The sequence below is a fragment of the Carassius gibelio genome, chromosome A3 (assembly GCF_023724105.1).
Source record: "Carassius gibelio isolate Cgi1373 ecotype wild population from Czech Republic chromosome A3, carGib1.2-hapl.c, whole genome shotgun sequence".
NCBI lineage: Eukaryota > Metazoa > Chordata > Actinopteri > Cypriniformes > Cyprinidae > Carassius > Carassius gibelio.
The window spans coordinates 30,775,850-31,064,207 of record NC_068373.1 but is presented as its reverse complement, the minus strand read 5'-3'; the positions used below and the strand labels follow the sequence as shown (position 1 = coordinate 31,064,207).

Here is a 288,358-nt window from a genome sequence, read left to right as displayed (position 1 = left end):
CAGGGCTCCTTCTGTGTACCTCGCTTAATACAACCGAGATGATACGACAGAAGACCGATCTAATCGTGATGACTGACCTATGGCGATTTGCTTTTGATTTGATTAAAACATCTGGAATGAGTTGTGACTGTGAGATATTAATGCCTGTTCATTGGGGAAAGGGCAGACATATCGATACTGGAAACCATGATCAGCAACGCAGCGATTGGCTGCCGTTACATGTCGAACTACGATGACGTGACATGCGCAAACATTAGAAAAGAAGACGTCAGCTTTAATTCATCTCTCTGGAAATATCTTGATATTGATTAAAGTTACACATTTTGTGGTCTCGTTGAAGAAACAGTTGACCATTTTGTGATATAACCTACATATTTTGGGTCGATTCAAGTTACCTATAGTTTTACACATATTGGTAGAAAAAAAAAATACTGACAAACAAATACAGTTCTTTGACAGGAAAATAATAGGAGCAGTTGAAACAAGCAGGTGTTTGAGTGTCCTCAACCCATCTGAACTCAGGGTATTAAAACGTTAGCTTCTAGCTACTAGCTCCTATATATATATGAATATATAGTTTCTTTTTTTTCTTTGAAAATGACATTTTAGTAAAACAAGCTAAATGTAATTTTTGTCATGTGACATGCATTAAAATGAGTGAAAAAAGGCAGTGAACCCACATCCTACTGCCATCTCAACACAGCTGTGCAAGTTCTGCTTTTTTTTTTTCAGTTTTATTCTGATGAAGCTGCTGATCAATTGCCTACCTTTAACTGTCTCTGCCGTCCATCACATCCCTCACTGCTGCAGTCAGACTGGAATCTGATCATGGATGGGAAGAGACATCGAGGCTGTCCTTGCCTGAGTGTCTCATACAGAGAGCCCATACAGAGAGCATACACATTTAGTCATTTTGCAGATGCTTTTATCCAAAGCAACTTAAAATTGGGGAATATAAAGCAGAGGGCAGAAGATTTTCCTCAGAAATTTGATGGTATTTTGCCCCATCCATACAGGTTTCCCTCTATCCTTAGAAGTGCTCTAGCCTCTAGTCCCTGCTGCAGGGAAACAGTCCATACACATTTTGCCACCTCCGTGCTTTACTGGAGGAATGGTGTTATTTGGAATCTGAGCTGTATCTGATTTCCGCCAGACATATAGTTTGGTGTTTAAGTCAAATATTTATATTTTAGTCTCATGACCATAACACCTTTTTCCATGTGGCTTCAAGAGTCTTCAAGTTGTGTTTGGGCAAACAAAGCTCAGTCGTGACTTCTGCAAAACCAAGGACTGAAAAGCTCCAGGAAAGCTCTGGTCATGCTGATATGATCAAAATAACTACAGCTGATCAGAGCTGAAAGTCAAATTACTTTGTGTGCCATCGAGAAGTTGATCAGTTACACCTGAGTTTAAAAGTCACTTTTAGCAGGGGGGTAATCCTTTTTCCAACTCAATGATTCCTTATATATATATATATAACTTTCACTTGGGTGTTGTAAGTTGCACTGAGTATATACAACTGGATAAATTTTCAGGCTGCAAAGCAACAAAATATGATCATTTTAAAGGGGCTGAGTCTTTTTAATACCCACTGTAATAAAGGAAATTAGCACCAGATGCCAGATTAACACCAATAATTTGGAGGTATTTGTGAGTGTTATCTAATTTTGATCAGTTCTTTTTCAAATACCTCATTTATGTTTTTTACACTTTGCTTCAGAATATAATCAATCAATATGAAATAAGCTTAAAAAGCGGCCCTTCTACTTTATGACTGCACTATTGTTAGTCACAGAAGCCCTGAGGATTGCAAAAGATGACTCCAAATCATCAGTTCTTATTCTGCTGGATCTATCTGCTGTTTTTAACACTGTCAGTCATCAGATCCTCCTGTCTGCTCTTGCATCGCTGGACATCAGAGGGATTACACTTCGCTGGTCTGAATCATATCTTACTGATTTACTGACTTACTTTCAGGGTGGCTTGGAGAGGGGAGGTATCCAAAGCACATCAACTGGTCACTGGGGTTCCTCAGGGATCAGTTCTTGGACCCCTCCTTTTTTCAATATACACTACATCACTGGGTCCCATCATACAGGCACATGGCTACCATTGTTAAGCTGATGACACACAGCTGCATGGATCTCAGGCTGCCTGGTGGACATCTCGGCATGGATGAAAGAATACCACCTACAGCTCAATCTGGCAAAGACTGAGCTTCTTGTCTTCCCTGCCACTCCAAGTCTACAGTATGAGTTCTCCATCCAGCTAGGCTCTTCTAAAATTATCCCATCAACTTCAATTATCCCATCAACTTCATAAATCTCAGTGTAACCTTTCATGACCGGCTGACCTTCAAAGACTACATTGTAAAGACTGCTTGAACTTGCAGGTTTGCTTTGACAACATCAGAAAGATCAGGGCCTTTCTAATGGAGCATGCTGCACAACTTATTGTCCAGGCCCTTGTCATTTATACTGCATTTCTAGGCTGGATTTCCATCAAGCACAATCAAACCTCTACAGATAATTCAGAATAAAGCGGCACAACTGGTTTACAACAAACCCAAAAGAGCCCATTTGACACCTCTCTTTATCTCCTTGCACTAAGAGGGGGGGGGGGGGGGGGGTAGTGGATCTACCGTAGAGTCAATTGGTTGTTCTTGGATATAGCGGGTTAACTCCGTATCAGCGCCACTCTGATCGGTAAAGGGGCAGAGATTTCAGACCTCCGTTTATTAAGGAGATCTGTCACAAAACTCATCATCCGCACCAACGTTTTTTGAGCAAATTTCAAAGCCGCACCCGCCCGCCATCCACTGATTGTTTTGCGATGCAATGCTTTGCTGATGCGAGCCGCAAAAAAAGCCATTGTCTGTTCTAGAAAGGATGCAGCAAAGATATTTAATGCTAGAGTATGAGGCATAGGCCTACGCTGAGTTTCATTTACGATGAGATGCGCTCTAGTTCACAGTACAGTGCAAGTGAACGCGGCGCGCTGCTGCTTCCATGTCACGGTTATCATTGTCTGCTATATTTGCTTTTTATTTATTAAAATACATGCAATTGGTTGATGAAACATTTATTAAAATTAAGATAAAATTTGTACAAAACGAAATTCGTTTTTAAGAAAGGTTTTCTACAAAGCAAAATTTTATGAAGTGGTAAATATCATGTCTGACGATTTACAAAACTTCATTAAGTGGTAAAAACCATGTCTCACGATATATTGCGCATCTGATGATCCTATCTAAAAAATGAAAATAATTTTTGATAAAAAATGTTTGTAAAAAATATTTTAATGACACGGTTTTGGCGGTTATAGAGTTCTAATGACGGTGTTCAACTATAACCGCCGGTCTCACGGTTATATACTAACCGTCACACCCCTAGTGGAATGATGGAGAATTCGTCTGTTTTTGTTACTTGACTTCATCCTATTTTTTTTATTATCTCTCTCTTTATTTATTACTTCTCTTTCTAGCTTGTACTTATTATAACAATCTTTAAAACTTGGTATTACAAGCACTTCCGGTGTCTGTTTGCCTCTTTAAGAAGAATCGCTTTATGTAGGCTATACCCCAATCTTTCCATAAAGGATATGCAAAATGACAATGTAAATCTTTGCAAATAATGGTTAGAAACTATAGGGATCAATTAATAAATACAGATAAAAGAAACTTATAAAATAAATATTTATTGTGATAGATTTTATTTGACAAAAAGAGATGCACACATATATGCACTGTTTAGAATGGTTTTGTATTGTAGAGCAGTTTAATCACAATGTTCTCCATCCTAAAATGCACAGTTTGAACTATGCTAAATGGTGCAATGTAAAAATATTTGGTAGTGTTAGTTCAGTTCCCCTTTACATCAAAAGTAGGTTAATTTGTAACTTGCTGAGCTCACACTGCACGATTTTAGTCCTAATTTTCACCTGCTGACAGTTTTGTGGAAATCGCCAACAAATGCCCACAATTGGAGACAGATCGGGCTAGTTCACATGACTGGCAATCGCACATCGTGTGTTATCATAAACACTATCTGAAAAGCACCAACACATCACTGATGACCATGAGATGTTTGGCACGCTAAATATCTGGTCCTGTCTGTGACTTCTCTAGTGTGAAAAGTGTTTTGACTGGAAATGTCATCAGCGACAACCTACAGCCAATGAGAGAGCACGATACAGGGCAAGGGAACGTTCAGTGGGAGGAGTCATTACAGACCTACAGCCAATGAGAGAGCACGATACAGGGCAAGGGAACGTTCAGTGGGAGGAGTCATTACAGACCTACAGCCAATGAGAGAGCATGATACAGGGCAAGGGAACGTTCAGTGGGAGGAGTCATAGATCTGAAACTAAACATCAGGGCCTCTGCAAGCAACCATTCTTCTTTTTTATCTTATGTTTTTTCACTGCAAATCAGTGTACAGACAAATTAGATTGCAAGCTTTTTGCAGGCTACCATTTTTGATAGGAATAAATCCATTCTCGGGTGTAAAAGTCATCTTGTGATCTTGTGCTATTTCCTGTGTCAATTCCTGCATCTGCTTGGTTGTGAAATAGTTTATAGACAAGGAAGATTTGTTTGCGATCCTTCCTATCGAAAAGTTGCATAATGTATAATCCTTGATCTGTCATGAATTGTGCACACAACAGCAACTAGACAATACCCCAGACAGTCGTGCAATGTGAGAAGAACAGCCATCCAATGACTCTGAAAAACCCACAGTGTGAACCCGTCATTACACACAGCTGGTACGGTTGTGTAAGAGCTAGATGAGAGTGTGAGTGTTGCTGTAGTTCTGATATCAGTCATGTGAACATCACAACCCAGTCACAGAAGTACTGATATTCAGATCAACAGTCTCTTACTCGTGTGATATGGATTAAATATAGTAAACATCCCGAGCTACAAGAGTAACGTTTACTAACTATTGAACGGTAAAATCTTAAGAGTGAAAATAGTATAACAACTGAAGAATGGGAAGAGTGTGTGAGTGAAGGTGTTAGTGAATGTGTGTAGATGTGTGTTAGTTAGAGGATCAGAGAATGAGACCGTTCCTCTGTCATAGTCCAGATACACTCTCACACGCTCAAGATCCTGTTTCACACGAAAGCCAAAGACAGGCTGCTCAGACAGACTGTACTGATCGTACCACACACTCCAGACACAAGTCTTATAGAAATCACGTCCCTTCCTCCGGTTTGATGCTGTAGTGACTCCGAGGCTCCAGTCTGAGCTCTCTTTAACCTCCACGTCCCAGCAGTGTGTTCCTGAGTTAAACCCCTCTGAACCCAGAACACAGGGATAATATTCAAACCTCTCTGGATTATCAGGAAGAGGTTGTTTGTTCCAGCTCCATTTCACACTGGTCAGATCATCTGACACGACGAGATCTGGATGAGCCGTGTTTGGATCCAGAATCACAGGAGCTGATGAGACACAATCAACAATCATCACAGATTATTATGAATCTACTGTTCAAACACATCAGACATGTTCCTTTTATTGTGTTACATGCACTGGGAGTTATTCTAAGTGGTTGCTGTGGCCATCTGTGTGTCCTGTTGTATATATATATATATATATATAAACATGAATACAGCACTGGGTAAAAATAATTTTCTGTGAAAGATTTCATCATGTAGCCCACAGTTGCTACTTTTGTGGTCTACAACATGACAGAAAGCCATGATAACATGTACATGAAAAATGTAGAAACACTGGACACAAATTGCAGAGATGGGAACCTAAAGGTTGATCCAATTAAATGTGTGCAAATTTATAGGGCCCCATTCCTATATTTTGCCTGGGGTCCCTACATTATTAAATCCGCTCTTGCCAAGACTTATATTTACGGAATACTCAACTGAGCTAAAACTATTCAATCTCTAACTGTCAAAGATTGGACACTTTAAATCTAAACACCCAGAAACCCTTAAATCTTACTTAAGCTTCCTAAGCTTTCTATGACTGTGTTTTGATCAGTTTTCAATATCACTATTTCAAGCACTGATCAGGGAGTAGGTCACTTCAGAGCTGTCTCAATCACAAAATCTATTGTGTGCAATGGAACGACTATGCTCACTCTTAACAGAAACTTCCATTGCATTTTATAAAGTTCAAAAGATAAAATGCATGGGCCAACTAGTTCAAGACTAAGGTTTAGATCCCCTGCAGTTAGACTCACTGTTCTGGACGATGTCCTGCATCTTCTTCCAGACTCTGAAGGGCAGGTTGCCCAAGTATCGTGGCACATGAATCAGAGCTCCAGAAGGAGTCTGTGGATCCGGCTGTGATGAGATCTGGACTCTGGAAGAACATTCAGGATCAGAACTGAAGTGACTTTGGATCAGAAGCAGAGAGAGAGATGATCACTCACCTTTCCATCGAGACTGGAAACTTCTGCAGAACAAACACACCATTGATCATCAATAATTCAATCAATCAATCAATCAATCAATGATCTGAAATCAGACCTTCAGAAAGCAGACGTCACTAGCGTTCATCATCTCCTCCATGTCTTTGATTGTGTGTGAAAGAGCTGAGATGTGTGTGTTGATCTCCTCCAGCTTCTCCTTCATCATATGTTTCTTCTGCTCCTCTTCCTCTCTCAGTGCAGTGATTGTAGCTTCTTCTTCATCTCTGAGGAACTGATGAAGCTTCTCAAACTGCTGTTTAATCTGACGCTCTGTGTGATCAGCTTGAGACTGAAATCAAACCACATTCACTTCAATCGTCTCAGAGACTCAACTGGAGAAGCATTAATGAGTGAGTGGATAAATATGGGTTAATTAACTACGATCAAAAATTCATGAGACATTCACATAAATCATATATGTTAATTTATTTCTGTAATTCAACTCAAATTGTGAAACTCATATTTAATTACACACAGACGGAAGTAGTTTAAGTCTTTGGTTATTTTAATTGTGATAATTTTGGCAAACATTTAACAAAAACCCAATAATTCACTGTTATCCTTCTGGAAAGTATGTTCATTTACTGTACATGTACTCAATCCTTGGTAGGGGCTCCTTTTGCTTTAATTACTGCCCCAGTTTAGCGTGGTATGGAGGTGATCAGTTTGTGGCACTGCTGAGGTGGTCTGGAAGCCCAGGTTTCTTTGACAGTGATCTTCAGCTCATCTGCATTGTTTGGTCTCTTGTTTCTCATTTTCCTCTTGACAATAGCCCATAGATTATCTCTAGGGTTCAGGTCTGGTGAGTTTGCTGGACAGTCAAGCACACCAACACCATGGTCATTTAACCAACTTTTGGTGCTTTTGGCAGTGTGGGCAGGTGCCAAATCCTGCTGGAAAAAGAAATCAGCATCTTCAAAAAGCTGGCCAGCAGAAGGAAGCATTAAGTGCTCCAAGATTACTTGGAAAACACAATGGACCAACACCAGCAGATGATATTACACCCCAAATCATCACAGACTGTGGAAACTTAACACTGGACTTCAAGCGACTTGGGCTATGAGCATCTCCACCCTTCCTCCAGACTCTAGGACCTTGGTTTCCAAATTAAATAATAAACTTGCTCTCATCTGAAAAGATGATTTGGACCACTGGGCAACGGTCCAGTTCTTCTTCTCATTAGCCCGGGTAAGATGTCTCTGATGTTGTCTGTGGTTTAGAAGTGGCTTAACAAGAGGAACACGACAACTGTAGCCAAATTCCTGGACACGTCTGTGTGTGATGGCTCTTGAAGTCTCGACCCCAGCCTCAGTCCATTCCTTCTGAAGTTCACTCAAATCCTTGAATCGATTTTGCTTGACAAAGTCAGCGGTTCTCTCGGTTGGTTGTGCATCTTTTTCTTCCACACTTTTTCCTTCCACTCAACTTTCTGTTAACATGCTTGGATACAGCACTCTGTGAACAGCCAGCTTCTTTGGCAATGAATGTTTTTGGCTGACCCTCCTTGTGAAGGGTGTCAATGATTGTCTTCTAGACAACTGTCAGATCAGCAGTCTTCCCCATGATTGTGTAGCCTAGTGATCCAAACTGATAGACTGTTTTGATGGCTCAGGAAACATTTGCATGTGTTTTGAGTTGATTAACTGATTGGCATGTCACCATATTCTAATTTGTTGAGAAAGTGAATTGGTGGGTTTTTGTTAAATATGAGCAAATCATCACAATGAAAAGAACCAAAGACTACTTCAGTCTGTGTGCACTGAATTTATTTAATATACAAGTTTCACAATTTGAGTTCAATTACTGAAATTAATTTTCCACGACACTCCTGTATAATAATTGTTCTATTCCGAGAATAAAAAGATTTTAAATGCACATGTCTGACAGTTAATTTAATAAACTCCAAGGAGTAAACAGTCAATACAGGAACATGTAATTATGTCAGACACAACGCTGCGTCTATTCAACAAAAAAAAAAAAATAGAAATATCAAATCTCACGTTGATGTATTGAAGTGTTTTTTCAAACTTTCCTTTAATGATTTCTTTGTGTTGAAGTTCCTCCTGTATTGAATTCAGTGTTGCATTGAGCTCCTCCTAGAGTATAAATTAAAAATTACATATAAGACACCAGATATTTCTGTAATATGTTCACATAATATGAGCAAAATTAATGGATTTATGTCCTGATTTAATCATCAAATATAAATCTGTTTTACCCTCAGTGATGAAACCACTTCACCGATGGGTCTGAATTTGTGATTGTCATGTTGTTGTGAAGTAAAGCACACCACACACACCGGCTGTTTGTCCTCCAGACAGAAGAGCTTGAGTTTCTCACTGTGTAAACTGCAGATCTCCTCAGATCCTGATGAACTAACCTCATTCCTCTTCTTTAAGAAGGACTCGCACAGGTTTTTTAACGCAAGGTTAACTGGAGGATCGTGTTTAGAGTCTCTCCTGCACACGGGACACTTCTGAGTTTCCGTGCTCCTCCAGAACTGCTGAAGACACTCTTTACAGAAACTGTGACTGCATGATAAAATAACAGGAGTCTTGAAGATGTCATGACACACGGGACACATATAATCATACTCAGCTGTTGAAGCCATTTTAGTTGTTGTTGAGCTTTACTATCACTTTCTGAATGATGCAGTCAAAAATGAATCCCACAGATCTGCTGTATGTTCAAAACCCTTCTTGAAAGCATGTTTCTTTACGCATCGATCCTGGTGAGCCTTTAAAGAGACATCGAGTCAGACCAACAGAAATGAGTCCGACTCTTCCTGCTGCGTGACGTAAGAGGGCGGAGCTTCGGGTCACGTGTGTGCGCGCGTGTGTGTCAGATGACTGCACGTTTAAATGCTCACCAGTAACCTGACAACTGCACGACTTAATTAATAATTCAGGATATTTCCATTTAGTGATGTCAAACTATAATCATTTGCGTATCTCACTTAGTAAAGCTAAGACATGTAGCTTAGTAAATATAATTGAACTAAAACTGAATTCAACACTTATTTAACTAAAATTGGTCACATTATAAGTAAGCAATAGGCCTAGGTGTTTTAGGGATTCATGCACTGAAGATGCTGTAAAATTATTGTATTTGTACTCTTCGACAGATTCAATCCCTAAAACACACCTAGATTACAAGATGTTTAATTAATCCCAATTCTACATAAATTACAAATAATAAATGATGGATGTGACATGAAGAAGTAAGAAATAAAGGTGGACAGAGCAAAGACACACGGTTACTCATCATGCTGGAAAAGCTGGTGTTTGCATTTCAACATTTTAAAGTCACTTGTTTTGAAACCACAATGCTTAAAAATGTGTGCAAATTCTCAAGACCATGGTGCACAGCAAAGTGACGTTGAGTGAATAATCGTGATAAAGATGATAGTCTATGATCTACAGGTTGTCAAATTTCTACCAGGTTATACATTGCCCATCTTCTGCAGGGTTCTGTATCTCTCATCTTCTATCTGTTCTCTTCAATAAACTCAAGAGTTCAGCTCCTCATGGTGATTTGAATGTTCCAGCATGTATTGCTGAACTGCAGTGGGAGGAGCTTAAATGATGATGTGATCGCTGTGGGAGGAGCTTCACTGATGAATTGGAATGTGGGAGGAGCTGATCTTCCACAATCAAAAATATATTTATTCTAATGGATAACAGATATAAATAATGTTAAGAAAAACAGTTAAAAGCATAAAAACAGAAATATGTTTACAGATTTGTAATCAACAAATGCTCTCAGAAAGCAAAGAACTGAGCTTTAAAGAGCAGTTTACAGGAGATCTGAAGATATCGGTTTAATAACTGAGGTGAAAACAAGTCCCTTCCAGCATCTCTATTCATACTGATCTCTACATCAGTTTCTAAACAGCATAGTAAAACATGGAAGAATAACATCAACAGAAGGTTTAAGGTGCTCCACTAGCTCTTGAAGCTGAATAACAGTAATAAGATAAAACTGACTACAAACAGCAGTACAACTAGGAGGAACTGATGGATCAGAGGAAAAGAGACTCTTTCCCATTAGAGCACTAATGATCGTAATGAACTGAAGATCAACCTACATGATGAGCTATAAACACTAAATACAGCCCAGGAAAAACACATAACTAATATTCTCAGTTTGTTAAATAGACTTTATTAATTCTGTCAATAGTAATCTCCCACTGATGCCCTACAGATCTCAATAACAGTCACATGAACAGATCGATAAAGCCTCGATGAAGGATGATCGTCTCACTTCAGCATCTGGAGAAACTGAAGTGGATCAGAACCGCATTCACACTGAATTCAGATCCGTCATTACAGAGTTTCTCTCATGGCAGTGCAGCTCTGCACACACACGATAAACACTTTTAATGAACAAGTTTTTAAGGAAAGCAGAAGTACATTAATTAACCAACAATTATCTTATTAGACTATAAAGTACCCCCAAATAAACAGTTTACATTGAATCTAAACAACTGAATTTCATATATGTGGGAGCCGTAACCATTTTTGATTTAATATTATCAAAACGTATCAAGTGTTTGTTAAATACTGAAATATCAGTGTTCAAAATACCTTCATCTAGGACACGAACCACGTTAACCACACCCACTTCCCAATCCCCCGCCCACAATGGCTCCTCCCACCACCCTGACTCCTCCCCCTCACTCTAATCTAGCACTAAACACACACACACACGCTCACATTACCAGCAGAGGATCTAGTGAAGGTCCTCCCGAATCAGACGGAGTAAAACAGATTCAAGTGTTGTGAGACTCGTTCTGAAGCCTGTAAACGTGGAGGCCCGTGGCACATTCAGCACAGGCTCCCTGATTGAGTGTAAACGGCTGATCTGAAGTCAGATCTATAACTCGGTGCGAGAGCGAGAGATCCGAGGCCCTTTCCGGATCTCTTTCCTCTTCTCCTCCTTCCTTCTCCTCTTCTCTTCCTCGCGGAGAATCTTCTGGAAGGCCTCGGCCGTGTGCAGCACCTGAGAAAACACATCCACAGATCAAAGCCAAACAGACAGAATAATCCTGAGCAACACCTGTTATAATGGCTCCATCTACACACTACAGACCAAGGACTAAACTGATTTAGTCAGTAAATCATTCAGGATTTTAACAAGGATGATAGGTGACAGTGTAGATATGACTTGTTGTGTTTGTGTGTGTGTGTGTGACTCACGTCGTCTCGTTCGGTGCGGTACGGGTTTTGTGTGTGTGTGTGTGTGTGTGTGTGTGACTCACGTCGTCTCGTTCGGTGCGGTACGGGTTTTGTGTGTGTGTGTTTGTGTGTGTGTGTGTGACTCACGTCGTCTCGTTCGGTGCGGTACGGGTTTTGTGTGTGTGTGTTTGTGTGTGTGACTCACGTCGTCTCGTTCGGTGCGGTACGGGTTTTGTGTGTGTGTGTGACTCACGTCGTCTCGTTCGGTGCGGTATGGGTTTTGTGTGTGTTTGTGTGTGTGTGTGTGTGTGTGTGACTCACGGCGTCTCGTTCGGTGCGGTACGGGTTGTGTGTGTGTGTGTGTGTGACTCACGTCGTCTCGTTCGGTGCGGTACGGGTTGACGAAGTCTGCAGATTTCTCCGTGATCCCCAGCTCCTGTGACATCTGCAGCAAACACACACAGAGTTAAAGCTCGTGTCTCAGTGCTCTGAGTGTGATGTCAATCCCATGATGCCTCAGTCTGACCAGCGTGAGCACGTGCTGATGGGCTCCTCCGCTGAAGACCCCCGTCTGGTTACAGAAGCGCAGACCCCAGCGCAGCAGGCGACTCCAGTCCACGTTCTGATCGAAGTAGTGATGCACGATCCTCGGGAAGCGCAGGGCCACGTCACCGAAGAACGCCGTGTTCTCCACCACGTGAGAGTACGCTGGAGGAACAACAACACTGACACATCAGCTGCTGATGAAGACGTCTGTGACACTGAGGAGCTTCTGTTTCTCTCCAGCTGCTGCGGTATACAGCGCTACAGAAATATACATCAGCTGAGTTCTGTACGGAAGCCTACTGCCACATTACCAAACTCAGTTATGAGATTAAAAAATATATATATTTTGAGATGATGCACGTGCACACACTCACTCACACACATACACATGCACGCACACACACATGCATGCACTCGCACATGAACACACACACACATGCATGCACTCGCACATGAACACACACACACATGCATGCACACGCACATAAACATGCACAGGCACACACACATGCACATGCAAGACACATAAATGCGCACATGCACATGAACGCACACATGCACGCACGCATAAATACACGCGCTCACACACACACATACACACGCACACAAACGCACTCTTAGATGTCTGATATGTACTTCTAGAGTCTCTGACCTTCTTTGATTTTGTCGTCGAGTGGGAACGGATCGTCCGGCTGCACGTTAGCGGCTTTAAGAATGGCTCTGGAGTCCTCCAGGACCTGAACACACACACACACACGGATCAGACCCATCCAGACGAGCTCCATCACACACACACACACAGACCTTGAAGAGGCCCTTCAGCATGATGTCGATGATCTTGTACTGCTGGTTGACGTCGCTGAGCTCCACCAGGTTCTTCAGCGCATTCAGCTGATCCTTCCTCTTGGTCTCGAACAGACGCTTATCTGAGGAGCCGTTCAGGAGAACCACACACACTCACTCGCACACACACACAGACACACTCGTATCTGAGGAGGATACAGATCTCCAGGTTGGAGTCGTGTCGGGGTCTCTGTGTGTCCGAGTCGGAGCCGAGGGCCGCCGGAGCCACCAGCAGCAGCAGAACACACACACTCAACATGACCTCTGGAGACACACACACACACACACACACACACCAGGGAAAAGAAGAAGACAATTAAACCAATCCAATGTGGCTTCTTGTGAACATTCAAATAAATCGCAGAATTCGAGCTTCCACTAAATATATCGGATTGATGACTGAATTAGAGACACTTCTGACAAACCAGTATTAAATGCTCAAGCACAAAGACATTACAACCAGCTTCTGTTTTAATCGATTCTGAAACGATGTGTGTTATAAAAACAGGAGCAGAATTAATAATTCAGACTAAAATCAGTGACAGATGAACTCTGAATTCAGCTGATAAACATCTCTTCAGACAGAAAACAAGAGCCTCAGTTCAGAATCAGTGTGACTTGATAAAGACCAAACTGAGCCGATGTAAATAATAGATGAAGTCATCTCCAGCCTCATCATAAACCCTGAGGGATCTGACAGATTTATGTTTCATATTTGATGACCGCTTCAGAGGGATGTTCTACTTCCGGTCCTGAGACTCGGACCAGACGAACATCCTGATCTAGAGCCCAAAACCACCTCTGAACACATCTACAGATCGTTTCCGGTCTGAAGACATCACTTCCTGCTGTCTGCGGGGGTTAACCCGTTTAGCTGGTTCGTCCTGACAGTCCTCATCATCTGACATCACAGATATGATTGACAGAAAACGGTTGAAGATCGTGATTCAGTGACTGACGGGAATATAATAATCATCATTATTATCAGTCTGCTGTTCAGTCAGCGCTGTCGGACACTAGGGTGTTACTCTGGTATTACTCTGGTGTTACTCTGGTGTATGGTTCTGTCATCTCTTTCCCTATAACTGACTGAGGCCAGATGTTATAATTTAACATCGAGAATGAAAAGATCTCGAGCGCTCGCTCACTCACCTTCACCGTCAGGCGCGCGAGCATCGGTTGAAAATGCGTCGATCGTCCGTCGGATGCGAGCTCTCGTGTGACGATGCGAGCGGCGCGTCGGTTCGGATCATTCACATGCCGCGCGTGTCCTCCAGTCCGCTGCTGCCACGCGCGCCGCCGGTTTCCGCACGGAGCGCTTAGAGCGACGCACGCGCGCTGACGTCACCGCCATCGAGCGTCAATAGAATTATTCTTTAGACTTGAATCCAAATTCTCTGTGGAATTTTATATCTAAATTAGTTTTTTCCACACTAGATGGTCTTAGATTTCTCTTGATTTGACGTTACAAAATTGATAAAATTCCTTGAAGCTTATCCTGCTTTCATAAATAAATGTTGCGGGCTAGGTCTCAATTATATAAGCAGAACTTTTCTCCCCATAGGTACCTGATTTGGAACAATTACAATATATTATATAAAAATAAATATTAATTTTTTGAAAATTGGTTTGCAGCAGGCATAATACGAGCCAGTCAATTATTAAATCAAGAAGGCATATTACTCACTTATTCTGAGTTTTTAGCTGTCCATGTAATTCCAGTTACACCAAAGGAGTTTTCTATTGTCACTGATGCAATTCTGAGTTTTGGCATTATTCAGAGCTAATACCCAAAATAGTATTACACCCCCTCTGCCTTTGATTTATTTGATACTCATATTGGAAAACTTTGTTTTGGCCCTAGAAATATTAATGTTAACAAAACTATTCGTTCCTTACTTGAAAAAGATATTGTTTCTTCTCCTAACTGTATATTTTATTGGAACAGATTAGTTAAAGGTTTAATATGGAAGGACATTTGGACCTTGCCAAACAAATACCTATTGGTAAATAAAGTCAAGGAAGTATCTTTTAAAATTTTACATAGATTTTACCCAGTAAATAATTTTCTTGTTAATGTGAAGACGATGTTTTATTCACGTAATAAGAAAGCAATTAAGACAGTTTCCATTTGTAAATCCTTTAATATATTTATGTAATGTTTAGCCCACCCCCCTGGCTATATGTGTATTTTGAATGCTTATTCTTTATTTATATTCAGTTTGTGTTTTATGTTTTCATGGGTTTTATTGTTGCTGTAACTGTACTTTGACTGTGTTTTTGAAGTTTAATAAAAAATAAAATAATAAAACAATATATTCTTTAGACTTGACAGATGAAAACTGGGCCTGGTTCCCCGTTAACGCTCACTCTTAGCGTGCTAAGAAGTCCTCGAAAGATATATCTTACCAAAGTTGTTTATGTTCCTAAGTGTGTTCCCCAAAGTGTCCCTAAGGAAGCTTCTTAGCACGCTGCCTCTTACGTCCGACGTCACAAGAGTGCTGTCCAAAGTCAGGGTGCTGAATTAGTTGGCATCGATTGCTCATGAATCGATTTTCCACTTCCCGCGAAGGTGCAGTACAGCGTTAAGAAAGACAACACGTTCTATGCAAATGAAACATTCCCATATTATTACAGTGACATTTATTTTAACAAAGTTTAAGTTATCAGTAAAATATAGACTATAAATTTAATTTTCAAATTGTCAGTATGTTCACACGAACCGGGTATACCTCGCTAATCTTCCACCCTCCTTATCCCGTTGTGCCGCTTCTTGACATGGGTTTAACGACTTCTAAAAATTATATAATACACTTTTATATTAATGGTAAGGTACTTTACAATCTGAATTGATTGGCAAGCAGCTGCAGTTACTTCTGTTTAATGTGGTAATGATTGCCATTGGTTAATGTTTCCAATAAAAAGCAGCCTTCTACAATGAACAGAGAGAGAGAGAGTTAGATACAGAATATGCTGGGGAAGCAACTTAAAAAAGGGCACTCAGCTTCTTGTCAGAGGAACTTTTTTTTTTGCTGGACCCTTGCCATCAGGTCAGAGATCACACCCCTGTGGTCCACTATAACCTTTCGCGATGAGTAGCCTACACCTGATCAATCACTGATGGATTGGTGATAGTGATGAGTGCCATCCACCAGGATGTAATCCCCGGCATGGCGCAGAAGGGCGTTGGTTACAGTGTGGATGCACCTCCACACCGAGGTCTTGATTAGGCCGTAGCCCTCTGCCTCAACCTCGATGAAGATCTCTGTAGCAAAAAAAAAAAAAAAAAAAACCACGTAGCGCTGCAAGCAGATTTTAATTATCAAAAATGATTGCCAATTTGCTTTAATTACATTCCGAAATAGCCTAGGCTAATTACCACCATATTAGTTCTGATACCACATAAAGTCAACTTCATAAATTTGCCTGTATCCATTGCAAATATATTTTATTATGAGTCTTAAAATGTCCATAACATAAAATCATTGTTTAGCTACAATATTGTCAACACACCATAGTTTGACTTGTACTTCGCTGTGCTGATTTCTAAAGACTGCTGTACAGTAGCGTCTTGAGCTCAAACAACGCTAAGAGAGAGCTTACGAATGTTCCAGACCAACCTTACGAAAGTGTGACTTGCAGAAGATATACTTAGTGTACGAACGTGTCGGGAATCATGCCATAAGGTTAAGAGAGAGGTTAAGGAATAGGTTAAGAACTACTTAGCGATAAGAACGTTTTGGGGAACCGGGCCCAGTTCTTTTGAAAGCATCTCAGCTGCAATCTGAAGGGTTTTTGCTGAGACATATAGAATTGTGTCATTAGCATACATTTGGCATTTACCCCTTCTGCAACTGTCTGGAAGATCATTTATATATAAACTGAAAAGTAAAGGGCCTAAGATTGAACCTTGTGGTATTCTGATTCGACAAGTTTGAATAGATGACTGGGTGGTATTTATTTTAACACACTGCTGCCTGTGTTCTAGATATGTTCTAAACCAAGTTATTGCATCATGTGACAAGTTACAATTTTCTAATTTATTTAAAAGAATTTTGTGGTTCACAGTATCAAAGGCTTTTTTCAAGTCCAGAAATACTGCTCCCACTACATTACCTTCATCTAATGACTGTTTTATCATTAAAGTGAGGTAACAGTTTGCCAACTCTGTTGAGTACTGTGGTCTAAACCCAAATTGTTTGGCATGTAGAAGATGATTACTTTCAAGATAATCGACAAGTTGTTTGGCAACTCTTTTTTCAAGAACCTTTGAGAGTGTAGGTAAAATTAAAATCGGTCTATAATTGGAGACCTGGTCAGATGCTCCAGACTTAAAGACTGGAGTTATAACAGCCGTTTTCCATTGCTGAGGGAATCCATTTGATCTTATGGATAAATTTACTACATGTGTAACTGGCATTAAGAGGAGAGAACTGTGTTTTTTTATAAAAGCTGTATCCAAGCCAAAGTTATCATTGCCCTTAGATTGCCGTAACTGTCTAAAAACAGGAGTTTCTCTCTGGTCTACCTCTTTTATACGAATGTGTTTTAATTGTACTGGTTGAAAATCGTCAGCCAATTCCTCAGCTGCTTGGATAAAAAATCTACTAAATTGGTTTGCAATTTTAGTCCTTTCGTTACTGACGATTCCATCTATATCTAATTCCACTATAGATTTCTAAAAAATATATTTCTGAATCACATCTGTTAGTGTTTTCATCATTGTAGTATACAGCAGGTATCTAAATTATGAGTTTGCTTAACATTTCTGCCTCATGGTTCATATAATCTGTATTTCTTTGAAGTCAAGTGAGTTGAATTGTTATTAAGCTATATGTTAGGGCATACAAAAGAAAGAAATGTGCCTCACAGAACAACAGTGCTGTATAGAGATCACTAATGTGTCGTCATCATGACGTATTCCCAGTGGTGAACACAAAGCATTTTGGGAATCCGCGGCACAAACATTAGGTGCCAGACTTATTTGCATGGAGGGAAGAACGCAGTGTTCAAGATGCCGTCTACCTGCTGTGTTATAAACTATCGTTCTCACGATAGAAGTGGCATAAAGCATGGAAAAATAATAGTGCAAGCCATGTTTCAGAGGTGACAAAAAGGCAACGAATGGCATGGATAGCAGCGGTAAGGAGGCCAAGATTACCTTCGATAACACTCCACCACACATGATGTGTGTTCAAAGCATTTTCACAAAGGTAAGTTACAATTACTCTCTGTAAATGTTAACTGTTAACTAGCATGACATGGCTAGAAAATGAGCTAGTTACCAATGTACTAAAGCGTAACGATAATCAGTTTTAAATGTTGTACATCTATGCTACATTGCAATTTATTTGGTGACTCTGTTTGCAGTCAAACCTGCCTATGAATTGTTGGGAGTGTGATCCTGCTTTGATTGCAGGAATAAATTAGTTTAAAGTATATTAAAATAGAAAACTTATTTTAAATTGTCATAATATTTCACAATATTACTGTTTTTATTATTATTATTTTTTTAATCAAATAAATGCAGCCTTGGTGAGCAGAAGATGCTTCTTTTAAAAATAATAAAAAATCTTATTGACCCCAAACTTTTGAACGGTAGTGTATGTTTCCCCCTGTGTAAAGCTAATCTGGATTCCTTAGGAATAGAGGTTTTGATATTGACACGATTTCTTTATATTGTTACTGTCAGACACTACACCTGAGATAGAAGATCCTGAGAATCCTCCTCCATCACCGGACACTGTCCACACCGGTCATGAGACTGAGCTGAAGACTTTGCTGGATAATAATTGTGGTTGAGTGCTGTGCTTTGACCAATATGTGTCCAAGTATTGTTGTGAAGGCATCATGTTAGAATTATACACCATGCTCACATCTAATATATAAATGTTTTTTTGTTTTCTAAAAAAAAAAAAAAAAAATGTCTCTTCTCACATGTAATGTTTTTTTTTAGCCATGTCTGTAAATAAAATACACACAGATTGAATGAAATTCTGCCTCCTTTATCTGTATGAAAGAAGAATTGTGCAAAATCAGTGTTCTTTGGTTGCAAACACAATTACATAACTTATAGTAATAACAACCAACTTTATTTCAGTTTCTTTACATATTTAACATGTAAATACATTTAGATGAATACATTTACATTTATAAAGTGTCCATAGAAATGATGAGAAACTGAAAATGTATAAAGTAGGTTTAGTTGTGGGTGAGAAGTCACAGACACATGACTCTTCTCTGGCTGGTGCGCTGCTGAGTCCCACGCAGTATAAATGAACGGTAGTGTATGTTGTACAGGACAGTTCTGATTATCGCAAGCAAACATGTCATCAAGCTCTTCAGGCTGTCTGCAAAAGCACCACAACACAGCCTTTTCACATGCCCTTCTTTTGGGCTGGAGGGTGTTACCTTGACCAGACGCTCTGCTCGTTAGGATCGAGTCCTTTGATTCTCTTTATTTTCTCGTCATATCTCATCTTTGCATTAGGATTTAGTTTTAGTCGGTATGCTTCGACAATGTTTTCTTTAGCCCGCTGCATTTTGTAGGATTATATTCTGTTTTTCACGCTAATTTTTCATTATTTTCATCCCAGAACACTAGCCTGCTATGCAAGACCATGCTAACTGGCCAAACATACCCATAATTCTTTGTGTTCTGATGACGTTGCCGCCCAGTTTGTACTCTATACAGTATAGGTGGCCAACCAGAATTAGCTTTTTACCATCACAGGCACAAGTTATCAAGCAAACACATCCAATTTTCACAAATAACCGTCAACTTTGCCTAGCCAGTGTTACATTTGACGACTGAAGTTGAAGTAAAACACTCTTATTAAAATATTTGTGTTTTGTGAATGGTCAACCCTTCCCCATTCTGCAGATATTATTGCTTCTTGTTTGTGCATTGTAAATCACAGAAAGTCTACAAAATGTCTCCTAAAAACTTTTTGTCACCTCCTTTCATCAAAGGTAAAGTCATTGCATTGTTTTTTGGGTTTTTTTTTAATTTCCCACCTTATTTCAAATTACTGACTCACACTTTTTTATCTTAATTTTACAAGTTGAAAATTACAAAACAACACATGCACAGCACTGGCTGACTGATAATGGCTGTTGGGTGTTCTCCGAGTCCGATCGACTTGGATATATCACACAATGTTAAACATTGTGACCTGAAGTAATGGATTGGGACCCGAACCGGACCCGGCTGACCATTTAAAATATAGCCTCGAATCTGTACGGATCCTCAGGTCTCAGGTTCTCCGTGTAAACCTCTATGTAGGATTGACACAGGATTGCTGTATGTAGGATTCCTCAGACTTGGTACACACCGGTTGCCAGATTGAGGACACCAACCGGAACGAGCACACCTGACGATGCACAGCAAAAATCACTGTAGGTTGATCAGCTAATGCATATACGTTAGCAATATTTGTATTGTCTGCAAATTATAAACCACCTCAGGATACACATCAGCTAACTAGCTTTAGCTAATTCTTTTGCTGGCAAGGAGAAAATCAGCCAACTCGGCATGTGTTTTAAAACCTTTGTCTGTTTTAAGTTGTCTTCAACTCTCAAACACATTTCCAATATTTATACACCTTCTATTATAACGTTGATCAGACAAAAGTGATGTGACATTCAGCCAAGTATGGTGACCCATACTCAGAATTTGTGCTCTGTATTTAACCCATCCAAAGTGCACACACACACAGCAGTTAACACACACACACACACTGTGAGCACACACACCCAGAGCAGTGTTCATCATTTATGCTGCGGCGCCCGGGGAGCAGTTGGGGGGTTCGGTGCTTTGCTCAAGGACACCTAAGTCGGCTCAAGACTTAAACCCACAACTCTAGGGTTAGGAGTCAAACTTTTTAACCACTAGGCTACGACTTCCCAAAGAGCAGGTCATTTGTAACTCCAAGGAGAGCAGTCTCAGTACTATGATACGGTCTAAATCCTGACTGGAAATCCTCACATATACCATTTTCTCTATAGTGCACTGTCTGATGTGATACTGTATCTGACGACTGAATGGTTACAATTTTATCTCTAATAGTATCAATTTTAGAAGTAAAGTAGTTCATAAAGTCATTACTGCTGTGATGTTGGTAAATTTCAACATTTGTTGATGCTTTATTTTTCATTAATTTAGCCACTGTATTGAATAAACTAGAGCACTTTCATCAGGTTTCTCAGTGGGTGCATCACTGAGTGGGGAGAACCTGTTTAATGTTTTGATCGGAACAGAAGAGCGGTGTTTTGACCCACGACTATGCTGCCTCACCGTCACCCACTTGCCCTGCTGCAGGGGCTCTGTTGCTGGAACCGGACAATGTACAGGAATCCCTGAGCTAGACGCATCCAAAGCCGTATCTAGAGCCCTAACATTCTTACTGTCCTCAATTAAAGTTTGTATGCGTGTCTCTAATTCTGAAATCTTCTCTGTCAGCCTAACTATTTCCCTGCATTTATCACATGTGAATCCCTCATCAGCGACAGAGATAGATAAACTGTACATGTGGCAAGAGGTGAAAATAACAACAGCAGGAGAAGAAGCCATTACTCTCCGTGATGGATGAATGATTCTGACTTGCAACGTGAATGACATGCTAACCAGCTAACAAATGCTAATGCACTGTACTCGCAGTTTTAGGATAAAAGCTAACAATCCAATTAATCATATTAGCTTGATAGTATAATATTAGAAATATGGTGGGAATTAATTTATATTTTATCACTTTAAACAACAGAGAGTGATAGAAAGATAGAGATTTAACATAAAATAAATAACTTGTCTTATTCTTTATTTCATCTTACATTTATTTAATCTGAAGTAACAATTTAGTTTTTTAGTTACGTAACCTCACTGAAAAAAAATATTAATTTAAATTACTATTTTTTTATGGTAAGTGGTTGCAATCAATTTATTTTAGCTCTGTTCATATAAACAAATTTAGAAGATTAACTTTCAGCAAAATTTGTTTATTTAAATGTAGATTAAATAAATTGATTGCAACCACTTACCAATTTTTTTTTGTTGTAAATTAAATGAATAATTTTTTCAGTGCTCTTCAGTATTGACTTTTATTTTTATTTTTTACAGGAAAAGCAGTTTTACAAGCAATAAATAAATACATAAATATGAGTATTTAACTGTCAAGACAGGCTGTTTAAAAAAATCATATAATTCAATATATATAGATAGATAGATAGATAGATAGATAGATAGATAGATAGATAGATAGAGAGATAGATAGATGTGTGTGTGTGTGTGTGTGTGTGTGTGTGTGTGTGTGTGTGTGTGTGTATTTATTCATGAAACAATGCCTGACTGAATAAAACACTTTGTTGGTTAAACCTCTCCATTTCTCCCCAGATACGCATGATGTCATCGTTCTGTTTTCTCATTGGTTAAAACATCTACCGCTATTTTCTGTAAATAGTTTTCTGTTACTGTGATCTCTAGCGTCAGCGATATAAAAATTGGGGGGAAAAAATACACATACTTAAAGACTTTCAGTAATGGAAACGAGTGTGGCGACGAAGATCTTTGCTCTGCTTTGTGTTTTTCTGCTTTATGGGGCTCCACCTTCACTTCAAACAGGTAAATGATTTAAAGTTGTGGGATTTATCAGAGAAGCTAACAGAAAGATTAAACAAGATTAAAATCGTCTTTGTTACGAAAGAAATTCAATTTGAAAAGAAATGCATGCTATAGGCTATATATATATATATATATATATATATATATATATATATATATATATATATATTATGTATATATATATTATGTATATATATATATATATATATATATATATATATATATATATAAGAACATCAGTTTTCCAGAGAATTTCTATGAACAACAAAAAAAGTTATGTCATTTAACTCTTCCAATCAATATAAATTCAATTTGAATACATGCTGTTTCATGCTGAACTCAAAGCTTCAAAACGAATCCAGACACACCAAACACATAATACAAGTAGCCAAACATCTGGCACAGTCGTCTAAACATTAGATTAGACAGGCATTCTTCAGGTTTTGGTAGCCCAAAATGAATTTAACTTGGCCAAAAAAAAAAAAAAAGACATTGGCTGAACTTTACTGTGGAAAAATCAGCATGATCAGCAAAAACTAGTAGCATACCGTGATGTAACGATTTAATAAACTTATGATGCGATAACATTCACTATACAGATTACACCATACAATTTTCTTACAAGTTATTTGTTTATTTATTTATTTACAAAATGAGATTTAAGACTAATTATGAATGAAAATGTGTTCTTTTATTATCAGACAAAAAAATTCTTGTTTGTGAAAATGAAAAAAAAATGAAATGTTAAATAATACAAATATCTTGTCATTTTAAAACAAATCCTTAAATAAAAAGAATCATACAACTAAAATAAATATTTAAGTTTAAACATAATTTTTTAGATCAGAGGAAACCATTTTAATTACTAATCAAAAAAAGGAATAGGAATGTTGTCCCATTCTCGTCTAATACAGGCTTCTAGTTGCTCAACTGTCTTAGGTCTTCTTTGTCACATTTTCCTCTTTATGATGCACCAAATGTTTTCTATGGGTGAAAGATCTGGACTGCAGGCTGGCCATTTCAGTTCCGAGATCTTTCTTCTACACAGCAATGATGTTGTAATTGATGCAGTATTTGGTCTGGCATTGTCATGTTGGAAAATGCAAGGTCTTCCCTGAAAGAGACGACGTCTGGATGGGAGCATATGTTGTTCTAGAACTTGGATATACCTTTCAGCATTGATGATACCTTTCCAGATGCGTAAGCTGCCCATGCCACACACATGACCCGGGTTTATAGTATAAAACGAAACAGGAATCATAAATCATTGTGGTTTTGTTCTGCCTTCCTTCTGAGTATCTCTGTATGCACTTCTCCAGCCTCGCTCTTGCCTATTTAAACACTGCCTGATTCTCTGTCGACTCTAAATGTGATAATGCTCAACAGCTCAGCGCTACCATAGCTATAGCAATGTAAATCATTTTTACCATGCAATTAAAGCTACTAGAATTTGTATCTACTGTAACGGTAGATAAAAGAGGAGGAAGCAATTGCAGGCGATCAGATGTAGTTTATTGAGAAAGAGAGTCCAGGATGTTGGCAATGGCAAGGAAGGTCTACGGTGGCGTGAGATGAGCTGGGTGGTGAAGTCGGCGGTGCAGGTGAAGGTGGTCAATGGTTGAAACCAGGAACAGACCGGAACACTGACACGAGGACGACAACACTTAATCCACTCCAGCACACGAACACGGAAGACGGTAATCCAACTAGGACACGAAGACATGAGAGAGGATCTGACAACAGAGAGAGAGCGAGGTGAGTATAAGTAGCTGAGGTGTGATGAAGGTCAGCTGGAGCGAGACAATCAACACCCAGGTGATGACAATCAACTAAACGAGCACATGGAGACAACGTAAGTACAAAAACAATCACAAAACATGACACGGAGGAAACACTGGATTTCCTACCGTGACAGTACCCTCTCCCCTAGGACGTCACCTGACGTTCCCAGCCTGCTTTACCTGTAGATTGTAATCATCTATAAGGTGATGATCCAATATGTCCCGAGCAGGAACCCAGCTTCTCTCCTCCGGACCGTAACCTTCCCAATCCACCAAGTACTGAAAACCGCGTCCCCTCCGTCTAGAGTCCAGAATACGATTAACCGAATAGGTGGTCTCCCCATTAACGAGACGAGGCGGGGGGGGAACCGGAGCAGGCGGATTAAGACGGGAAGAAATCACCGATTTAATTTTGGACACGTGGAACACGGGATGAATCCTCCTGTACGCCGGAGGAAGGCTAAGACGCACGGTTACCGGATTAATAATCTTGGTAATAGAAAACGGGCCAATAAATTTGGGAGCAAGTTTGTTAGAAACGGAACGCATAGGAATATTCTGGGTAGAAAGCCACACTCTTTGACCGACGACGTAACGGGGAGGCTTCGACCGGTGGCGATCGGCCTTAGCCTTGGTGCGCGACCTAGCCTGGAGCAGAGCTCTGCGAGCTCTGGTCCAGGTTCGGTGACACCTCTGGACTAGTGCGTGTGCGGAGGGGACCGAAACCTCGGATTCCGTACTGACAAAATTAGGTGGTTGGTACCCTAAACTACACTTAAATGGAGACATGCCCGTAGATGACACTGGCAAAGAATTGTGTGCGTACTCCACAACTGAGAGTTGCTGACACCAGGACGAAGGATTATTGGAAACCAAACATCGCAAAACCCTCTCGACATCCTGATTGGCTCGTTCGGTTTGACCATTGCTCTGGGGATGGAACCCGGAAGAAAGACTAACAGTCGCTCCTAACAATTTACAAAATTCTCGCCAAAATTTGGACACAAATTGGGGACCCCTGTCAGAAACCACGTCTGTCGGGAGGCCATGTATGCGGAAGACGTGGTCAATGACAGCTACCGCTGTTTCCTTGGCTGAAGGTAATTTGGGCAAGGGAATAAAATGAGTCGCCTTCGAGAACCGGTCCACTACGGTTAAAATCACCGTATTGCCTCTAGAGGGCGGGAGGGCGGTGATAAAATCTAGCGAAATGTGGGACCAGGGTCTTGAAGGGACAGACAGCGGTAAGAGTAACCCATCTGGAGGTCGATTGGAAGTCTTACCAATAGCGCAAACTGAACAAGCCAAGACGAAATCGTGGACGTCACGAGCCATACCAGGCCACCAAAATCGTTGCTTGACTAGAAATCTAGTTCTACTAACCCCTGGGTGACAAGCAACACTGGAACAATGACCCCACTGGAGAACGTCTGACCGTAACCCCTCCGGCACAAACAATCGGTTCGGTGGGCAACGAGCCGGGGGCGTTACCCCTTCTAAGGCGGTCAACACCTTCGATTCGACCTCCCATCTGAGCGCGGAGATAATGATGGTCCCCGGTAAAATGGGCTCGGGAGTAGCAGTACGATCGGAACGCTCAAAAAGACGGGATAAAGCATCGGGTTTGATGTTTTTGGAACCCGGCCGGTAAGAAAGTGTAAAATCGAAACGACCGAAAAACAATGCCCACCGAGCCTGCCTGGAGTTAAGTCTTTTGGCGGTTCTAATGTATTCGAGATTCTTATGGTCCGTCCATACAATGAAAGGTACACCCGACCCCTCAAGCCAGTGACGCCATTCTTCCAGTGCAAGTTTGACTGCCAACAACTCTCGATTGCCAATGTCATAATTAACTTCTGCAGGAGATAAACGGTGAGAATAATACGCGCACGGATGCACCTTTCCGTCTGAGGATGCGCGTTGGGATAACACTGCTCCTACCCCCACCTCTGACGCGTCGACCTCCACTATGAATTGACGTGAGCGATCAGGGGTGACGAGAATGGGAGCTGAAACAAAGCAGCTTTTCAGTTTGGCAAACGCAGCCTCAGCTGCGTCTGACCACCTGAACGTCAAACTAGGGGAGGTCAAGGCGGTCAGAGGAGCGGCTAGTTGGCTGAAATTGCGAATGAAACGCCGGTAAAAATTGGCGAACCCCAGAAATCTCTGCAGGGCCTTGCGAGACTCTGGGGATGGCCAATTTACCACAGCCTTAACTTTCTCAGGATCCATGCGAACACCCTCAGTCGAAATGATGTGTCCTAGAAAAGAAACAGACTGTGCATGAAAAACGCATTTCTCCGCCTTGACAAACAATCCATTCTCTAGCAACCGCAGAAGCACTCGTCGTACGTGTTGCACGTGTTCCTGGAGAGACGAAGAAAAAATCAATATGTCATCCAGGTAAACATATATGAACAGATCGACCATGTCTCGCAACACGTCATTAACGAGTGCTTGAAAGACTGCCGGCGAGTTGGTTAGCCCGAACGGCATAACGCAGTACTCAAAATGGCCTCTAGGGGTGTTAAAGGCAGTCTTCCACTCATCCCCCTCCCTGATGCGGACCAAATGATAAGCATTACGTAAGTCCAATTTAGTGAAAACGGACGCTCCCTGCAACCTCTCAAAAGCTGAAGACATAAGCGGTAAAGGATAGGTATTCTTTACCGTTATGTTGTTCAGCCCTCGGTAGTCAATGCAAGGTCGCAAGGATCCGTCCTTCTTTCCCACAAAAAAGAACCCCGCCCCCGCTGGAGAAGAAGAAGGGCGGATAAACCCCGTTGCTAGAGAACTGGATATATATTTCTCCATGGCCGCCGTCTCTGGAATAGACAAAGAATATAACTTGCCCTTAGGCGGAGAAGTACCTGGCAATAACTCTATCGCACAGTCATAGGGACGATGAGGAGGAAGAGAATCAGCACGAGACTTACTGAACACCTCCTTCAGGTCGTGGTACTCCGCGGGCACGCTAGCCAAATCCACTGCTTCCCCCTGAAACACAGACTCAGAAACATTAACACCAGCAGACAAAAGACAAGACAAATGACATTCCTCGCTCCAGCTAACCACAGATCCAAGGCGCCAATTGATCCTGGGGTTGTGTTTCTGAAGCCAGGTGTGACCGAGAACGATGGGGGATTGAGGTGAGTCCGTGATGTAAAATGATATCTCCTCAGTATGGTTGCCAGATGTTGTGAGGGAAACAGGTAAGGTGGTCTGAGTGATGTCTGGTAGTCTGTGTCCGTTGAGAGCAAAGGGTGCAATGGGGTGTTTGAGGGAGGTGAGAGGAATGTTAAGCTTACAAGCGAACTTGAAGTCCATGAAGTTACCCTCTGCCCCAGAATCCAACAAGGCGTGATGCTCGAGTGCGTGGGTGGACCACCGTAGACTCACCGGAAGGAGTGTCGATGTAGATGAGGTCTTCCTGGCAGAGATCCCACCCGATAGTAGCCTCCGTTTTACTATCGGGCTTGGTCTTTTACCGGACAACGCTGGATGTGATGTTCTTGACTGCCGCAGTATAAACATAGTCCCAGGGATCTCCGCCTGATCCTCTCCTCCCGGGAGAGCCGAGCTCGCCCCACCTGCATGGGTTCATGATCTCCCGGTGGGCTGACCGCAACATCTGAGCGCTGATACTGAGCCTCCGGTCTGTTCGCGAGAACTGTTCTCCCCCTCCGTCTGGTGGCTTGATCGAGTCGATTGTCAACTCTGATGGTGAGGTCAATCAGACTATTGAGAGAAGTGGGGAGCTCGACGGCGCGGATCTCCTGTTGGATGCGGTCAGCCAACCCATGCAGGAAGTGATCCCACTGCGCCTCTTCGTTCCACTTACACTCCGCCGCCAGGGTGCGGAACTCAATCGAGTAATCGGAGACGGACCTTTCCCCCTGACGTAGGTCCGTGAGAAGGCGAGCCGCTTCCCTCCCGGCGACGGAGCGGTCGAAGACCCGTCTCATCTCTTCCGAAAGGGCGTGGAACGAGGCACAGCAGCTGTCTTGGTTTTCCCACACCGCCGTCCCCCAGAGGGCAGCCCTTCCCGTAAGTAGTGATAAGACGAATGCCACCTTCATTTCCTCGGTGTAGAACGTGCGGGGCTGCATGGCGAAGTGCAGAGAACAATGAGACAGAAATGATCGACAGAACTCTGGCTCACCCGCATATTTCTCCGGGATGGGGAGGCGTGGTTCGGGCTGGGAAATCCCCCCGGAGACGATCGGCGGTGTGGGTGGCGTGGGAGGCGCAGCGGGTGACGGTTGTTGTTGGTGTTGCGTCTGGAGAGCGAGCTCGGACACCTTCGTCACCATTGCTTGGAAGGCTCGACCCATCTCATCTATCGCCTTGTCTTGGCGATCCATACGACCCACAGCTCGTTGCAGAAATTCTTCCAGATGAGATGGGGAGCGGTCGCCTGCTGCTTCCATGATGGTCAGATCCTTCTGTAACGGTAGATAAAAGAGGAGGAAGCAATTGCAGGCGATCAGATGTAGTTTATTGAGAAAGAGAGTCCAGGATGTTGGCAATGGCAAGGAAGGTCTACGGTGGCGTGAGATGAGCTGGGTGGTGAAGTCGGCGGTGCAGGTGAAGGTGGTCAATGGTTGAAACCAGGAACAGACCGGAACACTGACACGAGGACGACAACACTTAATCCACTCCAGCACACGAACACGGAAGACGGTAATCCAACTAGGACACGAAGACATGAGAGAGGATCTGACAACAGAGAGAGAGCGAGGTGAGTATAAGTAGCTGAGGTGTGATGAAGGTCAGCTGGAGCGAGACAATCAACACCCAGGTGATGACAATCAACTAAACGAGCACATGGAGACAACGTAAGTACAAAAACAATCACAAAACATGACACGGAGGAAACACTGGATTTCCTACCGTGACATCTACAGTATTAATAGATGACAGCAATGTGAAGTTTTTCAAATGAATCCACCACAGACCACAGACCACATGTATGTTCATTTATGGTAGGCAAGGCAAGTGTATTTATATAGCACATTTCGTACACACTGGTAATTCAAAGTGCTTTACATAAAAGAAAGTAAAATAATAATGAAGAAAAATAATAACAAGAATACAATTATTTAAAAAATTACTTATTTAAAATGAATTTAAAACAGAAAATTATTTTTTACATGAAACCAAAAAAAAAAAAAAAAAAAACAGTGAAAATATAGTGGAATCAGTTTGGACATTGCACAGAATTCATTCAATAAATGCACAGCTAAGCTGTTGAGTTTTAAGTCTAGATTTAAATGTGACTAGTGTTTTAGCACATCTGATCTCTTCTGGAAGCTGATACCAGCTGCGGGCAGCATAGTAACTAAAGGCGGACTCTCCTTGTTTTGTGTGAACCATTGGTATTTCTAACTGACTATATCCTAATGATCTGAGTGCTCTGTTAGTTTATATTCAGTGAGCATATCTGAAATATATTTCGGTCCTAGGTCATTTAGTGACACGAGTAAAAGTACTTTAAAATCAATCCTAAATGTAACTGGAAGCCAGTGTAAGGACCTGAGGACTGGTGTGATATGCTCAGATTTTCTGGTTCTAGTCAGAATCCTGGCAGCAGTGTTCTGGATGAGCTGCAGCTGTCTAATGGTCTTTTTGGGAAGGCCGGTGAGGAGCCCATTACAGTAGTCCACCCTGCTGGTGATAAAGGCATGAACAAGTTTCTCCAAGTCTTGACTGGAAACAAAACATCTAATTCTTGCAATGTTTTTTAAATGATAGTATGCTGGTTTAGTTACTGCTTTGACATGACTAAGAAACTAAGGTCTGTCTCCAGAATCACACCAAGATTCCTGACTTGATTTTTAGTTGTTTGACCCCTAGAGTCAAGGTATGCATTCACCTTGAGCACTTCATCTTTGTTTCCAAATGCAATGACTTCAGTTTTTTCCTTATTTAACTGAAGATAGTTCTGGCACATCCAACTATTAATTTCATCAATGCATTGGAAGAGGGAGTCAATGGGGCTGTAGTCATTTGGAGATAAGGCTAGGCAAATCTGGGTATCATCAGCATAGCTGTGATAGGAAATTTGGTTCTTTCTCAATATTTGACTTAGTGGGAGCATATACAGGCTAAACAAGAGCGGTGCAAGAATTTACCCTTGTGGAACTCCGCATGTCATGGACGTCCACTTAGACTTATGCTCTCCTAGACTCACATAATAGCCTCTCCCTTCTAAGTATGATCTGAATCATTTGAGTACCATCCCAGAAAGCCCGACCCAGTTTTCCAGTCTCTCTAGTATTATGTTATGATCGAGAGTGTCAAACACAGCACTGAGATTGCAATAATAGCACCGATATTTTGCCAGAGTCACAATTTAAGCGAATATCATTTATTATGTTAATGAGTTCTGTCTCTGTGCTGTGATGCGGTCGAAAACCAGATTGAAAATTGTCCAGATATCCATTTGAGTTTAAGTATTTGTTCAGCTGATTAAAAACTACCTTTTCTATAATTTTGCCTATAAAAGGAAGATTAGATATTGGTCTAAAATTGCTCAAAATGGTGTTATCAAGATTGCTCTTTTTCAGGAGGGGCTTAATAACTGCAGTTTTTAAGGAGTTTGAAAATGTCCCAGAAATAAGTGAGGCGTTCATCACTTCTAAAAGATCTGCTTCTAAGCAGTTAAGCACACTTTTGAAAAAAGATGTGGGAAGTGTGTCAAGACAACAGGTTGACGATTTTAGGTGCTTCACTATGTCTTCCAGAACTTTGCTATCAATTGTTTCAAAAATAGACATAGTATTCTTTTTTATATTGTGGCCTAATCTGTCTGTGTCACAGTGTCTGGGTTGTGTTCCCTGGGGTTCCACTAGATGTCCTCCTTTCTCACGGTGTCTGTCACCAGATCACTTCCTGTTCCCTTATATGGTCACCTTCCTCCTTGTTGTGTAATTGATTGTTCCCCCACCTGTCTCCTGTTCCCTCATTATCCTTCTGTGTATAAATACCCAGTCTGTCTTAGTCTGTGTTACGGAGTCCTTGTTTAATGTCAGTATATTATTAATGTCCGTCATTCTTGCCTTGTCTTGCCTTGTGTACGTGTCTTGTTTATGTGGATTGATGTTTTGATTTCGACCCCTGCCTGGACTGTTTACCCCTCTGGATTATCCCTTAAATAAATCATACTTACCTGCAATTGGTTCTCTCGCCGTCTTTCAAGCGTCTCGTAACGTGACAGAAGGACTCCGTCACTAAGAGAACCAGCGGTATGTCATTTTTCCGCTCCCCAGCCAAGATGGTGGAGAGGCGAGTCAAATACCTGAGGTTAATCGCCCTCCGCCAAGAGGGCAATGAAGTGGGTGCCCTAGCTCAGGTTTTCTGGTCCTTGGCCGAGGGCATGGGCTACAACGATGCGGCCCTTAAGGACTATTTTAATGGCGGCCTGGATGATCCAGTGTCTCAGGAGGAGATGGCGCAGTTGGAGACACTGGAGTTCTGGGAATTCGTGCGCTACCTGCAGCACCGGTGTCGGTGGGATGCCCCAGCCACTCCTGTCTCTTCCAGCGGGGTGGTCGTCAGCCCAGCACCACTGCACAAGATGGCCGCCAGCCCAGCGACACAACACAAGATGGCCGCCAACTTAGAGCCACAGCACAAGATGGCCGCCAGCCCAGCGCCACAGCACAAGATGGCCGCCAGCCCAGCGCCACAGCACAAGATGGCCGCCAGCCCAGCGCCACAACACAAGATGGCCACCAGCTTAGAGCCACAGCATAAGATGGCCACCAGCCCAGCGCCACAACACAAGATGGCCACTGCCTTCCAGGGGGACATTCTCGAGCGGGCCGCTGCCGTCCAGGAGGACGTTCCCAAGCGGGCCGCTGTCGTCCAGGAGGACGTTCCCGAGCGGGCCGCTGCCGTCCAGGAGGACATTCATGAGCGGGCCGCTGCCGTCCCCGAGGCGGTGCCCGAGATGGTGCCCGATGCCGAGGCGGTGCCCGAGGCCGAGGTGGTGCCCGATGCTGAGGCGGTGTTCGATGCTGTTCCAGAAACCGAGGTGGTGCCCGATGCAGAGGCGGTGCCCGATGCGGTTCCAGAGGCCGAGGCGGTGCCCGATGCTGAGGCGGTGCTCGAGGTCATTCCCGATGCGGTAACCGATGCTGTTCCAGTGACCGAGGTGGTGTCCGATGCCGAGGCAGTGCCCGAGGCTGCTCCTTAGGCCGAGGTGGTGCCCGAGACCGAGGCGGTGCCCGATGTCGAGGCGGTGCCCGAGGCTGTTCCTGTGATCGAGGCGATGCTCGATGCTGTTCCGGAGGCCGAGGCGGTGCCTGAGGCCGTTCCCGATGCGGGGCCCGAGACCGCTCCCGAGGCCGTTACAGAGGCGGTGCCCGAGACTGTTCCAGAGACAGTGCCCGAAGCCAAGGCGCCTCAGGTCTTCACAGACAGTCCAGAGTCGGGTCAGATTCCCGTGGACTCTCCGGAGTCGGGTCAGGTCCCGGTGGACTCTCCGGAGTCGGGTCAGGTCCCGGTGGACTCTCCGGAGTCGGGTCAGGTCCCGGTGGACTCTCCAGAGTCGAGTCAGATGCCAGTGGATCCTTCGGAGTCGAGTCAGGGGCCAGTGTACCCTCCAGAGCCAAGTCAAGTCACTGGGTTGTCTGCTGCTCCGCCCTGGGTGACCCCGACATTGACCACGAGGACGTGGTGGTCATCTGTTCCGCCCTGGGGGACTCTGGCGGCGACCACAAGAACGTGGTGGTCGTCCGCTCCGCCCTGGGGGACTTTGGCGGCGACCACGAGGACGTGGTGGTTTTCCGCTCCGCCCTGGGGGACTTTGGCCGCAACCACAAGGACGTGGTGGTCATCCGCTCTGCCCTGGGGCACTCTGGCGGTGACCACAAGGCCGTGGCAGCCTTCCGCTCCACCCTGGAGGTCGCTGGCTTTGACCAGACGGCTGTGGTGGTCCTCTGCTCCACCCTGGTGGGCGCTTCAACATGCCCTTCTTGGACTTCTGTCTGGTGTCCTTGTTTTCTGTTTTGTTGCTGTCTGTTCCCCCCAGGTAGTCTTGCCCTCCATCCCTCCCCCTGAACCTCCTCCGTTCCTCCTCCCTCCTGGTTCTCCCTGTTTTATGTTACATTTCTGGTGTTTAGTCCCCATGTTTTTCTTTTCCGGCCCTCCGTCCCTCCCCCTGAGCCTCCACCTGTCCGCCTCCCTCCTGGTCTCTGTGTTGTGTCTTGTCTTGGAGCGTCTGGGAGCCGCTCCGTAGAGGGGGGGTACTGTCACAGTGTCTGGGTTGTGTTCCCTGGGGTTCCACTAGATGTCCTCCTTTCTCACGGTGTCTGTCACCAGATCACTTCCTGTTCCCTTATATGGTCACCTTCCTCCTTGTTGTGTAATTGATTGTTCCCCCACCTGTCTCCTGTTCCCTCATTATCCTTCTGTGTATAAATACCCAGTCTGTCTTAGTCTGTGTTACGGAGTCCTTGTTTAATGTCAGTATATTATTCATGTCCGTCATTTTTGCCTTGTCTTGCCTTGTGTTCGTGTCTTGTTTATGTGGATTGATGTTTTGGTTTCGACCCCTGCCTGGACTGTTTACCCCTCTGGATTATCCCTTAAATAAATCATACTTACCTGCAATTGGTTCTCTCGCCGTCTTTCAAGCGTCTCGTAACGTGACAGTCTGACCTCTGCATTACTTGAGGATGTGCTAACCGTCTTCCTGATATTGATGATCTTCTCAGAAAAGAATGAAGCAAACTCATTGCATTTGCTGTCTGAGAGCATTTCACTGGGAATCTGACTTGGGAGATTTGTCAGTCCCTCAACAGTGGCAAAAAGACTACGACTGTTAAGTTACTGTTTATAAGGTTTGAGAAGAAATTCTGTCTAGCTGTAGCTAGTTTCACATTAAAAGCATGAAGGCTGTCTTTATAGATGCTATAGTGAATTTCAAGTTTTGTCTTCCGCCACATCCGCTCGGCTTTTCTGCATTGTCTCAGGCTGTCTTTATAGATGCTATAGTGAATTTCAAGTTTTGTCTTCCGCCACATCCGCTCGGCTTTTCTGCATTGACTTTTCATAGTCTGAACTGGTAGCTAGTGTGACGAGTCAGCTGCCTCCTCCCTGATTGTCACCGGCACCCCGTCCTAAATCTCCGCCCTTCAGCAGGCTCCCGACTGGAGTGGGTGTGTGAGAGGAGGGGCGCTGGACGAGTCAGGGCTGGTGGCGTGTGATGGGGCACAGCTGAAGGAAATGGCCCCTCGCGCCCCGGACAGAAGAGGGGAGTGCGTGCGGCCACCGGACTCCGCCCCTTACCTGGACCCTTCCTCCATGAACACTGCCCGACCCACACGAACCCTGCAGCACGACGAGGACTCCAGATTCCCTGTTATTTTTGGACACTCTTCCCCTTTGGCCACCTTTTATCCCGTTTTATTTAATTTCTGTTAATATAAACATCTCTCCGAGGCCTGACGCCACGCCCACTGTGTCTGTTTTGTGCTCCTCCCATGACACTAGGTAAACACTCAGTAATATATATTGGAATATCACCATGGTCGCGCCGAGTCAATATTTATTCAGATTATATGTAGCTAGTATGAGTTACAAAATGTGTTCCCTATGTTCAAATTTGGCCGCAATAATAATGCAAAAACTGACACTTCAAATTGACCTTTAAATGTGAACTTTTACAAAAAGTAGTCTTTATAATCTAAATAATGTATATAACCAAATGCAGAATCTAATAAAAGTAATTATGTTTAAAAACAATGTTTGGGGCAACTAACTGCTATACAGCCATGTAGTGGTTACACCATAGTGCATCATTTAGAGTAGATATTTAGTAAACATTGAAGAGGTTGTGGGTAAGTGTCATTGTTCAAACGAGGTAAATCGGTGTTGACTCGGTTAATTTCAGAGTTTAATTTTAACTGTGTGAAGATCATGACACATGAAAGTAGTTTAATTTAGCTGTATTGCTTTTCCTTGCAGAGAAGCACTCGCTGTATTACATTTACACGGCTCTGTCCAAACCTGTGGATCTGCCGGGCATCTATCAGTTCAGTGCTATGGGTCTGCTAGATGACAGAGAGATTGACTATTACAATAGTGAGGAACAGAGGAAGATTCCCAAACAGCACTGGATGAAAGAGAAAATGCAGGAGGATTACTGGGAAAAAGGCACCCAGTCCAGAAAGAGCAAAGAACAGTGGTTTAATGTGAATGTTGACATTCTGATGAAACGTATGAGACACAATGAATCAGGTGAGAAACATTCACACAGATAAACCTGCAGATACACTATAATTTAATTTATATATTCATCTCACAGACATTCTGTCTCCATTTCAGATCTTCATGTTCTTCAGTGGAGACATGGTTGTGAAATTGAGAAACAAGGAGATGAAGTGAAGTTTCTCAGAGGCATTGATGAGTACAGCTACGATGGAGCAAACTTTCTGTCTTTTGATGATAAAGAGTCTCAGTGGGTCGCCTCAGTTGATGAAGCTCTACCAACCAAGAGAAAATGGGACAATGTGCCGATCCTAAACCAATACACCAAAGGATACCTGGAGAAAGAGTGTGTGGACTGGCTCAACAAATTCAGAGACTATGGCGATGAGGAGCTCAGAAACGGCTGTAAGTAGATCCGTTTGTATTTGTTTGATGATCTGCTGTAGATGCAACTTACTGATAGTTTACTGTGTTTTCAGCTCCTCCAGATGTTCATGTGTTTGCAAAAAGGTCTTTCAGAGACAAAACCAAGCGGAGACTCACCTGTCTGGCCACCGGGTTCTACCCCAAAGACACATTCTTGACCATCAGAAAATATCGCTCACCTATGCCTGAAGATGAGGTTGAATCCACAGGAATCAGACCAAACCATGATGGGACCTTTCAAATGAAGAAGAGTGTGATTATCCAGGAGGAAGAAAAAGATGATTTAGATTGTTTTGTTGGTCACAGAACCCTCAAAGAAACAATTATCGTCAGATGGGGTAGGCAAACTAAAATAATTAAAGGGGTCATATGATGCTGCTATAAAGAACATTATTTTGTGTATTTGGTGTAATACATTGGGTTTATGTGGTTTAAGGTAAAAAAAAAATAATCATATATGCACTTTATAGACGCTTTTATCAAAAGCGACTTCTAGTGCATTCAGGGTATATATATATTTTTTTACCAGTATGCGTGTGCCCTGGGAATTGAACCCGCGACCTTTTGCGCTGTTAACACAATGCTCTACCACTGAGCCACAGGCTCATCTATAGCCCACCTTTTTGAAACGTGTCAATTTCTACAAATCTCATCGGTCTGAAAAGTGAGGTGTGCTCTGATTGGCCAGCAATCCAGTGTATTGTGATTGACCGAGTACCTCAAGCGTGTGACGGAAATGTTACACCCTTACACCCCTTACTGTGATGCTGTATCCCAGCATGACCAGACAAACCGCAGGCAGATCAGGAATCTCCTCATCCTCCATAAAATACACTGCACACATTTTAATATCTGGGTTGGACGGTTCTGGAACAGTGTTGTAAATACATCTTAACCACTGATTTCTAGTCCTCCAGGCATGGTGAAGCGAATATCATCCTCTTTTGGAAGGCCTAAGCTGTCTCCCTGTAAAAACAAGGGCCGTATTCATAAAGATTCTAAGAATCCTCTCAGAAAACTCTTAAATTAGCTTAAATACTTTTACGTAGGAGTCTTAGCTTAAGAGCGATTCGGGACCGATCTGAGAGCAACTCTGAGTAAAAAGACAAAAAGACAAAAACTTTCATCTTAGTGAGGAGGCGGGGTTGGCCCCGTTGCTATGTATGACACAATCTTTTGAAGACTGTGATTGGTTGGTTGTCCAAGAAGGAAAAAAAGAGTGATTTTAAGTATATGGAATCAAAACCAAGAAGGGCAAGAAAGCCAAACTGGACAGAGGAACAGTGTTTACTGTTAGCCCAGTTAGTGGATGAACACAAGGCCATTCTTAAAGGAAAATTCGGGCCGGGTGTCACAGCAAGGGACAAGAAGCAGACATGGGAGCGTATTGTCACGACTCGTGATGCAAGGAACGAGGAGAGAGAACCAATAGCAGGTAAGTATCTTTTATTAAAGGGTAATCCAAACAGGTAAACAAGCCAGGCAGGGTCAAAACCAGTAGATCCAAAACGTAACATAAACAGGACAAGAACACAAGGCAAGGCAAGAATGACGGACATGAATTAACTTTAACATTAAACAAGGACTCCGTAGCACAGACTAAGACAGACCGGGTATTTATACACAGAAGGATAATGGGGAAACAGGAGACAGGTGGCGAACAATCAATTACACAACAAGGAGGAAGGTGACCAAATAAGGGAACAGGAAGTGATCTGGTGACAGACACCGTGAGAAAGGAGGACATCTAGTGGAACCCCAGGGAACAACAACCCAGACACTGTGACAGTACCCCCCCTCTACGGAGCGGCTCCCAGACGCTCCATGACAAGACACAACACAGAGACCAGGAGGGAGGCGGACAGGTGGAGGCTCAGGGGGAGGGCCGGAGGGCCGGAAAAGAAAAACATGGGGAACAAACACCAGAAATGTAAACATAAAACAGGGAGACCAGGAGGGAGGAGGACCGGAGGAGGTTCAGGGGGAGGGACGGAGGGCCAGACTAACTGAGGGGAACAGGCAGAAACATAACAAAAATCAAAAACACAAAACAGAAGTCCATGAAGGACATAATGTGGCGCCCACCAGGGCGGAGCCGAAGACCACCACAGCCATGTGGTCGAAGCCAGAACCCTCCAGGGCAGAGCGGAGGACCACCACAACTGAGTGGTCAGGGCGGAAGCCCCCCAGGGCGGAGCAGAAGACCACCACGTCCTTGTGGTCGCCGCCAGAGTCCCCCAGGGCGGAGCGGATGACCACCACATCTTTGTGGTCAAGGCCGGAGTCCACCAGGGTGGAGCGGAAGACCACCACTGCCATGTGGTCGAAGCCAGAGCCCTCCAGGGCGGAGCGGAAGACCACCACAACTGTGTGGTCAGGGCGGAAGCCCCCCAAGGCGGAGCTGACCTCTGTGCGGCCGGACCAACGGGACTACGAAACTCCGGTAATCCCCTGGTGTCTTAACTGGACTCCAGAAAATCGGTGACATGACCTGACTCTGGAGGGTCAGCTGTGACTATCCCTGACTCCGGAGGGTCAGCGGTGACTAGCCTTGACTCCGGAGAGTCCACCGGAACCTGACTCGACTCCGTAGAGTCCACCGGAACCTGACTCGACTCCGTAGAGTCCACCGGAACCTGACTCGACTCTGGAGAGTCCGCAGGAACCTGACTCGACTCCGGAGAGTTCGCAGGAACATGACTCGACTCCGGAGAGTTCACAGGAACATGACTCGACTCCGGAGAGTTCGCAGGAACATGACTCGACTCCGGAGAGTTCGCAGGAACATGACTCGACTCCGGAGAGTTCGCAAGAACATGACTCGACTCTGAACTGTTCACGGGAACATGACTCGACTCTGGAGAGTTCACCGGAACCTGACTCGATTCCAGAGAGTCCACCGGTACCTGACTCGATTCCAGAGAGTCCACCGGTACCTGACTTGATTCCAGAGAGTCCACCGGTATCTGACTCGACTCCAGAGAGTCCACGTGAATCTGCCTCGCCTCTGGAGAGTTCACAGGAACATGACTCGACTCTGAACTGTCTGTGGAGACCTGAGGCGCCTCTGCTTCGGGCACTGCCTCTGGAACGGCCTCGGGCACCGCCTCAGCATCGGCCACCACCTTGGCCTCGGGCACAGCATCGGGCACCGCCTCGGCCTCCGGTACAGCATCGGGCATCGCCTCGACCTCCGGAACAGCATCGGGCACCACCTTGGCCTCGGGAACAACCTCAGCCACCACCTCGGTCTCTGGATCAGCATCTGGCACCGCCTCGGCATCGAGCACTGCCTCGACCTCGGGCACCGCCTCGGGGATGGAAGCGGCCCGCTCGGGAACGTCCTCCTGGACGACAGCGGCCCGCTCGGGAACGTTCTCCAGGCTTAGAGGAACGGTAGAAGCCTGTCTCCTCGTCCTCCGCCCTCTACGAGAATGAGTCGTTCCCGCTCGGGAATGTTCTCCAGGCTTAGAGGAACGGTAGAAGCCTGTCTCCTCGTCCTCCGCCCTCTACGAGAATGAGTCGGTGGCACCTTGACTGACGACTCAGACGTTGAGTCGGCCATCTTGTGCTGTGACTCTAAGCTGGTGGTCATCTTGTGCTGTGGCGCTGGGCTGGCGGCCATCTTGTGCTGTGGCGCTGGGCTGGCAGCCATTTTGTGCTGTGGCGCTGGGCTGGCGGCCATCTTGGGTTGTGGTGCTGGCTCAGAAGCTTTGACGTGACTAGTCTTGGGAACCTCCAGGATCTATGACAGCCTGGAGAAATACTCCAAGAATGAGTCAGCGGCCATCTTGGGTGTAGGCTCTGAGCTGGTGGCCATCTGGTACTGTGGAGTGAGGCTGGCCTCCATCTTGCCTCGTGGTGCGGGGTTGGTGGCCATGCACCGCAGCGGCACTGGGTTGGCGGCCATCTTGTGCTGCGGTGCGGGGCTGGCGGCCATCTTGTGTTGTGGTACTGGGCTGGTGACCACTTGGTGCTGTGGTGCTGGGCTGGCGGCCATCTTGTGCTGTGGCGCTGGGCTGGCAGCCATTTTGCTTCGTGGTGCTGGGTTGGTGGCCATGCACCGCCGCGGCGCTGGGTTGGCGTCCTTTCTGCCTCTTGGTGCTGATCTAGCGGCCATCATGGGCAGTGGCGCCACCATGGCGGGCGTGTGCTTCCTCTCACCTCTCCGCTCGCCATGGTGAGACGGTGGCTCTGACCCATTCCACAGGAGCCCCGGGTCGAAGGGGGGCCATGGTGAAGAGCGATGCTGAGTCTCCTCTCGCCCACCTCCTCCTTGGCGACCTCCCCTGGTCCCCCGGAAAACCACCAGGCGAGTTCCCTCAAAGCCGCCTCTCTCCCGCTCTGTGGCTGGGGATGGGCAGACATACCGCTGGTTCTTTTGTGGGACGGAGTCCTTCTGTCACGACTCGTGATGCAAGGAACGAGGAGAGAGAACCAATAGCAGGTAAGTATCTTTTATTAAAGGGTAATCCAAATCGGTAAACAAGCCAGGCAGGGTCAAAACCAGTAGATCCAAAACGTAACATAAACAGGACAAGAACACAAGGCAAGGCAAGGCAAGAATGACGGACATGAATTAACTTTAACATTAAACAAGGACTCCGTAGCAAAGACTAAGACAGACCGGGTATTATACACAGAAGGATAATGGGGAAACAGGAGACAGGTGGGGGAACAATCAATTACACAACAAGGAGGAAGGTGACCAAATAAGGGAACAGGAAGTGATCTGGTGACAGACACCGTGAGAAAGGAGGACATCTAGTGGAACCCCAGGGAACAACAACCCAGACACTGTGACACGTATAGCACAAACTATTAACGGTTCATTCTTCCTGCTTGTGTGCACCTATAAGGCTGCTATATTCATAAATGCAGTTTATGCAAGGTGGGAATGTCCAGTAGAAACGAAATGAACTGTGACACAATAAGATGTTCTGAAAGTGCTGTAATTGTGTGATCACTCTGCTTACAGAAGGTTGTGACAGGCCCAAATCATCACTATTGCATTGTTGCATTTTCCCAGTTGCCAAATATCGTAATGTAGTGATTACTTTAATTTCTGGCGCTATGGCATTTCTGCGCTGTGTCGGAGATGTTAGCACGTCTCTAATAAGATCAGTCACAAACATGATCCCTTCACGATCTAATCTATAGCGTCTTATTAACTCACTGTCATCCATTTTTTGCAACACATTTCTTCCGCCTCTTCGTCTTTCTGCCATTTTCTCCTCTGCTAAATAAACTCTTAAGCCTCTTAAAAGTCCTCGTCTGTGCTTCTAACAAGTTTGACCTTAAGACCTCTTTTTAGGTTTAAGATGCTTTCTGAATTACTTTTTTCTTTACTAGGATTTTTTCTTTAATTTTAAAGGGGGGGGGGGGGGGTGAAATGCTCGTTTTCACTCAATCTCCTGTTAATCTTGAGTACCTATAGAGTAGTACTGCATCCTTCATAACTACAAAAAGTCTTTAGTTTTATTATATGTATAAGAGAAAGATAGTCTGTACCGTTTTTTTTCCCGGAAAAACCTGAGAGACTGGAGGCGTGACGTGTGGGCGGAGCTAAAGAATCACCAGCGCGAGTAGGCTTTTGTGTTGAGAGCGTTTGGAAGTTGTGACATTACCGTGAGGAAAAAAACATCCAAAACAAACCATGGCTAACAGTCAGATTCAGCGTATATTTATGATCCAGAATCAGATCCAGAGCCTGAAATTGAACAAGAGAAACTGTATATATTTGCTTAGCGGTTTTAGAAAATAACTAAGTTCCACTTTATGTCATCTTTTTTTTTTTTTTTTTTGTACATGTGGAAAGTGCAGTTTGATGACAACATCACATGTTGTTTACTTGATGTGCTTACGCGCCGATAGCTAAGTTAACAACACAGAGATATTTGAAGCAGTTTTACTCACCGCCTGCGGTTCCAACACACGATCGTGACCCTTTTTCGTTGGGACTGCATTATCCTTAAGAAATAAACAATATGCAAATCCGGCGTCAAACTGGGCCTTGTTTGTAAAACAAGCATCTTCGAAATAGAGGGGAACAAACACAAACACTTGCACAACTCCGTTGATGCTCTGTAAAAATAAACTCCATCCACTGGTCCCTTAATGCTGTTTCTCTTTTGGTAATCTGTGCAGGGTTGTCTTGCCCTGGCAACCAAAAACACACTTCTTTTGTGACATTTCCCGACGCTCTCGCTCTGATCAGTGAAGTCTGTTGTGCTCTCAGTGCTCTGCTATACGGGAGCGTGCGCTCTTCCGGCAGACGCGCACTTAGGACCCATATAAGGAAATTCTGCTCCATCTAACGTCACACATAGCCATACTGGAAAAATACTTTTCGAAACTTGTGACAAACCGGAAGAGGTATTTTTGGAACAAAAATACTCCTTCAAACGTACAACTTAATTTTTGAAACTTTGTCCATGTTTAGCATGGGAATCCAACTCTTTAACAGTGTAAAAAACTCAGTATGCATGAAATAGCATCTCACCCCCAAACCCCCATTCCCCCCACCCCAAAGGGTAAATGACCACATTTCTAAGAATTTTCTTAGAATTTTGACTCTAGGAGCTACTTTTTGCGTTAAGATTCTTTATGAATACGGGCACAGATGTGTCCACATGGTGCAAGACTCTAAATCCACTCCTAGAAGAGTCTTCTGCTGACTCGACAACAATACACTCTTCTTCTGCTCGTACTCCAAGACTCCTCAAATGATCGAGAAGCACAACTCAATGAGAATCTGGACACTCCTTATATACAAGACAAACATCAGTTCAATTCAAATTTCGATTAAATGAATCTGCAGTATGTGAGCACATTAGTAGATATAAGAGTAGATCTTAACACCTGCTTAGCTGAAACACAGTTTAAAAGTTTCCACACAGACTAGCCTGACCAAACCGTATTCACTGGTCACCATATCAGCAATTTTTAGAGGAAAGAAATGTGTTATATTAATATAATATTTGACCATTTTATGCAGCAGAAGAAAAGGGAACTGGCATGTGTGAGAGTTCATCATCAGTCTATTCTGGGTTCAGAGATGATCTCTGCTCGACTGAGTCCCACATGTCTCCAAACCTCAAACAGTGAGATCTCCGCTCTGAAAACACCACAACTGCTATTATTAATAATTACTTTACTAATGAAGGTCTAGAATGGCTGTCAACTATCTCAATACTGTAAGAACAAAAATTATTTCAAATAACTCATCAACATCTAAACCTCTGTAATTCTCAATAAGATCTTCATCTGACAGAAATAAAGTCAGTCTGGTTAGTAATTAATAAAGCTGGTGAAGCTGTTTGTGGAGATGTTTAATCAGATCTTGAGAGATTTAATGTCTTTTATCTTCAGTTGATTTCATCTAAGGCTGTGTCTGGAAGTCAGGTTAAACAAATTATATTTGTCTTGTATATAAGGAGCGTCCAGATTCTCATTGAGTCGTGCTTCTCAATCATTTGAGGAGTCTTGGAGTACGAGCAGAAGAAGAGTGTATTGTTGTCGAGTCAGCAGAAGACTCTTCTAGGAGTGGATTTAGAGTCTCGCACCATGTGGACACATCTGTGTTTCTACACTTCAGGACTGTTAGAGTCAGTTCAAACCAGAGAAACTAGTTCACACAGGTTTATGCTGTAGATTGGGCCTTTCCACTCTGTATGAATCCCTTTTTGGGACTTAAAAGTTGTCCTAGTAGGTTTGACAGGCCATCAGTTTGAGACCATCAGCACTGAATAAGCCTCTGGCTCTCAAGACGGTCCTATTGGCAGAGATTTATAAAGTACTAGAGACCCAGACTTGAGTAAAAGTACAAGTGCTCTATCAAAAAAGTGACTTGAGTAGAAGTTGAAGTGCTCTTTAAGCACCACACTTAAGTAGAAGTACTAAAGTATTCAACATTTTTTGTACTTAAGTATTGCAAGTAGTCTATTTCAAAATTTACTACTCAAGTACTGAAAGTAAAAGTACAAGTATTGTGTTATGTAGTTATTAAAGAGTCAAAAGTTTGGACATATTGTTTTTATTATTTCAAATGATTAACCTAAAGGACAATCACAATTCCTTTGACTGTAACTTTTTGTAGACAAAAAAAACAGATTAAAGGGTTAGTTCGCCCAATTTGCAAAATTATGTCATTAAAAACTTACCCTCATGTCGTTCCAAACCCGTAAGACCTCCGTTTATCTTTGGATCACAGTTTAAGATATTTTAGTTTAGTCCGAGAGCTCTCAGTCCCTCCATTGAAGCTGTGTGTACGGTATACTGTCCATGTCCAGAAAGGTAAGAAAACCATCATCAAAGTAGTCAATGTGACATCAGAGGGTCAGTTGGAATTTTTTGAAGCATCGAAAATACATTTTGGTCCAAAAATAGCAAAAACGACGACTTTATTCAGCATTGTCTTCTCTTCCATGTCTGTTGTGAGAAAGTTCAAAACAAAGCAGTTTGTGATATCCGGTTCGCGAAAGAATCACTCAATGTAACCGGATCTTTTTGAAACAGTTCACCAAATCGAACTGAATCGTTTTAAATGGTTCGCGTCTCCAATACGCATTAATCCACAAATGACTTAAGCTATTAACTTTTTTAATGTGGCTGACACTCCCTCTGAGTTCAAACAAACCAATATCCCGGAGTAATTAATTTACTCAAACAGTACACTGACTGAACTGATGTGAAGAGAGAATTGAAGATGAACACCGAGCCGAGCCAGATAACGAACAACAACAACAGACTGACTCGTTCACGAGTCAAGAACCATTTCTGTCAGACGCATCGGATTCATGAACCGAGGAGCTGATGATACTGCGCATGTGTACACTGTTAAAAAATTACTGTAAATTTTACAGTAAAATACTGGCAGCAGGGTTGCCAGCCAGTTACTGTAAATTTTACTGTAGTCTTACTGTAATGTAACTTACAGATTTTTACTGTATTCTCAATTACAGTACAATTCTGTAAATTCAATTACAGTAAGACTACTGTAAAATTTACAGTAACTGGCTGGCAACCCTGCTGCCAGTATTTTACTGTAAAATTTACAGTAAGTTTTTTTTATATTTTGTATACTGCATTTTTACAAAAAATATGTTATATACTGCATTTTTAATATATTGTATATGGCATTTAACATAATTATTTAAATAGCAAATGCACACAAGTAGTTTACTGTGAAAAGCAATTCTTTGAAAAAAGCATATGTGTATTTGCTATATTTAAAGTATGTAAAATGATAGCATAAAATATATTTTCCCTATTGCTGACTTAACTTTAACTGCATAAAGTGATGTATAATGCATAACTTAATTCACCAAAAAAATTAAATAAATAACATTTTTAAAATCTAAAAAAAAACAGGTCAAAATGTTATGTATCACTTTCAAATTTACATGAAAAAAATGACATAAAAAGTATATTATTTTGAACTCATTTTTATTTATTTTAAAATTATTTCATTTTTTTTTTTATGGATATGAAATTTTAGCATGATTTTTTTTTATTACTTGGAACATATTGGCCATCATGGACCTAGACACAAAGAAATATTCAAACTGCGTTATAACCGAAACATGACCAACATGGTCATATTAAAACAGTTCACCCAAAAGTGAAAATTCTGTCATTTCTCACCCTCATGTCATTCCACATCCTTAAGACCTTTGTTCATCTTCACAACACACATTACGATATTTTTATAAAACCTGATGGCCCAGTGATGCCTACATTGCTAGCAAGATCATTTCCTTTTCCAAAACCCAGAAAGGTACTAAAAACATATTTAAAACAGTTTATGTGACTACAGTGGTTCAACCTTAGTGTAATGAAGTGATGAAAATACTTTTTGTGTGCCAAAAAACTAAATAATGACTATTCAACAATATCTCGTGATGGATGATTTTTTTTTTTAAACACTACTTCATGAAGCTTTGAAGCTTTATTAATCTTTCAGTTCAAATCAGAGCATATCAAACTGCCAAAGTCACATGATTTCAGTAAATGAGGTTTCGTTACGTCATAACTGTTTTGAAATTTCAATAGTTCATGTGACTTTTGCAGTTTGATACACGTTCTGAGCAAATTATTTGAAACAAAAGATTCGTAAAGCCTCTAAGCTTCATGAAGCAGTGTTTTGAGATCGCCTATCACTAGATATGGTTGAGTAAAATCATTGTTTTGGGGGGGGGGGGGGGGGGGGGGTTTGTTGGCAAAAAAAAGTATTCTCGTCGCTTTATAATATTTAGGTTGAACAACTGTAGTAGCATGAATTGTTTTAAAGGGGGGGTGAAATGCTCGTTTTCACTCAGTATCCTGTTAATACCTATAGAGTACCTATAGAGTAGTACTGCATCCTTCATAACTCCATAAAGTCTTTATTTTTATTATATTTATAAGAGAAAGATAGTCTGTACCGATTTTTCCCGGAAAAACACGAGCGCCTAGAGGCGTGACGTGTGGGCAGAGCTAAAGAATCACGAGCGCCAGTAGGCTTTTGTGTTGAGCGCGTCTGGAAGCTGTGAATTTAACAAGAGCAGCATCAGCAAAGGCTTCTCTATGTGGTATGTACTGAAACTGTATATATTTGCTTAGCGGTTTTGGAAAATGACTAAGTTCCACTTTATGTCGTCTTTTTTTTTTTAAGCTGTACATGTGGAAAGTGCAGTTTGATGACAACATCGCATGTTGTTTACTTGATGTGCTTACGCGCTGATAGCTAAGTTAACAACAAAGAGATATTTGAAGCAGTTTTACTCACCGCATGTGGTTCCAACACACAATCGTGACCCTTTTCCGTTGGGACTGCATTATCCTTAAGAAATAAACGACGTGCAATCCCAAATGCAGGGAACAAACAAAAACACTTGCACAACTCCGTTGATGCTCTGTAAAAATAAACTCCATCCACTGGTCCCTTAATGCTGTTTCTCTTTTGGTAATCTGTGCAGGGTTGTCTTGCCCTGGCAACCAAAAACACACTTCTTTTGTGACTTTTCGCGACGCTCTCGCTCTAATCAGGCTGTGCTCAGCCTCTCTCAGTACTCTGCTATACAGGAGCGCGCGCTCTTCCGGTAGAAGAGCGCGCACTTAGGACCCATATAAGGAAATTCCGCTCCATCTAACGTCACACAGAGCCATACTCGAAAAAAACTTTCCGAAACTTGTGACAAACCGGAAGAGGTTTTTTTGGAACAAAAATACTCCTTCAAACGTACAACTTAATTTTTGAAACTTTGTCCATGTTTAGCATGGGAATCCAACTCTTTAACAGTGTAAAAAACTCAGTATGCATGAAATAGCATTTCACCCCCCCTTTAAATGTTTTAGAGGCTTTCTGGGCATTGAAAAAAGAAATGATCTTGCTAGAAATGCAGGCTTCACTGGGTGAACTAATCCTTTAAAAACCACAAAAAGACGTTTTCAGATAGCTTTCATCACTTAAAGAATAGACAAATATGTCCAAACAAGTCATAGAAACTTTCCATCAAACAGATAAAAATCAACCAAATAACAATTATGCTCCAGATGAAGTTCCATCCCAGGATTCAAAGTGTGACTAAAATATTGAAAAGAGCAAAGAGGACAATACATTAGATATATTACAAAACATAATAATACTTTCAGAAACAAATAGGGGGAGGACAGATACAGTTAGTGACAGATACAGGGATGAGAGGTACAGTCAGAGAGAGACAGAGGGATGAGAGGTACAGTCAAAGGCAGATAGAGAACAATTAAAGGAAGACGCAATCTTGGTGTGTGTGTATCCTTACATTTCAGAAATTCCATTGGAATTTGCACAGAAGAGTGGCAACATGTGGGTTGACTGCCACACATTTTCTTCTGTATCACTTGTCCTGTTTTTATTTCGATGACACTTTTCCCTTGGCTTTGGATCCTCTCTCCGGATTTATGCCCACAAAGCATCTAAATAATAATAATAATAATTCCTTACATTTATATAGACACTCAAAGCACTTACATAGTCAGGGGGTATCTCCTCATCCCCCACCAGTGTGTAGCATCCACCTGGATGATGCGACGGCAGCCATATTGCACCAGAACGCTCACCACACACCAGCTTACTGGTGGAGAGGAGACAGAGTGATGAAGCCAATCAGCAGATATGGGGATTGTTAGGAGGCCATGATGGTCAGAGGACAATGGGCGAATTTAGCCAGGATGCCGAGGTCACACCTCTACTCTTTTCAAAAGACATCCTGGGATTTTTAATGACCACAGAGAGTCAGGACCTCGGTTTAACGTCTCATCCGAAGGACGGTGATTGTTGACAGTATAGTGTCCCCATCACTACACTGGGGCGCTAGGACCCACACAGACCACAGGGAGAGCACCCCCTGCTGGCCTCACTAGCACCTCTTCCAGCAGCAACCTAATTTTCTCAGGAGGTCTCCCATCCAGGTACTGACCGGGCTCAGCCCTGCTTAGCTTCAGTGGGAAAACCGGTCTTGGGCTCCAGGGTGATATGGCTGCCGGCCATATCACCCTAAAGGGTCATGAAACAGACAATATGTAATTAAGATCGGTTTTAGGACCTCCCAGAAAGTTGGAGATGTCCACTAATAAAAAATAAAAAAACATATTTAACTCAATAGCTTGCTGGTGTTAAATAGGGAGACAAATATATTCTCTTCTCGAGTTAAGACACATTGTTTTAAAGGCCTCAACAGAAATAATACTTATAACATAACATTATTAAAAGGAATGTTCTGATATAACTTATCTATAAAATGCTGGTTCTGAAGTTGTTAGAATTTAACCATTACCTTTGAATGAACTCCAAGGTACACACTGCTTCCTCCTGGTACTCAAGATTAAACTAGTAATAAGCAGCAAACAGAGTGGCAAGGCCGGACAGGAAACTGGGCTGAGTGCCCTCACACACCACCTCGCCTTCAATACCCAGCATCCAGTGCCCACTTGTCAAAGTGTCTCCTAAAACAATCAATATCACAATAGTAATTAATACCTATACATTTTTTTTTTTTTTTTTGTATTTCAGATTTTTACATTTACATTATATCCTATATTTAGTAGGGGTGGGATAAAAATGTGATTCTTAAATGTATCGCAATGCATAAGCAGACGATTCTGAATTGATTCACAAATGTCAAAAATCAATTTTCTAAACGTTAATAATGTAATGTTGGCGGAAAGTAAAAGGGGGGTCTCTGAAACGCGGAAGTGCATGCCCGGACAGTCTTTGACATGCACATAACTGTGTGTATCCGTTGGCCCAGAGCAAGCGTTTTCAGTCCATTTAATGGAAGTTGAGCTTCCATAGTTGCCTATGGTCAGTGTTGGATCGATTATGCAGCAAAATGCCTCCTAATGTGAAACAGACTGCAAGCACTTTGTTTTTTTCTTCCTGAACCTTCGGGTTGTTCGTTCATTTGAAATGACTCGAAAAAAGATTCGTTCATTTTGCTGAACGAGACTCAAAAGTCCGATTTGGTAAAATGACCCGAACTTCCCATCACTACAACTGATGATAAGATTCAAGTCATAGAAGCAATAAAACTTAAGAAAATAAGATACAACTACAATTAGTCAACTCGTTTGTTTATTGGTCAGTGTCGCGCATGATCAGTTCATTTGTTCAAGTGTCACCGCACTGATAAGGTGCCTTTGTGCCAAAATACACACAAGATGTGCCTGCCAACATAAATATAGACACATATCTATAAATAGCATATTTAATAATTTCAAGGAAAAAGTATTCGGTCGCCCTAAGGTAATAAATTAGGCTAACTATACAAAGCAGACTTTATATCAAACAGATATGTTAAAGTTTTCACATTAACGTTACCTGAAGTTAGCAAAGGCTCAGAAAAAATCTACATCTCACTGGTTACGTTAACCTCTTGGAAGAGCACCACTGAGAATTTATATGACACACACATCATCCGTGAGCGGCCCTGACTGACCGCGAGGCTTTAGAAACGCGTTTTATTTCGGCGCCCGTGTTAACAGATGACTGCCTGTTCAAAGTTGTTTTACATCAAAAAGTAATCACGACGAAGTGTGCTGATAAACACAAAGTTACCGTGAATATAAACTATTAGCACTGAAACATGTCATTCATAACGAAGGAATCCAGAGATTTTCTGCCCATAGCCGCTATAGCGCCGGGGGACGAGTGAAATCCTACCGCGACCACGCTACTGAAACCCCGCGCAATTCTGCCTCGCGCCCCGCGGACGGATGATGCTTGAATCTGGGGTTACCAATATAATCCGCGAATGTAGATACATTCATATACTATAAACTACCAAGAAATATAAAAAACTGAAGTCACTTACCACAGTTCTCTTGCCTTTAATGTTAATCTCCTCGACAGTTGAAGACGTAACAATGCGGCTCTGAAGATTTGAAATTTACAGCAAAATTCTGTAAATTTGAGTCAGACCTACAGGTGACCCCAGAATGCATTGCAGTTTACAGCAATATGCTGTATTATTAAAAAACATTCCGCGGCTGTAAAATAATGCTGTAATTTTTACAAAAATTCATTACAGTGATTCAAGGTGAAGCAGACTGACACACAGAGCGTCTGAACTGAACTGATTCTTTTGGTGATTGATTCTGAACTGATTCTGTGCTAATGTTATGAGCCCAGGTAAACTGAAGGCTTGCAGTCATCGCCAATGACGCTATTAATTCGAGCACAAAAGAACTGGTGAACTGTTTTCTTCAACCGGTTTATTGAATCGAACTGTCAGAAAGAACTACATGTGATCCGAAAACCGATGCAACCTGTTCTTGACTCATGAAGGAGTCATTATCTGGCTCGGCTCGGTGTTCATCTCTCTCTTCACAGCAGTTCAGTCAGCACGTGCAGTCTTCTTACTGTATTGTCCGCATACATTTGTATATGAATGCCAGGACATGCAAGATGTTATTCATTTATACTGTATATAGAGCAAAAAAGCAATGGACCCAAGACAGAACTTTGCTGAACACCAGTTGAAGTTCTTGTTATTGGATTGGTGATTTTGTACTCTAACACAATGAGATCTACCTTTTAGATGTGACTCTATCCAGTTAATTGTATGTAATGAAAAATTAAAACAAAATTATAATTTTTTCTTTAAAACCAAACTACATTGGATGCAATGCAATTGAACTACTACTCAAGTAACTGCTAATCTGTTTTGCAACTATTTTGTCCATAACCTTAGAAACAGTGGGCAAAATACTAATTGACCTTTAATTATCAATAGATAGGGGATCTCCACTTTTGAATACTGGAACACATTTGTACTTACATAAACCATCTGGAGGGTTATTAGGTATGTGTAGTTACAGAAATATTACAGCTGTCTATACTTTGTACCAATGCGTACTTACACTGTGCTTACATACTACATACACATCTAGTTACTATGTAAGTACACAGGTATTAAGGACACTTAATATTAAGCCAGACCGAATTTTCTTACCTGTTAATTTTTTTACTGTTTCCAAATGATTCCACGATTGCCTCATGCATTGGTAAAATCTTAACCACAGAGTTCCTTAACAGAAAATCGTTACCTGTCATTATTCAATTTAGATTTCAGTGAGATTTTTAGAGCACGATCCCTTTTTTTCATCAAATTCAGAATATCTACCTTTATCTATGGGACCATATTTTTTTCTTTCTATGATTAAATTTATAGGTATAATCAGTAATAATATTTTCTAATCTTTTTGTAAAAATGTCATTATCTTCCTTATAGTCAATACCCAATAATACATTATCCCATTCTATCTGCTGAATGGCACCTTTAAAATTGTCTTGTTTATTCTTTGGTATCCCAAAGGATTCACATTTCTTAACAAGTGAGCTAAACCTCTTCTTAGTTAGCTGCCTAGTTACCAGAATCATATTATGGTCAGGCAGACCAGTTAACATATTACAGGATTTCAAAATTTGCTGAGGTCTATTAGTAAATATTAAGTCAATTTGCATTTTTTTAGAATCAGTTTGAGTAGGTCCACTAACTATCAGTTCATATGCTTAAGATTTTTCCTATAAGATTTATCTTCCCAATTAATGTTAATATCACCCATGCCAATTACCTCCTTGTTAAAATTACATTCTTTCAATAAAGTCTAAAAATGTTCATAGAAACTACAGTTAGAAGAAGGAAAACTATACATTGCCATGAGAGTAAACAACATTTGTGGTGATAAGACAATGTTTAAACCAATGCATTCCAATTCATGGCTATTCACCCACTCTATTTCTTTACATTAAATATTATCCTTTACATACAGTATATCATTACTACACCACCCTTGGAACCTTCTTTATCCTTTCTAAAAACATTAAAACCAAGCACCTGAACTACTGCAGTAGAATCATTTTCGTGAAGCCATGTCTAGGAAATCTATATTTGAGTTTAGTAAGAGATGATGAACTTGATCACTTTTCGATTTAATACTTCTTATGTTTAGGTGACCACCTTGGAGACCCTTTGTTTTAGTTCTAGATTGATTGAGGGTTTGGAATATCTTCCATTTTTCTATGTTTTAAAATCACTGGATAAACCACTCTCTTATTTACACGTTTCATCTTTGTCCTAACTTCACGTTTATTATTAAATGTTAAGTTTAAGTCAATAATATCAGAAGTACTCTGTGGATTGGCATCTTCTCCACTCCTCCAACCGGCCAACATAAGCAAGCTCACCGACAACCCCTCCGAGCCCAAGATCTCCTCACCAATACCCGAGCCCAACTCTGTTTTGGATGGCCCTTGTACCACACTCCATGGACCACCAAACCCGATTAGGTTACCTGCAGGCTGCTCGACTTTAATGAACTCCACACCGGCAGCAACATCTCGGCAGGCCAAACATCCACAGAAGTGCCCATCAAAACCCTACAGCAGGGATAGGCAACTCCGGTCCTGGAGGGCCACTATCCAGCAGAGTTTAGCTCCAACCCTAATTAAACACACCTGAACAAGGCAATCAGTGTTTTCAGGATTACTAGATAGATAAAGGCAGGTGAGTTGTTATGAGGGCTGAAGCTAAACTCTGCAGGATAGTGGCCCTCCAGGACCGGAGTTGCCTATCCCTGCCCTATAGGACATGATCCTCCCGTTCCACCCCAACACGACCAGAACTAGGATGCGGACAAACATCCCCAAGGGACAACATGGCCAGATCGCTACCAGTCCATCCAGTCCCCACGGCTTCGACACCAGCGCCAACACCCCAAGCAGACATGACAGGGTCAGCCGAGCCAGAACAAGGGAGGTTAGTTGGTTGGGCATAATCATGCAATAACTCTCTACAACAAGGACTGGGACACGGATGAATATCTCTGGATAATAGCAGACAGAATATAATAATTAACGCATCACTATGTCAACGCCGAGCTGGTGGCTTGCAGTGTCTCTTTGCCCGGTTATAAGGATGGAAAAATAAAAGTCACTGCTAAACTGTGCCTTCCATATCCAAGGTTTCCCACAGCTTGTTTCGTTTGTTGAGTTGATATATTGATGTTGTTCGAAAGAAATTTCCCATAAATTAGATCTGACATGATTAACAAATTTATTGGTGCTAACCGGTCTTAAGAATGTTAGCTACATCTGCCGCCATCTTGACACAGCCTTGAGAGTGAGCATGTGTTGTGTCTGGTATAAAATATATTTTTTTAATCAATTGGTGCTACATAAAGGGCAAATAATATCAGTAAGTAGAAGGAAGAATCTCGAAAACATTCTGCAACGGATGTCTGGCATCATTCATAATTAAATTAGTTTTCTTCAAAGTCCTGACCTTATACAAGTCTTCAAACCATTTAAAGTGGTGCCAATAATCTTACCTCACACTTTAACAATACAATGCAATCTATTTCTGTTTCTATTTCTGTTTTCTGCTACATGCGTAACTGAGATATTTTCATATATTTACAGTATATAGTTCACACAGGTCTGGTACAAATTTATAATTTTTGTGATGCTAAGCTTAAGTATTAAGATGTTTTGTTTCTATGTTCATTATGTTTTAACTAAACTAACATATATGATCACAGATCCAGGAGAAACTGAAGTCTGTAGTTCTACTGGATCATTAATCAAAGGTACCACAGTTCATTAATGCTGAAACAGTCAATCTGAAGAATTGATCATCATTTTATACCTTTGATTTCACAAAGTCTTGATTCTGTTCATCTGTCCATCTTTCCTTTAGAGATTTTGACCATTCTTAAGACTGCAGTGTTTGCTGCTCCTACTGTGATTCTTCTTCAGATCATCTGTGCAAGAAGAGCTGGTGAGTTTTTCAGATGATTCACATTAATCTAGAACAATCTGCACTCATGAGAGCTCAGTAAATGGTTTTGTGTTCAATTATTTTGCAGAGAGGAAGGACTCGCAGCAGCCAGCGGAAATAGAAACAATAATAGAATAAAATACTAAAATTTATTGATATTTGCAATCAGTTTTGAAGGATCTTTCCCAGTGCTCCATACTGTACTGAATACATAAAATATGATAACAAATCCTTACTTATGAAAATTATAAGAATGATTGTCTTTCCACCTACATCATGCTGCAACATGTTTTTATGTCAGGCACGCATAAATATATATTCATAATTTGGTCTTCAAATATTAGCTAAATCACAGTCTAAACTCGTAAAAGTAGGGTATTTACATATGAAAAAAATAATCTCTTGGCTAGATAACTGTAGCTACAATACGCTTTCATACTGCAAGCAGATTTTACTGCAAAATTCCAAATAACAAAACAACAACTGCAAGTCCATGTTTTTCTGACTGGATTCAAGTTTCTGTGGATTGCAGAGATCCATTTACTTGTAGCTGTGAGCTATGTATAAATGGTCCAGTTTCTTGTCTAGTTATATAGTGAATCACAAAACAGCTCTTTCCCATTTCTGATGTTTATAATGTTTTCACATAATTCCAGCTGAACTCTAGTGCTGTCACTCATGCAGTGTCTCAATCATCATTCTAGCTCCTGAGTGTGAGTCTCAAACAAGCATATTGTAGAACGTCAACGCTGGCATTCATCAACAACAGACGGGACCAATCTCTTTTTTTAAATATATATTATTTTTATTCTCTTTAAACACAGCATTCTTTTACAAACCAGATTCCAAAAAAGTTGGGATACTGTACAAATTGTGAATAAAAACAGAATGCAATGATGTGGAAGGTTCAAATTTCTATATTTTATTCAGAATACAACAGATGACATATCAAATGTTTAAACTGAGAAATTTTATCATTTTAAGGGAAAAATAAGTTGATTTAAAATTTCAGGGCATCAACACATCTCAAAAAAGTTGGGACAAGGCCATGTTTCCCACTGTGTGGCATCCCCTCTTCTTTTTATAACAGTCTGCAAACGTCTGGGGACTGAGGAGACAAGTTGATCAAGTTTAGGAATAGGAATGTTGTCCCAATCTTGTCTAATACAGGCTTCTAGTTGCTCAACTGTCTTAGGTCTTCTTTGTAACATCTTCCTCTTTATGATGTGCCAAATGTTTTCTATGGGTGAAAGATCTGGACTGCAGGCTGGACATTTCAGTACCCGGATCCTTCTTCTACGCAGCCATGATGTTGTAATGAATGCAGTATGTGGTCTGGCATTGTCATGCTGGAAAATGCAAGGTCTTCCCTGGAAGAGACGACGTCTGGATGGGAGCATATGTTGTTTTAGAACTTGGATATACCTTTCAGCATTGATGGCCCATGTAAGCTGCCCATGCCACACGCACTCTTGCAACCCCATACCATCAGAGATGCAGGCTTCTGAATTGAGTGCTGATAACAACTTGGGTTATCCTTGTCCTCTTTAGTCGGGATGACATGGCGTCCCAGTTTTACAAAAAGTTCAAATTTTGATTCGTCAGACCACAGAACAGTTTTCCACTTTGCCACAGTCCATTTTAAATGAGCCTTGGCCCAGAGTAAACACCTGCGCTTCTGGATCATGTTTAGATATGGCTTCTTTTGTGACCTGTAGAGTTTTAGCCGGCAACGGCGAATGGCACAGTGGATTGTGTTCACCGACAATGTTTTCTGGAAGTATTCCTGATCCCATGTTGTGATTTCCATTACAGTATCATTCCTGTATGTGATGCAGTGCCGTCTAAGGGCCCGAAGATCACGGGCATCCAGTATGATTTCCAGCCTTGACCCTTACACACAGAGATTGTTCCAGATTCTCTGAATCTTTGGAAGATATTATGCACTGTAGATGATGATAACGTTAAACTGTTTGCAATTTTTCTCTGAGAAACTTTCTGATATTGCTCCAATATTTTTGGCTGCAGCATTGGTGGAATTGCTGATCCTCTGCCCATCTTGACTTCTGAGAGACACTGTCACTCTGAGAGGATCTTTTTTATACCCAATCATGTTGCCAATTGACTTAATAAGTTGTACATTGGTACTCCAGCTGTTCCTTATATGTAAATTTAACTTTTCTGGCCTCTTACTGCTACCTGTGCCAACTTTTTTGTAATGTGTAGCTCTCATGAAATCCAAAATGAGCCAATATTTGGCATGACATCTCAAAATGTCTCACTTTCAACATTTGATATATTATCTTCTATTGTGCATAAAATATAATTTTATGAGATTTGTAAATTATTCCATTCCTATTTTAATCAAACTATAGATGTTCATCATCTGTCTAGCCATGTGTATTTATACTGAAACATACAAAAAATGTATGTCTATCTATCTATCTATCTATCTGTCTATCTGTCTGTCTGTCTTTCTGTCTGTCTGTCTCTCTGTCTGTCTATATATCTAAAAATAATAAAGTGTAAATAATGCAAGAACATGCTACCAACTAGCAGATGCCTCTTAAGGTTTTTATAGAGGGGTCATTTAATGCCATTTCAAGTTTTCTTTTCTATTTGGGGTGTTACAAGCTGTTTGTGTATAGATAAGGTCCCCAAAGTTGCAAAGACGAAAGTCCCAAATCCAAAGAGATATTCTTTATAAAAATGTAGACTTGTCCATGCCCTCCTAAAATGCCTCATTTAAACACGCCTTCTGTGATATCCACCCAGCCAGGTGGCTCACCTCACTCCTGTTGTTTGTAGTTTTTACATTTTGGGTTATAATTAAATTTTATACCTTTGCTAACATTTAAATACTTTTTCTAAGTAGACTGAAGTATATATAAGTAGCCTCAGCCTCAGACATCACGGACCATGGACCACTGGCTAAACATCTGATGCATATGGGATAAAAAAAAAGTTAAACACTTCAGGAGTGTCGAAGTAGTCATCAGATTGGTTGAATTCTACAGGATTTCCATGAGATGTGTGTCGTGTTCTTAAATGTTCCATCTGGAAACAAAGATGCCAAACCCCTTCACAAAGGAAGAAAGTGTTTACAACTGTGATGATGAGCACTTATCAGGATCAACTAAACACTGGATGTTGAAAAAAAGTATGTCAAATATTTAAAGTTAGGTGCAAAGAATCTTTCAAATATTTCAGAGAGTTCTACACAACGTCTGTTATAATGACGACATTTCCACGCCTCGGAAGCTTGATGCTGAACTATGTGACATGTGGGTCAAAAGGCCTCATGAGCCTTGGCCAATGAAAGCTTCCATGGATCCCGGACCTTCAGCCTGAAGGTCTGGCTACGCGAGACTAATATATAAGTACTCAAGTACAGTATTTGACAGTTCAAACTTAAGTTTTGTTTGAAGTTTGCTACATTCAGGAAGTGTATTTTCTTGGAACAGATAAAATAGAAGTCAGAATATCTGACTGTATAATATTCACAGATAAAAATGTAGCCGTGTGTAGCAATATTGAAAATTGAGGATGCAACACATTGTGATATCAAATTGAATCTTGAAACCAGCGAAGATTCACACCTTTAGTTTTTTGTGAGCATCCACTTGTTTGCCATGCTGCTTCATTTATACAGGTGTATTTGATAGTTCCCTTTCGAAGGGAACTTCGACAATACGTCATCGATGCTATGGGGAACGCCTCAGGTGTGACAGGTGTCTGAAATCAAATATCAACTCACAGCAATTATGCTGACCGGCGACAGCCGTGAATCATCAGCTTGAATGATGAGCATGCGACCTGGATATAAAAAGGGCGCCTTGAAACCATGACAGTATCCTTTTCGTCTTCAGGGACTGTTTTGTCTGATTTAAATGTCTGCTTACAGCGAAAATGAAACACACATCTAAGGCAAGTCCTAAAATTTTGTGAAATGTGCTGACCCGTGCCCAAGATATTTGTCGACGGGTGACACTCACAAGATGTGTGTGTACTGTTTGGGTGAAGAGCACGCACAGGATGCTCTTGAGGGAGTGTCCTGTGCAAATTGTGAGCGTTTTTCTATGAGAACCCTCCACTCTCGTCGGGCTCTCTTCTCGAGGGAAGAGAGTTCAGCATCTGGTCCTCGTGGATCGGGTCCCGCTCGTGCCGAGGCAGAGCGGCAACACGCTTCATGGGGCTCCCAGATGGAGCTCGCTGAGAGACTCGAGAGGGGCGAATTAACATCTCGGACGCGTCATCGGCTGACGAGAGTGAGCTGCCGGTGGATGACGGAGACTTTTCTCCTACTGATACTGCAGCGAGTGCTCTTCGGGCTGGGCAAGAGATGGCTGAGGATGATTTAGATCCTCAACCTCGTCAGCCATCCTGCCCCGTGTACGCAGAGTTGGTGGAAGTTATGGAGCGCGAGACAGGCAAACTTCAATTGCCATGGCGGCGCGCTCAGGGAGAGATCGTTCGCGGTCGTTTTGACTATCATTTTTTCCCTGAACATAGACCACCAGCTCAGCAGAGCCTTCCATTCCTTCCTGATCTCCATTCAGAGATCAAGAGGGCATGGAAGAAACCATACTCTGCCCGCATTCATCGACATCAGTGGGGTAATTTCGCTGATGTTGAGGGGATCGGGGAGTATGATTATGTGTCTATGCCGCCCATTGACAAGATGTTTGCGATATCGTATCTGGGCAGGTGTCGACACTAAAAGCTCCGACTCTGCCATCCAAGCCCCTTAAAACCACGGTTCGCTTGAATGGCAGAGTGTACACGGCAGCAGGTCAGGCTGGTGCTGCCCTTCATACCATGGCAGTGCTCCAAGCCTACCAAGCTGACCTTCTGTAGGATCTCGACCAGGGGGCAGGGCTGTCCCCTGAGGCGGTCGCTGAGTTGCGCCGGACCACAGATTTATGTCTCCGGGCCACTAAACAGACTGCTGCCGCGATCGGCCGATCGATGGCGGCGATGGTGGCCACGGAGAGGCCTCTGTGGCTCAACTTGGCTGATATAGGGGAGAAAGAAAAATCCCTTCTCCTTGATTCACCAGTTTCGCCTGCTAAACTTTTTGGCACCACCGTTGAGGCGGTGGTTGGAAAGTTTAGGGAAGCGAAGGCGTGCTCAGTTGCATTTAAGTGTATACCGCTGAGATCCGGGCCCAAGCCCAGGCAGGCGGGAGGACCGGGTCCATCTTTGTCTGGGGACCGTAGACAGGACCAGAGGTCTAGTGTTGCCTCTCGTGCGCCCCCTCCATGGAGGAGTAGGACACAGAGGAGGAGAGCCTCCCGCAAGAAGAGGGACTTAAGGGTGGTCATTCAGCACAAGCGCAGCAACGCTCAGTGGAATTAGGGTTTGATCTCCCTGGAAGGACTTTTCTACCAGTCCTCTCCCTCTTCTTGACTCCCCAGGCGTTTATGTTACACCAGCCCTGGGGATGGGCCTTATAATGAGAACTATGTTCTGATGGCCCACCGTAGCAACTGGTTGATGTGAGCGCCTCTTTTAGGCATGTAAAAGTGGTGGGCCCCAGATTCATTGAGAACTCTCTGGCGAGTCTTCACTCCGCACGCCGCAGGTGAACTTTTTGGTTTGTAAAATTCTGTGTATATAACTAACACTGATTTGTATTTCTCTACAGACCTTGTTTCCCGTATAGACCTAGGGGGTCATTCTTAGAGGAGCAAGTAAAGTATTGGACTTTAGGGCCCTGAAGCCTCCCCCAGATGGTGGCTAGAACGAATTAGGAAGAATCTCAAAGAAGATTTGGCTTCTGTGCTGAGTATGTGATGGCCTTCCTGTCATAACATTTTATATGCGTGGTGGACCACCGCTCATTTCTGTTTAGCCTCAGGGCTATTAGCCACCCAGGGGTAGAGTAGTTGGTCTTCCATCGGTTTGTGACATTGGTATCCTGAGTACTCGCTCCCCTGAGCTCTGTAAGGATTCAGTATGTTGAGTGTTTCACAGCCTCTCAATCAAGTAGGCTGTGGCTCCTCCGAGCCCTCAGGTAGATCTATGCTTGTATGTCGGCCCTCATCCGGGCCACCTCTGTAGCTGGCCTAGGCTATGCTAGGGATATTGGAGGTGTGTTGCTAAATATAGCTGCCTTATTTATTATGTGTTAGGCTTCCTCCCCTAGATTTCAGCCTCCTCCCTTAAATGGGAGTTGTTGGCCAAGGCCCGCCCCTTTCTCTGCATTCAGGGGTGATAGAGTAATGCAGGGTGGTAGCTGAGGTAGGATCAGTCTGGCAGGGTTAGGCCATCTTTCGCTCTGCAAAGTGACAGTTTGTCAGACCCTGCCGAACAGATATGTTTTTGGGCCTCAAAAGCTTGCTCCACTCAGCCCGTTGAGCTAATCGATCGACCGATGGGTTGAAGTGGGTTGGCTTGCAATTTAGCCCCCCCGCTCCCCTAGGCTGGGCGCAGGACAAATCCCTGTAACCCTTTGGAGCCACTTGCAGGCCTGCTCCCTGTCTAACATTGCAGGGGCATATGGTTGTTACTCACACCACGATGGCTCCGGTTGAGCAGGGAGTTCTAAACTACATTTCATTCCGCTCCCTTTGAAGCCAGAGCATTGCCATGGGCTGACACCTATGCATTTAGTAGGTAGGCCCCTTATGGGGCCTCCACTAGGCAGAATGGCATATGTTGTACTCCCCTGCTATAAGGGTATTGCTTTTTGCTGAGTACACTGCCTCTGGCAATGCGATTAGGTACCAGGATGCTGTAGCAACAGCTTTCTGCCGCGAAGGCTGCACGGTTGGGTAGTAGCCCCCAGCAGGCCTCCTTGACCGAATAGCCCCCGATAGGGGTCCTAGGCCAGCTCACCTTCGGTGGTTTGCCCTGGTAGTTTGGGCAGAAGGCTCACTGCCGATTAGTTGGCCTTAACCCTCTGGAGTCTAAGGGTATTTTTGGGGCCTGGAGAAGTTTTGTCATGCCCTGATATTTGTGCTTTTTTCAGTTTCTTATAAATATCTAAATTGGTAAAGTCTAATATCACTGTAATCAGCACAAACTGGGCTATAATAATATGTGAAATGCATGCATGTACATGATTGTATTTTTGAGAAAAAAAATGTTATGCATGGTTAGTGAAAAACTAAAAATGTTAAATCACTTGAATAAGGCCATAAAACACATACATAACATTGGTTCCCGGGATTGTTGAGAACTGGAGCTTGTAGCCTAGAATTTTTCTTTCTAAATTATGTGAAAATCATCTTGTTTACTCATTCACAGAAAACAATATATTGATTTAAATTTTCTAAGACACTTTTTGTTGGTAAAAGTCATATGCGAGTAGGCGTCAACTATCATGAATATCATTGTGATTTACACCTGAGAAGACAAAGGCCTGCATAATGAGCTGCATAATGAGCCTCTCATTCAACTGTGCCACTGTGAGGGAGGACTTACAAGAAAGAATGTGAGAACAAAATAAAAGTATATAATTTTATGTTTGTAGTTTATTAAGAATATATTTAATTATCCCACAACATAATTTAATATCCACTTGGGGGAGCAGTTAAACAGTTTATTAGGGACAATCAAAGCTGACTTTCAAACAAATTTTTAGGCATCCTTACTCCAGTCACACAATCCTTCAGAAATCCTTTTAACAATATTATTTTCTACCAAAAAAAAAAAAAACATTCATCATCATCATCATCATTATTATTATTAATGTTGAAAAGAGCTGAGAATATTTTTCAATTTTTTTTAGGGGGAATAAATTGAAAGAACTGCATTGTTTTTACATTTGTTAGAGTTATCTCTATTTGTCACATTTATATTATTTACATCAAGCTTTTGAATGGTATAGTATTGTATACTGTTATTGAAACTTCATAATGTTTCACTTGATTATACATTTAGTCAGGAATTATAGTTTGGAAAAAGTATTTGGAAAAAGTCTAACTAGTAAAATGTTTACACGTTATGTGAAAACTAGTACAAATAAATAAAAAGAGACTTACTCATGTTTATGATCTCTGCTGAATAAAGTGCTTCATTCTTTTTTCTGAGGAAATCCATTTCTCAAATCCTCAACCACATCACATCTTTTTGGAGTGATTTATGTCTTATTCCTCTCATCGCGAAGCAAACAGTAAAATAAAATAAAAACTTGAAGAACAGTCTCGCTGCTTTTTCTTCTGTGTGGGCGTATTCAAGCCACGCGCTTCAGTTTGAATCTGAATAGCGCGTTAAGCGCGGGGGCGTGGTCACATTAGATATAATGAGCGGAGATATGAAAAAAAGACATCGCGTTGTTTTCATATGGATTACTTTATCTCAGAATATTTGTTTTGGGCAGCACCTGTTTAGTTTAAAAGTAGACATTTCAGGCTTTCTATAGATATCTCTCTCATATCTCTTCGTTGAGTATTCACGGAGTTACAGTTCATTTTAATGACATGTTTGTACATGACGATCAGCGGAGACAAACACTGCAGACAGCATACCTTGATTGTTATCTTTATTTTATAAGTGCACAAAGGTGTTTTGTTATTATGTGCCTGGTGAACGGCGCCGACTCCTCCGCTCCCTCACGGACGGCAGCCGCCCCTCCATATCGTGGGCGGTCGGCAGCGAGCTCGCCCGTCCCCGGCAACTCGCTCCAGCCCACCGCCTCGAGCGTCCATGGCGGCACATACTTCGCCTGCTCGAGGGCACCGCGGATTCACCACAGCGGCGAGGGATCTTCAGCAGCGCGTCCCTCCTTCTCCCGGGTTTCGGCACCACTGTAACAATACAATCTTTGTAATCATCGGGAAGAAGGAGGCGGGAACCGGCGCACAATCAAAATACATTTTAATAATCACAAAATAAATACAAAACGGCGCACCAGCCCCTCGCGGACGACTGGTGCGCGCAAATAAAAACCAAAACATAAAATATGTCCCAGGCCTGGTCCTCTCTCGTCCTTCACGGTCGTCACTCCAGTTTTATATCCTTCCATCTCCTACGTGGGACTCGATACTGGCGGTGGGGCGCAGGTGTAGCTCATCTCCAATCACTACACCTGGCCTCACTCCTCGTTCCCACGCCTCTCGGCCACGCCCCACTTGCCACATAGGCCTATACAGGCCTCCCTGGAGTTGAGTTCCAAATTACTTTCAGTTTCTACTTAAGGTGCTTATCTGGAAACAGGTAGTAGTCCTCTCTAGGCCTCTCTATAGGTGAACTCCCACATATTGTGGTTATCAGGTAGTAGGCTTCACCAGGCCTCTCTGAAGGTGAGCTCCCACATACTGCGGTTGTCAGGTAGTAGGCCTCTCCAGGTCTCCCTGAGAGTAGTTTCACAGTGGTGCTGGGTTTTGTAAGCTAGTGGCCGCTTACTTTCAGTTTAGCAGACCTTATCAGGCAGCTACCGAAGGTGAGCTTGTGCCCTGGCTTGGCTCAAGTTTTTATTCTCTGCTACGGGTTCCCTCCTGGACCCTCTTTATCTTGCTACAGCCTGGTTGCCTACCAGGTAGATCTTATGCTCCCCTCACTGAGGGTCAATATGAGTATGTGGTCTCCTGAGTCTGGTCAGTCGGTCGTAGGCCTCTCATGAGGCCTCCCAGTTAGATCAGTCCTTAGGCCCTCACAGGCCTCCTCTGTGTTTTGAAACACAAACACTGGGTAGATCCGTGGATCGAGTAGAGAAACTCCCCTCGCTGGCAAGGGTTGTAAAGCACTATGCTGAGTCATACTCTCCAGGATATCCCGTCTCTGAGATCCGGGCCAAGTGGTTCACTGCCTGCTCCGCAGTTCCTCGGGTTGGATGCCTTCCTAAAGGCAAGTGTCCAGACGCTCTGTCTTCGGACAGACAGGAAGTGGCCAGTCTGTAGTGTCCTATGTAGTGACACCAGGTCAGGCCTGCCTGGTGGCATTTCAGGTGGCTCATTCCCCTGAATAGTGACTGGCTGGGGTTCCCTCGGGTTCCCTAGCCACATTCCCTAGAAGGGACCCCTTCTAAGAAGCTGAAGTTGTGGTCCTAGGCCCTTGAGCAGGCCCAGGTAGACCTTTCACTAAACTATGTTTATGGAGGTTTTCTGTGGTATCATATAGCTTGGGCTATGACCGTAGGGAGTGCTGTCACTGACAGCCCTGTGTGACCTGAGGGTGAGTGGTTCTAGCGTTCATTGAATTGCTGGTTCTGACAGTTGTCACTGCCATTGGGCATGCACTCCCTTTAGCATGGCGGCGTGGGTATTTCGTTCCCCATAGCGTCGATGACGTATTGTCGAAGTTCCCTTCGAAAGGGAATGTCTCAGGCTACAAGTGTAACCTTTGTTCCATGAGAACAGGGAACGAGACAATACGTCTCCCAGCCATGCCTCAGGGTCTGCCTGCCAAACAGTCCCTGAAGACGAAAGGATATTGTCATGGTTTCAAGGCGCCCTTTTTATATCCAGGTCACATGCTCATCATTCAAGCTGATGATTCACGGCTGTCGCCGGTCAGCATGATTGCTGTGAGTTGATATTTGATTTCAGACACCTGTCACACCTGAGGCGTTCCCCATAGCGTCGATGACGTATTGTCGAAGTTCCCTTCGAAAGGGAACTATCAGATACACCTGTATAAACGAAGCAGCATGGCAAACAAATGGACGCTCACAAAAATCTAAAGGTGTGAATCTTCGCTGGTTTCAAAATTCAATTTGATATCACAATGTGTTGCATGCCCATGAAAATCACATTCGATCTAGTTAACAAAGCTAAACAGCATTGCCCTTTGTGTAGTAAGTTACATAAATTGTTAAACACACCAACTTAAATAATAAAATACACTTACCGGTTGTGGTCCATAAACAATGCCTTCTCCAGACAAAGAGGGAACTGCTCCATCTTTCAAGAATAATCTTTTTGGAATCCGGCATTAAACTGATTGAGATTGAGGAAGATGTCCTCAGCAAAATGTGCTGCACATAGTTTTACATGTGGATTATAATTTTCGGGAACCGAGTTACACATAAATTGTAACCATTAATCTCCAAGTACAGCATCCCTGGGAAGCCCGAAACATGGGATCACGAAGAATGGGACCTTTAAAGACATACAAACTTAAAATGAGAGATATAAAATGGATTAAGAAGACATGTAAATCTATTAAAAATAAAATATTTTAGTATATGGAGTAGTAAAACATGCTTTTAATGTCATAAGATGTTTGAAACGAGGTTGACAATCACAAAATATAAATTTTGGGGAAAGTTATTAACAAATAAAATATATAAATAACAGAAAGAAACTGCAAATATGTTTTTGTGAGAATATCAGTGGGTTGGAACTTATATTTGTCTGAGCATTTGTCTGTTCTGTCCCAGTGCTTTAGAAGATTATTTTTCACAATAGAATCTATTTGGACTGTGATGAATTTGTCGATTTGTTTAATCTGACATGCTGTTTAATCTTCAAAAACACAAACCAACCAAAACCAGATCAAGACGATAATGCTGGAGTTTCTCTGAAAAAAAGGGTACGTGTAATCTTAAAATCTAAATAAAATGACTAAGTTGTTTATTTCATCTAACGTTTATTTAATTTTCAAATCAAAAATTTTTATTTATAGTATAGTAATTATAACTCTGATTTCCAGTAGCCTATGTTGATTTTATTTTTATTTATTTATTTATTTAAGTAAACTCAGTGACACAGATTATTCACTCATTCCGACTCTAATTAGATTTGTATTGGTTTTATGTTTAGTTCATAAATTTGATTTCAGTTCTAGCTAAGCCTGTGGCCTTAAAAAGAAAAAAAATAAACGAAATTATATATATATATATATATATATTATCTGTCAGAAACGTTATCAAAACAGCATATAACATTAGCAAAGAGGTATGTAGAACATATAGGCTACGTCTATGCTATTTCACCGAGTATAGCTGTTAAATTTTCACCAAATCATGTCTACAACATTCATAAGAGCACTAGACAAATTATCATTAGTAGAGCAATGGTTATTAATGAAAACTCTAAAAGTAATAGTCCTATAACTGTTGAATGAATAATAAACAACTAATAATCCCTGCATATGATTATAATTTAATGTTCCTCATTCCTCCAAAAAAGAGAAAACATTTTACAAACATATCCATGTCTGTCTCTTTTAAAGTGTTTAGGGTATAATGAGCTGTATTTGTAGTTTTATCGCACAATTCTTAACCCCACTCCAGACCTCACTCATTCTTAAACCCATATGGATGTATATTTATTGAACATTGACTGACTAAAACGCTTTATGTTGGTTATGCCTCTGCATTTCTGCCCAGATACGCATGATGTCATTGTTCTGTTTTATATATACGTATATAATATATGCATTATGTAAATTTTATTCCAGCTGCTTATCGTTAATTTGTTCCCAGGTGTGTCCCATTGTGTCATGTGTTTGAATAGTATTCCCTGTTTTGAGTTCACTGCCTGCTGTTGAAGCTCTTAAATGTCATAGATGTCTTTTAGTACCTGTATATGCCCGTTGATGATTAAATGCTATATCTAGTAGAATTCTCCTGCTTCTCCTCACTCCTACCCGAGTGTAACATGACCAGAGTATGTGAGCGGAGCGGAGTGGGAGCGGAGCGTGGAGTGGAGTGGTGTGATTTTGACAGGAGCGAGGAGCGGATTTTTTAAAAGTCGGAGCGTTGTGGGTTTCACTCGCTCCAAGAGCGCTCCACCACCACTCCATCACGAGTACAATGCATGCCAACAGCCCGTAATATAACTGCATATTTAGCAAGTATTCACGTTAAACATATTTAACTATAGCTTGATACAGATGGATCTCTCAGATCAGAAGGTTACAATGACGACAATAGCCGAGCGGGAAGTTATAGGTTAGTTCTCAAGGAGTTTATCTGTTCCTTTTACTGAATATTTTCGGGTCAAAGCATGATTTAAACAGTTACAGCAAATTCACACGCAATCGCTTTCGCAATAATACATTCAAACAAATGTAATCTTACAGTGTTACTTCATCTGTATCTGATTTTGAATGAGCAGAAATCTGTAAGAAATGCATTGATCTGTAGATAAAATAAAAATGTACTGTTATTTTCATCACAAACAAAATTTGCACAGCAGAATACAGTAATTATATTAATGCTGACATCCATGTTATTAGTTTGGCATGTGGTAGGAAAAAAAAGTTTGCACACAATAGCCTAAGCCACTTTGAAACTCTCCTGTTATTTATTTTTTTATTTATTTTAATATAGGCTACGTTATGAACATAACATTTCAAACATACTGAAATACTTTAGCCACGGAGCGATGGCGGAGCAGTGTTTCTGGTATCACTGAGCGCGGAGTGGAGCGGGAGCGGGAAATTGTGAACCCGGAGCGGAGCTGGAGCGGAGTGATTATTAAATGCTCGGAGCACGGAGGGGAAATTGTTGCCACTCCACTCCGCTCACACACTCTGAACATGACATACTTTGTGTCCACACATCCATGGATCCATCGCTGGTGCCGATTACTAACATACAGCGGGGTAATGATATTGAAAAGGTTTTTCATTGTTCAATTTGGAGTAGACGTCACAGTAACTTGCAGCTGCGCTCTCATTATAGTGTCAGAAAAACAAATGTAACGTGGAGGGAAACGGGTAAAATCCATGGAATAAGAGAAACAAATATTGTTATGCTTATATGCAATGAGAATAAAAGGTATGCCTTCTTTCTTTGTGTGAACATTTGGGCAATGCTATGCAGATCTTCCTATGTAGTGACATAGAGTATCTGTCTCATATTACATTTACTTTGTAAATTAAGTAAAATAAGTATTGTCACAATACAATCAAGGACACCATACAGCATAATGAGCTAATTGATTATATACATATACAAATATACATATACACATACATACACATACATTTTCATGAGAGCTACACATTCCAAAAAAGTTGGGAAAGGTAGCAAAAATAGGCCAGAAAAGTTAAATGTACATATAAGGAACAGCTGGAGTACCAATGTACAACTTATTAAGTCAATTGGCAACATGACTGGATATAAAAAGATCCTCTCAGAGTGACAGTGTCTCTCAGAAGTCAAGATGGGCAGAGGATCACCAATTCCCCCAATGCTGCAGCCAAAAATATTGGAGCAATATCAGAAAGGAGTTGCTCAGAGAAAAATTGCAAAGAGTTTGAAGTTATCATCATCTACAGAGCATAATATCATCCAAAGATTCAGAGAATCTGGAACGATCTCTGTGTGTAAGGGTCAAGGCTGGAAATCATACTGGATGCCCGTGATCTTCGGGCCCTTAGACGGCTCTGCATCACATACAGGAATGATACTGTAATGGAAATCACAACATGGGATCAGGAATACTTCCAGAAAATATTATCGGTGAACACAATCCACCGTGACAATCACCGTTGCTGGCTAAAACTCTACAGGTCACAAAAGAAGCCATATCTAAACATGATCCAGAAGCGCAGGTGTTTACTCTGGGTCAAGGGTAATTTAAAATGGACTGTGGCAAAGTGGAAAACTGTTCTGTGGTCTGACGAATCAAAATTTGAAGTTCTTTTTGGAAAACCGGTACACCGTGTCATCCGGACTAAAGAGGACAAGGACAACCCAAGTAGTTATCAGCGCTCAATTCAGAAGCCTGCATCTCTGATGGTATGGGGTTGCATGAGTATTGAAATGGCCAGCCTGCAGTCCAGATCTTTCACCCATAGAAAACATTTGGTGCATCATAAAGAGGAAGATGTTACAAAGAAGACCTAAGACAGTTGAGCAACTAGAAGCCTGTATTAGACAAGAATGGGACAACGTTCCTATTCCTAAACTTGAGCAAGGTTTCTCCTCGGTCCCCAGACGTTTGCAGACTGTTATAAAAGAAGAGGGGATGCCACACAGTGGGAAACATGGCCTTGTCCCAACTTTATTTAGATGTGTTGATGCCATGAAATTTAAAATCAACTTATTTTCCCTTAAAATTATACACTTTCTCAGTTGTTGTATTCTGAATAAAATCTTGCAATTTGAAACTTCCACACCATTGCATTCTGTTTTTAATCACAATTTGTACAGTGTCCAATTTTTTTTTGAATCGGGTTTGTGTGTGTGTGTGTGTGTGTGTGTGTGAATGTTAATCAGTTTACTATTGATATTTGCTAATATTTAATAGCAAATGAAACCATCATTTAACGAACTATATCTTTGTGGAAGACTTGTTTATTATCATCGATAAATGTCCTCATGAACACTGAACTATCATCACTGTAAATAAACCACAGTTTTTGTGTGTTGCTTCACCAATTTCTGCCCAGACACAGATCAAATTTCAACGACGACGTCATATTTTCCCACTGGTCAAAACATCTTTTCTGCTGCTTTGCGTTCAACGATCTAATAATAATAATAATAATAATAATAATTAGTTAAATTCACACACAAAGTTTCAATATGCGAACAAATGTCATAACGAAGATCTTTGCTCGGCTGTATTTTCTTCTCCTTTATGGGACTTTGCCTTCGCTGCGAGCAGGTAAAGAGTAAAAGTGTCTGCCTTTGTCAGAGAATGAAAGTGAAAGTAACAAGTACGCGTCGTGATTTCAGGAGTTAGTTTAACGACAGAAATTAAATGTTATGAGAAATGCATGCTAACATCGTATAGGCAATGAAATATAAAAGTAGTACGAGTTTTGTCTGCTAAAAATATAAAAATATCAACTTAACTTTCGATAAACACTGCAGCAGCATTTGCCAACACCGTTATGTGATTGATCAGCATTAGAGGTTTACATATTAAACAGGACTGTTTTAGGAGCATCAAATTATTTAACAAAGACTATGATCCTATTGGATAACCATAAATATGTGTTTTTAATATCTGTGTTTTTATTGCGTTGGTTTAGATATGGAATGTTTACTAGACTCAGATAATTACAGATGTATGTATTATGATAAAAGTCTGTACTTTCTCAATCACTTTCTTTCTTTCTTTATGTCCCCTAAGGACAACTGAATTTACAGAAAGACCAGCACACAAAAATACAATTTACAATACATAAAGAAATTACATTAAACTAATCGCAAACCAGTGAATAGTTGTTTAATTCACATTTTATTTCTCCTCATTGCAGAGAAGCACTCGCTGTATTACATTTACACGGCTCTGTCCAAACCTGTGGATCTGCCGGGCATCTATCAGTTCAGTGCTATGGGTCTGCTAGATGACAGACAGATCGACTCTTACAATAGTAAAGAACAGAGAAAGATTCCCACACAGACCTGGATGAAAGAGAAAATGCAGGAGGATTACTGGGAAAAAGGCACCCAGTCCAGAAAGAGCAAAGAACAGTGGTTTAATGTGAATGTTGATATTCTGATGAAACGCATGAGACACAATGAAACAGGTGAGAAACATTCACACAGTTTAACCTGCAGATACACTATCATTTCACTTATATGTTCACCTCACAGACATTCTGTCTCTATTTCAGGTCTTCATGTTCTTCAGTGGAGACACGGTTGTGAAATTGAGAAACAAGGAGATGAAGTGAAGTTTTCCAAAGGCATTAGTGAATACGGCTTTGATGGAGAAAACTTTCTGTCTTTTGATGAGAAAGAGTCTCAGTGGGTCGCTCCTGTTGATGCAGCTCTACCAACCAAGAGAAAATGGGACAGAGTGCCGATCCTAAACCAATACACCAAAGGATACCTGGAGAAAGAGTGTGTGGACTGGCTCAACAAATTCAGAGACTATGCAGACGAGGAGCAGAGAAAAGCTGGTGAGTAAATGTTCACTATTAGTATTTGTTGTTTATATGACTGATAAACCAACTCCTGTGTTTTCAGCTCCTCCAGATGTTCGTGTGTTTGCAAGGAAATCCAGTGATGAATCCAAGCTGAAACTCACCTGTCTGGCCACCGGTTTCTTCTCTAAAGACGTGACGATGACTGTTAGGAAAAATCACACATCAGTGTGTGAAGATGAGGTTGAATCCACAGGAATCAGACCAAACCATGATGGGACCTTCCAGCTGAGGAAGAGTGTGGAGATCAGTGAGGATGAAAAAGATGAATATGATTGTTTTGTGTCCCACAGAACCTTCAAATCAATTATCTTGAAACTGGGTAGGTAAACTGAAAGCGTTAATTCAGTCATTAATGCTCAAGCATCGTAACGACTTGCTCTGATTTCATTCAGAATATTCAAATAGTTCTCCATCTTTACTCATCTGTATGAAATATTATGTGACACATTGAGATTAAGTATTATGTCTGAGAATAGCTCTATGCTTGATATTATCATGGTTTTCCAGGACAAGTTAATGAACCGTTGATCGCTGAAGCATCTACTGGTATGTCTTTGTTATTTACCATCGAATTTCAAGTAGATTCAAACCGCATCGATGTGACATTGCACTATTTCTCCAACAGGACGAGAGAAAGCTGGAGAAACATTAGACATCTGTGTGACGGTCTCTCCGGAGAAAGTCATTCAAACTGGTAACTCCATTTTAAAAGGAATATCAGTGTGTTTCTGTTTCTACACAGGACAAATCTCATTTAGATTCAGGGCTTCTTACAAAAGGAGCTCAAGTTTTCGTGCATTTCACAGAAGCTCATGTGCTGCTGTGCTTGTGTGCATCACGTATGACATAAATACACTGATCATCCAGAACATTAAAACCACCTGCTTAATATCATGTCACTCCCCCTCATACAGGGGCGGATCTAGAAAAATATTGATGGGGTGGCGAGAAGGGGGCAGGAATTTTTGAGGGCTGGCAACATATGGCAGACGTATATATACTGAATTTAGTCACAGTTATCACAGTTTGATGATAAATGTATGTGCACACTACAAAAGGACACAGGCTATCATTTACAAACTTAATCTCATGCAATCAATGTCTTGCATTTGAAACAGTTCATATAAGGAATAAGTGACGATACCCCATAAGCCCCTCACACTCACTAATGCATACAGTATGCATCCACATGTCATTAAGAGCATTATAAAAGATTCAGTGTTATCAATATGTCAATTTATTATAAGAAACACAAGACTTTAACAGCCAATGACATTTCCAGCTGGGGAGACTCAACTGATTTTCTACTGTTTAGTGTTAATCATCATCTAACTCAACCAGTCAAGAGCTACATTTAGCCTTAGATGTTATATGAATATGGTCCTGAAGCATAGCTTTTATTAGCTGACAATAATAATAAACAAATAAACATTATAGGCAAAAATACAAATGTACTTTTAGAAATTGTTTCTGAAAAATATGGTGCTATTGTTTTGGCAAGCTTAAATTAAAACTTCTATGAAAACTTGTTTGATATTCCTTTAAAATAATGTTTTAGTATATCTTTTTTAAAGTATATTTTACTAAGCAATTTCTTACATAATTTATTTGAGTTAGACCGAACTTTTATTTTGTTCAGTTGTAGAAAGAGTTTCTGTGTTTTTTAATTAACTAATATTATTAGCTGATAGGAAGTATAGCATATCAAATATGCTAATACTTGAAGTATATCATACTCTTCTGTGCAATAGTACTATATTTCTGTTTGAATTTCTTTAAGTTATACTGAGATTTTATTTTGACAGGTTGTAGTAATGTGTAATGTCCACATGTGTAGCCTACATCATGCGTCAGTATAGTGAAGAGCTGAAAACACCACGCGTGCTTCTCTGTGTGTTTGTGTGTGGGTGTGTGTGTGTAGTAGAGCACACATTGCCAGAGATGTGTATAACAACATCTTCAGGGCCGCTGCTGGTCAAATGTGTGTCCTGAGCAGGACTGTATTGTTGTGCCCCCCTTCCTCAAATATTATGATGGAAAAAACACCTACTATAGAGCTTTACATATACATATACATATACATATATACTAGGGCTGTCACGATATTAGATTTTTCATATCACGGTTATTGTGGCCATAAGAATTCACGATCTCGATATATCGTGATATCTACAGAAACCTTGGTGTTAAGGAGGTCTAACCAATCAGAGTCCACTTTATGGATGACGTTGCAAAAGGACGATAGGTGGCGAGCTAGACAATGAACGCATGTTCCTGAGTTCCTGATATTAATCTTTGGAGTTTGCCTACTTTTTGTGCGTTTATGCAAAGATGTAAGTCTATATACTTATATGTGATACTTAATATAGTTATCCCGCCCTGTTATGGCTTTATTTGAAAGAAATTAGCAAGATGTCTGTCTCCTCAGAGTTCTGAACTCACGCTGAAGTAGTTAAATATAACAGATTATGCATATAAAGTTATTTATTTACTTCATTCCTTATGTATCATTGTTTGGTGCATCATAATTTAGTTAATAAGTGTTTAGATGTTGATTTTATCATATTCTCCGTAATCCCGTTCGTATACGATGATTACTCATCACTATAACAGACACGGAGAATTTGCAAATTACTGTTATACATGCTGAATGCGCCATCTAGAGGGAAATTTAAGTATTGCAGTTAACTAGGAATTGTATTAGATGTGAATATCATGTATATATGTTGTCATTATATTATTGTAATATGTTATTTATTTGTTTATTTCAGACCACACACACACACACACACACGTTTACTACAGTAAAGTCAGAATGTTCTGAATCCTGTGCCGTGTTTTTACTGACACCCTGGGGCGAGCACAATCTCCTGATCAGCAATAGTTCAAACTTCCCTACATTGTGGTCCTTCGAGCCGGATCGTGTGCTTACCACAGAGACAGGATGTCAGAGCAACCTTCCTTTAATAGTGTGCGCCCAAGACGCATAACTCAGCCTCCAGCCTATCTCAGGGACTATGAGGTACAATATCATATGCAACCAACTGAACCAGTTATAACCAGCCCCATGCAGCATCCATATGAAGCAGTAGCTGGAGCCATGAGTACTCCAGTTTCTTGTGTTGACCGACAACCTGATAGACAGTGGTCCACCACACTGCACTATGAAAGTGATGGAGAGGAGGAGCATTCGCTACAAGAGGATGAGACTTCATTCATATCTGTTAGACACAGGTTGGAGGTTCAAGATCTAAAAAGCGAGAATATGCAGTTACGTGAAGCTCAGATGATCCTTAAGGAGGAAATTCGCCAGTTACAGACACTTCAAAAAGATATGCAGACTTTAAGGCTGCAGCAGCCGTCAGCCTTACCAGCATCTCAACCACAGCCAATTAGTACAATTCCAGTGCCACTCCCTTGAACCATTTATAGACAACCTGAGGTAACGGCACCAAGTCCAGTGCCCTACATTCCAGTACCTACTCCACGCAGACCTCAAGCACCACCTAGGGAGAGTTCATTTAAGTCAGGTGCAGACACATATGCCTACAAGTCCAGACCACAGCTTTCTACTGCTCATAAGCTGCCATACTCTTCTCCCACGGGGCGGCCTCAGAGCACAGTTTGTCCAGAGACTTCCTACAGGGGCCCACAACCAACGATTCCATACTTCACCCGTCATGACCCCAGCGAGTTCGCTCGTCTAAAGTTGGCTCTTGACAATCTGCTTCCTGATGATGCAACTGAGCTATTCAAGTATCAGGTTCTTTTAGATCATCTGAAGTTTGAAGAGGCCCGTCTAATTGCAGACTCATTCCTCAATTCCCTTTGGCCGTACACAGACACTATGACTGCACTTACTGACAGATTTGGAAGATCTCATCAGTTAGCCTTAACTAAAATAGCAGCGGTCATGGATGCCCCTGATGTTCAGCCTGGAGATTTGGCCAGTTTTGATAGGTTTGCCCTTCAAATCCAAGCTCTTGTGGGTCTTCTGAAGACATTAGGTCCTGAAGGTAATGTGGAATTACAATGTGGTTCACATGTAGCCCGTCTGCTCACTAAACTTCCTCCAGATTTACGTGCCTCTTTCAGACGACACATGCCTTATCAGTCTGGTGCAGTTTATACTCTACTGGATTTAGCAGAGTGGCTCAAATTTGAATCATGGTGCCAAGACTGTGATGACTTATATCAAAGAAAGGAGCAGAGACGTAGAATAGTGCAACCAAGATCAAGCTCATTAGTAAAGCCTAGACTTGCCACTGTTCTTCATGGAGCTGATCAAACCCATAACACTACTACACAAGCATTGTTACCCTCAAAGCAGTCCAACTTAGTTCAGAGACTCGAACAGAGTAGGGTGTTTTGCCCATACTGTGACAGTACCGAACACTTCCTGAGCCAGTGTACCACCTTCCAGAAATTCAGTAAAGAGGAGATGATTAAATGGATCAAAGACAACAACCGTTGTTGGAAATGTGGCCGGTCTCACTTAGCAAAAAATTGCAACCTGAAAAAGCCCTGTCACTTATGTAATGGTAAACACCTTCAAATCCTTCATGAGGTGAACGACCGATCACAGACAGAGGGCACCTGTTTGGTGAGCTCCACAAATAATACCCTGTACCTGGACAGGCCTGAAGGATCCAAGCATGTTCTACTGAAAGTGATTCCTGTCGTGCTACAACACAAGAATCGAAGCCTAAACACCTACGCAGTGCTCGATGATGGATCCGAAAGAACCATGCTACTTCCAGCAGCAGTTCAGAAGCTAGGGCTTAAGGGACAGACAGAGGAGCTAGCATTAAGAACAATTCGACAAGATGTCAAGAAACTCACTGGGGCCTCCGTTTCCTTTAAGGTGCGCTCAATATCACAGCCTCAACGGAGCTACCAAATCCAGAATGCTTTTACCTCTGAGCACTTAAGTCTGGATGAGCACTCCTACCCCATCTCTATGCTTCAGCAAAAATATCAACACCTGAAGAGGATTCCCTTGCAGCCCATCCACAGAGCATGTCCCCTTCTTCTAATAGGAGCAGATCACCCCCACCTAATTACACCCATTGAGCCTGTACTTCTCGGCCCCCCTGGAGGTCCAGCAGCTATCAGAACCCGACTAGGTTGGACATTACAAGGCCCAACATGCTTTCTAGAGCAACAGCTTCCACCTCAGCAATGTTTACATATCTCTGTCAACCCTCAAATGGAAGAGCTTTTCCGGAATGTTGAGAGACTTTGGCAAGGTGATGCTATCCCACATAAGAACGAGAGATTGGTTGTACGATCAAGACAAGATCAGATTGCATTGGACTTGTTACAAGCCAGAACCACCAGAGTCATGGTAGATGGAGTGAACCGCTATGCAACACCACTCCTAAGGAAAGCTGATATGCCTCACCTCCATGCCACGAAGGATTCTGTCATGCCCAATTTGAGAAGCACAGAGCGACGACTGGCAAAGGATCCTGTGAAGGCAGTTACATACAATGAAGAGATCAAGAAACTGGAGAATTCTGGCTATGTTGTTAAGCTCACTATGGACTGTGAGACCACTGGAGGAGAATCATGGTTTATTTCCCACCACATGGTTCAACATAATGGAAAAAACCGTGTTGTGTTCAACTGCTCCTTTGAACACAAAGGTCAAAACCTGAACCACTACCTCCTTGCCGGACCTGCTCTTAGCCCTTCCCTTTTGGGAGTTCTGTTGCGCTTCAGGGACTATACTGTTGCAGTAAGTGGAGATATAAAGGCTATGTTTCATCAGGTCCGCCTACTGCCTGATGACAAACATCTCCTCCGCTTTGTTTGGCGTGATCTTGAACCCAGTAAGCCTCCCAGCATTTATGAGTGGCAAGTGTTGCCTTTTGGCACAACCTGCAGCCCCTGCTGTGCCATTTATGCTGTACAGCGCCATGCTTTGGAGAACACGCAACCAGATAACACTCTCAGATCAACAGTTGAACGTAACTTTTATGTAGACAACTGCCTCAAGAGTGTAAGGTTCCCAGATGATGCCAAACAGTTGATGGATGGTTTGCGTAGCCTTCTTAGTAGTGGTGGGTTTGAAATTCGTCAATGGGCCTGCAACATGCCAAATGTCATTGATCACCTTCCCAAAGAGGCTCGTTCAGACAGCATTGAGCTTTGGCTATCACATGACAAGGTCGAACCACAGGAATCCACTCTTGGCTTGAGATGGAATTATGATGCAGACATCCTCAGTTACAAACACCGCCCAGTACCAAAAACCACACCCACTCTGCGGCACATTTATAAGGTCACAGCAAGCCAATATGACCCTCTGGGATTCATTTTGGACATTACAAGGCCCAACATGCTTTCTAGAGGAACAGCTTCCACCTCAGCAATGTTTACATATCTCTGTCAACCCTCAAATGGAAGAGTTTTTCCGGAATGTTGAGAGACTTTGGCAAGGTGATGCTATCCCACATAAGAACGAGAGATTGGTTGTACGATCAAGACAAGATCAGATTGCATTGGACTTGTTACAAGCCAGAACCACCAGAGTCATGGTAGATGGAGTGAACCGCTATGCAACACCACTCCTAAGGAAAGCTGATATGCCTCACCTCCATGGCACGAAGGATTCTGTCATGCCCAATTTGAGAAGCACAGAGCGACGACTGGCAAAGGATCCTGTGAAAGCAGTTACATACAATGAAGAGATCAAGAAACTGGAGAATTCTGGCTATGTTGTTAAGCTCACTATGGACTGTGAGACCACTGGAGGAGAATCATGGTTTATTCCCCACCACATGGTTCAACATAATGGAAAAAACCGTGTTGTGTTCAACTGCTCCTTTGAACACAAAGGTCAAAACCTGAACCACTACCTCCTTGCCAGACCTGCTCTTAGCCCTTCCCTTTTGGGAGTTCTGTTGCGCTTCAGGGAGTATACTGTTGCAGTAAGTGGAGATATAAAGGCTATGTTTCATCAGGTCCGCCTACTGCCTGATGACAAACATCTCCTCCGCTTTGTTTGGCGTGATCTTGAACCCAGTAAGCCTCCCAGCATTTATGAGTGGCAAGTGTTGCCTTTTGGCACAACCTGCAGCCCCTGCTGTGCCATTTATGCTGTACAGCGCCATGCTTTGGAGAACACGCAACCAGATAACACTCTCAGATCAACAGTTGAACGTAACTTTTATGTAGACAACTGCCTCAAGAGTGTAAGTTTCCCAGATGATGCCAAACAGTTGGTGGATGGTTTGCGTAGCCTTCTTAGTAGTGGTGGGTTTGAAATTCGTCAATGGGCCTGCAACATGCCAAATGTCATTGATCACCTTCCCAAAGAGGCTCGTTCAGACAGCATTGAGCTTTGGCTATCACATGACAAGGTCGAACCACAGGAATCCACTCTTGGCTTGAGATGGAATTATGATGCAGACATCCTCGGTTACAAACACCGCCCAGTACCAAAAACCACACCCACTCTGCGGCACATTTATAAGGTCACAGCAAGCCAATATGACCCTCTGGGATTCATTTTGCCTTTCACCTCCCGTGCTAAAATTCTGATCCAACAGTTGTGGAACAAACAAAGAGATTGGGATGACCCCCTGTTGCCAACAGACCTATTGAAAGCCTGGAACGATTGGGAGAATGAGCTCCCCATCCTTTCTGAAGTTACACTTCCACGGTGCTATGTTTCAGCAGATATGGACAAACCCAATGTCACAAGACAAATTCATATCTTCTGTGATGCTTCAGAACAAGCATATGGTTCTGTGGCATACCTCAGATCTGAAGATGAACAGGGCAAAATTCAGCTTGCATTCCTGATGGCCAGATCTAAAGTTGCCCCCAAACGCAAACAAACTGTTCCAAGACTTGAGCTATGTGCAGCCCTTATTGGTGCCCAACTTTCAAAGCTACTAGAAAACGAACTCACAATTGAAATCAACCGAGTGGTCCTTTGGTCCGATTCAACCACAGTTCTTTCATGGATAAAATCTGAGTCCTGCACCTTTAAAGTCTTCGTAGGGACTAGGATAGCAGAAATCCAAGACCTAACTGACCAACATGAATGGCGATATGTAGATTCTCCTAGAAACCCTGCAGATGATCTCACAAGGGGGCGCAGCTTAATAGAGCTTACAACACCAAACAGATGGAGTCAAGGTCCACCATTCTTACTACAAGCTGAATCTGAGTGGCCAGCTAGGCCAACCTTTAAAACCCCTGATGATGAGGGGGAAAAGAGGAAAAGTGTATTCTGTGGTGTCTCAAGAATGTCCAATCCCGTAGAACCTAGTGAGTACAGTTCCTGGAAAGACCTAGTTGAAGCCACAGTCCAGCACACTCAAAGTGACTCAAACCAATCCAGCTCACCTACAGCTAAAGATTATGTGATGGCAGAAAATCTCATCTTTCAAAATATCCAACGAAACAGCTTCCCTGAGGAATATGAACAACTGAGAGCTGGTAAGCCTGTCTCCACCACAAGCCGCTTGCTTACTTTGGCCCCAGAGTTTGATGGATCCAGTCAGCTTATACGTGTTGGAGGACGTCTACGTAGGGCTGAAGGTCTAGAACTCCAGACAATTCACCCAATAGTTCTGGATCCTCACCACCCGGCAACCAAACTACTCATACAAGACTATGACAGTAAGTTGTGTCACCCAGGACCGGAACGGGTATTTGCTGAATTGAGGAGAAATGTGTGGATACTCCGAGGTCGTGAGGCAGTTCGAAAATCCCAACACAACTGTATAGAATGTCGTAAGTGGAAGGCAAAACCTGAGGTCCCTAAAATGGCTGATTTACCTCCAGCACGTCTGAGACTCCACAAACCTCCCTTTTACAGCACGGGTATGAATTGTTTTGGGCCCTTCCAAATCAAGATAGGCAGACGCTGTGAAAAAAGATGGGGCATAATCTTCAAGTGTCTCACGACTCGCTGTGTACACATTGAGCTGCTCACATCTATAGACACAGATTCCTTTCTTATGGCTCTGAGAAGATTTATTGCACGCCGAGGCACCCCTTCTGAACTGCTATCTGACCAGGGCACTAATTTCCAGGGTGGAGAGAGAGAGCTAAGAGAGGCCTTAACAAATTGTAGTCAAGAGCTTCAACAACATCTTGCCAAACAGAAAATCACATTCCTCTTTAACCCTCCTAGTGCTCCCCACTTTAGTGGCATCTGGGAAAGAGAGATTCGATCCCTCAAAAATGCCCTCCGTACAGTAGTAGGTGCACAAACAGTGACAGAAGAAGTGCTTCAAACTGTGCTTATTGAGATAGAGGGAATTCTCAATAGTAAGCCCCTAGGATATGTTTCCTCCAACATAGCTGATTTGGACCCAGTTACCCCAAATCTCCTGCTCATGGGGCGGCCAGATAGCTCTCTACCTCAAGTGACATACCCTGCTAACGAACTCATTGGACGACGCCGATGGAGACAAAGCCAAGTCCTCACTGATCATTTCTGGTCAAGCTTTGTGAGACACCACTTGCCTAACCTCCAGCTGCGACAAAAATGGCATGCAGAGACAAAAAACCTTGCAGTTGGAGCCGTTGTAATGTTGGTTGACCCTCAACTACCAAGGGCCCTCTGGTTAATCGGGAGAGTGGTCAGGACATTCCCTGGAGCAGATGGACAAGTAAGGTCTGTAGAGGTCCAAGTTAAGGGTCGACTATATACACGGCCTGTCACCCGTCTCATTAACCTACCAGAGATTACTGAGGAAAATGACACCAACATCAAACCCAAAGACTCTTAACTTAGATTGAGAAACAAATATGCCCTGCGGCAGTGTTAAGGAGGTCTAACCAATCAGAGTCCACTTTATGGATGACGTTGCAAAAGGACGATAGGTGGCGAGCTAGACACTTCCCGATCTCTTTTGTCAGCGAGCGGAGTGAAGAGAATGAACGCATGTTCCTGAGTTCCTGATGTTAATCTTTGGAGTTTGCCTACTTTGTGTACGTTTATGCAAAGATGTAAGTCTATATACTTATATGTGATACTTAATATAGTTATCCCGCCCTGTTATGGCTTTATTTGAAAGAAATTAGCAAGATGTCTGTCTCCTCAGAGTTCTGAACTCACGCTGAAGTAGTTAAATATAACAGATTATGCATATAAAGTTATTTATTTACTTCATTCCTTATGTATCATTGTTTGGTGCATCATAATTTAGTTAATGAGTGTTTAGATGTTGATTTTATCATATTTTCCGTAATCCCGTTCGTATACGATGATTACTCATCACTATAACAGACACGGAGAATTTGCAAATTACTGTTATACATGCTGAATGCGCCATCTAGAGGGAAATTTAAGTATTGCAGTTAACTAGGAATTGTATTAGATGTGAATATCATGTATATATGTTGTCATTATATTATTGTAATATGTTATTTATTTGTTTATTTCAGACCACACACACACACACACGTTTACTACAGTAAAGTCAGAATGTTCTGAATCCTGTGCCGTGTTTTTACTGACACCCTGGGGCGAGCACAATCTCCTGATCAGCAATAGTTCAAACTTCCCTACACTTGGGGTGGGGAAGATATCAGTCAAATTATTTTTTACTTTGTTTATTGAGTTTTTCTTTTTCACCCAACGAGCCTAATATTGATACTGATAAACGCAGGGCACAAGACTCTGGCTTTCTGCGTCTTCTTTGAAGCTCTTATGAAATAACAAGAGAGAAAATACTGTCAAGTTCAACAGTATGATGAATAAATATTAATGGTAACACTTTACAATAAGATGCCATTTGTTAACATTAATGTATTAACAAACATGAATGAACGATGAACAATACATTTATTACACAATTTATTAATCTTAATTAATGTTAATAAAAATCGAGTTATTCAATGTTCATGTTCATAGTACATTAATGTTTACAAACACAACTTCTGATTTTAACAATGCATTAGTAAATGCTGAAATTAACATGAACTAAGATTAATAAATGCTGTGCAAATATTGTTAATTATTATTCATGTTATCTATATATGTTAACTTATGTAATTAACTAATGTTAACTAATGAACCTTATTGAAGAATGACCACATATGAGGCATTAAAGGGGGGGGGGGGGGGGGTGAAATGCTCGTTTTCACTCAATATCCTGTTAATCTTGAGTACCTATAGAGTAGTACTGCATCCTTCATAACTCCAAAAAGTCTTTAGTTTTATTATATTTATAAGAGAAAGATAGTCTGTACCGATTTTTCCCGGAAAAACACGACCGACTGGAGGCGTGACGTGTGGGCGGAGCTAAAAAATCACGAGCGCCAGTAGGCTTTTGTGTTGAGCGCGTCTGGAAGCTGTGACACAGATCCAGAGGCTGAAATTTAACAAGAGCAGCATCAGCAAAGGCGGTATGCTATGTGGTATGTACTGAAACTGTATATATTTGCTTAGCGGTTTTGGAAAGTTCCACTTTATGTCGTCTTTTTTTTTTTTTTTTAAGCTGTACATGTGGAAAGTGCAGTTTGATGACAACATCGCATGTTGTTTACTTGATGTGCTTACAGCTGATAGCTAAGTTAACAACACAGAGATATTTGAAGCAGTTTTACTCACCGCATGTGGTTCCAACACACAATCGTGACCCTTTTCCATTGGGACTGCATCATCCTTAAGAAATAAACGATGTGCAATCCGAAAAGCAGGGAACAAACAAAAACACTTGCACAACTCCGTTGATGCTCTGTAAAAATAAACTCCATCCACTGGTCCCTTAATGCTGTTTTTTCTTTGGTAATCTGTGCAGGGTTGTCTTGCCCTGGCAACCAAAAACACACTTCTTTCGTGACATTTCGCGACGCTCTCGCTCTGATCAGTGAAGTCTGTTGTGCTCTCAGTGCTCTGCTATACGGGAGCGCGCACTCTTCTGGGAGAAGTGCCTCAGGACCCATATAAGGAAATTCTGCTCCATCTAACGTCACACAGAGCCATACTCGAAAAAAAACTTTCCGAAACTTGTGACAAACCGGAAGAGGTTTTTTTGGAACAAAAATACTCCTTCAAACGTACAACTTAATTTTTGAAACTTTGTCCATGTTTAGCATGGGAATCCAACTCTTTAACAGTGTAAAAAACTAAGTATGCATGAAATAGCATTCCCCCCCCCCCCCCCCCTTTAAATGCATGGCACTGTGACCAACTTAACATTTTACAGAGTTTAATGTAGCAATGTGGTCACTCAGTTTTTCAAGATCCGTTTTAATCGTGAAACTGTTCATAGATTTGAACAAAAAAAGAAATGAAGTGTTACTACGCACAGACCGTATTGATTGCAAATACAAAAATAAGACGAGTAAAGAAAAGGCGGTACTTATTAAAATAATCACCCTTTACTTAAGTACAGTATATGAACCCAGAAAACCGCTGTTAATAGGTTATATAATATTTCCCAGTCTATGACTAGTAAAATAATAATAACTCACTCTGATAAACACAGTTCTCTGTCAGAGTTAAGGCACAATACTGCCACCTGGGAGCTCAACCAGGTACTGTTACCAAGTATTTACATGAGGTGTCATCAGAAGAGAACTGTTCATTTTAAATATTGCGTTATCACTAATACCGGTATATCCTCATACACTATAACACGATACCGACAGAAGTAAATAGATAATAAGGATAAAACATATATATATATATATATATATATATGGCACTGTGTAATTTGACATAACAGATTCTATTTGGTTCTTTCTGTAGCTGAAGTATTTTGAGACTTTTTAATGTGCTTCACCCTATGATGTTTGACCTGCTTTCTCCTGCACTTTTATCACATTTAAACCAGTGAATAGTTGTTTAATTCACATTTTATTTCTCCTCATTGCAGAGAAGCACTCGCTGTATTACATTTACACGGCTCTGTCCAAACCTGTGGATCTGCCGGGCATCTATCAGTTCAGTGCTATGGGTCTGCTAGATGACAGACAGATCGACTCTTACAATAGTAAAGAACAGAGAAAGATTCCCACACAGACCTGGATGAAAGAGAAAATGCAGGAGGATTACTGGGAAAAAGGCACCCAGTCCAGAAAGAGCAAAGAACAGTGGTTTAATGTGAATGTTGATATTCTGATGAAACGCATGAGACACAATGAATCAGGTGAGAAACATTCACACAGTTTAACCTGCAGATACACTATCATTTCATTTATATGTTCACCTCACAGACATTCTGTCTCCATTTCAGGTCTTCATGTTCTTCAGTGGAGACACGGTTGTGAAATTGAGAAACAAGGAGATGAAGTGAAGTTTTCCAAAGGCATTAGTGAATACGGCTTTGATGGAGAAAACTTTTTGTCTTTTGATGAGAAAGAGTCTCAGTGGGTCGCTCCTGTTGATGCAGCTATACCGACCAAGAGAAAATGGGACAGAGTGCCGATCCTAAACCAATACACCAAAGGATACCTGGAGAAAGAGTGTGTGGACTGGCTCAACAAATTCAGAGACTATGCAGACGAGGAGCAGAGAAAAGCTGGTGAGTAAATGTTCACTATTAGTATTTGTTGTTTATATGATTGATAAACCAACTCCTGTGTTTTCAGCTCCTCCAGATGTTCGTGTGTTTGCAAGGAAATCCAGTGATGAATCCAAGCTGAAACTCACCTGTCTGGCCACCGGTTTCTACTCTAAAGACGTGACGATGACTGTTAGGAAAAATCACACATCTGTGTGTGAAGATGAGGTTAAATCCACAGGAATCAGACCAAACCATGATGGGACCTTCCAGCTGAGGAAGAGTGTGGAGATCAGTGAGGATGAAAAAGATGAATATGATTGTTTTGTGTCCTACAGAACCTTCAAATCAATTATCTTGAAACTGGGTAGGTAAACTGAAAGCATTAATTCAGTCATTAATGCTCAAGCATCGTAACGACTTGCTCTGATTTCATTCAGAATATTCAAATAGTTCTCCATCTTTACTCATCTGTATGAAATATTATGTGACACATTGAGATTAAGTATTATGTCTGAGAATAGCTCTATGCTTGATATTATCATGGTTTTCCAGGACAAGTTACTGAACTGTTGATCGCTGAAGCATCTACTGGTATGTCTTTGTTATTTACCATCGAATTTCAAGTAGATTCAAACCGCATCGATGTGACATTGCACTATTTCTCCAACAGGACGAGAGAAAGCTGGAGAAACTTTAGACATCTGTGTGACGGTCTCTCCGGAGAAAGTCATTCAAACTGGTAACTCCATTTTAAAAGGAATATCAGTGTGTTTCTGTTTCTACACAGGACAAATCTCATTTAGATTCAGGGCTTCTTACAAAAGGAGCTCAAGTTTTCGTGCATTTCACAGAAGCTCATGTGCTGCTGTGCTTGTGTGCATCACGTATGACATAAATACACTGATCATCCAGAACATTAAAACCACCTGCTTAATATCATGTCACTCCCCCTCATACAGGGGCGGATCTAGAAAAATATTGATGGGGTGGTGAGAAGGGGGCAGGAATCTTTGAGGGCTGGCAACATATGGCAGACGTATATATACTGAATTTAGTCCCAGTTATCACAGTTTGATGATAAATATATGTGCACACTACAAAAGGACACAGGCTATCATTTACAAACTTAATCTCATGCAATCAATGTCTTGCATTTGAAACAGTTCATATAAGGAATAAGTGACATACCCCATAAGCCCCTCACACTCACTAATGCATACAGTATGCATCCACATGTCATTAAGAGCATTATAAAAGGTTCAGTGTTATTAATATGTCAATGTTATTATAAGAAACAAGACTTTAACACCCAATTAAATTTCCAGCTGGGGAGACTCAACTGATTTTCTTCTGTTTAGTGTTAATCATCATCTAACTCAACCAGTCAAGAGCTACATTTAACCTTAGATGTTATATGAATATGGTCCTGAAGCATAGCTTTTATTAGCTGACAATAATAATAAATAAATAAACATTATAGGCACAAATACAAATGTACTTTTAGAAATTGTTTCTGAAAAATATGGTGCTATTGTTTTGGCAAGCTTAAATTAAAACTTCTATGAAAACTTGTGTGACATTCCTTTAAAATAATGTTTTAGTAAAAAAAATGTTAAGTATATTTTACTGTGCAATTTCTTACATAATTTATTTGAGTTAGACCAAACTTTTATTTTGTTGGGTTGTAGAAAGAGTTTCTGTGTTTTTTAATAAACTATTATTATTAGCTGATAGGAAGTATAGCATATCAAATATGCTAATACTTGACGTATAGCATACTCTACTATGCAATAGTACTATATTTCTGTTTGAATTTCTTTAAGTTATACCGCGATTTTATTTTGACAGGTTGTAGTAATGTGTAATGTCCACATGTGTAGCCTACATCATGCGTCAGTATAGTGAAGAGCTGAAAACACCACGCGTGCTTCAGTGTGTGTGTGTGTGTGTGTGTGTGTGTGTGTGTGTGTAGTAGAGCACACATTCCCAGAGATGTGTATAACAACATCTTCAGGGCCGCTGCTGGCCAAATGTGTGTCCTGAGCAGGATTGTATTGTTGAGCCCCCCTTCCTCAAATATTATGATGGAAAAAACACCTACTATAGAGCTTTACATATACATATACATATACATATATACTAGGGCTATCACGATATTAGATTTTTCATATCACGGTTATTGTGGCCATAAGAATTCACGATCTCGATATATCGTGATATCTACAGAAACCTTGGGGTGGGGAAGATATCAGTCAAATTATTTTTTACTTTGTTTTTTGAGTTTTTCTTTTTCACCCAACGAGCCTAATATTGATACTGATAAACGCAGGGCACAAGACTCTGGCTTTCTGCGTCTTCTTTGAAGCTCTTATGAAATAACAAGAGAGAAAATACTGTCAAGTTCAACAGTATGATGAATAAATATTAATGGTAACACTTTACAATAAGATGCCATTTGTTAACATGTTAACTTAACATTAACATTGTTAACTTATGTAATTAACTAATGTTAACTAATGAACCTTATTGAAGAATGACCACATATGAGGCATTAAAGGGGGGGGGGGGGGTGAAATGCTGGTTTTCACTCAATATCCTGTTAATCTTGAGTACCTATAGAGTAGTACTGCATCCTTCTTAACTCCAAAAAGTCTTTAGTTTTATTATATTTATAAGAGAAAGATAGTCTGTACCCATTTTTCCCGGAAAAACACGACCGACTGGAGGCGTGACGTGTGGGCGGAGCTAAAGAATCAGGAGCGCCAGTAGGCTTTTGTGTTGAGCGCGTCTGGAAGCTGTGACACAGATCCAGAGGCTGAAATTTAACAAGAGCAGCATCAGCAAAGGCGGTATGCTATGTGGTATGTACTGAAACTGTATATATTTGCTTAGCGGTTTTGGAAAGTTCCACTTTATGTCGTCTTTTTTTTTTTTTTTTAAGCTGTACATGTGGAAAGTGCAGTTTGATGACAACATCGCATGTTGTTTACTTGATGTGCTTACACACTGATAGCTAAGTTAACAACACAGAGATATTTGAAGCAGTTTTACTCACCGCATGCGGTTCCAACACACGATCGTGACCCTTTTTCGTTGGGACTGCATTATCCTTAAGAAATAAACTATGTGCAATCCGAAATGCAGGGAATAAACAAAAACACTTGCACAACTCCGTTGATGCTCTGTAAAAATAAACTCCATCCACTGGTCCCTTAATGCTGTTTTTTCTTTGGTAATCTGTGCAGGGTTGTCTTGCCCTGGCAACCAAAAACACACTCCTTTTGTGACTTTTCTCGACGCTCTCGCTCTGATCAGTGAATGTCTGTTGTGCTCTCAGTGCACTGCTATACGGGAGCGCGCACTCTTCCGGCAGAAGTGCCTCAGGACCCATATAAGGAAATTCCGCTCCATCTAACGTCACACAGAGCCATACTCGAAAAAAACTTTCCGAAACTTGTGACAAACCGGAAGAGGTTTTTTTGGAACAAAAATACTCCTTCAAACGTACAACTTAATTTTTGAAACTTTGTCCATGTTTAGCATGGGAATCCAACTCTTTAACAGTGTAAATAACTCAGTATGCATGAAATAGCATTTCACCCCCCCCCCCCCCCCCTTTAAATGCATGGCACTGTGACCAACTTAACATTTTACAGAGTTTAATGTAACAATGTGGTCGCTCAGTTTTTCAAGATCCGTTTGTAATCGTGAAACTGTTCGTAGATTTGAACAAAGAAATGAAGTGTTACTACGCACAGACCGTATTGATTGCAAATACAAAAATAAGATGAGTAAAGAAAACGCGGTACTTATTAAAATAATCACCCTTTACTTAAGTACAGTATATGAACCCAAAAAACCGCTGTTAATAGGTTACATAATATTTCCCAGTCTATGACTAGTAAAATAATAATAACTCACTCTGATAAACACAGTTCTCTGTCAGAGTTAAGGCACAATACTGCCACCTGGGAGCTCAACCAGGTACTGTTACCAAGTATTTACATGAGGTGTCATCAGAAGAGAACTGTTCATTTTAAATATTGCATTATCACTAATACCAGTATATCCTCATACACTATAACACGATACCTACAGAAGTAAATAGATAATAAGGATAAAACATATATATATATATATATATATATATGGCACTGTGTAATTTGACATAACAGATTCTATTTGGTTCTTTCTGTAGCTGAAGTATTTTGAGACTTTTTAATGTGCTTCACCCTATGATGTTTGACCTGCTTTCTCCTGCACTTTTATCACATTTAAACCAGTGAATAGTTGTTTAATTCACATTTTATTTCTCCTCATTGCAGAGAAGCACTCGCTGTATTACATTTACACGGCTCTGTCCAAACCTGTGGATCTGCCGGGCATCTATCAGTTCAGTGCTATGGGTCTGCTAGATGACAGACAGATCGACTCTTACAATAGTAAAGAACAGAGAAAGATTCCCACACAGACCTGGATGAAAGAGAAAATGCAGGAGGATTACTGGGAAAAAGGCACCCAGTCCAGAAAGAGCAAAGAACAGTGGTTTAATGTGAATGTTGATATTCTGATGAAACGCATGAGACACAATGAATCAGGTGAGAAACATTCACACAGTTTAACCTGCAGATACACTATCATTTCATTTATATGTTCACCTCACAGACATTCTGTCTCCATTTCAGGTCTTCATGTTCTTCAGTGGAGACACGGTTGTGAAATTGAGAAACAAGGAGATGAAGTGAAGTTTTCCAAAGGCATTAGTGAATACGGCTATGATGGAGAAAACTTTTTGTCTTTTGATGAGAAAGAGTCTCAGTGGGTCGCTCCTGTTGATGCAGCTATACCGACCAAGAGAAAATGGGACAGAGTGCCGATCCTAAACCAATACACCAAAGGATACCTGGAGAAAGAGTGTGTGGACTGGCTCAACAAATTCAGAGACTATGCAGACGAGGAGCAGAGAAAAGCTGGTGAGTAAATGTTCACTATTAGTATTTGTTGTTTATATGACTGATAAACCAACTCCTGTGTTTTCAGCTCCTCCAGATGTTCGTGTGTTTGCAAGGAAATCCAGTGATGAATCCAAGCTGAAACTCACCTGTCTGGCCACCGGTTTCTACTCTAAAGACGTGACGATGACTGTTAGGAAAAATCACACATCTGTGTGTGAAGATGAGGTTAAATCCACAGGAATCAGACCAAACCATGATGGGACCTTCCAGCTGAGGAAGAGTGTGGAGATCAATGAGGATGAAAAAGATGAATATGATTGTTTTGTGTCCTACAGAACCTTCAAATCAATTATCTTGAAACTGGGTAGGTAAACTGAAAGCGTTAATTCAGTCATTAATGCTCAAGCATCGTAACGACTTGCTCTGATTTCATTCAGAATATTCAAATAGTTCTCCATCTTTACTCATCTGTATGAAATATTATGTGACACATTGAGATTAAGTATTATGTCTGAGAATAGCTCTATGCTTGATATTATCATGGTTTTCCAGGACAAGTTACTGAACTGTTGATCGCTGAAGCATCTACTGGTATGTCTTTGTTATTTACCATCGAATTTCAAGTAGATTCAAACCGCATCGATGTGACATTGCACTATTTCTCCAACAGGACGAGAGAAAGCTGGAGAAACTTTAGACATCTGTGTGACGGTCTCTCCGGAGAAAGTCATTCAAACTGGTAACTCCATTTTAAAAGGAATATCAGTGTGTTTCTGTTTCTACACAGGACAAATCTCATTTAGATTCAGGGCTTCTTACAAAAGGAGCTCAAGTTTTCGTGCATTTCACAGAAGCTCATGTGCTGCTGTGCTTGTGTGCATCACGTATGACATAAATACACTGATCATCCAGAACATTAAAACCACCTGCTTAATATCATGTCACTCCCCCTCATACATAGGGCCACTGACTCCACAAAACCTCTTGACTTGTCCTTTGGTTTACAAGACATTTGTAACAGATCTTTTATGTCCTGCAAATGGTGAGATGGGGCCTCCATGGATTGAATTTGTTGGTCCAGCACACAAAGTGATTTTTTTTTTCTCAGTCAGTTGTGTTAATAATAACGTTACTTGCTTGACGGAAAGGTTTGCCAAGTGTTAACAACAAAAACTGTCCAATTGCTACTCAAAACTAGCCCAAGCTAACCTTGTGTCGAGTGGGGTCCCCTGGTAAAAATCACATTTTGGGGGCTAAAATACATATTATTGGGGTAGCTTCTACCCACAGTTCCCATGAAAAACAGCCTGTGGCAACAGTGAAAAAGAGGCCCAATTCAAAGGGGAAACCGCGGACAAATAAGTAATATCTACAATGGACACAGAGCACTGTCTCGGGGCAACCAAAACATCTTAAAGTTGTCTAATTTGGCACGGTCTCCCTGCTACACTAATAGTAGTATGGCTTTCCTCTGTGTATACGTATCCTTCCAAGTTTTTTTTTTTTATGTTGTCCCCCCACCAACTGTTAGACGAAATTTACACCCTTGCTCAGAGTGTTATCATGCTGGCCGATGTATGTGTAGCCCACGATCTCAAACTCTCCAGTCTGATCATTAGTCAGAGGTTATGACTTAATATTTAAATGACCGCTTCATGCTTGTAATTGTGTTTTATCTAGCCCCCTGAATTACATAAACAGGGTTGTAGGATTATTTTCTTGGACTGAAATCCAAACAATATGTTTTTGAGAGGATATGTTTGATTGCATTAGGATTGCTATTGAATTTGGTGTTTGGGATAATCATAACAGATTCTATTTGGTTCTTTCTGTAGCTGAAGTATTTTGAGACTTTTTAATGTGCTTCACCCTATGATGTTTGACCTGCTTTCTCCTGCACTTTTATCACATTTAAACCAGTGAATAGTTGTTTAATTCACATTTTATTTCTCCTCATTGCAGAGAAGCACTCGCTGTATTACATTTACACGGCTCTGTCCAAACCTGTGGATCTGCCGGGCATCTATCAGTTCAGTGCTATGGGTCTGCTAGATGACAGACAGATCGACTCTTACAATAGTAAAGAACAGAGGAAGATTCCCACACAGACCTGGATGAAAGAGAAAATGCAGGAGGATTACTGGGAAAAAGGCACCCAGTCCAGAAAGAGCAAAGAACAGTGGTTTAATGTGAATGTTGATATTCTGATGAAACGCATGAGACACAATGAATCAGGTGAGAAACATTAAATATGAAGTTTAAACAGCATATGTTCAATCTATCCTTTAGGCAAGCAGTTGGTGCTTTATCTCAAGTGTCTTCAGTGATCCAAATTTATACATCTGGTTATAAATCGAATTTGAGTAATTACATGCCTATTAGTATTGTGCCAATAATATCTAAGGTTGTAGAATTTAAGGTTTTCATTTCTAAGGTTGTGCAAAAATGGTGGCTAAACCTTTACTGTAAATAATGGATTTACCTCTTTGAATCGAGTACAGTTTGGATTTCATACTAGTTATTCACCAAAATCAGCCAGTTGTGTTTAGTTGAAAAAGATAAATACTTACTGGATAAGATACCTGTGTTGGAGTGGTCTTTATAGATCTAAAGAAGGCATTTGACACTGTGGTAACCATGATTTTTCTGAAGAGGTAATACTGGATAAAGTCATATCTCTTAAATAGGAAGAAAAGTGTGTGTGTGTATTGATTGTACTAACTCTTCTTAACTGGCTTGCACAAAGAGGTTCCACAAGGCTCCATCATGGGACCAATCTAATTTTAATTTCACAGTAATGATTTCCATGAAATGTCTAAAGATGTATATATATATATATATATATATATATATATATGTGTGTGTGTGTGTGTGTGTGTGTGTGTGTGTGTGTGTGTGTGTGTGTGTGTGTGTGTTTGTCTGGACGATGTCCATAGTTTTACCAATGTAAATAGCTTTGAATAAGTTTCCTTAACTTTGACCTCAGTAATGACCAATGTTCGGGATTGGCCTTCCATGTCAGATCTGCTATTGAATACTAAGAATATTGTGTGTAACAAAGCAATTAGTAGAGATGAAGTGAGGAGCATTAAACAGCTGTCTAATATTGTTAAACTAATTTACAGAATTTTTTACAGCAGGTATCATTTTGATTTCTTTCCAGAGCTTCATGTTCTTCAGTGGAGACACGGTTGTGAAGTTGAGCAGGAGGGAGATGAAGTGAAGTTTTCCAAAGGCATTAGTGAATACGGCTTTGATGGAGTGGACTTTCTGTCTTTTGATGATAAAGAGTCTCAGTGGGTCGCCTCAGTTGATGCAGCTATACCATCCAAGAGAAAATGGGACAATGTGCCGATCCTAAACCAATACACCAAAGGATACCTGGAGAAAGAGTGTGTGGACTGGCTCAACAAATTCAGAGAATATGGAAATGAGCACCTCAGAAACACCTGTGTGTAAATGTGTTTGTAATTGTTTTAAGTTTTGCAGCTGTTGAAGTTGAACCTGGCTGATAAACTGATTCCTGTGTTATTTTCAGCTCCTCCAGATGTTCATGTCTTTGCAAAAAGGTCTTCCAGAGACAAAACCAAGCTGAAACTCACCTGTCTAGTCAGTGGCTTCTACCCCAAAGACATGACACTGGTCATGAGGAAATATCGCACATCTCTGTGTGAAAATGAGGTTGAATCCACAGGAATCAGACCAAACAATGATGAAACGTTCCAGCTGAGGAAGAGTATGGAGATCAATGAGGATGAAAAAGATGAATATGATTGTTTTGTGTCCCACAGAACCTTCAAAGAACCAGTTATTGTCCAATGGGGTAATTAAAGCTGTGTAGAGAAAGAAATACTTGATATTGGATTAGAAAAGTTGTAAAGGTTTTTACTTGTTATATCCTCATTTGTTTCTATCTTTTTGCATTTGTATAGATGCTGTGACGGCATGATTGGAGATACAGCTGTTTCACACTGGAACCGTATGTGACTGGAAGCAGTGGAAATTGGATTAGCCTGCTTTTTAACCTCTACTTTAAATCATTTTAGCAAGCTTTTGTGTTGTTTGTTAGTTTGTTTTACACAAGCTACATATATATTCACCGAAATAATTAATAATCATAAAAAAATAATATTACTCATGTAGCTCCATTATCATTAATCTGAATAGATGCACTGTGCATGCACTGACTTGTTGATCAGAATAAATATATTGCACATGTAAACAAATATGTGAAATAGATTGCAAAGATTAAGGCTTATATAAGCAGAATTTTCACAATCTGACACAGGATTGTATTTATTCGGATTGTCAAAGAGTAGTGCATGTAAATATATACTGACTGTGTTAATCATGTTTATTTGTAATTCCATTTTAATTTTGATCACCAAAAAAATCCCTGTTTCTTTGAAAGGATCATGAACTGCATTTTTTTATAATAAATAGTTCACTTATAATGTGCGATTTTTCATTAAACATAATTTAGAAATACATTTTCTTTTTGGTCTGTTTTTGACCGTCTGGTTTCAACAGTTTCAATACTGAACTGTTGCTCATACTGATTTCTGTTCTAACAGCAATAAACCACTGTGCAAGATGCGTTTCACTGACTGCCAAAAACTAAATATATTGCTTGCTTCACCACGTCCGCATCTTGGCATCACCACATTGTTTTCTTATTGGTTGAAACCACGTAGACCTATTTACACTTAAGGGTATCTGAATATGGAAGAACTTCCAGTGTAAACAACAATGGCTGAATAAACAGAGGTGTCACTGTAGCATCCCTCATTGCAAATAATATGTAATATGTTTTGTGGAAAACTGACATTTAATGAACAAACTGTCTTTCCATTGAACTGCCATGACTGGGATGTAAAAGCACCATTAGTTGAAACACTCATGCACTGTAGGTCAGGATGGCTGAATTAAACTCATGTACCGTAATAACTGCTGCTCATGGGCCTGGCGAGACTATTGCATATTTATCATACAAGAACAACCAGGGTTTGTGTCAGAGAAGCAAGAGACCCATTCTGAGTTTAATCACAAAAAATCAGTGTTCTATCTCCAACTGCTAAGCATTAAAGCCACTTCCTGTTCACGTTTCAGCGAGCCATTTCCCATCATGAGCACTGTATGTGCTTACACAGATGTGTCCGGCCCGTGGGACTGTTGTTCCATTTCCTTTTGCTACCGAATGTCAAAGGTAATTTAATCAATGATTTAATTATTTACAAAGCTTCTTTCAGCTACTGTCTGGAGAAATGAAAAAAGAAACAGTTCCAATAGAGACATCGCAGTTCGAGGGGCACTGAAATCTCTGAGTTTGAATGTGTGTGTGAGTAAGACCAAATTTATTGTCATTTTTCGCCGGTGTGGTGGGAGATGAGATGAGAATGTGTCCGTTTAACGGAGTCATCTTGACAACCACTCGAGACACAGGAGACAAAGACTGCCCTGGATGAAAACAGGACACGTACAGTTATACTGTAACAATAGTGATCAACCCTCATTAGTCTCAACCTTTCTCTCTCTAGATCTTTAACCAGTAAAAGATTTTGTCTGTACGGCTGTGAGATCAAACACCACCTTCATGAAAATTACAAGAAGCATTTGATGTCTGAGCACTATCATGGGCTACAGAACAGATGGATTGTGGTAGTTTAATTCTATTAATGTTAATTTAATTGTCCAATTTAATGCTAACTATAAATTCTAACTCTTTTAGTAGCTATAATTGTGTGTCCTCGTATGCGTGCTTGATAAATTTAGAAAACACCCACCCGCTGACAGCCTCTCCATCTGTGTTATCAAAAGAGTTGGTCTTAATGACGGGAATAGATGTGTTTTGATCAAATTAAACTGATTTTTCTAGGCCAAGTTTGACTTTAGATATATTTAAGTTGTTTGTGTGAATAACCATATAAAACTATGAACAATGTTCAAATGAACCTTGTTCTGTCGATAGTCTGTTGTGATATATATGCATTTTTTTAATTGTTTATAGAAACCCTGCAGCATCATTCATCTGTATTTATACAATTCAATTGAAAACAAAGATTTAAGTCTATTTGTATCTTATTTTTGTTAAATGCATAAATATACAGGTTTTAAGTGTTTTTCTCTGTGATTATTAGCAGAAATTAGTTTTATTAAATAATTACCCTTCCAGGACACATTTGAAATCAAATGCACTTGAAAGATTAGCCTAGAGATCGATTGTCCTGTAGAGTTCAGCTCCAGCCCTGATCACACACACCCTTTTCTTTCACGTTGTGCTTTTGTATTGCTTTACTTTCTTCCTTTTCTTTCTCGTATTCATAGATCCATCTCTGTCCCGCCGAGAAATAATAAATAATAAAAGCGCAAAAATTTAAGAGCTCTGAAATGTTTAGTCGCGCCTCTGTGAAGTTCTGAAGGCATCGCCCCTGGCAACCGATAGTGTATCCTGCCATCATGGCCAACCGGTTCAGACCCCTCCCAAATCAACCCAAATCAACACGTGACTCCTCACTCTCATATTACCAATAGAGGGTTTTCACGGCGCGTCATCAGATCGGAAGTCGGCCATGTTGGAGGCACTCCGCATCACAACAAAGCACTGGCACTGAAGTATATCCCGAACGTCGTCAAGGAAAATGGTTAATTATTGCCGTGTTTCAGGTTGTACTAATAAGACAGCTTGAGAATAATAGTGTGTGGGTTTTTTTTGGGGTGTCAGATTGTACATGTGTATTTATATGATAGAATAAAATACTATGAAACTAACTCAGATAGTGTACAGTGTAGATAGCAAACTGGGAGTCCTTGAAATGAAAAAAAAAAAACACGATTGAGAGTCACTTGGCTACACCTTGAGTATCGCAATGATATCATACAGTTAAGTATAGGTTGATTAAAGACGTTATTGCATTACTTACTTTGGCCTTTACAATACAACGGTCATTGATAACTTGGTACTGCGTCTCCCTCACCCATCCACACACCATCTGGTTATAAGCCTCCAAACCCTTGTAGGATTTAAGGTCTTCCTCTGTGTATGGGCTCGGCGAGAAAACCAGGTAGTTGACTATATCGGGATATGCAAGGAAGAATATGAATAAGAAGGAAGAATCACCGGGTCTTCACGGATCCAAGAAGAGGGAGCTAACTCGTAGGGATCTGCACCGCCAATAAATCGTCATTTCTCGAAATATCGCGCCTTTTCTTGTGGTCCAAGTCCTTCCCTACATGCCTTTGCATCTTGGGCACGTTTTGTTGAACTTTTCGGTTGTTTAGACATTGCTACATTCACTTAGAGTATCCAAAGCGCACAATACTCCATTGCACTCCGTTCAGTTTTTTACACCGAGTACCTCCACAATGGCCGCGCATCCGGGTTACCGCCCAGAACGTGACGTCGGTGAAAACCCTCTATTCAAATACAGTAGTCTTATAAGCGTGTATAGATTCACCTTTAGATGCTTTATTTCTGGGTAAATGCATGTGTTTCTGGATGTGTGCTGAGCCTCGTGTGTTTGTCTCAGTAAGCCTCAGTCATGTTCGGGAATATGACGGAGAAAGCTGAGTCTCCAGCTGCTGGTGAATGAACAGAAACACTGAAGTAATCCAGAGTCACAGTCAAATAATCAGAGCTCCGGGACACGGACTTGTGTTAATTAGCCTACGTTCATTTTCAGCTCACGCAGGACTGATCTATTCTATAAGGAATTACTATAAATGTCTTATTGAGAACTATATGCTCTAAAATACCCTGCTGTTATTTTGTTAATCTGTGTGAAAATCTTATTTCTATAAATGTATTGTATTTACCAATTTTTATTATGTTGTGTGTATGAATGTGTTATAGGTGTATGTTTTTGTATTCATATGCATTTATTTTATTAGTTTACTTTGACTATACATTTAATAATAGTACTTTTTATTGAATTTTTTATTAATCTGCTATTATTTACTTTATAAGCTTTAGTTGTGTGGAGACCTGCAGAATATTCATGAAAACACTCTTATATTAAAAACATTTTATATCAACTACAATATACTCACGTTTTGTGTGTTCAGGCGGTTCCTCCGAGGGGTCAGACGGGTTCAGGCCGGAGATCATCTGGAAACACGATTCTGGGTCGCCCGTGTCCGTGACCAAACGCTGCCAGCGATCAGAGGGCGTGGTAGATGGGCGGAGCCTGCGTGTGACTGACACCCCAGGGTTCTTCCACACCTGTCTGAGCCCGGATGAGTTGCGCGTGGAGTTTAGTGTGCCCAGAACACACGCGTTTCTCCTGGTCCTGCGGGCGCAGCGCCGCTCTGGACTGGATTAGTGCTGCATTCGGACCGCAAGCGCTTGGTTTCACCGTCGTCCTGACCACGTGCGGTGACGCGCTCGGAGAAAAACACGCGGCTGCGGGGGACTTCCTGAAGGAGAGCGAGGAATTATGGGAGTTTGCGTGCAGCTGCGCGGGCGGTTATCACGTGTTCCACAACACTAAAGGAACAGACAACATTTTATCTCCCAACTCTGGATTTTTTAAAAATGCTGAATTGCGCTATAAACTTGCAATTTTTAAAAAAAAAAACTCAGAAATGTGAGAAACCATTGCAAAACAAACTCAGAATTGTGAGAGAATTGTGAAACAAACTCAGATTTTTTTTTTATATAAACTTGCAATAAAAAAATCTAAATGCAAGATAAACAATTGCGAGATTTTTATTCAGAACTGTAAGACAAACTCCGTTGTGAGAGACATAATAGTGAGACAAACTCAGAATTGTGAGAGGTTAACCCAGATTTGCAAGACAAACCTAATTGTGACACAGGATAAACTCAGAATTTCAAGATAATTCAGAATTGTGAGAAACTCAGACTTTCGAGACAGGATAGTGAAATAAACCCAGATTTGCAATATGAACTTGATATTTTATAAAAACTACTCGGAAATGCAAGATCTAAACAGAATTTTGAGAGAAACTAAGAATTCTGTGAATTCATAATTTTATATATATATATATATATATATATAAAACTAAAAATGTGACAAACTCAGAATTGTGCGAGATAAGAATCTCAACTCCATGATTGATTGATAGTATCAACGCAATTTTTTTTACTATTTTGTCACACAGATGTAATCTGATAACATTAATAAGAAGCTGCTTTGAAATGGTGTGTATTGTGAGGATCATTACAGAAATGTGTCTTGACTAAATGTCTTGAGGAGAGGTCACAGGTCACCGAGCTGCTGAAGAAGGTCGATCTGCTGATGAAGCGTAATGCAGGAGCACATTACACCGCTGAAATCCTGCGGCAGGCTGACACCGCCATACGCCATATTTATAGATTTTTATGGCTGCTTGAATGATAACATCGGTTTAATTATCATGAATGTCGGATTCACTTGATGAATTAATAGAGAATGAGGAAATAAAGAGCCGTGACAAGCAGATGGACTGGAGTGTGTTTCTGTGCTCATTCGTTCTCATGAACACGAGCACTTGCTCTGCAGAGACAGAAACTCTTTATTGGCATGCTTTATAAAAACCAGGACAGATAAACTGCCCATCTTCATTAAAAAAATCATTCTGCTATTGCCAGACATCTGGTAAATGTCGTTCTCAGACTGAAATGTGGTTTAACATGTTCTTCACGGTTCTTCATTGGCACAAAAACATTTAAAGATCCCAAACAAACCTCCCTTTACAGAATGAAAAACAGTTCATTGGTCGTAAACTCAGGTGATCATATGTGCCATTTTTCCTGGCCAGGGTTTATATGTTGCCTAAAATATCCAGGTCTTCCTGTTTTCATACTTGCTGAAGGTAATGATTGAAATGGAGTTTGACCAATAACATGCAGGCATTGTACATAATTGATGCATTACAAAACATATTTAGTGTGTTAAACTTGAAGCGGTGCTGCGCAGGCCAATCAGTGTGTAACATCAAATTACCATGAGAGCGATTCAAAAGCATAGGGAGCTTCTGCTCTCTGCATCTCTCACAGTAATTTGATGTCATACAACGGTTGGTCTGTAGTCACCCTACAAAAAAAATCATGTACTATACAGAAGAATAAAAAAAAGACTGAGTATAAATGTGAAAAGCGAACTATGAAATACAGAATGTGGAGCGTTTCTCAAACTTACACACACACATTTATACATATAAACAAACACAGGCGTCCTCAAAACATTGTCTTTATGAACAAAAATACATTAAGGCATCAAAGACGAGATATGTCCAGCAGATCTGATCACTGTAAGGCACATTTACGCCAGCCGCACATGCAGCTCAAACACAAGAACTACAGGGGCGGCCGCTGATGATGTCACAACTGGGTGTGGCCTAACGGAGGGCGGGGTCTGATCCACCGACTCACACTGGCATCGGCAAACTCATCTTTCCACTTCCTCTCAGCACTGCAGACAAATGGACAGATGGATAGACCAATGGACAGACAAACAGTTGGAAAAGTAGACAGGTTAACAGATAAAAGGATGGATAGACAGACATATAGATGGATGAGTGCATGGATGGATGGAATGGTGGATGGATGGACAGACAGATTGACCAATGGATGGATGAACAGACAGATGGATAGACCAATGGACAGACAAACAGTTGGACAAGTAGACAGATGAACAGATGAATGGATGGACAGACGGATAGACAGAAAGACGGATGGATGGATAGACAGATAAACCAATGGATGGACAAACAGACAGATGATAGACCAATGGACAGACAAACAGTTGGACAAGTAGACAGATGAACAGATGAATGGATGGACAGACAGATAGACAGAAAGACGGATGGATGGATAGACAGATAAACCAATGGATGGGAGAACAGACAGATGGATAGACCAATGGACAGACAAACAGTTGGACAAGTAGACAGATGTACAGATAAAAGGATGGATAGACAGACAGATAGATGGATGAGTGTATGGATGGATGGAATGGTGGATGGATGGACAGACAGATTGACCAATGGATGGATGAACAGACAGATGGATAGACCAATGGACAGACAAACAGTTGGACAAGTAGACAGATGAACAGATAAATGGATGGACAGACGGATAAACAGAAAGACGGATGGATGGATAGACAGATAAACCAATGGATGGATGAACAGACAGATGGATAGACCAATGGACAGACAAACAGTTGGACAAGTAGACAGATAAAAGGATGGACATATGGATAGACGGATAAACAGGCAAACAATAGACATAGATGGACGCACAGACAGACGGATGCATTGACAGACAGACAGACAGATAAAACATATATTGGTCAGTAAATCTTCTAATTCATCTCCTGATTATTTCATGAAAACTGAGATAAGATCAAAGTTGAGATGTTTGCTGACCTCTGGTGAAGTACAGATAGAAGAAATCGCAGTAGAAGATGGTCTGCACGACGCCAGACACCACGGCGATCTGGTCGAAGAATCCCTCCACGTGATAGCGCCACACCCAGTTAGCGAGGTACAGCGTGCGGTACAGGCCCAGGAAGAACAGGTAGTGTGTGGTGATGGACTCGGCCTCGCCTGTCTTCGTGATCATGAAGAGCTGCGGCAAGATGGCCACCGACTCCAGATAGATGGAGAACGTCCACAGTATCTACACAAACACAAAGATCTGTCACCACAATGTCTCTTAACATCTAAAGTGCTCCGTGTTGAGCTCTGACCTCCAGCGGCGTGAAGGCGTAGTTCTCCAGGAACGACAGACCGGCCACCGGCACCAGCAGGAACTCCACGCGGAACGAGTCGCCCTCAGAGTCGTACGAGTTCCTGAAGCGGAAGTAGATGAAGCTGACGGTGGCGTACGCCAGGACCAGATACACCACCTGAGAGACAGACAGATCACAATCACACATCTGTCACACTGCTTTCATTAACCAGTCACTTTCCCTGGGATTCAAACCCACAACCTAGTGTTGCAAGCACCCTGTTCTATCAGTTGAGCAGCAGGAACATTGTTTGAGTGTTTGTTGTTTGGCAGCTTCAGCGAACTAGCTGTTGGTTTGTCATGCACATTTAATGTCAATGCATGTTTAAACAAATAAATACAGATTATTTCATAGTTTTTTTATGGTTTGTCATAATTACTTTATTTTCAGTTACAATGTTTTAATCTCTTAATTATGGCACAAAATAATTTTTATTTAGTGTCTTATAATTTAGAATTTTTATCATAATTGTGACATTTTATCTCAGTGTTGACATTGTTCTTGTCATAATTATGGCTTAGTATGTGATAATTTAGACTTTTTATTTAATACATATGAAATAAATATATATATATATATATTTGGTTTTAATTATTTCTATTTTTTATTATTTCATAATTATGACTTATGTCAATAATTATGTACCAAAGCAGAATATTTTTTTTCTTATGTAGTCTCAATGGGCTTTCATGGTCTTTACCTTCATGATGGTGTTGTAGACAGAGATGAAGGATGTGAACAAGTCCAGATATCTGGTGGTGAAGACCAGTGCGAACAGCACCTGAGACTTGCCAGAAATACCTGAAACACACATAAAACAAACTTCAGAACAGAACACAACAGACTCATAAATGTCGAGAGATGATCTTGAGTTTCCCAAGGAACCCGAAGAAGTCCTGAAGAACCTTAAAGTCACTGTATAGAGAGTTCTGAGGATTGTCTAAACACATTCTAAATGTTAGAAATGTATTGCTGAAACACATTACAAAGACTCTAAACTATGTAGTACTGAATCGTGGAACAGTTTTTGACCAATTTTGTGCTCAGGATGTTTTGGGTGGGGCTAAAACGGTGTCTTGATGACGTATAGAGCATCACAGTCCCGCCCACAGCCCGAGAGAGCTTTGGTGCCGAAAGTAAATTTCCCATTCATTTCTCCCATTGAATTTTGGAAAAATCTGTATCTAAAGATAGAGCATGTGTGATGATAACCAGCTACGGCTCAACTCATAAGCATATAACATATTATTTCAAGTGAAAAAATTAAGACAAAATCTGATCATATTGTGTACATATTTTCGTTTCGAGCGCAGGAACTACTCATCCCATAAACCACCGCGCCTCACTGAAGTCGACTGAAGCCACAATCACGAACGAGCCTTTTGAGCGACTTCGAAACCTGACGACGGCCGCGTGAACTTTTTCCTCCAGGTAATTTTATTTTGTATTGTAAATGTGCAGTATTAGCAGTTCTTTCAGTATTGTGTAAATAAATAGTGTTTTATATAGGTATTGTGTATTGATTTTTATATTTATCATCGTGTATTTTATATTGTGTGCGTGTGTGAAAGTGGTTAACGATAACGTCAGCAATGGTGCAGTGCTTTGTATCTGACTGAAATCACTGCTCAGTTGTCAACACATGTCGTTGCCATTACACAAATGTTCAGTAAATGCACAAAAATGTATGCCTAGGCTAAATATTGTTTTGACAGTGGCATAATAAAATGCTTGATATGACTCATACCATATGAAGGCTACAGAAGCCTTGCTAAAGTTGACGATAATGCTAACTAAAGTTACCAACCTCCCTGCAGAACTCTCATGGCAGCCAAGGAGATCATGATTGCACTGATAAGTCTACCGTGCAAAAACGCAACACAGGTTTTTATTTTATTTTATTTTTTTTATTAATGATCTTCAGTCTTCACGGACCTTCACAGGGTTTAAGCAGACGCTTACACGAGCTCCAACAATCAGATGCATCACTGTGGGATTGTGGGATTGTTCAGGATTTTGGGTAAGGAAGTACTTAGCCAAGACATCGCGAATAAAAGGCATTTATATCAAAACAAGGTTAGTGCCCCATGATCCTTTTGCATTTATATGAGCATATACTATCGCTTAGTACAGCCGTAGCTGGTTTTAAGTCTACCATGTATGGTTACGTTTTTATGGCTTATACCCCAAATGTCAAAGCAGAAATTGCATTGAATTTTTACTTCCGGCACCAGCTGTGGGCGGGACAGGGATGCTCTATTAGCTTCAGTGATTCCCCTGCTCACTGTCACCGTTCGTTACAATCTACATTTTACTAGCTAGCTATATATCTTCCATATGTAAATGCATAGGCTATTACCTGGTTGCAACATTGTACAAAACAGCTCTGTGTTATTATTTACATTTCCTTAAAACCAGGGGCGTCGTTAGGGGTGGGCTAAGGGGGCTGGAGCCCCGAATGTTTTCAGTAAAGCCCTGAATGTTTTTATTACCACCATGCCATCAATGAGTTTTCATGCCCAATAAAGTAATTTATATTAGAATTTAAATAAATAAATAAATATCTCTCGACTCTCACGTCCACAGTGTCTGTAAATTTACCCAAGTACGTTACGCGTTGTCTTTCACACCCGACGAAAACCGCCCACTGATTCTAGTGCTTATGACTGACATGTAAACTGGCCAACCATCGATGAGCCTCTGTACGATCCAGCCAATAAAATGAGATCTTTTTGAGGCAGGCGGTTTGTTTGCGTGTAGTATTTTACTAGATCAATTTATTTGAAAATTAAAATGGATTTTGCAAAATTCATCTTCTTCTTCAAAAAAAAGGAAGTAAAACCCCCACCCCCCCAAGCCAAAACACTTGAACGCCAAGATACAACAGCTTCAGGTATCTGTAACTTTTAATCTTAGTAGTATATTTCTTTTTAGGTTTTAAATTGTGTCTGATTTAACGTTACATTTTGAACATCTTACAGTTAACGGTTGCGCAGCACAGTCTTTAGGGGACACACACACACACACCGCTCAGAACTCCCGAACTGATTCAAATGATTTGCGATCCCCAAACTGACTCAAATGAATCGCGATCCCGCTCCAATTCCCAAACTGGAGTCAGATGACTCAAATGATTCGCGATCCCGCTACGAACTCCCGAACTGCTTCAAATGATTTGCGATCCCCAAACTGACTCAAGTGATTCGCGATCCCGCTACGAACTCCCAAACTGACTCAAATGATTCGCGATCCCGCTAAGAACTCGCGAACTGACTCAAATGATTCGCGATCCCACTACGAACTCCCGAACTGATTCAAATGATTCGCGATCCACAAATTGACTCAAATGATTCAGGATCCCGCTCCGAACTCCCGAACGGACTCAAATGATTCGCGGTCCCGCCAGGGGCGTGTCTAGGGGGAGGCTGGGGGAGGCAATGCCTCCCCTAGGATAAGCCCTGCCTCCCCTGAGAAATGATCTGTCCATCTGATGATAAATTAAAACTTAAAAGTGGATTGTTTTGTGCATATTTTTCCATAGCGTGCAGATGGGTCTGATCCAACAAAAATCCAGTTTGGCGCTGTTTGACAGTGCGCGCGCTTCGGGGGTACGCGCTGTTTACCTGGCAGAGCTTTAAAGCAGTGGCGTGTCCAGAAGCCAAAGGGTGGCAAGAAAATTAGATTTGCCAACCCAAAACAGCGTTTGGGATCGAAGTGCATTGACAGCTGAACAGCCTGATTTTGTCCTCGATTTCTGCCGAGGGTAGGATGTTAATAGTTTTGGTTGTGGGTGATAAAAATGTCTCCACAATCTGCTTTCGAAGAAATATCGTTGCATTGTGTGCTGCGCACATTCTATCAGCTGCAGTTCTGGCCCAGCGGGATTAATATACTGCGACATATATTAACATCACAGTTAACTCATTCACATTTTTTTCATCTGTTTAAATCCTTACTGGTTTATTAAATGTTTAATTAGTGTCCTTTTCTGACGTGCGGTTTTTCTGAGCACAAAGTGCGGCCCGAAAACGAAAAAGCCCTTCGAACTGTGCCTGATTACTAAGTTATGTTGTGTGCTAATACTGTCAAAACACACAAGGTTTATGTATAGACTCATATGTTTAAAATGAAAGTAAACAACTGAAAGAAACAGATGCATGTCTGAATATTAGAGGCGCGCAGGTCTTAAAGGGACAGTAGGCTACATGCTGCCGTGTGAATTAAAGGGATAGATCACCCTAAAATTTTATTTCTATCATTTCTGTTCTATTTCTATTTCTGTTTATACACTCGCATGTTGTCCAAAACCTATATTAACTTATTTCTTGTGCTGAAAGCAAAAGAAGATATTTTGAAAAATTAGGATAACCAAACAGTTGCTGGTCCACATTGACTTTTATAGTAGGGGGGAAATTACTGTGGAAATCACTGTGAACCAGCAACTGTTTGGTTTTCCACCTTCTTCAAAATAGAGTTTATGTTTAGTAGAAGAAGGAAACTCATTCAGATTTTTTTTCTTCACTTTTTACATTTTTGGGTGAATTATATGTTAATGAAACAACAAACACACAGAGAAAAATCAATACTCTATACTCGTGACTGAAAAACTTTAATTCAGTTGCTTTAATAGGAATCAGTGTATATAGTTTTTATTTTTATATTTGTTCATTTCCTTTTTATTAATGCTCCTGCTAAATACACCCCTTTTACCTGAAAATGAAGCACTTTATTTGTATAATATCTGTATTTGTAATGTTTATCTTTGTTCTCATTTTTTAATAACAAAGATAAAATAATGACAAAGATTTTCATCCATGCACTTTGGCCTAAATATCTGCCACACTCTTTCATATTGTGTTACCTTAAAAGGCTTTATAATAGGGAAATTAGTTTGGCTGTGATGCTCAAACAGCTTGCAAAATAGAAAAACCAACATGACAAAGAATCAGGATAAAATCATGGTATTTTCTGAAAAAAAAAAAAAAAAAAAAAATTGTTCGATTTTTATTATATCACCCAGCCCTGTGGGAGACCAAACCCATAGACTCCAACCCCCCATAAAATAATAAAAATATTTGCCTATGGCAAGCACCACTAATAAAAAATAAATAAAAATGAAACTATATTTAAAAAAAGTTATGTTGCCTCTGCTAATCATATCATAATTGAAATTCTTATAGTTTTACAAAAATAGCTTTTATTTCAACTCTCTAAATCTCCTGACACCCTGTAGCCAAATATATTTCTAGGCCTACGTATTTACATTTATTCATTTAGCAGACACTTTTATCCAAAGCCACTTACAACCACAGAATAACATTCAAATACTGTTCTCATACTGTTTAAATGAGCATATCAAAAAAATTTTTTTACCTGGGGCCGCATTCACAAAGAAACTTATAAGAGGCTACAAGTAGCTCCTAACTGGCGAATTTAAGAGAAACTCCTACAAATAATGACTGCTAATGTGTTTTACAATGAGTAATTCACGAAGCATTTCAGCCCTAAAAGTAGCATCTACTTCTGGACCAGCTTAAAAGAAGAAACAAATTAATTAACCTCCTCTCTATACAAACGTAATGTAAGATTCATTTAAAGAACTCTCTTGTCCTTCTCAGTAACCTACTTGTGTAACACGTCTTCTCACAAGCAAACACCTGTCACTCATTATCAGGCAAACAACGTGATCTGTTATATATATTAATCTGTCATATCTGTTGACCTGGTTTAACTTTTATGTGATAGCCCTATAGTCTAATAGGGGCCCTGTGCCTATCTCTGGGTTCCTGGCTTAGAAAAAGATATGCATTAAAAAAGATTGTGTGTAATATAGCTTAATTTTGTGCCGATATTTTCAATTGTCTATGTTGCCCCCCCAAACAAGCCAAATGCCCCCCCAAACATGACATCCTGGTAACCCCTCTGGGTCCCGCTACGAACTCCCGAACTGACTCAAATGATTCGCGATCCTGCTCCGAACTCTCGAACTGACTCAAATGATTCGCGAACCCGCTACAAACTCCGGAACAGACTCAAATTATTTGCGATCCCAATACACATAATGCTATAAAAGTGTGCACATTGAGAGAAATAAACAGCAGATATTCATGTTAACAACTTCTTTAACTTGAGCAAACGCTGCTAATACATATACATTTGTTAATAAAGTAAATAAAACGAAAACATGAATGTTTTAATGCTACTGTACTGAATAAAAATAAACGATCACTCGAAAGTCTCTTCTCATCATGACAGGACCTGGATCAGTGAGCTGCGTCTCGGGCCGATGACGTCACTTCCATGGAGGCATGTTGTACACGCCCCCGTCCATTGACTCCGCCCTCACGTCAAAACAGTGCCACAAAGAGAGATGTGCAGAAAAGTGAAGCGCAAAGGAAAAATGGCATCGCAAGCTCAAACTAGACTGACACGCAAAATAAAAGCAGCGTTGAAAATAAGTTAATAGATATGACCATGGAAAATATGTATTGCAAAATCTTTTCGCGCTGTTTCATTTGTTTTGCAATTCTTAATTTATGTTTGAATAAAGCAAGTGTATTTTCCTCAATACCTTAAATAAAATGTTTTAAATTTGTTTTTATTGTTTTTGTATATTTTAAACAAGGTAAATCTTTCTGATTTATTAAAATAAGTCACATACATGGATTTTTCTGGGCTAAGCCCCAGATCTCCACTCACCCTAGAACCACCCCTGCTTAAATCGATGATATGAAGAATACATTCAGCCAGGTTGTAGCGGGATTTGACTGTTGAGAGAGACGCTTCCCGCGAGAGGGCGTGGTTTCAGCGCCGCCGGCGGACACGCCTCCAGCGGATAGGGTCCTGCTTACCTTTCCAAGAGTTTAATAACTTATTTTATTTACTTGGCGGTTTATATGTGTGTGTGTGTGTGTGTGTGTGTGTGTGTGTGTGTGTGTGTGTGTGTGTGTGTGTCATTCAAATGTGGCTGGGTGGTCAAATACAAATGTTTTTTTTTTTTTTTTTTTTTTTTGACGAACACATATTTTAATATGGCTTTACACGGACTTTAAAGACAAACTTGGGTAGGTGGGTAACAAAGTTGGTATCAGTTGCCACGTAAACACAATGAAAACACGTGAGCAAACGCGTAAAATCATTTACAGTCCCACAGTCGCGCGTTTAAAATGTTTCAAGCGTTTGCATATGGGACTCAATTATATATAATATATATAATCTGGTCTGTGTTTCTGCATGTACCTGCGCATGATTTGGATCTCCATATCTTCAGGAACAGAATAATGATGGCGACCAGATGACAAACATCTCCAGACAGTCGGAAGATATTCATGTTACTGTTCAGTAATCAGCGCTGGAATTAAAGAGTTGTGAAGCTGATCTCAGATCAGATGTTTGTCCTGCAGAAATAATGATGATAAATAAAGCATGCTATTTCTTTCTGCTGCTCAGCGAGTGCACGTCATCCGGGGTTTCAAGTATAAATTTCGTATTAATTGAATAGACATACCAAACAGATTCCGTGAAAATGTCCTGCAACTCTCTGCTGATCTACACTGGACTGTGGGCTCGCGCCGCTGATCGGTGACGTGGCTGACGGTGCGCGCGACCAGGATCCGGGTTTTCTCGGTTACAAGCAAAAACGACTGGGCATGCGCACATCAATATAGCTTCATTTTTCTTCACACTGTACAACAATGATTACTATTTTTGCATTATCGTAAGAGGTAGGTTTAGGGTTGTGGTAGGTGTAGATGTTCATAAAACACAATCTAATAGGTAGAAAATTCCATTTGTTTTTAGCTTCCGGTTTTTGCTGTGTCCCTTTTAGCCACAACCGTTTTCTCAGCCCCTGTGGCGCGCATTTAAAGGGGAATCGCTACAGCTCACAAAAAAAAGTGTCAAGTTGTGTATGTGCACTCAAAATCGCTAATTTAATATTAAAATAAGTTACATGTCTGTTAGTAAATTATGATAATATTTCTACAGTTCCGATTGAATGATTCAAAGACAGATTTCACTATCATTTACTTTTTTTATAAAAACGTAATGCATTAGACGAGCAACAAAATAATGAATAAAAAGCGATACAGAAGAATAACATGAACTCTGTTTGAGTGTCTGTAGCAGTGTTTTTCCTCTAGAGGACAGTAAAACACCCTCAAATACTGATGACTGATTAAAACACACTCAAAACATTCAGCACATGACATACACGACACACTTACACAGAGAAGCACATACACTCCAGATTATTTAACAATGATTTAGTGAATATGGTTCATATAAAAACTACAAACATTGTAAAACTTGAAGAATATTTAAAGTAATGTTAAATGGGGGGAATAGTTAGAATTAACGTTAATTGTAATAATAATAATAATGATGAAGAGTTGATAACTAGGCTAATAGCTAGGTCATATTAAATTATTTGAGATAAAAGTGGATGATGAGCTTTATGTCATATTCAGCGAGGCGGCGCGTGCTGTTCATCCGTCAGTGTTTGTCACAGAATCGGGTTTATGTTCAGTCATTCAGGTCTTTGTAAACGGGTTTGAGTGAGTTTTGCGTGTAAACTCAGTGAGACAGAGGAGCAGTCAACCATTCGAGGTCAAATTAGGAAGTTTTATTTCTTACATAACGGCGAAACACGGCAGTATAGTGTGCAAAACGGCAGAAACTGAGAGTTTCCACACGACTGCGCGACAATCTACTGAACGAGTGGAGAGAGAGAGAGAGAGAGAGAGAGAGAGAGAGAGATATTCAGACAGACTGATATTTGATAATGGGAGAGAAAAACCCGGAAAACTGAGAGACGCAGGTCGTGGGAACTTATCAGGACAGCACACACACATAGACGCAGACGCACACGCGCGCACACACACACGCACACTTCGAACAATCACCCTCTTCTCTTTTCTCTCTCAAAGTTATTTAAGACATGTTTGAGGAGCCGAAGTGATCTGAAGGTTGTCTTCATATTCATAGAAATAATAAAGCAGAACTTAATGATTGACAGATGCGATTATTCTTTCAGATGGAAAAAGTGTCGCGTTTTGCGTCATCTTCGGCTTTCTCTCTCATATGAAAGTGTTAATGCATTAAGCTTGTTTTTACATATGTGCCCTTCACCCTTTTACCTCACGCTACCACCATCCGTGTGTGTGTGTGCGTGTGTGTGTGTATGTGTGTGCGCGCGCGCATTTGGTTTTGGGTCGCGTCCCGTTTGAGTCACGCAGGATCATCTGTCTGTCTATCTGAGTGTCTGCATTGCCAAACAAAACAACAATTTATTAAAACTTTTAGTTTATGATGTGCATCTATCTCTGTCATTTGAATTCTTCATTACTACTCCCGATTACGCCAAAATGACTACATTTTGCATACATCTAGCTTTGTTCGAAAACACACAAACACACACAGCCTATGCGAAATGTCGCTGTCAGAAATGTATATATCTTGTGCATTAACAGAGTACCAGCCTCATCTGTTTGTAATCCAGTTAAACAGGGCCTCTCTCCGTGATCATGTCCTCGCAGGATCCTCGTCTCAGCTCGTCTCTCGGTGTTTTCTCCCACACACTCCTCCTGTCACTCCACGGCTGTCACACGTTCACATCCCCACCTCCTCATCCAGGCCTCCACCGCCGAAAATAAGCGCTCGCTCAGCAAAGTCTCCATAGAAACCCTGTCGTGCTGTTCTCCAAGACCTAAAACAAGCCAGCAGGCCTGAAACACAGAGCCGGAGTCATCATAAACCAGCGTTCACGGACCTTCACGGTGGATACGTGTGGTAAACCCGTCACATTCTGTGTTCGTTAACCTTCGGAAACACGGGGATTTCTGTAAATTCTCCTCATGATGTTCATAAAAATAGGTTATTTATTGTCAATGACGGTTCCACGAAGAACCTTTAACATCCATGGAATCTTTCCATTGCACAAAAGGTCCTTTATAAGGTTCTTAAAATGTTCTATAAATGGTTATTTTAAGAACTGTTCTCAGAACATTGCAGGAGTACTTCTGTTGTAGGCTGTTGCTGTGAAAATTCCTGTATTTGTAAAAGTGTGGTGGTGGTTTATATGGGTCATATTCGTCTTGAACTGAAAACATAAATCATGTTCATGGAGTTATGAACACCCAGGAGACAGAAAGAGATGGAGGGACAGCAGAACATCTGGGACGCTGAGGAAAATGAAAAAGATTAAAAGTCTTGTCCCGGGGATGGACAGAAGGAAAACAAAGATAATTCAATCAAGACAACTCATCAGTGTCGATGAAGACAGAAGCGCGTTGATATCCGTCAGGTCTGGACTAATGTGGACTGGATTTCACTTCACATCATTCTCAAGTGAATATAATCGCAGTGTCATGCTCACATCTTTCTCTTCCACCTCCTCCGTTATCCGCCGGTCGGTCACCCACATGAGCGCGAGACCGCGAGGACGAGGAGGAGAGCGCGCGCGCTCGGAGATTACCGCATGAGGGAAGTCAAAGCGGAGAGACCGGAGGGATAAACATACAAGAAAACACGAATTCCGAAAACAAGCCGCTGGAAATGTCGTGTTAAAGATGGATGTGTTTTGAGAATAAAAGAAAGAAAGAAATCAGGAGCGTGCTTGCACCGAAACACAAGTGAGCGCGAGCAGAAGACAAATTCACCGGAAAAAACCTTCACAGATTAGATATTTCCTTTTCTTTCATAAGGTGAGCAATTCTACACATCTTCATTCATGTGTGTAGTAAATTGGTCTGATAATACAAATGTCCGAAGTTTTTTTTTCAGTTTTTTTTTTTTTTTTTGATGAAGATGTCGCTGCATATATTATAAAATGGGATTTATATTTGGTTAAACAATCTGCGTAGATTACGACAATATGCTAATTTGCCAATTGTTATCATTATATTGTTGTAAAAAGGAGTCACGTAGAAACACAAATTACTATTATGAATTGTAGCCCACTATATGTAGGTTTCTTAAATGAACTATATTTATAACTTTCAATTGTGCAAGAATATGTCAGTATGCAGATTTAAGGGACTGACTTGCAGATCAAATCGATGGAGGATGGATAGATGCAGAGAAAAGAAACATGATGTTGTAACGAAAAGAGATTATTCTCTGTTTGAGATCAAGCACTGATCCAGCATCATATTTAATGTCAGAGCTTCAATCTGCTTCATGATGAACCCCATCAGCGGTTAGTTAGAAGTAATTAAAAGTCTTCTGATGAGCTGTATATGTCAAAGTATCACCGTATTTTTGTGATATAATAAATCATCAAGAACAGGAAATTTGTGTGTGTGTGTGTGTGTGTGTGTGTGTGTGTGTGTGTGTAAATGAACAAATATTACAAATATGGTTCAAACTGTCAAAAGTTGGTGTAAAAAGTCTAACGACGTATCCAAAACATACAATGCTGTTATTTCAGCCAATATACCAATCTACAGTGGCCACAAAAAGTGTCTGAATACCGAAACCACGCTTATGTCAATTATATAATTTATTATAAAGAAACATGCACCAGCTATATATATATATAATCAGAAGGTTGTTGGTTTGAAATGCTATAACATTGGATGTCAAGATTGTGTTAATGTGAGTTAGTGTGGAACTACAAACATTAGATCTTGGCACCATCATTGACAACAAGGTCATGGGTTCAGTTCCCACAGATGAACTGATTAAATACATACCTTGACAGCAGTGCAAGTCACTCGGGATAAAATAAAATAAAATCTGCATCATATCACTGTTAAAAATGAGAGATGAAGAGATTATTCAGATATAATTAACTTGATTAGGAATAAAGAAAGACACGTCTCTCTCTCTCACACACACACACACACACACAAACAGGTGATCAGGGATTAAGTGTGTGTGTGTTTATGTTGTGTAACAAAGTCCATTTTGATTGTAAAGAGCAGTTATTGAGTCACATGGATCTGACCTGTTGACCTCTGCATCTCCCACAATCCCACTCTCTCCTTGAACTATTTAATGTCATTTAAATTGACAATTCATAACAAGACATACTAATGTTTTCAAACAGTAGCTTAGAGGACGTGTGTGTGTGTGTGTGTGTGTGTGTGTGTGTGTGATTGATATCTGTGATGAGACCATGGTAATGAGAAACTGAAAACTGCCCTTTAGACACAATCAGATCAGTTGACTGTCATTTACAGTGTCATGAAGAAACATAATATACACAATAATCACACAACCTACAAAATGTACAAGTACACTCTTAAAACGGGAAGAGTCTAACATCTTTTTAAGTTAACTTCCAATTACAATTACGTTTACTCAACAAACAACACTTTTTTATTTTTCCATTTTTATTAGCACAAAAACGGTTTTAATACAGGTTGATTACTTAAAATAAAGTTTATCCAAATTGGTGCAACATAATTCAGTCATAAATTAAAATTTGAACCAATTAATCTGATCTTTTTCAGTTCAAATCTAATTTATACTTGGCAAGTTGTCAAATGTAACTTATTTAGCGTGTAAATTTGACCAGTATAAGATTGTCACACTAGCTCTACTCTTCAACACGATGGTAAAAACTGTAACCCAACCTTACCGAAACTCTTTTAAATGTCAAACATAACAGCATTCAATACTAACAGCTCTTCACTAAAACACATTAAATAACAGTGAATTGTAACATTTAATTTACTTATCTAGCTCTATGCAAAGCATGCTGGGAAGTAGAAATACAATTTCCATACAGACATCTCAGGTTAAATTACACAACAGAACTAAAATGATGTCTGCAGCTTCTGTTTGAATTAAATGCAGGATGGGAAGATGAAAATAAAATCAAATTATTTTATTAAGTTGTTTTGCCATCCAGATTAGAAGTCATCAACCACTGCACTACATTTAGAGAACATGCAGATCAGTGGTGGCTGCTAGCCTACATCCGAGTGTGTGTGTGTGAGTGTGTGTGTGTGTGTGTGTGTGTGTGTGTGTGCGCGGGCTATTTTAACAGCTGCTATGACCCAGATCACAGCATCCAAACCAGAACACAAATATAGTTTCTGTGCATCATCATCACATCATCCTGAACTTTCAGCACAGCATCTTGACTCTGTGTCTGCAGCGTGGACGTACCGTAGATCCAGGTGTGTTAGGATGCCAATCCCCAATCTTTCCGGTTAAACGGAGAACACTGTTCTGTCGTGTCACTGGAGAAGCAGCTGAAGATCAAGTACAGCATGGGAGCCAACAGAGCCAGCAGGTAAGAGGAGAACGTGTGGGAGCATCCATGTTTATTTATGGGTCAAAATAATGCACAAAAATACGCTTAGCTTACTCAGTTTTGATTATTTATAATATTATAAAACTCATTTGGATGAGTCAGTATATGTGATGTAATTTGTGCGTCTTGTTCTGATTAAATAATTTCATTTTTCCAAGGACATTTGTCTTGGTCTCAAAAAGCTTTTTGTTCATGCAAAGTCAAGAGGTTCCTAGGTATGTTTGGTTCTCAAAGTTCAGAAAGAAAGTCATACAGGTTTGAAATGACATAAGGGAGAGTTAATAATGACAGAATGATCCGTTTTGGGTTAAATATCCATTTAAGTGCTAAAATCTGTAGAAGAAATGGTAAATTGCTGGCAAATGTAGATCTACAGGGTTCAGCTCAAAGTTTGTGGTCATCTTCTCAGCTGGTCTGTGAATCAGTCTGAACTCTCCGAGTCAAATAATGTGTGTTTAATGCTGCTTCTCTAAAACAAGACCAATTCAAGAGGATGAGGCTTGCTCTTTGATTTTGCTTCCATATCATATCTTGTTTCAGATTAGTGAAAAGAAATCATCCAAAATACACATCTATATTCTGAAGGATTTAACTGAGTGGGTTGTTCATATATTACTCACACTCATTTATATAGGATTTATTCTATTATTATAGTGTTTATTCCGAAAAAAAAACGTGGCATTTTTTTTTTCTGGCTGTTAACAATATTTTCTGATTTATGGAAAATAAATCATATATGTGATGCAATTTGTGCATCTTGTTCTGATTAAATAATTTCATTTTTCCAAGGACAAGGAGTGATTAAAAGAAAAAAAAATCCCCCAAACTCTAAAATGTCAGCAAAATCAAACAATAGTTTGAATCTGGTGTTATCCAATTTTCAGATTTGTTTTATTATAAATATATGCAAACCTTTAACAATATTATGCCCAATTTGAATATTTAACTTGCATATTTGAATATTATTCACCTGTAATGTATTTTCTTAAGGGGGGGGGGGGGGGGGGTGAAATGCTGGTTTTCACTCAATATCATGTTAATCTTGAGTACCTATAGAGTAGTACTGCATCCTTCATAACTCCAAAAAGTCTTTAATTTTATTATATTCATAAGAGAAAGATAGTCTGTACCGATTTTTCCCGGAAAAACACGAGCGCCTGGAGGCGTGACGTATGGGCGGAGCTAAAGAATCACGAGCGCGAGTAGGCTTTTGCGTTGAGAGCGTTTGGAAACTGTGACACCGTGAGGAAAAAAAAAATCATCCAAAACAAACCATGGCTTACAGTCAGATTCAGCCGTTTATTTATGATCCAGAATCAGATCCCGAGGCTGAAACTGAACGAGAGCAGCAGCAGCAACGACGTCTCTATGTGGTATGTACTGAAACTGTATATATTTGCTTAGCGGTTTTGGAAAATGACTAAGTTCCACTTTGTCGTCTTTTTTATTTTTATTTTTTTTAAGCTGTACATGTGGAAAGTGCAGTTTGATGACAACATCGCATGTTGTTTACTTGATGTGCTTACGCGCCGATAGCTAAGTTAACAACACAGAGATATTTGAAGCAGTTTTACTCACAGCATGCAGTCGATCACACGATCGTGACCCTTTTTCGTTGTGACTGCATTATCCTTAAGAAATAAACTATGTGCAAACTGGGCCTTGTTTGTAAAACAAGCATCTTCGAAATGCAGGGAACAAACACAAACACTTGCACAACTCCGTTGATGCTCTGTAAAAATAAACTCCATCCACTGGTCCCTTAATGCTGTTTTTGTTTTTTTGATTACTCTGATCAGTGAAGTCTGTTGTGCTCTCAGTGCTCTGCTATACGGGAGCGCGCTCTTCCGGCAGAAGTGCCTCAGGACACATATAAGGAAATTCCGCTCAATCTAACATCACACAGAGCCATACTCGAAAAAAACTTTCGAAACTTGTGACAAACCAAAACTTGGAACAAAAATACTCCTTCAAACGTACAACTTAATTTTTGAAACTTTGTCCATGTTTAGCATGGGAATCCAACTCTTTAACAGTATAAAAAACTCAGTATGCATGAAATAGCATTTCACCCCCCCTTTAAATGATGACTGAGTTTAGGAAAAATCTTAAAATAATAAACTTCTTGCCAAAGTTTTATCCATTTTTTTTTAATAACCACAGATTTGAACACTTCTTTTGTTCAAAACAATAGAAACGGTAACAGATACTTGAAAACTCTGTTTCATGTGAAGTTTTACTGGCTCAGACACATTTACTCGCTCATGTGCTCCACCAAACATCAGCAGGTGACTGAGAGCCAGTAACACTGGCAGACTGTTTATTTATTTGCGTATTAGTGTGTGTGTGAAGGAGAGAGAGAGAGAGAGAGCTCAGGATATAATCCCTAAACCTTCACTGACCGCAATCCTGATATGGCTAAATGACTGGCCTTCCCTCATAATCCCAGATGAGGGGCAGGTAATGCACACCTGAGGCCCTCGTACATTCACACACAAAACTCTGAAGAGAGTGACAGGGAAACGATGGAGAAACACAAAGTCCTGATCCCGCTGATAGGTTTGGGAGGTTCATCAGGACAGTTTCTGCAGAGAGACGCATTAGTGACTCATGGTTTATCTGGAGCGAGTGTTTGTCCTTTAGATCGGTCACTGAGAGAACAAATGCTCCAATCAGATTACAGCACTCAACCTGTCCTCCAGAAGCTCCAAAAACCCACATTCTCACACCTTTATTTATTCATATGATGCTTTACATAATACAGCTCATTTCAAAGCAGCTACACAGAAATGAAAAGGCAAATAACAGAGTAGCAAAATTAATCTGTTATGAAACTATTTCAAATTATGCTGTAAAGCATCTCTTCACTACACATCTCTACACAAAATAATTGTCATTTTAACTGTAACATTTTGTAAAAAGCTCAACAAAAAAAAAAACAGGTAATAGGTTAACAGTAAGTTCTCATACTACATACAGGGGGAAAGTAAAAAATAGCAAATCAATGTATAATTTAGTCAAAAACGTTAAACTGATATTCCCAGAATTTCCTGCATTATACTCCACATTAGAAAGTATTTTGTTTAAATAATCATTTTTTAATAGTTTTTTTTGTTATCAGTTATGTACATTTTGGCTTTATTTTACATCTGCTGTTTAATTAAAGTTTATTGCATTATTTAAGTATCATGTGTGTTACAATAATGGTGTTTGTGTTTGTTAAAGTTACAAAACAGATTTTAATAGCAGTGTGTGTTCTTGGATTCACTAGTTTGCATTAAAATTTTATTGTTGCTTATTTTTATTTTTTTGTTGTTGTTGTTCTTACAGTGTAAAGAAATCAATATTGTCTTTTTTTTAGATCAAGTATGTCAATTATGTCAATCAGGGATATTAATATTATCTATAGTCATGGACAAAAGTTGTGGCAGTGACATAAATTATGTGTTTTGCAAAGTTTGCTGCTTCAGCTGTTGTGGTGTTTATTCACATTGTTTCTAGATTATTGTTTAAAGTGATCAGATGCATTTTAAATAATTGCTAAAAGCTTCTTTGGCCAAAAAACGAACTCTTCACGAAAAAGGGAGGAGTCAACTACAGAACATTGTCTCCTCCTAAGGTGTCAGCAACAGAACACGTTTCTTCCTGAGGTGTCAGCTACAGAACAGGACTGTCTCCTCCATGAGGATTCAGCTACGAAACAGGACTGTTTCCTCCTGAGGTGTCAGCTACAGAACCCTTTTTCCTCCTGAGGTGTCAGCTACAGAACAGGACCGTCTCCTCCTGAGGTGTCAGCTACAGAACAGGACTGTCTCCTCCTGAGGAGTCAGCTACATAACAGGACCATCTCCTCCTGAGGAGTCAGCTACAGAACAGCACCGTCTCCTCCTGAGGAGTCAGCTACAGAACAGGATCGTCTCCTCCTGAGGAGTCAGCTACAGAACAGGATCGTCTCCTCCTGAGGAGTCAGCTACAGAACAAGTCTCCTCCTGCGGTGTCAGCTACAGAACAGCACCGTCTCCTCCTGAGGAGTCAGCTACAGAACAGGATCGTCTCCTCCTGAGGAGTCAGCTACAGAACAAGTCTCCTCCTGAGGTGTCAGCTACAGAACAGGACTGTCTCCTCCTGAGGAGTCAGCTACAGAACAGGACCGTCTCCTCCTGAGGTGTCAGCTACAGAACAGGACCGTCTCCTCCTGAGGTGTCAGCTACAGAACAGGACCATATCCTCCTGAGGAGTCAGCTACAGAACACTTCTCCTCCTGAGGTGTCAGCTACAGAACAGCAGGACTGTCTCCTCCTGAGTTGTCAGCTACAGAACACTTCTTCTCCTGTGGAGTCAGCTACAGAACAGGACCATCTCCTCCTGAGGAGTCAGCTACAGAACACTTCTCCTCCTGAGGTGTCAGCTACAGAACACTTCTCCTCCTGAGATGTCAGCTACAGAACAGGACCGGCTCCTCCTGTGGAGCCAGCTACAGAACACTTCTCCTCCTGAAGTGTCAGCTACAGAACAGCAGGACTGTCTCCTCCTGAGATGTCAGCTACAGAACACTTCTCCTCCTGAGGTGTCAGTTACAGAACAGGACCGGCTCCTCCTGTGGAGCCAGCTACAGAACACTTCTCCTCCTGAGATGTCAGCTACAGAACAGGACCGGCTCCTCCTGTGGAGCCAGCTACAGAACACTTCTCCTCCTGAGATGTCAGCTACAGAACAGGACCGTCTCCTCCTTAGGTTTCAGCTACAGAACACTTTTCCTCCTGAGGTGCCAGCTACAGAACAGGACTGTCTCCTCCTGAGGAGTCAGGTACAGAACAGAACCGTCTCCTCCTGAGGAGTCAGCTACAGAACAGGACCGTCTCCTCCTGAGGAGTCAGTTACAGAACAGAACCGTCTCCTCCTGAGGAGTCAGCTACAGAACAGAACCGTCTCCTCCTGAGGAGTCAGCTACAGAACAGGACCGTCTCCTCCTGAGGAGTCAGCTACAGAACAGGACCGTCTCCTCCTGAGGAGTCAGCTACAGAACAGGACTGTCTCCTCCTGAGGAGTCAGCTACAGAACAGAACAATCTCCTCCTGAGGAGTCAGCTACAGAACAGGACCGTCTCCTCCTGAGGAGTCAGCTACAGAACAGGACCGTCTCCTCCCTAGGTGTCAGCTACAGAACACTTCTCCTCCCTAGGTGTCAGCTACAGAACACATCTCCTCCTGAGGAGTCAGCTACAGAACAACATTTCCTCCTGAGGTGTCAGCTACAGAACAGGACCGTCTCCTCCTGAGGAGTCAGCTACAGAACAGAACCGTCTCCTCCTGAGGAGTCAGCTACAGAACAGGACTGTCTCCTCCTGAGGAGTCAGCTACAGAACAGAACAATCTCCTCCTGAGGAGTCAGCTACAGAACAGGACCGTCTCCTCCTGAGGAGTCAGCTACAGAACAGGACCGTCTCCTCCTGAGGAGTCAGCTACAGAACAGAACCGTCTCCTCCTGAGGAGTCAGCTACAGAACAGGACCGTCTCCTCCTGAGGAGTCAGCTACAGAACACTGTTTCCGCCTGAGGAGTCAGCTACAGAACAGGACCGTCTCCAGTGTTAGCTACAGAACAGGACAGTCTCCTCCTGATGAGTCAGGTACGAAACAGGACGGTTTCCTCCTGAGGAGTCAGCTAGAGAACACGACTGGCTCCTCCTGATGAGTCAGCTATGAAACAGGACTGTTTCCTCCTGAGGAGTCAGCTACAGAACAAGACTGGCTCCTCCTGATGAGTCAGCTACGAAACAGGACCGTTTCCTCCTGAGGAGTCAGCTACAGAACAGGACCGTCTCCTCCTGACGAGTCAGCTACGAAACAGGACCGTTTCCTCCTGAGGTGTCAGCTACAGAACAGGACTGTCTCCTCCTGAGGACTCAGCTACAGAACAGGACCGTCTCTAGTGTCAGCTACAGAACAGGACCGTCTCCTCCTGATGAGTCAGCTACGAAACAGGACCATTTCCTCCTGAGAAATCAGCTACAGAACACATCTCTTTCTGAGGAGTCAGCTACAGAAAATCAGTCTCTTCCTGAGAAGTTAGCTACAGAACAGACCGTCTCCTCCTGAGGAGCCAGCTTCAGAATAGAACAGGATTGTCTCCTCCTGAGGAGTCAGCTACAGAACAGGACCGTCTCCTCCTGGGAAGTCATCTACAGAATCGTGTCTCCAGCAATGCAGAACTTACTCAGGAATGGTAGCAGGTTGGTGTCAGAGAATCTGTACACACAGTGAGGCAAAGACTTTTGGACAATGGTCTGGTGTCAAAAACGGTAGCAAAGAAACCACCTCTCTCCAAAAATAACATCAAGGACAGACTGAAATTCTGCAGGAAGTACAAGGATTGGACAGCAGAAGACTAGTGCAAAGTTAACTGTGGTCAGTCCTCAAAAGGCGAGTGGACAAGCAGAACCCCACAAATTGTGATCAACTCCAAGAACTAATAAGACAAGAATGGATCGCCATCAGTCAGGATTTGGCCCAGAAGCTAATAATACAGCATGACTGAAGTGAATTTTAGAGGTTATGAAGCACTAGGGTCAAGACTGTAAATAGTGACTCTTTTTTTGCCAATAAAAGCCTTTAAAACGTATGATAAGCTTATCATTGCAAAACACAAAGTTTATATCACTGTATGTATATATATATATATATATATATATATATATATATATATATATATATATATATATATATATATATATATATATATATATAATAAAATATAAAAGCATATGAAAATAAAATGAAAACGGAAAATGTATGTATAAAAGCCATTTCACAATATTAAAGCTAAAATTGAAATAGTAAAATTCAAACTAAATTACAAAAAAAAACTAAAATTATAATGAAAACTAAAAAAGTTAGCTCAATGTTCTAAATCAGCTCAATGTTCATTCAATTCATGTTTAGAAAAAAAAGAAGCTTACTGAAGACATGTTTTCTGACCAGACACTCTTCTGTTGTCTCTCAGGTACAGCATTGTGTCTCCTGATGAGGAGGGACTGAAGATCTCCACCCTCGGCCTCTACAACGGCCACTGCTCCGGACGGCTTCACTCCCCTGGAGCAGAGGTGGGTTCGAACATGGCATCAGCGCTGATGAGGACCGGCTACAATGGGAAGATCCCCACATCAGGCCAAGGCCAGCTACGTTCCCGCTTCGTCAAGAAGAACGGCCAGTGCAATGTGGTCTTCGCCAACATGGACGACAAGCCATGGCGGTACCTGGCGGACATCTTCACCACATGCGTGGACATCCGTTGGCGGTACCTGCTGATGGTCTTCTGCTCCACCTTTCTGCTGTCCTGGCTCGTGTTTGGCCTGATCTTCTACAGCATATCTTTAGTGCACGGAGACTTCGAGAAAGATCGCGGAAGCAGCGGAAGGCCATGGAAACCGTGTTTGCAGCATGTCGAGGGTTTCGTTGGTGCATTCCTGTTCTCAATCGAGACTCAAACCACGATTGGTTACGGCTGGCGCTGCGTGACCGAAGAGTGTCCGGTAGCTATCGTAACGGTGGTGGTGCAATCCATCGTTGGGTGCATCATTGACTCTTTCATGATTGGCACCATTATGGCCAAAATGGCACGTCCGAAGAAGCGAAACCAAACCTTGATGTTTTCGCATAACGCAGTGATTGCACTGCGAGATGGAAAGCTGTGTTTAATGTGGCGTGTTGGGAACCTTCGGCGGAGCCACATTGTTGAAGCCCACGTCCGCGCGCAGCTCATCCGCCCCTACATGACAGCGGAGGGCGAGTTCATCCCGCTGGAACAGATGGATTTGAACGTGGGCTACGACGACGGTACAGACCGCCTCTTCCTGGTGTCACCGCTAGTAATCGTGCATGAAATCGACGAGGACTCGCCGCTGTGGGGATTGAGCCGCGTGGATCTCGAGTCTGATGATTTCGAGATCGTAGTGATCCTGGAGGGAATGGTGGAGGCGACAGCAATGACCACACAAACGCGTAGCTCGTACCTTTCCCGCGAGATCCTATGGGGTCACCGCTTCGAGCCGGTCATCTTCGAAGACTGTGACCGCTACCAGGTCGACTACACACACTTCCACAAGACCTATGAGGTTCGCTCAACGCCCACTTGCAGCGCTAAGGAGCTGAGCGAACTGACCGGACACCGTTCATCTGGGACGTCCCGCTCCGTGACGCCATCTCAGACGCTTCTCCCACCGCACTCGCCCAGTGCCTTCTGCTACGAGAACGAGGTGGCGCTGTGCTGCGGTGAGGACGACGAGGACCGAAAAATGTTCCAGGATTCGGCCACAATGACCTCCGGAAACAACATGCTCTGTGTACTAGACATGGGCAATCAGATCGGGTTTGACATCCTGCAGACTGCCATCCCAGTCCACCCCATGACTTATAAGAGCGAATCTGAGATATGACCTTCTCACTAGTACATCCATTTATTTAAACACGTTTATTTATACAGAAATGGATAGTTAAATAAATATTTAAGTTGATTATTTGAATGTATTCTACTTAACGCAATTATTTTATATAAATAAAACTAAATATAATATAATGCATTTATTTATATAAATGTATTATGTAAATATAATGCTCTTGAATAGTTTATATAAATATACATTTTTGTAGAAATATGTTTATAAATACTTGAATACATTTATAAAAATACATATAACTATACAAGTAAATTTTTTCAAATGTATAATTTACATATTAATATAAAAGCACACTTATTCATAAGTAATGTATATGTATAATATAATTATGATACACCTGATTGATTTATTTGCATAAATATAATTGGCTAGTAATAGATGTGTATATAAATAATAAATATATTCAATTATATAAAATGCATTATATTTATTTAAATACATTTATTAAAAATAAATACATGTATTATTTGTATACATATACATTAATATAAATAGTAATTTATAAGTCATAAATTTACTCATGTATAAAACTATATTATTTAATGCAACCAAATAATTCACTATAAATAAATATACTATTATAAGTAATGCATTTGTATATAAAGAATACATGTTTTTAAATAAATGTATATTAATTTACATACATTTACTATATTTACATGAATAAATACATCTATCTGTTATTTACTTCTGAATAAAAGTTTCAGAAGACTGAAACTACTGAAGCACAAATAACTTCACCAAAGGAGCCGAGCTCAGGAAGGACTGATGTTTCTCTCTGTTCATCTGTACAGTTACTGTAAATATGACAAAAACCTGTCAGATTCTGTGCAAAAGAGGAGTTTTGAAAACTTGAATACAAAAGCAATAGTAATAAGAGTAATATTAAATCATTTAAATTTGAGTTGATTTTTTTTTTCCGCAGCTCTGTTATTTAATGAATTATTTTGATGTTTTGAGGGATGGAAAGATGAAATCTTTGAAAACTGTCTAAGATTTATTTCCATCCTGGTGAAAATCTCAATGCTTCATCAAAATTGTTTTAAGAATTTATGTTTGAATCAATGCCAGCTTTCTATCGTTAAAAATGTGAAGCTTTTCAAGATATAGAGAAAGCATGATTAAATCTGAAATCTAGGGAAGCCCATTTATGCTATGGAATAAAAACATTAATAATAAAATAAAAAAAACTTTCTTTTTTTTACAAATCTGAGAAAAAAATAGAAACTGGAAAAATAATGGATAGTTAATATTATTTATATATATAAATAAATTAAATTATACAATTTATATCTCACAATTCTGTTTTATTTCCACCACAGAATAATTTTTTTACTAATTTAATTCCAATTTTCACAGAATTCCAAATGTTTTTCTCAGAATTCCAAGTTTATATCTATCAAATCTGAGTTTAAAATCTTGCACGTCACACTTTTTCCTGGTAATTCTGAGTTAATATCTCACAGTTCAGTATTTGTTTCTCACAATTCAGACTTTTAAATTGCACAATTCTGAGTTTAAATCTCGCAATTCTGACTTTATAATAATATAAAAAGTCTGAATTGTGAAATAAATCAATTGTTTTATTCTGTGCTGGAAACAGGCTTCCATATATAACACTGCACCTAATGCAGTCTTAAGCAGCTGATTCTGGGTCTTCTCAGATTCAGTTTGACAGGTTAAGCATGTTGCACATCATTATTATAATGCTGTTGAGTGGTTTTGTGTTGGACTCTTCCAGCATTTAAAAGGGATGAGGTTTAATACAGTCGCGCCGTTTGGTGATGTGTGTTTGTGGACAAAGCACTTTTACTCTTGAACTGTACTGTGAAACTCAGACAGATGATGCGGTGATATAAACTGATGTAATGAGTTACAAATGCTCCAGTCTTTAATGTATAAACTAGAGATCAATAGCAATGTTCATTTTTGTTATGTTCATCACTGGTTCCCCTAGACTTGCCTCCCATCATACTGTTCTCGGGACGGTTCTGGGTGAACCTGATGTGTGTGAATATAAAACTGCTGCATGATGGGAAATTTTCAGAGCTGGTTTTATTGTACTCTTCCCATTTCAGATGGAGAAACTTTACTTGAAAGCATCAGAACTCTTGAAATGCACTTTATCTTGTTGTGTTTCACCTTAATAAATCTCTCTGCTGCACTATGTTTGGATGTCTAAGCCCATTAAACACACAAGCTGGGACTAACTCTACATGACCTTGACTGAGTATAACTGCACAGCTGTTTGATAAATATACTAGTTATTTGAATAAGATCTGAACAATACAGATTTAGAGTCATAGCTTCTGCAGATACACATTTGACACACATCTGATGAAAGCCTGACTGATGAGTTGCAGTTCTGTGATCTCTCCAGCAGATGGAGCACAACACCGACACACAAGCAGCACACAAACCGCCACACCAAGGCCATCAGCTGCACACTGACGCATTCAAGAATAATAATAAATACTCAAATATAATATTTAAGACATTTTAAGTCAACAACATGAATTACAAAATTATATTTGCACATTTAAACGTTTAGAGAGAATAAAAATGAGTTTAAATAAAATAAATATATTAGCACATTTTAAAAGGTTATAATAACACACATACTGATTAGGGGAAAAACTAAACAAATTATAGCATTATGAATTATGAATGCACTGGAAGTTGTTTTGGATAAAAGAGTCTGATTTAAAAACTAAGGTGGGAACTAAACTAAACATCTAAGCTGAAGTAGGTGGACGTTTTCTACAGTGTAAAGCTGAAGTGACCGAAGCAGATTTCTGAATCTCTACAGACAGCACAAACACAGTGTCATGGATGAAGCTGTGAGAGAGAGAGACGTGTGTGTGTGCACCAGGCCTGAGGCAGACACTCATTACAGACACACACAGAGAGAGAGAGAGAGGAGTGATGAAACTGATAGTGCTGTATTGTGTGGTCAGTAACAGAGGCTCATTGTCAGTTCACTGCCCCCTGCGCTGCTCATTATGAGCCGTCCCTCGCTCAGCTCCATCTCTCCTCACAAACACTGCTTCCTGTCTCACTTCATCTCTCTCGCTGTGAAATACAGACAACATCTACGCTCATTTCACTTCAGTTTAATATGACTAAATAAATCTGTTGATTTCAAGTAAAAGCATTAAATAACCTCCTGTTGAGTTTAATTATGGGTCAGCAGCGCCTCCTGCCTGCAAACCACTGCACTGCAGATGCTTTTATAGAAAGAGAGGAATAAACTACCAAAAACTATTTTGAACTTAAACTTAACTCATCTTAGATGAAGTCTGCAACACTGACCAGTGCTATTGTGATAGTTTTATTACTAATTTGAATCAGGTTTTATCTTTATGTTTTCATTTTAATTTGTGTTTAAGTTGTATTCAGTTAAAGTTTTTATAAAGTTTATTATTAGTATAGTATTAGCATTATTGTGTGTTTTCTACAGGAAAAACACTGCTAAAATGCTTCAGTAAAAACCTGATAATTACAAATCTGTCAACACAAGTCAAAGTTATGGTTTTTGAAGGTGTGAACTATGCATATTTTTTAATAAACATTTTAAAGATGGCATTTAGCTGATTTTTACATTTATTCACCACAGCTGCCATTTTTACTGTAAATTGAACAGGATATTATACAGAACTGATGACTGATCCTCATTCTCTAGTTCATACAGTTTTCATTCAGTTTCAGTTTTAGTTAATACATCAAGTTAAACTGAATTAAAATGAGAAATGTTTAAATGGTTTTAGTTTTAGTTAACTAGAAATATCTGCCAATGAGGTCAAAAATAAACTTGTTTTCTCTGAATTAAGTGTATTTTTTTCTGACCGCATTGACATAATTCAAACTCCCTTCATTTTAATTAATTTCTCAGAAAACAAGCCTCATTTTTTTAAAGTCATTTTGCATGTCTTGATTTAAGAAATTTTAGACATTTGGACCCTGAAGACAAGCTAGAGACACTGAGGAAGAACACAGCTTCAGCAGATCGAGTAGATTTAGTCAGAGTTAAACATCAGTAACATCGACCTGATGCTGAAGTCAAGCCTCTTCAATAACTTCATAAACTACACTAAAGACTGAATGAAGCAGCCGATCGTGAACGCCTTTGTTTTCATCTGTTATGAGGAGATTCTTTGTGTTGCTGGAGCTTCATCACACACACACACACACACACAAACACACACTTGTTTTTGTGAGAAGTGTGTTCATCTCATAGGTGTTATGGTTTTTATACTGTACAAACTGATAAACTGAATATGATGAACTAAAATATATTTCAATGTAATTTCTATATACATGTATGTATTTCTCAGATGGTTTTATCCAAAGTGACAATTTCCGTAATATTTGTTGAAACTTGTAATTTAAATATATTTGTAATTAAACATTTCTTATGATTAAGTTGCAATTTATTACATTTTCAATATATTAATTTTAAATGTAATATCAAATAACACACTCGAGTTAAATGACAGTATAAGTGCTTTAGGAAATTAATCAACACATCACAATAAGTGTACGTCATTAAAGCGTGAAATTAACTTAAAACATATTGATTTAAAGCACATTAAACTAAAATAAAAAATATATATTTCTAATATTTGCAGTTCACTACAAGTGCAGTGGATCCAGAACAACACACTACAGTGATGAACGAGTGAATCTCTCACATCGTGTGTGTGTTTGTCACAGTGATTTCTCATCCTCTCTGTCTTTCATCTCTCTCTCTTTCTCTCTCTTTCATCTGTTCATCCCGTCAGTAACAACGGCTCCTTTCATTCGTTCATCTCCGCCCCCCACCGCTGTAATTCAATGTTCCAGAAAAACACATGATTGGAAAGTCAGTCAGTCTTTACTGCCTCAACCTCTTCCTCATGGCCCTTCAGAGTCTTCCTCAACCGCAGGAGCACCTCTGCACACACACACACACACACACACACACACACACACTCACTCACATCATCATGAAGCAGCCATGAGAACAAAATGAGACACTAATGAGATTTCTTATCTCTCAAATTGCCAGTATATCAATCATACGTCTGAGAACTCAATATGAACTCAAACATTTCAGCAGAAACGAGATCTTGGATGAATTGTTACAAACCTCCATCGACTGGAAACGGGACAGAAATCACAGATGCTTTAATCTGAGTGTGAGCGTGCATCTAACAGGGAAAGTTATAAAAACAGGGAAAGAGTATAAAATGTGTATTTAAAACAGCATGGAGAAGATCACAAAGGAAAGAAAAGTGAAATGAAAGTAAAAAACAGAAAGAAAGTTGCTAGACAGTGTGTTTGAAACCACACCATTAAAGCCATGTTTAATCATCTGTGAATGAGGAACACAAAGGGCAGCGTTCGACTGAAGGACCCGGACGCAGAAGGACTGAACCTGAGATGTTCAGGATCCCAGCTCAGGTTTCTAGAGCTATGTCTCTGTTTCAGGGGTTTTTCTGCATGAGAGAGAAACATGTCGTCTGTTCCAGTAGCAGTGAAATGTGTTTGTGTTCCTGCAGGCTTGTGAGTCATGTGATGTCACATAATCAGAGACGTTTGAGAGCCATCCGTTTGATCTCACTGACAAACACTCAATCAATGATCTTCACCAGCACTTTACTGCTGCTCTAAAGACCCGTAAAGATTCATGTGGAGCCGTTAACTCAGTCAGTCACCAGTGCTTCTATCAGTCAGTGTTAAAGCTGAGAGTGTGAGTTTGCGCTCAAGGATTTCTCAGATGATATGAGATCATTTTCATCTGCTCAACAAGAAAACAGGTGAAGACCCCCTACAGATAATGAAGGAGGAACCAGGAACACATCCACAGAGCAGAAGATCACAGGGACACGAGACTACAGGACACTATACATGTCAGACAGTCAGAAAACACCTAACAACCACACAGAACGCCATAACTACATCCTAACAACCACACAGAACGCCATAACTACATCCTAACAACCACACAGAACACCCTAACAACCACACAGAACGCCATAACTACATCCTAACAACCACACAGAACACCCTAACAACCACACAGAACGCCATAACTACATCCTAACAACCACACAGAACGCCATAACTACATCCTAACAACCACACAGAACACCCTAACAACCACACAGAACGCCATAACTACATCCTAACAACCACACAGAACACCCTAACAACCACACAGAACGCCATAACTACATCCTAACAACCACACAGAACGCCATAACTACATCCTAACAACCACACAGAACACCCTAACAACCACACAGAACGCCATAACTACATCCTAACAACCACACAGAACGCCATAACTACATCCTAACAATGACACGGAACACCATAGCAACATCCAAATAACAACACAAAACACCCAAACAACCACACAGAACGCCATAGCAACATCCTAACAATGACACAGAACACCATAACTACATCCTAACAACCACACAAAACACCCTAACAACCACACAGAACACCATAGCAACATCCAAACAACAACACAAAACACCCTAACAACCACACAGAATGCCATAGCAACATTCTAACAACCACACAAAACACCCTAACAACCACACAGAACGCCATAACTACATCCAAACAACAACACAAAACACCCTAACAACCACACAGAATGCCATAGCAACATCCTAACAACCACACAAAACACCCTAACAACCACACAGAACGCCATAACTACATCCTAACAACCACACAGAACACCATAGCAACATCCAAACAACAACACAGAACGCCATAGCAACGTCCTAACAATGACACAGAACACCATAGCAACATCCAAACAACCACACAAAACACCCTAACAACCACACAGAACGCCATAACTACATCCTAACAACGACACAGAACACCATAACTACATCATAACAACCACAAAAAACACCCTAAAAACATCCAAACAACCACACAGAACACCATAGCAACATCCAAACAACAACACAAAACACCCTAACAACCACACAGAACAACCCTAACAACAAATTAACAACCACACAGAACACCCTAACAACATCCTAACAATGAAACAGAATGCCTAACAACCAACAACAACACCATGACATCCAAACATAACTCTTACATCATGCTAACAACCACACATAACACTCTAACAACATCCTAACAACCAGACAGAATGCCTAACAACCACCAAAAACATCCAAACAAACACACATAACTCCCTGACAACCACTAACAACACACTAGCAACCACAGAGAACAACCTAATGACATCCTAACAACCAGACAGAATGCACCAACAACCACTAACAACAATCTAACAACAAGACAGAATGCCTAACAACCACCACCAAAATTCAAACAACCACACAGAACACCACAAAAACGACCAACAACACCTTAACAACCACAAAAAAATCCCTAACAACCACTAACAACCACAGAGAACACCACAAAACCAACAACAACATACTAACAGTCACACATAACTCCCTGACAACCACTAATAACACCCTGACAACCACACAAAACAACCCAACAACCATCACCAACAAACTAACAACCAGACAGAATGCACCAACAACAACTAACAACATCCTAACAACCACACAGAACACATAACCTAACAACCTAACAACATATAACCTAACAACTAGACAGAATGCCTAACAACCACCACCAACATTCTACTAGTGTTCATGTAGCTCAACTGGTAGAGCACTGGCTAGCAAGCAAGCGAGCGCAAGGTTGGGGGTTTGATTCCCCGGGAACACATGATAGGTAAAAATTGATAGCCTGAATGCACTGTAAGTCGCTTTGGATAAAAGCGTCTGCTAAATGCATAAATTTAAACATTCAAACAACCACACAGAACACATAACAACATTTAAACAACCACACAGATCACCACAAAAACCACACAGAATGCCTAACAACCACTAACAACAACCTAACAACCACAATAAATGCCCTAACAACATCATAACCACACAGAACACCGAAACAACACCCTAACAACCACACAAAAGATCCTAGCAACTACCAAAAACCCCACGAGCAACCACCCAGAAAACACTTTCAACTACCTGGAATGCACTGGCACCTGCAACTACTCTAAACACCCTAAAAACTGCACAGAGACACCCTAGCAACAGATGCTGGGTAAGTTATCAGGGTTTTTTTTTAAATATATATATATATATATATAAAAATTATTCTAACGTGCCTGCTGCTGAAGAAAGGGCTGACAGTTCCTGATCCAATGACAGATGTTTAATGAACTCATTTATTAGAGTCTGTGCTGAGTGATCTCTGAGGTCTGGTCAATCACAGATCAGTCAGCAGGAACGAGGCCGTGAGAAGCAGATGCTCTGATCCTCCATCCAGCGTGACCCTCAGAAATCAAGACGAGAGTCACAAGGCCCACAGCGGCCCGAGGGGAGAGAGAGCATCCTGAGAACCAGAGACACACACAGAAAGACTCTTTTGTCGTCTGAATTCTTCTGCATCATTTTCTGCATTTCATCAGCTGTGACTCAAACTCAGCCACAAATCTCATTCCTGCCCTCTCTGTCTGTTCATCTGTCCATCCATCAGCACAACACACACACACACACGGTAAAAACTAAAATGGAATCATACAAATCAACAAGTTTTATAGAAGTAAAATATTAGCCAAACTACATTAAGTTACACATTTAAAGGGATCTGAAAGATATAAGAATACAATATAGAATATAAGATACATTTATTCACTTAATACAGTGTACATAATAAATTGTGCAAGTATGAATTATACAATATTTTTTGATAAACGTGTTGTTAACAATGAAGCTCAATGGAAAATATTTTTGAAGTACAATATATTTTAACAATATATTTTGAAAATGTATGTCAAGGGCAAGTAAATACATTTCCATATTTGTGTGTGTGTGTGTGTGTGTGTGTGTTTTACTGAAAGCAAATAGCATGATTCATCAAATGTAACATGAATATATTTTTTTTTATAGAAATATATGGAAGCTACAACATATTTATTGCTTTTAAAATGATTTTAATAAGATATCCAAATCAAATATATTTTCAAAAATGTACAGAAAATGGCTGAACAGTTTGATGAACTAATGCTGTAGCTTTCAGAACTCAGTCCACTCAGAATACTGACCGTCAGCAGGTGTGTGTGTGTGTGTGTGTGTGTGTGTCCTGTTTCAACCCTGTGACTCCAGTGAATCACTACGGCCTGAACACAGACACGGTCAAAGATGAGTTTCTCACTGATGTCAGATGAGCTTCAGAGCCACAAATGTTGAACAGAAGACACGTCTATAAAGAAGACTTCTATTATAACACTTCTACATAGAAGTCTTCTATCTTCTATAAAGAAGGGAAAACAGCTTCTTTCGGGTCAGAAAAAGGGTGGAAACAATCATGACCAACTAAATTATGACCATCAAAAAACCTTGACTAATATAATAAGCTGAGCTCAGTTTTGTAGGATACAGTTTCAGGCGACACTGTTTCTGCTCTGTCTGTCTAAGTGACAGTATTTTATCTAAACAGTGCAAATATAATGCTATATTACATCTGGACACTATTAAACTGCTCTTATTATTTCTAAAGAATCTAGTATGTACTGCATGCCATAAACCACACAGTGCACTTGAGCCGATGCTGTATTCCCAGTCAGAATTAACACCAGCTCTGACTCCCAACACTTACTTCATTACTTCATCTTGCAATTTAAGCATTTTGCTCCAAATTCGATTTTAAAAAAGCATAATAACCCGATTTGTTTTCAGCATGATATCACTCACATGACACTTACTGAGGTCATGTGACAACAATGTTGCATACTCTACTAATAGTGAGTAATGTTTCACAATCACTCACACTGAACAATAATCCTCAACAGAACAATGACATATTAACAGCAAATATGGAATCAATGCAGTCCATCTGCATTTAAATACATCTGCCATTATTTTGGGTTGTTTCTATGGAGACCACGCCTGTAGCAACATCCCGGTAAACAATGTTCTGAGCGTTTGCTGACGCTCTCATCAGTATTATTACTAAAGTTCCCTGATTGCTCAAAACATACAGTTTAAAAGTGTTAAACATGTTTTTTTTTAAGCTTGGTTACAGTTACAGTGCAACATTCCATTTTATTATTTCACTAACAGAAATATTACTGTTGAATGTTCTCAAAGTACCGTTTAAAACTGCTTTGAAAGAATATTTATGTTACTGGAGGAACGTTTGTTCAGAACTTGGACAGAACGTTTTAAGAACGTCCCCTGTTAACTGGGATATTACTGAGGAAGGATTTACGCATACCTGGAAACCAGGTAACCATCTCTCTCTCTCTCTCTCTCTCTCTCTCTCTCGCCCTCCTCCACCCAAACCCCCATTAAAGCCTCTGAAACCCCATCTCAGCTTCCTTCAGATGTTTCTCCAACACAATTGGGGTAACTGGACTCTTGGCGGAGGCAGTCGTTGCAGATATGAAGTGAGCATACAATGGTGCATTCATGCTCTCTCTCTCTCTCTCTCTCTCTCTCTCTCTTCATCCATTCTTCCCCAGCTGCAGAGGAATCCTGTCCAAGACTTCGCCCCCCACACCGCACCACTGCCACCCGTCCACCAGCAGAGAGAGAGACGACACAAAAGCAGGATTCATCCCAGAGACGGGGACCCGTTTAAGCGTTACGCAGCTGCATCGATTTATTAAAAGATGGGTGGAGAGAGAGAGAGAGAGAGAGAGAGAGAGAGAGAGAGAGGGTCAGCAGGGGTCACGAGCCCCCAGACTTTATTAACCCTCTGAAGATGATGACATGTTAATGAGCCTTAATTAATATTCAGCAGAAAGTGGGAGAATGTACAGAATGGAGGGATTGATGATGAAAAGAGAGAGAAACTAAATCTTTCCGTTCCAGGACAAAACAGCTCACACGATGAATTAAAGTTAGTGTATGTATTTCCATTCATGTTCATTTCTATAGCGCTTTTCACAAAACTTAAAGCTCCAGAGGAGATTCACAGAAATACATGCTTCAGATGTTACAGTCAAGATAACCTCTGAATAAATACACATCCCTACTCTACTGTACTTAACAGATGAGTGTACTGAGTAAACCACCTGTCTCACACACACACACACACACACACGGCTCTTTCTAACAGTATTTCCACATCTGGAGGATCTGAGCAGAGATCATCCAAACACCTACATACACACTTAGATTATAATGAATAAGAGATTTGTCAAAAGAAAAAATATATCAAAAATCAGATTTTTAACTAAGCATGCAAGAATAAATAAATAGATAAATAAACGTTTTATACATACATACTACGGATATATATATATATATATATATATATATATATGTGTGTGTGTGTGTGTGTGTGTGTATGTATGTATGTATGTATGCAAAGAAAACAAGTAAATATAAGTAAATATATATATATATATATATATATATATATATATATATATATATATATATATATCAAATTATAAGCATAAATATTAATAAATAAGTATAGAAATGATATATATTAAAGAAAATGTATAATTATGTGGTCACGCTTAATTTGAAGGTTTAATTCTCACTATTAACTGTGATTTTTGTCTTAGTAAACTAATAATTTGCTGTGTATTAATACTTAGTAATGTACTGTAGTAATTAAGTTTAGACATGTGTGGATTTAGGGATGTAGAAGTACTAATACACAAACAATATTCTACTGATGTAGATGATAGTTATATGTTAAACACATACATACTACACCAAAGAAATAACCTCTGAAAGTCCCTGAAATACAGCAAATAAAGACGATGGAGTGAAGTGGTGTGTGTGTGCTCGAGTCAAGTATCACACAGGTGAGTCTCGCTGGTGCAGGTGAAGCCGAGGCTCCGCCCACAGGAACTCAACTCTCAGCAGCTCCGCCTCGTTCAGAGAAACAAACCCTGGACGCATGAGACCAGTCCATCAGCGTCTGACCTTTCCTGACACACCAGGAATCCCCAGCCCTTATTACTAAAGCAGACAAAGGGCAAAACCTTTCCTTCTCAGAGGAAAAATGATAAAAACTCTGCCCACTCACATCTTTTGTTCGCCGCACTTCCTGTCAGGCCAGAAACTGGCACACATGCAGACCCAGTGCGATCAGGTGTGTGTGTGTGTGTGTGTGTGTGAAGGCCAGCCATCAGTCGATCATGAGACATGCATGTCCTCATAATGACCTTTTGACCCCTGCGCATCCCAGTGACCGTCTCCAATGGCAACCAGCAGCAGCATCACTGTCACATGCTGCATGACTAACACACACACACACACACACACACACACATACCATCACATACCTGACACACACACACACATCCAATTAAACTGTGCAGAGAGAGAAAAACCGCCAGCAATGTTAGAGATTTGCTGAAAACATCAGTTTCCAACAGAATGAAGAATAATCCACGAGAAGGTTCAATAATTCACTTTAGTTTGCAGCTCTTTAGGGCAAAACTGTCCTTTAAAGAAACGCTGATGGACTGAAGTGGTTAACTGCAGCACAGATCATTATTCATCGCATATGGACTGATATCAGTCATGAATTGGTTTATTTAATAAGTCTAAATCACGCGCTCTATTCTAACGGGGATTTACACTAATACAGGCTACGAATTAATAATAAAACTCGTGATCAAATGATACATTATTGTGTAGCACGAATACGGTCGCGCTAATTATCTACAAACGAGCGAGTCATTTCGATAATGCCCTGCTTCCACATAACAATTATTTTAAGTTTTATAAAATAGTAAAAACTATTAAACGTAACGGAAAACAAATTCATTTCAACTTTATTTTAATGCATTTAAACGCGCCATTGAGAGCCGTGCAGAAAATGACAAGTGCACAAAAACAACAATCATTACAAGAGAAGAACGACGAAATAATTGTATTTATATTATTAAGAATAATAAACTATTATTTACATATGAAATCGATGTTATTATTATTATTATAATTAATGATAATAATAATATAGAGTTCATATGTAAATAAGAGTTTTTAACCATTGTTATTATATTCGATCTTTAGCAAGTTTGAAATGGAAATACAAACAAGTTCATTCTGATCGGATACATGCTATTAGATGAAAACCATTTTGACAATATTTAGCTTTAATTCTGACAGTTTTCAAAAGCAAGGAAGTCAAAGGCGTGAGTTAATTATTTATTAATAAGTCCAGGTAATGAATATCATCTCGCGCACCTGCGGGTTGCACTTATTTTAACTAAAAATGCGTTTTAAGTTATTATATGTAATTTAAAATAATAATTTCTGAACTATCACAGTTAATTAATGATTATTCGTATAATATCGTGATTTTAAGACTTTATAAGTCTTCTTATTAAAAAAAAAAACGGAAACCATTGCTGAGAACGAATGTCAGTATAACTGACAATTTATGAAAAAAATGTAAACAAAATGAAAATAGCCTAATCAATCGACATCAGCCCAAATTAATTTATAGTACAAATTCTCAATGCTCGAAAATGTTAATGCACAACAAACACGCCATAAAAAATAATGACAATAAAACTGTCGCTCATCCAAAACGACCACGCGCTGGAAGAAGCTACAGGAAGACAAACATCCAGTGACGGAGCTACACAACAATTCAACACAAACAAATCAACTGCATGATGATCCCATAATAATATTAAATCCCCAGGTCTGCACTTTATGTGCATGTCTCAGGTGTTTAGACCGAGTGACGCGCGCGCAGTCATATATTCCTATAAACGCCGTTTTATCCTCGTTTCCAGCTCGCGCCCCTTTCCCAACCTCCCTGACCGAGCAACCGGGAGAAACTCACATCAGAGCGTGCAGCAGGCCTCAGATCCGCGAGATCCCGCCGAGAGACGCGACGCAATTCCTCTACATGTGCGTTTGAAGCTCACGGAGAAAAGACGCTCCAAAGGGAGACGCGCGTCTTTTCTCTTTTCTGTTCTTTTTTTATATACACAGAACTGCTTTTTGTTCCTCATTTTTTTCATTTAAGAGGGTAATGGAAGGGGGGTGTTCGTTTGATCACATGATTACAATTCACCTGAGATAAAACAAAGGACGCAAAGAGCGCCGGAGCCCGAGACAGAGAGATGCTCTCATGGCCAGGATCCCCTTATCAGAGTCAACATTCATGGATAATGATAAAGGCAATGATTTTTGGCCTGAGTGTGGGGGGGAGAGGGAGATGGAAATACAAGAGGTTATTGTTGACCAGAACAGCACGCGTGTTTGTGTGCGTTTGGCCCGTCGTTCGCCTCTCTTCTCGTCTTTCTATATTTTCTGTTTAAACGCTTTAAATGCGCTCTCTGTGTGTTTATGTGATGCAATTATGACACTAACACGTAGCACGACAGGGGTTCATTCCAGCGCTGAGCGCGCGCCCGCGGGTCACGGCTGCAGGCCTATGCGCGCACACCATCCCGCAGATAAAACTAAGCCTAAAATCAGCTAAAAAGTCTCAAACTAGATGGAGATACACTCATAGATGGGCTATTCCGCGCGCACTGGAGTAAGAGGGAAAGCGTTATTGCGCACAGCAGGTGTTCGGAGACGCGCTGCCGGAGCTGCTGACAGGTCCGATGTGAGGCCTCCTCCGAATCACCCCGCGGCACCCGCAGGACAACAACGCGCCAGTGTGGTCCGAAACAGTTGAAAGAACACCCGAAAAACCCCATGACCCTGTAATGAGGAACCAGCGACCACCTGTGAAAGTCTGACTCAACCACAAACCTGCATTATAACATTACTGACGGAACATCAGCAGCTAATGGACATCTTTGCATTCTTTTATTGCAGAATTTCCCAAACTTTGTCAGCCGAGCAATTTATTCAGCCCAGTTATTTCCCAGACAGCAAGCAATTTCGGCCCAGAACCGGCCCACATCTGGCCTGCGTGAAATCCATGCGGGCCAAATGTGGGCCAGATCTGGGCCAGACCTGGGCCGAAATTGCTTGCTGTCTGGGTAATTTTTTTTTTTTTTTTTAATTATTATTTTTTTCTTAACAACACATTCGCACGTTCACTGTCTGTTAAAAGGCACATATAAAATTGATGATTATTTTTATTTACCAATTATTATTTTATGCATTTTTAATTCGACGTTTTATGATTTAATTTATTAGTAGATTTGATTGGTATTCACGTTTCTTCAACTCATTGTGTTTCCCCCATCAACTCAACTCTCTGTATTTCCAGTTTAGTTTATTTTTGATTGCAAACTTTTATATGTGTTAGAAATTAGATATCCGCTAAACTGCGTTTAAATCTGAATGATCCTAAATAACCATAAACTTTGATTTTAAAATGAAACAGATTCCAGATTCAGATTATTAACAGAATTTGAATTATTACACTCATCAAAAAAGGGCGTTTTCACACTTATGCCATAAAAGACCGAGTTCTGTTTCCCAGAGCAAGCCTACAGTTCTTAGAATATTTTTATTAAGAACCTTTAAATGTTCCATGGATGTTGCAGGTTCCTTTTGGAACCATCGATCCCAATAAAGAACCTTTATTTTTAAGAAGACAATAGCCATTTAAAACTATTTATAATAGAACAACTTTACACCAAAACGTTATAACTGAGAGCTAAATCAGCATATATAGATACAAATGTGTGAGTAAATGTAAAGAAATGTTAAACTCTCAAATAAAATAAAATGATTACACCCTGATATGTGGTTGATTTGCAGCAGAAATCACCGCCCTCCGCGGAGAAACTTCAGGGCGAAGTTCAGCAGCCAATCAGAGCGCGACCCGCGAGGCTCTGCTGCTCCTTTAAGAATTTTTTTTTTTTTTTTTTTTTCACGAACTGATTTTTTTTTTTCTCGCTCCTCACACAACGAGGCTCTTTAAGCCCCGGCGCGCGACACAGAGCAGGCATTCAGAGCGCGAGCGAGGGGGCTGAACCGACGGACTCTCGCGCTGGGCGGGCGACCTGCTTCAGTGCTGTAAGAGCTTCACATTATTACCTCTCTCTCTATCTCTTACTCTGTGTGGGAATATACGGCAATGCATGTATCGAGAAACCGCTAAACACAGAAATTAGTATCAGTAATGTTAATAATAGGCTACACATGCTCTGCTTTGACTTTATTTCTCTACACCTTCTTATTTACACGTGAAGTCGGGGTTTCTCTGTGGATTGAGCTTTGGTAACAAGGGCGTAATTGTAAAGAAGAACGTTTTTTATATATCTTTCAGGATTAACAGTGTAAAATACTCAAATGTCCTGAGCACGAAGTCTTTTAAACTAAGTTGGCGTCACGAGGGATAATTTTCCAGATTTGCGTGAATGTGTAAATCAGAGTCGTGTTGGGTTAATCTGTCTTTAAGGGGAAAGTTGCTTAATCAGTTTTTGACGCACAATATACAATACAGGTAATTAAATAACGAATTTAAAGTACTTCTTTCTATGTTGTTGGCGGTATTATAAATAAGAGCTTTTAAAAATACAAACAATTTTTGCTATAGTCTTTGAAACACGTTTTACTCGCGCATTATCGAGCAAATCCCGTTTCAAACTGCTCTACAGATCCATCAGATTTAAGTTCAATTTGCTGATATGAAAAGAGGAAAACTTAAAGTAGCCTACAAAATCTACATATTATGTTCACCCAAAAAGAAAAAAAGTTTCACGATACGATATTCTGATAAAAAGGCAGAAATTGTACCAGAGATGCAAATCAACAATATCTCATTACTGGAAGCATATTCATCTTATTCAGTTCATCTTTAGCTACATTATTTCGGGATATACTTGACATTATATATATGAAAGATAGAACAAATCTGAGCACACTTGTTTAAATGTTTGGGAATATTTGAATGGGCTTGTTCCATTTAGGAGAGTTTTGGCATGAGTGAATTAGGGGCAAATTATTGCCAAACCAGGCGTAATGACCCGCCCTACTGTACTGTGTGAACCTTGTCAGAGTATCCCGAAATAATGTAGCTAAAGATGAACTGAATAAGATTTAAATAGTAGGCCTAAACGAAGTTAAAATTGGCGGATAAAAAAGAGCAATAATAAAGAGTTGTGAGTTGTTAAAATGAATGAACAAAGTTTCTGAAAAGAAAATGTGCTGAACGGAAAACAGAGCAAACCCAAAAGCGCAATTAAAGAAATTGACCGATACCTGTGTTAGCCTACTAAAAACTAATTATCAAGTCTCACGAGGTGTATTTTAGGCTATTTGTGTCCCAAAGAAACTTCTACTTAACACACACAAGTCACTCGGACACAGATCTAAACGTTTGTATCCCAGTGACCCAGCCAAATGTGATCACTGAATTAATATTAAATGAATCTGTTATCACTTGAGTTAAGTCACATGTGACTGATCTTAATTAAAACTGATGTCGGATGGATGCGTGAGATCAACAGCAGGTCTAAGATCAAATTCAAGTCGCATCTCTAGTGTTTTTGCCGTATATAAAACAGTAGGTTATCTGTTGTGTTCAGTTCAAACTTTGAGAGAAATCCTGGTTCTCTGATTGATCTTCAGTCAGACCTTTAGACGCCAAATAAATAGTTTATTATTTATGCCGCTTGCTTGAGTTTTCAGAAACGCACTGCCATGACTCTCCATGTTTTTCTGCTGGTTATAAGTCGTCACTTGTGCTTTCAGCAACAAACAGTGTGTAATTCAGCAGCGCAGCCGCCCGCTCCGTGTTTATCCAGCAGCGCGCGGAATGAAGCCCGTATTATCCTGCCCTCTCTCTCCCGGGAGCTTGAACAAACCCACAAACCTTCAACAGTAGCTTGTTAGCAGAAGTGAAGCTAAAATAACACACTCACACACTGACGCCACCGTATGACTGCTGGAAAAAAGACCAATCCTAAATAAAGTCAAAGCCTCAGTGTTTGTAGCAGTTTTTCCTGAACAGGTTTATCTTGTTCGGAGTGCTGGGTCATGAACAGCCAAGAGGTTGTGCGGTTATATCCCATTACAACTCCGTATTTATATTATCACACATTCAGAAGAAATACTTTATAAAAACATGTAAAGGTAGCATGACAACCTATGATAATACAAATAAATTAACATTCCTTTGTGTGTGTGTTTTTTGCAGGTTTTTCAGCAGATCTATAGGCTATCCTGAGAAAGACGGCGGATGGATTCATTCTGAAAAGAACTGAGATCGTGTAAAAATTAAGCGAGTTAACGTTCCATTGGAGGACCTAAAGTAAATAATAATATATATAATATTTTAAAAAGCATTGGCAACTGATTTTAGTGAATAAACTTAAAAACCAGAGGCCCTGCCAGAACAACTAGACCTTCCGCAGACAGCTGTGGCCGCAGAGCGAGGACCGATGTCGGCGGAGGAGCACAGTATGTCCGAGGTGGAAATGAGTCCCGGGGTCTCGGACGACGGTCACTCCATGTCCCCCGGACACTCGTCCGGTGCTCCCGGCGGGGCGGACTCCCCTCTTCCCGGTCAGGCGTCTCAGATGCCGGGCGTCGGTGATGATGCGGCCGGGGTCTCGGTGAAGTCCGACGAAGACGACGACCGTTTCCCGATCGGGATCCGTGAGGCGGTCAGTCAGGTGCTCAACGGTTACGACTGGACGCTCGTACCCATGCCCGTGCGCGTGAACTCGGGCAGTAAGAACAAGCCGCACGTGAAGCGGCCGATGAACGCATTCATGGTGTGGGCGCAGGCCGCGCGCAGGAAACTGGCGGATCAATATCCGCACCTGCACAACGCCGAGCTCAGCAAAACACTCGGAAAACTCTGGAGGTGAGAGACAAAACATAACGTTTAGCTGTGTAACTCTTACTAAAGATGCTGTGGCGCCACCATGGTGCAGTGATGTTAGTACCATAATACTATAAATTATGGTAGGCTACTAAATGTTTGCAATGTCATGCACAAATTAATATTTATATAATATACTCCAAAGGCATCTTTATCTAAGCAGCACGTTTGCTTTTCACTTTGTTTTACTTGAAATATTAAATATAATCAAAAAGATGCATAAGAAATCAAATTAACATTAAAACATAAAAAAAAATTTACAGATAAGAATAATTAGTCATTGTTGAAAATATAATTAATAAACATAATGGGGGAGGGGGGGGGGGGTGGGAGCAAAACAAAGCATCTCTATAAAATCATGGTGACTGAATTAAAGGTTCATCTGCACATTCTCAATCCCTTCACATCATAAAGCACTCAAGAAACAGCCTCCATGAATTCATTACTGTAATTGTCTCATTAAATAACTGATGCTGGAGTTTAATGGCTCTCTTAGGTTCTGCTGTCCGTCTGATGACCACAATACTGACTGCACACTGCTCCAGTGGTGTTGTTAACTCAGCCTCTGGCTTTGAGTTTCTCAGGGGCTTTAACTCAGAATAATCATTCCTTCAAGATGCCAGATTAGAAGGACAAATCCCTTCAGGAGCTGCTGTGGAAAAGAGCACACACACACACACCGGCCACAGTCTGTAAACAACACTATTAACCTGAGCTAGAAGGCCAGCTTCAGCTATTACTGAGGGCATTTATCTAAAATAGTTTATTTTCATGTGTGAGCGAGTGTTTGGTTCTGCTGGATTTATAGCTGCAGTCTCTGAATCAAAGTGTCTCGCTCTACAGATGACAGCACAACAGGTGGAGAATCACACCGCAGAGTTCGTTCAGACACCAGCTGGAATATCACACACACACACTGATCGTCTGCTCATGTTAAACTCTCAGATGAGAAATCTGAGACAGTTTCAGTGTTTAACAACTCAACAATCTCAAAGTCTAGTGTCTAGTCTATTCAGAACTTAACTACTCTTTTACATACAGTAAATAAGGCCACAGGGAAAAAAATGATTACACACATTTTAAAAACTTAAGTATTAAAATTTAAAAAGCACTGATGGAATATTGCAATTCTGTTTATTGGAATAAGATTGTAATGTCAGTTTATATTGGTGCCTGAGTTATGAATTTATATAGGAGTTTACTGTGATGATAGGATTATATTCTCTCTATTTGTCCTGTGATTAACTGTTACATGTCACATTAGTTGAGCACTTCACTCTTGAATAATCTGGTATTTTAAAATGCATGAATGTTTTTGCATTATATATACTGTGCAAAAGATAATCCTTTTTTTTTTGCATGTTTGTCTCAGGCTGCTGAACGAGTCAGATAAGAGGCCATTTATCGAGGAAGCTGAGCGTTTGAGGAAGCAGCATAAGAAAGATTATCCCGAGTACAAGTACCAGCCACGTAGACGCAAGAACGGCAAACCGGGATCCAGCTCTGAGGGTGACGCCCACTCTGAGGGCGAGGTCAGTCACAGCCAATCGCATTACAAAAGTCTGCATCTGGAGGTGGCTCATGGCGGAGCCGCAGGATCACCATTGGGCGACGGACACCACCCTCACACTACAGGTGAGTTACACTCACCTACACTACTGTTAAGACATCCGGGCTCACTTTTATTGACCAAAGTGATAGTAAAGACATTTATAGTGTTAGAAAAGTAATAAATGCAGCATCTGTGAGCAAAAACCTTCAAATACATCAAAAATCTTACTCACCCCAAACTGCTTCCTCTAAAATGTATCCATTTGTTCCTTCAGGTCAGAGTCACAGCCCTCCGACGCCCCCTACTACTCCTAAAACAGAATTGCAGGGTGGTAAATCCGGTGAGGGCAAGCGCGAGGGCGGAGCCTCCAGGAGCGGTTTGGGGGTGGGAGCAGATGGAAGCTCCGCCTCCTCATCGGCCAGTGGAAAACCGCACATCGACTTTGGAAACGTGGACATTGGCGAGATCAGCCATGAGGTGATGGCCAACATGGAGCCGTTTGATGTGAACGAGTTCGACCAGTACCTGCCGCCCAACGGCCACCCGCAGTCATCGAGTGGCACAAGCGCTGGGTCTTCGGCTTCGCCGTACACTTACGGCATCTCCAGTGCGTTGGCAGCCGCTAGCGGTCACTCCACCGCCTGGCTTTCCAAGCAGCAGCTGCCGTCCCAGCAACACTTGGGATCGGATGGCGGGAAGACGCAGATTAAGAGTGAGACGCACTTCTCCAGTGATGCAGCGGCGAGCGGGTCACATGTCACATACCTGCCACACTACAGCGCCGCCTTCCCCTCGCTGGCGTCCCGCGCGCAGTTCGCCGAATACGCTGAGCACCAGGCATCCGGCTCGTACTACGCTCACTCAAGCCAGACCTCTGGCCTTTACTCCGCCTTCTCCTACATGGGCCCTTCGCAGAGGCCCCTGTACACCGCCATTCCAGACCCCGGCTCCGTGCCGCAGTCACACAGCCCAACACACTGGGAGCAGCCCGTATACACCACCTTATCTCGACCATGACGCGATGTGCTGGTTTGGTGTCCAGTCGATGTAGGGTCCAACAAAAGTGTGACTGAATATCATGACAAACGCTCACCTGCACCACAGTCTACACAGACAGGAACCTGAGAGAAACTTGTGTGTGTGGAGATCTGCAGGGAACATATTCTCACGTGCCTCAGGCTGATAAAACCTTCACAACCGACACAGATTCACTCAACGCTAGACGAATTAAAGGAGGAAGAAATTAAACACCTGTGGTCCCTCATGAAACATATTACCAAAGTTCTGAGACCAAAACATTAAACAACATCCGACAAAAATAGGTGCAGTTTCTGAACTCTTGAGTGGCAGTAACACTCAAACCAAACATCAGTACCGAAGTCGACCCGCTCAAACACTAGATCACTCAAACTTCACACACAAACTCACAACTGATGATAGTATCTGGAAATCCATGTTGTTGTGGTTTTGTATGAGTGAATAATCTCTTTTTATTAACCAAAACAAGGCCATATTGTTTTTATCAACAAATAATGACGTGTTTTCGTTGTTGTAATCGTTTCTAGTGTTGTTACTCTTGTTATTTGTGCTGCCATAACTACACTGAAAAGTCTTCACCACTGTCTAGTGTTTGTTAATGACATTAGTGTTTTATGACTTTCAGCGTGTGTAAATATCAGTGCCAGGACGTGATAATTACTCGTCTTTACCTTTTACTCCAAACACAGGCAATATTTCAGTCATCGGAATTAACCATTTCCGGTTAATAAAGACTTTTTTTTTTTTTTTTACTTAAGTGCCTCAGTCCATCAGCAACGGTTTGTCATCGAGGATAAATTCGAATTAAATCTCGCAAATCTATTTTTTTTTTTCAGCGCGCTAAATTTATCAGCCGTTAGCCGCTATGAATATTTAAACGCCCACGTGACAAATAATCTACATGAATTTGAAAGAACGCGCCGTTTGGTCTTTTATTGAAGTAATGTCGTTTCAGAACAATGCCAGTCTTAACGTTTAATATATTTTTAAACACCATTTTATAAAAAAAGAGAGAAATAAAAGATTGCGGCTAATAAAAACATGTTTGTTGCAGTCTGTTACTGTAAACGATGTTTCTCAGATAGCACACGCACGTCTGCATGAGGTCTGTTAAAGATCGCTTCATCTGGAAAGCAACTGCTGTGTACAAACATCTTATAGATGTCTTTAAGATGTCATTTTTACATAATCATATGCATCACTTGTCATCTGATAGGAAAGGTCCCATAGACGTCCTGGAGATGTAAATGACATCTCTGTGATACCTGTGCTATCAGGGTTAGTTATTAGATGTTCTCTTCCCTTTGGTACTGTTATAGTTTTTGACCTGTTCTTTAGTATTATTCATAAACAGCAAACAAACAGAATTCTTGTTTATATTACATATTATTATTTATATTTGTTGTTTTGTTCGGTTTTTATCAGTAGTGTTTTATTCTGATGTTGGAAACTGTAATTTTGTGGTGGGTAAAAGTGTTGTTGTTTTTCTTTATCAGTGTAAATAGAAGAGAGCAGTGACTAACTTCCCTCACTTTAAATAAAGCTGCAGTCTGTTCAAATGCCTCCTTGTCTTTATACTTACCTGGATATTCATTTTATTCTTCCTTACTTTTTTAACACACACACACACACACAAACACACACACACATATATTCACAAATCATTTAATTAAAAGGTAATGGTGAGTAACACATTAGATGTGTAATTTTTTGTGTAAAAATATGTGTATTCATTATCCATACCATAGTTATCACCCATGTATTCCACCAGAACACAGTAGCCTATGGACACATAGAATATATTACTTTTCTGTCTTTAAGACAAATGCCAAACTGAATGCTGCATATGATAATGCAAATATTTGCTGTCATAATAATGCTGTCATGTGACAGCAATGTAGTTTAGATTGAGTTTGTGTCCATGCAGTATGCTAGTGTTCTGTTCTGAACAAATGCAATGTTTTTATGAGCTTGTAAGTTCATTCTGATTGGACGAGACTAATATCATGCACTGCACATCTCTACAGCCTCTGCATTGACACTGTGTGTGTGTGTGAATGCTACCCTGCTTATCTGCATGTGTGTGTGTGTGTGCTGAGAGTTGAGGCTGATTTCTAATTCCCCTGATTTAATCATCTGTGTGATACTTTGGTTAAACAAAGAGACTCATTCAGCTCCGGCTGAGCGAGAGGAGGGAGGGTTTCACTGGATACAAAGACACACACACACACTGCAGGTCTCACTGCAACAGGATTTGGACATTCCTAAAAAGTGTGCATGAGAGAGAGAGAGAGAGAGAGAGAGAGAGAGAGAGAGAGAGAGAGAGAGACAGAGAGAGAGAGAGAGAGACAGAGAGAGAGAGAGAGGGGGAGAGAGAGAGAGAGAGAGAGAGAGAGAGAGAGAGAGAGACGGAGAGAGAGAGAGAGGGGGGGGAGAGAGAGAGAGAGGGAGAGAGTAGTTAGATGAGTGCAAACCATAATCTAAAAACCTTTAATTTTCTGCTTTTGTATCATCATACGACTGTGACTCCATGAGTCACGAGGACAAAATTAATTGCCCATAAACCACTGCTAATGTTTTGCTCAGAAGTGAATCTAAGTGCACTATTTACTGAATACTGCATGTACATTGGCTGAAGTGAAATCCAGTAACATGAAGGATGTGAAACACAACTGTATGTGACCTTTCTATATCATGTATCCAACAATGATGTGCGCTCAGTGTCACCATCCGTTTCCAGAGTAAGGAATGAACTGAAGTGACATCTAACATGTATTTAAATCACTTAGACTGGCTGTGGGACAATCATATAAACACCTCATTAACATTTTCCAATAATAAAATATATATATTTTGATATATTTTCACTAATAACACCAGAACTTCGATATTAAGTTAAATGCAAGAAGTCAGAGTGTATTGCCCCTTTGGTGGGGACTATTATAAAGCTGAAACATAAGTCACATTAACCCACTGGATCTCAAATAAGAGCCGACCTCAGAGAAACCATTTTACTGCTGTAGTACCAATACTTTTTTGTGAATGGTTCAAATTATTTTAGATGTCTGGCATCAAATGAATTCGAATAGGAAAGTCTATTTATTTCTGCAGAAGAAAAGACAACTATTCTAGTGGTAACTAGATTTTAATTATTTATATATATATATTACTCGTATACAGTAATCAGCTGATGAATCAAGAACATTCTTTAACCAAACTTTAATGAAATGGTACAAGACAGACATATTAGCATTAAGATCATGTGGGGATAATATTCATTGGTTAAAAATAAAGAAGCTCGTTTAATGTGTAACACTGATATTTTTGAAGTACTTTTAGATTAAAATATGTTCATTTTCTAACTGAAAAATGTCAACATAGACAAACAAGGTGTTTACACCGAGTCATGTGGCACATTGTTAGCCCTGCCCCTGATGTTGCAGCTATATGATAAAATGTCATATGCTAGGTAGAAACACATATATTAGCATAATTATTATTTTATCAGTAACATAGAGGTCAAATGTATGTAGGCTATGTTCAAAATCACAGTCATCTAAAATAAAAAAAAGTACCTTTTATGCCTCAAGATCAGTATTTTGTTGAAAACTTGAGCTGAGGTGAAACGATCTTGCACAGGCAGAGATGGTGTCGTCACTCGTATCTCGTCTCTGATTGGAGGAACTGAGCGCGTTAGTTTCCTCCGGTCTCCTCCACTACATGACCTTCAACTTCCGGTGAGATTCTGAAGCGCGCGTTCAACGGACTTTTTAACCGAGATGATTTACGAGTGTGAAGCTACACAATACTCACCGTAGGTTACATGACAATGATAACTGGGACAATACTATTACTCCAGAATAGATCCATATACACACATTCATAATCTAAAGCACGCTCGTTCGTAACGGTATTTATAGCCAATACGATTACGGACCTTAAACTCCATCCACAGGAATGACATCAGCAGACGTTCATATATCTTGAGTAGTAGTTTAACCTCAAAATACAGATTCAGACACTTTAACCAGCGCAAACGATGAATATTTACATCAAGATCCCGCTGTTAGTGCGTCAGTCAAGTGGAAACGGTTCGTTATCGCTGATCCATTCGAATCAAACCCCGCGAAACTCTTCTCATGTCTATGCTTACTTTACATAAAAATAACAATAATAATAAAAAAAAAGATTTATAAATTAGTTATTGTTTCCTAAATTTATTTTGTGGTAATCAACAGCTTAAAATCAAACTATTAAACACATTCAGTGTGAATCTACTGATAATGTAACATTGTTTCACAAGAATTTGAAAAATAATTGCAGTGTATAATTTCCTACAAAAAAAGTTTAATATTGCACGAATAAAACGGAAACGAATGAACAATAAATAATGAGATTGAGAATGAACTGGTCCTCTTTGCTGAGAGTTTATCATGTGTTTGTGCTGCCCTCCTGTGGACAAACAGAGGAACTGCTGGAAGAAACATGAAGCTCCAGAACAGAAGACTTGAGATCTGAGCTTTAAACACTGCTGAGTGTGTGTGTGTGTGTGTCTCTCAGTCAGTGATGGTGTGTATCTCTCAGTCAGTGATGGTGTGTGTGTCTCAGTCAGTGATGATGAGCTCGTCACAGCCCCAGTCCTCATAACTCCCATCTGGCAGATACCGACGGATGATGATGGGGATCTTCCTGCTCCTGATTAACACACACCACACACAAACATACTAATTCTGACTCTGTCAGTGATGCTGTAATATAATAAAATGTTTTTTTTTTTGTCGTACTTGAGTTCTTTCATGGCGATCTGCAGTGGATCCGTCTCTCCTTCCAGCTCCACCATCACTGGTGCACACATCCTGTCAAACAGGAAGTGATGTCACTGATGATTCATGCAGGGTTATGAGCATTTAAATAAAACAAATATAAAGCTGATTCAAAGCAATGTTTCTTAAAAAAAAAAAAGAAAAGTGCTATACAAATAATATTTACTGGCTTTTATTTATACTGATGTTTTTAAGGTTAAAAAAACTGTTTATTAAACCTTTTTGTTAATTTAAATAAGACTGAAAATGTAAATATTGTATGAAAAGCAGACAATGGAAATTATAAATGCTTTCTTTGCAGCAACTTTGCATGAGAAATTAAAATAAGTTTAAGTACTAACATGACTGATACTAAATAAAGGGAAATGTTTAACAAAAGTGACAAAAGCACAAAAAATCTGAAAACAAACTCAAAATATGAATACAGTAATAGTATATTAATAACAGTAATCTGATACTGCTGTGTGTGATATATATTTGACTCTCAGCATCGTAAGGTGAAGACACAAACAAACAGGAGACAGAACAAACACACAGCGCTCGTGATTTCAGAAGATAAATAGCACAGACACTGGTCAACGATGAAGGTTTCTCCTCATTCACACACACACCAAATGAGGTTTACTCTGAAAGGCTATGCCACACATTCACTAGAGTTCACTTGGGTGTGAGGGTCAGAGGTCACTCACGCGATCTGCAGCGCTCGTGTCCCCAGCACTCGTGCACGCTCGTATTTGGTCATGTACGGAGTGGTGATCCTCTTCTGATTGGCCTGCTGTCCTTCACCCGCCGGCAGGATCTGAACGTGCTCCTGATCCTCCTGCACACACACACACACACACACACACACACACACACACACACACAGATTATCAATATGCATAAACGATCCCTCAAATTCTGGATGCATCTTAAACCTAGTCCCACAGAATCGCTACATTTTAAAGCGCTACAAACCCAAGAACTGAACCCTGAAAGAGTCCACTCAATCAGCTAATTCTATATAAGTTATCAGATATACATTCATCAGACACGACGATATAAACTCTGTTCTCACATCTTCCACGTTCTCCAGATCATCCAGAGCCTCCTCATCTTCAACATCATCGAAATCTCCGTCGTCGAAACTGAGCACAGACAAAACACAGAACCAGAGATGAATAAACATACAAGCAGTCAAACAAATGAAATACTCGCTCGACCTCGCGCTTTAAATCCAGACAGGATTCACAAACACTACATTCTTAAGAGTCTCGTCGTGTTTACACTCACAAACATATCAAAAACACTCTAACAGACGTGCTGGGAACTCACTTGTCTTCGTTATCAGACATTATTGATGTCTCGCGTGTCGTATAAAACGATTAAATTGTTAAATTCCTAAATAATTAGAATTGTTGTCTCTTCGCGAATCAAAGCATGGAATGAACTTCCGGCGGTGCTGCAGTTTCCAAAGTCCGTACAGAAACACAAGCGCAACAACACTGACCTCGTACGTAAACAAAAACCGACGTGTGTGTTTATATATATATATATATATATATATATATATATATATATATATATATATATATATATATATATATATATATATATATATATATATATATATTATTATTATTATTATTATTATTATTATGGCGTTTATATGCATATTAATAATTAAATAATGAGTGGTTCGCTGGAGATTGTATGATTGAAATGTAAGTTACACTCTTGGAAGACAACGTTTGCAATAGTTTTGTTGAACATATCATTGAATATACAGTGAGTTACAATTGTTTAAATCATAGACATATAAATACGCCTCACTGGCCGCTCGACCGCACGTCAACGTCGCCGCCATATTGGAGTGGGCAACTCTCATAACTCTCACATCAGGACAGAAGAAAACATACCTGACTCATCGACAGATTGGACACCTACAAACCGTCACACCATAATAAAAAAAGACTCCGAAGTGCTGAACTGAATCAACAGAGTCGTGAACAGGCTCCGAAGTCCCGATATGAATCAACAGAGTCGCGAACAGGCTCCGAAGTGCCGATCTGAATCAACAGAGTCGCGAACAGGCTCCGAAGTGCCGATCTGAATCAACAGAGTCGCGAACAGGCTCCGAAGTCCCGATCTGAATCAACCGAGTCGCGAACAGGCTCCGAAGTCCCGATCTGAATCAACCGAGTCGCGAACAGGCTCCGAAGTCCCGATCTGAATCAACAGAGTCGCGAACAGGCTCCGAAGTGCCGATCTGAATCAACAGAGTCGCGAACAGGCTCCGAAGTGCCGATCTGAATCAACAGAGTCGCGAACAGGCTCCGAAGTCCCGATCTGAATCAACCGAGTCGCGAACAGGCTCCGAAGTCCCGATCTGAATCAACCGAGTCGCGAACAGGCTCCGAAGTCCCGATCTGAATCAACAGAGTCGCGAACAGGCTCCGAAGTGCCGATCTGAATCAACCGAGTCGCGAACAGGCTCCGAAGTGCCGATCTGAACCAACCGAGTCGCGAACAGGCTCCGAAGTGCCGATCTGAACCAACAGAGTCGCGAACAGGCTCCGAAGTGCCGATCTGAATCAACCGAGTCGCGAACAGGCTCCGAAGTGCCGATCTGAATCAACCGAGTCGCGAACAGACTCCGAAGTGCCGATCTGAATCAACCGAGTCGCGAACAGGCTCCGAAGTGCCGATCTGAATCAACAGAGTCGCGAACAGGCTCCGAAGTGCCGATCTGAATCAACCGAGTCGCGAACAGACTCCGAAGTGCCGATCTGAACCAACAGAGTCGAGAACAGACTCCGAAGTGCCGATCTGAATCAACAGAGTCGCGAACAGGCTCCGAAGTGCCGATCTGAATCAACCGAGTCGCGAACAGGCTCCGAAGTGCCGATCTGAATCAACCGAGTCGCGAACAGGCTCAGAAGTGCCGATCTGAATCAACCGAGTCGCGAACAGACTCCGAAGTGCCGATCTGAATCAACCGAGTCGCGAACAGGCTCCGAAGTGCCGATCTGAATCAACCGAGTCGCGAACAGACTCCGAAGTGCCGATCTGAACCAACAGAGTCGAGAACAGACTCCGAAGTGCCGATCTTAATCAACAGAGTCGCGAACAGGCTCCGAACAGGAGCTCATTAATTAAACACAATTTGGAACTCATGTCCACAATATTTTTGTGTTGTGTCATTAGTTGTGTCTTAATTTGATTAATAATTATTATTTTAAAATTACATTTCAATTTCTTTTATTTTACTCTTTATTTTACTATTAATTTATTCTTCATTTTTATCTATTCTGTATTATTCCAGCCTTTATATTACATATTCTTCTTGCTATTATTAACCTATTGTTGTTCAGTTATTTATTATGGTATTATTCATATTATACATAGAATTTAATAAATCTATTATATCTCATATGTTATTGTAACGTTGTACTCGCTTTTCATATTATTCCCTTTACTTTAAGTTGTACTACATATACTTTTTAATATAACATATCACTTTTACTATATTTCTACTGTGCACTGTCAGTCCATATTTTCTTTTTCACTGGATCCATAGCCTCATCAGTTACATGTTATTATTTGTTGTATTCTTCTGTAGGCTAAAGTGCTATCAAAATGAAAAGCAGACTTCAAGTTTGTGATTTGTATTTACTTGTTTTATTAAATTTTTAAATTATTAGTTTTTAAATATGTATTATTTAGGTTTTATCCCAGTACTTCAAAGGGAATGAGCTGTGTTCTGACCTGAGACACAAGAAAGAGAGAAAAAAAAGAAAGAAAAATGTTGCGATTGAACACAGAGAAAGCAATAAAACAACGTACATTCAAATGACATTACATGAATATGTCACAGTTATACTAAATTAACAGATTTGTAAACCGAAAAAATCAACAAAATCATCAAGTGAGACAAATCTGAGCTTTCAATTAATAATCTTCCAAACCTTACTAAACAACTGGAGGCAAAGTTTTTTTTAACTGTTTTTTAACCTCTGAAATTGGTTGGTAAGTGAGAACGTTAGGGTGTTTCTATTCAGTAAAAACCGCAGCTCCCCCGTTTACTTTAATTTGTTTTAAGGCAGTCTTGCCCTCACTAACATGGCGGACGCGTTGACGTATCGCGGCGACGGCTCAAAGCGGCCAATGAGGCGTCTAGGTATTTATATGTCTATGGTTTAAATGTACTGAGAGACTGTGAAATACAAACGTGTCAGTACGCAAATAAAATCAAAATGCGTTTATTTGAAAGCTTTAATAAGAAAATTATCAACTGCCTTCAACTTTTCTCCAATGGAGTTAAAGTGAAAGGGAGTTGAAGAACCGAGTGACTGAAGGATGAGGCTAAACAGATAATTATTATTAATGATAAACGAGTGATTCGTCACAAACTCCGCCCACACAGGTTTCTTCCTGCTTTCATGAAGGGAATGACAAACTTCGACATGCTGGTATCACTTTTACTTTAAAGACACTCTCCGTTCTATATAGTTTAATAAGTAAATATAATATACGACGCAAAATGATGATTTTATGACCGTATTAAGAGTGTAATTGTAACTGTAGTCGCAGAAATGGTTGGTTTCACTTTCATATATATCAGAGAACAACAATAACACAATCTAAAGTTGTTTCTTAGGGGAAAATGTACAGTTGTAATTAATCAGTTCTTATTAAGTTTAATGCCTTTGTTGCATTTTGAATACATTTTAATTTAAAATTCTGCACATTTCTAAACAAATCTCTCAGACAGCTCTTGTTTTGTCATTAAATCGTATGTTTAGTGTGTTAATAAGGTTAAACCAGTGTAATATCTGACAGGATGATGAAGAGAAACATCAGGACTCAGAGAAGATGATGATCAGCTGATGAGTAAAGAAAGAACAGAACATAAACATGTCCAGCAGAGAAAGACGAGGTGAGACTCATCTAGCAATCATATTAATAGCTGAATCAACATCAGAGTCAGTCATCTCTTTTAAAGAAAATACATTTGCAAAATGTGGAGATATACAGGTTTACAAAACATCTTGAGTTGATCTGCTTAATTAATAAAAGTAGATCATGTAAAGAACAGCTGAAATCCAGTTAGAAGAGCTCTAATCTGTCCTTTTGTAAGATGAACAGCGGATTTATCTAGATTTTCATTAAGTTTTACTCAATTACTAATAAGTACAATGAAATGTGGAGAATTTTTACTTTGAGTTTTTACAATAAAAGTTATTTATTTATTTGTTTATTTATTTATTTTTGGTATTTGGGGATATTTAAAGGGGGGGGGGGGGGGTGAATTGCTAATTTTCACTCAATATCCTGTTAATCTTGAGTACCTATAGAGTAGTACTGCATCCTTCATAACTCCAAAAAGTCTTTAGTTGTATTATATTCATAAGAGAAAGATAGTCTGTACCGATTTTTCCCGGAAAAACACGAGCGGCTGGAGGCGTGACGTGTGGGCGGAGCTAAAGAATCACGAGCGCCAGTAGGCTTTTGCGTTGAGAGCGTCTGGAAGCTGTGACATTATCGTGAGGACAAAACCATCAACCAAAACATCCCATGGCTAACAGTCAGATTCAGCTGTTTATTTATGATCCAGAATCAGATCCCGAGGCTGAAACTGAACGAGAGCAGCAGCAACGACTCGCTCCGAGCGGGGCTCGAACCCGGGTCTCCGGCAGGGGAGGGGATGCACTAACAAGGAGGCAGAGATATTTTAAGCAGTTTTACTCACCGCCTGCGGTTCCAACACACGATCGTGACCCTTTTTCCTTGGGACTGCATCATCCTTAAGAAATAAACTATGTGCAAATCCGTCGTCAAACTGGGCCTTGTTTGTAAAACAAGCATCTTCGAAATCCAGGGAACAAACACAAACACTTGCACAACTCCGTTGATGCTCTGTAAAAATAAACTCCATCCACTGGTCCCTTAATGCTGTTTCTCTTTAGGTAATCTGTGCAGGGTTGTCTTGCCCTCGCAACCAAAAACACACTTCTTTTGTGACATTTGGCGACGCTCTCGCTCTGATCAGTGAAGTCTGTTGTGCTCTCAGTGCTCTGCTATACGGGAGCGCGCGCTCTTCCGGCAGAAGTGCCCTTAGCATCCATATAAGGAAATTCCGCTCCATCTAACGTCACACAGAGCCATACTCGAAAAAAACTTTCCGAAACTTGTGACAAACCGGAAGTATTTTTGGAACAAAAATACTCCTTCAAACGTACAACTTAATTTTTGAAACTTTGTCCATGTTTAGCATGGGAATCCAACTCTTTAACAGTGAAAAAAACTCAGTATGCATGAAATAGCATTTCACCCCCCCCCCCCTTTAAGCATTCCTTCTCAGTCATGTTTCTGTTGATGTTTCAGGTCATGAGTGTTTAAGATTCACCAATTAGAGCTTTATTAAGAAGTTGTAACATGTCTCTAGAAAAGACATTAGTCAAAATAATCACTAAGTAAAGATGTCAAACAAAATGTCTAGACATGGCATTGGTCATAGAGCTCACTGTAGCAGTGCCTCAGGTGTTGAAATATATTTATTGCCCAAGGTTCACACATACTCCGTTTGCAGTGCATATAGTATGTGTATGCGGTGCAGAAGCAGCAGCGAGAGCGCGTTATTGTAACACGAAAGCACATAAAAATAATGCATGAGCACCAATCTCTCCGCTCGCACGCAGATTTCCTTTGCTTGGTCACAAAACCAGACACGTGTGTTCATATACACGATGCTCTCACCCGGAGAGAGTGTGCACACTTAAAATGTGTCTCCCTTCATTCAAACTGTGTCCTGTGCACTCACAGCTCTCTATATGCTCATGCGCTAGATATTCATGTGTGAATGTGTGAACCTGGAGTTAGGCATATGCCCAGTCTGTTCTGTTCTCGCGCTCCATTTAGGCGCACTTCATTCTGACTGGTTCACATAGCATACTGCGGGAGGTCAGGCCCCCGAAAATCATGCTATTAAGCGATTTAGAAATTGTGCACGCTCAAATTGTGATTTTATTACGATTTAGATTAATAGCACAGCCCTAGTATGCGGGTGCTGAGCCTGTGACTGTTCTATATGCAAGCATCAATACCTTGAACTTGATGCGAGCCACAACCAGTAGCCAGTGCAAGGAGATAAAGAGAGGTGTAACATTGGCTCTTTTGGGCTCGTTGAAGAAAGGTCATGCCGCTGCATTCTGAATCATCTGTAGAGGTTTGATTGTGCTTGATGGAAGTCCAGCCAGAAGAGCATCACAGCAGTCCAGCCTTGAAATGACAAGGGCCTGAACTTTTTGATGCTGTGCAATGCAAACCTGCAAGATCAAGCAGTCATTGCAGTGTGGTCTTTGAAGGTCAGCCGGTCATTAAAGATAACATCAGGATTTCTGACTGAAGTTGACTGGGTAATTGTAGAAGAACCTAGCTGGATGGAGTAATTATACTGTAGACTTGGAGTGGCACGGAAGACAAGAAGCTCAGTCTTTGCCAGATTGGTAGCCATGTGCCTGTATGATGGGACCCAGTGATGTAGTGTATATGGAGAAGAGGAGCGGTCCAAGAACTGATCCCTGAGGAACCCCAGTGACCAGTTGATGAACAGAAAAGAAGGAGAAGATGGGAGTTCTAGCAGTGGGTGTGGTCGGTTTGAAGTCCTGTGTGTGTGGGGCTAAGAAATGACTACTGATTATTCTGGTATGCGCTGTGAAGAATGTGGCGCAATCATCAGCTGTTATAGAAGTGGTGGACGGGGAGAGAGGAGAGAATTAAATTTGTGTTTTTAATTTCTACAGCTGTTGTTCACAGTACTGCTCAGAGGAGAAGACGGAGCAAAGACAGACCACCCAACCGTAAGTCTAGAGAAGAATATCAATGACTATAATGATCAATATACAACAAATGTGGGCAGTTTTTCTCAGTCTAAATGTAATCCTCTCTGTGATAGTAGAATGCTACAGTTCTTAATGTTGTAACATGTTTTGTGTGTTTCAGTGAGTGATCTGAGGATTGTTCTCCTGGGGAAGAGCGTGTCAGAAAACAGTCTCGTAGGAAACTTCATCTTAGGACGAGCAGTGTTTGACAGTGAAGCTGCTCCAGATGTTGTAGAGAGAGTCGGAGGAAGACTGAAGTACAGACACCTGATGATCATCAACAGTCCTCAGCTGCTCCAGAGGAACATCTCAGACCATCAGATCACACAGACAGTGAGAGAGTGTGTGTATCTGTCTGATCCAGGACCTCATGTGATCCTTCTGCTCCTCAAACATGAGCCGTGTTCAGCAGAAGATCAGGAGCGTGTGGAAAAGGTGCTGGGATCTTTCTCTGAGAAGGTTTATCAACACACCATGTTGCTCAGCACACAAGAGACCACAGAAACCAGTGACGTCCTACAGAACATCATTCAGAAGTGTGCAAACAGACACTTCAGTCTTCAGAGAAGCAGCTCTCCTGAGGATCTTCTGCAGATGTTTGAGGACATTGTGAAGATGAATGATGGACATCACCTGGAGTGTGATGGAGCTGCACAGTGTTTCACAGTGGAGCAACAGACCACAGAGAGACGTGAGTGTGAGGATATTTGATGTTTCAATTCAATTTTAAGTTTATCTGTATAGTGCTTTTTACGATACAGATTGTTGCAAAGCAACTTTACAGACAATTAAGTTTCTGCAATATTTAGTTGTAGCTTATCAGTGGAGAATGTCAGTTTATATACGGAAAAACCAATCAATGAAATGTTTCTAGTAATAACTGAACATGTTTAAATCTTCTTGCTTCAGTTTCAGAGGCTGTGAAGCTGAATCTGGTCGTGTGTGGGAGCGACGGGATGTTAAAATCCTCTGTATCAGAGCAGATCCTGCAGCAGACAGATGGGGAGCTTCATGGTCATCAGATCAGTGTGATAGAGCTTCCGGCTCTGACTCGTCTCTCAGAAGAGGAAGTGATGCGTCAGACTCTCAGCTGTGTGTCTCTCTGTGACCCTGGAGTTCATGCTTTCCTCCTCATTGTTCCTGATGCTCCACTCAATAATGAAGACAAAGCAGAAATGGAGGAGATCCAGAAGATCTTCAGCTCAAGGATCAACAAACACCTCATGGTCCTCATAATGCAGGACTCAGAGCATCAGACAGAACTCAGTGAAGAGACACAGTCTGTCATCGAGAGATTCGGAGGAAGACATCAGTTCTTCGGTTCAAAAACACCAGTGTCCACACTGATGGAGAAGATCGAGCAGATGCTGGAAGAAAACAGAGGAGAGTTTTACTCCACAGAGACATTTCTGGAGGCTCAGATGAAAAAACTGATGAAATATGAAGAGATGAAGAAGAAAATTAATTCACTAGAGACTCATTTACTGTCACAAGGTATATATATTTTTTATCATTTGTATTTTATGTATTTGTATTTATAAACAGCAAAACTGTGACATTCAACATTCTTAAAGGGTTACTCCACCCCATAATCAAAATATTGTCATTAATCACCATGTGGTTCCAAACCCATGAAAGCTTTGTTCGTCTTCAGAGCACAATTTAAGATATTTTGGATGAAAACAGGGAGGCTTGAGACTATCCCATTGACTGCCAAATAAATAACAGTGTCAAGGTCCAGGAAAGTATGAAAGACATCATCAGAATAGTCCATCTGCCATCCGTGGTTCAACTGTAGGATTATGAAGCGACTAGAATACTTTTTGTACACAAAGAAACCAAAAGTAACGACTTTATTTTACAATTCCTCTCCTCTGTGTCTCTCCAAGTCAGCGTAGAGCCATTTTGGAAAAGCTGAGCAGGCAGTGTATGCTCTTCTGTATCAGCCACGCCACAAGGATATGTTTTTTTGTATTGTATTTACACTTTGGTTTGAAAGAAAACAGTGCATCAGCTCAGCGCGGCTGATACAGAAGATCGTACAATGTCTGCGTACTGCTCAGATTTGCCAAAATGGTGCTACGCTGATTTGGAGATCAATGAACCCCCTGTAGATCTTGTCATGAGAGTAAATTAATATATTTTCTTACATTTCTGTATGATTTGTTTTGTTTTTAATTTTCAGTTTCAAGAGAAAACACAGATGATGAACTGAGGATTGTGCTTCTGGGAAAAACTGGAGTTGGGAAAAGTGCAACTGGAAACACAATCTTAGGAAGAAATGCTTTTAAAGCAGAAGCATCATTTGAGTCAGTGACTAAAGAGAGTCAGAGAGAATCATGTGAAATCAACGGTCGACGTGTTACTGTGATCGACACTCCAGGACTGTTTGATACTGAACTGAGTAATGAAGAGATCCAGAGAGAAATCAGACACTGTATCTCCATGATCCTGCCTGGACCACATGTGTTTCTCTTACTGCTTCCACTGGGACGATTCACTAAACATGAGGAAGCATCAGTGGAGATCATCCAGGAGACGTTTGGGGAGAAATCTTTAATGTACACCATGGTGCTCTTCACCAGAGGAGACGATCTGAAGAACAGAACCATTGATCAATGTTTGGGGAAACCTGGATCTCCTCTGATGAAGCTGATCGAAGCGTGTGGAAACAGATTTCATGTGTTCAATAATAATCAGACTGAAGACCGAACACAGGTGACTGATCTACTGCAGAAGATAGACGACATGCTGAGAGAGAACGGAGCGAGTTTCTACTCATGTAAGATGTTCAGAGACATGGAGAGAGAAAGACAAGAACAACAGATCAAGATCATGATGGACAGAGTCAGAGAAAGAGAGGAAGTGATGAAGAAAGAACAAGAGACATTGAAACATGAAACTGAGCAACTGAAGCAAGAAAACAAGAAGATAAAAGCAGAAAAAGAGAAACTTCAGATCAAATATAACAAAGAAACAGAAGAACTGATGAACAGAATAGAAATTGAGAGGAGAAAAAGAGAAGAAGAGTTTACTGAGAGAGAAAAACGATACAAAACACTAATGAAAGAAAAAGAAGAGAGTGAGGAAAAGATGTGTGAGAAGATGAAGAGAGAACGAGAGGAATGGGAGAAACAGAAACTAGAGGAAAAGATGAGAAGAGAAGAAGAGGATGAGAAAAGAAGAGAGAAAGAACAGAGAGTTTGGCATGAATTTAATCAGAAATTGACACGAGAGAGAGAGAGAATGGAAAGAGAGAAAGAATATTTTCAATCTAAATGTGAAACAGAAGAAAACAAGATGAAGATCCTGATGGAGAAAGTGAAAAGAGAACAAGAAGAACGGATGAAGAAATATGAAGAAGAGAAAGAGAGAATGACCATGATGATGGAGGAAGAACGACAAAATCATGAGAAAGAGAGAAAGATGAGGGAAGAAGAATTCAGAGAGAGAGAAGAACGATATACAGCGCTGATGAAAGACAGAGAGGAAAAGGAGAGGAAAATGCTTGAGAAGATGAATCAGGAACGATTGCAGTGGGAGAAACAGAAACAAGATGAAAGGCAGAAAAGAGAAGAAGAAAAAATCGAAAAACAGATATTTGACCTTTACATGGAACAACAAAGTCCAGATTACAGAATGAGTAAGATGAAAACAATCAATATGATTCTGTCAATGTAAATATTAAAGTATATTTCTTATTTATGGTTTGTTTTCAGTTATAGTGTTCTGGTTAAATTCTGTATTTAAAAAGCCCTTACTACATGCAGCTTATAAACATAAAGGTCACTTTTATTGTTGCTCCGTCTTACAGTCATTCAGCTTTTGTCTGATGTTCTAGCCATTGATCACATAAGTGACAAATGATGTTCATTCATTCATTCATCTTTCTACTCACATTACTTGCAATAATTTCAGAAGATTTATCCTGGACATTTTCTGACATGAATAAAAAGTGATAATAATTTATCTAGTGTAAGTTTGCATAGAATGATAAGTGCATGTTGAAGTAAAATTAGTGATTGTGTGAATGTTTTTTTTTTTTCATACAGTGCGAAAAGTACAGAGAGTTCCTGTCAACATCCAGGATACTCCAGTCTTCCATCTCCGATTCCTAAGGATTGTTCTTCTGGGTAAAATTGGTTGTGGGAAGAGTGCATCTGGAAACACAATACTGGGACAGAAAGTGTTTAAATCTGAGGTTGAGTTTGATTCAGTAACCTGTCAATGTTCAGTGAAACAGACCACTGTTTCAGACAGATCTGTGTCTGTAGTTGATACTCCTGGATTGTTTGACACACGAGATGTGTTGAACACAGGTGAGCAGGTAAAGAAAGAGATAGCGAGAAGTGTTTATATGTCCAGTCCTGGACCGCATGCTTTTCTCATTGTTCTGCGTGCAAATGACAGATTCACTGAACATGATCAGCAGATTCCTAAGATGATTGAGATGATTTTTGGTCAGGAGGTGTTAAAATACTCCATCATTCTCTTCACTTGGGGAGATCAGCTGAAAGGAAAGTCCATAGAGAATCTCATTAAGGAGAACAGTCGATTAAGACATCTAGTTCAAGAGTGTGGAGGCAGATATCACGTCTTCAACAACAGAGATCAGAGAAACAGAGAGCAGGTGAATGATCTGCTGAAGAAGATTGACACAATGATAGAGCAGAATGGAGGAGGATACTACAGTCATCAGATGTTTCAAGATGCTCAGAGATACAGACAGAGAGAGGAAGAAAAGAGGAGAAAGAGATAGGAGGGAAAACAACAAGAGGAAAATCAAATAGTCAGATTCCAGAATATCAGAGCAGAGAATGAATCTCAAAGACTTAAAGCAGAGTAACAGAGAGCAGGTGAATGATCTGCTGCAGAAGATTGACACAATGATAGAGAAGAATGGAGGATACTTACAGTAATTGGATGCTTGAAGATGCTCAGGAATTCAGACAAGAGGAGAAAAAGAGAAAGAGTGCCTACCATCATGGCCTCCTAACAATCCCCACATCTGCTGATTGGCTGCTGATTGTCTCCTCTCCATCAGTAAGCTGGTGTGTGGTGAGCGTTCTGGTGCACTATGGCTGTCGTCGCATCATCCAGGTGGATGCTGCACACTGGTGGTGGATGAGGAGATACCCACTGTATATGTAAGCGCTTTGAGTGTCTAGAAAAGCGCTATATAAATGTAAGGAATTATTATTATTATGAACAGGAACGAGCACACTTGACAATGAATAAAATGAAATACGGTGTGTTTTCTGTTAACTGGCAAATACAATTGATGAAATACAATTAGGTGAACTGGTAGAGGGTGAGTTTCACACCAGCCCGGAACACACACTTTCAAAGAGTAACTGACTGTAGCATTGTTTTTCAGATAAGCAAGTTTGGTAACTAAGCATGTGTTTTAAATATTTGCAAACATATTATGGTATTTTTATGCTTTAGTACAGTAAAAAAAAAACTTACATACAGTACCTTTTAAGCTTTTTTTCCCCTTATTCTGTTAACAATCACCTAAATTAAAAGACAGTTCATAAATAAACTGAAATGGCAAACCAGAAGATGGCTCATTCCAACTCACACCTTATGCATTTTCTATTATATATAACATTTCCTCATGTAATGGCAAAAACAATGTTGGGTTTTCCCTGTAACCCCCTTTTATTATTTACAACCACCTGGAGAATGCACGTACAGGGTCAGACTCACAGCCCGAATCCAAGAAAATCCAAGTGTTGTCATGGAATGTTTGTTGATATTTATTGCAAATGTGAACTGATTTAAATGACTTAAATATTCCTTTGTAGCGCTTGGAGTTTAGCTTTCTCCTATAAGCAAAAGCTCCTGCAACACAGATCCAGGCCGAGGTCAAAGACTGTATCTGCTGGCACGCTTTCTTCTCGTCATGCTCTGAACCAAGGGTCATCAACTATATTTGTCAAAGGGCCAGAATTTTTCTCTGCAGACACTGTAAAGGCCAGATACTCGTAATATAAAATAAAATTCGAATTGTATCCTTATATGTTATTATTTGATATAGTAATTCTAATTCCAAATTTATGTTATTTTTTTACATATTACCTGTACTGCAGCAAGCCACCAGGGGAAGATAGCGAAATTTTAGGCTTCATATTTATGAGGCTGTCAAGCTATCCATCACTGTCACATGCAGGTCGTAGTTTGTGGAGAACATTAGAAGAAAGGCCTTCTGAATATATTTAAATGAAAAAATGGCACTCTCAAAGAGCCTTAAGCGAAAAGTTGATTCAGAGAACCGTAGTTTTAATGAATAATGGACTGATAAGTACGTATTCATAGTGCCTACTGTTAGAAATGCTGTAGGTACCTGTGTGCCTCATTTGCTTTTTTTCTCGTTAGATTTAAAAATAAATAAATATGGAACGGACCCGAATATTCGTTCGGTGGGTTGGTATTCGATTTGAAAATTCGAATATAATTTTTATTATTATTATTACTTTTTTTTTGCACACCTGGGATCCCCCAGCGAAACAGTTCTCATTCCCCCTTGTGAGCATCTCAGCTGCGTGGCGTGTCGGTTTTTATTTCCGCTCCCGTATTTAACAGGTTGGAGTTTGCACACTGAGGCCGGTGACACACTGGCTGCGTGGCGTGAGCGCCGCGTGTCTGAAGCGTCCCAGAAGCGTCCCAGAAGCGTGGCGGATTCTGTGTCTTTACACACCAGAAGCGTGCGTGACGCGGCGCTGGCGCGCTGCTGCTGTAGAGGGAGACAGTTGACAGACCAGGCTCATGTCTTCATTACAACAATATATACTTTTTTCTACACACCTACGCCTACTGATAAAGGACACCGTCAAAAGTATTGACGGCGAAATAGATTATGTTTGACAGGTGCAATATTTGAAAAAAAAAAATATTTTTTTATTACATTTATATCTGAATTTATGTCAACCTGTCGACTTTCAAATATCAAAATATCAGGAATTCATATGTATTTGTGTACAAAATGACATTTAAACACATTTTCCTATTATATTTAGCCTGGAAAAGCTTCCAACAGGCGCGCGTGTCGCGGTAAAAATAGGCGTCGGTTCTATTTCTAGCAAGCAAGCGTTTGCCGCGCGGCTCGAGCCGCGCCTGAGACGCGCGTCTCACGCAGGCGGTCTGTATGCTCTAACCTGTTAACATGGGAGCCGAATTAAAAACCGACACGCCACGCGGCTGAGACGCTTGCGCCACGCATCCAGTGTGTCACCGGCCTGAGACACGCGTCTCAGTCGCGCTCGAGCCACGCGGAAAACGCGTGCATGCTAGAAATAGAACCGACGCGTGTTCCAGCAATGGGAGTGTTCTCTGGCTAGAGCGCAGAACAGCGGAGTTTGTATGGACCGAAGTGCATGTCTGAGCTTGTGTTTTGTTGACATTGTGGAAAATAGAATAATAGAAACAAAATGTATTAGCATTTTTACCCGTTATTATTAATCTAAATTAATCTCGTTTTTAATTTAACTTAATTTCGTTTTTTCTTTATTTAAATTTCGTTTTTTCTTTATTTAAATTTCGTTTTTTTCTTTAATTTAAATTTGTTTTTTTTTTCTAATTAAAATTTCGTTCTTTCTTTATTTTAAATTTCGTTTTTTTTATTTAAATTGAGTTTTTTCTTTATTTTAAATTTAGTTTTTTCTTTAATTTAAATTTCGTTTTTCTTTATTTACATTTCGTTTTAAATTTCGTTGTTCCTTTATTTAAATTTCGTTTTTTCTTTATTTAAATTTCCTTTTTCTTTATTTAAATCTACCCTTACTGTGCCAATTTGTTAATCAGAAAAATTGTAGGGAAGTTTGAACTATTGCTGATCAGGAGATTGTGCTCGCCCCAGGGTGTCAGTAAAAACACGGCACAGGATTCAGAACATTCTGACTTTACTGTAGTAAACGTGTGTGTGTGTGTGTGTGTGTGTGTGTGGTCTGAAATAAACAAATAAATAACATATTACAATAATATAACGACAACATATATACATGATATTCCAACCGTGATATTCCCATCTAATACAATTCCTAGTTAACTGCAATACTTAAATTTCCCTCTAGATGGCGCATTCAGCATGTATAACAGTAATTTGCAAATTCTCCGTGTCTGTTATAAAGTGATGAGTAATCATCGTATACGAACGGGATTACGGAGAATATGATAAAATCAACATCTAAACACTTATTAACTGAATTATGATGCACCAAACAATGATACATAAGGAATGAAGTAAATAAATAACTTTATATGCATAATCTGTTATATTTAACTACTTCAGCGTGAGTTCAGAACTCTGAGGAGACAGACATCTTGCTAATTTCTTTAAAATAAAGCCATAACAGGGCGGGATAACTATATTAAGTATCAGAACTATATAGACTTACATCTTTGCATAAACGCACACAAAGTAGGCAAACTCCAAAGATTAATATCAGGAACTCAGGAACATGCGTTCATTCTCTTCACTCCGCTCGCTGACAAGAGAGGTCGGGAAGTTTCTAGCTCGCCACCCATCGTCCTTTTCCAACGTCATCCAATAAATGGACTCTGATTGGTTAGACCTCCTTAACAAAAATATTAGACTACCTTAAAAGTATTGCTTAATTTAATAGACCTGTGTGTGTGTGTGTTTTATATCACTAGTGCAGTGTTGGTTCTTGGAGCATAAAGCCCTGCCCACGTGAGGTGCGCCGCTTCCCGCTGGCGCTGTTCTGACTAGTTTACTAAAAGTTAATTAATTCTGAATGTGTCTCGTCTCGCGTGTCCATCTATATTGCACCAAATGCAACACTGCACTCCCTTGTGAAGTCGATTGGATGAAATAATAAAAATGCAAACGGACATACAGACACATATTCCTGCCTTTATTAGAGAGAAAAATATGTTAATTACTACCGAAGAATCCAAGCTCAAAAAAATGGTATTCGGACCAGCCCTAAACTTTTTCCTCTTACAAGGCTATTCCTGAATTCAGTATTAGGGGGCCTGATAGAAATCTCTGGCGGGCCAGATTTGGCGTTGCACGTTGCATGCTCTGAACGCTCCGATTTAAATGTTAGCGCCCTCTCCTGGCTTTAGAAGTTATACTACTCAAATGCAATAGAAAAGACAACTATAAATAAATTATGCAGAGATGTATAGTAACGAAGTAAAACTACTTCACTACTGTACTTAAGTACTAAAAGGCGGTAGGCTATCTGTACTTTACTAGAGTATTATTGTTTTCTCCTACTTCCACTTTTACTTTTCCATATTTTCGCTGAGTTTAATACTTTTACTCCGATATTTTTTTTTATGTGCTGCATCGTTACTCGTTACAATTATAATAATGTTACGAATCATTCCATTACAAACCACTGCCAGAACTGTAGATGGCAGGTTTGATGAAGCTGGCACATCATTGAGCGAATCAAGCGATTAAGAAGACTGTGCGTGCTGACTGAACTGCTGTGAAGAGAGAAATGAACATCGAGCCGAGCCAGATAATGACTCGTTCACGAGTCAAGAACCGGTTGCATCGGTTTTCGGATGACCAGTAACGTTAGTTCTTTCTGACAGTTCGATTCAATAAACCAGTTGAAGAAAACAGTTAATCGATTCTTTTGCGCTCGATGCAATGGCGTCATTGGCGTTGACTGCACCTGGGCTCATAACATTAACACAGAATCAGTTCAGAATCAATCACCAAAAGAATCAGTTTGTTTCAGACGCTCTGTGTGTCGGTTTGTTTCACGCTGAATCACACATGCACAGTATCATCAGCTCCTCGGTTCACGAATCGGACGCGTCTGACAGAAACGGTTCTTAACTCGTGAACGAGTCATTATCTGGCTCGGCTCGGTGTTCATCTTCAGTTCTCTCTTCACATCAGTTCAGTCAGTGTACTGTTTGAGTCAATGAATTACTCCGGGATATTGGTTTGTTTTAACTCAGAGGGACTGTCAGACACATTAAAGGGGGGGTGAAATGCTCGTTTTCACTCAATATCCTGTTAATCTTGAGTACCTATAGAGTAGTACTGCATCCTTCATAACTCCAAAAAGTCTTTATTTTTATTATATTTATAAGAGAAAGATAGTCTGTACCAATTTTTCCCGGAAAAACAGGAGCGCCTAGAGGCGTGACGTGTGGGCGGAGCTAAAGAATCACGAGCGCCAGTAGGCTTTTGAGTTGAGAGCATGTGGAAGCTGTGACACAGATCCAGAGGCTGAAATTTAACAAGAGCAGCATCAGCAAAGGCGGTATGCTATGTGGTATGTACTGAAACTGTATATATTTGCTTAGCGGTTTTCGAAAATGACTAAGTTCCACTTTATGTCGTCTTTTTTTTTTTTTTTTTTTTTTTAAGCTGTACATGTGGAAAGTGCAGTTTGATGACAACATCGCATGTTGTTTACTTGATGTGCTTACAGCTGATAGCTAAGTTAACAACACACAGATATTTGAAGCAGTTTTACTCACCGCATGTGGTTCCAACACACAATCGTGACCCTTTTCCGTTGGGACTGCATTATCCGTACTTTCTACATCATTAGAAGAATCGCATCTACGCTAATATTAGTCTGTTTCTCTCTTGTTCCGAGGTCACCGTAGCCACCAGATCCAGTCTGTGTCCAGATCAGAGGGTCACTGCAGTCACCCGGATCCAGTATGTATCCAGACCAGATGGTGGATCAGCACCTAGAAAGGACCTCTACTGCCCTGAAAGACAGCGGAGACCAGGACAACTAGAGCCCCAGATACAGATCCCCTGTAAAGACCTTGTCTCAGAGGAGCACCAGGACAAGACCACAGGAAACAGATGATTCTTCTGCACAATCTGACTTTGCTGCAGCCTGGAATTGAACTACTGGTTTCGTCTGGTCAGAGGAGAACTGACCCCCAACTGAGCCTGGTTTCTCCCAAGGTTTTTTTCTCCATTCTGTCACCGATGGAGTTTCGGTTCCTTGCCGCTGTCGCCTCTGGCTTGCTTAGTTGGGGTCACTTCATCTACAATGATATCGTTGACTTGATTGCAAATAAAAACAGAAACTATTTCAACTGAACAGAGATGACATCACTGAATTCAATGATGAACTGCCTTTAACTATAATTTTGCATTATTGAGACACTGTTTTCCAAATGAATGTTGTTCAGTTGCTTTGATGCAATGCATTTTGTTTAAATCACTATATAAATAAAGGTGATTGATTGATTGATTGATTAAGAAATAAACGATGTGCAATCCGAAAAGCAGGGAACAAACACAAACACTTGCACAACTCCGTTGATGCTCTGTAAAAATAAACTCCATCCACTGCTCCCTTAATGCTGTTTTTTCTTTTGGTAATCTATGCAGGGTTGTCTTGCCCTGGCAACCAAAAACACACTCCTTTTGTGACATTTGTCGACGCTCTCGCTCTGATCAGTGAAGTCTGTTGTGCTCTCAGTGCTCTGCTATACGGGAGCGTGCGCTCTTCCGGCAGAAGTGACTCAGGACCAATATAAGGAAATTCCTTCCTCTCCATCTAACGTCACACAGAGCCATACTCGAAAAAAACTTTCCGAAACTTGTGACAAACCGGAAGAGGTTTTTTTGGAAAAAAAATACTCCTTCAAACGTACAACTTAATTTTTGAAACTTTGTCCATGTTTAGCATGGGAATCCAACTCTTTAACAGTGTAAAAAACTCAGTATGCATGAAATAGCATTTCAATCCCCCATTAAACAAGTTAACAGCTTAATTCATCTGTGGATTAATGCGCAATGGAGACGCGAACTGTTTAAAACGATTCAGTTCGATTTGGTGGACTGTTTCAAAAAGATCCGGTTACATAGAATGATTCGTTCGCGAACCAGATATCACAAACTGCTTTGTTTTTAACTGTCTTACAACAGACACGGAAGAGAAGACAATGCTGAATAAAGTCGTAGTTTTTGCTATTTTTGGACCAAAATGTATTTTCGATGCTTCAAAAAATTCTAAATGACCCTCTAATGTCTTACAGGTTTGAAACAACATGAGGGTAAGTTATTAATGACATCATTTTGCTAATTGGGCTAACTAACCCTAGTAACCGTTTTTTGTTTACAAGAAGTTACAGTCAAAGGAATTGTGATTGTCCTTTAGGTTAATCATTTGAAAAAGTAAAAACAATATGTTCAAACTTTTGACTACTTTCTTTAATAGCTACTTAACACAATACTTCTACTTTTACTTTCAGTACTTGAGTAGTACATTTTAAAATAGACTACTTGCAATACTTAAGTACAAAAAATGTTGAATACTTTAGTACTTCTACTTAAGTGTGGTGCTTAAAGAGCACTTCAACTTCTACTCAAGTCACTTTTTTGATAGAGCACTTGTACTTTTACTCAAGTATGGTTCTCTAGTACTTTATCTCTGAAATTATGAAACCAAAAAAAAACTCAAATGCGGCTCCTACACCTCGGTTAAAAATATTTTCCTGTAGCTCAAACAACAGTGGATTCCAGCAACACTGAGGTCATGGGTTCAATTTCCAGTGAAAGCAATAACTGATCAAATAAATGTTCAGCTTGAATGCAGTTCAAGAGAAATACATCTCCCAATGTGATAACTCGGGGAAAATAAAAAATAAAAAAACGTTAGGGTTTAAATTGACAGAGTAACTTGGATTGTACATTAACAGTATATGTAGTTTGTGATTGATTATGGGGACCTTGTATATATGCATGCATGTGCTTTCATTTTTTATGCCCCTTGGACTTGGAATGATCTGCAAACGGTAGACCCTGCCATCCCTGAGTAGTTTAAATGTCTTTTGCAAACTGTTTTATAAGAATCTTGTAAGTTTTTGTCCTGATCTTATTTGGCTTAAAGCATATTATAAACTGTTATAAACTGTTTTGAAAAGGTAAACAATATAAAACCATAAGGCAATAAAAGGTAATAAATACATCATCAAAGTAGTCCATGTGACATCAGAGGGTCAGTTAGAATTTGTTGAAGCATCTAAAATACATTTTGGTCCAAAAATAGCAAAAACGACGACGTGTCTGTTGTGAGAGAGAGTTCACTACGCTGTTGACGTACGACGCTGCTGACGTGTTTTCTGGCGCGCTCAATAACAAAGATAACACATCAGCAGTTGTTGTACATCAACAGCGTGAACTCTCTCTCACAACAGACACAGAAGAGAAGACAATGCTAAATAAAGTTGTCGTTTTTGCAATTTTTTCTTACCTTTCTGGACATGGACATGAGACCGTACAAACAGTTTCAATGGAGGGACTGAGAGCTCTCGGACTAAATCTAAAATATCTTAAACTGTGTTCTGAAGATAAACGGAGGTTTTACTGGTTTGGAACAACATGAGGGTAAGTTATTAATTACATAATTTTGATTATTGGGTGAACTAACCCTTTAAATGTTTAGCTACTTACATCTTACCACACACTCTTTCACCATTACAAATAAAGTATCATGTTGGAATTCATGCTAATCTTTTGTGTAAATCCCTGCCTTCTTTGATTTGACTGGCCATCTCATTTTGTATGACATCGATGAGCACTGTTAGAGTTTAGTTTTTTTTAGTTTAGTTTATTTCAGACAGACAGCTTAGGTTCAATACAACTGAGCTAATGTACAACAACATATTTACATCAGTCTGAACAGGTGTAGGCTGAAGCTCTTGCTTTCAGGGTGTACTCACACTGCCAGTTTGAACCGTGCCCGAGTGCGTTTGACCACCAAAGCGCGGTTCGTTTGACTAGTGTGAGTGCTCCGAATCGTGCCCGGGCGCGGCTCGATTAGCCGGCCCTGGCCCGCTTCCGCTTGGAAGAGGTGGGCCAGGGCACGGTTCAGTTGGACTCGGGCGCGGTTCGCATGCAGTGTGAGCGCTAACCGTGCTGGAGCACGGAAAAGGACGCGTTGCGTCACGGTTTTGCGACGCTCCAAAACCAACATGGCAGGGAAAGGGTCGCTTTGGTCTACGGCAGAGGTGCAAAACGCATAAAAACTAAAAACTGCAAAGTCTTTGCTGCACTTCAGCTGGTACATTGCAAACATCCTCATACGAGCAGCGCGATTACGTGAAAATTTTCGCGCCACTAGGGCGACACATCTGTTTAACAACAGGCTGTGAGAGGGCTGTGGACCAAACAACACAAAATTATCCACAAAGAAAACAGAGCGATGCACTCCATTGTGTTCAGAGAGCACCGCTCTTCCTGTTTATCCCGAAACCATCGCACCATAATGACGTAAGCGTGCTCCGGCACGAATGCTGAAACCCTACATGTGAGTGCAGGCCAGAGGGGGAGTGGGGAGGGGGGGCAATCGTACTCGGGCCCGGTTCATGGCAACCGTGCCTAGTGTGAGTACACCCTAATGCCTACCCTTTTTAAAACATTGCATCTGAGTCAGAATGTGATTTCAGGACTCTTAGACCAGTAGCCATGATAATTTGTCTCACATTACTCATTAAAAACATGAAATCCTGTGCAAACATTCCCACCACAAACTGCACCAACATCTGAAAATTGTTTATTTATTAATTATTTACACCAGTTCACCAGCAGAGAAGCTCATCATTCTACTATCATAATGCTATGCTTCTTAGTTTTACTATGCACTGTTGCAATATTTTATTCTATAATCTTATTTAGTTTAATCAAAAGTTTTGTGAATAGGCCTTAAGCTGCAGTCACCAAAGTCTGTATGCACAAACACACACAAAGAGAGAGGCGCCAGAAAGTATTTAGACACATTTGTATCAAAAATGTATCCTGCACACAAAAAGTGAAAGTCATTACATAAAAATGACACATGATTTGACTATTTTATATATTTTTTTCAGACATAAAAAAACTGGCACATTTTTCAAACAAAACATTTCACAGAAGACAGATAGCCGTTAAGTTAGTTACGAGTTTGTGATGACGGGTAAACAAGTAAACGCACTACTGACACCATGCATAACCAGGACTACATCCAAATATGAGAGAACCCACTGGATAAATTAATGCTTTTGCTAAGACACTAAAACCTATTCTATGAACCAAATTCTCAAATGCCTAGACCAATTTTTTAAATAAATCTCTCGGTTGGTTTGTCAAATAAACCGGTTGCACTTTATTTTACAGTACGTGTATATATATATATTCACCAAACTTAGGTCTTTCTTGTTTTTTGTTTTTTTACAGTATTGCAAAATATTTACTATTTACAATGAACAGTTTTTTGTAACTACATGCACTGGACATTGTGTTCTATATTTTCTGTTGTAGTGTCTAATGAATGATCTGTAGTGTGTATATTATTGACTGATGTGTATATGATTTGAAAGCTTTGTTTGATTTTGAGATTTTAAGTCAGGGGTTCTGTGAATTTAGTTTGAAGGTTTGGATTTGTGTTTAAGGTTTTGAGAAAATGATTGATGGTTTCAAGAAATGTGTTTGAGCAATTCAGAAAAACTGTAATGAAAATCGGTATACTAAACTGTATAGCAAAAATCATTCATATGACTTTATACAAGAGAGAAAAAGAATGATACTGAAGATTACTGGCAGTTAGTGAACTCTCACTAATATCTCAGACACGAAGCTTTTGGAGTTGTCTTCTGATCTCTGGGATGTTCTCTTTCACTTGTGTCTCTTCCACCTCTTGTCTCGCAGCTCTGCATTTCTGCTTATAAAAACGCAAAAACTCCTTAAAATGTGTGTCTTTCTTTTTCAGTTGCTCATCCAACTCTTTTATTTTCTGGTCTTTTTCCTGCCCAGATTCTTTCAGGTGTTTAATGGTCTCCTCCAGTTGGGTCTTTTCTTCATTAAATGTGGCCGTTAGTTGCTGTATCATCTGACTGTATTCTTTTCTGAGCTCTTCCTCTTTGTCTTTCAGCATTTCTTCCACATGCTGAAACATAGGACTGGTGTAATATTTATCCTCATTCGTGAGCAACATGTTATCAACCTTCTCTAGGAACTCCAAAACCTGTTTGCGATCACAAACTCTTGTGTTGTCAAACACATGATACCGTCCACCGCATAATTGTATGAGATGTTTTAAATCATCTTGCGCTTCATTCAGCGTCTTCTCGATGCTTTCTGAGAGTTTATCACCGTGGGTGAAGAGGATGATCGTGTGTTTATCTGCTGCTTCTCCAAAGACGGCTTTGATCTTCTCCACAGAGAGCTTCTCTTCTTTTGTGAATGGTCCAGGCTTGATGACCAGGATGATGGCGTGAGGTCCAGGAGCTGTCATGTTTATGCATTTACTCATCTCCTTTATGAGTTCTTTCTCTGAGAGGGACGTATCAAAGATCCCTGGACAATCCACCAGCATCAGCTGACGGTCAGCCACCTCTCCAGTCTCTTTACAGCACTCTTTAGTAACAGATGAAGCACTCTGTGTGGCTCTGAAAGCTTTTCTGCCCAGGATGGTGTTTCCTGAGGAACTTTTACCAGCTCCAGTCTTTCCCACAAGCACCATCCTTCTCAGAGACACTACAAAAAAAGTTGATATTTGTACCAATTTGTGGTTTTTAAAATGATTGTTCTAAAATAAACATCTATTAAATCCGTATGAATAAAGACACTTTGTGTTGTGTAATATACTTACTATTTGGATGTTTGAAATCAAAACTACCACTTCTTTTCCTTGTCTGAACATCACCCGAATCTAAAGAATGTAAAACGTTTGAAAACACAGGCCAAATCACAGCAGGAAAAGCTTTAAAGCACTCACTTATGTTTTAGAAACTCAAGAAATTAGATTATTTTGGTAGACCTATCTGTCTGTTCTATGGCAGAATGCAATAGGCTAGGCTAGGCTACTTCATGTGCTGATATCAACTACATTATATAAAACAACAAATTGTTGTTAAAAAAATGCCCTTCCATGTTTCAACGGAATTTTCAAAACAATATAGACCTACCATACTCTAAAAGGCGATTTAAAATGGGAAATAACAGGATTATGTTCAGTTTTAGTTAAAACTGCGATCAGTCACCACGAAACGAAAGTAAAATAGTAAGCTACCAGCAAACAGATGTCGGTCAAATTTCTTAACAGATAATCTACACATGATTTACCTGTTGTCTCTGCTGTGGCGCTTAGAGACGACATGATTCAGATTCTGTGTAAATTACAGTCTCATTCCCGCAGAACGATGAATATTGCGGCTTCGCGTGAACAGGTCACGTGACGGGAAAATGCAGCCTCTCAGAGATTTCAGATTTCGCAGTGTTTCAGATTTTTTTGTTATGTAGGTTATTCATATAACGAACAACAGCAACAATCTTATGTCATTTGACGCATCCATAAAAAAGATAATAATTATAAAAATAAAGGTGCGTGTAACTTGTGTAACTGCTCACAGTGAAGACCGCCTCTTCGACTGAAACCTATTACAGCATCCGGTGACAGATATGAGAGAAAAGTCATAACAATCGGGAGACTCGTGAAAACGATTCTAACACATCTGCAGAATACGGCAGTTTTTGGTAAACTAATGCATTAAGAGACCTGTGCGCAATAATCTGCATGTTATTTAAGGTAAGTTTGATCATGTATATTGTGCTTAATTACGCTTTTTTTTGATGGAAAAATATCAGTAGGTCTAGCAGCTTTCCACAGACCACTTTAAGAACTAAAACAACTCATCTAGTCCGAATATTTGACAGACATGATAAAAAAAATATTTTATTATTATTGTCGATTTTGGAGAAATTTGTGTCAGTTCAGTTAACAAGATGAAACATCCACTGACCAAGCGACTAGATGTTGAACAGTGTTTTGTAGCCTACGTTTTTTTTTCTTTAATAAATTAATCTTGTATTTATTTTCATTAAACTGCTGTATCAATTAGCAATGTATTAGCAATTTGTTATCCAGCAGCAGCACATATTTTTGCTCTGGACACAAAAATAATATGTTATTTATTTAAACCTTGCTGTAACATGGCAGAAACAAAATGGCACCGTGTTTTCCATTATGAAACTCAAAAACGTTTCTATGCACCTCCTCCTGCATGTGATCAGAAAGAACACACCTCTCTAAACGAAGCCTGTTTTGGATATGTTTTGAATGGAGTATTAGTCTACTGCTTGCTGCATTTTGAAAGTGTCATGCCACTTTTAATAGCAAGACTTCTAGTGAGAGGTGCTAATTGCACTGTATATAATCATCAACCCATTCTAAATGCTTTCAGCAGCACTAATTAATACATATTTTACATATACTAGTTATAGTTTGATTAGATTTATATTTGTAAGAATATAATATTACTTTTTCATAACTGATTGCATGTTATGTACTTCCACCCACATCTGTAGATCATCTGTAGATCATTTTAAAAGATGGCAGCTTTGGATGGGGCTGAAGAGTCGTCCTCTGCTCTGCGTTATCGTGTTGTCTTACTGGGAAAAACAGGAAATGGGAAAAGTGCTACTGGAAACTCCATCTTGGGAAGAAAAGCTTTCCTTTCAAAGCTAAGCTTTAAAACTGTAACACAAGAAGTTAAACGTGAAAGCATCAACATAGATGGGGTGAATCTTACAATTTATGACACACCAGGATTATTTGACCCTGGCAATGAACTGAACCCTGATGAGGAGTTATATCAGGGGCTTCCAGAGTTATATACACCAGACCCGCTTGTGTTTCTGCTGGTGATCAGACCTACAAGATTCACTGCAGAAGAGAAAAGAACTGTTGAGATTATTGAAGATTACTTGACGGACTGGCTCGTAAAAAACACCTGGATCATTTTCACTGGAGGAGATGAGCTGGAGAGAGAAGGTCTCACCATAGAAGACTTAATAGAAGAATCAGAGGATCTGAAAAAAGTTGTCCAGAAATTTGACAACAGATACTTTGTCTTTAATAATGTCACACAACACCCTGAACATGGTGAAGTGAAACAGCTGATTAAAGCCATTAGAAATGTTCAACCTCTGAGATGTAAGTATAATTACTTCTTATAACATATTATTATGGACATTTTCATCCTTTTGAGCACACAATATTGCTAGTGAAATTATTTTATTTGTAAATCCTATTATGACAGTAATAGCAATTAAATGTTAATATTTATTATTATTTATATTAATTTGATCATGATAATTTTATTTCTTCTTTTTCCATGTTGAACAGCTCCAGAGACAGACCCTTTTCTACAGAGAAAGTCACCAGCGGAGCATGAAACCAGCTCCAATAACAGAAGATTACTTCTTCTGGGGAAGTCCGGCTCTGGGAAGAGTGCAACAGGGAACACCATACTGAGACGAAAACGGTTTAAATCTGAGCTCAGCGTAAGCTCTGTAACTAAACAGTGTGAAATGCATACATCAGATGTTTCAGGGAGAGAAGTGTCTATTGTTGATTCTCCTGGATTTTCAGATCTAGCTTTAAAACCTGAAGATTTAGCCAAAGAGCTGGCGAATAGTGTTGCCCTCTGCAGTCCAGGGCCTCATGCCTTCCTGCATGTGGTGTCACTCACAGGAAAAATCATACAGGAAGATCAAAACCACATTAAAAATATTGAATTCATTTACGGAGAAGAAGTAGCAAAGTACACGATCCCTGTATTCACCCACAGCGATCAGTTAGAGGGAAAGAGTGTGGAAGATCTCATCAGAGAGAATACAACTCTTAGCAGTTTTGTTCAGCAGTGTGGAGGAAGATACCACATCATGAACAATAAAGACATGAGAAACAGAAAACAGGTGACAGACCTACTGCAGAAGATTGACACACTGATAGAGCAGAACGGAGGAGGACACTACAGTAATCAGATGTTTGAAGATACTCAGAGATTCAGACGAGAGGAAGAACAGAGACAGAGAGAGGAAGAAGAGAGAGAAGAAGAAGAGAGACAGAGAGAGGAAGAAGAGAGAGAAGAGGAAGAACAGAGACAGAGAGATGATCTACATACTGAACCTGTGCAGGGAGCAAAGGAAAGCTGGAGTCAGAGAGCATGGAAGAAAATTAAAGAATATGTATATAACAATTTCGGAAGGCACTTAATTGCTGCAGCTCAAAGGATTTCTTCATTATGGCGTAGAATTATTAACCTTGAAAGCAGTGTGAAACTGACATGCATGACAGGAGATGGGTCTGATGTATGGTCCTATGATCTCAAAGACAAAGGACAAACTAAAACTGAAGAAGCTCAGGAACTAATAAATTCATGTAAGTGAGTTAGGTTTAGTCTGGACTTCAGCAATATTTCAAAATTGATGTACGATATGTACAAAGATTTTCCGACACTTTTACACTACCAGAAGGAAATCTGCCAATGATAATGGGAGAAACTGACTTTTAAAGTTGACCAATCGTCCATCATCTAAAGATAAAAAAAATACAATACCGATGTAGATATTTAATTATATATTTACTAAACATATTTGAATGATTTGTTGCTTTCTCCTTTTTTAGGACTAAAAAAAAACATATAAAAAAAAAAAAAAAAAAAAACAATGTTTCTTAGTTAATATAACAAAGATTTAATCTCAATATTTTCCTTTAAAGCATTAAGCAATATATCATCTGTGCATCCTTCCAGGAAATCAAAGATATCTATGAATGGTTAATTTTAGCTTGATGTTTAAATTGTGATGCATCATGGTAATCAGTATAGCCATGCATTGTAAAAACATTATATATTCAAATAACTACATTATTCAAGTTGAAATAATTAATATTCTAAGTAAATGCATCTTAACTTAGCCAGTACAAATTAGATAACAAAAAGATAAGTGAACTTTTGTATTTTTTATTATTATTGTTATTATTTGCATTTGTAAATTTTGTAAGTTAAGGTAAAGGTTTTTTTTTTTTTTTTACTGTGAAGCTGTCTGATGTTGTTTGGTTTCATTTGGTTCAAATGTGTATTTTAGTTTTTCAATAAAAAGCCGGAATATTCCACAATTATATAAGCCACTTGTGGTTTTTATGAGATCTGAGAGAAATTCAGATTCTAGAATCTAAACATTAATTTGTCTGTTTTCTTTCTTTCTTTAAACATTTGAACAGAAGGAGGTGTTCACCCTTAAAAACACTGTCAGGACTCAAGCTTTCACTCAGTGTCTGCTAAAACAATTCACTTATTTAGACTCACCATCTCCCATGACAGCCATTGAAAAGTAGCATGAAACTTGAAAGTACAACATTTTTGTTAACACAGATGATTTATCGGTTAATTTCACACATTTTTTTATAATTAATTTCCTTATTATAATTTAAGTTCTCATGCAGTACAATAGTAAACAACTGTAGGCTACTGATTCTGCTTGAAATTCTCTGAACTTCCCTATGCAACCACTGGGGGCCAGCCTTGTAATATTATCATCACTGTAGTTCCAACATTTCTTACAATAATATAGTGTTTCTTTCTTTTTAGTGTAGTGATTTTTTTTATGTGTGTGTGTGTGTGTGTGTGTGTGTGTGTGGGTGTGTTTAGTGTAATTTTTTGCTGCGTCTTCACCTTACTTTCCCTTGATATCACCCTTGATATGATTCTTTCATTTTGTTGATAATGCAAGATAATTTATTCTCCTTTACTTTTTTTTATTATTAATTATTTTAAGTTCAAATGATAGCTTACAAAAATAAAATAAATAAATAAATAATGTGACCATCAAATAATAGATTTCTTTATGTATTTAGGATAGACTTTAACCAAGTGAGGCACACTACAGTCTATAATAACTAGCTGGAAAATAGTAGTGATGGAATAGAATAGAATTGAATGTGCATGTGTGTTTATTTTATCATTGGTTTAGGATTATTTACTCATTCCTCTAGTTGTTGTTCAAGAATTTTCTTAGCCTTATTCAGTTTTAATATCCATCTGTCTAAACCTAACTAATCCCGATTACCTCCATGAAAAAAACAACAACTATGATTTGATGACAGGCCAACAGACAGCAACCAGCAAAACACAATCGTCAGACTTCTGTGTAGCTCAGTATCGCCCTCCGAAGGGCACTTCCGAGTGAACACTATCATGGCTGAAATATTGAAGAGTTGTTCCAAACATAAGTGTTCAAAACTGGTCACTTTAAAGGGCCCTTCAAAATGAACGATCTCGAAGGGTAGGCTACAACTGAAGATTTAGCCAAAGAGCTGGCGAATAGTCTTGTCCTCTGCAGTCCAGGGCCTCATGCCTTTCTGTATGTGGTGCCACTCACAGGAAAAACAGGAAGATACTTTAGGACACTTCAGCCCCCATTATCCTTTGCACAGGGAAGTTGTTTGAGTGTGACCTGTGTGTCTAGTATTTTTCTATACTATATTTGTTATTGAGTTATATTTGGTATACATTATTATGGTCAAAATTACTTTGTAGCATACTTCAATAAAAACCCTTTACCTTTATAAGTCATTCAAATGTTTCACATACATAGACACAATAAACATTACAAATACATTTGACATTACATTACATATACAAATATAGTGTTGGAGGAGATTGGCCAGTAATGAATTTGAGATGCCAATGGTAAGTAATGTGACCAATAATGTATAAATAGTTGTTGCAGTGACATAGTAAGAGCGGCATGTTTCTGAAGTTGAGCTCTACGTTCAGCCACTTAACCCAGGTTCTTGACGTGCAGCCTTAATCCTTGTGTGGCACTGCTGTGAGGTGTGTATTACCTTGAAGGTTGACACTGAAATGGTGATTTAAAGGTAACTGTTTGTGGTGTATGCTGTGGGTCTTCTGTTTTCTTCTGTTACAGGTGGTAGCGGGTGCATAAGAGCAGGCCCAAAACCCCTTGCCATTTTGAGGAGAGCTATTTTCTACTGCTGTGGATTTTATTATTGATGCATTTTTTTATTGACCTTTACATTTGACAAACTACATTTATGGTTTAAAAATAAAGTATTAATGCCCTAAATAACGTGGTTGCGTAGTTTGCACGGTTGACAATCATAAATATCTTGGAATTATAATCAATGACAAAATAAGCTTTAAGGGAAGGAAGGTGTGAACATTCAATATATGCACCAAAGTGTTGACATTCTTTTATAAGTCTTTTATTGAATCAGTGTTTTCATTCTGTATTGAAATCTTTCTCACACTGTTAAATAGGTTAAATGATCTTATCAAAGTGCCAGGGAAAGTTATGAAGAATGAGTCAACATCAACCCATTAAACCAGTTTTAATGAAACCACATTCAATTGTCATAATGTTTTCCAATGTAAATGTTTCAATATTATTAAATTAAGAGACATTTACTTCAGAGGAAATATGCAGTATGCATTCATACATATTTATTTCATTTGGCAGTGCAAAAAGCTGGTTAAAAGCATCACAAGATACATAATTCAGTCAGAGAAAATCATACAAAACACTCAAACTAGATTTATAAATCAAATTAACTAATGACAGGTTAAATGGTCTAACAGATGCAGCAGAAGAAATTAACAAATTAAAAATGAGATATGTGAAATCAACAACAACAACAAAAATTTAATTTCAACAAAAAGCAAAAATGGCTAAACACGCTTTAAATCTTATAAGCATAATGAAATTCAACATTTGATATGTTTTAGAAATGACTGAAAAAGATTGGCATGGTAATTAATGAACATGACAATGTTAATGTATGTGGTCTTGGCAGAATAGATCTGATACTCTACTGCTGCTCAATGCATCCACAACATACTGCTGTGAGCATGTAGGAAACACTGCTGCTGCAGATTTAACATATATAAATAACCTCCATAAAACATACATGAATCACTCCATAGCAGATCTATACAGGTGGAGCTGGGGAAGGTGGAGGGTTTCAAATGTACGCTGCAACTGCTACGGCAAGCACTAGCCAAGTATTTGAGTGTTGACCAACAAACTCATTGGCTGCTGATACAGAAGAGAACTAATCAGACATGAGAGTTTTTAGATATTGCTGCAATTTTAATTTAAAGGAGTAAAAATACATTTTATTGGTCATAACTTCTGGAGAAATATATCACATACTCTGAACTAAGAGGAAGGTTTCTAGAGTGTGTTGACTGCCAGCGTTCATGTACACTATTAAATGAATTATAATTTGAAACAGGGGTTGACTTAGTGATTTGGGGGCCCTAAGTAAATTTCAGGTATGGAGCCCCAACACAATAACTATGTGCTCTTTTACAACTAACCCTTATCTCTCTCTCTCTCTCTCTCTCTCTCTCTCTCTCTCTCTCATATATTATATAGTTTATTTACCTCTTAACTTCTAAAGCCATGTACAAGGCATATTTTTTTCGGATCACAAGATAAGACAATATAAAAAAAATGCTTCAACTTGGGCATTTAATGAATTGAACTGATCTTTATGAAAAGGATTCAAATCTTTTTTTCAAAATGATCTTATGCTACTCATTCCGTATTACAAGTGTTCTGAAGGCATACATCAGGGTATACAACTTATAGGTTCTGCACTGAATAAGTTCACATGTTTTGAGTCTTCGGGTTTTTCGAGTCACTCGTTCATCGCGTGACAGCCCCATAAGCTTAACAAATGCAGTCTAAACCAGAAAGTATTGATAAGTTAATCTCTCGAGTCTTCGGGTTTGAGTCATATGTTTTTGTTTTTTTTTGGTCACGTGAGGTGACAGCATTAGATAGAGAAATTAGTTAATGTAGGGGGCTTTGGGGGCACAAGCCCCTGCCCTTTTTCAAAATGATTCAAAAGTGCCCCTCTCAGACAAATAGCAATGATAATGTGTTCAATAAAACAAAATGCATATTAATTATTCCTATTTATTTTATTCAGTGTTCCTGTAACTCAATTTAGTTCCTGTAGCTCAGAGTATTTGCATTATCAAGTGCAAGGTTGGGGGTTTGATTCTCCGGGAACACATGATAGGTAAAAATGGTTAGCCTGAATGCACTGTAGGTCGCTTTGGATAAAGCGTCTGCTAAATGCATAAATGTATTAATTATAGGGCCGGGACTCGATTAAATTTTTTTTATCTAATTAATTAGAGGCTTTGTAATTAATTAATCGAAATTAATCGCATTTTAATCGCAGATAAATATTTGACCTGAGAACAGTGAGAAGTATTTTTTTTTTCACATGGATTTATAGTATACCATTAAATAATGACTGAATACATAAGCTTAAGCAACAAAATATTGTTTTTTTTTGTTCAACCAAGTCTAGCAGACCAGTGCAATTTTTGCCATGAAGTGTAGCAATAGCATATTTAGAAACAATTTAGAAATAGTACATTTCAGAAATTCAGGAAGCTTATAGGTGCTGGAACCTTCTGTAAAGTGTTTTTAAGTAAAACACAATACTGTCAATTACATTCAGAACATTGGAAACACTGACTATTAGAAAACATCTCTCTGCTGCTTCAGAGGCCATAACATACTAAGTCCAACTCTCAATAACCTTGGCCAAAACAATAACGAGTTCAACATAAACTGTTGCACCAACAAAATAATACATAGTTCAACATAAAGTGTAAAGTCCACGCTAGCTGCTATATGTTTTGCGTTGAGGTGATACTTGAGGCTCGATGTGCTGCTGTGGTGATATGCGAACGCGAGTTGGTGCTCCAGTATGATCGGTCCGCCGAAACTCATCCAGTGAGAAACGTTCCGCGGTGCAAAAATAAGTTATTAAAAATGCGGGAATTTTTTTTCTGTAATTAATTAATCTTAGTTAACGCGTTATTTTTTGTGTAATTAATTAATCTCAATTAACGCGTTAAAGTCCCGGCCCTAATTAATTATAATTAATATTATGATGTGTACAAAATCCCTAGCCAACACCAATCAGCATTTCATGAAATTATCATAGTAAATGAAGCCCAAGTAAGCCCTATAATTATGCAGCATTATACAAGTATCTTAAATTAAATTAAAATTAAATTTATGCATTTAGCAGACGCTTTATCCAAAGCGACTTACAGTGCATTCAGGCTATCAATTTTTACATATCATGTGTTCCCGGGGAATCAAACCCCCAACCTTGCGCTTGATAGCTTGCTAGCACAGTGCTCTACCAGTTGAGCTACAGGAACACTTATAATCATATAATCTTATAATCATCACGAATGAATCTATTTAATAAAAAATACAAAAAAACTGTAACATTTAAAAATATTATTACAATATAAAATAATGCTTTTCTATTTTTAAAATAATTTAAAACATCTTTTATTTATAGATGAAATCATTCCTCCAGTCTTCAGTGTCACATGATCCTTCAGAAATCATTATAATATGCTGATTTATTATCAGTGTTGGAAACTGCTTAATAATCTTCTTTTCTGGGGTTCATTGATGAATAAAAAAAAATAAAAATAAAAAGCATTTATTCAAAACAGAGATGCTTTCTAACAATATCAAGCTTTACTATCACTGTTTCTATCAATTTAACAAATCCTTGCTGAATAAAAACACGTTATTAAAAAAAATACTGACCTCAAGCTTTTGAATGGTAGTTTGTAACAAAACATATATTTTAAATAAATGTTGTTATTTTTTCTTCTTCTTTTTTCACTTTTTATTAATCAGAGAATCCTGTAAAAAAAAAAAAAAAAAAAAAAAGCATCACAGGTTTCCAGTATTGATAAATCAGCATTGCATATTAAAATTTTGATCAAATAAATGCAGGCTTGATGACCATATGTGACTTCTTGCAAAACAATTGGTAATGTAAATTAATAAAGTATCCAAACTTTTGACCTATAATTTTATTTATTTATTAATTTTTTTAATATAATTTTTATTATTATTTACCCTGCCTCTATTTTACATTTGAACCCCTGTCCCTGAGGAACTCTCTGCACGTCCCTGAGCTTCAGTATTCCGTGATTCCCCTGGGTAAGTGGCCACTTTCCTCAATTCTAAGTCTGTCTCTGCTTTGATAGGCTATGTGTTCGGCTGTTCGCATATGCTAATGTACACATAGAAAAATGAAGTATACTTTGGGCTTTACTGTCAGTCGTTAAGCATTTATTTTTTAAAACAGCCAAATGTTTAGCTACTTACACCTTACAACACACTCTTCCACCATTAAAACTAAGTATCATGTTGGAATTCATGCTCATCTATTGTGTAAAGGCCTGCCTTCTTTGATTTGATTGGCCATCTCACTCATTTGGACATTAATGAGCATGTTGTTAGAGCACTGCAGAAGACGAGCCTAAAAATTTAACGTTTACAACTTTTGTAATCTTATAAAGTGAGCACTGCATAATGTGCAGCATCACAAATATCAAATACTGGGGGGAACGTCTGGCTATTTAATTTTATGGGTGGCTTACATCCCTAAAGATTCCTTCATTAAAAAATATGCTTTTACTTATTCTTCTGGACCCTTTTCCCAATTGAAGAGTAGATGGTTTTTGTCAAAATGTGATTTTAGGATTCCTCCACTAGTGGCCATGAGAATTTGTTCCACGTTACTCATTAAAAACACTGTACATTGTACCAACAGCTCCACCAACAGCTGCACCAGCAGCTCCACCAGCAATTGCACCAACAACTGCACCAGCAGGTCCACCAATAGCTCCAAGAGCTGCACCAAGAACACCACCAACAACTGCACCAGTATGTTTCATACCAGATATAAAAGCTGAAAAACTGAACCTACGCTCATACTGCCTATAAAATTCTTCAAATTCAGGGTTACTTTGTGCTCTGTGTAACATTTGGCCTTTTCCCTTTCCAACAGCATTCTCCTGTTGTTTTATCAAATCTTCCTCTCTCTGTCTCTCTGCTTTAAGTCTTTCCACTTCTTTTTTCTGAGCTTCATACTCTGTATTCATTTTCTGCATTTGGATTCTTACTCTTTCAATGTCTATTTGTTGTTTTCTCCATTCTTCCTCTCTCTGTCTGTATCTCTGAGCATCTTCATACATCTGATTACTGTAGTATCCTCCTCCGTTCTGCTCTATCATTGTGTCAATCTTCTTCAGCAGATCTGTCACCTGCTCTCTGTTATTCTGATCTCTGTTGTTGAAGACATGATATCTGCCTCCACACTCTTGAACTAGATGTCTTAATTGACTGTTCTCCTTAATGAGCTCCTCAATGGTTTCTCCTACCAGCTGATCTCCATGAGTGAAGAGAATGATGGAGTATTTTAACACCTCCTGACCAAACATCATCTCAATCATCTGAGGAATCTGCTGCTCATGTTCAGTGAATCTGTCAATTACTCTGAACACAATGAGAAAAGCATGCGGTCCAGGACTGGACAAATAAACACTTCTCGCTATCTCTTTCTTTACCTGCTCATCTGTGTTCTCCTCATCTCGTGTGTCAAACAATCCAGGAGTATCAACTACAGACACAGATCTGTCTGAAACAGTGGCCTGTTTCACTGAACATTTAGGGGTTATTGAATTTGAGCTAAGCTTAGATTTAAACACTTTCTGTCCCAGTATTGTGTTTCCAGATGCACTCTTGCCAAAACCAGTTTTACCCAGAAGAACAATCCTTCTAGATGAACGGTTAATGACATCAAGATCGCGAGTGAATGTTGTGACTGTTGTGATCCGTCTGGGCAGCATCCCTCCTTCTGATGCTGTATTAAACACAAAAAAAAAGGTAAGCAGTCATTTAGATGCTTATGAGTTCACTACTGGGTGTAAGTTGGTTGTATACAAAAACTAGCACTGAGATATATAAGAGAATCAGCTCAATGTTAGCTAAAATTAGTTTTTTTCCCCGTTTTGATAAAAAGTCGAATTAAATTGACTTGGTTGACTTGGTATGAATAGTGAATTTGCTAGTTCATTCAATCTAAAATGTCAACAATTTATTGAAAACATGTATATTAGAAGTAAATTAACTTGATTGCCCGGAAAGGTAGTTAAACATCATGGAAGTAGTCCATGTTACTCCACTGCATGGTTTAATTGTCATTTTCTGAAGCGACAGGAATGCTTTTTGTGTGCCCAAAAGAAAACAAACAAAAAAAAAAATCTCTTATTATGGACTATATTCAAAATTTTCTAAACTTCCGCTTCAATATCCAATGCGCATTCACAAGAATTAAGGAAAATTACAGTTGAACCACTGGAGTAACATGGACTACATTCATGATGTTTTTACTACCTCTGGGTCATTGAAGTGAAAGTTGCTTAGGCTGTCAATGGAGGGACAGATTCTTGTCGGACTTTATTCAAAAAATCTTCAGCTGTCTTGTGCACAGCCCCGTCCACACAGCTTTCAGAGCACCATTGATGTGACATCACAAAAGAACAAATGACTCGAATGGGAAGGTGAGGTAAAGTAACAGACTGCATAGTCTGAGGAATTATTTATTCATTTCTGTTTCGAATAATTTGGCCTTTTTTGCAATGTAATTTTTACTTATTTAAAATGTGATCATCAACATTGCATAAGTAGATGTGTTGGGGAATTTAGCTATTAACACTCAAAATGTCATTATATATATATATATATATGCATTAAATATTAAATTAATATTTGATTTTTAATATCACCCACCATTTACCAGACATGTTGTTTGGATAATTTTAGCAAGGAGCAGTCTGGCCTGGTCACTTGGTCCTCTCTTCTTCATGTTGTTGAACACATGGTATCTCTGATCATACTTCTCAAGTGTCTTCAGTGCTTCATTTCTCTCAAGAGATTCTTTTATTGTCATGTTTCCTCTATCTAGTTCGTCTCCTCTGGTGAAGAGAATCCAGGTTTTATTCAAGTGGTTTGGTCCCAAAAATGTCTCAATCTTCTCCACAGTTCTTCTCTCTTCTGCAGTGAATCTGTCGGCTTTGATGACCAGCAGAAACACACAGGGACCAGATTCACAACTCTGGAAAATACTCTTATATTGGAGTGGCATCTGATTCTCATTGATCTGACTCTCACATAATCTTGGTGTGTCATGAACAGTGACAGGAATCCCAAAGATGTTCCCGGATACAACAGCAACATCTCGTGTGACTGAAGAAGGGCTTTCATTTGTCACAAAAGCTTTTCGTCCCAGTATTGTGTTTCCTGACGCACTCTTTCCAGATTGTGCGGTCCCCAGTAAAATCAGGTTTAAATGTGCATTTGATTCCATTACTGATGTGTGACCTAAAATTAAGAAGTAAATACTGTGAGACAGCATACCCACATGGAAAAAAAAACGATATAAACATATATGTTTCAATATAGGTTTTGATATAGGATTTTAATATATGTGACATATATAAAATTGACCGGTATCCTATATTATATGTACATATATGTACATATATGCACACATATATATGTACACATATATGAACATATATATATATGTATATATATGTATATATATATATATATATATATATATATATATACATATGCACACATATATTTACACATATTTACATATTTACCTATATAGGTACATATATGCACGTATATATGTACCTATATGTTCACCTATAATAGTAAAATTCAAATCCATAGCTGCTAGGCAACATAAATAAAAGTCCAAAATATAGAAATGTACATTATTTATTTACTCAAAAACAATAAAATAGTACAAGAACAAAAATAAGACAAAAACTGAACAGAAAAAAAAGTATCTTTATTATTCTTTGAAGGTCTGTCATGACGCGTCTCATCATCCTCCGCCTCCTCTTCCTCTTCCTTCCTGCACTATCAAATGACGTTTGATAGGGTGTCCGAGATTTTTATTTTTTCCTTTCTTTTTTTGACACACACATTTTTTAGAGGATAGGAATTTTCGTCCACACGGATCTGGCGTTTTGGAAGAGTGAAACCGATGTTTTGAAACCGGAGTGGATATATTTGAAAACGCCACCTTTGCGTTTCGTCTGGACGGCGAATCCATACATTTTCTGAAAATATAACACCATCAGCCCACGTCTCCCCCCTAGTCAAACACCACTACATCACGTAACAGCAACAAAAACATGAACAAACACTGAACGATTGTATTTTTTATTAACTAATATTAACACGGATTAATAAATGTATTGTTCCATGTTCGTTTATGTACCACGCGCAAGGTTTATCATCAAATCCATGTCTTCTTCTACCTTTTAAGTGTATCTCTGTGGCAGAATTACAGTGCCACATGCTGGTCTGGCATGTATACTAAATCGGTTTCGTGTGGATGCGGATATTTCTTGAGACGAGAGGAAAAAAGATCGGGGGTCCGTCTTCCGTGTGGATGGGGCCGAAGAAGTAACAGGTACTTATGGTTATGGATAGAAATGTAGCGGAGTAAAGACTACAATATTTACCTCTCAAATGTACGTGAGTAAAGTCATGAGTACTCCCCAAAAATGATACTTGAGTAAATTACAGATCCCTCAAAACTGTACTTAAGTACTGTACTCAAGTAAATGTACTCCATTACTGTCCGGCTCTGTATATCATGTTAATATATTGCCATAGTTAAATTCCATAACATGCCAATTACATGTGATACCAATTTCACGTTCGCACATATATACAGTATTGTTCAAAATAATAGCAGTACAATGTGACTAACCAGAATAATCAAGGTTTTTAGTATATTTTTTATTGCTACGTGGCAAACAAGTTACCAGTAGGTTCAGTAGATTGTCAGAAAACAAACAAGACCCAGCATTCATGATATGCACGCTCTTAAGGCTGTGCAATTGGGCAATTAGTTGAAAGGGGTGTGTTCAAAAAAATAGCAGTGTCTACCTTTGACTGTACAAACTCAAAACTATTTTTGTACAAACATTTTTTTTTCTGGGATTTAGCAATCCTGTGAATCACTAAACTAATATTTAGTTGTATGACCACAGTTTTTTAAAACTGCTTGACATCTGTGTGGCATGGAGTCAACCAACTTGTGGCACCTCTCAGCTGTTATTCCACTCCATGATTCTTTAACAACATTCCACAATTCATTCACATTTCTTGGTTTTGCTTCAGAAACAGCATTTTTGATATCACCCCACAAGTTCTCAATTGGATTAAGGTCTGGAGATTGGGCTGGCCACTCCATAACATTAATTTTGTTGGTTTGGAACCAAGACTTTGCCCGTTTACTAGTGTGTTTTGGGTCATTGTCTTGTTGAAACAACCATTTCAAGGGCATGTCCTCTTCAGCATAGGGCAACATGACCTCTTCAAGTATTTTAACATATGCAAACTGATCCATGATCCCTGGCATGTGATAAATAGGCCCAACACCATAGTAGGAGAAACATGCCCATATCATGATGCTTGCACCTCCATGCTTCACTGTCTTCACTGTGTACTGTGGCTTGAATTCAGAGTTTGGGGGTCGTCTCACAAACTGCCTGTGGCCCTTGGACCCAAAAAGAACAATTTTACTCTCATCAGTCCACAAAATGTTCCTCCATTTCTCTTTAGGCCAGTTGATGTGTTCTTTGGCAAATTGTAACCTCTTCTGCACATGCCTTTTTTTTAACAGAGGGACTTTGCGGGGGATTCTTGAAAATAGATTAGCTTCACACAGACGTCTTCTAACTGTCACAGTACTTACAGGTAACTCCAGACTGTCTTTGATCATCCTGGAGGTGATCATTGGCTGAGCCTTTGCCATTCTGGTTATTCTTCTATCCATTTTGATGGTTGTCTTCCGTTTTCTTCCACGTCTCTCTGGTTTTGCTCTCCATTTTAAGGCATTGGAGATCATTTTAGCTGAACAGCCTATCATTTTTTGCACCTCTTTATAGGTTTTCCCCTCTCTAATCAACTTTTTAATCAAAGTACGCTGTTCTTCTGAACAATGTCTTGAACGACCCATTTTCCTCAGCTTTCAAATGCATGTTCAACAAGTGTTGGCTTCATCCTTAAATAGGGGCCACCTGATTCACACCTGTTTCTTCACAAAATTGATGACCTCAGTGATTGAATGCCACACTGCTATTTTTTTGAACACTTCCCTTTCAACTAATTCAACTCATTGCCCAATTGCACAGCCTTAAGAGCGTGCATATCATGAATGCTGGGTCTCATTTGTTTTCTGACAATCTACTGAACCTACTGGTAACTTGTTTGCCACGTAGCAATAAAAAAATATACGAAAAACCTTGATTATTCTGGTTAGTCACATTGTACTGCTATTATTTTGAACAATACTGTAAGTTCTTGCATAATTTTTTTCGTTATGGCCAAACGCTTTGAAAATCCCGCTGTACTCACCGAGATTAGAAAAGCAGTCATCAGTGAAATGTTGTGAACACAACAAGGATTTGTTGTACTGCTCTGGTATTGTGGTGAAAATGAATTTTAGCCATTGGTTCTTCTGATCTTCATTCTTTGGCAGTGAAAATAAAACAAACTTGCCTTTACAATTAAAAACACACAGTCTCCTCGACATGATGCTCTCACACCAACCAGAGCGTCTGTGTGTGTGTGGGGTGGGGCAGGTCAGAGGTCAGTTTCTCTCAAGACGGTAGGCGGATATTATTATGCATTGTTCCTAGTGACGTACATAGAGATGGGCAAAATATTTGAAATCTATAACGACTCGTTTCAGTTATTCAGAGTCGACTCCTTACTTTAGAAGCCAATAACTTTATAAATCGTGTTCTTTTTGGTTTAATTATTTGCACATTGTTTATACTGATGGACAGTTACATCATACACTGTAATACAGGTAAAGATTTCCCATCTGTGTGCCTCTTTAAACAGCACGACTTGCTTTCAGTGGAGGTAAGTAACGAAGTAAAAATACTTTGCTACTTTACTTAAGTATTTTTTTCGGGGATCTGTACTTTACTTGAGTATGTTTTATTTGCATCTACTTTCACTTTTACTCCACTACTTTATTAAAGACAAAGTTTACTTTTTACTCCGATACATTTCCCCATGCCCGCTTCAAGTATTTATTACACTGATTTTACAAACCAATGAAAAATTTGGTTTTCTTTTGAAAAAAAAGAACGCGCGACTTTGCGAGTTCTTTGCCAACATACGCTCACGCAGCAGTTAGTTCGAGGTGGAAGATGACCGCTAAAATAGGTGATAGTGCAGCTCTTGCTGAACGCAATGATCCTGAGATTCCCGACAGGGATCACCCATGGCCATATCTCAAGGATCTGTTTGAATTCAGATTCCGTTTGGCTGAAATGTCTTCTTTGCCTGCCACGGGTGAATGAAATTTCAGTCGAATGCGATTTTCATGCTCATCTCATCAGTAACGCTCCTGTAATTAGTAGTATATATTTCCAGCATATGCGTTCAGATCAGGGTTGCCAGGTTTTCACAACAAATCCTGACCAGTTGCTTATTAAAACTAGTCCAAAACTAGCCCAAACGCGTTTCCAGGAGGTTCCCCGATAAAAATTGCTTCCCGGGGTTAAAATATACGTTTATTGGAAGGGTTGCCTTGGTAAAATTCACATTTTAGGTGCTAAATATCAAGTTATTGGGATTGGGTTTTCTTCGATCAGTAGACATGAAAACCAACCGCAGACTTGGCAACACTGGTTCAGGTGGAGCGGCAGTTACTACACAGAGCCGTAGTCCACCGACAACTAACACAAAATCAAAATCGAGAAAAAAAATCTATTTTGTGTAGATTGTCAGTGAATTACGGCTCTGTGTAGTATATGCCAACCAGTGTTGCCAAGTCTGTGGTTGTTTTTCATGTCCGCAGGTCGAAGCGACAATACCAATAACGTGATATTTAGCCCCTAAAATGCGTACGACAAAATTTTAATTTTGGGGAGAACGAACTTTTTAAAGAGGTGGTTCTTCCTCATTGATATTCTGAAACAGTCTTACCTTGTATCTTGCACATCTTCTGTTTGATGCAGCTATGATGTTATGGAACATGTCTATTGAAAGTTCAATCCCTATACTGCGATAAGGTTCTTCATTGTCTCTTCTGATTGAAAATCTAACAAATTCTTAAGTATCTAATCTCATCATTTGTTCAATTAAAACATTGCATATCACTCCCAAAACAACTGATCTTCTTAATTATTGATATTTACAGTTCATTTGAATATTTACTTTTTACTTCCGTAACTTAAAGGGGGGGTGAAATGCTCGTTTTCACTCAATATCCTGTTAACCTTGAGTACCTATAGAGTAGTACTGCATCCTTCATAACTCCAAAAAGTCTTTATTTTTATTATGTTTATAAGAGAAAGATAGTCTGTACCGATTTTTCCCGGAAAAACACGAGCGCCTAGAGGCGTGACGTGTGGGCGGAGCTAAAGAATCACGAGCGCCAGTAGGCATTTGTGTTGAGCTGTGACACAGATCCAGAGGCTGAAATTTAACAAGAGCAGCATCAGCAAAGGCAGTATGCTATGTGGTATGTACTGAAACTGTATATATTTGCTTAGCGGTTTTGGAAAATGACTAAGTTCCACTTTATGTCGTCTTTTTTATTTTTTTTTTATTTTTTAAGCTGTACATGTGGAAAGTGCAGTTTAATGACAACATCACATGTTGTTTACTTGATGTGCTTACGCGCTGATAGCTAAGTTAACAACAGAGATATTTGAAGCAGTTTTACTCACCGCATGCGGTTCCAACACATGATCGTGACTTTTTTTCGTTGGGACTGCATTATCCTTAAGAAATAAACGATGTGCAATCCGAAATGCAGGGAAAAAACAAAAACACTTGCACAACTCCGTTGATGCTCTGTAAATATAAACTCCATCCACTGGTCCCTTAATGCTGTTTCTCTTTTGGTAATCTGTGCAGGGTTGTCTTGCCCTGGCAACCAAAAACACACTTCTTTTGTGACTTTTCGCGACGCTCTGGCTCTGATCAGTGAAGTCTGTTGTGCTCTCAGTGCTCTGCTATACGGGAGCGCGCGCTCTTCCGGGAGAAGTGCCCTACAGACCCATATAAGGAAATTCCGCTCCATCTAACGTCACACAGAGCCATACTCGAGAAAAACTTTCCGAAACTTGTGACAAACAGGAAGAGGTTTTTTTGGAACAAAAATACTCCTTCAAACGTACAACTTAATTTTTTAAACTTTGTCCATGTTTAGCATGGGAATCCAACTCTTTAACAGTGTAAAAAACTCAGTATGCATGAAATAGCATTTCACCCCCCCCCCCCCCTTTAAGTATATTTTAAATCGGATACTTTTGTACTTTTACTCAAGTGATGTTTGAATGGAGGACTTTCTACTTTTACTGGAGTCATTTTTTATTTAGATACATCTACTTTTACTTGAGTATAACTTTTGAGTACTTTTACCACCCCTGCTTGCTTTGTAATGTTAAATGTTAAAATTAACTAATGGAAACCATCATCTATACTAGCAACACTTTAATAAAACAGGGTCTTTAAACAAAACATTAATTTGTTATAATTTGATACTCACGCAGATGTTGTGCCATTTCTGCCTTCAAGTTTCACAATCAAGTGAGAAATGTGGCCGAGGGGAAAAACAAGCGCTTATCAGTAGCAAACATATGGGCGATTATTGACCGTTGACAAGACGTCCCTCCGAAAAGTCCCGTCATGGTTGAAAGATAGTTCCAAAATGAAAGTTGAACTGATGTCTTTGACGTCATCTGGCCGTGAATTGCATGTCTTTTCTGCACGTCCTTGGACGTCTACATTTGTTGTCTTCTGGATGTTTAAATGCGCTGATTCATAGTTTTAGTGTTTGTGTGTGTGAGTGTGTATAAGCTTGCATATAAAATGATCACACACCCATTGTGTAAAATTGTGAAAGGCAATCAATTGTGTTCTGAGGTTTAACACATCTTGAGAAAAGTTCAAAATCGGTCCAGTCAATAAAACGTCTTAATCATGTGTACATCACAAACAAGAACACATTTGTGGACATATGCAAAAAAGAAGCATGATCTGATTTAGTACATTTTATTGTTTTAGAACAGTTTAGCATCTGTTAACCAAACTAAAATACCAATTACAAAATACTGAATTATTATATAAAGGGATAGTTCACCCAAAATTAAAGATTCTGTCATTTACTCACCCTCATGTTTCAAAACTGTTCTATGTTCTGACGATATTGTTTTCACATTTGCTTTACTGGGACAATGACGAATAAGAATATTCAAGATGATAAAAATCTAGTTAAAAATTAGTTTTTCAATGTAATCGTTTTATTAATTTTGGATTTCTGAAATAAGTTTACAGGCCTATCATTTTCATCAGAAAAAATATTTAATGACGGTTATCACAGAATAAAAAGTGATGAAATACTCAATCTTGAACTAATATTATTGTCGAGAATGCATATTTTTGCAGTATTTTTTATTATTAATGTTTTATTATATAATAATAAAATATTATTTAATTGCATTTATTTTTAAATACTTTAATCATATTTAAAGATAGATTTAGATATATAGAATATTATTAATATTTGAACATGTGGCATAATCACCTTGCAGGAGCCATTTTTTCCGGATGAAACGGAATTTAAAACTCGGAGGAACGAGAAGGCAGGGGTAAGTCTCGGGAGCCGAGAACATATCACACAAAGGGTAAGGACTCCATACAAACAACAGGGAAGGACAGCTATTTATAAGGAGACTATGACAATAGAAATCCGGCACCTGTGCGATTAACTGGAGTGCAATTACTGTGAAGACAGGACCAGACTAGAGGAATTATAGTGCCTATGGTGAAGTGCCTAAGGAGAAGTGAGCTCACTAGGGAACACCCAGGAAAACAGAGACTGACAGCGTGACATCTTGTCATTGACTTACACAGTTGTCTAATAAACACAAAGATATTTGGAAAAATGTTTGTAAACAAGCAGATCTTACAACCCATTAACTACGATCGTTGGAAAATAATTATGATAGTTAATGGATTGTGAGATCTGCTTGGCTAAATATTTGTACATTCTTACAAATATCTATGTGTTTATCAGAGAATAGGAAGGTATACAGGTTTGAAACATGAGGGTGAGAAAATGACAATTTTCATGTAACATGTAACAAGATGAATGAATCCAACCCATTCTCACTCCAAAGGCATCAAAAACCGAAGCATGGTCATGGGTTGATGAATCATAAATGAAACATTACAAAAATGTAATCAACATGCATTAAATTGTATTTAATTTTATAAAGATGTTCTGCTTTAAATGGGTATTAGGTCAGTTGGGGGGGAAACAGCATTTGTCCCCTCCCTCTTCAATATCACTGTGGTGCCTTTGAGAAGGACCCATAACTATGAGTGTAACTGAGAGAAAGACCCTTAACTAGATGTGTAACCGTGAGAAAGACCCTTAACTAGGTGTGTAACCGTGAGAAAGTGAACAGGACCTTTCTGATAAAGACAGGTGATGTCCCCTGTAAAGATAATGCATAACAATAAAAATTACATCAATATACAAGGAGCAAGGCTACATGAATAACTTTGACTGTATCATTAAACATACCTTATACTAACCAACGTTAGCTAATTTTAGCCATACTCTGTAAATTTCAGTTGACAATGTGGGCATCATTTAGACCTTTATTCTGTACTTACTGCTTATTGCACTTCTGGTTAGATGCTAACTGCATTTCGTTGCCTTGTACCTACATGTGCAGTGACAATAAAGTTGAATCTAATCTAATCTAATCTAATCATTTCTCTCTGTTCCTTCGTGTCAAACAAAGCAAAACTTAAGCACGTTAATCAAATAATACAAAATGTACTTACCCAACAGTAGATTTTTTAACTCCCCCCTCTCCTCGTGGTTGTTCAGTGTTCTGGAAGAACGTATCAAGAGCAGTTATTTTATTTAAACTGATTGATGAGGTGGTAGGATGACATCAGTTCCATGCTGAATGAGATTGTTATGTGGTGGGTAAGGGAGGAACTCATAAGCAGACAGGAATCACTACACAGAGGGTTTATTAAAGACAAAAGGGGAAAACAAAACCCACGAGGGGGAAAACAACGACTAGGGCAGGGACTAAATAACTTAACAGGACTGGGTTGACACGGTAAACAAACTCTAAACACTAACTACAAACAAAACACTCATGGGTAACACAACGACTTCTTCTATGGGTAACAATGATACAAAATCTCACAAGCTAACAAATCACAGGAACCATGTAGAAGCATATGTAGAAACAATGAACCGACAAAAGACAGAGCACACTAGGGGATATAAGTAGGAGAACTAATTAAGACACAACAGGTGGCACAGGTAAGGCAATCACAACAAAACTAGGATAACAAGGGTGCGGGGCAAGGGGATGAGACAACTCAAGCACATGGCCCAAAAACAAGGCCATGTACAAGCACAAAACACGGGTCTGTCATGATCCTGCTTCAAGACTAGAGGAAAGTCAGGACATGAAGGCAGAATCATGACAGAACCCCTCCCTTAAGGAGCGGCTTCCAGACGCTCCTCAAGGGAACATCAAACACGGGGCATGACTGACTGAGACAAAGACAAAAGCCAACAAGACATGACAAATAACAACAAAGGCAAACATGAATACACTACGGCAGGGTTAGGGTGACAAATAAAAAAAAAGGAAGGGGAGGAGGCGGGACAATAAAGTTTATGGGGGGGGGGGGAGTACAGGGTAGGTGGGTGGGGCAGGAGTCTTAGGAGGACGGGACAAAGGCTGACGACGAGGGGTCCGGGAAGGTCTGGGTGGTGTAGGGTGGGGAGTGGTCTCTGGACTACTGACAACAGAGGACCTGACAGGAGAAATCACAGGACACGGGACAACATCTACTGGACACGGGACAACATCAGTGGAGACAAAACTGGCTCAGAAACCGTGCTCACTGCGGCTGGCTCGGGATCAGCGCTCACTGCGGCTGGCTCGGGATCTTTGGGGACAGGGTCTGGGGACAAGACAGGACTGGCAGGGACTTCTAAAATCTGAACAAGACGTGACAAATAATCAGACAGAGTCTTGGCAACAATAATAACAGGCATCTCTTTACGAGCCAAGACAGACTGCAACAACGCTTCTGCTGCAGAGTCGGCCGCGGCTCTCTCCTCAGCCCTCACGACTGCTGACTTGGACACAGTTCTCTCAATTGCAGGTACAGGATCAACGTTCACTGCTGCTGGCTCGGGGACGCCAGCGCTCACCGCTGCTAGCTCGGGGGCACCAGCACTCACCGCTGCTGGCTCGGGGACACCAGCGCTCACCGCTGCTGGCTCGAGAGGCATGGCCAACTCAGGAGGAGACAGAAACGCAGGACCAGAAGACCCCTTCTTCCTCCTCTTCCTCCTTGGCCGCGGTGCAGAGGTCACAGCTGGGTCTGAGACAGGTTGAGGGAGTTCGGTCTCTGGCAGGGCTGACTCCGTCGCTGAGGACTCCGAAGCAGACTCCCACGAGAACCGTCTCCCTCGCTTCTTGGGGAGACTGATGGTAAAATGGTAAATGGACTGCATTTATATAGCGCTTTCAACAGACCACATGGCCATCCAAAGCGCTTTACAATTTGCCTCACATTCACACACACATTCACACACCGACGGCAGTGTCTGCCATACAAGGCGCCATCCAGCTCGTCGGGAGCAGCTGGGGTTAGGTGTCTTGCTCAAGGACACCTCGACACTTGGTCAGGTGGAGCCGGGGATCGAACCACCAACCTTCCGGTTTGTAGACAACCTACATGAACCACTGAGCCACTGCCGCCCGCTGTGGGAGGCGCCTCAGGATTCGGGGAGGGATCTGCCTGTTCCCCCAGTGTTGTAACGGCCAGGAGACGACCCTCTGGGATCACTGGCAGCTGGGTAGATGTTGGGGACCTCTGCGGCTCCTCCTGGGAGAAACTCTCACACAGCCGGGCATAGTTGTTAAGAATCCACTCCCCCTGGGACGACACTGGGAGGGTGACACTCCTCTTGACAGTGAGGGACGACAACCAGCATTTCTGGCGGAACTCCAATTGACGTCGTTGAAGCTCGGTGGACATCCTGTCTGCTGAGCTCCTTGCTGGTCAGTTCATTCTGTTATGTGGTGGGTAAGGGAGGAACTCATACGCAGACAGGAATCACTACACAGAGGGTTTATTAAAGATAAAAGGGGAAATCAAAACCCACGAGGGGGAAAACAACGACTAGGGCAGGGACTAAATAACTTAACAGGACTGGGTTGACACGATAAACAAACTCTAAACACTAACTACAAACAAAACACTCACGGGTAACACAACGACTTCTTCTAGGGGTAACAATGATACAACATATCACAAGCTAACAATCACAGGAACCATGTAGAAACATATATAGAAACAATGAACCGACATAAGACACAGCACACTAGGGGATATAAGTAGGAGAACTAATTAAGACACAACAGGTGGCACAGGTAAGGCAATCACGACAAAACTAGGATAACAAGGGGGCGGGGCAAGGGGACGAGACAACACAAGCACATGGCCCAAAGACAAGGCCATGTGCTTGTACACAAAACACGGGTCTGTCATGATCCTGCCTCAAGACTAGATGAAAGTCAGGACATGAAGGCAGAATCATGACAGAGATGGTTAGCAGACCAATGCTGCACAAAGTGAATGGTACATGTATGTTAGTGGGGACCTGGGGATGTGGGATCTGGGGATTCATAGTTCTGTGGTGCCTTGGACATAAGAGGGAAGCCTTGGTTTTATCTTGGATTCTGAGCTAAAAATGGATAAACAAATACTGTCAGGGGTCTGGCAAGCCCGGGCCTCACCAATCACCAACGCTGTCAAACACCTGACTATTAACCAGACACACCTGCCACGTATCACAGAACCAATCAAGAGCACTATAAATACACTCACCCGCACCTCAGTTCCCCGTCAAGCCTGCAGTAGGAAATATCCTCGCAGTTGTCAGTTTCTGTGAGGATATGTGTACTCCTACAAAGACTCAACTAATTTACAATAATGACAAACCGTGGTTCACTGCAAAACTCAGACAGCTCCGTCAGGCCAAAGAAGATTCTTACGTGAAGGGGGACAATGTCTTGTATAAACAGGCTAAATACACATTGGAAAAGGAGATCAAAGTGGCAAAGAGGAATTATTCTGAAAAAATAAGGACTCAGTTCACTTCCAACGACTCCGCATCAGTGTGGAAAAGTCTAAAGAAGATCACCAATTACAAGACACCACCCCCCAGCACTGTAGAGAATCAACGACTGGCAGACGATCTGAACGAGTTTTACTGCAGGTTTGAAAGAACACCCATCACCTGCCCTGAACGCCTCCCCACAAAACCATTCACACCCTTCACAACTCCTGCAACCAGCCCTGAATGCCTCTCCAAACTGCCGTTCACACCATTAACAGCTCCTGCAACCCATCCTGAACACCTCTCCAATCAAGCACTCTCACCATTCACACCTCCTGCATCCCCCCTCTTAGGTGGGGCACCTGCAATTCAGATCAGCGAGGATGCGGTGCGCCAGGTCTTCCGGAAGCAGAAAAGGAAAAAAGCACCAGGCCCAGATTGTGTTACACCAGCCTGTCTGAAATCCTGTGCTGACCAGCTGGCCCCCATCTTCACACAGATCTAAAACAGATCGCTGGAGCTGTGCGAAGTCCCTTCATGCCTCAAACGTTCCACCATCATCCCCATCCCTAAGAAACCCAAAATTACAGGACTAAATGACTACAGGCCTGTGGCTCTAACGTCTGTAGTCATGAAGTCATTTGAAAAACTGGTGCTGGCCCACCTGAAGGACATCACTGGGCCCTTGCTGGATCCTCTTCAGTTTGCCTACAGAGCAAACAGGTCTGTTGACGATGCAGTAAACATTGGACTGCATTATGTTCTGCAACACCTAGACAGACCGGGGACTTATGTGAGGATCCTGTTTGTGGACTTCAGCTCGGCCTTCAACACGTTCATCCCAAACCTCCTCCTGCCCAAACTAAATCAGCTCTCCGTGCCCACCTCCGTCTGTCAGTGGATCAACAGCTTCCTGACAGACAGGCAGCAGCTAGTGAGGCTGGGAAAATACACATCCAGCACCCGTACAATCAGCACCGGAGCTCCCCAGGGCTGCGTTCTCTCCCCACTGCTCTTCTCCCTGTACACCAACAATTGCACATCTAAGGACCCCTCTGTCAAGCTCCTGAAGTTTGCAGATGACACCACACTCATCGGCCTCATTCAGGACGGTGACGAGTCTGCTTACAGACAGGAGGTAAAAGAGCTGGCTGTCTGGTGCACTCTCAACAACCTGGAGCTTAACACGCTCAAAACAGTGGAGATGATCGTGGACTTCAGGAGAGACCCCTCTGCACTCCCCCCACTCACCATCATGAACAGCACTGTGACTGCAGTGGAGTCATTCAGGTTCCTGGGAACCACCATCTCTCAGGACCTGAAGTGGGACATTCACATTGACTCCATTGTGAAAAAGGCCCAGCAAAGGTTGTACTTCCTCCGCCAGCTGAGGAAGTTTAACCTGCCACAGGAGCTGCTGAAACAGTTCTACTCCACCATCATTGAATCCATCCTCTGCACTTCAGTAACTGTCTGGTTCAGCTCAGCTTCTAAATCTGACCTCAGAAGACTACAGAGAGTAGTCCGGACTGCTGAGCGAATCATCGGTTCAACTCTCCCATCTATTCAAGAACTGTACTTATCCAGAGTGAGAAAAAGGGCTGTCAAAATCACTCTGGACCCCTCACATCCAGCACACTCCCTCTTTGAACTGTTGCCATCTGGTCGACGCTACAGAGCACTGAGCACTAGAACGACCAGACACAGGACCAGTTTCTTCCCTCAGGCAATCCATCTTATGAACAGCTGATAATAACGGCGAACACACTACACTTTATATTTATATACACACACACTTTATTTATCTAACACACATACTTAGTATACACTTAAATTTTGCACACAATATATATGTACATACATAACTTCATTTTGTAATATACCTGCCTACAATTGTCATTTGTATATTGTCATTCACTATCTACTTATTTGTATTTTTTATTCTTTTATTATGTGTTTTATGTTCTGTCGCTGTCATTCTGTTGTACTGCGGGGCTTCTGTCACGAAAACAAATTCCTCGTATGTGTAAACATACCTGGCAATAAAGCTCATTCTGATTCTGATTCTGATATGTCTCAGCGTTGCCGTCTGGGCAGAACTATTGTTCCAGCCACCAAAGACCAATTCGCAAATAACCTGCCTGATCTATCTCAACTGCTATGTGTACCCCAAAATACACATGAATTAGATAAAATGACTGACAACATGAGCACTATTTTCTCTGCTATTTCCCCCATCAAATTGAAAAAGGTTAGAGAAAAACCTACTGTGCCATGGTATAACAGTAATACTCACTCCCTCAAAAAAGAAACTCATAGTCTTGAACGCAAACGGAGAAAAACTAACTTGGAAGTTTTTAGAATTGCATGGAAAAACTGTATATCCAGCTATAGACAGGCTCTAAAAACTGCTAGGGCAGAGCATATACACAAACTCATAGAAAATAACCAAAACAAAACAAGGTTTTTATTAATCATAGTGGCTAAATTAACAAATTATCAGACGCCACCTGATTCAAATATCCCACCAACGTTTAATAGTAATGACTTTATGAATTTCTTCACTGATAAAATAGATAACATCAGAAATACAATAACAAATGTAGATTCTACAGCATCTAACACTTCAGTTTCATCCATCGCACCCAAAGATAAACTGCAGTACTTTACAGATATAGGACAGGAAGTGCTAAATAAACCTATCATTGTATCTAAACCAACAACATGTTTATTAGATCGATCCTGTACCGTTAAATTAATGAAAGAGTTGTTACCTGTAGCCGAAGAACCGCTTCTCAATATCATTAACTCATCGTTAACTTTAGGTCATGTCCCAAAACCATTTAGGCTGGTGTTTATTAAGCCTTTTATTAAGAAACCAAAACTAGATCCTAGTAAACTGGCAAATTATAGGCCTAATTCTAATCTCTAGTCCTCTTTCTAATCTTCCATTAATGTCTAAAATGTGTTAAAAATTTGTGTCTGTTCAATTGAGCTCCTTCCCGCAAAAGAAAAATAAAAATATATATATATCTGTATGAAGAATTTCAGTCAGGTTTCAGGCCCCACCATAGCACTGCTTCTTGCGACAGATCAAGGCTGCATCTCATTTCTAGTCTTACTTGATCTTACTGCTGCATTCAACACCATAGATCATGACATACTCATAGATTGATTACAAAACTATACAGGTATTCAAGGACAGGCTCTAAGATGGTTTAGATCCAACCTGTCTGATCGCTACCATTTTGTTTATTTAAATGGGCAGTCATCTCATTTATCACCAGTAAAATATGGAGTGCCACAAGGATCCGTCCTAGGTCTTCTTCTATTTTCAATATACATGTTGCCCCTTGATAGTATTATTAGAAAATATGGAATTAGTTTCCACTGTTATGCTGATGATACTCAGAAACTTCTAAATCATCCAAGCTAACAGAGTGAGTTAAAAATGTAAAAGATTGGATGACCAATAATTTTCTCCTATTAAATTCAGATAAGTCAGAGATATTAATTATTGGACCAAAAAACAGTACACAGAATCTTGTAGATTACAATTTGCAACTAGACGGATGTACTGTTACTTCCTCTACAGTCAGAAATCTGGGTGTTATATTAGACAGCAACTTGTCTTTTGAAAATCATATTTCCCAAGTAACAAAAACTGCATTCTTCCATCTTAGAAACATTCCCAAGCTATGAAACATGTTATCTGTTTCTGATGCAGAAAAGCTAGTTCATGCATTCATGACCTCTAGACTGGACTATTGTAATGCACTTCTAGGTGGTTGTCCAGCATCTTCAATAAACAAGCTACAGGTAGTCCAAAATGCAGCAGCTAGAGTCCTTACCAGGTCAAGAAAATATGATCATATTACCCCAATTTTACAGTCTCTGTGCTGGCTACCTATTAAGTTCTGTATCAGTTACAAATTATCATTACTTACCTATAAGGCCCTAAATGGTTTAGCTCCTGCGTACCTAACTAGCCTTCTACCACGTTACAATCCATCACGCACCCTAAGGTCACAAAACGCTGGACTTTTGATAGTTCCTAAGATAGAAAAGTCCACTAAAGGAGGTAGAGATTTTTCACATTTGGCTCCCAAACTCTGGAATAGTCTTTCTGATAATGTTCGGGGTTCAGACACACTCTCTCTGTTTAAATCTAGATTAAAAACACATCTCTTTCGCCAAGCATTCGAATAATGTATCTCTTAAATTGTGACTGCAGTTGCATCTGATCAAATGCACATTCTTATTCTTTAGCTTGGGTTAAACTAATTAATTTTAGTTTGTTGGAACAGCAGCTATACTAATGATGTCTCTATGTGTTTCTCTGTTTCAGCTGGGATCTTCATCCCGTGGTAACTAGGATATACACAAACTCAAGACCCCAGATGATGCTAACCCTGAATCAACAAACAGAACTAACAAATATTGCTACAAGTGTGACTACATCATATAATAATTGCTGTTAATAATGTTCATCGTCTGGCTGACTACATCTTGTATTAATTTTTCTGAAAAATCCTGTCATGCGCGCACAAACTGACAGTCACTACTTATAAGCTAGCTACTATTAAATATTGTAGAAAAGTAATTTTCTGTAAAGTTGCTTTGTAATGATTTGTATCATAAAAAGTGCTATACAAATAAAGTTGAATTGAATTGTCTTTCAAGGCTTTAGAGGTCCTTTCAAGTTGTTGATCCACCATCTGGTCTGGATACGTACTGTATCCGGGTGACTGCATCAAACACCATATAGATTTGAAAATATTGCTTATTACTTTTAAAGCCCTGAATGGTTTAGCACCTCAGTATTTGAATGAGCTCCTGTTACATTATAATCCTCTACGTCTGCTGTGTTCTCAAAACTCAGGCAATTCGATTGTTCAAGAGGCAGACACACTCTTGCAGTTTAAATCTAGATTAAAGACCCATCTCTTTAACCTGGCTTACACATAACATACTAATATGCTTTTAAAATGCAAATCCGTTAAAGGATTTTTAGGCTGCATTAATTAGGTAAACCGGAACCGGAAACACTTCCCATAACACCCTATGTACTTGCTACATCATTAGAAGAATGGCATCTACGCTAATATTTGTCTGTTTCTTTCTTATTCCGAGGTCACCGTGGCCACCAGATCCAGTCTGTATCCAGATCAGAGGGTCACTGCAGTCACCTGGATCCAGTACGTATCCAGACCAGATGGTGGATCAGCACCTAGAAAGGACCTCTACTGCCCTGAAAGACAGCGGAGACCAGGACAACTAGAGCCCAGATACAGATCCCCTGTAAAGACCGTGTCTCAGAGGAGCACCAGGACAAGACCACAGGAAACAGATGGTTCTTCTGCACAATCTGACTTTGCTGCAGCCTGGAATTGAACTACTGATTTCGTCTGGTCAGAGGAGAACTGACCCCCAACTGAGCCTGGTTTCTCCCAAGGTTTTTTTCTCCATTCTGTCACCGATGGAGTTTCGGTTCCTTGCCGCTGTCGCCTCTGGCTTGCTTAGTTGGGGTCACTTCATCTACAGCGATATCATTGACTTCACTATTTAACTGAACAGAGATGACATCACTGAATTCAATGATGAACTGCCTTTAACTATCATTTTGCATTATTGAGACACTGTTTTCCTAATGAATGTTGTTCAGTTGCTTTGACGCAATGTATTTTGTTTAAAGCGCTATATAAATAAAGGTGACTTGACTTTACTTGACTGCAGTGACCCTCTGATCTGGACACAGACTGGATCTGGTGGCCACGGTGACCTCGGAATAAGAGAGAAACAGACTAATATTAGCGTAGATGCCATTCTTCTAATGATGTTAGAAGTTAATTGCTGTATCATCTGACTGTATTGTTTTCTAGGCTCTTCTTCTTTGTCCTTCAGCATTTCTTTGGTTAACAAATAGAAATACTCTGAATGACAACATACCTGAATAACATTGAAGCTTAAGAAAAGTTAAACAATACATTTCAGATTGTCAAGAAAAGCCTAACTAGTAAAATACAGGTTTGTGTAAAAATATCACTTAAACAAAAGTACCAAAAGTGACACAGTAATAACAAGCAGGAGACTTGTAAAAGTGACTCTAAAAAGAGAAAATACATCTGCAAATGTACTAAAGTGCTAAATTACGTTTTCTTGGATGGATAAAAAATCAGTGAGCCTAGCAGCTTTCCACAGACGACTACAATAACTTTAACAACTAATTTAATCTGAATATTGGGGAAAATGCTTAAAATATTAGAATATGTAGATTTTGGAGGTTCACACAAAGTGAAGCATTCACATTGACTCCATTGTAAAAAAAAGCAGAGGTTGTACTTCTTTCATCAGCTGAAAAAGTTCATCCTGCCACAGGCACAGATGACACAGTTTTACTCGGCTATTATTGAATCTGTTTTGCTCTTTTATAACTGTCTGGTTTGGATCAACCAGCAAATTCATTTCAACGGACTGTTAGGACCACAGAAAGGATCATTGGTGTGCACCTGCCCAGTCTTCAGGACTTGTACAACTCCAGAGTGAAGAAACATGCAGGTGACATCATCACAGACCCCTCTCACCCCGAACACAACCTGTGTGCACTTCTCCTCTCAGACAGACGCTACAGATCTCTGTGCACTAGAACATTTTCACATAAAAACAGTTTATCCTCCATCTCTAGCTTAAACAGCTAACACACAAATCACTACCTGTGTTCTGTAATTCATTTCTGTAATTCATACATCTGTAATTATTGCCTCTTACTCAAGTATGTAAATACCTATGCACATCTCTGCCTATTATGCATCAAACTAAGATTGATGTAAAGACACAAAGCACTGCCATCAAGTTAGCATCTTTAAGCATTCGCTCACACACACATACACACACACAAAAATTCTAATCTATGACTGTATAACCACAAACAATCTGGATTTTATGTTTCTAAATGAAACATGGCTAGAAGACAGCTGCAGTGCAACAGTTTACTATTTACGGAGGCTATATCTTTAACACCAAGCATTTCTGCAGACTCTGTTGATATTCTCCTTGATTCCTTCAACTCAAAAGTTTAGAATGTTATTGATGATATTGCTCCAATAATAGTCAGTAAGAAAACAAACAGACAGAAATCAGTTTGGAGAAGATCAACAGCAGTTCAGACTCTGAAAAGACAATGCAGAAAAGACGAAACTTGAAATTCACTATAGCATTGATAAAGACATCCTTCATGCTTTTAATGTGAAACTAGCCACAGCTAGACAGAACTTCTTCTCAAACCTTATAAACAGTAACTTAACACTCGTACTCTTTTTGCCACTGTTGAGAGACTGACAACCCCCCCCAAGTCAGATTCCCAGTGAGACTGGCATGCATGACAGGAGATGGGTCTGGCGATCATCCAAAGGTAAAAAAAAAAAAAAAAAAAGAATACAAAGCTAATGTAGATATTTAATTATATATTTACTAAACATACTATAAAGTGATTTGTTGCTTTCTGCTGTTTTAGGACTAAGAATTTTTTTTTTCTTAGTTAATATAACAAAGATTTAATCTCAATACTTCCCTTTAAAACATTAAGCAATATCACCAGTGCATCCTCCCAGAAAATCAAAGACATTTATGAGTGTGGTTTCAATTGTGATGCCACATGGTAATCCGTAGTAGCCAAAAACTTTATAAATTCAAATAACTAAAATTTTCAAATTGAAATTACTTCATGTTCTAAGTAAGTACAACTTAAGTTGGTCAGTACAAAAAAGATAACTCAAAAAGTTGAAAATAACTTTCTTTTTTATTTTATTTTACAGTGTAGTCTGTAATATTGTTGTTATTATTTTTACTTGTTATAGCACTTATATATCATTGCTCTTTTTGTTGTTTTTGATCGCTTCCACTGTCCTCATTTGTAAGGCGCTTTGAATAAAAGCGTCTGCTAAATTACTAAATGTAAATGTAATTATTATATTTTTTAAGTTCATTTTCATTATGCATGCAAGTGTAGCAGCATGGCCATAGGCAAACAGACACTATAACACTAGACAAAGGACTACGCCACCCCAAGACTTGCACCCAGGGAAATACTACGCACCCACAGGTGCTAATCAAGGCAATGCAGGTTCGGTTCCAAAAAATAGAGCGAGAGACATGGGTACCAAAATACAGAGCTTTATTAATCCAAATAATAAAATTACAAAAAAAAAGGGGAAAAAAATCACATGAGCACTGACACACTTAATGTTTGGTTACTTGTTACTGATCACACAAAAAGAGCAAAGATTTACAGGGCTGTGGTCAGCTGGAATCAACTCCTAAAGAATTACAAAATGCAATTATCACACACTATCGGTGCACCCATTCACATACACACACACGATACCCAGTGAGATTTTGGTTGGTGATCGACACGCCACAACACTGCACACGGTGACAAGATAGCACCACCACCGCACACATGTGGAGATCTGCCTCCCTGCCCTTTTTGGGGTTTGACCCACAGCACCTGTAAATGAACAAACCAGATCAAAAAAAACTAAAGGAAAATAATTTACAATTCCAGACAAACATTCACAAGAGAATAAAGTTAAACTAAAAAAAACAAAAAAAATTAAATACACACTGGGCTCAAAAGAAAGGAACAATCAAATAATAAATCTGAATAATTCAAATCATCCGGCCTTCCACATGGAGTACAAAGAAAAACAAATGCACAACAAACAAGCTAGGAACAAGACAGCAACACTTCTTAATACTGATGTCCGGAGCCCTGCACCACAGCAGGAACTCTCCAACACACAAGCACCTCGCGATGCTAAATGGACAGGGCCAGCACTGAACCGGAACCAAAAGTTGTTAATAAAAACTAGGATGCAGCCAAACGTCACACCGAAGCAAAGTCATGAACGATGTACACGATGGTGTGGGAGCCAGGAGCGGGCAGCAACGAACTGCTGCAATGAAAAACAACCAACTAGTTCCCACAGTATGATTAAACTTTGTACTATAAACTTTATATACGTACCCAAGTAAGCAGTCTGACCAAACACCGGTTGCAACATTAACCAGTCGACTTAATGCGGCTAAAAGTGATACAAAACACTAACATTAGCACAACAAGAGTACAAAGATGCCATAAGTCACATTACTCTAATGCTTACCCTTTGGATAGATGCACAAAAAGAACCCTAAGTGAGCTGTGACCAAGTTAGCCACACTGCTAACCACCATGTAAACACTGGTACCAGAAAGGGGCGGGGCGCCTAAGAGCAACACATCCTTGTGACACAACTCCACCTTTTATATGCTCACCCCTAACCACTGATAGGCCAACAATCCTAACAATCAAAATATAGGAGGATCTAGCCATCCTGCCACAATCTACCCCTGCTTTTTGTATCGTCGTCCCGACAATGCCATACAAAAGAAACCCCTAGGACACAGGACTCAACACCAAGGCCTATAGAAGACCGAAATCCCACTTGAAGCAGCCTCAGATGAGGACATGGCCTCACTGGTCGCTTCACCCACGGATCGTGGGAGACGATAAATGTTAGGGTGTTGGCCAGCAGTAGTTCTTGTTGTCCTTCGCAGTACGGCCAAATCAGGAACAGGGAGGTCTGTAGATACAGCCACGGATACAGGAGTCAAGCCCCCATCTCCAGAGCACAAGTGTCCTGAGGCCTCTGGCACCCCTGTCACAGACCCAGAGGGAGCTAACCCACTCTGTGGTGCAGATTCAACCATTAAAACAGAATCTCTTAATGCCGACCTAGGTTGCATGGAGAGGCAAGCTTGAGGGACTTCGGGCACTAAAGCCAACAAGTCACCCTCATCCAGCTCATCTTCAGAGGGCAACGCTCTTCCACTCAAAGGGCTATCATTAGGATTCTGATCTGGAGGACATTTTTGAATCCTGGCTTTCAACAGGGAACGGTGAACATGCTTTACCTTGCTCAGCTCGTCCATCGGCGCGATTGTGTATACAGCACCACCATCTTTTGGTGCTTTCACAATTTTGTATACCACCGAATCCCACAAATCCTGGATTTTGTGGCGACCTCGCATGCCACACTCCCGTAGGTAAACCAACTGGCCCTCCTCTAATGGTGTACACTGCACATTCCGATCATGATGTGCCTTACGTCGTTCAGCAACAGCCCTCAAACGGTCACGTGCACCTTCAAATGCCACCTGGAGCCTAGTCTGATGTTCCACAATCCAGTCATGGACGCTACCTGCCGCCTCCTCTTGAACTCTCCCCAGCAAAAAGTCAACTGGGAGCCGCGGTTCTTGCCCAAACATCAAATAATACGGGGACTCCCCAGTCGCTTGATGAGGGGTGGTGTTATAACAAAAGAGTACCTGCGGAAGACAGGACGCCCAGTCTCTCTTCCTTGAAACAGGCAGTGTGCGGAGAAGATTATGCAGAGTCCTATTGAAGCGCTCGCACTGGCCATTACCGGCTGGATGGTAGGGAGTAGTGCGAGACTTCTCCACTTTATAAAGGTGACAGAGCTGCTGAATAAGGGAGGATTCAAAGTTGCGGCCCTGGTCTGAATGAATCCGATGAGGAACCCCAAACTTAAAAAAACCACTCCACCACCAAAACCTGAGCCACAGTTGCAGCACGTTGGTCCCTTGTAGGGACAGCCAGGGTATATTTAGTAAAAACGTCAGTCATTACTAAAATATTTTCAATGCCTGAACGAGAAGGTTCAAGCATAGTGAAATCAATGGCCAAAATCTCATTTGGCCTCGAAGCTAGCAGATGGCCCATGAAGCTATGGCCAATGGGCTGCACATCTTTGGCAGACTGACACCTTTCACATTCCTGGCACCAACGGGCCACCTCTGCAGACATACCCGGCCAATAGCATCGTTGCCTTAACAACTCAGTGGTTCGTTCGATGCCCTGATGTCCATGCTCTTGATGGAGCTGTGTCAGAACATCCGCTTTCAAAATGGTGGGCAAAATCAACTGATAAAGCTCCTCACCCCCATCAGGGCAAAACACCCGTCGGTATAACACACCGGCTCTTTCCACCAAACGATCCCACTGCCGGAGCAACACCAGACTGGACTTAGACAACTGTCTACGTTCTTCTACACTAGGAAAAACTTTCTGTTTCCAGAAACTCAGAACCCCCTTAATAACTGGGTCTGCCCGCTGCAGAGAAACCAAGTCGGTAGTAGAATGACTAGGCAAAACAGAAATAATTGCTTGAGTAGCTTGAGGCATCACATCTACACCTGTTTGCTGTACAACATGGGGGACTGCAGTGCCTGGAAGCCAACCCTCAAGCCCACTGCAATCAGGTGGATGCCGCCTTGACAGAGCATCTGCATTTCGGTTACTTTGCCCTGACCTATACTTTAACTCAAAATCAAAAGCAGCAAGTTGTGCAGCCCAACGTTGTTCAGTCGCCCCCAACTTTGCTGAAGCAAGATGACTAAGGGGGTTATTATCAGTAAAAACTACACATCTGTGCCCCAGAAAATACTCACGAAACTTCTCCGTCATGGCCCACTTGAGCGCCAAAAACTCCAACTTCATAGAGCTATAATTGGACATATTGCGCTCAGTGGGCCGAAGACTACGACTAGCGTAGGCAATAGGCCGCACCTTTCCCCCTTGTTCTTGGGAAAGGACGGCACCTAAGCCACTATAGCTAGCATCAACCTCTAAAATGAAGGGAACGGAGAAGTCAGCGTAAGCAAGAACAGGGGCAGAGGTGAGTTTACCTTTTAGTGCCTCAAAACTACTCTGACAGTGTGCCGTCCAGGACCCACTAAAACTCGGTCCCCTACTTTTCTTAGACTTGCCTCTGGCCAGCTCAGCAACCAGTTTATGCAGAGGGGCTGCCATTTTAGCAAACCCCTCCACAAAACGCCGATAATAGCTGGCGAAGCCCAGAAAGGAGCGCAATTCTGAAACGCTAGTTGGGGTCTGCCACTGGGCCACTACCTCCACCTTGCTTGGATCCGTAGCGACACCTTGAGATGATACAACATGTCCTAAATACTTCACCTCGCGCTGAAAAAATGCACACTTCTGGAGCTTAGCTTTAAGTCCCTCAATCGCCAATCGACCCAGCACCACTTCCAGTCGTTCTAAATGTTGGAACACAGAGGAAGAGAACACCACAATGTCGTCCAAATACAACAACAAAGATTGGCATTGCTGGTCACCAAACAACCGTTCCATCAATCGCTGGAAGGTGCTGGGAGCATTGCAGAGACCAAACGGCATCCGGTTCCACTCAAACAAGCCAAATGGAGTACAGAAAGCAGTTTTAGGTCGATCCGCTTCTGTGACAGGGACCTGGTTATACCCGCTGGCCAAGTCCATTGTGGAGAACCAGCGGGCCCCAGTCAGGGCATCAAGGGATTCCTCAATACGAGGTAAAGGGAAGGCATCCTTCCTAGTTTTAGAATTTAACTGACGGTAGTCTACACACATCCGTAGACTACCGTCCTTCTTTTTAACCAATACAATAGGGGAGGCGTATGGACTACAGCTCTCTCTAATCACCTGTGATTCCAGTAGCTGGTTAATATGTGCCTTCACCACCTCGTACTCTGAAGGGGGGACCCTCCTGTACCGTTGCCTGACCGGGGTATCATCTAAAAGTGGAATATCATGCGAAAGAAGGTTAGTGCAACCCAAATCCCCCTCATGAGCTGAGAACACAAAGTGGTATTTTTGGAGTAGGGCCCGAACCTGGGCTTGTTCCTCCACTGACAAAATCGACAAATCTACAGAGTCAATCTGCTCCTGTACTGTAGGACCCACCAGAGTCGTATGAACACTTACCATAGCAGTGGCTGACCTCACTTCACTTATGCCTTCAGGCAAACTTATGACAAAAACACCGTTCAAGGTACCTAAAGATGTCCTTGGGTAGAGTACAACCTCAGTAACACCCACATTCACCACAGGTATATAGGCTGTACCCCGAGTCACTTGAACCAGTGCAGGGGAGGCCAGCAACCCAGCAGGTAACCCAGCCTCAGATGGTTCAAACAGCACAGTGCCAGTAGAATAATGCTCTGAACAGGTTGCTGCTACAAGCCTCATCGTGCCCCCCGGAATGCGACACACCCCATGTCCCCGCACCCGAACTGTACCAGCATGATCAACAGAAAACTGAGTATTAACTTGATGACAATGCTGCAATGCATGCATCAAAGGACTAGGGGCCTGTGACACGGCAGGTAAATCAAAAAGGGATATGCCGTGTTGCCCAAAGAGCTCCTGGTAGCATCTTTTAAGGACATTCATTCCCAACACACCTGGAACCCTCAACCCAGAATTACCAGGAGGATCTCGGACAACCAGCACCCCACAATCTGGGACCACTTTGCCACAAAACTCAACATCTAGCTCCATGTAACCAATGTAGGGGATTGAAAGACCATTTGCAGCAGTAAGTTGCAACCACTGGCAAGACTTAAGTCGCTCCTGCCCCCATGGCTCATAATACTGCTGAAAACAACTCTGTTATGGTAGAAACCATAGAGCCTGTATCTATCAAACAGGGCACCTGGACCCCACCAATAAGAACATTAAGATGAGGGCAGGAGGACACTAAACGAGATGCTGGAGTGGAAACGTTTACAACACTTGAGCCTGATAACTCCCCAACCGAGTTGTGGCTCTGCAACTCGGTGGGGATTAGTTTTCCGACTGCTGTGCTGGACGAGTCTGCCTACTACCAATCGGAGGTTCTTCCCTGCACTCCCGAGCAAAATGGCCAGGGCGTTGACATCTCCTACAGATAACATGACCATAACGTGGGGATCGGCTACGTGAGCTTGGAGCCTGCAAACGAGCTAAACCCTGGGAAAGCTGATTTATCTGCTCTTGTTGTATTTTTAACATGTCTTTTAATTCAGTTAACTCTGTTGAAGGAGAACTAGGAGGACCTGTACGCGACTCACCCTGCACAGCATACTGGACCCCATAAGCCAGTGGAACAGACTGACTTCGTCCCCTTACGCCCCCCGGCATTCCCTCCCGTTCCCAACGCATGGCCTCACTACGCACCTCTAAAAGTGTAGAGGAAGGTTGACGGCGGACCAATTGCTTGAGTTCACGACGAAGGCCGATATCAATAACGTGCTCAACAAATTGGTCACGCAATAAAGCTTCTGCATTCGGTATGACATGAGGAGACTGCCGTTTCACTTTCTCCAGGAGGCCCAACAATGCAATGGAGAATTCTAACAAAGTCTCTCCCTCCTGTTGTCTCCTGGAGAAAAAGGCCTGTTGTAAAGCTACATAAGACAGGGAACACCCATACAATTCTCTTAACGCCTGAATTATCTTCTCAGGATCCCCCCTCTCTATATCAGAACGATATCTGATCTCATCTCGGGCCTCACCTTCCAGGTGATCAAAAAGAAAGAAAGCTTGGTCAACTACAGACAAATGACGTGCCCGCATGCAAGCTTGGGCTTCTTCTACCCATTCATTAATGGTAAGGCTTGATCTACCGCTAAACATGGGGCATTTTCTATCTCGGGGCAAAAAAATTAATCTCTCAGATAATGGAGCACTAGCACCGGTAGATTGCTGCACAACAGATGGCCCGGTGGCAGCAATAGTAGCCACGCCAGGATCTACAACAACTGGAGCTTGTTCCTGTCTGAGCCTTTCGTTATCAGCCTTCAAATGGGCAACAAGATCTCTAAGTTCTTGCAACTCTCCTTCCATAATGGATGTCAAACAGTTACCACCAAACAGGGGAATGAAAAAGATAAAGGGGGAGGGGGGGGTAGAAAAGAAAACAGCCAGGTAAATCCTTCCAGAAGTTTGTGCTGCTGTCTTGTTCCTAGGAATAACCGTAAACAAACAAAACACGATATAAATTTAAAGGAATATCCAAATCAACAAATTGACCCACGTCTCTGCTCAAAACTGTGGAACCCTGCCGACTACGCCAGAATGTAGCAGCATGGCCATAGGCAAACAGACACTATAACACTAGACAAAGGACTACGCCACCCCAAGACTTGCACCCAGGGAAATACTACGCACCCACAGGTGCTAATCAAGGCAATGCAGGTTCGGTTCCAAAAAATAGAGCGAGAGACATGGGTACCAAAATACAGAGCTTTATTAATCCAAATAATAAAATTACTAAAAAAAAGGGGAAAAATCACATGAGCACTGACACACTTAATGTTTGGTTACTTGTTACTGATCACACAAAAAGAGCAAAGATTTACAGGGCTGTGGTCAGCTGGAATCAACTCCTAAAGAATTACAAAATGCAATTATCACACACTATCGGTGCACCCATTCACATACACACACACGATACCCAGTGAGATTTTGGTTGGTGATCGACACGCCACAACACTGCACACGGTGACAAGATAGCACCACCACCGCACACATGTGGAGATCTGCCTCCCTGCCCTTTTTGGGGTTTGACCCACAGCACCTGTAAATGAACAAACCAGATCAAAAAAAACTAAAGGAAAATAATTTACAATTCCAGACAAACATTCACAAGAGAATAAAGTTAAACTAAAAAAAACAAAAAAAATTAAATACACACTGGGCTCAAAAGAAAGGAACAATCAAATAATAAATCTGAATAATTCAAATCATCCGGCCTTCCACATGGAGTACAAAGAAAAACAAATGCACAACAAACAAGCTAGGAACAAGACAGCAACACTTAATACTGATGTCCGGAGCCCTGCACCACAGCAGGAACTCTCCAACACACAAGCACCTCGCGATGCTAAATGGACAGGGCCAGCACTGAACCGGAACCAAAAGTTGTTAATAAAAACTAGGATGCAGCCAAACGTCACACCGAAGCAAAGTCATGAACGATGTACACGATGGTGTGGGAGCCAGGAGCGGGCAGCAACGAACTGCTGCAATGAAAAACAACCAACTAGTTCCCACAGTATGATTAAACTTTGTACTATAAACTTTATATACGTACCCAAGTAAGCAGTCTGACCAAACACCGGTTGCAACATTAACCAGTCGACTTAATGCGGCTAAAAGTGATACAAAACACTAACATTAGCACAACAAGAGTACAAAGATGCCATAAGTCACATTACTCTAATGCTTACCCTTTGGATAGATGCACAAAAAGAACCCTAAGTGAGCTGTGACCAAGTTAGCCACACTGCTAACCACCATGTAAACACTGGTACCAGAAAGGGGCGGGGCGCCTAAGAGCAACACATCCTTGTGACACAACTCCACCTTTTATATGCTCACCCCTAACCACTGATAGGCCAACAATCCTAACAATCAAAATATAGGAGGATCTAGCCATCCTGCCACACAAGTTTGTATCTGCTGCAGTCCATTATTTTTTTTAACCAACCTTTTATGTAATATATGTTGTGTCAGGGATGTTTATTTCTGTAAATCTTTTTTCATCCTTCCTTCCTTTTGAATATGAAAAAGTGCTCACCGTTAAAACCACTGTCAGGACATAAGCTTTCACTCAGCGTCTGCTAAAACAATGAGCTTATGTTGACTCACCATCTCCACTGCCAGCCATTGAGAAGTAGCTGTATTCTGCTGAAATTATTTAGTTTGCATTCAACATTTAACATGAACGCATTTCATTCATGTTAAGACAGATGTTTTATCAGTTCTCTTAACCACTTGTAAAATTTAATTGCACATATTTGTGATAGTCAATAACTTTTTCCAGCAGAAGTATGTCACATTTAGTTGGTTTCCATGCATTATAATAGTAAATAGCTGTATTGATTCTGCGTGATATTCTCTGAACTTCCCTATGCAACCACTGGAGGCCAGCCTTTTAATGTTATTATCATTGTATTTCCAATATTTCTTGTGTAATGTGTGTATGTGTATATGTGTATATCCTTCCGGAGAGAAACAGCGTCACGTGACTCAAAAGTGAAAGTGAAAGTAAATGGTGTGACATTTTACTCAAGCTCTCTCTCTCTATATATATAGCTTTAATATAAATAAATGCTAGCCTAAGTAAAAACAAGCTTATACTTAATACAAATAGACCTACTTGAAACACTTAAAGCACTGAAAGATAAAGTGTATTGTATAAAATAAATGTACAAATAAACTGTATAGTCTTCACTGTATAAATGTAATATAAATTAATTCTTATTAATTTTACAAAAGTGATTATGTCAAGGAGAGCGAGTGATTTTCTTTCTAATGTTTGATTAACATTATTGACAAATTTTAACAGCAGCTAAATTAAGCTGCTTTAGGGGAATAACTCTCCCAAAAATGAAAGCTCTGTTGTTGTTCTAAACCTGTAAGGGTTTCCTTCTGCTGTTGAATGTAAAATTATTTATTTGAAACAATCCTGGTAACCCCACAGTTGCTGGGACCTAGTGACTTCTATAGTATGAAAAACAAAATACACTACTGAAGTCAATTTTGACCAGAAACCTCATAGTTGTGAACATTCTTCAAAATGTCTTCTTTTATTTGGAGGAGAACAAGGAGGTTCATACAGGTTGAGAGCAACTTGAGGCTGAGTAAATTATGACAGTATTTTCATTTTTGATTGAACTATCCCTTTAAAATCTTTATATTTAACTATTAAAGTTTGTTTAAGACCCAAATGAGTGTGTGGACGACGAGACAATGCAACACATAGGCCTAACTGAGAAAAGAGTTGCAAAAGAAAACAGAAAGTATTTCATTATGTAAAAGATGAAGATGCATTTCCAAGCATTAGCCTATACTGTAAATACAACAGCTTGTGAATAGTTAAGATTCACATAATGTTATTTACTTCAGAAAAATCAACAAGGGCTTAACTCCATAACGTGTGTGTGTTTGGGGGGGGGGGGTATCAATATATAGTCTATTAATATGAACATGTAGAGTAGCCTACAACAAACTGCTCTTGTAATATGACATGAGAAAATAACAAAACTCTGAGCTCTGAAATAATAAACATCTGCTGATCATACAACTATCTAATAGGACTGTATAGTGAATATTTTTTTTCTTTAGAGAAGTGTTCATGTTCAGTAAGGTCATATGTGCTCCGATGAACATTAGCCTATATTATTATATTGTATTATTGTATTTAAACTGTTAGTGTGAATATATTTGAACACGCCATGTTAGTCCCTGAATAGACTTACATGATTTTCAATAGATTTGAGGTGATATTGCTTGAAAAGTGAATTATAAAGGGTGCTCAAAGAAAAAAATAATGCAGTTCATTTTATTATCAAAGCCTATGTGATAACATAACCTGAGGCTAAAAGCTGTGATATTAATGTTGCCCACTATAGAGAGCCACAGGTTAAGGAATAGGCTTATTTGAAGATTATTTAAAACAAATCAATAAATAATAACCAGATCTTTTGTCAGTACAGTAGGTATATTATCAAATATACAGATGACTCTATGATAATGAGTCTTCTACAGGAACAGGATCGAGGGCACGGTCCTGTAGTAGAAGACTCTGTGAGGTGTTGTGATAAATTCAACCTTCAAATAAATGTGGAAGAAAAAGAAAAACAAGGATATGTTAATTGATTTTGGAAGATCTACACTGAGTCCAGCGTTGAGAACATTGATGGAGAGGATATCAAGTTGACTGATTATAATCAATGACAACATAAGCTTAAAGGGAAGGAAGGTGTGAGCATTCAATGCATGCACCAACATGTTGACTTGATTCTGTTAAGTCTTTTATTTATTTTAAGTCTTTTATTGAATCAGTGTTTTCATGCTGTTTTGAAATCTGTATCACACTGTTAAATAGGAATAGGTTAAATTATCTTGTCAAAGTGCCAGGGAAAGTTATGAGGAATGAGTCAAAGTCAAGCCTTTGAAATTGATCACAGACAGGATTTAACAAAAGCACATTCAATTTTAATACATTTGGACAATCATTTGCTAAAGGAATTTCAATTGCTGGCCTCAGAGCATTGGAAGAACAAAATGTTTCAAGGGTTATTTTGTGTCAGTGGCTAATTTTTATTTGTCTGTAGATGATGTATTGTCTGTATGTGTTGTGACTTACTGCTGCAAAACTAGTTTCTCCTAAGGGGGACAATAAAGTTAAACAACAAAAGGAGTTTTCCATTTAATAACATTATTTGTCTGTGTTGTAAATGTGCATAATGTTTTCCATTGTAAATGTTTCAATATTATTAAATTAGGAGACATTTACATCAGAAGATACATATTTATTTCATTTGTTGCAGGCAGTGCAAAAAGCTGGTTAAAAGCATCACAAGATACATAATTCAGTCAGAAAAAAACATACAAAACTTTCAAACTAGATTAACAATCAAATTAACTAATGACAGGTTAAATGGTCTAACAGATGCTGTAGAAGAATTAACAAATGAAAAAAGAGATTAGAGATATGATATTAAAAACAACAACAACAAAAAGTAATTTCAGCAAAAAGGAATACAATTTCAAAATCTCTTCAAATGTTTTAAATCTTATAAGCATAAAGACATTAAACTCTTTTTTATGTTTTGGAAATGACTGAAAAAAAATGTTAATAAATGTTTTCACTCTGCTACCAGCACAAATGAATGAATATATATTTATGTTATGACATATAATGTTATGATATATAATAATTTCCTGCTTGTGTGTGTAGAATCCAAGGCCTCTAGGAGTGGAGATTTTATTTATTTATTTATTTTGAGGATTAAAAGGTAATTAAGCAAATTAATAGTTATAATTGTAGTTGAGCAGCTAATCGATGTAAACTATTTGCAAATAATGGTTCATTTTAAAATATGCACACATTTGTGTGTCTCATCACATTCAGTTATGAATTTAATTAATCATGTAAATTAAATGGGCTACTTTTAATTAATAAAAAAATAAAAAAGAAATCTCATTGATAACAGTTGAATATTTTGCATTACTGGTCATTGAGGCCAAAGTATAATTTTTATGTGTAAGCTAGCATATGCATACTGTGTGACAAATTTGGTCATCAGAATAGTACACACATACTGTAGGTGCACCAACCGATTTTTGGAATGACGTGTACTTTGAAGCGCAGGTCACACGTGCACATTGAATTTGTTTTGCACTATTGAGTTGTTCCACAAGGTAGCACCACTGGCCCGGGCCGTTGTTTCACAGTAGAAAATTAAACTAAAGAGACGGAACAACAACAGCAACAACATAGCGAAGTCTGCAACAACAACGGCCGCTTCGACAAGCGTTTGTGCGAGAGTTTTATGAGATTGCTGATTTTAATTTAAAAGAGTAAAAATAAAATTGTATTGGTCATAACATCTGTAGAAATATAGAACAGACTCTGAACTAAGAGAAAGATTGTTAAATAAAGTAAACTTTGAAACAGGGGTTGACTTGATTTGGGGGCCTTTAGCAAATTTCAGGTATGGGGCCCCAACACAATAACTATGTGCTCTATTACGTCTAACCCTAACCTCTCTCTCTCTCTCTCTCTCTCTCTCTCTCTCTCTCTCTCTATCTCTCTCTCATAGTTTATAGTTTGTTTACCTGTTAACAACTTATAAAGCCATATACAAGGCTCACCCTCATGTCGTTCCAAACATGTAAGACCTCCGTTTATCTCCGTTAAACACAGTTTAAGATATTTTAGATTTAGTCCGAGAGCTCTCAGTCCCTCCATTGAAGCTGTGTGTACGGTATACTGTCCATGTCCAGAAAGGTAAGAAAAACATCATCAAAGTAGTCCATGTGACATCAGAGGGTCCGTTAGAATATTTTGAAGCATCGGAAATAGATTGTGGTCCAAAACTAGCAAAAACTATGACTTTATTCAGCATTGTCTTCTCTTCCGTGTCTGTTGTGAGAGAGAGTTCAAATCAAAGCAGTCTGGATATCCGGTTCGCGAACGAATCCCTTAATGTAACCGCATCTTTTTGAACCAGTTCACCAAATCGAATTGAATCGTTTGAATGAGTCAATCTTGTGTTATCTGGCTTGGCTCTGTGTTCATCTTCAGTTCTCTCTTCACAGCAGTTCAGTCAGTGTACTGTTTGAGTAAATGAATTACTCCTGGATATTGGTTTGTTTGAACCAGTAGCGTAGCCAGAAAAGAGGCTCTGGGTGTGCATATGAAAATCTGGGTGTGCCACATTTATTGTCAGATTACTGTGCAAAATTATGGGATAGTGTTTTTGTCGCACTGCTTCCGTCCAACCATACTCCTAGTGGTAATTTGCAGGTCGTGTCAAAATTTAGTTAATTGTTAAATGTAATAATTTTCTTCCAAATACGATAATTTTGAACTTCTGGTACAATACTTGGACATTTCCAATCTGGCAACACTGTCTGTTGATGTTGGGCCCGGGGAGGGAGAAATATCCTCAACAGGTGTAACATTAAGGCCTTGTGTCCGGCTGTCCATCAAGCCAAGGTTTTTTGCTAAAAAAAAATTAAGAAAGGAGCTCTGCGACATATTGCTAGCTAGCAATGTGCAATCAAAAATTATCTGTTTATATCATAGACTGCTGGGGTCACAGTCAGCTGCTGTTTACTGATTGGTTGGCAGTCCAAATGTCGGCAGATATATTTTAACAAAAATAATTTAAAATGTAAATGACATTTTTTAACATTTTGAGCATTATTACACCATATATTGGATTCTTATTTCTGTGTCCCTGAGAGTATGATTTAGAGTGTTCAGTGGCGTCACAGAACTGCCAGATTCAAACAGCTTTCGCGTGTTGGCTGCACTGAGCCAGAGACGGACGCGCTCAGCGCTTGTCATATATTACAATTAATAACCTGTGTTTTCAACCACATAATGTTTATTTTAGGTTTCATACATTTAAATATATATAATCACTGGTAAAACAATACATTGGTAGTTTGTAAAATACACACTGATGTCTATGGAAGCAGCAAAAACGAATGAAATGTAATTTGCAGACGTGTTTTATTCATATATCAGACACACATAGCAGAACAATAAAGTTTACTCTGTTCTTCATCCAGTTCAACAGCCACTTACTTTCATGTATTTCGGGAGAAACTGGGGAATTCAAGTGCTGTAAATCCGGCTGACAGGACTCTGAACTGCAGCGCTCATCACGTTATAGATCAAGATAATTTATAAAGGTTTTTAAACGAAGAATCGGAATATCAGATAGTTGACATGGTAAGCAAGTTTGTGTATATATTTGAATAAAAAATGAAAAACTAAAAACGAATACCGATACATCTGTTAGTGGCTGCTGTGTGTCACGTGACAATCATGACACGTCGCCATGGAAACAAGGGGTCAGTTAAAATATTTGTAATTTACGCGTGAAAGTATTGATTGAAAAAAATACATATTTTCTAAGTAAACAACAATAGCACAAGTTTAGTAAACATTTTTTATTGAGACTATAAAAAATAATTCTGCATCTATTTTTAGGTGTGCCAGCTGCCACTGTGGGTGGCACCGGCACACACTGGCACACCCGTGGCTATAAGTGTCTGACAAATTAAAAAATTAAACAGCTTAAGTCATTTGTGGATTAATGCGTATTAGAGACGCGAACCGTTTCAAATGATTCAGTTCGATTTGGTGAACTGTTTCAAAAAGATCCGGTTACATCGAGTGATTAGTTCGTGAACCGGATATCACAAACCACTTTGTTTTGGACTCTCTCTCACAACAGACACAGAAGAGAAGACAATGCTGAATAAAGACGTAGTTTTTGCTATTTTTGGACCAAAATGTATTTTCGATGCTTCAACAATGTCCAGTATACAGTACACCAGGGGCGTAGCCATTTTTTCAGAAGTGAGGGGGAAAGAAATTATTACTTAAATTATTATTATTATTATTTTGTTAAATAACTTATAGAAATTAATACTTTTATTTAGAAAGGATACTTTAAGTCAGGGGTGGGGAACGTTGATCCTGGAGGGCCTGTGTCCCAGCAGAGTTTAGCTCCAACCCTAATTAAACACACCTGAACAGCTAATCAAGGTCTTCAGGATACAGGTAGGTTTTTATTTTTCAGGGCTGGAGCTAAACTCTGCAGGGGACACAGGCCCTCCAGGATCAACGTTCCCCACGCCTGCTTTAACTTGATCAAAAGAGATGATAAAGACATCATTTTACAAGAGATAATGAGTAACAAGAGTAATGATGCAAAATGATTCAGCTTTGAAATCTCAATAAAATACATTTTGAAATATATTCAAATAGAAAACAGCTATATTAAATAGGCTAGTAAAAATATTCCAAAATTTCACTGATTTGCAGTACTTGTATCAAATAAATGCAGGCTTGGTGAACAGAAGAGACTTCTTCAAAAAACATTAAATAAAAAATTATGCATTTAGCAGACGCTTTTGTCCAAAGCAACTTACAGTGCATTCAGGTTATCAATCTTTACCTATCATCTATTCCCGGAGAATCGAACCCCCAACCTTGCGCTTAACAAAAATTACTTAAATAACAAGCTTACTATTCAAAAACTGTTGACTGGTAGTGGACACTAAAGGCAACTTTAATTTTTCTCTAATTTCTAGCTTTTAATTGGCTTAGAAATCTATAACTGCTTGACAGTAACAAAAAATAATGATTTGTTTATATACTAGTAATACTACAAACACTTTTTATCACATAATAAGGCAGAATAGTTTCTATACTGTAATAAATGTCAATTAGCACTGCATAGTTCATATACTTTTTTTATCACCTGCTGGGGAGTTTTTTTGGACTTGAAAAAAACAAAACCGAAAACAACTGTTTGCCCATATTAGGAGTTTCCTGTTATGACTTTCTGTGCGAGAGCGGCCTCCGGCTTCGAGTATGAATGAAACACACACTGCACAAGAGTTTATCGCTCCGTGCATAGACTATACAAATTCCGTGAAGTTCATTTCATCTTCTCTGTCTGAAAAAAACATCAGGTAATGCGTAGACTATGAAGGTATTTTTGATTCAAATTAACTGAGCACCTGTGGCAGTGCGATTTGTAGTTGTAGAGAAAAGCCACACATGTGTATCAGTAAAGTTGAAGTCACAGAGTGAAATGTTTTTAAGAGTTGCAAACCTGTAGCCTTTTTTTCTCTCCCACAAACACAACACAACAGTTACACCTTCTCAAATTCTTCATTGCAGGTGCACAAATCCTATTCTACAAATCACACATTTAGAAACTCGTACGCTCACATTTTTGAAACAATTGCTGCAGTGAATGTGGTGCAAAACGCATTTACACACCCGCATCAAGAAATGTGCAGTCGTGGAGAAATGTTGAACATCCGCAAATCAGTACGTGAATTCATCAAATGAGAGTTGCACACTTGTAGAATATTTTCTCAGAATGCCTTGTATATTTTTCTAACACAAACACAAAGTACATAACTACAGCTTCTTGAATCTGCTGCGATGAAGCTCAAACACTGTTTTTTCGCTTTCAAGCGACAAGTTTCGCGCTCTCCCTTTTGCACCGAGATATTTGGTTCAAAAGTGATTTGTGCATCTGTAGAGGTAGTGGGCGGGGCTGTTTAGAGATTACAGAATTTCAGCCAATCAGAAGAGCTTACTGAGCCAGTAGATATACCCCCCAAGCAGTTTTACGCCCCTGTTGTTCCTCATGCGTCCAGTAGGGGGAGGCTGCAGACCTATGACCTACTGTAAAATGTATTATTTATATATATTTATAAACTGTTTTTATATACAGAGACTGACTGATATATGATGTTGTGAATTTATATTAAGTTATATTTAGATATTAACCATATTCAGGCCATTAGACATACAGTACTGTGTAATCATATGGATCCTAAATGAAATATTTGCTGTACAATTCACAATTGCTCGTTATACAGCAACAGAACATGCCCTACATAGCATTTTATGAAGACCAACAAAATTTAACAATTTTCTAAAGTTCCAAGGGTCATTTAAAAGAAAGACAATATTGTTGTTCACAAAAAAAAATGTATTAACACCATGACTTGGTTATTTCTTAACAGCATGACTCCTGTAGATGACTCTCCAATGGTTTGCCACTCTTCTTTAATTGTTTCTTTATCCTGCGGTCAAAGTGATCCCACTCACTGATAAAAATAAATAAAAAAGCAAAAGTTGCATAGTGGTAGAAAACAATGGTTATTTATAAATAATGGCAGGATGTCATGTTTCAATTTTTTTTTTCCTTTATAGGATCCTTACAGTACCTTGCGTCAATGACAGGTCCTCGAAGGAATTTCTCCTCAGCCTCCAAGATGGACACATCTTTCACAACAGCAAGAGCACAGATGATGGACTACCAGAGAAAGATTTATCACAGCCCAAATAAGCCAAGCATCATTTTGCTTTTTTTTTTTTTTTTACAACAAAATCCAAAGTTCCTTTTCTATATTAAGCACAAAACTATTATTTTATAGAAAATATCTAACATTATGGATAAACTATTTGACATTAAAAACAATGTGAATATGACACCATGCAGAGCACAACTAACACACAAGACCATACCTCTGGAAAAGGGACATCCATAATGAATCTGATCTGGTCACTGTGGGTGTGTGTAGGTGTGCCATCCAAAATTGAAGTCATCTGAGTGTAGATAACATCAATTCGCTCCTGATCTTCAATGAACAATATTGATGGAACACTTGGAAAAAGTGTCAAGTCACTTTGATTGTTTTTTTTTTTTTTTTTTTTTTTTTTTGTCCATTGATGATAGACTGTGGTTAGTTAAGTTTGAGTCAGACAGAACATCTGACTCAATCAAGTACTTTTGCCTCTCGAAATAAACTGATCCATCTTTTGAATTCATATCGCTATTCTTTCTTATTTAATTGATCAATCTTTTATAAATAATAAATGTTGCATCATTACACAATACAATCAACAACAAGTACTTTAGCAGATTATTTAACATACCTCATCCGTATCGCTTCAAGAAGGTCTGCTGCTATCATACATATAGATATGGTCTGCTGTTCTTATAAATGACTGGGCTCATATACTAATATACTGCCTCCCCCTACTGGACGCATGAGGAACAACAGGGGCGTAAAACTGCTTGGGGGGTAGTGATGGGAAGTTCGGATCATTTTACCGACTCGGACTTTTGAGTCTCGTTCAGCGAAATGAACGAATCTTTTTTCGAGTCATTTCGTTCATTTCGTTCATTTTAGCAAAATGTTATTAAAATATTAAGTGCTACCTCCCCGACACATCTAGTACTTACGCAAACGTTGATCACACTACAAACAATACAAAAATAAAATGCTATGAGATAAAGAAAAAAATACTAATTCTTTACCTGGGTCTTCAGTCTGTGATTAGCTCATCTCACCTCTTATCTGACAAGAAGTCTTCGGGTTTAAGTCATTCCTTAATCACGTGACAGCCCCATACGCAAAACTAACGCGGTCTTGAGCAGTGTTCGAACTATACCGTGTCCTTTGGGGGAGCCCACTTCTTTTTTTTGGGGGGGGGGGGGTAGGTCGTGCACATGCGCATGCCTCAAATAAGGACTTACAACAGCTACAAATGTATGCACTATTATACATTATCGACACGAGTGCCTCAAAAAAGGACATATAATGACTTACAAAGATACATAACAGCTACAATATGCACTATTATACTTTATCGACACAAATTGATAGGTCAGGAAGACAGCCTTGAATGATGTTGCGCTCTCCTCCGTTAATTTAGAATTCACCTCAATTACTTTATTTGCCAGAATCGCTTATCAGATTTGCTTAGTCAATGCCACTTCAATGGCCATCTTGTGTGCAATGCTGTCCCTGTATTTATATATAATTTTTCGCGACTGGTTCTGAGCATTAATCATTAATCCACTCCTCAGACAAGTGCGTGCCAGGTACCTTTTCAGACAGAAGAAGGTTTTTTGCGTCCTTACAAGTTGTAACGAGTGGAAAAAAATGTGGCCCCTTTAAGAGCTGCGCGCTCCCTGTAAAACGGTATGCACTCTGTATGATAATGTATACACGCGCGACTCGAATCGCCCATGTATACGGGTAATCTCTGTTTGGAAATAATTTTGTTTTAATCTTGTTTGTTTTGTTTTGGTTACGCTGTGGACGGTGGAACATGGGACAGACAATTGTCCGAGTTCGATTGGAGAAATAAAACGAGTCGTTGTTAAATGTCAATCGCCTCCGTGAGTTTTGTCTGGCCTAATAACTTTGTGAGCTATCCATATTTTTTCCCCCTCCTGACACAACGCGTTATAAAGTGATACACCCCAAGCTTCCATCCTTAACACACAGCCATGTATATTGGCTCTTCCAGTCTCTCCACTGCTGGCTGTTCCAGTTTAACGCGAGAGAGGACTCGAAGCAAGAGGGGTTAGGATCCCAGAGATTACTTTTCTTCAGCTTCATGCGTTTTCACAGTGGGCTTGGCTTGAGGTTTACCAGTGCTTGCAGCAGGTGAATCAGTCGTGCGTTATCACTACACAATTTCTTAATAATACCAAAATTAATTGAACTACCTTGTTTTCTTTTTGCCCTGGCTATGATGCTATAACTGCATAATGGAAGGACTTTGCGCACGATAAATGGCCTCCAACGTTTATTTTTTTCTACGAACCTATGACATACTAACATGGAATTTGCAGCGCAGCACCCCCACACCTTGATGCTGTGACGTCTTTAATCTTTATTGAAGTTAATTAGGTTTTAATCGCCGTCATGCATGAATGAATAATATTTTTGCCATCATAATCACATTACAAAACTGAAATTGCACTTAAAAATATTCACATTGTCAGTATTTTTTGAGACCCCCCAAAATTTCAGATTTCTCGTTTTCAGGGGAGCCCATGTCTTATTAAGGGGAGCCGAGCTCCCCCTAGCTCCCCCGTAGTTCGCACTATGGTCTTGAGCCGGAAAGAGAATTGATTAGTTCATCTCATGAGTCTTTCGGGTCTCGGGTTGAGTTTGAATCGTTCCTTAATCACATGACAGCCCCATGCGCTATTTCTGACATTTCTGTCACCGTGTTTTTGTTACTGTTTGTTGAGGATCTGTGGTTTGTTATTATTTTATAAATAAATAAAACCCTGTTATAAATAAAATTTTGATTAATTTGTCTTCTTGACTGTCTATCGGTAAATAAACACTAGGCTATATAATAATATAATAATCCAAGCTTACAATAAAAAGTATTTATAGACTAGTTTGTTCATTTTTACTCCAATTTTGAGTTTGCTGGTATAATAATTGCTTTTCCTAGGCAGACTTGACATATTGGTGTAATATATGTATAAGAAGATTGCTCAAAAAAGGACATAATGACATACATTAAAAGCAAATAACATTTTGAATTTGAATTATTAATGTTAAAGACAAATGTTAAAGACATTAAGGTTATGATAACTTCAGCTTTAACAGTTTTAACCCAGCTCAGAGTGAGGAGTTTCAGATCCTGGTGCGACTGCCAATGCAGGAGCCATGTTTTGGGAAGACTTTGACGAGAGGTTAAGTTTGAGGCCTTCTGCTACCTCTTCTAAGACCTCAGATGCTATGATGGCCAACCTTGCAGAGCCACTCTTACCCCGCACATCAGACCCTCTGGCCTGGTGGAGGAGATGTTCACCAGTATACACAAGCCTTTCTGAAGTCACAAAGACAAGACTTTGCATTGTGGCCACATCCGTGCCATCTGAATTTTTTTTTTTTCTAAAACTGGGCAGATTATCTCAGATAGAAGAACTCACAGACTCAGCCCATCCAAGGTCAGGGAGCTTGTTGTTTTTTTAATAATGTAAACATGCCTTAAAGCAAGTCCTAAAAATATAGCCACAGTGTGTTATTTATTTTAAAGCTTATTTATTTTTATTTATTTAGAAAAAGACTAGCTTGTTGTGCAATATTTTTGTTGTTGTGATTTTAAAAGGTAATTTGTTATTGTTATAAGGCTCCGTAGCTTTAGTATCTCTTAATTTTCATTTATTTTTTATTCAAATGGTTTAAAATTATTTTGGGAATAGCTTGTTGTGCAATATTTAGTTTTTCTTTTTTTTATATTGTACTTTTAAAGTTCATTTGTTAAGGTTATTAGACCCTGTGGCTTTATTATCTTTTAATTTTAATTTCATTTTTAATTATTTACATTTTTATTATTTTAATTTATTTTGGAATAGTTGTCCTCTTTGTTACAAAGCTTTTCTGTAATAAACAATAAACAACTATTCAAAAGTATGTACAGTGTTTTTAATGTTTATAAAGTGTCATATGTTACAAAAGTAGGGTTTACACAGACAATCTGATTTAATAGCTGCACAACTAAACCAAAACAAACAAACAGACAGAAAAAAAGATCAACATTTTAAACATAACCAACTCTTTATTTCCACATTCAGTGTTATGGAAAAGTACCACCATGACAGAAATTAAAAACAACAATTTGAAACCAGAAATGCATCATGTTACTGTAGGAGTAAATAATACTAATAATAAATAAGTACTACGCACCCATTTTGTAAGGAAAGTTGTAAATGAACTAATTACTCTAGCCAATGTTGTCACACAGTACAAAAGAACGAAAAACCCGAAGAACCGAAAGATGAACTATTCAATTATCTGCATTCTTTTACTGTCAGTGTCTATGGTTTTAGCGTATGGGTCTGTCACGTGATTAAGGAACGACTCGACCCGAAGACTCATGAGATGAACTAATCAATTCTCTTTAAGGCTCATATTGCATTGGGTTTAACGTATTGGGCTGTCACGTGATTGAGGAACGAGTCAAAAACCCGATAGACTCGAACTATGAACTAATCAATTCTCTTTCCGGCTCAAGACTGCATTGAATGACAGGTGAATTACTACTACTAGAACAGAACCCATAGAATAATGCGCATGCGCGACTGAACGAATCACTCCCCGAGACGACTCGTTCTTCCCGAGTCACATTAAAGATTCGTTCAAAATGAACGAATCGTTCAAGAACGACACATCACTATTGGGGGGTATATCTACTGGCTCAGTAAGCTCTTCTGATTGGCTGAAATTCTGTAATCTCTAAACAGTCCCGCCCACTACCTCTACAGATGCACAAATCACTTTTGAACCAAATATCTCGGTGCAAAAGGGAGAGCGCGAAACTTGTTGCTTGAAAGCGAAAAAACAGTGTTTGAGCTTCATTGCAGCAGATTCAAGAAGCTGTAGTTATGTACTTTGTGTTTGTGTTAGAAAAATATACAAGGCATTCTGAGAAAATATTCTACAAGTGTGCAACTCTCATTTGATGAATTCACGTACTGATTTGCGGATGTTCAACATTTCTCCACGACTGCACATTTCTTGATGCGGGTGTGTAAATGCGTTTTGCACCACATTCACTGCAGCAATTGTTTCAAAAATGTGAGCGTACGAGTTTCTAAATGTGTGATTTGTAGAATAGGATTTGTGCACCTGCAATGAAGAATTTGAGAAGGTGTAACTGTTGTGTTGTGTTTGTGGGAGAGAAAAAAAGGCTACAGGTTTGCAACTCTTAAAAACATTTCACTCTGTGACTTCAACTTTACTGATACACATGTGTGGCTTTTCTCTACAACTACAAATCGCACTGCCACAGGTGCTCAGTTAATTTGAATCAAAAATACCTTCATAGTAGACTATCCTGTCTCTTTGAGCTTAAATCTATATTTATTCACACCAGCTCTTGAAACTTCTATACGAACACACTTGTCCGAAAAAGTGCGGGGGACGAATTTCCGTGATGATAAAAGTGGAAGGGACACATCCGCCACGTAATCTACGTCCCTGCCATACACACAGTTTCAATGGAGGGATTGAGAGCTCTCGGACTAAATCTAAAATATCTTAAACTGTGTTCAGAAGATAAAAGGAGGTTTTACTGGTTTGGAACGACATGACGGTGAGCTATAAATGACATAATTTTCATCTTTTGGTGAACTATCCCTTTAAGGCATATACCAGGGTTTGTCAAAAAAAATGTAATCTACTTTTAAGCAAAAATCTCCAATCATGGCATTCATGCATTTGTATGAGTGTGTAGCAGTTTGTGCCGGTGCACATAGGAAAAGTGCCCAAGCGAGTTTTGAAAGATCAAGACAAATATTATCATGACATGAAACAATACTTTCTTCTCTGAGGTTAATATATATGTTCTGAGAAAGACAGGATGATACAGCCTAGAAAGTGTGCAAAGAGCGCTCCCACTACAGTCACTAAAAGCTGTCATTCACTTCAGTTCACTGAGATCTCAAGATGTTCTGTTAATCAGTGAAGCTGTTTTCACTGATCAATCAATCTGTTATTTACATCGTATCTACACGCTGTTATAATGAGAGGATTCACAAGCTTGCAGAACTCAGCACTTTGTGTTCTCCAGAACATAAATACTGGAGCATTTGCCAAATATATTGGGGTCCCAAATGGCCACTTACTGTACCTCACTTATTGGTTAAGTCTGCCCCTGCTTCAAAGGCTACGTGTTTGGTCTGTACGCATATGCTAATGTACACATACAAAAATGAGTTATACTTTGGGCTTTACTGTCAGTCGTTAAACATTTTGTCTTAAAACAGTCAAATGTAAAATGTTTAGCTACTTACATCTTACCACACACTCTTCCACCATTAAAACTAAGTATCATGTTGGAATTCATGCTCATCTTTTGTGTAAAGTCCTGCCTTATTTGATTTGATTGGCCATCTCACTCATTTTGACATTGATGAGCACTGATACAGCACTGCAGAAGATGCAGAAAAGACACTGGAGAACTTTTAAAATTTCAGTCATCCTAAAAAGCGAGCACTGCGTAATGTGCAGCATCACAAATATCAAATACTGGGGGGACAGTCTGGCTATTTAATTGTATTGGTGGTTTACATCCCTAAAGATTCCTTCATTAAAGAATATGTTTTAATTATTCCTCTGGGCCCTTTTCCCAGTTGAAGTGTGGAGGATTTTTGTCTGAATATGATTTTAGGACTCCTACACCAGTGGCCATGAGAATTTCACGTTACTTATTAAAAACTCTATGAAAAAATTTACCAACAGCTCCACCAACAGCTTCACCAACAACTCCACCAACAACTTTACCAACAGCTCCACCAGCAGGCCCACCAACAGCTGCACCAGCAGCTCCACCAGCAATTGCACCAACAGCTGCACCAGCAGGTCCACCAATAGCTCCAATTGCTTGACCAAAAACACCACCAACAACTGCACCAAAACCAGTTTGTTTCTTACCAGTTATAGAAGCTGAAAAACTGAACCTATGGTTATACTGCCTATAAAATTCTTCTAATTCAGGGTTACTTTGTGCTCTGTGTAACATTTCATCTTTTTCCTTTCTAACCCTCTCAGTGTCCTGTTGTTTTCTCCATTCAAGTCCTTGAGTTTCATTCTCTGCTCTGATATTCTGAACTCTGACTCTTTCATTCTCCACCTTTCTCTCCTCTTCCTCTATCTTTCTCCTCTTTTCTTCCTCTTTTCTGTATCTCAGAGCATATTCATACATCTGATTACTAAAGTGTCCTCCTCCGTTCTTCTCTATCATTGTGTCAATCTTCTGCAGCAGATCTGTCACCTGCTCTCTGTTATTCTCATCTTCATTGTTGAAGACGTGAAATCTGCCTCCACACTCTTGAACTAGATGTCTTAATCGACTGTTCTCCTTAATGAGACTCTCTATTGACTTTCCTTTCAGCTGATCTCCATGAGTGAAGATAATGATGGAGTATTTTAACACCTCCTGACCAAACATCATCTCAATCATCTGAGGAATCTGCTGCTCATGTTCAGTGAATCTGTCATTTGCACGCAGAACAATGAGAAAAGCGTGAGGTCCAGGACTGGACAAATAAACACTTCTTGCCATCTCTTTCTTTACCTGATCATATGTGTTCACCTCATCTCGTGTGTCAAAGAACCCAGGGGTATCAAATACAGACACAGATCTACCTGAAACAGTGGCATGATTGACTGAACATTGACAGGTTACTGAATTTGAGCTAACCTCAGATTTAAACACTTTCTGTCCCAGTATTGTGTTTCCAGATGCACTCTTGCCACAACCAGTTTTACCCAGAAGAACAATCCTTCTAGATGAACGGTTAATGACATCAAGATCGCGAGTGAATGTTGTGACTGTTGTGATCCGTCTGGGCAGCATCCCTCCTTCTGATGCTGTATTAAACACAAAAGAGATGTAAGCAGTCATTTAGATGCTTATGAGTTCACTACCGGATGTAAGTTGGCTGTATACTGAGCTTGCACTGAGATATATCAGAGAATCAGCTGAATGTTAGCTAAAATTATATTAGCATTTTCCCCATTTTGATAAAAAATCTAATTGTATTTAGTTAGTTGACCTGGTTTGAATAGTGAATTTGCTAGTTTACCGAATCTAAAATGACAACACTTTATTGAAAACATGAATATTAGAAGTAAATTAACTTCAAAGGCCCATAAAGATATTAAAAACACCATGGAAGTAGTGCAAGTTACTCCATTGCATGGCTCAACTGTCATTTTCTGAAGCGACGGGAATGCTTTTTGTGTGGTAAAAACAAAACAAACAAAAATATATTCAACATTATCTTCACTTCTGTTTCATTTTCCAATGCACATTCACAAGAGCTTCACAAAATTACAGCTAAACCACTGGAGTAAGAAGGACTACATTCATGATGTTTTCGCTAAATTTCTGGGCCTTCGAAGTGAAAGTTGCTTAGGCTGTAAATGGAGGGACAGAAACTTCTCAGATTTTATTTAAAATATCTTCAGCTGTCTTGCGCACAGTCCCGTCCACACGTTTCAGAGTACCAGTGATGTGACATCACTAAAGAACACATGACTAGAATTTTGCTATTAACTAGTATATATATATATATATATATATATATATATATATATATATATATATATATATATATATATATAAAAGTTTGGAAACATTACTATTTTTAATGTTTTTTAATGTTTTTCAAGCCTGCATTTATTTGATCAAAAATACGTAAAAAAACAGTAATATTATGAAATATTATTACAATTTAAAATAATAGTTTTCTATTTGAATATACTTAAAAAAAAACATTATTCCTGTGATGCAAAGCTGAATTTTCAGGATCATTACTCCAACCTTCAGTGTGACATGATCATTTAGAAATCATTCTAATATTCTGATTTATTATGAGTGTTGGAAACAGTTCTGCTGTCTAATATATTTGATGAATAAAAGGTTAAAAATAAAATAAAATAACCATTCTAATAATATATATTATAACAATATATTTTCTTTACTATCAGTTTTTATCAATTTAACACATCCTTGCTGAATAAAAGTATTATTTTTATTTAAAAATAAGAAAGAAAAAAATATTGTTATTACTAAATATTTAGATTTTAAAAACATAGTTTTTTTTTTTTTTTCATCAAAGTATCCTAAAAAAGTATCACATGTTCTGAAAAAATATTAAGCAGCAGAACTGTTTCCAACTTTGATAATGAATCATCATATCACAATGATTTCTAAAGGATCATGTGATAATGATCCTAAAAATTCAGCTTTGCATCACAGAAATAAATGATAATTTAAAGTATAATAAATTTAAAAACAATTATTTTAAATTGTAATAATATATCACAATATTACATTTTTTTTCTGTATTTAAGATCAAATAAATGCAGGCTTGATGAGCAGAAGAAACTTCTTTCAAAAACATTAAAAATAGTAATGTTTCCAAACTTTTGGTCTGTACTGTATATATATATATACAATATTACATTCAAATTAGATTTTTAACAACACTCACCATTTACCAGACATGATGTTTGGATAATTTTAGCAAGCAGCAGCTTAACCTGGTCACTTGGTCCTTTCTTCATGTTATTGAACACATGGTATCTCTGATCATACTTCTCAAGTGTCTCCAATGCTTCATTTCTCTCAAGAAATTCTTTTATTGTTGTGTTTCCTTTATCCAGTTTGTCTCCTCTGGTGAAGAGAATCCAGGTTTTATTCAAGCGGTTTGGTCCCAAAAATCTCTCAATCTTCTCCACAGTTCTTCTGTCTTCTGCAGTGAATCTGTCGGCTTTGATGACCAGCAGAAACACACAGGGACCAGATTCACACTTCTGGAAAATACTCTTATATTGGAGTGGCATCTGATTCTCGTTGATCTGACTCTCACATAATCTTGGTGTGTCATAAACAGTGACTGGAATCCCAAAGACGGTCTCGGATACAACAGCAACATGTCGTTTGCCTTTTGTCACAAAAGCTTTTCGTCCCAGTATTGTGTTTCCTGACGCACTCTTTCCAGCTTTTGCTGTCCCCAGTAAAATCAGGTTTAAATGTGCATTCGGTTCCATTTCTGATGTGTGACCTAAAATTAAGTAATAAATACTGTGAGACAGCATATTTGTTTGATATATAATATTCCCTCTAATCTCTTCTTTTTGTTTTTCATTGGATGCCTTTAAAATTTTCATCTTCACCTTTACAGTTATATTACCATGATAGGTCCCACTTTATATTAAGTGTCTCTAATACCTGTTTACTTACAAAGTAACTAGATGTGTACATAATATGTAACCACAGTGTAAGTATACATTGATACATAGTATCTATAGCTGTAATATTTCTGTAACTACACACATGAAACAACCCTCAAGATAGTTTGTGTAAGTACAAATGTGTAACAGGACATATATAAATACATTTTGTAACAACAATATGTATAAGAGTAATTTGAACCATTTGATTCAGGGGTGGAAATGGGATCCAGGGGGTGGAGTTGTGTAGGTTTAGGAATTTGTAAAAGTGGGAGGAGTTGGATCTCAAGTTGGAGTTGGTGCAGCACTGTAATACCAGTGTACTTACATGGTAACTCCTCAGGGACTGTCCACTTCATATAAAGTGTAACATTCTGGACACCAACTAAAATTTCTATGTAAATACTAACTTGCTGGCCGCTGCTGTGCACTGTAAACCCAGATTTTAATTCAACTCAAGAAATTGAGTTCATATTACTTAAATGTTTCTAATTTATTGACATTACTTGTTAATTCTGAGTATGCTGAACTTTTTCACGTCCTTTCTTATTAGGAGCCAAGCACCGAAGGTGCGTAGGACCCTAATGTTTTTGTTGGCGTTCTTATTATTAATATTCTTCCGACTGGGAGTCTATGGCAGCCCATAGAACCGAATGCGGGAAAGTTGTTATGGTTAGACATTCTGATAGAGGACAGTGCCAACATTAAGTACACCAATTTTGGTGTGTCTAAGATATTCACTCTAGCGCCACCAACTGTCCAAAATTTCACTTTAATTTTGTTAATAACTTTTTAACCGTAAGGCCAATCAACAAAATTCTTTTTTTCCTCTGATTTCTGAGCTCATGCAGATTCGATTGCACCCTATCAAGTCATTTTCCGTCATAGAAATAAGGCCGCCATTTTGATGTTTTTGAAAAACCTACTTTTTTGAACTCGTCCTAGACGGTTTGTCCGATTTACACGAAAATTTAACCAGATAATCTTCAGTCAGTGCTGACCAAAAGTTATGGAATTCAAATTGATTTGTCAAACCATTTTCGATAAACGCTCGAACTAATTTTACATAGCGCTTACAAAAAAAGTCGTAAGGCTGTATCTCTGCATTCTCTGCTATCTCTACCATTTCGGCCATTTTGAATTTTGTGCTAAAATGCTGTATTTTCAGAATGCATCAACGGATTGTTACGAAACATGGTATGGGTCATCAGCACAATGTCCTGAAGGAGCATGAGAAGTTTCGAAACAGCGCCACCTAGTGGTGATCTTCTTTTTTTAAATGCTTATAACTTTGGGTGTGGTCGACTTATTTTCACGAGACTCATCAAATTGGACTCCTGAAACCTTACCGAGTCCTACGATACCAAACATGCTAGGTTTCGCCTTACGGTTTGTGTAGCGTTGTGATTTAGCGCTTAAAAAACATTTGGCTATATCTTCGAAACCGCTTGTCTGATCGAGACGAAACCACCATCAGAAGTTCGGAAACATAGGTCGATAGATACACCAATGCCCAAATGCCAAAATATTGATAGTAAGGGGTAGTAATATTCAATCAAAGTCAAGAGTCAGTCATTTTTTACTTGCTTTTTCATAAAAATGTCTATAACTCTGAAGTGAATTGAGATATTTTCACCAAAATTGACACACATATGTATGGGCTCACTCTGAGCACACATAAAAAAAAATGGTGGGACTGAGCCTCTTAGTGGCGCTATAATAGAACAAAACATGAAATTCCCATTGACTTCAATACACTTATGTGAAATAAAATGCTATACTTAACAAATGCATTGGTGTTATATTCCGAAACTCAGAATGTTCCAACAACACCATCCCCTGAAGGTACTCAAAATATTTTGAAACAGCGCCACCTAGTGGTCAAAAGTCATAACTCAATTTGCATAAAGGCTAATGACTTTTGAAAAGATCTGGCTATTGACATGACGCTGATCTTAATAGATTCCTTGGGTCAAGCCGAGAACATAGATACAAAGTTTTCCTTATTTGGCTGAACTTCCTGTCCGCCATTTTGATTAATGTTGAAAACCTACTTTTTCGAACTCCTCCTAGACCGTTAGTCAGATTTTCACCAAATTTGACGTGGATCATTTTCAGACCATGCTGGCAAAATGTTATGGATTTCATGTTGATATACGAAACGGTTCTCATTTAGCGCATCAACGAATTTGCTGGAATGATGCCAACATTCATTTGAGGCTGTATCTCTGCAAAGCTTTGACATATTTGCACCAAACTTTGTATGTGTCATCGTCACCTCACACTGACCATTCCAAACTAATTTAGATAACAGCACCACCTATTGGTTACACTTGATAAGCCAATAAATCCTATTAGTAGTTGTTGTGTTTATTGTTTTCAAGCCATTTTGCCTAAAATAATCTTAAAACTGTCTTAATTACTCATTCCTGCCGTTCGTCTGAAGCTTGTTTCTGTAGTGCTTGGCCCCATTATTGCTGCTTGCAGCTATATTTGTACTTGTGTTTTTAAGTCCAATCAGAAGTTTCTACTCAAACAAATTGTGTTTGTATTAATTAAACATGTGGCATTTCTTTACATTACTTAAGAATTCTGAGTAAACTGTACTTTTTAATGGCCTATCTTATTGTAATTATGTGTTTGAGCTCAAACAACTCAATATCATCAAGTTTTTCCTGTTACTAACAAGACTGGCTGCAGCCTGGCGCTTCCCGTCTCATGCCAAGGCGTGTCCAACGGTTCATAGGGTCAAAAACAAAATATGAAATCGCAAATTATTTTACATGGTGTCACAGGTAAATTTGTGATTTCCGGATTTTATTGTTGTGCCCCTGATGTTAACGTAAAATTGATGAAAACTTGAAGAGGTGCTGTACAATATTTTAATGATTGGAGGTACAGAGGAAGATTTTTTTTTTTTTCATCATAGCAAATTATCCAGTGTTGAAATCCTAGTGTTGGGGACTTTTAGAGTAAAGTGTTAAAGTTGTGGTGTTGAATTTTAGCTAGTGTAAACAGCCCCCTCTGGCCGGTGTAAATACTCAGAGTTACCTTTGAGTGTTAATAGTCACATCCAGGACATTTGCTCGTGTGCACGCGCCTGACCCATCTGAAATACTTTTCACAGACACCATTTTCTTTGCTCACGACGCGGCTCGTATGAGGACGGAATACGGCGAAATAAAGTGTATAACCTTACTCATAAAATGGGGTTTGTAATATATTTTTTTATAATGACATTTATTTGCTGTGTGGGCATAAACTTTTCTCAAGGACATTTCCTTTCACTCACGATGCGGAACAGACGAGGACGTCTTTTAATTTCTATATGGGAAATCTAAAAAGTAAGTGTTTTTATCTCATTTAAAATGTGTTTAATAACATCATATTGGTTTTTAGCGATATTTATGTGCTTTACTTTTTCTCAAGAGAGATATTTTCTTCAACTCGCGATGGGGAATTAGTTTTTTATCAAAGGAAAACACCATAAGTAAGTGATTTACCTCATTTACATGTATTTTACAAGATGATATTACTTTATGGTGATATTTAAATGCTCTGCGCGCCTAAACGAGCCTAACGGTTCCTCACAGATTTGAACTGCTGTGCAGCACACCACGATGGTGCAGACGCAGAAAAGACCATAAGTAAGCATTTTACCTCATTTAAAATATCTATTTTATAACAGCATATTGATTTATTGTGACATTAATATGTTGTGCGCTCCTACACTTTCCCCAGAGAGATATTTTCTTTCACTCACAAAGCGGAGCAGACGGGGAAGTTGGTTTTAACAAGGAAAACACGGAAAGTAAGTGTTTTACTTCATTTACTATATGTACGTTATTTCATAAAATAATATTATTTAGTAACGTTAATGGTATTTGTATGATGTGCGTGCCTAGACGATCTGAAACATTTCTCACAGATTAAATTACAAATTAATATATATATTCATTTGTATATATTTGAAAATAACTTTTCAATATACTTAAATCCTCTATAATGCATGAGTTAAATTGTTCACCCTTCAAAGTGAATTTGTTTCCTCACAAGACTTGGAGTATGACACATGGGTAGCATGAACTACAGATTAGACATGATATTTCTGGTACTGTCATTTATTTATGTGCTGTCCCATTTATGCGCATACATTTTGATATAGCCCTCAGCGCAGTGAGATCAGCATGGAATTCAGGAATCGTAGAAAGAATCAGAAACATACTGAACTTTTTCATATTATTTAACAAACATCCTGACTAGATTGTTGGTCTCTGTACATGACTGTGTGTTCATGAGACACTATTAGTTTAGTTCACTCTGAATTGCACAAAAGTTGTGAAAAAACTGTGTACTTTCTTCACTGAGTTGAATCTTTTTCACTGATTCCTGACCAGAGCTTCGGTTGTTATGACTGTCAAAATGACAGCTGACAGATTAACGTGATAACTTCCTGTTGCAATGAGCACAGCAGATGTATTTACCTCAGAGAAAAAAGGCACATATGTTGTATTTCATGCTTTGTTTTTATTAATCTTCATTTTTCACAACTTGTGTGCTTTTCCTAGTTGAGTTGGATTGAATTGCTTTGCTAATAGATTCTCATGAACACATATTCATGCACAGAGACCAGCAGCCAGGTAAATAAATGATGACATCATTAAAAAAAAAAAAAATTGTGGCGAAATAATCCTTAAAGGGGGGGGTGAAATGCTATTTCATGCATACTGAGTTTTTTACACTGTTAAAGAGTTGGATTCCCATTCTAAACATGGACAAAGTTTCAAAAATTAAGTTTTAAGGAGTATTTCTGTTCAAAAAATACTCAGTTCAAACTTTTTTTCGAGTATGGCTCTGTGTGACGTTAGATGGAGCGGAATTTCCTTATATGGGTCCTAAGGGCACTTCTGCCGGAAGAGCGCGCGCTCCCGTATAGCAGAGCACTGAGAGCAGAGACATTCACTGATCAGAGCGAGAGCGTCGCGAAATGTCACAAATGAAGTGTGTTTTTGGTTGCGAGGGCAAAACAACCCTGCACAGATTACCAAAAAAAAAAAAAAAAAAAAAACATTAAGGGACCAGTGGACGGAGTTTATTTTTACACAGCATCAACGGAGTTGTGCAAGTGTTTTTGTTTGTTCCCTGCATTTCGAAGATGCTTGTTTTACAAACAAGGCCAGGCCCGGCTACAGGATGAAATGACTGAGGGGGCATGTGAAATTGTTAAGGGGGCTTAGCTTTATTACACCATTAATGATTAATACACACTGAGATCTCGCTTTGCAACGGCAGATTTTTAAATAAATCGCTCCCTAAAACACTCCATATGCAACTGCAGGTAACCAGAGACTAGCAAATTTTAAACAGTGTAATGATGATAGATCATGTCCTATACCTTTTAAGAAGAGCTGCAGTCTCCTTGATTTGGCACTGAATCTCCTTAGTAACCTTTCATGCCATTCTTTCTCTTTGAATTTTGCAGTTAGATCACCTAGATCACTTAGATCATATTAATGATAATTCACATTTTAGCTGAAACTGAATTGTTGATAATATCACACGTTCAGATATTTGCTCGACGGACACCGAATGGCGCGGGGTTGGATAAAACCACGCCCCTTTCTTTAAATTTAAACAACTGTATTTTCCATGTGACTTAATACCCACATCAGGAAATCACACAGTCGACAAAAAAATAAGCCAGCGTCATTTATTATGAATAATTAACCCTTTCACACTTAAGTTTAAAATATTCTGACTCCAGAGAGTAAGATTTTTCAAGGCGACAGTTATTTTAAACGTTCCTCCTTAATGTTTCCATGGCAACGCGTAATATTTGTCACGTGAAACACCGCAGTCACAATAATAACACTGTATAACAGATGTAGGCTATCGTTAGGGCTTCTTTTCGGCTTCGTTTTTCCTTTTTTATTCGAAATTTTCACAAACTTACTTACCATGTCATCAACTATCCTATATTCCGATTCTCAAATATGTGTAAGTGAGTGTGTTTGGTCGTTTAAAAATCTTTATAACAATAGAGTAAACTTTATAGTTAGCCTACTTCCTCTGTGTTTATCTGATATGAAAACACACGTCGGCAATTATATATGAATAGATTGTTTTTGCCGCTTTCACAGACTCCAAATGTAGGCTATTGTTTTACCAGTGCTTATGTGTAGCCTATTTAAATGTATGAAATCTAAAATAAACATTATGAGGTTAAAAACACTGCATAGTTGTGATATAACAGCGATGAGTAGAGCTGTAATCGGGCTTCAAAAGTTAGGCCCGACAGGTTTCGGCCCGAGCCCGACAAGCCTACATTTTGATTGACAGCTTTTTAAAAGCCGGAACCCGTTTACAGCCCGACTCAAATGTATGCACGCACACAGCTCTTTTGCCTTTTGTCAAGAATGAGTCATTCATGTTTTAACATAATTTATTAATAACTAACGTAGACTAGACCACTTGGAAGTTGGAATAAAGAAATAAAATAAGTCCTCTGTGACATAACATCTCAGCACTCTAAATAAATAAGCTCCTTTAGCCTATAAATAGACCAACGCACAAATAAAAACGAGTCTTTTTTGACAAATTGAATTAAGATACATTTTATATTAAGATTTGTATTTGGCAATAACGAAATTTAGATAAAGGCTCCGGATTTGCCTCGCCACTAGCAACTGTCATTTAATAAAAGAATATGCCAACATTAGCATGTCCACATTATGCATTTAAGACACGATGAATATTTAGTTTTCATTTTAAAAAAAAACTTTATTACTCACAGCGCTTAGGCTAAGCCTACATGTTTTTGGAAAATTATTGAATCCACTGTAGATGGTTTCAGCGAGCTCCTGCGCTCACTGATTATGCGTCATTATTCACTCATCATTCTAATTATAAACATGGTCAAAACCTTTCCACACCTCAGACTTTGCTTTAGTTGCTGGTGCAACCAAAACATAATCGCCAGAGGCAAGCCTCCGTTACACCTACTCAGCATCCATTTTCGCATCTTTCTCGCGCTAATCGAAACACATCACATGACCGCTCGTTTACCTCGCAAACCGGAGCGCAAGCCAGAGCCCGACCCGAGCCCGCGTAAGATGATATAAATTAAGCCCGAATCCGTCGGGTCCCGTCGGGTTCGGGCAAAGATCTTAAGCTCTAGCGCTGAGCTCGTCCGTCTCTGGTTCAGCGCCAACCAACGCGCACTTGCTTCCACAGACATCAGTGTGTATTTTACAAACTCCAAATTTAGGCTGTTGTTTTACCAGTGCTTATGTGTATTTAAATGTCTGAAATCTAAAATGAACATTATGAGGTTGAAAACACTGCATAGTTGTGATATATGACAGCGTTTAGCCCTTCCGTATCTGAACATACTAAATCCCATGGGGATAAGGTTAAAGTATTATTTAACTCAAAAGGTTGAACATTTTATTTTTAACCATGAATACAAAAATGAAACAGAGGGGGCACAAGTCAGATCTGAGGGGGCAATGCCCCCTTTTGCCCCCTTGTGGCGCCGGGCCTGAACAAGGCCCAGTTTGACGCCGGATTTGCGTATCGTTTATTTCTTAAGGATAATGCAGCCCCAACGAAAAAGGGTCACGATCGTGTGTTGGAACCGCATGCGTAAGCACATCAAGTAAACCTTGTACACCTTTAAAAAAAAAAAAAGACGACATAAAGTGGAACTTAGTCATTTTCCAAAACCGCTAAGCAAATATATACAGTTTCAGTACATACCACATAGAGACGTCGTTGCTGATGCTGCTCTTGTTAAATTTCAGCCTCTGGATCTGTGTCACAGCTTCCAAACGCTCTCAACGCAAAAGCCTACTAGCGCTCGTGATTCTTTAGCTCCGCCCACACGTCACGCCTCCAGACGCTCGTGTTTTTCCGAAAAAAAACGGCACAGACTATTTTTCTCTTATAAATATAATAAAACTAAAGACTTTTTGGATATATGAAGGATGCATTACTACTCTATATGTACTCAAGATTAACAGGAGATTGAGTGAAAACGAGCATTTCACCCCCCCCCCCTTTAAAACAAATTGTTCACCTGAATTGTTTTTCACTTATACTCATGCCGTTCTACAAACACCATGTAAGACATGTATGTCATACAGGTTTGGAACCACATGAGGATGAAAAAAAATTATGACAGAATTTGTGGTTAAATGCTTTGAGTGAACTATTATTGTATTGTAATTGATACTTGTCTGATATTTCACCTGTCAATAATATTTTTGATAAATGGATGTAAAATGATTGTTTTTTTCTCCCCAATTTTACAGAAGCACTTGTGTGATGCTGCAAGTGGGAGTGGATTTCTTGCTTAGATGGAAACTGTAGAGAACCACATCCTGTCGTCCTGAAAAAAAGAAAGAGACTACTTTCTCCAAGGAGGTCCAAACGCCATTGGCACAGACTTTGTTCAGTGATCATAGGCCTGGGCGAAAAATCGATTGAATGAATTCAAATTTTTTGTTACAGGCGATTTAAAAAAAAATAAGTAAATCGAGTTTTTGTGTAATGGCGCATTTTTGGCTCCCCGGAGCTTCCGTAGTGTTAGTTTCATATGGCTGTATAGCAAGCGACAACAACAACATCATAGCACACACGAAACAGCAAGCGACAACATGGCTACCGGTGAGAGTTGGAAGTTTATTCCCAAGAAAGGAAAAAAATCATCTGTTGTTTGGAACTGTTATGGGTTTGCTGTGACAGACGTGGAGCAAGAGACCCCACGCTGCAACATTTGCCTAAAGCCCATCGCAGTCAAAGGCAGCAGCACCACAAATCTATTCTTTCACCTGAAACCGAGACATCCAGCCGAATATGAAAATGGGGGTTACATTTGGCTTGCTTTTGATTAGGGCTGCTCCGATCACGATCGGCCGAGCAGCCCTATAAGGCCGGGCATACACTGTGCGATTTTCATCCGATTTTGAGCCGAATTCTGACTCGTGCGACTCTTTTTCGGGTCGGGCCGAATTTCAGCATTTTCGTGCGTCGTTTGTCGTGCAGTGTTCGTGCAGTGTACAAGGGGAAACGAGAGGCGATAAGCCTCTCCTGACCGGCAATCGGTTGGTCGAATGGATTTCTGACATGTCAGAAATTTTGGTCGCCTCTCGTGAGGTATCGCACTATTGAAGCAGGGCTACGAACCAATTTTCCGCGTTTCCCTCACTGCGTGTGCGTGAAACCATAAACGAAACCATGGTGACACCTGACACGGCATGTAGTGTGGACTGAAGTGATGGAGGGATAACTTGTGGAGTTATGGCAAAGAAAAATAAAAGAGGGGAAAAAACGCCTGCTTACCTCCAGTTCGGGTTGCAAAATGGATTGACCATATTGGCCACGTCTTCCCAGCCACCTGCGCATCTAGATACGCCGACGACTTTTTTTTTTTTTCGGACGTTTCAGCACACAGAATTGCGCATATCACCAAAGCAGTGCGTTTATTTTTCCCTTGAGAAATGTTTTGTTGTGAAGCTCAACACTGACAACATCCTTTTTAAATGATGATTAAATCTTGTGGAGTAGAATAAAGGCCATGATGAAAACAAGTGCTAACAGGCTTGACGAGGATGTGTATAAATGCACTCAAACACCCGACTGTCTCGAGCAGATCCAAAACCACCTTCAAACTGAAATAAAGAAGCACTGTACTGAAAATCCAAGTCATGTATGTGACTTTTAGTGGTAGAAGCTGTTAAACGTGAATTAAGTCTGCCATTTGAACATTTCTTTAGCACAATTAAATAATAATAATAAAAATAATAATAATAATAATAATAATAACAATAATAATAATATTAATGTAATTTACTGGGCTAATAATCATGCAGAAATATAACACCCCAAAATAAGTTTTAATAGTTTTAGTGTCTGATGATGAACTGTTATGTTACAGCTGTCTTCCCAGTTAGCCATAAAAACACTACACATAGGGTGGCCATATGCGCTGTTAATATGGGACACATCCCAGCCAGGATTTTAATAATGCATGAAACATCCAGAGCAGTTTGACCAATAACATGCAGGTATTGTACATAATCGACCAATCGTGGGGCTGCATGTGAGAAGGCGAGATCTAGAGGGAACCATCAAAGCGATGCAAAAATGCGCACATTTGTTCATTCGATTGACTTGAATCGATTGACTTGTGCTGTGCACAAATCCAAAAAAAAAAAAAAAAAAAAAAAAGTGCGTCACAATGCTTCAAGTCAAACAAACGAACAAACACGTGAAAGTGATTTGAAAGCATAAGGAGCAGTCTGCTCTGCTCTTTATAGCTCTCATGAATGTCACACAACGATCAACCTGCACAGTGCAAATAGCCGAAACCTGGATATTTTAGGCAATATTAAAATCCTGGCTGGGACGTGACCCATATGAACGGCGCATATGGCCATCCTAACTGCCCTTTAAAGGTTCATTTCAAATAAATATCAACTGGCTTGAGTAGTAGAGACGGTCACAGAAGCTATATGTTGAGGAAACGTTAATGGAACATTTTCCAAATAATCTTGCACAAATATCCTAGTTTAAAAAGAAGAAACTTTCCTGGTTTCTCACCCATCCTCTGGATCACAGCCATCAGCATCTCATCCTCCTCCTCCTCCCTGATGAAGAACACAAACACATCCATCAATAACACACGATTATCATGTGACCTCACACTGCTGATCTGGTGAACTCTGACCTCTTCCTGTCCTGATCCAGGCTGCTGATGATATAATTTCTCTGCTGGATGATTGACAGCAGGCGTGACATCAGCTGCTGTTCCTGTTGTCTGTCGTCAGAGCTCCAGTCCTGCTCTGAGAATCACACACACACACACACACACATTTACAGTTAACTACAAACTAGGGGTTGAATGACTTCAGATTTTTTAAAAGTCGAAGTTGACTAGTCGCTGATGACATCATTAATGAACAAATAAGTCTGGAGCTGAGACTCAAACCTCTTGTGCACAGCTATGGCATATGACACAGCACTGTGTACATGGGTATTGCTCCAATAACAACTCGTTTTTACCAGTTCTTTTGCCTTTTGGGTCATTTTATTTCTCACAGATTTCTTCTTGTTCTAAATCAGATACAGATAAAGTAGCACAGTAAAGGTTACATTTATATGAACACATTAGTGAAAGCGATTGTGTGTGTGAATTATTTCTACATGGCAGGGTCTCTCTAGTAGTAGTGATGCTGCGGAATTTAGTTAAGAAATATATGCTTAAACTTTTTTAGTTTCTAAGCTATTTTATTGAGAAACCACAAAAATGTATCCGTGTTACAGTGCAGCAACGCATTAGATTAGAACAGCTATTAATTTACCTGTACAATAAGTGGTTTAAAACTCAATTTCAAATTATTTGTCATTTTAACTGGTTGGAAACATCGTAAATGTGAAAGTCCTTCAAAGATTTTTTTATCCTGTTGCATCCTCTATAGGACCAGCTACTAGTCAACGTCAAGCTTAAAGCGTCATGGCAGAGCATTGAATCAACTATTCGATTAATCTTTGCAACCCTTACTACAAACTACTGACAACATCATCCACAGATCAGTTCATACCTTATTAAAGCAGAATTCACACTAAACAATATTAAACTACGCAAACATATTCCCATATATAAATGTGATTCATTTACTTTTCTGTAAAGTTGCTTTGTAACGAATTGTATTGTAAAAAGCGCTATACAAATAAACTTGAATTTAATTTAATTGAATTGAATTTAATTGAATTTCCTTTGAGGCAACTTCATCTCTGTCCTCTAGGGGTCGCTATGGGGAACACCTCGTTGTGACCCGTGTCTGAAGCATACATAGAAAAAACACCAACTTGTTGGCCGTTGACAGTCTCTGACGTAACATACTGGCACAACTATAAACAGGCACCGGGAGATCATTTTCTTCTTCGTCTTCACTGATTGTTTTGTTTGAAGCGTGCATCTGAAAGAACCTGTAAGAGCGATCTTTCTCTGTATATCATGGCGACTATTATCAAGCATTTAAGACAATGTGTGCATCCGTGTCGGCATTATTTGACACCCTATGACACACACACGATCTTTGCGTCATTTGTTTGGGTGAAGAGCACACACACGATGTCTTTGAGGAGACAATCTGTGTGCATCGTGAGCGTTTTTTCAATTAAAAATCTCAGTTCTTGTTCGTCTCTCTTTCCAAGGAAAAAAAGGAAAAAAGTTAGCATCTGCTTCTCGTGGTTCAGGACCCGCCGCTACTGAGGCATGGAGGAGAATGAGCTCGTGAGAATACAGGTGGGTCTGTCTGAATGGTTTAAAGAGGGACCTTCCCTTAGTACGACGGATCTGGTATGTACAGCATTTCTAATGTTCAGGTTTTTTATGTGTACTGCTTACACAAATGTAGCAAATACAGTCTTTATAAGCTTTCCATTGAAAAACAGAGATCTGTCGTCGATGCTTGAGGCTTAGATCTTTATAATGATGCATAGTTTGTCAAGATTAAATTTGTCCCGTTTCATTTAATCTATTTATAAACACGTGCGAGTTGAGAGGGGTTCAGGACGAGGGCGTCGGGATGCAGGCTAATTAAATTCGTAAACTGAGATGTTTCTGCTCACCTGGTTTGTTGAAGAGGTATCTGATCTCTAACTCCACATCAACCTGTTCATCCTCCAGATTCTGCTGCTTCACCCTGAAAACAAACACACACACACACACACACACAGAGACACATATATTATTCTGCTCAACGTGTATGTGTGCTTTTGTGTGTGTTTGTGTGTGTAACTCACATATACACCAGCTCTGTGTCTCTGCGCACCAACATGCTCTTTTCATGAATCAGAAGGAACCACTTAACTAGAAGGTTCTCTGTAACACACACACACTCATCATAATTACACAAACTACGTATCTGATTCTAAACAAACAAGCTTCAGTCCTGCTTATCTGATGATAATTCATCAATTGAGTCACATGAGAAATAAAACACTAATAAATCACTGTTCAAATCCCCTACTGAACTGTTTATTGTTTTTCTGTTTCATGTTCATATTGATGTTCACTGGTCAAGTTTCCCGTGACTTTTAACTCGCCTGGCAAATTAATGATTAAAAAAAAAGTTGTGTATGCCATTTTTATATTTGAATGAATACAGTTTGTAAGCAGTGTTGGGCAAGTTACTCTGGAAAAGTAATTAAATTACTGATAACTGATTACTCTGTCAGGGACAGAAGATGACGGAGACAGTTTCAAGGTTAAATGGAACAGTTTATTGAAAGGGCAAAGAGTTAAGAGTAAATGGCAGATAAATTGAAGCTCGTAGGGAAACCACAGGTACACAGACACACTCCGGAATCCAAAACTCCACCGAAGATGAAGATGATGATGATAGAAATATATGAAATAAACATAGAGTCAGGTTTAGTCCACAGTAGCTCACAATGTAGTTTGCTTAGACGACACCGGACAGAGAGTGTGTGTCAGTGGCTGATTTATATAGAACAGAGATAATGAAAGTGCTACAGGTGCAGCAAATCAAAAGTACGGTGATTGTGATCGGGAGTAGTGTGTGTGGAAGGACCTGGCGCATCCGTGACAGTAACCATCTACAGCTTCCCGAAGCCCCCCGAGGATGTCGTTTAAAGGTACCCAAGATCGCTCCTAAGATTGACGTCCTTTATGATGATGAATGGACCAATAAACTTGGGACTCAGCTTTCGACAAGGCAGACAGAGTGTAAGGGAAACAGGTCAATTTAGCTCAAAGGGAATCATTTAAGATTTTAAAGGGAATTTGAACAGAATCACTGTTTCACGGCTGTTCACGGAGACGCGCCTGCGGTTCAGTGAACGAGCCGTTTAACATCAAATCTGCGCTGGATACTAATATCCAAACTATAGTGAAAACTCTATCAATTAGCACAATAACAAGATCGGCAGTTTAAGACATTAACTTGTAAGCACAAAACACAAGATACTTCTCTTTTCAATATGAATAAGGCTTTATTAGATAAATCTAAGACATATATACTAATCTAACACATAAACGCACGCACTCACACATTCACACAAGTTGCAGGAAGATCGAAAGTTAGGAAAAGATGAGTTTAAGAGAATGGAAATATGGAAATCCCAAGTTTACAGCAATACGTTAAATTGCATAGACATGAACAACCATCAATCACGTAATTAGCGCTCGCATTGAGTTCCTCAATGGGGTTAAAATTATATTAGATACACCAGCACAACAAATATCTGGGAATACGTTGCCTTCGTTTGCTGTGAAAGGGACTCCCGTTGAAAGGGGTATCCCGGTGTCGCTGATTGGCTGGAAGTTCAGTTGGCTGAAGTGACGTCTTGGGGAGCCCGTGCTTGGGCGTTGGCTGAAGCTGGAGTTGTGTGGCTGGTTTGAGTTCAAACGCGCAGACGAGGTCGACGTTACAAAACTTAACTCAGAACACGAAACTCTCAAATGGAAAAGAAAAGAAATAAAGTTTGACAAGACTAGGTTGTGTTCCTTCTCATCGTGGCATAGTAGCAGCAGGCAGGCCGAAGCACGCAGGAACCGTGCTCAAACAGTGATGACTAAACCGCATGACTAGAAGCTACAAGCTAGCAAAAGCATAGCTAGAGACTAGAAACAGACATGGCTAATAGCAGCAGCAAGGGACTAAAAGCAGACTAAAAGCAAGGCATGACTGATAGCACAAGCAATGCTAGAACTAAAAGCCGACATGGCTAATAGCAGCAGCTAGGGACTAAAAGTAGACTAAAAGCCAAATTTCATTGTGTCCAAAGTATTTAAACTTCCTTGTGGGCCACCCCTCAAATGTTGCCTTGACCAATCAGATATGGTCTTGGCTCAGGGGATCATAAATCATTTGTTTATCTTACCAAGCATGTGGTTCCTGCCTCGCAGGATCTAATTTTGGACATGATTCCTATAACACAATTATGATATATTTTACAAATAAATGATTGTCAGGACAATATCAAGCAAGAAAATTCGATTATATCAATACTAGTCATGACTATGTATCCTATAGTTATCAAAAGACATACACAATAAGTGATTATACATGATAGTCAATTGTGTGGGTTACACATAAATGAATATGGAGTTAAGCAATGGAATGATTCGTTTATACGTCTTTTTGAGTTTATTCTGGTCCATATATAATGTACAAAAAGCAGTTTCTTTGCCATTCTCTGGCAAAGGGACTTTTCTGTGAAGACAAAGGTTTAAAGCCCTTCCCCCTTAGGAATTTCAGTCTGGTTCTGCTGGATGGGGGAAGTCAATGCAAGTATTTAACTTGATCTCCTGGGTTTACATGTGATGTCCAGCGTTGCATTTCAATCACGAACAATAAATTTGACAATCTCTTCTTCGAATTAAAATTGTCAATAATTGTTCTATTGGTGTTAATGTTGAAATCTGTTGTGTGAACAAGTTGGTTGGTTGGTTATCTTGCTTGGTTCCTGTGGCACTAGAACTGATTTATGACTTCCTGAGGAGTTCGCCTCTCGTTTCAATGCACACAGCTCTGATAGACTCTTTAATTTGTCTGGTTCGACTCATTTCTGCTACAAGAGCCAGATGTTTTGTGTCGATAGCCAGACTATGTCTCAGTCCCAGACCCTCTCGCTCTCTCGGAACCAGTGTTGAACAGATGGTATTTCGCTTGGCTCTTCGTTCCACAGGAACCAAGCATGCACTACTAGAATGGGGTGAAGGCCGGTGGTCTGTTGGTGGAGAGAATTCTGTGCGTACTCGGCCCAGGGTAGGAACTGGCTCCAAGAGTTCTGGTGTTCATGGCAGAAGGTTCGGAGGAAGCGACTCACTTCCTGGATTTTTCGAGGATGATAACCTGATGACAGACTAATGGTTAAATTCAGAAGCTTGAAGAAAGATTTCCATACTCGGGAGATAAATTGTGGACCCCGATCCGAAACAATATCCTCTGGAAGGCCAAAATACCTGAATACATGCTAAAACAGAAGTTCTGCAGTCTGCAGTGCTTTGAGGGGTATTAATCTCAACATCTTTGAAAATCAATTCACCACTACAAATATGCAGGTATTAACTTGTGTGGGCAAATCTGTGGCGAAATCCACTCCGAGATGAGACCATGGATGACAGGGAACAGGAAAAGGACAGAGTTTTCGGTGGGGCAGATGTTTTTGTGTCTTTGCCATGGCACACTCCTTACACCCCCTCACAAACCTTCTGATGTCCTCTGCCATGTTGGGCCACCAGAAGCAATGTTTTAGCAGCGAGGGGGTTTGTTGGATGCCAGGATGACCAGTGCCTGGAGAGACATGATATTTGGTAATAAGTGGTGTCTGTTGATGCAAGGGTACATATTTTAATCCATCTGGACAACCCGGCAGAGCATTCTGCATAATGGGAATGATATCATCTCCACTCCACTCGATGGGGCAGACAAAAACCTTTGCAGGTAGGATGGTTTCAGGGGTCTTGACAACGCATCTGCCTTACAATTTTTGTTTTCAGGACAATATGAGATGGTGAAATCAAAATGAGTAAAAAAGAGGGCCCACCTGGCTTGTCGGGGATTCAATCTCTTTGCCTCACACAGATACTGGAGGTTCTTGTGGTCTGTTAATACTTTGAATGGATGACGCGCCCCCTAAAGCCAATGGCGCCATTCGTCGAGAGCCAGTTTGATCGCTAGTAGCTCTCGATTTCCGATATCGTAGTTCTTCTCTGCCGGGCTGAACTTGTAAGACTAATAAGCACATGGATGGAGACGAGCCGGGTTCCCCTGCTGCTGGGATGGGACAGCTCCGACACCTGTATAAGAAGGGTCTACCTCCACAGTAAAAGGTTTGTTTGGATATAGGTGAATGAGGATGGGTGCCTCGCAGAAAGTACTCTTCAGCATGTTAAATGCTACATCTGCTTAATCATTCCAGGTTAACTTTTTGGGTTTACCTTTTAATGCAGACGTCAGTGGAGATGCGATGAAGTTGTTGATGAATCTACGTTAAAAACCCCAGAAATCTTTGAAGTTTCTTAAGTGAGACAGGCTTGGGCCAGTTCTTGATAGCATTGACCTTCCCCTCGTCCATACTCACTCTGTGACTGGATACTTGATAACCTAGGAATTTGATGATTGTTTTGTGAAATTCACATTTTTCAGCTTTAACGAATAGGGTGTGTCGACGTAATCTTTCCAACACTTCTTTAACAGGCTGAACATGGGCGACACTTGAATAGATGAAAATGTCATCAGTGTATACCATCACAAAACGATTTAGCAGATCTCTAAAAATAGTGTACATAAAGTCCTGGAATACAGATGGCGCGTTGACTAGGCCATACGGCATCACCAAGTATTCCCAGTGACCAGTAGGGCTCACAAAAGCCGTCTTCCACTCGTCGCCGTCCTTATTCTGATAAGATTATAAGCACTACGTAAATCTAGTTTTGTAAATACCTTTGCACCATAGAGCAGTTCTAGCGCTACTGGGACGAGGGGAAGAGGATAACGAAATTTTCGGGTGATGGCATTTAACGCTCTGTAATCAATACAGGTTCGAATTCCTCCATCCTTTTTTGCAACAAAGAAGAATAGTGAAGCAGCAGGGGAAGTTGATGGTCAGATATACACTTGCTCCAAAGCTTCCGAGATGTACTTCTCCATTGCATCTTGTTCTGGAATGGAGAGTGAATAGACTTTGCCAGTCCCATGGCCGATGTGGTGGTAGTTTTGAAGCTCTCTTGGGACAGAAAACGTCACTGTATTCGGCATATTCTGGAGGAATAGAAACATATCTATTATCCTTGGGACTTTCTATTGTAGTGCTGCATACCTTTAATTTTGGAGGAGGACGATTAGGTTTTGGCATCTCAGGAAAACATTGTGGAAAACATTGATCACTCCATCGTTTTTCCGCTCCCATGTCCCAAGAGAGCTCTGGGTGATGTTCGATTAACCATGGCCTCCCAAGAATCACGTCTGCGGTGGAATTCTCCAGGACCAGATGTTAGATTTTTTCCTGATGCAGGATACCCAGTGTCAGAGTGATTTCGTTGGTGTGATGCTGGATTGATGAACAGTTCAATGGTTTGCCGGTGACAGACTGATCTTTTAGCTTCTTTCGTATGGGCTCTTTCTGGATATTAAGCTGCTGGCAGAGCTGGGCTGAGAAGAAATTCCCGGCTGAACCAGAGTCGAGGAGGGCAGACACTGTAACAGAAAAATTATGAAACGATAACTTAATTATATGTGTTTCTCTGGTTGGACCGTACTCACCAAGGCTCTGGGTGGACAGATGGGACATTCCGCGATAACATGCCCTTTGCTGGCACAGTATAAGCACAGACCCTGGGTCAGCCACCATTGTCGCTCTGACAGTGGGAGCATGTTGAGTCCAGCTGCATCGGTTCTGGCCCTGGAGAGGGCAGCTCTGGTGGGCGACATAGTGCAACAGTGGAATGATGGCATGCTAACATCCGATTCTCCGTGCGGATCGCTCTCTGAATGAAACGTTCAAGCCTGATGGTATCATCAAATGCAGACAGTTGTAAACGAAGCTCTGGATTAAGACCATTGCGATACGTGGTTATAAGGGCCTGTTCATCCCAGCCACTAGTGGCCGCTAGCGTGCAAAAAACTAAGAGAGTAATCTGTGGCCGAAGCTTTTCCCTGCTTGATGTTATACAGTTAATCACAAACTGAGTTTTCGTCTTCAGGAAAGCAGAGAAAGTGAGATAAGAATTAAGAAATGGCACGTTTTGATGCCAGATGGAGACTGCCCAATGGAGCGCTTTCCCGGTGAGTAATGAAATGACAAAGGCAATTTTACTGTGATCTGTAGGATAACGGCTGGGTTGCATCTCAAAAATAAGTTCACACTGGAGGAGGAATCCTTTGCACTCATGTGCCTCAACAGAGAACGGATTTGGGTTGGCCACAAAGTATGTCCACCAGGCTCTGGAATGTGTCCTGATCCAGTTGAGACATGTAGAATATATCGGTCCGGTCTTCTGTCAGGGACAGAAGATGACGGAGATAGTTTCAAGGTTAAATGAAGTGAAGTGAAGTGACGTGACATACAGCCAAGTATGGTGACCCATATTCGGAATTTGTGCTCTGCTTTTAACCCATCCAAAGTGCACACACACAGCAATGAACACACACACACTGTGAACACACACCTGGAGCAGTGGGCAGCCATTTATGCTGCGGCGCCCGGGGAGCAGTTGGGGGTTCAGTGCCTTGCTCAAGGGCACCTCAGTCATGGTATTGAGGGTGGAGAGAGCACTGTACATGCACTCCCACCACCTACAATTCCTGCCGGCCCGAGACTCGAACTCACAACCCTTCAATTGAGAGTCCAACTCTCTTACCATTAGGCCACAACTTCCCAGGAATGGTAAATGGAACAGTTTATTGAAATGGCAAAGAGTTAAGAGACAATGGCAGATAAATTGAAGCTTGTGGGGAAACCACAGGTACACACTCCGGAATACAAAACTCCTCCGAAGATGAAGATGCTGACGATAGAAATCTAGTAAATAAACTGTGAACTATTGTGGACTAAACCTGACTCTCTATGTAGTTTGCTTAGACGAGACCAGACAGAGAGTGTGTGGTTGAATTAAGTCTCCAGTCTCCCGTCTCCCTGGGGAAGTCGTGGCCTAATGGTTAGAGAGTCGGACTCCCAATCAAAAGGTTGTGAGTTCGAGTCCTGGGCTGGCAGGAATTGTGGGTGGGGGGAGTGCATGTACAGTTCTCTCTCCACCTTCAATACCACGAGCAAGGCATCGAACCCCAAAAACTGCTCCCTGGGCGCCGCAGCAGAAATGGCTGCCCACTGCTCCGGGTATGTGTTCACTGCTCTGTGTGTGTGCACTTTGGATGGGTTAAATGCAGAGCACAAATTCTGAGTATGGGTCACCATACTTGGTTGAATGTCACGTCACTTTCACTTTCACTTATGGCACGATTCCCGACACGTTCGTAAGTATATCTTCTGTAAGTCACACTTTTGTAAGGTTGGTCTGGACCATTCGTAAGCTCTCTCTTAGCGTTGTTTGAGCTCAAGACGCTAGTCGCCGCCACAGTGCAGTGCTCTATAGAAATAAGCGCAGCGCATTACAAGTCAAACTATGGTATGACAACAATGATTTTATGTTATGGACATTTTAAGACTCATAATAAATTATGTTCGCAATGGATACAGGCCTATTTATGAAGTTGACTTTATGTGGTATCAGAACTAATATGGAATTTTTCTTTAAGCCCTGAAGTCCAGCTGCTTGCAGCGCTACGTTTTTATTATTAATTTATTTGTTTTGCTACAGAGAGATTCATCAAGGTTGTGGGAGAGGGCTATGGCCTAATCAAGACCTCGGTGTGGAGGTGGTCCACACTGTCACCAACGCCCTTCTGTGCCATGCCAGGGATTACATCCTGGTGGATGGCAAACTTATCACTATCACCAATCTATCAGTGATTGATCAGGCGTAGGCTACTTATCGCAAAAGGGATACGCAGCCATAAACGTGAAGGTTATAGTGGACCACAGGGGTGTGATCTCTGACCTGGTGGCAAGATCCAGCAAAACTTCAAGTTCCTCTGACGAGAGGCTTGGTGCCCTTTTTTACGTTGCTTCCCCAGCATATTTTGTATCTAACTCCTTCTCTCTCTCTCCTCATTGTAGATAGGTTACTTTTTATTGAAAAACATAAACCAATTGCAATCAATACCGCATTAAACAGAAGTAACTGCAGCTGCTTTCCAATCATTTCTGATTGTAAAGTACCTTACCATTACTAATATAAAAGTGTATTATATAATTTTTATAAGTCGTTAAACCCATGTCAAGAAGCGGCACAAGTGGCACAACGGGATAAGGAGGGTGGATGATTAGCGAGGGATACCCGGTTCATCTAACCGTCACAACATATCGTGTGAACATATTACTGACCATTTGAGAATTTAATTTATAGTCTATATTCTACTAATAACTTAAACTATGTTAAAATAAATGTTACTGTAATAATTTGAGGGATGTTTCATTTGCATAGAACGTGTTGTCTTTCTTAACACTGCATTGCACCTTTGTGTGAAGTGGAAAATCGATTCCTGAGCAATCGATGCCAACTAATTCAGCACCCTCACCTTGGACAGCGCTTTTATAATGTCGGACGTAAGAGGCAGCGTGATAAGAAGCTTCCTAAGGGACACTTCGGGGAACACACTTAGGGACTTATCGGGAAACTGGGCCCAGGTCATTGTGACACCTTTAACGTGCAACTCATAGCGAATGACACACATGAGCTAGCATTTGCATTGTTGTGGTAAATTCAAACTGTCCTCAGATTACACTTTATAAACAAAGTATTGACAAAAATAATTACAAATTCCTTCAGACAATCTCACAAAAACAAATATACATACCAACGATGCTATGCCAGACACAAGGAGTAAACAGATAAGATGGATGCGATGCATATAAGAGACTTAAACAAAATGGGTACTTGAAATGTGTGAGTGATTACTTCCTGAATACAGGTAACGTAATAGGACAAATAGAACAGCGTGATCTTAAAATGACCATGAACTAAATAGGAACACATTAGGAATCTGACTAAACGTAAAGCATGTTATCTTCTGAGAACATCAAACTCAATGCTTATGTAAATGTTGCTATTAAGAACAGAACATTTTGATTCGTCTGACCACAGAACAGTTTTCCACTTTGCCAAAGTCCATTTCAAATATCTAATACAGGTTTCTAGTTGCTCAACTGTCTTAGGTCTTCTTTGTCGCATCTTCCTCTTTATGATGTGCCAAATGTTTTCTATGGGTGAAAGATCTGGACTGCAGGCTGATAATTTCAGTACCCGGATCCTTCTTCTATGCAGTCATGATGTTGTTGTAGATGCAGTATGTGGTCTGGCATTGTCATTGTGACGAAGGACGACTCATTTCAGGCATATAAAACTGACTGTTTGAGAATCAGCCAATCAGAAGTGTCACTGCGCTCTGCGGCTCGCGGAAGCAGACAGCTTTAGTTTCAGTTTCGAGACACTTGGAAGAGATCGCTGACGTTGAAAGACTGTGCAATGTAATTTCATAAATAATATAAGAAAGTTTTGCTGTACTTGCTGTTCCTAGTATTGTGTGCGTGCAACTACCAGTAAGTACACTGAAGTTTGTTGTTATTTTTACCTCACTTTTTACCTCAATAATGTCGCGGCATGTTGCTCCTCATTGTCATACAGTATAATGGCGGAGCTTCGCACTGCTCTTGTGTTTAATTGTTGAGAATGATGTTTATTACTGGAAGTGTTGCTATGCAAACTTTATGTGCCTTAATTTGAATAATTTATTTTCTTACACGATGTGTAACGTTGTTTAATTTAATGAGTAACTCTGCAGTCCATAATTATTATATGTTCAGCTGAATTTGGCATATTATATAGTGTGGTAATTAATGTGCAGCAAAGTAAGTAATCTTTGAATAGAGATATCGTGTACTACTGCATTCAAGACATACATACCAAAACTATAATTTAATTTTGATTGTGTTTGTTTTATTATATACCTGTTAGGCATGTAATAATTCTTTGTTATTTATATAGAGTTTACATTTGTACTGATTTATGTCTGTATCTTTATTTCAGAACCACACACATATACTTTCAATCTTTATTTCAATAAAACACCTAAACGGAACATCTCGTCTGCATTCTAATCGATGCCCCCTGGTGGTCACAACCTTCCAAAAACCAGTCAAATTATACAGTCCTTAACAATCACCAAAACAATTGGTCCTTCGAGCCGGATTTACGTGTGATCACCCTGGGATTGTTAAGAGATGTTCTCGGATCAGTATACACGCACAGAAGATGCTCGACCCCGCCGAGAGACCCGGCGACCAGCCTGGATGGAAGACTATGACATCCCCCCACAAGCATTACAGCAGCCCTCTCGTTTACCTCAACAATCGGTTAGCCTGTCAGAGCAACAGCGGCCTTACGACAGTATGGTTAGATTCCCAGAGAGACACGCCAGGATGACGCCTCTCACACCACCACTGCTGCATGAGGATGGGAGTGTCATTCGGGGAGCGGAAGCCGTCTATCCACATCAGTTTGAGTATACAGAACCCCTCTTCCAGAGTACGCCCGCCTCGGCCCGATTGAGGCCTGCCCCAGAAACAGCGCCTGAGGTCCTTGAAGCTCTTTATAAGCTGCAGGAAGATAATCTAAGGCTGCAGCAACAGGTAATGGACATGCACAGGCGACTTGAAGCCCGCACAGCCCTTTCTCCTTTACCTACAACAGCCCCCCCCTCAACAGCAGTATAACATAGAGCAGGATGGCGGTGCTTACCAAACCAAGCCAATCACGCCACTTGTGCAAGTTAGTGGTCACACTCTGCCTACGAATGATGATGACTGGCCACCGCCACCACCCCCAGTAGCAGACGTTTATCAGCCACCATCACAGGACCTTATGGCAGAGCTCATAACAGCACTGAGAGACATTAGGATTACACAACAGAAGGAGTCTCCCAGACATCCTGAGCCCCATCATTCAGTACCCGGGGTACAGACTCCAGAGTATTGTGTACCCTACACCCCACAAAGATGCGAGTCGCTGCACGAAGAGCTGCAACCCTCTCACTACCATGAGACAGTGTACCGCGGGCCTAAACCCACAATACCTACATTCACCAAAGGGGATCCAAGAGAGTTTGCCAGACTTAAGGTTGCTCTGGAGAACTTACTGCCTGTTGATGCTACAGAGCGTTTTAAATACCAGATCCTGGTGGATCATCTGAAGTATGAGGAGGCACTTCTAATAGCGGACTCATATACAAACTCACTGCAGCCCTACACTGACACTATGACAAGCCTAATTGAGCATTATGGACAGCCTCACCAGCTAGCTCTCAGGAAAATAGCTGATTTAATGGAGGCACCCAATATTGCACGGGGTGACTCCAGTGAGTTTAAGCGATTCGCTTTGAAAGTGAGAGCACTCGTGGCGATGTTAGACCAGCTTGGGGACACTGGAAAGACTGAGCTTTACTGTGGTTCACATGTAACACGGCTGATGTCTAAACTGCCACATGATATACGGGCCGAATTTAAAAGATTCCTGTACCCAATGCGTGTTACAATCCCAAGCCTATTGCACTTTTCTGACTGGCTTGACTACGAGCTGAAGATGCAGGAGACAGTGTATGAGCCTCTAACCAGTGAAAACAAGAGCAGAGCAGGACCCAGAACAGAGCGCCGCCGTGACACTAGGAGTGGTAAGAATACCAACATCATGCATACCACAGACCAACCCGAGGGCACACTGGCAGTAGAAAAGGCCTTATCAAGCACCAAGCAGCCAGAGAGGACAGCATACTGCCCTTACTGCTCGAACATGCAACACTTCCTAGATAAGTGTGCAAACTTTGCACAGCTTACAGTGGAACAGATAACAGCGTGGATTAAGACCAACAAGAGGTGCTGGCGATGCGGTCGCACACACCAGGCTGCACAGTGCCGCTTGAAAATGACATGTCACAAGTGTAAGGGGAGACACCTGCAAGCTTTGCATGAAGTGAATATAAAACCTGCAGCTGAGGATACATCCTGCCTTATCAGCACAACTAATGAAGTTCTGTATGTGGACAGGCGGGCTGGATGCAGCCAAGTGCTACTGAAAGTGAGTAAAGTGCTGCTGCGCAATGGTGAACACACCTTGGAGACATATGCCATCCTTGATGATGGATCGGAGCGGACCATTCTCCTCCCTGCAGCAGCGCAGAGCCTTAAGCTTACTGGTGAACCGGAAAATCTGATCCTCAGAACTGTTCGGCAAGATATCAGGGTTCTGCACGGCACTGCAGTGTTGTTCTCCATCTCCCCAGTAGATCATCCAAAGAAGTCCTACAAGATACACAGAGCATTCACTGCTGATCAACTGGGTCTGGCTGAACACACTTACTCAATGAAGGCACTTCAGAGGAAGCACAAACATTTAAGAGGTCTCCCTCTCCAGACGATTAACAGAGTGCAACCCCTGTTGTTAATTGGGTCAGATTATACCCACTTAATCACTCCAGTGGAGCCGGTGCGTGTGGGAACCCACGGGGGACCAGCCGCAGTGAAGACAAAGTTGGGCTGGACACTTCAGGGGCCGATCAGGTATAGCAAGGCGCAGGCAACATCACAACAGTGTCTGCACATCTCCACCCTCTCACCCACTAACGAGCTTCTACAGAGTGTAGAGAGATTGTGGCAGCTGGATGTTCTGCCTTACAGGAGTGAAAAGCTTGTCACACGCTCCAGGCAGGATCAGGAAGCAGTCCGCCTGCTGGAGGCAAACACCACACGAGTAGATGTTGATGGAATTCAGCGCTACGCTACTCCCCTCCTCAGGGTGAAGAACATGCCACTGCTTCAGGCACCTAAGGAGGCTGTGCTAGCTAATCTCCGCAGTACAGAGAGGCGTCTGCGGCGAGACCCTCAAAGAGCAGCAGCATACTGTGCAGAGATCGGAAAGCTGGAAAATGCAGGCTATGCAGTTAAAGTGTCAGAAGATGAGCTGAGCAAATCAGCTGAGTCGTGGTTCATCCCACATCACATGGTGAGCCATAACGGAAAGAACAGGATTGTGTTCAACTGTTCCTTCAAGTATAAGGAAAACAACCTCAATGAGCTGCTGTTGCCTGGGCCCACCTTAAGTTCCAGTCTACTGGGTGTACTGCTGCGCTTCAGAGAGCATGCAATTGCTATCAGCAGTGATATTAAGGGCATGTTTCATCAGGTGAGGCTGCTCCCCGAAGATAAGCCCTTGCTTCGCTTCCTGTGGCGAGACCTGAAAACAGAGGAACCACCCAGCATCTACACATGGCAAGTCCTTCCGTTTGGCACCACATGTAGCCCCTGCTGTGCAACTTATGCGCTGCAGAAACATGTGTTTGACCATAGTCAGCCAGGAGAAGATGTTCGAGTGTCAATAGAACGATCCTTTTATGTGGATAACTGTCTGCAAAGCCTCCCATCTGTTGAAGAAGCCCGTCACCTGGTCGACAAACTGACCTCACTGCTGGCTACAGGTGGATTTGAATTACGCCAGTGGGCCAGTAACACCCCTGAGGTCATCAGCCATCTGCCCAAAGAAGCAAGATCTGAGAGCAGTGAGTTGTGGCTCAACGAGTCAGGTACTGACCCACAGGAGCTGGCCCTGGGACTCCGCTGGCTCTGCAATTCAGACACTTTAAGGTATAAATACCATATGCTGGACCAACCCACACCCACCATGCGAAACATATACAGAGTTCTGGCACGCCTGTTCGACCCTCTGGGATTTATAGTCCCTTTCACTACACGGGCCAAGGTCTTGGTGCAGCACTTGTGGGACAAACAGAGAGACTGGGATGACCCTTCACTGCCTGAAGATGTGCTGCAGCCATGGATAATGTGGGAGAAAGAATTGCAGTATCTTTCTCAGATTCTACTGCCTCGCTGCTATGTGAGCCCTGAGATGAACACTTCAAACCTCCAGAGAGATTTACACATCTTTGCTGATGCGTCAGAGAAGGCATACGGCTCAGTGGCCTATCTGCGCACGGAGAGTTCACAGGGCTGTGTGGAAGTGTCATTCCTGCATGCTAGATCCAGAGTGGCCCCGAAGAAGCAGCAATCAATACCAAGACTAGAACTGTGTGCTGCCCTGACAGCTGCACAGCTAGCTGCACTACTTCAAAGAGAGCTGACTGTGAACATTCGCAATGTTATATGTTGGACCGACTCCACAACAGTACTTACATGGCTTCAGTCGGACTCCTGTCGGTACAAAGTATTCGTGGGAACAAGAATAGCTGAAATCCAGGAGCTGACTGATGTCCGGGCCTGGAGATATGTGGATTCTGCCAACAACCCAGCTGATGACATAACGCGGGGAAAAACATTGCTGGAACTGGCTGGTAAGAACAGATGGAGTCAGGGCCCTGCCTTCTTACAACAGTCGCCTGAATTCTGGCCTACACAGCCAGCCACAGAGATGACTGAGAATCCTGCTGAGCTGCGAAAACCTACTATCTGCTGTCTCACTACAAGTATACAGACATCTCTGCTATCAAATGTTAATCAGTTTTCCTCATTCAGAGCACTGATAGAAGCGGTTGCACAATCTAGCCCTGTGTCATCAGTGAGCCCAGTCAGTCTTTCTGCTGATGACTACCGAGAAGCAGAGAGAGAAGTATTGAGACGAGCCCAACAGGACAGCTTTGCTGAGGAGCTCAGTCTTTTGAGTACCGGTAAGCCAGTAGCTGCCACCAGTAGGCTGCTTTCCCTAGCACCAGAGTATGACAAGACTGTGAGACTCATCCGGGTTGGAGGAAGGCTCCGCCGCAGCGACCAGTTAGAACCAGATTCTATTCACCCAGTGGTCCTGGACCATCAGCATAAAGTGACCCAGCTCATCATTCAGAACATGGACAAGAGCCTTCACCATCCAGGATCAGAGCGCCTTTTTGCAGAGCTGCGTCGAAAATACTGGATTCTGCATGGCCGTGAAGCTGTAAAGCGCCATCAGCACTCCTGTCCGGACTGCCAGAGATGGAGAGCTTCTCCAGTAGTGCCCAAGATGGCAGACCTCCCACAGTCTAGATTACAGCTGCTGAAGCCCCCGTTCTTCTCTACGGGCATGGACTGCTTCGGGCCTTTCACAGTGAAGGTTGGCCGTCGCCATGAGAAGAGATGGGGCATACTATTTAAATGCATGATGACGCGTGCTGTGCATGTGGATGTTTTGTCCAGTATGGACTCGGATTCCTTTTTGATGGCCCTCCGCCGTTTTATAGCACGAAGGGGTAAACCAGCAGAGCTCTGGTCCGACCAGGGCACTAATTTTAAGGGAGGTGAAAGAGAACTCCAGGAGGCCTTCAGGTCATTACACTCCAAACTCCAAACTCAACTGGCTAAACACCAGATCCGGTTTCAGTTTAACCCCCCAAGCGCACCACACTTTGGAGGAGTCTGGGAAAGGGAAGTGAGGTCTGTTAAAGCTGCACTGTATGCCACCATCCAATCACAGACTGTCCCTGAAGAGGTCCTGCGGACGGTACTTATTGAAGTAGAAGGAATCTTAAATTCTAAGCCACTGGGATACGTTTCAACAGATGTGGCTGATGCTGACCCAGTAACCCCCAACTTGCTCCTCATGGGGCGGCTAGACCCCTCTTTACCACAGGCTGTGTATGCTGAGTCTGAGCTCTTGAGTCGCCGCCGTTGGAGACATACTCAGGTGCTGGCTGACCAGTTTTGGTCCCACTTTATACGACACTACCTCCCGACTCTTCAGACTCGCTCTAAGTGGCACAAGGACCCAGCTCAGCTGAAAACTGGAACCATAGTGATGGTGGTGGACCCACAGCTGCCCAGGGCACAGTGGCCTTTAGGTCATGTCACTGAGGTTATTCCAGGAACTGATGGGAGAGTCAGGACTGCAGTAGTCAAAGTCAAGGACAAAATCTACACGAGGCCCGTCGCTCGCCTTGTAGCTCTGCCTGCTATACCAGACACTGATACGGTCAGTCCTTCTTAGATTGGCAAATATAGTGTAACAAATTTGGGGGCGGCTGTGACGAAGGATGACTCATTTCAGGCATATAAAACTGACTGTTTGAGAATCAGCCAATCAGAAGTGTCACTGCGCTCTGCGGCTCGCGGAAGCAGACAGCTTTAGTTTCAGTTTCGAGACACTTGGAAGAGATCGCTGACGTTGAAAGACTGTGCAATGTTATTTCATAAATAATATAAGAAAGTTTTGCTGTACTTATTTAAAAGTTCCTAGTATTGTGTGCGTGCAACTACCAGTAAGTACACTGAAGTTTGTTGTTATTTTTACCTCACTTTTTACCTCAATAATGTCGCGGCATGTTGCTGCTCATTGTCATACAGTATAATGGCGGAGCTTCGCACTGCTCTTGTGTTTAATTGTTGAGAATGATGTTTATTACTGGAAGTGTTGCTATGCAAACTTTATGTGCCTTAATTTGAATAATTTATTTTCTTACACGATGTGTAGCGTTGTTTAATTTAATGAGTAACTCTGCAGTCCATAATTATTATATGTTCAGCTGAATTTGGCATATTATATAGTGTGGTAATTAATGTGCAGCAAAGTAAGTAATCTTTGAATAGAGATATCGTGTACTACTGCATTCAAGACATACATACCAAAACTATAATTTAATTTTGATTGTGTTTGTTTTATTATATACCTGTTAGGCATGTAATAATTCTTTGTTATTTATATAGAGTTTACATTTGTACTGATTTATGTCTGTATCTTTATTTCAGAACCACACACATATACTTTCAATCTTTATTTCAATAAAACACCTAAACGGAACATCATGCCACACGCACTCATGCAACCCCATACCAACAGAGATGCAGGCTTCTGAACTGAGCTCTGATAACAACTTGGGTTGTCCTTTTCCTCTTTAGTCCGGATGACAAGGACAAAAATGCCAAGAACTGGACAAAAATAACTTTTTATTAGTCTGACCACAGAACACTTTTCCTCTTTGCCAAAGTCCATGTTATATGAGCATTGGCCCAGAGAAAACACCTGCGCTTCTGGATCATGTTTAGATATGGCTTCATTTTTGACCTATAGAGTTTTAACCGGCAATGGCGAAGGGCACGGTGAATTGTGTTCACCGACAATGTTTTCTGGAAGTATTTCTGAGTACTGAGTTTTGTGATTTCCATTACAGTAGCATTCCTCAAAGTTCCATTTATTTCAGTAATTCAACTCAAATTGTGAAACTCGTGTATTAAATGAATTCAGTGCACACAGACTAAAGTAGTTTAAGACTTTGGTTCTTTTAGTTGTGATGATTTTGGCTCACATTTGTTTTAGTTTACTTGAGTTTATTGAACACAATTTATCTTTGGCGGTATGGTTCCTTATGGGGGTTCTTGCTCCCAGAAGAATTGAACATACAAGAGCTTGGGACGTCTATCCTGTAGCCTGGTTATGAAGATGGGTGTCTCTCAACAGTGAGGTCCATACCAGCTAAGATTTAGGAAGCCTTAGTGATCTGAAACAAAGAAGATGACAGCCAAAAGGTGCACAGTAATGTGCTCATGCTTATAATGGGGAGGGAGGGAGGGGTGTGAGCCATTGAGCATAATTACAGAGCAGTAGTGCCACGTATATATATATATCCCGTGTCTAATAGGAGAGAGGTGGTGATTGGAGCGATTTGACAGCTGACCCCGGGACGGTTGAAGTCGGGGGCACGGAGGACCGGTTCTGTTGTGAGGGCCGCCTTGATCCTGAGGAATGCTGCTTCCATCTTGGAGGTCCACGGGACCTTCTCCGGCTGCCCCTTTCAGGTCAGGTCTGTCAGGGGAGAAGCTGAGGAGGAGAAGTTAGGGATAAAGCAGCCGTAATACCCTGCCAACTCCAAAAAGGCCCGTACCTGTATTTTGGAGGTGGGCCGCGGTGCGGAGAGGATAGCTGCCACCTTCTTCTCTTGAGGTTTGATCAGGCTGCGACCCACCTGATATCCCAAGTATTTGGATTCGGCGAGGGCCGGATGACACTTTCAGGGGTTGGCGGTCAGGCCATCCCCGGTGTAGTTTCATCAGCACCCTCCCAGGTCTCCGAGTGGATCACAACATTGTCTAGGTAGGCCGCCGCGTAGGCCTGGTGTGGCCGGAGGAGGACGTCCATCAGCCGTTGGAAAGTGGCTGGGGCCCTGTGTAGGCCGAAGGGAAGGACCCGGTACTGCCAGTGGCCACTTGGGGTGGAGAAGGCCGTTTTTGTGTGCTTCGCGCACGAGCAGATCGGTTTCTTCACTTGAGAAGCATTCAGCTTTTCCATCAACAAATTCCGCCATGTAAATAGTGAATAGCATCTCGCTCTTAAACGGAATGGAAGATGACACTCTGATAGGTTTATTGAATGTTACGCCTATTACTAATTAAGCGAATAGGGACCCTTGGTGCACTGACTGTTTTTCTGTCATTAAAATAGCAGAAGTGGATTTGGACACGCCCTGAGTGCACCTGCGGCGTACTCTTTACACTTTGCGTTTTGATAGTTGTAATAGTGCCCAGAGTGTTGATCTTCAAGACAATGTTCTTGATGTTTTGGAACTGGTTCAGAGACTCAAGCTCATATCCCCCTGAACTCAAGGAGTCCATGACTTCTTTTCCTGTAGAATAGCCCTCCTCAGGCTCGATCTCAAATTAAAAAAATTCCATCCCATCAATAGGTACGGGTGACTTTCAGGGCACACTGGCAGTTTTTTCTTCTACAGGAGCAACTGTGCCACACTCTGCTATTAGCAGCTCCTTCACATGCTGTCTACTATGGAGCTTTTCCACTGTGTGGTATGACTTGGCTCGGCACGGCTCAGTATGTACAGCTCAGCTCGGCACAGTTTGCGCTTCCACTGCAGTTTAGTATCGTTTTAGAGTGGGCGGGATTATTCACGTCATTATAGTCTACTGCCGCGACTCCTGAAAAACCTTTTTATTCCGTGTCGCCCCATCAAGCTCTCGCTGGATACGCACCTTTGCTATCAATGAGAAGAACATCTGTACATTCTCAACAGTTAATGAAACAGACACCTTTTGGTTGTTAAAAAAGGTGCACTCGTTTAAAACATGAGAGATACTAAGTAACGCCTTACTGCCCAACACTGTTTGTAATTCACTTTGTAATGGATATTACGTGTGTGTCTGCTGGCTCTCCCCATTCATGCACCTTATTTCTCCCCAGTTTCACTCCTCTCCTCTACAGTAACTTATTGAATGTTTGTCTGTTAGCATTAGCATGTCTGTTGTTGTTCTAGACAATGTTGCCAGATTGGGCAGATTTAAATTTGATTTTAGGTTGGTTTGGGGTTTGGCTGTTTTCAAACATTTCAAATTGATTAACAAACAAGCCCAAGTTTGCATATACCGTGGCCAATCATTCATTATGATGTTACAAGTGAGTGACATGACATACAGCCAAGTAAGGTGACCCATACTCAGAATTTGTGCTCTGCATTTAACCCATCCAAAGTGCACACGCACACGCACACACACACACAGAGCAGTGTGTTAATCAATTAATCAAGCCATTTATGCTGCAGAGCCCAGGGAGCAATTGGTGGTTCAGTGTCTTGCTCAATGGCACCTAAGTCGTTGTATTGTTGGCCCAAGACTCGAACCCACAACCCTAGGGTTAGGAGTCAAACTCTCTGACCACTAGGCCACAACTTCCCTAAACACACACGCACACTGCAAAGAGGACTGGAGCTGATGTTGACATTGCGACTGCACTTTTAGCCAATCACTAGGGATCAGAAGACAGACGTGATGATTCATGTGTGATCTGATTTTGAATGTATAACTGTATGTGATCATAATGCCTAAATATTGGTAAAGAGTGAGAGAGTGTTTTAACTCTCAAAATGTGAATTACACCTGTTGAAGGAGAGAATACCACTTCAACTGTGAAATCAGAGCACAGTTAAATTATTTAATCAAAATCTATTTATATCTATACGATCCTGTCTTTTATCCTTTAAAAGTTCCAGATTGAAAGCAGCTGGATTTGTTAATTTTGACTGTGCAAAGTTCTCAACTTTTCTACAATAAGAACTTCACAAAATACTTCCTCTAGTTCTGGTTGAAATTATAGATCGACACAAAATTTAGTCGGATTGTCATACAGTATGCATCAATGACACAGTTTTTACTGTTATGGTGTGTGCATAAACAAGTGTAAAATATCTAATTACGTTGTTTTTTCCAATCACTTATATTTGGCACTTTTTTGCATTTAAATTCTGACTGTTGAGATTTAAAATGATGCATGTGTTTTTTTCGAGGGTATTGGTTAATTTCTTGATTGACGATTTGACAGTGTCTGCTTGCATATTATAATCGTATTTGATAAATCTCTTTGATGTATTTGCCCTGATTTGATCCATGGTAAATGTATTTAATATTATTTATATTATTTTGTCGTCATTATTTTGTTTTAAGGAGTTTAAAATGGCTCTTATCAACACTGAGACATATTCTATCACATTATTTTGACTGTGGAGTGTGTGGGTTTTTGTGAGCTTTTGGGCTGGAAAAAGTCCATCCAATCTTTCAACACTGGTTCTGGTATTTCTTCCCATCGGTGCATATCCTCATCTCTCTCCATCTGCACTCATCTTCTCTACTATATGTTTGTCTGCTATCATGTCTATTAGCATTAGCATGTCTGTTGTTACTCTGGTTTCTAACCGTTGGTGCATCTGCTCATCTCTCTCTCCAGCTGCAATCCTCTCCTCTCCAGCTCCAGCAGACGCTCCTCCAGCTCCTTCTGCTCCTCACACACCTGGTCATCTGAAATGCGTGTGTGTGTGTTCACCTGAACACACAATCAATTAATCAATCAGTACAGAGACCCACATCTGATGCTGAAAGAGATAAGCAGATTCAATCCCTAACCTCATGGAGCAGAAGGTAATGTGTGTTTGTGATCCTTTGCTTTATTAATGCATGTTAATATCAAAATAGTTTAACGTTTGCACACATTTCAGGTTAGTTTACATCTAAAAACTGAATTAAACTGCAGCGGTTGCTGCAAACAATCCACCAGAAGCTCTTTTCATATCTAACATTGAAATCAAAACATGTTTTTAAATATGATTATATAGAGAAACAGATGCATGTTAATTGAAACCTGAAAGAAATGAATTTTACCAAAATAATAAATGAAACCAAAATAACTATATAATCCTATTAATATCACCACTCATGAAGTATTGTTCACTTCAGAATTAAAAAAAAAAGTTTGTGTCTCACATTCCTCTTGATGAGCGGGAAACCATGAACATGGGCTGCAGCCTGGTGCATGCTGGGAACTGAAGATGAGGTTTGGGGTTTTTGTGTAACTGAGTTTTCGCAACTGAAAACATTTGTCTTGACAAAAAGAAAAACAGAGAGACAAACTGATGTTAAAGCACACACACTCTCTCACACACACAATATCCTGTGAGTCTGCAAAGAGAAAAATAAAAACCCACAACCACAAACTGTGACTCTTCACTCTGAGTGTCAGATATCTGTTTGTCTGATTATGTGACTGACTGATTCTCACACACATCAACTACAGTTTTTCTGAATTGCTAAAACACAAAACCCCAATCTCTGAACCAAAGTCTCACTAGCTGATTTGTGGAATAAAGCACTCTTTCTGTTAAACCTTAAACACGTTCATGCAGTTAGGATCTATTTGCAAATGTCATGAACTCTTTCTGCTAAACTCTAACACATTCTCATTCACTTAAACACTGATCACACTGTGATGCATTTGTGCTGCATAATGCTTAACACAAGCGGCAAGAGTTAAATACAACTAAAGCACAGTTGTCATCGTTTACACACAACATATCAAACTTGTTCACACTTGTTTCTAATGATGAGATCAAACCAGCTGTACAAAGTACATTTGGGTGTGTGTGTGTGTGTGTCTGTGTGTCTGTGTGTGTGATCTGAGAGCACCGTTTTATTTTGAGTGCAAGTGAAATGATTTTGCAGTGATTATTTGATTAGGATGGAAGAGTCAGAGGTTTCTTGAATTTAGTTTGAGTATTTGGATTTGTGTTCAAGGCTTTGAGAATATTGGTGATGGTTTCAAGAAATGTGTTTTAGCAATTCAGAAAAACTGTAAGTAGATAAAAGTGATAATCGCTTCAACCAAAGGTTTAACATTAGAGAGAAATTGCATGACTCTGAATGGGAAAATAAAGCTGCACCATGTTCTCTATTTCAGTTCAATAAAGTGGAGATCCTGGTTCAAGGTCTGAATTTAGGACTCAGGTCTAGTCTGGTCTCTGTCGGTCTAGACTCAGATCTGATCTCCCGATAACTGGACAATGAATCAGGTAAAGTTTGAGGTTTTTGACCTTCCCAGTTCTTAATTCAGTACCTCCTCATCATTGGACTTGTCCTCCTTTTTCTCCAGGAAGGGGTTAAAGGTCGTGGGCTGGTGGCGTGAATGAGCGTATGGAGCCGGAGCTGGTGGAAGACGAGACCAGGGACCCGGATTAATCAGCTTCATCCAGGGATGTTCCTTACGGATGACACTCCGAAACGAGACTGAGACCAGAACGAGAAAAACACTATGATAACAATTCTATATTCAGACTCAGTTACTATGAAGCTCTTTCAACCTAAAAATGCTTATATGCAGATATTCCTTTTTAGAGTTTTCAATTATTCAATATTAAGTATTTAATGTTTTCTTTCCTGTTCACATGGATGCTCAAAAAAAAAAAAGAAAAAAAAAAAAAAAAACAACTCAACAACAACTTGTCTAATCATTGGTAAATGTGATGAAAAAAAAATATTGAAAATAGTGTATGTAAAACTGGCAAAAAGTTACACAATACAACATTATTAATTATGAATTACCAGTGCATGTTGGGAAGAGAGTGGATGGGACTGAAAAACAACAAAAACATTCAGTTTGAATTCAAATAAACGCATTATCATTAATTTTCATTAATTATCACCGAACAGCTTCTGTAAATGTGTAAGTAGTTTTATCTCATCCAATCAGAATATAGATCTCAAATCGTCTGTTTGATGATGTTTAAATTGTAACAATAGAAAGTGTAATATAGTGACACGGAGATGAAGATTCTAACCGTTGTTAGGGCAATGATCTGGTGATCTGGGGGCGGGGCGAGGAGGTTCCTTAGGCTCTTTCCTCTTTCTGGGAGCAGGTTTGGGAGGTTCTTGTATGTCAGTCTCTGATGAGGTGGAAAGACGTCCTTCATTCTGGAGAGACGTCCACAGACTGACTAAAGGACAAATGGGCAGACATACAAAAAGACAGATGGAGAGACAGAGAAAGAGGCAGCCGGAGAGACAGACAGACAAATGGAAGACGAGACAGAGAGAAAGATGGATAGACAAAGAGACAGACAGACAGACAGACAAAAAGTCAGATAGATAGATACCCTAGTGTGAGTCTGATCTTGGGGTTTTGTGCTGCTGGATTCATTGTTCACAGGAATCTTCTGACTGTCTGATCAAACCCAGAGATTATCAGTTAATAAAATGACACATTTCAGCTGAATAATGATGAACATGTGAGATCTCAAACAGCTGATGGTCTGTTATGATCAGTACCATGAGAGTGTTTTCTGAAAACACAGAAGAGCTGAGAGACGTAAATGATGATGGACAGATGATCCGGCTCCTCCACAGACACCAGCTCATCCGGATCTAAAAGAGCAGGAATTCCCAGCTCACGCTCCGCAACGTCAAACGCCTGATGAAGAGGAACAACGGACATGAGTTGGACAAACTACTCCAACAGAACACACATCACAGGTACAGGCTTCTCTAAGAATAAATGAATATGAGTCTTTAACTGAACAGATTCATCACCTCACATGTGATGGTTCAGCATTATTAAAGTCCAGCTGATGTCTACAGAAACTCACCAGACGCATGTTCTCGTAGACATTGTGTTTGGACAGTGAGTGAAAATCTCTGCAGAGAGAAACAAACAGAGAGATGAAGATACATCAGATACATGAAGAACACATCTGGATATGAGAAGAAACTGAGGCTGAAGACATGTTTCTACACAGACCAGAAAACTTTTTGCATTATGGTACAGTGCATTAGCTTTACTACTGAACTAGTTTAGTCTCATATCATGCAGCATATAATGTTTCAAGCCTCATGAGTCAGTGTTGATTCTTACAGTAGATCGGGTCTGTGTCTGTGGATGATCGCACAGAAAGCCAGTCCATCTGTGAATGAAGAGCTCATGTCTGTGACCAGAACATCAGGGTAACCTTCACAAACATCTCGACACCAGTCCTGAAGAACTTTCAGAAAGCCCATGACCGAAAAACAAACAAACAAAACACAAACACTTGTTTACTACTTCGGTAACGGGAGGACGCGCGCTTCAGACCCGAACAGAATAACGGGACGCAGAGTGAGGAATCAGTCTCGCCTCGGTTCATCGGTCTGGGGTTGATTTTCCATTTCCGTTACTCTCACACAGCTGTCTCGTTCATGAATGTGTATTATACTCCACCAGATCGCAAACCCGTTCAGAATCCGTGTTTCAGTTTTCAGTGTCTCTGAAAACAGTGATCTGTTGTTGCTTTGAACTTTTTGCTCCGATCAAACCGACCGACGACCGCGTTCACAGAAAACGCCAGCAGCAAACAAAGATACAGATCCAAGAACGTGCGCTTTAAATACAGATGAGCTACTATTCTCATGAAACAGTTCTAAAATACACTTTAGCAGAATACATCTGGAATCATAATTATATCCAAACACGCTGCTGCACGAGACTGAAGTATGAAAAGATTCATTTCCATTCAGTTTGAGGAAGAGCGAGCAACAAACAGAGGACAGCTGTGAGACAGCGCGACACACACACACACACACACAGACAGAGAGAGAGAAAGAGAGAGAGAGAGAGAGAGAGAGAGAGAGAGAGAGAGAGAGAGATTTAATTATTCATCAAATAATTGATTTAGAAATTTAACTGGTCACAGTACTTTACATGCATTTGCACTATTCATGTTTTGCACAGACTGCACATGGTTCAAGCTATAAACTGCGCTAAAAGTTATAAGCTATAAACTGTTTTAAAAGTTGTTATTGTACAAAGCACAGTAAACTATTTCTATAAAAATATCATAACAGCACTACTGATATTTTGCATATATATATATATAAAGTGTATTTTATATACACGTTTGTGTATATAAAACACTATATTCTTGCACTTCTGGTTAGATACTAACTGCATTTCATTAGCTCTGTACTTGTACTCTGCATAATGACAATAAAGTTGAATCTAATCATTTGCAGGCAACCTCGGAGCCACAGCACCTCCTTCCGGAGAGAAACAGCGTCACGTGACTCAAAAGTGAAAGTGAAAGTAAACGGTGAGACATTTTGCTCAAGCTCTCTTCTAACTGGAGACATTTCACCTCGATGTTTCTGTGATAACGTTTGTGATCAGTTTTAATTAGAAATTCAGTCTAAATTTAATGATCACTTGAAAACTGGAGTCAGACTAAACACGGAGCTAGACTAAAATTGAAACAAAATCCTGATCAATTAAACTGTGTGTGTATTCACGATGCGTGTGTGTGTGTGTTCACTGCTGTGTATGTGTATGTGCGTGTGTGTGTTCACTGCTGTGTGTGTGTGTGTGTGTGTGTGAGTGTTCACTGCCGTGTGTGTGTGTGTGTGAGTGTGTGCGTTCACTGCTGCGGGTGTGTGTGTGTGTGTGTTTGTGTGTGTGTGTGAGTGTTCACTGCCGTGTGTGAGTGTTCACTGCCGTGTGTGTGTGTAAGTGTGTGTGTGACTGTGTGCGTTCACTGCTGCGTGTGTGTGTGTGTGTGGGGGGGGCGTGTGTGTGTGTGTGTGTGTGTGCCTGTCATTCTCAGGGCTCGGGCAGGGGAAGGAAAGTCACATCTCACAGACACATGGAGTAAAGCAGCTTTATATCACTTCTCTCCAAACAGCCATTTGTGGATATTTATGCAATCACAGTGACACACAGAGAAAATGTCCATTGTAGTAAATACATTTTACCATGTTGTTCACATATGCCACAGGCAGTCACCTGGCAGTTCACCCTGCAGCTGAATGTAATGTACAGTATGCCAGTTATCAAGTCCAACCAGTTTCTAAGTTTTATGAGTACACAGTTTTTTTTTTTATTTATCACACACTTACGATCACACAGTTTGTTTCTTACTGTGTAAAGTACTTCACCATAAGAACTGATAATTGTGTGAAGATGGCTGACTGGAGTGGATCAACCAGACAACATGGTGAGTCTGTTTATTTCTATTGTTATTGTAATAAGAAATGTCTGTACATATAAGCATCATTCTTTTAATTTTTTAATTTATTTTTTTCCTTAGCAGCTGAAGATGAAGGAAGTTCAGGATTATCTGAAAGAAGTGGAAGCAAACGCCAACCTATGAACCGTGAGTTTAACTTTTACATAAAATAATGTATAGTACAACAAAATCTTCATAAACCGGTGCTTTTAGAATTGAAGAAGAAAAGAATAGGGTTTTCACATCTAGGTAATTTCACAAGTACCTTCCAGTATAATAACTGCCCTTTTTTTTCAGAACTAAATAAAACATTACATACAAGTATGTACAAGAGAAATAGCAGATTTTACTGTCCATTATGCTAGTGTTTTGGTTGTATTATGCACATACAGTAGTTTCTCTTTCTACTGGTACAAGTCTAACAACAATAGTAATGTTACCAGCTTCCACCGTTATTGTGTTTGTGTCTCAGAGCACTGTAATAATTTATAGTACAGTTTTTTCTGAATTGCTAAAACACTAACCACCAATCTCTGAACCAAATTCTCACTAGCTTAAACTGATTTGTGGAATAAAGCACTCTTTCTGTTAAACCTTAAACACGTTCATGCAGTTAGGATCTATTTGCAAATCTCATGAACTCTTTCTGCTAAACTCTAACACATTCTCATTCACTTAAACACTGATCACACTGTGATGCATTTGTGCTGCATAATGCTTAACACAAGCGGCAAGAGTTAAATACAACTAAAGCACAGTTATAATAACACACAACGATTCATCATCATTCACACTTGTTTCTAATGATGTGATCAAACCAGCTAAAACAAGATTTACTAATCGCTGGAATGTGGCAGGTGCATTACGCATTCCGAAGGCCATATCTTTATAATGCATAAATTCATCTGGGGTCACGAAAGCTGATATTTGTTTTGCTCTTGGTGTAAGGGGCACTTGCCAGTAACCTTTTAGGAGGTCAATTTTAGTGACAAAGGTGCCCGAGCCAACACGGTCCACACAGTCATCCATCCACAGTAATGGATAGCAGTCTGGTAGAGTGATGGCATTAACACATCTGTAGTCGGTACAAAACCTGTAAGTGCTATCAGGTTTTACAACTAAAAGGCACGGGGAGCTCCAAGGGCTAGAGCTAGGTTCAGCAATATTATTCCTTATCATATGACCGACAGCATAGTCGGTCATATGATAAGGAATGACCGACAGCATAGCAGAGTTTTTAAGTCGACCTTCAATCACACATCTCGATGGAGGGGTCTCTACATCACCATAATCATCTATGAGTGAAGGCAACAAAGAGGACTCAAGACAATGTACGATAAGGTTACACAAGTCCGTCTTAACATCTTTGTGCATATAGTATGGTTTAAGCATATTTACATGACAGATGCGAGAACGTCTTTGCTTGTCGGGGGTTGAAATAACGTAATACAAATCAGATATTTTCTTTTCAACGGTATATGGTCCACTGAATACAGAACCGGACACGGGTAAGAGAACCAACACTTGGTCTCCAGTTTTAAATGAACGGGCTCTTGCCTTTCAATCAAACCAAGTTTTCATGCCAGTTTGGGTCTTTTCTAAGTTCTCTCTAGCTAGTTCCCGAGCTCGGTGTAGGCGGGTGCGAACGTCGCTTATAAACTGTAATGCACTACAAGAAATAGGCTTGCTCATCCACTTATCTTTAAGGACGCTCAAATGTGTGCGAATGTCGTGAGCAAACACTAGCTCCACAGGGCTGAAACCAATTGACTCTTGTACTACTTCTCTAGAGGCCATCAGCATCCAAGGAATCACATCCTCCCAGTTTGTACCCATCTACAAGCAATATGCCCTCGTCACGATTTTAGCAGTGATTTTTCTCAGAGGCACCGCCTCCGGGAAACGAGTAGCAGTACACATAATTGTTAATAGATATTAATATCCACTTTTCGACCGTGGAAGAAGGCAGTCAATGATTACTCACTCACGGCAGGTGACAATGGTGCAGGTGGAAATATATGGTTTGGTTTACCACTAACCTGGCAGACATGGTACGTTTTAAAATACCGCCACACATCACGCTTCAGCCCAGGCCAAAAAAATGACGAAGAATGCGGTTGAATGTTTTAGTCACACCTAAATGACCAGAAACACCATCATGTGCGACACTCAGAATAGCACATCTTTTTTCAGCCGGCATAACGATTTGCTCAATGTCATTCCACTCATTACTTTTCTGAGGTCTCCACATCCGCATAAGCAAACCGTCTCTGATGAAATAGGCAGGGCTCTCGCTGGCATGGTCTGAAACAGATTGAACTCTTAAAACATGAAACAAGAAAGGGGTCTTTTTGTTGAGCAATAATAAGTTTCTCTAAAGACATCAAAACATCTGGCTCTTTCGTTTTTTTTTTCTTTCTCACCATTCGGCAAAGGTATAGGACTACCGCGGCATGGAGTGGAAGGGGGTTCGAATAACCTCTCACACTCTGCGGGGTGAGCAACGAAACTGTCACTTAGGTCTACATCCTTAGGAGGTAATGAATCCCTCAACCTTCGAGTCTGCGACTAAGTGACAACACTAATGGGAAAAACGTCAGGAAATTTTAGTGAGCACTCATCAGGGCACTCTTGACTGAGCGGTACTGACACAACCTCTGGTGGGACATCACCCAGACTCCACATGTTCCCACCGGCTAGGTCATTGCCAAGGAGGAACGTGACAACGGGGATTGGCAATAAGTCTTGCACCCCAACAACCACATCACCACACACCAAATCTGACTCGAGATGCACGTTATATAAGGGAACATCAAGAAAATCCATCTCGATTCCTCTAACAAGAACACTACTACCAGTTGCAGTCTTTTCGGACAATGGCAACAAACCGCGAAGGAGGAAGGACTGCGCAGCACCCGTATCTCACAAGATGCGCACAGCAACAGCTTCCTCACCCGGCACAGATACGGTCCCATTCGTCAGAAAGGGATCATACATGGACTGGGCTTTCTCTGATCTTAACCTTGTACAAAGGATAGGTGATACTTTCTTGGCAGAACTAATGAGACCCATTGGTTTCGTGGACTGTTTATATATATATATATATAAATATATATATATATATATATATATATATATATATCAAGAAGTCTGTGACGATATGCCTCGGCTTTTTACAATTAAAACAGTGTCGGTCCTCTTGTTTTATTGCACTCGGTTTCCTCTCTGCATCAGAGGTCATAGAGGGATTAATTCTTAAGCGAAAACGGTCTCTGCTAATGTTATGCGTTAGAACGTATTCATCAGCAAGGATAGCAGCTTCAGAAATTGATTCGGCCTTCTGCTCAGCTAGATAGGTGGCCACTGTGGTTGGCAGACAGTTCTTAAATTCTTCTAGATGAATTAGTTCACGCAATTTCTCCTGACTATCAACCTGTTATGCTGAGCACCAACAATCAAAGAGGGCTGCTTAATCTCGGATGTGGGTGGACAGCAATCATTATAAAGTTAGACAGAATGGCAGTGCATCGGCTCTGTTCTCCGGCTCTCTGTGTGCGCACTCAGGTGTGGTCTGTGGTGTGGTTGCCGGTCATATACCTTCCACTGCCATGCAGAAAAGAACTGTTCTATGGGGTTCAGAAATGGTGAGTATGATGGGAGGTATTGCACGAGAAATGTTGGGTGGCCTGGGACTGGACGATGAAAGCTCACGTTGTCCCATACTACAACGTACCGGTTTCTTTGATGGTCTGCATCATTCATGCGCTCTGGTGGTATGAGAATGTTATGAAGTCTGTGCCGAAATGTGAGAATATGGGCGGTGTTGCATGGTCCAAGTTTGGCATGACGATGGAGGACATCATGCATACTGGAGATGGCAGAGCATATTGTGATGTTCCCACCACGTTGGCCAGGAACATCTATAATGGCTCTGTGGCCAATGACGTTTCTCCCCCTTCTTCTGGTCTTTGCTAGGTTGAACCCAGCCTCATCTATAAAGATGAACTCATGTGGGATTGCATGAGCATCCATTTCCAGTACTCCCTGAAAACAAAGAACAAAAATCAGTCAATATGGTGTTATCCAGTACACAAGTGTAGTGTACTGCAGTCAATATAGTACTTACATCCACATATGTTTTTCTGAACTCTTTGTTTCGTTGAGAGTTTCTCTCAGACAGCCCCCTATGAAGTTGTTTCTTTCTGATCTGGTTTCGCTTGAGAATGCGAGCCAATGTGGACAGACTGACTCATTGAATGTTGTTGAATAAGGTGTTGTCTTTGATGATGTGGCTTTGAATTTTGCGTATTTTCCAGCATTTGGCCTCTTCATCCACCATGGTGTAGTCTCTCAGTCCTTTAGAAAGAAAAATAAAATAAAATAAATATATATATATATATATATATATATATATATATATATATATATATATATAGGGCTTGGACAATGCAGCCTAAATATTTTTCCCCACAGTAGAGTACACTGTACAGGAAACTTGTACAGTTCATGAATGGCTGAATCATACACTAAGTAAAGAGGTGTCACCCAACTAATACACTAAGACATGGGGTATACTACATGTGTACTACATGACTGTTCTCCAGTCTAAAGGCGACAGTAAAACGGCTCAAGTTTGGCTGCACTCTCTGTCCAGCCTCACGCATTGTCAACACACGGTTGATGACATGATCTACTAAGGTTGCTCTGATTTCATTTGAAAGTGTTTGTCTTCTTTGGCCATGAACTCCTCTACCTGCTCTACCCCAACCTCTCACTCTTCCTCCCCCTCTTATTCTCCACCTCCCTCTTCCTCTTCCTCTCTCTGCAATGTCTTCCATTGTTGTTTTAAAAAACAGTCCCTCCTCTGGGTCAGGCCACAATACTTCATCCACGTCCTCTTGCCAGACACCGTAGAAAGAACCTTCTTGTATTGCGTATCCAACCTTAGATGGAGGCGGCATCAGTGTCTCCACATGCCTCCTCCATTGCCTGGAGAAGTGTCATGTTGACATAGGGATGATGTTCATACACTTTCCAACATCAAAAATTCCTCTGTAGGGTTAAATGCCAAAAATTAGCATATGGTTTTGGTGTGTGCTTCTGCTATTTGAGTGTCAGGTTTCAGAAACTGTGTGACAAGTAAAGATTTTTATGCATAAGCATTTGAAAAAACTGTAAGGAAATTATTTAAAATAACTGCTAGTAGAAATAACCCTGTTTATGTAATTTCAGTGTCTGTGATTAAAGAAGAGATGAGAATAGTTCTGCTGGGATCACATGCAGATGTTAAATCCTTGTGTGGAAACACAATCTTTGGACGAAAGGTCTTTTCAGAGTCACCGTCCTTCCAGCATTTGTTTGAGAGGCATGATGGGATGGTGTTGGAGAGGCATTTGGTGGTCACCAACACTCCTGACCTGTTCAGTCCTGCTCTCTCTCCTGAAGAACAGGAGGTGAGGAGACGTTTCCATCTGTCTCGTCCTGAGCCTCATGCCCTGTTACTAGTCCTGAAGTCTGGCACATTCACAGATCAAGACACAGATGCTCTCGAGCTCATTAATGTCACTTTTGGTGAAGGAGCCTCTGAGTATGTGATTGTGGTCTTCATGCATGAGGAGCAGGAGTATGTGAACGCTAAAGACTCTGACGCTGAATCAGTAAAGTCTCTGCTGGAAAACAGCAGACATCCACACCATCATCTACAGAGGAATGGAGACCAATCACAAGTGCAGAAACTTCTAGAGAGCATTGAGAAGATGGTGGAGGAAAATGGAGGCCATCAGCTGAAGATTCCTGAAGAACCAAGTCCTTTCCCGATGAAAGAAGATACAGTTTGCCCAACAACAAACAAGATTCATAAGGGTAAACCTTTATCTCCAGTGCACAAATATTTGTGAATTTTATAAAAAGTAAGATTATTTTGATACAGTAGATCTGCAGATGAAATAACCTGTTCCCTGCTCTCTCTCTGCTTTTCTGATGGTGTACATTCAGGTTTCAGTAGATGGCCAAGTAGTATGAATCAATGTAAGTATAAAATATATACACACTGTTTTATAAAATGCCTGATAAAATGAATCAGATACATCAAAATGATTCATTCATGTAATAATGCACTGCTTAATTCCATCAATTATACAAGAAATTAGGGAAATTAGGTCCATTTCTAGGTGGTGAAGTGTAAATTGGCTTTAGCTTGTGTCATTAATAAACTCTGCAGACCCGGTACCGGGTCCGAAAATAGCATGCCAGATGTTTGTGTCTCATTTGCATATCCTTCCTTATATGGCATTTGCCCAGAAATGGGTTCATTTGAAAGCTTAGAGTGTTTTCTTTACAAAGAATACCATTAATTGGGGTTTTATGATACATAAAGTAGTCAAATTAAGCTAAGAAATATATTTCCCCCCCCCATAAATTTCCATCTAACGATTGCGAATACGTTTTCGTAAGAATGTGTATTTAAAATATTTTTCACAAAACAGTCAAGTCATATATCACAAGAAAGCTCTCATTCTCAGGAATCTGATGATGTAGATCATTTTATTGTGTGACAATCACAGATCGAATGATCTTCAACAGAATCGCGATGTAAAATTTCTCACCTTATTATTTATACATTTTGCACCGCTTCAGTCAGCCGCAAACAGCCACGCATACCTATATACTCGATATAATCTTTTAGATTAGAATCTCTTCTTTCAAACAAGACCATTTTTACGTTTCTGCGTGCTTCCATTGCTGAGATATAAAGCGTTTTGTACAAGTGCGCAAAAGCGCTCCAAGGGCTGTATTATTGAAAAGATCTTCAAGTCATATAGACGGGTCTAAATGCCTTTCTTCTGCTATAGACGTCTGTTTTCTTTTGTGAAGCGCTATTTGTCCTGATAGGTGCAATTCACAAGTCGTTCCCTCCAATCGAAGCTGTGATTCAGCACCGCGGGGGTGCTGGAACTGGACAGCGACTGCCCACTCCTTTTCCGCTTGTGTGACGCAATGATGTCTGGGAAACTGAGTTTTTTGCTGCTTCTAAACAAAGGCCACGCGAAGCAAAACTACTAATGGCCGAAGCTCCGGATTTATAATGCATAATATTCATAAAACAAGTCCTGGGTGGCCACCTTCGCCGTGGAGAGGTCAGGACGCGCATCTGGTAAGCCTATACGCGTGCTACTCGCTTTCATACATTTGATTCTTTATTCTGAGGCCTGGAAGCTCCGCTAGCAATAAGCTAATATGTTTATTTTCATAACTGTGCAGTGTTCGACCGCATCTCAGTGAATGTACAGTAATCCGTACAGTACTGGGGGAATAAACATAAATTAGTTTTTTGACGCTCCGAAGTTCGCGCAAAAGCTTCGGGGAGCTTGTTTACGCTGTATAGAAACCGAAACCAAAATACACGCTGATAAAAAATCAAAATATGAAATATGAAAGAGACAGGCGAGGTCTCTCAATCTCTACACGATGCAGAATAGACATAAATGAAACGATATGAAGCTGGAGATTGTGGATTCTATTTTAGATTGTGATAGACCAGATATTTTTTATAATTTTATGCATGTTGCTATTGTGTAATATGACTTATTGTCTTTCAAAGACTGTTCAGAAAACCCACACACAAAAAAAGCACAATGTATTGAGATGGTTCATCATATGTGAAACAACATAAATAATACTATTTGTCACAAACAGCAGCTTTTTATGTAACTTCTGAGTGTTTTCTGTCAAATAATATACAGAGATCACATTATTCCATACTGCAAGTGTGCAAAAGATGACTTCATACTTATTTAGACAAAAATTTTATACAAAAATGGTATTATTCCTTCCTTCAGTTGGAATAGAATAACTTTTGCATAGATTAGGATAGAAAGAAATTTCTGTTTTCCTCTAATAGCTGACAGTTGGAAGAATCACAAGACATTTGTCTGAAGTTGCCAGCCCCTTCAATGCCTGAGTTATACCATTTCAAACTTCAGTTTACACAAATAAAATAAAAAAGCGCCTTGTTTTTTTCCCTATTTATTATAACACAGACAGCATATATTGTCATTTTTATCAATTTCAACAGTGTTTTATGTAATTTCAAAGGGTTTCCTTTGAAATTATACCAAACTTTCTGAGCTTACACTGTAGCATTAGTATAGGCAGGCATTCAAAATTAGGTAGGAAAATGAAAAACGGAAATCCCCAAAATAGCATTTGTGCTTAAGAGGTTTTTAAAGGTGCTGTATGTTTTTTTAACAAGTTTTCTAAACTCTTAATGCACCAACAACTTGCTAAGTTTTAAAGTGTTACATTAGTATTTGTTAATAATTTTATTCATTTTTAGGGCCCACGGCACAGAGGTTTCACCCAAAGTCAGGAAATCCTACAAAATTAGTGCGATCAAAATGTGAGTATTACATAAAATTGTTTTATTCTTATGAATTCTCACAGAATTTTCACACTTCATCTTTATTTTACATCTTTCTAAAAAAAAATAATAATAATGATAATTTGAATCTATCATGGCATTATAAAGTTTGAACATTAGTATTTGTGAATCACAGCCTCTGTTGGCGCTGAGAAGAGCTTGAAGTGTGCGAGGATCGTCCTGATTGGAAAAACTGGAGTGGGAAAGAGTGCAACAGGTAACACCATCCTGAGACGTGATGTGTTTCAGTCAAAATCCAGCATGAAATCTGTGACCAAGACATGTCAAAGAGAGACTGGAGATGCCTGTGGTCGACCTGTGACTGTGGTGGACACACCAGGACTCTTCGACACAACTCTCAGTAATGAAGAGATCCAGCAGGAGATCATGAGATGCATCGAACTCTCGGCTCCTGGGCCACACGTGTTTCTGCTGGTCATCGCTGTCGGCCCCTTCACACAAGAAGAGAGAGAAACCCTTCAGCTCATCAAGATGACCTTCGGACAGAAAGCAGAGACCTACACTATGGTGTTGTTCACACGAGGAGACAATCTCGCAGAAGAAAGCATTGAAGACTACATTAAAGAAGGAGATCCACATGTCCAGAAACTGATAAATGACTGTGGAGGAAGATTTCATGTCTTCGATAATAAACAGAAGGATCCTGCTCAGGTCGTGAATCTGTTAAAGAAGATTGATAAGATGATGTGGGATAATGACCCCAATTTCTATAATGACAAAATGTTTCAGGAGGCTGAGAGACCATTCAGACTTATGCAGATCAACAGAGAGAGAGAAGAGGAGGTCAGACGAGAAATCGAGGCCATTAAAGCGAAATATGAGTCTGAAATCAAAGAAATTCAAGACAAACTAGAAGAGGAAAGAACAAAAGGAAAAGTTAGAGAATTTCTGTTTGCGGAGAGAGAGATGATACTGTTGAGACAAAAGAGAGAAAACACAGTGACAATAAACACTGAACAAACCCTTGTCGAGAGAAAGAATGATGATCAGATTGAAAAGCAGGAAAATCAGCTTACAGGAACACTTAATCTGGATAGAGAGATAGCAGAAACTGGAAGACAATCTGATCAAGATCGTCAGAAACATGTTAAAAAATGGAGGGCCTTTGAATCCTTAAAAAGAGGCAAAAGGCTAAGGAAAAAGATTGAGAGGGCACAAGAAAGTAAAACAAAAGAAGCAGCAACTGAAGAAGAGAAAGTGGAAAAGATAAAAGACAGAGTCACAGACCAAGAGAGCAGTGAGGATTTACCTAGAAACTCTGAAGATGAGAAAAAAGCAGAGAAAGAACAACTACATCAGCATTATAAAGAAATGGAAGAATGCAGGCAGAAGATGGACGAGGCCATGAGGAGGTACAAAGAGATGGCTGATATGTATGCTGCAGAACGCATGAGAATTGAAGCCAGAAATGCTGAATTCATTGACAGCTGGAAGAAGGACCATGGAAAACCCTGTGTCCTTCAATAACAGACGAAGAAAAGAAGAATTATATATGCATGTTTTTGCTTCATAAGGTGCTGTCAAGTTAAAGCGTTTTTGAATAATTGAATTCCCTGGTTGGGTTTCATTTTGTTGCACTCCCATGTAAATGTTACCTGAAACACTGGACTTAAATCCATGCCAGTGCAGTATGACACGAATTACAGTGCATCGCAGGACTACCAATCGGAAAATTCTGTTGCACTGTATTTCTGTATTTAACAGTTTGGGCATTGCAACACTACAGTATGTCTGGTCCACGCTACATTTATCTTTATCTCCCCACGCTGACTATTGGTTGCAGCTCACATCAAGTGCAAGACATTAATGCTTGCATACAGAACTTTATAACAACTTCAGGAAGCCTGTGTAGCAGATCCCTTTCTGCACATAACGAATTTCACACAGTAGACAACAGGATGGCTTGAGAACAGCTGAATTTATTGACCCGCCCTGGAAACATATGGGACAATTTGATCAATATTTTTCGTTGCGCCAACCTCTTCCCACATCACACACAACATTAAGTAGGAAGAGCGAGAGAAAATAAGTGCGTCTTTCCTCGCCAGCGTCTATCCGCAAACTGAGGATGACGTAACTCACTTGTATACATATTTAACATTATGTAGCAGATACATTATTGTGCAAATAATACATTTCTTTCGTTAAAGGAAAAATAAAGTGATGAAATGGCTGGATGTGTATATATTCTTCAAACATATCAATAGTAACACATAAGAATAATGTTGTTGTTTTTCCTTCAAAACATCAGACACATCCACATTATACTCTATAGAACTGCAAAACCAGTGTAGCAGATGGCTGTAACATAATATAATGTATTATAGAATCTGAGAAATAAATATACAATATCTGCTCAAAAGCACAATCCACATATTCATTATAAACCCAATTTACAAAAATTAGATCACGTTATGCTGGTTAAATTGAAGAACTGAACATACCTGGAAACATATGGGACAATTTGATCAATATTTTTCGTTGCGCCAACCTCTTCCCACATCACACACTGTGCACAAATCAACAGTTAGTTCACTCCACGTGCGTCCGATAAAGCTCACACAAAATTCAAAATACACAATATGCATGTGTACAATCGATTCAATATAACATTGTACTCAATGATCAACGAACTTTAATTGAATGAACTCTACTTACATACCAACATTAAGTAGGAAGAGCGAGAGAAAATAAGTGCGTCTTTCCTCGCCAGCGTCTATCCGCAAACTGAGGATGACGTAACTCACGCACTCCAAATGCATAGCGCGCAACACTGATAAATGTCCCACACAACAAACACCCCAACCGATAGTTCCCAAAAACAAAGAAAAATAGTTTTGGGAAGTTCATCATACAAACCCAAGACACAATCAATACTTTTCTCTTCCCAACTTGCTACACCTGCAGTGTGTGAATCACTTTCCAGAAGCTTCTTGATCACTGTTCCTTGCTGGTGAAATGATCTACTTTACCCTACCTGGACAGCCGAATCCCTGACAGTATTCAAGAAGAAGTTGAAAACTCCATGAGAACTTAACTGCCACCTACTGAAAATATAAATCTTACTCTATTCTTTCACTATTACTACATATATCCTTCCCTTTTAGCTCTTTTGGTGTCTCTTTTTGATTAATCTTTGTATTCCCAATTAAGTTGCTTTGGATAAAAAATGTCTGCTAAATAAATAAATAAAAATCAATTCTAAATAATAAAGAAAAAAATGCTAAGTGTGGTTTATTGCATTGATATTGGAGACTAAAGGAGAAAACAGGACATGTTCTGAATCAAACGCTCCAAATGAGCCAGGTGTGAAAGCACCCTCAGCCTCAGTTACCTGTGCCTCACTGAGATATGAGTGATAAAAACAAATGAAAATATGTGTAATGTACAACGATGCTTAACGTGGCTTTATGCACTTAGACAGTGACATTAAAAGAGCATCTTAAGTATACATACATAAGCACTTGTTTACAGTTTCAAAACATTTTCAATTCCAACAAGGCTTCATTTGTTAGCATGAATTAGCAATGAAAAGTATTTTATATTGCAACAGCATGGCAACCAATGAGAAATATTTTCTTAGCGCTTTCATTTATCGTAGTTAATGTTACTTTAAACATATTACTAATATGAAAAAATGCAAGCTATTAATGTAATGCATTAAATAATGTTAACAAATAAGAACTTATTGTGATGTGTTGCTGCCTAATTAAAGATATTTCTTTTGTACAGTTATGATTTAGGCTTTTGTGTTACTTTTACTTAGTTGCGTCTAGTTTGACATGAGTAAGGTGATTTCTCTGGCAGCAGTTCAAGCAATTCTGGTCCAGCTTTTCTAGAACATGAAATGACCCACATACCAACCAACTAATGCGAATGCTAATGATGATGATTGCATCATTTCATTGTGTCAAGACCTGAGATGGTCTCTAATCCAGATAAAATTTCACATTCTCCTATTTATAATACACTCTAGTAATTTCTTCACTTAGTTCGATCGAAGTTAAATATATAATATTATTATTGTAGTTCCACTTTCACACTTCCATTTATTTTTCAAACAGGAAACAAGTTTTACTATATTTCAGTCTGACTGAAATAAATACTGTACATGGCACAAGTGCATAATTCACAAAACACTAATCAACATCAACTTTATATCAAATGACTGCACTCTAAGAAACATGAACTGTGTCTAAGCATAACGTGTCAAGTATAACATATTTGTATTTAAACACTTGGATACACATTAAAACAATACAGTTTTATCCTATTGTTAAAAGTTGAATTATTATTATAATTATTATTGCATATTGCAAATGTCCATTCCTTTCTTAAAATGGAAACCTGGCTGAATGAAGCTATTCCAGATAACACACTTCATCTGCCGGACTTCCAACTGTTCAGAGCAGATTGCATCGCCGACTTGGGAAAATGAGAGGTAGTGGGCTATGTTTCTACATAAATGTTCATGAGTGTTCAGGTGTAACAATCCTGAAAAAAAGATATCCTGTCCTAATTCACATGCACTCTTCATAAACTGTATACTTACTTGAGTTTTCCTTGTCCATTTTTATCAATGTATAGCACTGGTGACCTATGTGTGAGCACACCGCTGCAACAGCTGGGCGAACTAATAACTGAAATGGAGCAACGGTACCAAGACACTCTTCTAATTATTATTGGGGATTTTAATAAAGCAAATCTCTCCCATGAACTGCCAAAATACAAACAGCACATTACATGACCCACCAGAGACAGTAATATACTTGGACCACAATAAAGGATGCATATCACTCTGTCCTACGGGTAGATTTGGGGCTCTCTGATCACTGTCTAGTTCATCTCATACCAACCCACAGGCACAAACTGAAATCAGCCTTGTTATCTTAAAACTCAGGCAATTTAATAATACATAGAATATCAAAATCAACTGCAGGCGGCAGATTCTTTTCCTATTTAGCACTCTGGAAAAATCTACCTAACATTATTGGGGAGGCAGACACACTCTGTCAGTTTAAATCTAGATTAAAGACCCATCTCTTTAATTTGACATACACAACACACTTATCCACTTAAACCGTTTTTTTCACATCAGTTTGGGTGACTTGGTCATCTGAAGCAATTCCAAAGCTTAATGTTATGGACAGAAGACTATTTACATCATTAAATTAAAGTTTACGGAAACCTTGTTTTCCCTCCTCTGCGGCTGTGAATCATTCTCCATTCAGTATTCAAATAGCACACACCTCGTCCATTTACAGCAGGATGCACGGTAAAACTCTCTCCAATATTATATACTCACATTATAATGCTTGATCTGTAGATAAAAAGGCTGTGTATTTGCATAACATGACTTTTATTTTGTGTATTTGTATTTTATGTTTGTTGCTGTTTTTAAAAGACTCGCTTGTGCCTGTTAGATCACACACGTTTTAAAAGACTTAAACTTTAAAATCACTTTGTGAGCTCAGTTTTGAAGCGTTTCATATTATCATGGTTTTGCATACTGAAAGATTATTAAAAGCTTATTATATTTTTAGCCTGCACAATACATTTAAAATAAGCATAATTTAATTGTATATTATTTATGTGTAGTGTAGTGTAAGCATTATAAATATATACACTTTTGAATCCTTGACATTCATACATAAATATTAAATTGTGAAATGTATGATTGCCTGATTTAATTTTATAAGAGTACTAATAGTAATTTGTTTTTATTAACATGTTTAGATTGTGTAAAATTACTGTGTAGATTTTTTCAAGAATTACTTTTTGTATTTATTTGCATTACATTTAAATAAAATATGTTGCCATTTTAATGTGCCCCTCTGGTTAAACACTGGCTCCTCCTTGGCCCCCCTAGTAAAATTTGTATAAAGCCGCCACTGGACTGAAATGACTCAAATGATTCGCGAAACCACTCTAAAGTCGCGATCTGACTCAAATGATTCGCGAATCCGCTATGAAGTAGCGATCTGACTCAAATGATTCGTAAACCCGCTATGAAGTCGCGATCTGACTCAAATGATTCGCGAACCCCCTCTCGATCTGACTCAAATGATTCGCGAACCCGCTCTGAAGTCGCGAACTGACTCAAATGATTCAAATGATTCGTAAACCCGCTCTGAAGTCGCGATCTGACTCAAATGATTCGCGAACCCCTTCTGAAGTAGCGATCTGACTCAAATGATTCAAATGATTCATAAACCCGCTCTGAAGTCGCGATCTGACTCAAATGATTCGCGAACCCCCTCTGAAGTCGCGATCTGACTCAAATGATTCAATTGATTCGTAAACCCGCTCTGAAGTCGCGATCTGACTCAAATGATTCGCGAACCCCCTCTTGAAGTCGCGATCTGACTCAAATGATTCAAATGATTCGTAAACCCGCTCTGAAGTCGCGATCTGACTCAAATGATTCGCGAACCTCCTCTGAAGTCGGTATGTATGTGGTATAGTTTCTACATACTTGTCTAAGTCCAATTTGAATA

General features: G+C 40.2%; 15 protein-coding genes and 1 long non-coding RNA gene across 23 annotated transcripts in view; 8 read left to right on the top strand and 8 right to left on the bottom strand.

Annotated features, from left to right (window-relative positions):
- The window catches only part of LOC127942564 (nuclear factor 7, brain), a 6,623-nt gene extending 6,490 nt beyond the window's left edge, over positions 1–133 (bottom strand). Inside the window, exon 1 of the mRNA XM_052538370.1 lies at positions 1–133. This exon is cut by the window's left edge and continues 465 nt beyond it. The gene's annotated coding sequence lies outside the window, so the exon portion shown is untranslated.
- A 3,561-nt stretch (positions 134–3,694) lies between these two features.
- LOC127942548 (zinc-binding protein A33-like) lies at positions 3,695–9,246 on the bottom strand. Of its 3 annotated transcripts, none has more exons than XM_052538356.1 (7): positions 8,650–9,246; positions 8,432–8,527; positions 6,490–6,720; positions 6,393–6,415; positions 6,201–6,322; positions 4,232–5,442; positions 3,695–4,166 (listed from the first exon to the last, which is right to left on the bottom strand). In XM_052538356.1, exons 1-6 carry the CDS (start codon positions 9,040–9,042, stop codon positions 4,937–4,939), a joined length of 1,371 nt encoding a protein of 456 aa, XP_052394316.1. In that variant the 5' UTR covers positions 9,043–9,246; the 3' UTR covers positions 3,695–4,166; positions 4,232–4,936. The 3 variants fall into 3 exon arrangements, with proteins under 3 accessions (XP_052394316.1, XP_052394300.1, XP_052394308.1); XM_052538340.1 differs by having other exon boundaries at positions 3,695–4,231; positions 4,297–5,442; XM_052538348.1 differs by having other exon boundaries at positions 4,297–5,442.
- Positions 9,247–10,569: 1,323 nt separating this feature from the next.
- Positions 10,570–14,327, bottom strand: LOC127942674 (coiled-coil domain-containing protein 134). Its single transcript, XM_052538551.1, has 7 exons — positions 14,150–14,327; positions 13,157–13,261; positions 12,959–13,080; positions 12,807–12,891; positions 12,135–12,316; positions 11,982–12,053; positions 10,570–11,432 (listed from the first exon to the last, which is right to left on the bottom strand). The coding sequence occupies exons 2-7, from the start codon at positions 13,254–13,256 to the stop codon at positions 11,307–11,309; spliced, it is 687 nt and encodes a 228-aa protein (XP_052394511.1). The 5' UTR covers positions 13,257–13,261; positions 14,150–14,327; the 3' UTR covers positions 10,570–11,306.
- Positions 14,328–22,480: 8,153 nt separating this feature from the next.
- LOC127943288 (H-2 class I histocompatibility antigen, Q10 alpha chain-like) lies at positions 22,481–43,690 on the top strand. Its single transcript, XM_052539632.1, has 6 exons — positions 22,481–22,613; positions 35,369–35,641; positions 35,729–36,016; positions 36,091–36,401; positions 43,035–43,140; positions 43,521–43,690. The coding sequence occupies exons 1-6, from the start codon at positions 22,532–22,534 to the stop codon at positions 43,688–43,690; spliced, it is 1,230 nt and encodes a 409-aa protein (XP_052395592.1). The 5' UTR covers positions 22,481–22,531.
- A 25,990-nt stretch (positions 43,691–69,680) lies between these two features.
- On the top strand, positions 69,681–94,042 carry LOC127942413 (uncharacterized). The gene is made up of 20 exons (XM_052538110.1): positions 69,681–69,845; positions 70,444–70,716; positions 70,804–71,091; positions 71,159–71,437; positions 71,626–71,664; positions 71,744–71,812; positions 83,970–84,242; positions 84,330–84,617; positions 84,685–84,963; positions 85,152–85,190; positions 85,270–85,338; positions 88,925–89,197; positions 89,285–89,572; positions 89,640–89,918; positions 90,107–90,145; positions 90,225–90,293; positions 91,517–91,789; positions 92,718–93,005; positions 93,093–93,377; positions 93,487–94,042. Exons 1-20 carry the CDS (start codon positions 69,764–69,766, stop codon positions 93,501–93,503), a joined length of 3,789 nt encoding a protein of 1,262 aa, XP_052394070.1. The 5' UTR covers positions 69,681–69,763; the 3' UTR covers positions 93,504–94,042.
- A 4,952-nt stretch (positions 94,043–98,994) lies between these two features.
- On the bottom strand, positions 98,995–108,965 carry LOC127942684 (ER lumen protein-retaining receptor 3). The gene is made up of 6 exons (XM_052538560.1): positions 108,797–108,965; positions 108,529–108,686; positions 101,990–102,090; positions 101,248–101,406; positions 100,925–101,177; positions 98,995–99,966 (listed from the first exon to the last, which is right to left on the bottom strand). The coding sequence occupies exons 2-6, from the start codon at positions 108,617–108,619 to the stop codon at positions 99,923–99,925; spliced, it is 648 nt and encodes a 215-aa protein (XP_052394520.1). The 5' UTR covers positions 108,620–108,686; positions 108,797–108,965; the 3' UTR covers positions 98,995–99,922.
- Positions 108,966–111,681: 2,716 nt separating this feature from the next.
- On the top strand, positions 111,682–125,173 carry LOC127942521 (ATP-sensitive inward rectifier potassium channel 12-like). The gene is made up of 3 exons (XM_052538301.1): positions 111,682–111,992; positions 114,395–114,532; positions 121,554–125,173. Exons 2-3 carry the CDS (start codon positions 114,510–114,512, stop codon positions 122,983–122,985), a joined length of 1,455 nt encoding a protein of 484 aa, XP_052394261.1. The 5' UTR covers positions 111,682–111,992; positions 114,395–114,509; the 3' UTR covers positions 122,986–125,173.
- A 13,724-nt stretch (positions 125,174–138,897) lies between these two features.
- Positions 138,898–145,992, top strand: LOC127942531 (transcription factor Sox-10-like). Of its 2 annotated transcripts, none has more exons than XM_052538316.1 (4): positions 138,898–139,028; positions 141,154–141,825; positions 143,216–143,478; positions 143,670–145,992. In XM_052538316.1, the coding sequence occupies exons 2-4, from the start codon at positions 141,398–141,400 to the stop codon at positions 144,410–144,412; spliced, it is 1,434 nt and encodes a 477-aa protein (XP_052394276.1). In that variant the 5' UTR covers positions 138,898–139,028; positions 141,154–141,397; the 3' UTR covers positions 144,413–145,992. The 2 variants fall into 2 exon arrangements, with proteins under 2 accessions (XP_052394276.1, XP_052394268.1); XM_052538308.1 differs by lacking the exon at positions 138,898–139,028 and adding an exon at positions 140,115–141,008.
- A 2,768-nt stretch (positions 145,993–148,760) lies between these two features.
- On the bottom strand, positions 148,761–150,747 carry LOC127942714 (DNA-directed RNA polymerases I, II, and III subunit RPABC2). Of its 2 annotated transcripts, XM_052538641.1 has the most exons (6): positions 150,571–150,747; positions 150,314–150,383; positions 149,946–150,076; positions 149,218–149,289; positions 149,037–149,128; positions 148,761–148,984 (listed from the first exon to the last, which is right to left on the bottom strand). In XM_052538641.1, exons 1-5 carry the CDS (start codon positions 150,588–150,590, stop codon positions 149,038–149,040), a joined length of 384 nt encoding a protein of 127 aa, XP_052394601.1. In that variant the 5' UTR covers positions 150,591–150,747; the 3' UTR covers positions 148,761–148,984; position 149,037. The 2 variants fall into 2 exon arrangements, with proteins under 2 accessions (XP_052394601.1, XP_052394591.1); XM_052538631.1 differs by having other exon boundaries at positions 148,761–149,128; positions 150,571–150,745.
- A 2,894-nt stretch (positions 150,748–153,641) lies between these two features.
- Positions 153,642–162,458, top strand: LOC127943278 (GTPase IMAP family member 8-like). The gene is made up of 7 exons (XM_052539625.1): positions 153,642–153,707; positions 154,078–154,174; positions 157,041–157,097; positions 157,240–157,809; positions 158,028–158,612; positions 159,304–160,761; positions 161,171–162,458. Exons 2-7 carry the CDS (start codon positions 154,153–154,155, stop codon positions 161,875–161,877), a joined length of 3,399 nt encoding a protein of 1,132 aa, XP_052395585.1. The 5' UTR covers positions 153,642–153,707; positions 154,078–154,152; the 3' UTR covers positions 161,878–162,458.
- A 9,813-nt stretch (positions 162,459–172,271) lies between these two features.
- Positions 172,272–174,457, bottom strand: LOC127942584 (GTPase IMAP family member 7). Its single transcript, XM_052538407.1, has 3 exons — positions 174,187–174,457; positions 173,714–173,773; positions 172,272–173,598 (listed from the first exon to the last, which is right to left on the bottom strand). The coding sequence occupies exons 1-3, from the start codon at positions 174,218–174,220 to the stop codon at positions 172,688–172,690; spliced, it is 1,005 nt and encodes a 334-aa protein (XP_052394367.1). The 5' UTR covers positions 174,221–174,457; the 3' UTR covers positions 172,272–172,687.
- Positions 174,458–174,476: 19 nt separating this feature from the next.
- On the top strand, positions 174,477–178,495 carry LOC127942508 (GTPase IMAP family member 7). The gene is made up of 3 exons (XM_052538263.1): positions 174,477–174,649; positions 175,429–176,056; positions 176,249–178,495. Exons 2-3 carry the CDS (start codon positions 175,453–175,455, stop codon positions 177,292–177,294), a joined length of 1,650 nt encoding a protein of 549 aa, XP_052394223.1. The 5' UTR covers positions 174,477–174,649; positions 175,429–175,452; the 3' UTR covers positions 177,295–178,495.
- A 1,849-nt stretch (positions 178,496–180,344) lies between these two features.
- Positions 180,345–272,260, bottom strand: LOC127942434 (uncharacterized). Of its 3 annotated transcripts, XM_052538151.1 has the most exons (15): positions 271,303–272,260; positions 271,037–271,085; positions 270,720–270,861; positions 270,548–270,615; positions 270,233–270,365; positions 269,512–269,681; positions 268,386–268,502; positions 267,822–267,948; positions 247,317–247,395; positions 247,143–247,216; positions 245,236–245,350; positions 245,109–245,155; positions 233,765–234,337; positions 231,700–232,136; positions 180,345–185,198 (listed from the first exon to the last, which is right to left on the bottom strand). In XM_052538151.1, the coding sequence occupies exons 1-15, from the start codon at positions 271,443–271,445 to the stop codon at positions 184,509–184,511; spliced, it is 2,964 nt and encodes a 987-aa protein (XP_052394111.1). In that variant the 5' UTR covers positions 271,446–272,260; the 3' UTR covers positions 180,345–184,508. The 3 variants fall into 3 exon arrangements, with proteins under 3 accessions (XP_052394111.1, XP_052394103.1, XP_052394095.1); XM_052538143.1 differs by lacking the exon at positions 231,700–232,136 and having other exon boundaries at positions 180,345–185,635; positions 271,303–272,056; XM_052538135.1 differs by lacking the exon at positions 180,345–185,198 and having other exon boundaries at positions 229,596–232,136.
- Positions 191,645–204,531, top strand: LOC127942759 (uncharacterized). The gene is made up of 3 exons (XR_008149401.1): positions 191,645–192,349; positions 194,427–194,483; positions 203,358–204,531. It is a non-coding gene; the product is annotated as an uncharacterized LOC127942759 (long non-coding RNA).
- LOC127942727 (PWWP domain-containing DNA repair factor 3A-like) lies at positions 223,837–224,995 on the bottom strand. 2 transcript variants are annotated; one of them, XR_008149387.1, is made up of 4 exons: positions 224,881–224,955; positions 224,470–224,582; positions 224,169–224,257; positions 223,837–224,048 (listed from the first exon to the last, which is right to left on the bottom strand). XR_008149387.1 is itself a non-coding variant. In XM_052538652.1 (4 exons), exons 1-4 carry the CDS (start codon positions 224,916–224,918, stop codon positions 223,958–223,960), a joined length of 357 nt encoding a protein of 118 aa, XP_052394612.1. In that variant the 5' UTR covers positions 224,919–224,995; the 3' UTR covers positions 223,841–223,957. The 2 variants fall into 2 exon arrangements, 1 of the variants encoding a protein (XP_052394612.1); XM_052538652.1 differs by having other exon boundaries at positions 223,841–224,048; positions 224,470–224,608; positions 224,881–224,995.
- A 1,115-nt stretch (positions 272,261–273,375) lies between the features above and the next one.
- Positions 273,376–283,328, top strand: LOC127943275 (GTPase IMAP family member 8). The gene is made up of 5 exons (XM_052539612.1): positions 273,376–273,409; positions 273,503–273,568; positions 278,654–279,283; positions 281,757–281,819; positions 281,977–283,328. The coding sequence occupies exons 1-5, from the start codon at positions 273,376–273,378 to the stop codon at positions 283,326–283,328; spliced, it is 2,145 nt and encodes a 714-aa protein (XP_052395572.1).
- The last annotated feature ends 5,030 nt before the right edge of the window (positions 283,329–288,358 follow it).

Excerpts from the sequence above, each read along its gene's own strand:
- LOC127942714 (XM_052538641.1), bottom strand. The coding sequence starts at position 150,590 with ATGTCTGATAACGAAGACAA. Across the intron at positions 150,384-150,570 it reads ATGTCTGATAACGAAGACAA|TTTCGACGACGGAGATTTCG; the intron begins GTGAGTTCCCAG and ends GTCTGTGCTCAG. Across the intron at positions 150,077-150,313 it reads ATCTGGAGAACGTGGAAGAT|GAGGATCAGGAGCACGTTCA; the intron begins GTGAGAACAGAG and ends GTGTGTGTGCAG.
- LOC127942584 (XM_052538407.1), bottom strand. The coding sequence starts at position 174,220 with ATGTCGTCTCTAAGCGCCACAGCAGAGACAACAG. Across the intron at positions 173,774-174,186 it reads CGCCACAGCAGAGACAACAG|ATTCGGGTGATGTTCAGACA; the intron begins GTAAATCATGTG and ends TACATTCTTTAG. Across the intron at positions 173,599-173,713 it reads TGATTTCAAACATCCAAATA|TGTCTCTGAGAAGGATGGTG; the intron begins GTAAGTATATTA and ends CTTTTTTTGTAG.
- LOC127942434 (XM_052538135.1), bottom strand. The coding sequence starts at position 271,445 with ATGGGCTTTCTGAAAGTTCTTCAGGACTGGTGTCGAGATGTTTGTGAA. Across the intron at positions 247,217-247,316 it reads GACACAGAGCTGGTGTATAT|GGTGAAGCAGCAGAATCTGG; the intron begins GTGAGTTACACA and ends GTTTGTTTTCAG. Across the intron at positions 232,137-233,764 it reads AACATCATGTCTGGTAAATG|CATCAGAAGGAGGGATGCTG; the intron begins GTGAGTGTTGTT and ends TGTTTAATACAG.
- LOC127943275 (XM_052539612.1), top strand. The coding sequence starts at position 273,376 with ATGGCTGACTGGAGTGGATCAACCAGACAACATG. Across the intron at positions 273,410-273,502 it reads TGGATCAACCAGACAACATG|CAGCTGAAGATGAAGGAAGT; the intron begins GTGAGTCTGTTT and ends TTTTTTCCTTAG. Across the intron at positions 273,569-278,653 it reads CAAACGCCAACCTATGAACC|TGTCTGTGATTAAAGAAGAG; the intron begins GTGAGTTTAACT and ends ATGTAATTTCAG.
- LOC127942413 (XM_052538110.1), top strand. The coding sequence starts at position 69,764 with ATGCGAACAAATGTCATAACGAAGATCTTTGCTCGGCTGTATTTTCTT. Across the intron at positions 69,846-70,443 it reads TTTGCCTTCGCTGCGAGCAG|AGAAGCACTCGCTGTATTAC; the intron begins GTAAAGAGTAAA and ends TCCTCATTGCAG. Across the intron at positions 90,294-91,516 it reads GGAGAAAGTCATTCAAACTG|AGAAGCACTCGCTGTATTAC; the intron begins GTAACTCCATTT and ends TCCTCATTGCAG.
- LOC127943288 (XM_052539632.1), top strand. The coding sequence starts at position 22,532 with ATGGAAACGAGTGTGGCGACGAAGATCTTTGCTCTGCTTTGTGTTTTT. Across the intron at positions 22,614-35,368 it reads TCCACCTTCACTTCAAACAG|AGAAGCACTCGCTGTATTAC; the intron begins GTAAATGATTTA and ends TTTTCCTTGCAG. Across the intron at positions 36,017-36,090 it reads TGAGGAGCTCAGAAACGGCT|CTCCTCCAGATGTTCATGTG; the intron begins GTAAGTAGATCC and ends CTGTGTTTTCAG.
- LOC127942727 (XM_052538652.1), bottom strand. The coding sequence starts at position 224,918 with ATGATAGCAGCAGACCTTCTTGAAGCGATACGGATGAG. Across the intron at positions 224,609-224,880 it reads CTTGAAGCGATACGGATGAG|TGTTCCATCAATATTGTTCA; the intron begins GTATGTTAAATA and ends ACTTTTTCCAAG. Across the intron at positions 224,049-224,168 it reads GGACCTGTCATTGACGCAAG|TGAGTGGGATCACTTTGACC; the intron begins GTACTGTAAGGA and ends TATTTTTATCAG.
- LOC127942521 (XM_052538301.1), top strand. The coding sequence starts at position 114,510 with ATGGGAGCCAACAGAGCCAGCAG. Across the intron at positions 114,533-121,553 it reads GGAGCCAACAGAGCCAGCAG|GTACAGCATTGTGTCTCCTG; the intron begins GTAAGAGGAGAA and ends GTTGTCTCTCAG.
- LOC127942508 (XM_052538263.1), top strand. The coding sequence starts at position 175,453 with ATGGCAGCTTTGGATGGGGCTGAAGAGTCGTCCTCTGCTCTGCGTTAT. Across the intron at positions 176,057-176,248 it reads AAATGTTCAACCTCTGAGAT|CTCCAGAGACAGACCCTTTT; the intron begins GTAAGTATAATT and ends CATGTTGAACAG.
- LOC127942684 (XM_052538560.1), bottom strand. The coding sequence starts at position 108,619 with ATGAATATCTTCCGACTGTCTGGAGATGTTTGTCATCTGGTCGCCATC. Across the intron at positions 102,091-108,528 it reads GAGATCCAAATCATGCGCAG|GTATTTCTGGCAAGTCTCAG; the intron begins GTACATGCAGAA and ends TGTGTGTTTCAG. Across the intron at positions 101,178-101,247 it reads ACGCCTTCACGCCGCTGGAG|ATACTGTGGACGTTCTCCAT; the intron begins GTCAGAGCTCAA and ends GTGTTTGTGTAG.
- LOC127942531 (XM_052538316.1), top strand. The coding sequence starts at position 141,398 with ATGTCGGCGGAGGAGCACAGTATGTCCGAGGTGGAAATGAGTCCCGGG. Across the intron at positions 141,826-143,215 it reads ACACTCGGAAAACTCTGGAG|GCTGCTGAACGAGTCAGATA; the intron begins GTGAGAGACAAA and ends TGTTTGTCTCAG. Across the intron at positions 143,479-143,669 it reads ACACCACCCTCACACTACAG|GTCAGAGTCACAGCCCTCCG; the intron begins GTGAGTTACACT and ends TTGTTCCTTCAG.
- LOC127942548 (XM_052538356.1), bottom strand. The coding sequence starts at position 9,042 with ATGGCTTCAACAGCTGAGTATGATTATATGTGTCCCGTGTGTCATGAC. Across the intron at positions 8,528-8,649 it reads AAGTGGTTTCATCACTGAGG|GAGGAGCTCAATGCAACACT; the intron begins GTAAAACAGATT and ends TTTATACTCTAG. Across the intron at positions 6,416-6,489 it reads GTGACGTCTGCTTTCTGAAG|AAGTTTCCAGTCTCGATGGA; the intron begins GTCTGATTTCAG and ends TTTGTTCTGCAG.
- LOC127942674 (XM_052538551.1), bottom strand. The coding sequence starts at position 13,256 with ATGTTGAGTGTGTGTGTTCTGCTGCTGCTGGTGGCTCCGGCGGCCCTC. Across the intron at positions 12,317-12,806 it reads CGACGACAAAATCAAAGAAG|CGTACTCTCACGTGGTGGAG; the intron begins GTCAGAGACTCT and ends TTGTTCCTCCAG. Across the intron at positions 11,433-11,981 it reads ACCGCACCGAACGAGACGAC|GTGCTGCACACGGCCGAGGC; the intron begins GTGAGTCACACA and ends GTGTTTTCTCAG.
- LOC127943278 (XM_052539625.1), top strand. The coding sequence starts at position 154,153 with ATGTCCAGCAGAGAAAGACGAG. Across the intron at positions 154,175-157,040 it reads GTCCAGCAGAGAAAGACGAG|CTGTTGTTCACAGTACTGCT; the intron begins GTGAGACTCATC and ends TAATTTCTACAG. Across the intron at positions 157,810-158,027 it reads GCAACAGACCACAGAGAGAC|TTTCAGAGGCTGTGAAGCTG; the intron begins GTGAGTGTGAGG and ends TTCTTGCTTCAG.